Below are 288,358 nucleotides of genomic sequence, written 5' to 3' on the forward strand. Positions count from 1 at the left end.
GTTGAAAGTTTCTTCGATGTCTTTCAACATCGCTTCTGCGTCAGGGCTTTTGATGACCAAGTCATCCATGTAGACTTCCAAGTTCCTCCCAATTTGGGCCTGAAACTGGTTGTCCATCTGGCGTTGGTATGTGGACCCGGCATTCTTAAGTCCAAATGGCATCATTTGGTAACAAAATATGCCATCGGGCGTCCGAAAAGCGGTTTTGTCCTGATCATCAACGGCCATGTGGATTTGATGGTACCCCTTATACGCATCCAGGAAGTATTTAAGGCGAAACGGTGCTAACGAATCCACCTTAAGATCAATTTCGGGTAACGGATAACAATCTTTGGGGCATGCTTTGTTTAAGTCCTTGAAATCTATGCACATGCGCCATTGTTTGTTATTCTTCGGTACCATAACGGGATTTGCAACCCATGTTTGATATCTGCTAACGCGTACGATGCCTGCGTCAAGGAGTTCCTTGACTTGGGTTCTACACGCGTTAGTTTGTTCTGGCCCCATTACTCTACGCTTTTGTACGACTGGCGTAACAGCTGGGTCGCACTTAAGCTTATGCTCTACCTTACTTTGGGGTACGCCAGTCATGTCAGCTGGTGTCCACGCGAAGATGTCAGCGTTTTTCTGTAGTAAGCGTTTGAGTAAGGTGCGCGTGGGATCAACGACTGTTGGGCCAATGGTAACGGCCTGGTCAGGGTATTTGCCATTGAAGGCCCATCTTTCCGGTTCAGTGATGGTTGGTTTAGCCATCTTTGGTTTGGGTTTAGATGAGACAGATGCGATGCATACCTGGGGAATGCCGGTGATCATCGCTACACCCTCAGCTGTTGGCCATCCCATCATGCCGTGGACTGAAGATACCACGGCGTTGAATCTCGCCATCCCGTCTCTCCCGAAGAGAATGTCGTATGTGTGGTGTGGCTTCCTCATCACGACAAAGTCCACCTCTTCTGTGCGGGAGTGTTTCCCGTCCGTAAGAGTGACGGGGAAAGATAGGATACCCAGGGGGGTGTTTGTGCTGCCGTCGAACCTTTCCATCGAGGCGTAGACCGTTTCCAGGCGTTCCTTGTCTTCGTCATCTAGCTTGTCGAAGAACTGCCTGTACATCACCGTTGACGAGGCGCCGTTGTCAGCAAGAGTGCGGGAAGTGATGTAGTGCCCCAGCTGGCTTTTGATGACGATAGGGCCTTCTTTGCTGGGTCTTCCTGACACTCGCGGGAAGCGCACCTCAGCTTCCTTCCACGCGCATGGTTCTGTCGTTCGCCTTTTTCTTCCTCTGATGTTGCCATGAACCATGTTGATGCTGATGTCAACGGGCTTTCGTCCGTTGCCTCTGTACCGGTTATCATTCCTTCCTCCCTTCTTGATTGATGCCACAAGGTGTGCAAGTCTTCCATCCTTGACGAATGTTTCAACAATATCCTTCAAGGATGTACACTCCTCCGTACTATGACCCTTTGTCCCGTGGAAGTCACAGGATTTGCTTTGATCCGCATTAGGTCGCTGCCGGATCATTGGAGCTTTTGGCCATGGTAGTTTTTCGATGGCAAATATCTCCGTGACGCTTTTGGTGAGTGGCGTCCACCGGTGTTTTTGGCTTGAAGGGTGTGTGTTATCCCTTCCGCCAACAAGAGGGCGAGAGCTGGATGAGGTGTCAAAGTTTACCCTTGACTGCCAAATACCTAGCTTCCTCTTTTTGTTCTGCCGGGCGATCCGAACATTGTTTTCTCTGGTCCTCTGCGTGTAGAGGTGTGTACTCTGGGAAGATCCCTACCCAGTTGCTTCTCTGTCTCGGCAAAGCGCTTGGCCGCCGTCATGATGGCATCCCATGTGGATGGCATGCCGTCCTTACCCGTCAACGTGCGGATAAGCTCTGGGTATTCGGCGCCCTGGATGAAAGCGGCGCGAACAAGATCTTCACTTATGTTGCCCAGACTCAGCTTTTTGGAGTTGAAGCGAGTGATGAAGTCTAGTAAAGATTCATCCTCCTCTCTAACGCAGTTGAGGATCGTCCACTGTTCTTCAGTATATTTCCTATGTTGGCTGAAGTGTTGGCTGAACTTGTTCTGAAAGTCCGCCCAATCATAGATGTGGTGGACCGGTAAACGATCGAACCATGCCCTGGCCGCTCCAACCAGTGTCATCTGGAACATATAACACCACGTGGGTTCTGTCCAGTTGCTGACGGTTGCCCCCGCAATGAATCTGTTCAAGTGATCGTCTGGGTCGGATAGACCATCATAAGTGCCGATGTTGGACATTTGTTTGGTACTTCTCGGGGCGATTGCTTCCGCAATGTCCCTTGCAAACTTGGACTTTCCTACATTTGCAGCAGTTGGTCTAAAGGTTTTGGAGAAGTCACGTGGGTTTCTCCCCGCGTTCGTTGGTTTAAAGGTTTCTCCAAAATTCCCTGTCGGTTGGAAGTCCGTTTCCTTACGCTTCCCTTTTGCCTTATGGCAAGGGTTTGCGTCGGTATCGGATTCTTCCCGCTCATCGTCCGAGTACTCGCACTCACTGTTCATGTTGAGATGTTGGCGAGTACGCCGAATTCGTCAGCCTGTTGAAGTGAACGCAAGCGTTCATCCAACTCAGCTTGGAACTCTTTCTAACGTGCTTCGGCCCACGCCTTAACTTGATCGAGTGTTTGGCGAGGGAGCCTCGCCCGTTTCTCCAACTGGGCATCAGTGAACCCCAGTGAAATATTGTTTACTGCACTTGTCCCGGCTTGAGTAACCGGGGTAGTGTTCGTAAAATTTGTATAACCGCCGGTGTTCCCCCCAGTTGCTGGGGTTGTGGTTACCGGGGTTTCTTGGTCACTTACTGGCCTTGGGACCGGAGTAACGTTAACCATTTCTTCAGAAATTTTGAAAAAACTAATAATTAGTTCTAGCTATTTTGAAGAGGTAGGTCCCAGCAGAGCCCAGTTGGACCCGCAAGACTCACCTTGAAGAGGGACGTCTGCGCAAGGACCAACTGCTTCCGCAGGACCCACCATGCCCAGAGATGAAGACCTTACGCGCAGTACGCCAGCTGTTCCCGCAGGGAAAGCCTCCCAATGGTGAAGTACCCTGCTTGTTCCCGCAGCTGCGGATACAGGCCATCAGGGAAGGCTACCCGCACTAATAGCAAGGCTACACGCACAAGGCACTAACTCTTGATAGTTCAGTAATGTCACCTGAAGGAATGAGCAAGGCGGGAATACTCCCGCCCGAATGAGCCAGTCCGTATGCTTCTGGAAGATCTTTTGTACTATACCTGCCAAGGTATAGGCAAAATAGACGATCTGACCAAAACAGCCCATGAACCAATCACAGGGTGACAGCTCACCGACAACAGTACGAGGAGGAGCACCCTATAGTACTGTTTGTCACTATTAGCCGCTGCCTACTCACCAACCCTCACTGTGGGACGTGCGTAGCCTACAGTTGGTGGAACAGTGCATTGCCGGCAGTAAAGGAACAGTATACAGCCGGCCTTGTCACTATCGGCCGCAGCCTATCCACCAACCAGCATGGCTTGTACGTAGCCCACTGTTGGTAGAACAGGAATACTATTCATCCGGCTGTACCTTCTTGGAAACCTACCTTCGGCTATAAATACTCCAACACCTTGGAATGGTAAGGACATTATCTGATATCTCATTATCTTATCTTCTCTAGGAATCTCTTAATATACACTTATATTCAGAGCAATCTAGTCTGATTCTCACACCGGAGGGTGGTCACAAGGAGGAACCCCCCCTTCTCAGTGACGAGCTTACGGTGTCTGTTTTGTAGGTCACCTGAAGAACAACTTTCTTTGCTGGACCTCATCCTCGTGGGAAACATCTATTTAACCTCCAGATTATCCGTAATCTGCCCGGGGTCGATTAGTGTTTCTTCAGTTACATATTTAAATGACAAAATATAACAAATGTGGTTTACTAAAACAATATTTTATAATATTGTAATTTGTATAACTAACATTTATAACCTTTATTACCTTTTATTTTTACAAATGTAAATTTATCTAATCTATAACCTTTAATTTAGAAATATTTTAAATCACCCTTATAGATTATTTTTTTAGTTAGTTACATTTTTATTTAATAAGTATTCATATTTTGGTATTTAAGCAGTTAAAATAGTAAATGTTATTTGTATGCCAACAAATTTCTATAACATTGTAATATTTTAATTTATATAAGTAACAATTGTATTCTTAATTTTCTACATGTAATTAAATAAATGGAGTGTGACAGATAGGTTTGTTTGTAAATGGGATTTGTAAATGGAGTGTGAGAGAGAGTTTCTGGAAGTTTATAGATAAAATGGGGATTTCTAATGATGTACAAAAGAGAGAGAGAATTAATGTATGAAAACCTCATCCATACATTTCTCTTTTACCAAAGATAAGAGAGAAATAACTTTTTCACATTCCAATTACACCCTTGAATTGTACTTACACCTTTTATAATAATATTTCAACAAATCTTGATCAAATCTTTTGATCTCTACCATGGATTGAATGTAATCAACGGTTAACTAAGAGTTTTCATGGTTTTCTTAAGCGAATTGAGTTTTCATTATATTCATACCCTATATATATATAGAGTTGAGTTCAGTATAGAAATCATATTAATGTAAGAAGTTGGAGAAATCTTTTGTACCAATTAGATTTTATCTTTTTCTTTTCTCATTTAATTAAATGCATTGGCATATTAGTACATTTCATGATTTCTTTTATATGGTAAGTATTAATGGTTTTTTGATTTTTCAAATTATCATAACAATTATTTTTTATCCTATATTTTTGTTAATTTAAAACTTAAATCATGACCGATCACTGGGTCGATTATGCCCTATTTTTGCTTTGCGTAACATGCCATGATTCGACAACATAATGAAGACATGATCATGTTATTTATAGAATATCAATTGCAATTTTGTCTCACAATAGTTTCATATATTCCCCCTACACGAGTTCATATTTATACAATACTTGGTAAAGAAGCATGTCATTATACTTTTATACCACACACTTTACATACGCGTACCATACACTACACTACACAATAACTTACTAACCACGTACATTACCCTACATTGACCTCCACATGGTAACATCCGTAGCATACATGGTTGAAAAACCCAAGTCACCAGACTTTTTAATTTAGCCTACACTGACCTACACACCTTCACACAGATGATATCTTTTCACAAACTGAGACGATTTGTAAGAATCACACGAATACTTTTGTGTGTTTGATGGATTATCTCTTAATTTGGAAGATATCGCGCGATGAAGGGGTGAACATAATTAATATTACGAATCTCGTGCCTCAAAGTTTATGTTTTTATGTGATCGCAGCATCAAAAAGAAAGTCTGAATTTTCTACGGAAGCCGGCTCGAAATATTTGATCTTAGGTGCATTTTCCTCAGGAATCTTATTGGAAGCTTCTAGAAGGCCGATCACTACATAGAGAGATCTACCAGTCATGAGCGAGATTGAAGCCTAGAGAGGCGCTGGGCAGTAGCTTCTAGGACGAAGCCAAGCCACTAGTGGAGTGGCCAAGGAGGCCTACTATACTGATACTGGATTTGTAACCAGTGAAATCCCCAAACAAAATTTCAGTGAATTAGTTTCGAGAGCATTCCGCCACTTTTTGGCGACTTTCACTTTCAACCCCGATTCACTACCTACGTGCCCTTTATGCCCAGTCATTCCGAAGAACACTTGCCCCCCCCCCCCCCCGTCTTACCGCGGCTGCTGGCACGGAGTTAGCCGGGCCTTCTTCCTCGAGTCTTGTGATGATCGCGCATGAAAATAAAAAAAAAAGAAAAAAAAAAAGTTCTATGGATGGATCCAGACTTGTTGGCATAATGCAAGCTGGAACGTGGGAATTCGAGGTCTCATGAACTACTACTAAAAACCTACTTTTTTCTTTTGGACAAACGATATCAGGTCAGGTCTATTGATGGATCCAGATCTATAGCCCTATCGGCCGGCCCAGAGCGAGGAAAAACAAACACGAAGCTTCGTTCCTCAGCAAAGCGTTCACTTCTTTTTCGCCAGGTTTCATTCTCTTTCTTTTTTGATTGGGTGATGGAAAAACCAGCAAGCTACGGCTTGAACCTTTGGTAGTACTCTTATGTTACACGATTCAGGAATTTCCATAAGGTAAAGATGGAAAGTCAATGAGGGTTTGATTATAACAAGAAAGTTTCCAAACAACCAACTTAGTTTTCTATTTTGATTGTATCACAAGATTACTATTGTACCATTTTCATTAAAAAATAAATCTTAAACCTGCATAATTAATTAACAAACTGTCACAATAAATGTAGGCCTTTGATCAATATATCTAATTGTCAGGATTCACTTCTCTAACTTCTCACTCTAATTTCATTTCTCCACTGAACCGTCCCTTATATATATATATATATATATATATATATATATACATATATATATATATATATATATATATATATATAGGGTGGGTGGGTTAAAATAAAAAGAGATGGTTTTCTAGGAAGAGTAAGAATAGATCTAGGCCATTGGATCTAGGATCTAGTGGTTGAGATTAGTAGTTTTTAAAATACCAAATAGTTTCCTAGGATCTAAGATTTAGTCTATATTATGTCCTAGATATGCTCAAGTAGTTTCTTAACTTCAAGGTAGCGTTTGGTATGCATGAACGATAGGGGGAATGGAATAATTCATTGCGTAGGAATGAAAAAAGTGGTATTTGGTTGCTCAATGGAATGAAATCATCCATTACATATGGAATCCCATTCCATCAAAACCATTCCTTCCTACCCCCTTCTTTTTTTTCATTCCATACCTCCTTCACCCTACTTTCTCAACAACACCATCACCACATAACAACAACAACTACCACTACCATCGCCATCACCGCCACCATCGCCACCACCACCACCTTACCACCAGCGTAACCACCGCCACCGTCATCGCCACCATCGTCGCTGTAACCACCGAAAACACTGTCACCGCAGCCGCTTGACTATCACCACCACCCTACCATCGCCATCACTACCAATGCTACCTCCACTTGACCACCATTACCCCCACCACCACCGTCGCCACTGCCACCACCATTTTCGTCTTCCTCGTTCTTAAAAAAAAAGAAAAAACTCGAAAAAGACACAATGTTGAGTGAAAAAGACCATTGTGTCTTTTTGTTTATCATTGTGTTTTGTGTTTATTTTCGTCATTGATCTGGTCTTTTTTCCTTAACATTGTGTCTTTTTTTCTTGATATTGTGTTATATTTTGTTCGGCATTGTGTTATTTTGCGATTTATTGTGTCCTTTTTTAGTTATAATTGTGTTTTTTTGTTCATTTTCGTCATTGTGTTTTTATTTATATTTTGAGTTATGATTTTTTTAATTAATTTTTTGAAATTTTTTTGAGAGGTTTTTTATGTGACCACAAATTCTTCTTCTCACCCTTCTCATTTTTGTCTCCCGGTAACTTTGTATTTTAACTTTTCCCTCTAGTCTAACTTAAAATAAAAAAATCTTTTATTAATTAAGAATACTAATCATAATTTTAATAATAATTATTAAGTGTTAATTAATTTGGTTTTAGATTAGTAGGATCCGTTCGGACAATCAACATACAAGGGGTGCCTCATAGCCCTAACTAATTGATTCATTCCCAATCGACGCAACCGCTATCACCCAACGTCGATTGTGGACAATTAATTAACTTCACGGTGGAACACTTCCTTCACGTCACCGAATTATGCCGGTATATATATTTCTTTCATTTCCTTCCACAAAACCCTAACTGAAGAGGTATGTACCCGCCTCAACACCGAGCAAGGCGGGTCAACCCACAACATAAAGACATTATGAAGGCACAAAGCCAAAGCATATGCGCATGGCGCATACAAAACATGCCCAGGCACACATATGCTCGCGCATCACATATGCGCGCGGCGCATCAGCGCGCGGCGCATGTCACATGCTCGTGCATATCACATCTGCCCAGGCACACATATGCTCGCGCATCACATATGCGCGCGGCGCATCAACGCGCGGCGCATATCACATGCTCGTGCATATCACATCTGCGCATGAAATATCTGCGCGTGAGAATAAAAAGAAGACCTCGCGCATCCTCAGGATTGGCGCATATCACACATGCACATAATCGGCCTCGTCCTTATCCAAATCAGGATTAGGGCAACCTAGATTGTGCACGTCAGACAACCTTCCAGAAGGCATCTTTTTAAGGAGTAAGAATATGCTGATGTTGACAGCTGCCAAATGAAAGGTCGACAACTCAGCATGACACAAGTGCTACCACGCGATTACAACCAACAAGAAAGCGCCAGGTGTCCCAGAGGACACGTGGCGCAATGCGATTGGAAGAGGCCAACGAGGTTGAGCCCAATCAGTGGAAACCCTAGCACTATAAATACAGCATCAACTCCACTTTGATGGACATTCATACTCAATCATTGACAGTTACAGGCAGTGATATCACATTCAATCATATTGAATTACATTCACTCACAGTCAGTTACATACAAACACACAGTCACACAATCAGAGAGTATTCAGCTATTAAGCAATACTCTTGAGATTCCCTTACTCTCACATATTATTATCTTCTCCACCATATACTTATTCTCACGCCGGAGGGTTACCCCAAAGAGGACCCCTTTGTCCCTTTCTGAGGGGTAAGTTAACGGCGTTGTTCATTTTGTAGGTGGAAGAACACAGATCCAGAAGAACCATCGGTGGAATAGTACAATCAAAACCCGAGGAAAGTAGATCTGCTACCAGTGAGTAGATCCACGTTTCTTCATTGGCGCCATCCACTGTTACAAACGGCAATCAGATCTCATCAGATCTACATAAAAAAAAATCAATCACCATGGTTTCTGGCGTTCGTAACGCTGATCAAGCTCTGGAGGATATTGAACATGAGGGTGTCAATGAGGGACAGCAGTTTCTGAGGGTGCCGCGTGATTCTACGCGCACCACCAGTAACCGTCCCCTCATCACAACCCCTCACGGCCAGACTGAAACTCCTCCAGACGATCTCACGTTACAAAATATGGCCGGCGCGAAACTGAAAGGACCAATGGGTCCAGAAGAAGAAACAAATGATCCGAATGAATGGCTCATAAACGAGCAGCGGCGTCTACTGGAAAAGTACAATGAAATGGTCAAACAGAAGAAGCTAGCCGACCAAACACAAAGGCAAGCGTTTGATAAGCAGACTACAAAAAGGCCGCGCGCGCCGGAAGAAGGACATTATGTTCACACTGCACACACTGAGTTCAGTGATGAAGAAGTGCATAGCATGAGGAAGACGCGGGATACTCATGCAGGAGGCTCACACCTCCGCGCGCCTGTGAACATGGCGCCTGGAGCCAGAGCCGATCTGGATCTCAGTCAGAGGGCAAGTGGACGTAACCACACCCTACAGACCAGCCATCTTGGTGAAACACTCAAAGTTCACTGCGCGCATCGCGCAGGCTCCCATCCAGCACAAGACCAAGATGCCAAGTGGTCTGGGAAAATATGATGGCACAACAGATCCAGATGACTTTTTGCAAGGTTTCTATAACAGGGGAAACCTAGAGAGCTGGACGATGCCAACATGGTGTCACATGTTTGCCCGCTGCCTTACGGGCGCGGCGCGGGTCTGGTTCGAGAGCTTGCCGACTGGGCAAATTGATGGGTTCGAGGAACTATTAGAAAAGTTCCAAGCCCACTTCGTACAGCAGCGCAGACACACGCGCGATCCTGATGACATCATGCACTGCGTGCGCAGGAATGATGAAACGATTGAGGACTACATCACTCGTTTCAATCAGGAGTCTCTGGCAATTGGGGGTATAACTGAGCAACTCCTGCGCGTGGCTTTTATACAAGGCGCGCGCAGTGATCAACTCCGCCGAGCTCTCGTAAGCAGAGATGGTATGCCCACCACTTGGGCAAAACTAATGGAAGCATCGCGAGTCTTCGCGAGAAATGAAAAGCAGATTGCCCAAGATAGGGCAAGAGAAAGAGCGCATCAGGCTGAATCACCGCGCAGCAAAGAGAAGAGGGCCAAACAGAACTCTGTATGGTCCAGGTTGCAACCAACAAGTTTTTCTTCCACAGAAAAGCAAACGCAACCAAGCTCACCCCAGCCCCAAAAAGATGTTCGTAATCGCGGGGAGGGTGACAAGAGGGAGGGCGGCAGAGATCCTAGCAGACCTTTGCCAAGAATATGGACTCCCCTCACTAAAACACCTTCACAGGTGTTAAGTACTGAGAATGTCCAATTCAAGCCCCCCCAAGCAACTACACTACAAGGGACCGCAAAACAGTGGCAAATACTGTGAATTTCACAGGTCCCCGGGCCACAACACCGACGCATGCCATCATTTAAAGGATGCGATCGAGAAGGATGTAAAATCAGGCAGGCTGGCTCACTTGGTGAAAAACCAAAGAATAGAAGATGAGCAACCGGAAGGAGCCTCTGCCAGCAAGAAATACAAAAGAATCTGTGTGGCTGAGGGGGGACGACAAGGGCAGACGTCAAAAAAGAGAGGAGCGCAAATCCACGGAGATTGGCGCGAGCAGCAAGTCATCTTCCCAAGAATCAGGGGAGGCCCTTCAATAAGCAGTCCTCTCGTCATCACCACACACATTGCTCATTACGAAGTGTCAAAGGTCCTGGTGGACACTGGAAGCGAATCTGACATTATGTATGAGCAATGTTTCAGAAAGTTAGACCCGGCAGACCAAGCGCGGCTCGAAATTGTGAACGCACCAATCTGTGGTGTTTCAAATGAAATCATCCATCCCCTAGGCCAGATTCAGTTTGAACTAACTATGGGGGATGATGAGCACAAGCGAGCCGAAGTTGTCAACTTCTTGGTCTTGCCCACCACGTCATGCCACAATATGATCCTGGGTAGGGGAACGATTGCCCAATTTAATGCTGTACCGTCGCCAGCGCACGGCGCATTGGGGTTCCCTACACCAACAGGCGTAACATTTGTTTACCGCGATCATTTGTGCGCAGTGACAAGTACGCCGCGGGAAGGGAGAATGAAACTTCCAATGGCGGACAATGCGCCAGAGAAGTGGATTTTAAACCCAAAATTCCCAGAGCAAACGGTCACAATTGGCGCTACCATTTCAGACGAAACGAGATTGAGAATGAAAAGGTTGCTCACAAAATACACGTCGGTCTTCGCGTGGCAACACTCCGATATGACTGGGGTCCCGCGAGACTTGGCGCAACATTCTCTTAACACGTTCAAGTCGGTGGAGCCAATTGCTCAGAAAAAGAGAATCATGGGGGATGAAAAGGCGAAGGCCATGAATGAGCAAGTTGAGGACCTGTTGCGCGCAAACATCATCCGCCCGATCCGATACCAGACGTGGGTAGCCAATCCTGTGATGGTAAAGAAAAGCAACGGGTCATGGAGGATGTGTATTGACTTCAAGGACCTCAACAAAGCATGTCCGAAAGACTGTTACCCCCTCCCAAACATCGACGCAAAGGTGGACTCCGTGGCGCCATTCAAGCTCAAATGTTTCCTGGATGCCTACAAAGGCTATCACCAGATTCAAATGGCACCACAAGACGAAGACAAGACTGCCTTCAGAACCGACAAGGGTGTTTTTTGTTACACAAAAATGCCCTTTGGTTTAAAGAATGCGGGCGCCACATATCAGAGACTTATGGATTCGGTTTTCAGTGAACAAATCGGAAGAAATCTAGAAGTCTACGTTGATGATTTGGTGATCAAGAGCAGGGAGGAGAGACAAATGCTCAAAGACATCGAGGAAACTCTTCAGCGCCTAACGGAAGTTAACATGAAGCTCAACCCGAGCAAATGTACTTTTGGCGCGGAAGAGGGGAAATTTCTTGGTGTAATGGTCACTAAGGATGGTTTCAAGGTGAACCCTGAAAAGGTGGAAGCCATCCTTGACATGCCTTCACCATCCACCATGAAAGAGGTTCAGAAGCTGAATGGTAGATTGGTGTCAATCAACAGGTTCCTAGCGAACCACGCCAGCAAATCTACTCCATTCGTTAACACTTTGAAGAACTGCTTGAAGAAGAGCCAATTCAAGTGGACGCCTGAGGCTGAGCAAGCTTTCAGTGAGATAAAAGAATAACCAACCTCCCCAGCGCCAAGCGCGACGGAGCCACCCTCCACTTGATCATCATAAGCGGCGTGGATATAATCCTTGGTGACTGCACAAAAACAAGTCAAGTGATATCAGCAAAAAGAATTATGTTCGCGCAGAAAAAGAAATAAAGCAATGAAATAAACTTACACAACCCGTCGACTTGGATTACGGGCTCAAACGCGCTGTCAGCCCACAGCTTACTCATGCCGACCCCTACCAGCGCCTCCTCGCGAATGCTCTTGGCGGGGGATGGTTCAGTGGTCAGCTTATTAACCCAGGCGCCAGTTGGGTTCTTGAGGACACCCTCATCCGCAGGCGCAGAAGAGATAGAGCGCATGGTCATACGGATGGGGATCACACCAGCCCTTATGTAAAAGAACCTCTCAGACCAGTCATGAAGGCTCTTGAATGAAACAGTGGAGCACTTCACCTTCTGACTGCGAGGAATAAAAGAGAACCAATTGTCTTGGATCTTGGGCTTGTAAAAATACTGAAAGCGCCGAGGAGTGGGCTCCTCGCGCTGGGATTTGCACATGAACTCAAAGTGAGTCATGCGCACGAGTCCAAACGGATGGACTTGGGATATATGAATCCCATAGAACTTCAGCAGTGCACCCACAAACCTTGTTATCGGGAGACGAAGGTTGCAGTGGGTGAAAAAATGGCTATATAGGGATATATAGCCGGCAGGCGGGTCCGTCGCCGTTTGCCCGGCCCCAGGCAACATGCAGCCAAACAGGGTGGGAAAGCCCTGAGAGGCGATAAGGCTGTCAAGATCAGCCTGCCTCAATTTGCAGGGGATTTCATTCCACCTCCTCACCACCTTGGTCCTCCTTACCTCCTCCGATGAGCCCTCAGCAACCTTCTTCCCCTTGCCTTTCTTCTTCAACGTCGACATCACTACGGATTTCACGCGACATTTTCGAGAAACGATTGAGGTGATCGACGGGTTTGAGGAGTCCGAACTATCAGACATACAACTGAAAATCAAACGGAAACTTCTGAAGAACGGATATTTGGGAAGCAGAAAAAAGGATAATCAGAAGACAAAGAAAGAAAAGCTTAGAAGAATAAGCAAGAAGGTGAAGGATAAAAACTCTAAGGGCTGGCTTTTATAGGCCCAGGAGAGAGAAATTTTGATAAGCATGATGCTGAACGGACTTCACGCGCCCCCACTCGCAGGTCTTGGCCAATGCGAGCGTCACACGTGTCCCTGACACTGTGTGAGGAGACATGAAAGGAAACTATACGGCTGCTGCCAGAGTTCACGCGCCCCCACTCGCAGGAACGGACCAACGCGAGCGCGACACGTGTCCCTGACAGCATGTGAGGGGACACGAAAGGTAACTGTAGCACCTCGAGCACACGAAATGTCTGACACGTCTCCATCACTGACCCACGTCAGCAACCGTCACGTACACAGACGATTCGTTTTCAACCAAATGGATAGAACTTCGCGCAACGATGGAAACAACCAAGAAAACGACAAAACCCCTTTAAAAGACCAAATCAGTAAGTCTAATATCTATCTTACCGCGCTCGCGCGAGATAAGACACACATTAGACTGGGGGGGCTTGAAGAGGTATGTACCCGCCTCAACACCGAGCAAGGCGGGTCAACCCACAACATAAAGACATTATGAAGGCACAAAGCCAAAGCATATGCGCATGGCGCATACAAAACATGCCCAGGCACACATATGCTCGCGCATCACATATGCGCGCGGCGCATCAGCGCGCAGCGCATGTCACATGCTCGTGCATATCACATCTGCCCAGGCACACATATGCTCGCGCATCACATATGCGCGCGGCGCATCACCGCGCGGCGCATATCACATGCTCGTGCATATCACATCTGCGCATGAAATATCTGCGCGTGAGAATAAAAAGAAGACCTCGCGCATCCTCAGGATTGGCGCATATCACACATGCACATAATCGGCCTCGTCCTTATCCAAATCAGGATTAGGGCAACCTAGATTGTGCACGTCAGACAACCTTCCAGAAGGCATCTTTTTAAGGAGTAAGAATATGCTGATGTTGACAGCTGCCAAATGAAAGGTCGACAACTCAGCATGACACAAGTGCTACCACGCGATTACAACCAACAAGAAAGCGCCAGGTGTCCCAGAGGACACGTGGCGCAATGCGATTGGAAGAGGCCAACGAGGTTGAGCCCAATCAGTGGAAACCCTAGCACTATAAATACAGCATCAACTCCACTTTGATGGACATTCATACTCAATCATTGACAGTTACAGGCAGTGATATCACATTCAATCATATTGAATTACATTCACTCACAGTCAGTTACATACAAACACACAGTCACACAATCAGAGAGTATTCAGCTATTAAGCAATACTCTTGAGATTCCCTTACTCTCACATATTATTATCTTCTCCACCATATACTTATTCTCACGCCGGAGGGTTACCCCAAAGAGGACCCCTCTGTCCCTTTCTGAGGGGTAAGTTAACGGCGTTGTTCATTTTGTAGGTGGAAGAACACAGATCCAGAAGAACCATCGGTGGAATAGTACAATCAAAACCCGAGGAAAGTAGATCTGCTACCAGTGAGTAGATCCACGTTTCTTCATTGGCGCCATCCACTGTTACAAACGGCAATCAGATCTCATCAGATCTACATAAAAAAAAATCAATCACCATGGTTTCTGGCGTTCGTAACGCTGATCAAGCTCTGGAGGATATTGAACATGAGGGTGTCAATGAGGGACAGCAGTTTCTGAGGGTGCCGCGTGATTCTACGCGCACCACCAGTAACCGTCCCCTCATCACAACCCCTCACGGCCAGACTGAAACTCCTCCAGACGATCTCACGTTACAAAATATGGCCGGCGCGAAACTGAAAGGACCAATGGGTCCAGAAGAAGAAACAAATGATCCGAATGAATGGCTCATAAACGAGCAGCGGCGTCTACTGGAAAAGTACAATGAAATGGTCAAACAGAAGAAGCTAGCCGACCAAACACAAAGGCAAGCGTTTGATAAGCAGACTACAAAAAGGCCGCGCGCGCCGGAAGAAGGACATTATGTTCACACTGCACACACTGAGTTCAGTGATGAAGAAGTGCATAGCATGAGGAAGACGCGGGATACTCATGCAGGAGGCTCACACCTCCGCGCGCCTGTGAACATGGCGCCTGGAGCCAGAGCCGATCTGGATCTCAGTCAGAGGGCAAGTGGACGTAACCACACCCTACAGACCAGCCATCTTGGTGAAACACTCAAAGTTCACTGCGCGCATCGCGCAGGCTCCCATCCAGCACAAGACCAAGATGCCAAGTGGTCTGGGAAAATATGATGGCACAACAGATCCAGATGACTTTTTGCAAGGTTTCTATAACAGGGGAAACCTAGAGAGCTGGACGATGCCAACATGGTGTCACATGTTTGCCCGCTGCCTTACGGGCGCGGCGCGGGTCTGGTTCGAGAGCTTGCCGACTGGGCAAATTGATGGGTTCGAGGAACTATTGGAAAAGTTCCAAGCCCACTTCGTACAGCAGCGCAGACACACGCGCGATCCTGATGACATCATGCACTGCGTGCGCAGGAATGATGAAACGATTGAGGACTACATCACTCGTTTCAATCAGGAGTCTCTGGCAATTGGGGGTATAACTGAGCAACTCCTGCGCGTGGCTTTTATACAAGGCGCGCGCAGTGATCAACTCCGCCGAGCTCTCGTAAGCAGAGATGGTATGCCCACCACTTGGGCAAAACTAATGGAAGCATCGCGAGTCTTCGCGAGAAATGAAAAGCAGATTGCCCAAGATAGGGCAAGAGAAAGAGCGCATCAGGCTGAATCACCGCGCAGCAAAGAGAAGAGGGCCAAACAGAACTCTGTATGGTCCAGGTTGCAACCAACAAGTTTTTCTTCCACAGAAAAGCAAACGCAACCAAGCTCACCCCAGCCCCAAAAAGATGTTCGTAATCGCGGGGAGGGTGACAAGAGGGAGGGCGGCAGAGATCCTAGCAGACCTTTGCCAAGAATATGGACTCCCCTCACTAAAACACCTTCACAGGTGTTAAGTACTGAGAATGTCCAATTCAAGCCCCCCCAAGCAACTACACTACAAGGGACCGCAAAACAGTGGCAAATACTGTGAATTTCACAGGTCCCCGGGCCACAACACCGACGCATGCCATCATTTAAAGGATGCGATCGAGAAGGATGTAAAATCAGGCAGGCTGGCTCACTTGGTGAAAAACCAAAGAATAGAAGATGAGCAACCGGAAGGAGCCTCTGCCAGCAAGAAATACAAAAGAATCTGTGTGGCTGAGGGGGGACGACAAGGGCAGACGTCAAAAAAGAGAGGAGCGCAAATCCACGGAGATTGGCGCGAGCAGCAAGTCATCTTCCCAAGAATCAGGGGAGGCCCTTCAATAAGCAGTCCTCTCGTCATCACCACACACATTGCTCATTACGAAGTGTCAAAGGTCCTGGTGGACACTGGAAGCGAATCTGACATTATGTATGAGCAATGTTTCAGAAAGTTAGACCCGGCAGACCAAGCGCGGCTCGAAATTGTGAACGCACCAATCTGTGGTGTTTCAAATGAAATCATCCATCCCCTAGGCCAGATTCAGTTTGAACTAACTATGGGGGATGATGAGCACAAGCGAGCCGAAGTTGTCAACTTCTTGGTCTTGCCCACCACGTCATGCCACAATATGATCCTGGGTAGGGGAACGATTGCCCAATTTAATGCTGTACCGTCGCCAGCGCACGGCGCATTGGGGTTCCCTACACCAACAGGCGTAACATTTGTTTACCGCGATCATTTGTGCGCAGTGACAAGTACGCCGCGGGAAGGGAGAATGAAACTTCCAATGGCGGACAATGCGCCAGAGAAGTGGATTTTAAACCCAAAATTCCCAGAGCAAACGGTCACAATTGGCGCTACCATTTCAGACGAAACGAGATTGAGAATGAAAAGGTTGCTCACAAAATACACGTCGGTCTTCGCGTGGCAACACTCCGATATGACTGGGGTCCCGCGAGACTTGGCGCAACATTCTCTTAACACGTTCAAGTCGGTGGAGCCAATTGCTCAGAAAAAGAGAATCATGGGGGATGAAAAGGCGAAGGCCATGAATGAGCAAGTTGAGGACCTGTTGCGCGCAAACATCATCCGCCCGATCCGATACCAGACGTGGGTAGCCAATCCTGTGATGGTAAAGAAAAGCAACGGGTCATGGAGGATGTGTATTGACTTCAAGGACCTCAACAAAGCATGTCCGAAAGACTGTTACCCCCTCCCAAACATCGACGCAAAGGTGGACTCCGTGGCGCCATTCAAGCTCAAATGTTTCCTGGATGCCTACAAAGGCTATCACCAGATTCAAATGGCACCACAAGACGAAGACAAGACTGCCTTCAGAACCGACAAGGGTGTTTTTTGTTACACAAAAATGCCCTTTGGTTTAAAGAATGCGGGCGCCACATATCAGAGACTTATGGATTCGGTTTTCAGTGAACAAATCGGAAGAAATCTAGAAGTCTACGTTGATGATTTGGTGATCAAGAGCAGGGAGGAGAGACAAATGCTCAAAGACATCGAGGAAACTCTTCAGCGCCTAACGGAAGTTAACATGAAGCTCAACCCGAGCAAATGTACTTTTGGCGCGGAAGAGGGGAAATTTCTTGGTGTAATGGTCACTAAGGATGGTTTCAAGGTGAACCCTGAAAAGGTGGAAGCCATCCTTGACATGCCTTCACCATCCACCATGAAAGAGGTTCAGAAGCTGAATGGTAGATTGGTGTCAATCAACAGGTTCCTAGCGAACCACGCCAGCAAATCTACTCCATTCGTTAACACTTTGAAGAACTGCTTGAAGAAGAGCCAATTCAAGTGGACGCCTGAGGCTGAGCAAGCTTTCAGTGAGATAAAAGAATAACCAACCTCCCCAGCGCCAAGCGCGACGGAGCCACCCTCCACTTGATCATCATAAGCGGCGTGGATATAATCCTTGGTGACTGCACAAAAACAAGTCAAGTGATATCAGCAAAAAGAATTATGTTCGCGCAGAAAAAGAAATAAAGCAATGAAATAAACTTACACAACCCGTCGACTTGGATTACGGGCTCAAACGCGCTGTCAGCCCACAGCTTACTCATGCCGACCCCTACCAGCGCCTCCTCGCGAATGCTCTTGGCGGGGGATGGTTCAGTGGTCAGCTTATTAACCCAGGCGCCAGTTGGGTTCTTGAGGACACCCTCATCCGCAGGCGCAGAAGAGATAGAGCGCATGGTCATACGGATGGGGATCACACCAGCCCTTATGTAAAAGAACCTCTCAGACCAGTCATGAAGGCTCTTGAATGAAACAGTGGAGCACTTCACCTTCTGACTGCGAGGAATAAAAGAGAACCAATTGTCTTGGATCTTGGGCTTGTAAAAATACTGAAAGCGCCGAGGAGTGGGCTCCTCGCGCTGGGATTTGCACATGAACTCAAAGTGAGTCATGCGCACGAGTCCAAACGGATGGACTTGGGATATATGAATCCCATAGAACTTCAGCAGTGCACCCACAAACCTTGTTATCGGGAGACGAAGGTTGCAGTGGGTGAAAAAATGGCTATATAGGGATATATAGCCGGCAGGCGGGTCCGTCGCCGTTTGCCCGGCCCCAGGCAACATGCAGCCAAACAGGGTGGGAAAGCCCTGAGAGGCGATAAGGCTGTCAAGATCAGCCTGCCTCAATTTGCAGGGGATTTCATTCCACCTCCTCACCACCTTGGTCCTCCTTACCTCCTCCGATGAGCCCTCAGCAACCTTCTTCCCCTTGCCTTTCTTCTTCAACGTCGACATCACTACGGATTTCACGCGACATTTTCGAGAAACGATTGAGGTGATCGACGGGTTTGAGGAGTCCGAACTATCAGACATACAACTGAAAATCAAACGGAAACTTCTGAAGAACGGATATTTGGGAAGCAGAAAAAAGGATAATCAGAAGACAAAGAAAGAAAAGCTTAGAAGAATAAGCAAGAAGGTGAAGGATAAAAACTCTAAGGGCTGGCTTTTATAGGCCCAGGAGAGAGAAATTTTGATAAGCATGATGCTGAACGGACTTCACGCGCCCCCACTCGCAGGTCTTGGCCAATGCGAGCGTCACACGTGTCCCTGACACTGTGTGAGGAGACATGAAAGGAAACTATACGGCTGCTGCCAGAGTTCACGCGCCCCCACTCGCAGGAACGGACCAACGCGAGCGCGACACGTGTCCCTGACAGCATGTGAGGGGACACGAAAGGCAACTGTAGCACCTCGAGCACACGAAATGTCTGACACGTCTCCATCACTGACCCACGTCAGCAACCGTCACGTACACAGACGATTCGTTTTCAACCAAATGGATAGAACTTCGCGCAACGATGGAAACAACCAAGAAAACGACAAAACCCCTTTAAAAGACCAAATCAGTAAGTCTAATATCTATCTTACCGCGCTCGCGCGAGATAAGACACACGTTAGACTGGGGGGGCTTGAAGAGGTATGTACCCGCCTCAACACCGAGCAAGGCGGGTCAACCCACAACATAAAGACATTATGAAGGCACAAAGCCAAAGCATATGCGCATGGCGCATACAAAACATGCCCAGGCACACATATGCTCGCGCATCACATATGCGCGCGGCGCATCAGCGCGCAGCGCATGTCACATGCTCGTGCATATCACATCTGCCCAGGCACACATATGCTCGCGCATCACATATGCGCGCGGCGCATCACCGCGCGACGCATATCACATGCTCGTGCATATCACATCTGCGCATGAAATATCTGCGCGTGAGAATAAAAAGAAGACCTCGCGCATCCTCAGGATTGGCGCATATCACACATGCACATAATCGGCCTCGTCCTTATCCAAATCAGGATTAGGGCAACCTAGATTGTGCACGTCAGACAACCTTCCAGAAGGCATCTTTTTAAGGAGTAAGAATATGCTGATGTTGACAGCTGCCAAATGAAAGGTCGACAACTCAGCATGACACAAGTGCTACCACGCGATTACAACCAACAAGAAAGCGCCAGGTGTCCCAGAGGACACGTGGCGCAATGCGATTGGAAGAGGCCAACGAGGTTGAGCCCAATCAGTGGAAACCCTAGCACTATAAATACAGCATCAACTCCACTTTGATGGACATTCATACTCAATCATTGACAGTTACAGGCAGTGATATCACATTCAATCATATTGAATTACATTCACTCACAGTCAGTTACATACAAACACACAGTCACACAATCAGAGAGTATTCAGCTATTAAGCAATACTCTTGAGATTCCCTTACTCTCACATATTATTATCTTCTCCACCATATACTTATTCTCACGCCGGAGGGTTACCCCAAAGAGGACCCCTCTGTCCCTTTCTGAGGGGTAAGTTAACGGCGTTGTTCATTTTGTAGGTGGAAGAACACAGATCCAGAAGAACCATCGGTGGAATAGTACAATCAAAACCCGAGGAAAGTAGATCTGCTACCAGTGAGTAGATCCACGTTTCTTCACTAACATTACTACAACTTTTATAGATTTCATCGCATTCATCTCCAATTCAGCTTTGATTAACTTAGTTTATGGTTATTCGATCGCTAACGCCGTTTAATTTAGTTAAAATGCTTGTCACGATCATGTGGTCTCAATAAACAAATACTAGAAATGACTATCCTTTTAGGAGTTATTAATGTGTAATCTCACTGTAACCTAGAATTAGGTGATCATGCAGAGGCCTGATCAAGTAAGTACTTTTAGTTATGCAAATGCGGTAGATAAGCACAAGTGGATCTTGTTGCAGATATTATTGCTAACTTCTTTAATTTAGGGACAGAATTTTAAAGCTTCTTTTCTCCTCTTACACAACATATTGTTATCATCCTTTTCTGTTATTTTGTTAACTGCATTTTATTTATTTTGTGTGAATACTATTTCATTTTGATTCTAAAAGAATTCTTGCAGGATCCACCTTTATTCGTAAACGTCTTTGCGATCTAGACGATAGTTTAGATTCTTTTCTTAGACAGAAAGATATCATTAACAAAAGAAACAGAAAAAATGATGTAATTTACTGCATATTTGCCTTTCATATGAAGTATACCTGCCTTTTCTTTATACTTTTCAGTGTTAAGCTGAAGTGAATCTTGTTGTAGATAGTGTTAGAGAGAGAAAAGGCCTCTAATATAGAGAAAAGTTTTTTTTTCTTTATTCCGAACATATGGTTATCATCATTTTCTGTTCTTTTGTTATTTCATTTCATTTTATGTAAAAGTATTATTCATTTTTATTGCAAAAGAATTTGTGCAGAATTCACAATTATTCATCATCATCATCTTTATTTAGATTCTTTTCTTAGACATGGAGAAAAACATCAACAAAATAAACAGAAAAAATTATATAATTGACTGCATAGTTGCGTTTCTTTTCAATATATAGAGCGCTTTTCCTTTTTGTTCGATTACTTGCTGCTGAGGACATTCTTTTCCCTATTCTTCATGTACACAAAAAATGTTGCTGGGTTTCTAATCTCTTTTTAAAATCATTTTTTTTTAGTTTCTATTTGAATCAATGAAGATCGCAACTTTTGTCAGGTGACATCAAATGTGACAGAAGGAAGTGTTATAAGTTGTAACAAAAATAGCTTAGAAACCTGTAAAATGAAGGACCCCAATTTGATCATGAAGTTGAAGAGGGGCATTTTTTATTGTTGTATTTTTATAAAATAGAATTTTCTTATAGGACTGACTAGTGAGAAATTATATAGTTTTTCTGTTGTGTAGACTACTGTTTGTTATTTATTCTTTTTTATTGTCAAGAGAGAAAGAATTGGTGTTTGTATGGTTTGAGTGATTACTCAAGGTCTGTGTAATCGGTTAATCAAGAAGGCTTAGGTGGCAATATAAAGCTGGCAAAAACTAGGGCTGCCTATGTGCGCAATGAGGGCTAGATGGACAACATATAAACTCGGTTTATATTGTTTCTTGCTTTTGATTCTTGTTTTAAGTCAAGGCTGTTCATCACTGAACCTCGAGGGTAAGCTTACAATCTTTTACAAAACTTATTGGTGGAATTTTGTGTATTATTTATTAGTTTTAACGTGATTTAGGTGGTTTGCAATTGGAATGTAGGTCTGGCTTTGTTGGACTTTCAGGCAGGAGTATCTCATGATCCATTTGGTGCCTTCACAAGCTGGAATCCTAATGGCCATGATCCCTGCTCATGGTCTAATGTTCATTGTGTCGATGGTAATGTTCATGTGCTGTAAGTTGTTCCTCTATTCTTTTGATATTATGGAATATGGTAGTTAGTTTTGGGTATTAAATGATAAACTATAGCCATTTTAGTCTTTTGAGTGAATTGAGTGCTGACAATAACTCATCGGATTAATATGTAGGACTAAGTTTTGTGCATATGATAATTGATAGATAATATTTATATTTTTTTTAAATGAGTTTTGATGTGCTTTTTGTTTTCGTCTCTAGGGATCTCAATGGGCTTTCTTTGGAAGGAGTGTTAGCACCTGAGATTGGGAACCTCACACATTTGAGATGCCTGTGAGTGCTCTTCTATTTTGTCAGTGTGTTTTGATAAATATGTTGCTGTTTGTATTTTGTAGTTTTTTTTATTGTAATCAACCCATAGTTATCAAATGCCTTAGGCTCACTCAAGGCACATAGGCCTCACACGGGGCTTGGGAGCAAAAAAAGCGAGGGCCTAAGAAAAAAGGCGCACTTAAATAAAAAAATAAAAAAAATATCTTATGTGTATGAAAGATAATACTATTCTTCAAATAAAATAAAAAAAAGCTATTATGTAACATTTAATATCATCTAATTTAGTACCAAAAGTTCTCAGATCGTCAAGATTCAACTGTAATTCCAGAACTTAAATAATAAAATGCTCAATGTAATTCCTTTGACCTCTCCTAGATCTACCCGTATTCCTTGCGTTTCTTTTGCTTGTCTTTTATCTTCTCATGCTTGTTTCTATCATAGACAACGCTGAAGCGCTTGCCTAGGAACTAGAAACACATTTATTGAGCCTCGCCTGAAAAATGGGCCTAGGCCGCAAGAGGCGATGGCTTTTAATAACTATGAACCAAACTTGGAATAAAGATTCATGACCTCTTTTATTCATGTTATAATGGCATAGTAGATGTAAGTTGAGAAAAAAGTAAGTCCTTTTAGGGAATTATGGTATGCAGAATGTTGGTCTAAAATTGTCATCATCGATGCTTATGGCTAATATTGTTTTGCTAGATGTGAGTCAAATAGCTTTATTAAGAATCATATTTTATTGTTTTTTATATTCATTTTTTCTTTTTGGACTAGTATTCTCTCACAGAACAAGTTTTCGGGAGTTATTCCAAAAGAGTTTGGTGAACTGATGATGCTGGAAGTGCTAGACTTGAGGGATAATAACTTTAGTGGGCATATTCCATCAGAGCTAGGAAGGATGCCTTCACTAAAATGGTTGTAAGTGAAATAAGTCAGTCCCTCTGGTCTCTTCTGAGTTTTCATCCAATAATTTTTATATCAAATTTAGATCAGCACTTTAGTTTTTTTACAATTCAATAAAGATTATAGTTATTTATTGAGAATTTACTGTAGGTTGCTCTGTAGCAACAATTTTGAAGGCTCTATACCCTTGGAACTCAGGACTCCCAACTTTCACTATGAAATGCAATATGATGAAAACCTTTTATCCTTCGTTGCTAACGGGATTGGATGTCTAAATAGGAAGTTTGGAAGATGGTAAGACACTTCTCATTATTATATTAAATTTATTTATGGATGTCTATTTAGTCACTGTTTGGATGAGCCAATTACGCCGACGGTCCCTGTGTATGGCCATATTGCAGTTTTGGGACCAAACTTTGAGAAATTACAGGTTTAGACCAATAGTGAAATTATTACACGTTAGGTTCTTAAAGTGGATGCCAGTTAACTTTTCTGTTACATTTGTAAGAAATGACTCAAATGCTTTCTAACATTTGGTGAAAACTATTGGTCTAAATCTGTAGTTTCTGAAAGTTTGGGGCCAAAACTGCAATAAGGCCATACCTATACAAAGTAAGAGGTCAAACCGATTATATCACCTTTAAATAGCCGCGTAATCACTTTATCATATATTCTGTCAAAACACATATCCAAACAAACTCCTTTGAATCTTGTGCACAATTTTTCAAGCAACAATCACCAAATGAAGCTTTAAAGCTTGTTTCCACACCTCATTCTTAATATGAGTGATTGGTGCTGAAAATTTGTGTTGTATGTGGACAGCATATGGCAGGGTGGTTCTAAACTTCAAAAGAAAGCTGATTCTCTTCTAACACAAATCAAAGAAATAGTTATTGGTTACCTCAATCTATTCCAACTGTAAGGGGATTTGTCAAATTAAATTGCAAATTCATGCTTCATTTCTATGTTATACTTATAGTTTATTATATATCTGTTTTCTTCACCAAAGTTTCAGGATTCACAGAAGCCCCTCAACCAATTGCACTATTAATGAAAAATGTAAGTTGAAAGAACACATGATCATAACTGGGTCACCATATTCTAGAAGAATACTAATATTATTATGTATTTCTGGTATCTTCATCGTGTGTGTGAATCAGTAGGTGAACCGGAAGCAGAAATGGTGGAAAATGTTGTACGGCGAAAGCTAGCAGAGCAATCTTCAAACCTAGCAGCTGTACCATCTCCAAGGGACAAGATCGTGCCACCTAAGATCATAGCTCTCCCAACGACTAGAAGCAGTGGATCATTTCCCGCTGTACCCAAACCACCACCATCACCACCATCACCACCACCACCACCACCGCCATCACCACCACCAAATCTTACTCCAGAAAGTGAAAGAGATAAGTGGAAGATTTGGGTCATAATAAGTTTTTGTATACTTTTGCTTATTATCCTTGCCATAGTGCTCTGGTGTGTGTGTAGAAGCCGAGCAGTTGAAACCATAGGTCCTTGGAGGACTGGTATTAGTGGACAATTGCAGAAAGCTTTTATTACAGGTAAGCCATACATTAGTTACATTACAACTTTGGGCTTGCAATAAATTAGCCATAAATAATTATATATTGTTGCAGGTGTTCCAAAGCTAAATCGAACAGAGCTAGAAACTGCATGTGAGGATTTCAGCAATATTATTGAAACAAGAGACGGGTATACACTATACAAAGGAACATTATCTAGTGGAGTCGAGATTTGTGTAGCATCGACCTCCGTTTCCAGTCTCAAAGACTGGTCAAAACGTTCAGAATTAGGGTTTCGTAAGAAGGTTTGTTTATCTATTATATAGGGTATCTACCATCTATATAATATGTATCTAACATATTTATCTTTTTGCAAACTGTATAGATTGATGCATTGTCTAGAGTGAATCACAAAAACTTTGTTAATCTTCTCGGTTATTGTGAGGATGATGAACCTTTTGTCAGGATGATGGTTTTTGAGTTTGCTACTAATGGCTCACTCTCAGAGCATCTACATGGTGATTACTCACTTTTTAAAATACTTTTATAATATTGTTTCTTTAGATGCTTTTTTGTTATAGAAATTGATGTTATTGCTACAGTTAAAGAGCTTGAACATCTTGATTGGAGTTTGAGGATGAGAATAATAATGGGAACCGCTTATTGTCTTGAATACATGCACGAATTGGATCCTCCCGTACCTCACACTAATTTGACCTCAAGAATGATCTGTTTGACAGATGATTATGCACCCAAAGTAAATCGTCTTTTCTTTTTTTTTTGTTACAATTATTACCAAATGTTATAACATTTTAGTGAGAAATGAAGAAGTTACTAAAAGAATGTGGTTTCTCAGGTTGCGGAGAAGGGCTTTTGGAAAGATTTGATGTCAAAAGCAAAGGTATCTGCAGATTATGAATCAGAGCATTCACTGCGACCGCCTATTAACACCGAGACAAACGTTTACTGTTTTGGTATTTTAATGCTTGAAATCATTTCTGGCAAGCTTCCTCATTCAGACCAGCAAGTGCCTCTTGTAGATTGGGTAAGACCTCGTATATCTAAAAGCTGTCTTGTACCAATGATTAATGTTCAGATTGGTAGTTTGAGATGGTGACACTTGGGGTCGGTTAATGGGTCAAAAAGGTATTGTTTGGTGGTTGAAACATGTTGGGTTGGCCTGAAATTTGGTCTCCAATTGTTCAAATCTTTATACCTATACAACTAATGTGTCGAATATGATTACATAAATGATCTTAAGGGCTGTAAACGAACGCAAACCGTTCGTTTATATTTGTTTGTTTAATTAATGAACAAGGAAATCTGTTTGATTAAATAATGAAAGGACATGAACAGAGGTTGCGCTTGTTCAGTTGTTGTGAAAGGTGTTAGTTGATCTCACTTACGTTCGTTCATTAATGTTTTGTTTACGCTCGTTTGTTTAGTTGTCCCTTTATTTGTTTATCATCTTAACTTATATACTAGAAATCCTAGTACTTGAATTTATATCTATTTTGGTTTGATTTATGTCTATTTATTTTTCGTTTGTGTTCGTTTATAAATATAGCGAACGAAAACAGAAGAACACGAACAAAATTAATTTCTTAATAAACGAACACGATCAACAAATTACGTTCGGTTTGTGTTTGTGAACTATTCGCTTGTCCAACAAATGTTTTACGGACAAACATGAACGTCTGGTCTGGTTCAGTATTGTTTGTTTACAGCCCTATTAGTTATTGATCTCATTTTAATAGTTATTGAATTCTTTGACTAAACTGATCTATAGCTCATTTAGGATAGGAGTTTAGGATATTGGTGGGAGCCTGTGATTTTTCTTAACGGGTTTTGTGAGAATTGAAGTGATAATCATTCATTTATCTGTGCAGGCTGCACAGTATCTAAACAATGAAAGAAAAACGAGTGACATAATCGACCCGACATTAGAATTCTTTAAGCAACATGAACTTGACTTGATATGTGAAGTTATTGAAGAATGCATTCAGCAGGATGCTGGAAAGAGACCGACAATGAAAGAAGTGGTTACAAAATTGAAGGAAGTGCTAAAGATTTCACCTGATCAAGCAATTCCTAGACTCTCGCCTCTTTGGTGGGCCGAACTTCAGATCTTATCGGGCGAGACAGCATAAACAAACAAGTACCAAAGATACTTGATTCTGTTTGTTATTGGTGTTTGTAGAATTTGATCAGCGTAGTTTGTGTCCCTTGTGCGTGAATTGATTTATCTTTTTGAGGATGGTTTGTCGAGAGTTAACAGCTTGTGTCCTGTGTGTGCGTAAAGCTTCCTGAGGTAACGATGATATCGTTTGAACCAAGATTAATGCTGAATATGTATTTTAAGTGTAAATTTAGCGAGAATTGGTTTCTGAGAAAGTTTAGTTATATGTGTAAGGTTGAAAGTTTTCGAACAAACCAGTTGGCTTAATACTTGTTTAGTATGGACTGTTTTTAGATAAACCGGCCATTGAGGAAGGTCGCTAATTGATTAAACGAAACCGAAGTAGGTGGAGCTCAGTAAATGGTAATAGCCGAGGAACCTGAATTTATGTGTTAGGCTATGAACTTTTCTATTTATATAAAGTTACAAACCTGTTCAACATTTATCCGATTACAAAACCAAAGACAACAATGAATCGATAATCTGATTCGACTAACAAGCAACTTGTTCAAATTTGTGTTTTTTGGTTTGAAACCAAAACCTAACCGTTTTTCACTGTCAATTATTTTCAGATGAAGGTTTGAAGTATACTTCGGTTTGTTTTCTTTGGGTTAGGTCTGAATGTGAAGGTTTGTTGTGTATTGTCTGAGTCTACATGCGAAGGTTTGTTGAGTATCGTTAGAGTCTCGGTCTACATGTGTTCATATTGTCTCGTATGATGAAAATATTTGGCCGATGTGTTCATATTGTCTCATATGATGAAAATATTTGGCCGCTAGTCCCACCACATTTGCTCTCCTAGTATGATCGATGTAGTTGTTACGTTATTAAAGTGGGTCCGAGGACACAACGAACACTAATCTGTGTGTAGTAGACCCCCCGTTTTCTTACAATGTCATGCAACTATATGTCGTGCTATAAGAGACATACAATCTTCTTTTAATAACTTAAAAATATTACCTTATCTACCAACCATTAGACTACATCTATTCATAGCCCAATCTTCAATAAAAAAAATAAAATAATAATTTCTATCTCTTTCACCTATACAGCCCAACACATTTCAACTTTTCACTATCATTCACAACCCAACATAAACCAATTTTTTATTATATATATAACTAGGTTATAAACCCGTGTGATACACGGGATTGGGTACAAAAAATTTCGAAATAAACAACCAATTATTATCTAATATATATAAAGGATAAGTTTGGTGCTGCTAAGTTGCCATTGGGCCACTTGGCGGCACCTTACCTGTCCATGGAATTTGTTTTTTTTTGTTTTCCGTTTTGGCACCGTAATGAACATAATGGAAGCCGACCAAATGATAATTTTTTGTTTGTTTCAATTTCAATAACGTAATGGAAGTGACGGAAACCGACCGAATTTGCATAAACTTACTGCCTCAACGCCCGGGACTGACAACGTTCGGGTTTTACCAACACATGAGTTTACCGACCGACGTTACCCTTTGGTCCACTCATTTTTTATATTTTTCCATTTTGTAGTTTCGGTACCATAACGAACGTAGCCAAAACTCACCGAATTTGTGACCAGTTACCGTCTCAATGCCCGCGAATGACAACGCTTGAATTTTACCATCGCCCGGTTTTACCGACCAAACAAACGTCGTGTTAACAATTTATAATTTATGTTTTATGTGCTAATTTGATGAATATATTTTTTAGGTTTAACATTGAGGTTTTACCAACGGTGTCTATACCATGGCGAACATAAACGATACCGATTGAATTCGCGTCGACTCGCCGACGTAACGTTCGGGTTTCAACGTTGAGATTTTACCAGCTGCCCCCGCGCAACGCGCCGGGTACAATACTAGTTATCTATAACATAGATTGGCAAAAACAAACCATCAAATAACAGGATTAAGTAACGCATAAGTAAAAGTTAAAATATATAAATAAAAACTTTTTATAACGTGGAGAAATGATATCACTAATGAAAGCTACAACCAATTCTCAATAATTCAAGAATCCTTTTCATGTAGGTCCTGGTTTGGATTTTAAAAATTAATGATATTCAAATTAAAAAAACTTAATAGTTAGCTACTTAAAACGCTTCGGCTTATGTGAACTCTTCCTTTTTTCGACAACTTTCCCGATTCATGCTTGTGGACCCAGATCATGGCATTAAGCTGATGGGTTTTGTGTAATCGCATCATCAGTATTAAGCATATCATGACATATAATTGTTGTCGACCACTTGAATTTGTTAAACTAAGGAAATAAGAAACGAAATATGATAACCTATGCGTTATAGTTCTTCAAATATCACTACAAAATATACAATATTATTAGTACTATATAAATGTTGGGTTGGAAGGTCTTGGATCCAAGGGCCATAGACAACAAAAGTAAAAAAGAAATTTGTCATTCAAAAAAAAAAAACCCATTTATAAGTATAGTATATTCACAAACTTGATTATACCTTATATTATATCCTTTTACGTTGTTCATCGTCATGTGATGCTTTGTGATCCTTAGTTAAGACTCAACGGATTTTTATTTTTTATTTTTGGAAATAACAACTATGCAATCACCTAAATAACATACAACATGTGTCCAAAGATTGTTTACCAAAACACAAATACACACAATCTATAACATAGATGGTAATTAAGTCCTGATACAAAAGAAAAGAAAAGAAAAGAAAAGCAAACCACTATAATTGTGAACCAAAATATGTGTCTAAAGAATTTTGAAGATCAAGGAAATGCATCTGAAACTCAAATGAAAATTGACTATTAAAGTGAAAGTAAAGATATAAAATGTTAACAGTCATCTTGATCTAACATAGTGTTTTGGTAGCAAAGATGTACTTAATTGAATTATTCTAATGGTAAAATTATCTCAAGCATATTTTCTAATAACCAATATTTTGTTTCTTTTAAAGCTGCGGTTTAACTTTCAAAAGTGAAGAAACACTAAGTGACCCGGTACAGATTATAGATAATCTGGGGGTTAAGTAATGTTTCCCACGGATGAGATCTAGCTGAGAAGGCTGTTCTTCAGGAGACCTGCAAAACAAACACCGTAAGCTCGTCACTGAGAAGGGGGGGGGTTCCTCCTTGTGACCACCCTCCGGCGTGAGAATCAGACTAGGTTGCTCTGAATATAAGTGTATATTAAGAGATTGCTAGATAACTGGATAGCAGATGGTCTTACCATTCCAAGGTGTTGGAGTATTTATAGCCGAAGGTAGGTTTCCTAGAAGGTACAGCCGGCTGAATAGTATTCCTGTTCTACCAACAGTGGACTATGCACAGGCCATACTGGTTGGTGGGTAGGTTACGGCCAACAGTAACAAAGTCGGCTGCACTATTCCACTAACTGTAGACTATGCACGTCCCACCTACTGTGGATTGTACGCAGGCCATGCTGGTTGGTGAATAGGTTACGGCCAACAGTAACACTATTCCACCAACTGTAGGCTGCGCATGCCCCACAGTAAGGGTTGGTGAGTAGGCAGCGGCTAATAGTGACAAACAGTACTAGAGGGTGCTCCTCCTCGCACTGTTGTCGGTGAGCTGTCACCCTGTGATTGGCTCATGGGCTGTTCTGGTCAGATCGTCTGTCCTATCCATACCTTGGTAGGTATAGTACAAAAGATCTTTCAGAATCATACAGACTGGCTCATTTAGGCGGGATTGTTCCCGCCTTGCTCATTCCTTCATGTGACTACTGAAGTATCTAGTGTCTTGTGCGTGTAGCCCTGCTGTCTGCGGGTAGCCTTCCCTGATGGCTTGTATCCGCAACTGTGGGAACAGGCGGGGTACTTTACCATTGGGAGGCTTTCCCTGCGTGTACAGCTTGCGTACTGCGCGTAAGGTTCTCTGAGCATGGTGGGTCCTGCGGGAGCAGATGGCCTTTGCGCAGACGTCCCTGTTCAAGGTTAGTCTTGCGGGACCAACTGGGCTCTGCTGGGACCTACCTCTTCAAGTCCCCCCAGTCCAATGTTCTTCTCATGAATGTTCAATAAAGTGAGGTGAACTTTTGGACTTTAAGCAAGGGGTTTTGAAAAGGTTTTTAGTTTTAAGGTTCTCCGTGGGGATTCTTCCCGCGGATTTCCTAATGTCACTTGCAAAAATTCCCGATTTTTTTGCTTGATCTTTGGGTATGATGCGGGTAGGTATGTAACCTTCTCGCAAGTCAGGAGCGTTGAGTCTCACTTGTGTGGATTCTCCTTGAGGTTTTAGTGGTTTTGAACATAGTGATCAATTATGTTTAAACCACCAATTCCATCCTGGAGCCTCAAACATTGTAGTTCTCGACGTTCCCGCTATGCGGGGATGTTATTTCCGTTTCCACAAGCATTGCCCAAAAGATCCTTCTTGGTTTCAATTCCCTACGGAGCGCTAGGTATGTGAAGGGTTTTGCCTTAACACTGTACCCGCGCTCGTCTTACAGTTACTTTACTTTCAAGGTACCCCTGGCGTCAATTCCCTGCGGGTGCTAGGTATGTGAAGGGTTTTGCCTTAACACTGTACCCGCACCCGCCTTATAGTTACTTTGTTGCCGGGGTTTTCTTGGCTTCAATTCCCTGCGGGTGCTAGGTATGTGAAGGGTTTTGCCTTAACACTGTACCCGCATCCGTCTTATGGTTACTTGGTTGCCAAGGTAAGGGGTATTTTCCCGCTTACTTTTGAATCTTTTTGAATTTTGAATTTTGAAATTCGAAAGGTTGGTAAGGATAAGAACAGTCCAAACATCTGAAACGTCGTGCGACGGTTTCTTCTGACTGTGTCAGGACGTGCAGGAAGTTATGGTGACGTGACAGTACATGGTCATTCCAGATGCTTTTTCAGGCGTGTGGGCGCGATTTTTCGGGCGCGTGGCCGCGAAATTACTGGCACGCGTCCTTTTGACAGCTGTTGCCAGGTTGCTTTTTGCCACGCGTCATAGTTTCATTGCACCTTCAATCTCTCTCCTCCGCATTAAATTCACCGCATTAATTGCGATTAGTATATAAAGGGGGTGGAGGATCCTTTCCAATTCATACTTTCACATTTTCTCTTCATCTTTACAGCGATTTCCGGTGAATACTCTAATTAGTCGAGCATTCCCCTGAAATCGTTTTCTTCTTCCTTTTGCAAGATGTCCTCACATGATTTCGAGCCTACGACCGATGATAGGAGTACTGCTGGCGAGTGCCAGTGTGCTCTGCCCGGCGATCAGTACCGGTATGTTGTTAGGAAGTTCATGCTCGATCCTCTCGAGCCTGAGTTTCCTGAATCCCACCAGACCGTGTACGATGCCCCCAGAGGCAAGATCGGGGTTTATGCAGCATTCTTTGTCTATGGGAATCTTAGGTTCCCATTGACAAAGTTTGTTTACCGTGTCCTTGAGAGGCACGGTGTTCATTTGACCGAGCTGCACCCTATGGCGGTCGCCAAGATTCGCCACTTCGAGTGGGTGTGCCGGATTCTGGGCATCGAGCCCCATGTGGACCGCCTGATGACCTTCTATACTTGGAGGTGCATCCAGGGGTGGTACACCCTGACAACCCGTATCAAGGGTTTAAAGATTTGTGCGACCGAGCGCAGTCTCCGATCGTGGAAGTGGGAGTTCTTCTACATATCCGCCCGCGCCGTCCCCCTTGCCATGAAGTTTAAAAATGGCCAAGCAATTCCGAGCCTTCACGCCCCCAACTACCAGGAGGCGGAATGGTTCTCGAAGATATCCCTGGTCCAATCTCCGGTTTACCGGTTTGCGGAGTCCGGGATGGTGATGCTGGGGATGAGCCGGGTGTGGAAGGAGGCGTCTCAGGTTCCCATCCTTCTCGAATACGGTTTGAACTATACTCCTTATGGTATGTTTTGTCTTTCTTGCTGATATGAGTTTGTCTTCTAACTGTTTCTTTTCTTTCAGAGGGGAACAATTTGGAGTCGCTCCTGTACCCGCGGGAAGCTGACGATCCTGTGCGGATGGGTACTCGTGCTCTTGAGAACGAGTTGCCCATCCTGGAGCAAACAGCGGATCGGTTTGTGGAGGTTTATCCGCTGGGCCACGAGATCCTGAGCCACCGGCGGCCAGGTAAGGCGTTATTCTCTCCTCCACCCCTCAGTGCTGTACCCGCTGCTGGAATTCCTTACACCCTGTCTTCTTCTGAGGAATCCGCAGATGGTCCTTCGTTAGTGCGGAAGAAGCGGGCTGCCGGCGGGAAAGGGAAGGAGAAGGCGGCCTCCACAGCCGATCCAGTGCTCCTATCTGACACTGAGTCAGATAGTGAAGAGGTGGGGGGAAGCCCGGTGGTGAGAAGACCACTGTTCCGGAGGCTACGACTGTTACCTCTGGAGAACCAATGACGACGACGGTGACCGGCATCAAGAGACCGGCTCCATCGGGTTCGTCCCCGCCCGTCCGTACGTTCAAGCTGAAGAAACCCTGTAAGTACAACTCTCTTAGCTTTTATCTTCATAGTTTAATCTTCAAGTCTTTTTAACACTTTTCTTCTTTACGCAGGTGTGGATGTTGGCGCATTCCAGGGTGAGGGGCCGAGTACAACCTCTCCGCCAATGACGGTAGGCTTGGTCAGCCTACCTGAGGCGTCGACCCAGGCGCCTGCGCCTGCTTCCGCTGGTTCAGTTGCTCATTCTGAGCCGACTGTTCCAGCCGAGATGACGTCACCGCCGGCTGTGAGTGCAATTTTTACAGCATCCTTCACAGAGCCGGCGGTTACTTTTGCCGCGGATTCTGCGGGCAGCGACCGCGGCGGCGACTACGGCGGCTGTTACCATGCCCCCGTCATCGGCAACGACGGCCGGTCCTTCAGGTACGCGTGGGGCTTCTCGCATCTTTCCGCCACCTTCCCATCTGCCTGACCTCTTGGATGGATTTCCATTGGGTTCAGGTGATGGGTTCGGCGGCTATCGGCCTGTAATTGACCCTACAGGTGCGTAGGGTTCCTTTGGCCCTTTTTTACTTATATATTTTATCATCTTTTCCTAACTGCTTTTTGTTTTCTGCAGTTTCGGATTCCAATGAAGTGTATGTTCCTCGATGGAACATACGCCGAGGAACAACCCTTCGTACCCCTGTGGAGTGCGTGGAATGGGCTCGCCACGCTACTCCCCATGGTGCGTTGGGGGAAGCCATGGCTAGCTACCAGGAGGGTAGGCTAACCAACGAGCTTCGAGTTCTCCAAGCCCGGATGCAGCCGCGCGTCGAGCTGCTTTGTCGTGAAAATGACAAGTTGAAAGCAGCTCGCGCCAAGGAAGTATCCCAAGCGCGGGCTCTTCGGGAGGAGAACCAAAAGCTGTCCGCAGCTGCTGCAGAGAAGGAGAAGGCCTTCAAGGCCCTCGAGGTTGAGGTTCAAGCGCGACTCGAGGCCCGCTCCAAGGCTGCCCAAGCTGTTAACGAACAGCTTCGGCTAGCTAAGGAGACTGCGAGGAACGCGACCGAGAGGGCCACCAAGGCTGAAGCCGTTGCTGAGCCTTTACGCGTGGAGAACGAGGAGCTCAAGGCCAAATTAGAGGCTCTCCAACGCGCTCATGATGCCTTGGCGATGGAAGATGCCAAGAAGCTCCAGGAGATCTTGGACCAGAGGGGCGTGCTTGACCATACAGAGCGGAAGCTTAAGGGCGTCGAAGAGGCTGCCGCAAAGGAAGTGCTACTTGCCAACCTTAACAAAAGCGAAGCCGAACGCGCCTGCACCCAAGCTCAAGCCGCCCTTAAAGAAGCTCTGGTTGCCAAGGAATGGCTTCTTCGAGAAGCGTTGTCTCAGGTAAGTCTATCTTCATGTCTTCACGCTTTTCTTTGTAGATAGGGTGTTGACACTTGTATATTTTCTTATGCAGGTTGTGCATCGGGTCTTTTCAGAGACGTCTTACGACGATGCAATGAGCGCAGCCCTCAACGCTTCTCACGAGGATGGGGAACGGGTCGGCTTCCTGCTTGGTCTAGGGTTTGTTGAGAAAGGCGTCCCGCCATCCAACTTCCCTTTGTACAATGTAGATACTGAAGCCATATATGACCAAGCAGTAAATCAATACGCCGCCTTCCCGCATCCGGTGGTGGAGAAGGTGAATGAAATTGCTGCTGCTGATGACGGGTTACCTATCCTTAAGGCTTATCTTGAACAGCCACGCTCTACTGACGGCGCTGGTCCAAGTGGAAGTGGCCCTGAAGCCTGATCCTGAAGATCCCTTCCCGCTACTAGGATAGATTTAGTTTGTATAGATTTACTTTCTTGTAGGCGGGTAGTTACCCGGCCATTCTTGTAACGAATATTTATGAAATGTAAATCTTTGCGCGGCTAAGACCGCTTGATTCATTGGATTCCTTGCTTTATAAACGTTATATGACTTACATACTTAAGTTTAAATTAGCAATTTTCCAAGTGTTTAGAATAAGTTAACCTTTGAACGTGGTAGATATGTGTGAAGTTTTGCTTCCTCTTCCGTGATTGTGCGGGTAGGACCGTCACTTGCACGTAGTAGGATGGCTAAACTTTACCATCTGACCTGCGTGTAGGTTTACCTTATTTTTGAACGTGGTAGATAATAGGTGTGAAGTTTTGCTTCCTCTTTCGTGATTGTGCGGGTATGACCGTCACTTGCACTTAGTAGGATGGCTAAACTTTACCCATATCTGACCTGCGTGTAGGTTTTCCTCTTTTTTTTTTTTTTTTTTTTTTTTTTTTTTTTTTTTTTTTTAGGATAACCTTTGAACGTGGTAGATGATAGGTTGAAGTTTTGCTTCTTTGTTCGTGATTGTGCGGGTAGGACCGTCACTTGCACTTACAAGGATGGCTAAACTTTACTTACATCATACCTGCGTGTAGGTTTCCCTTAACGTTGTGTTTATGCGGGTTTTGCCGCCTTACACACGTAACGACTTACTTCTCCCTGTTTATGCGGTAAATACCGGCACTAGTGGGAAGTTCATAAGGATAAAGGTAAACACATTATGAAAGGAGAATCATTTCCATTAGAAGTGGCTCTAGGCCTTTTCTTTACAAGTTTTGGAATTGATCTACATATAACATTTGCGTAATTGAGCTCCATTCCATGTTCTTGGGATGGGAGTGCCATCGAGCCTTTCGAGCCGGTATGCGCCCTTTCCCAGGACTTCTTTGATAATGTATGGCCCTTCCCAAACCGGGGCCAGCTTTCCCGGGCGCTCTTGGTTTGAAGCCTCGTTGTTACGCAGTATGTATTCTCCTATCTTGAAGTTGCAGAGTTTTACCCGCGTGTTGTAGTACTTTTGCATTTGTCGTTTGTAGTTCTCTTCACGCACTGCGGCTAAGTCTCTGCGTTCCTCGGCTAGCATAAGGTCTAACCGTCTTTCCGCATCATTGTCTTCTGGCTGGATCAAGTCCCTTGGTGAGGGTAAACCAATTTCGACTGGGACCATGGCTTCAGTGCCATAAGTGAGACTGAACGGGGTTTCTCCCGTACTGGCCTTCTTCAGCGTTCTGTTTGCCCAAAGGACGTGCGGAAGCTCGTCCACCCAGCCGGATCTGTGTTTCAAGAGTCTTTTCTTTATGCCATCGACGATGCTCTTGTTTGCTCTTTCCACCTCACCATTACCTTGCGGGTGTGCCACTGAGGTAAAGGTGTGGGTGATTTGAAGTTCTTTTAGCCACTGTTGTAGCTTCTTGTCAGCAAAGTTGGTGCCGTTATCGCTCACCAAATTCTGTGGAAGTCCAAAACGACAAATAATAAATTCCCAAATAAATTTTTTGATATGTTTTGCGGTTGTTTGGGCTAAAGGTTTTGCTTCTATCCACTTGGTGAAGTAGTCGATGGCTACCACTAGGAACTGAACATTTCCTGCTGCCGTGGGAAATGGGCCTGTCATATCGATGGCCCATTTCTGAAATGGCCATGAAGAAGTGACTGGAACAAGTTCATTCTTCGGGCGGTGCGTGTTGGGTGCGTAAAGCTGGCAAGACCTGCATTTTCTGATGTATGCCAGTGCATCCGTATGCATCCCCGGCCAAAAGTATCCCGCGTTGTTTAGCTTGGCTACAACAGCGCGGGGACCTGCGTGTACCCCACAGATGCCTTCGTGTACTTCCCTTAGGAGGTAATCAGCATCTTGGTTGTCCACGCATCTTAAGAGTGGGCCAAGAAAGTTACGTCTGTAAAGGATGTCATTGACAAGTTGATAATTTAGTGCTTTACAGCGTAGTTTTCTTGCCTGTGTTTTTGACTCTGGTAGTGTTCCTGCTGCAAGGTAATTTATTATCGGTGTCATCCACGTTTCTGTACCGGTTTGGATGACACAAATTTCCTTGTGCGGGACTGATGGTGCTTCGAGGAGTTCAATGCGGATGTCCTTTCCCAAATGGGTGAAGGCTAGTGACGCAAGCTTGCTTAACGCATCCGCAGATTTGTTTTCGCTGCGCTTGACGTGTATGACTTTACAATCATTAAAATCACACATGAGGGTTTTTTTCCTGGGCGAGGTACAGGGCCATTGTGTCGTTCACAGCCATGTACGTCCCATTTATTTGGTTGGCCACCAGCATGGAATCCACGTGGGCTTCCAAGTTTTTCACTCCCATCTTACGCGCAATTCTCAAACCGGCCAAGAATGCTTCGTATTCGGCTTCGTTATTCGTACTTGGAAAATCCAACCGAATAGCGTAAGTATATTCTTGGCCTGCTGGGTTGGTTAATTTTAACCCTGCGCCTGAACCCTCGTTACTGGCGGCTCCATCAGTGTAGAGTCGCCAGACATCATTGATGTCCTGTGCTGGGGAGGGTTGAGCCTCCTCCTGGCACTCTTTCTCCCGCGAAGCGGGGACTTCTGCAATAAAATCGGCCAGGACCTGGCCTTTTATGGCTGGTCTTGGCTTGTACTTAATTGCATATTCTCCCAATTCAATTGCCCATTTGGCTAGACGTCCCGATAATTCGGGTTTGCCTAGAACGTTTGAGAGTTTGAAGTTGGTGAGAATGGTAATTGGGTGACCCTGGAAATATCGTCTTAACCTGCGTGAAGCGTGTATAAGTCCTAAGACTAATTTTTCGAGGGTAGAGTACCGGGTTTCTACGTCTGTTAGTACACGGCTAACATAATAGATTGGCATCTGGATGCCCTTTCGTTCTACTAGCAGGACTGCCCCGGTTGCTCTATCTGTTGCGGAAAGGTATAGGATTAACTCCTCTCCTGCTTGTGGTGCTGTAAGTGTTGGAAGTTCGATCAAGCGTGACCGAATCTCCTGAAAAGCTGCTTCCGCTTCTGGTGTCCAGCGGAAGTGCGTTTTCTTCAAGCAGTTTCTCAATGTTGACACGAAAGGAAACGACTTATCCGCATGGTTTGCCAAGAAGCGATTAAGTGCGACTAGTCGTCCATTCAGTGTCTGAGCCTGTTTGATGGTGGTAGGTGATTCCATTTTAACAATGGCTTCGACCTTTTCAGGGTTCGCTCTGAAGCCATCTTTAGTAACAATGACTCCCAAGAACTTCCCTTCTTCCATCCCAAATGAACACTTGCTCGGGTTGAGCTTCATGTTTATTTTTCGGAGCGTGTTGAAAGTTTCTTCAATGTCTTTCAACATCGCTTCTGGCTCGAGGCTTTTGATGACCAAATCATTCATATAGACTTCCAAGTTTCTCCCGATTTGGGCATGAAACTCTTTGTCCATTAGTCGTTGGTATGTGGACCCTGCATTCTTAAGTCCGAATGGCATCATTTTATAACAAAATGTACCATCGGGCGTCCGAAATGCGGTTTTGTCCTGGTCATCTATGGCCATGTGGATTTGGTGGTACCCCTTATACGCATCCAAGAAGCATTTAAGGCGAAATGGTGCCAACGAATCCACCTTGAGATCAATTTCTGGTAACGGATAACAATCTTTGGGGCATGCTTTGTTCAAATCTTTGAAATCTATGCACATGCGCCATTGTTTGTCATTCTTCGGTACCATTACGGGATTTGCAACCCATGTTTGATATCTACTAACGCGTACGATGCCTGCGTCAAGGAGTTCCTTGACTTGGGTTCTACACGCGTTAGTTTGTTCAGGCCCCATTACTCTGCGCTTTTGTACGACTGGCGTAACAGCCGGATCGCACTTGAGCTTTTGCTCCGCCTTACTTCGGGGTACACCAGTCATGTCAGCTGGTGCCCACGCAAAGATGTCAGCGTTTTTCTGCAGTAAGCGTTTGAGTAATGTGCGGGTGGGATCAACGATTGTTGGTCCAATGGTAACGGCCTGGTCGGGGTATTTGCCATTGAAGGCCCATTTTTCCGGTTCAGTGATGGTTGGTTTAGCCTTTTTCGGTTTGGGTTTAGATGAGACAGATGCAATGCATACCTGGGGAATGCCAGAGATCATCGCTACACCCTCAGCTGTTGGCCATCCCATCATGCCGTGGACTGAAGATACCAAGGCATTGAATCTTGCCATCCCGTCTCTTCCGAATAGGATGTCGTACATGTGGTGTGGCTTTTTCATCACGACAAAATCCACGTCTTCTGTGCGTGAATGATTCCCATCAGTAAGAGTAACGGGGAAAGATAGGATACCCAGGGGGGTTTCTGTACTGCCGTCAAACCCTTCCATTGAAGCGTAGACCGTTTCCAAGCGTTCTTTATCTTCATCATCCAGCTTATCAAAGAACTGCCTGTACATCACTGTCGACGAAGCGCCGTTGTCAGCAAGAGTGCGGGAAGTGATGTAATGCCCCAGCTGGCTTCTGATGACGATGGGGCCTTCTTTGCTGGGGCCTCCTGGCACTCGCGGGAAGCGCACCTCAGCTTCCTTCCACGCGCATGGTTCTGTCACTCGCCTTTTTCTTCCTCTGACCTTAACATGAACCATGTTGATGCTGATGTCGACGGGCTTCCGTCCGTTACCTCTGTACCGGTTGTCATTCCTTCCTCCCTTCCTGATTGATGCCACGAGATGTGCAAGTCTTCCATCCTTGACAAATGTCTCAATAATATCCTTCAAGGATGTGCACTCTTCAGTACCATGACCCTTTGTCCCGTGGAAATCACAGGATTTGCTTTGATCCGCATTAGGTTTCTGCCGGATCAATGGGGCTTTTGGCCATGGCAATTTTTCCGTGGCAAATATCTCCGTGACGCTCTTCGTGAGTGGCGTCCACCGGTGTTTTCGGTTTGAAGGGTGTGTGTTATCCCTTCCGCCAACAAGAGGGAGAGAGCTGGATGAGGTGTCAAAGTTTACCCTTGACTGCCAAATACCTAGCCTCCTCTTTTTGTTCTGCCGGGCGATCCGGACATTGTTCTCTCTTGTCCTCTGCGTGTAGAGGTGTGTACTCTGGGGAAGATCCCTTCCCATTTGCTTTTCCGTCTCGGCAAAGCGCTTTGCCGCCGTCATGATGGCATCCCAAGTTGATGGCATGCCATCCTTACCCGTCAATGTGCGGATAAGTTCTGGGTATTCGGCGCCTTGGATGAAGGCGGCGCGAACCAGATCCTCACTTATGTTGCCGAGACTAAGCTTTTTGGAGTTGAAGCGAGTGATGAAGTCCAGTAAAGATTCATCCTCCTCTCTCACGCAGTTGAGGATCGTCCACTGCTCTTCAGTGTACTTCCTCTGTTGGCTGAAGTGCTGGCTGAACTTGTTCTGAAAGTCCGCCCAGTCATATATGTGGTGGATCGGTAAACGATCGAACCATGCCCTGGCCGCTCCGACCAGAGTCATTTGGAACATGTAGCACCACGTGGGTTCCGTCCAGTTGCTGACGGTAGCCCCCGCAATGAACCTGTTCAAATGGTCGTCTGGGTCGGATAGACCATCATAAGTGCCAATGTTGGACATTTGTTTGGCACTTCTCGGGGCGATTGCTTCCGCAATGTCCCTTGCGAATTTTGACTTTCCTGCATTTGTAGCAGTTGGTCTAAAGGTCTTGGAGAAGTCACGCGGGTTTCTCTCCGCGATTGGTTTAAAAGCTTCCCCAAAATTCCTTTTTGGTTGGACGTCCGTTTCCTTACGCTTCCCTTTCGCCTTATGGCGAGGGTTCACGTCGGTATCGGACTCCAACTCGTCGTCTGAGTACTCGCAGTCACTGCTCATATTGAGGTGTTGGCGAGTACTGCCGAATTCGTCGGCCTGTTGAGCTGTACGCAAGCGTTCATCCAATTCGGCTTGGAATTCTCTTTGCCGTGCTTCGGCCCACGCCTTCACTTGATCTAGTGTTTGGCGAGGGACCCTCGTTCGTTTTTCCAGCTGGGTATCGGTGAACCCCAATGGAATATTTACTGCACTTGCCCCGGCTTGGGTAGTCGGGGTAGTGTTCGTAAGGATTGTATAACCGCCGGTGTTCCCCCCAGTTGCTGGGGTTGTTATCGGGGTTTCTTGGTCGGTTACAGGCCTTTGGACCGGAGTAACGTTAACCATTTCTTCAGAAATTGTGAAAAAACTAAAATAGTTCTAGCTTTTATGCACGGATGGCGCCAATGAAGAAACACTAAGTGACCCGGTACAGATTATAGATAATCTGGGGGTTAAGTAATGTTTCCCACGGATGAGATCTAGCTGAGAAGGCTGTTCTTCAGGAGACCTGCAAAACAAACACCGTAAGCTCGTCACTGAGAAGGGGGGGGGGTTCCTCCTTGTGACCACCCTCCGGCGTGAGAATCAGACTAGGTTGCTCTGAATATAAGTGTATATTAAGAGATTGCTAGATAACTGGATAGCAGATGGTCTTACCATTCCAATGTGTTGGAGTATTTATAGCCGAAGGTAGGTTTCCTAGAAGGTACAGCCGGCTGAATAGTATTCCTGTTCTACCAACAGTGGACTATGCACAGGCCATACTGGTTGGTGGGTAGGTTACGGCCAACAGTAACAAAGTCGGCTGCACTATTCCACCAACTGTAGACTATGCACGTCCCACCTACTGTGGATTGTACGCAGGCCATGCTGGTTGGTGAATAGGTTACGGCCAACAGTAACACTATTCCACCAACTGTAGGCTGCGCATGCCCCACAGTAAGGGTTGGTGAGTAGGCAGCTGCTAATAGTGACAAACAGTACTAGAGGGTGCTCCTCCTCGCACTGTTGTCGGTGAGCTGTCACCCTGTGATTGGCTCATGGACTGTTCTGGTCAGATCGTCTGTCCTATCCATACCTTGGTAGGTATAGTACAAAAGATCTTTCAGAATCATACAGACTGGCTCATTTAGGCGGGATTGTTCCCGCCTTGCTCATTCCTTCATGTGACTACTGAAGTATCTAGTGTCTTGTGCGTGTAGCCCTGCTGTCTGCGGGTAGCCTTCCCTGATGGCTTGTATCCGCAACTGCGGGAACAGGCGGGGTACTTTACCATTGGGAGGCTTTCCCTGCGTGTACAGCTTGCGTACTGCGCGTAAGGTTCTCTGAGCATGGTGGGTCCTGCGGGAGCAGATGGCCTTTGCGCAGACGTCCCTGTTCAAGGTTAGTCTTGCGGGACCAACTGGGCTCTGCTGGGACCTACCTCTTCAAAAAGTCAATCTATGACCAGTTGCCAAAAGCTAAGTCCAATACCAAAAATTATAAAAGCTGCCCAAAATACCTATTGACCAATGAACTACCGAGGAATACTAATCTGCTGATTTTGACTTTCGAAACATCAAACTATCAAAATTCATAAACTGCCCCTTGGTGTCAAATTTAGTAGAACCAGCTGCTGATCTGTTTTTCAATTATCACTGATATTTCCAAAATTTGCAGCTTGAAAAAAATAACCCTTACACCTTATCTCACTGTATGATGCTAAACCTATTAGAAATATTTATGTGGCTTTTGACCATTTAATATATATATTGATTAAATTTGTGTAGCCCATAATAAAGGTATCTAATTTGATGTGAGTTAATACTTTAAGGGGTTAATATGTAAATATGGTGGTTAAGGATTGTTGAGTCGTTGCCCTAATTAACTTTAAGATACAACGATCATTCATTCAAGCGATCACTCTGACAAAATACTCTAACACCATAATTCAATCCATCCTTATTGAAGGGCAATTATCAAGATCACCGTCATGGCATCATTTTCATCAAACACTCAAAGAAATGAATCTTCGCCATCAAGTTTGTTTTACAATCCATTATTTGTGATAGATTAATTTAGGACTTGTATAATTGATATCATATGTTGAAATTGATTCAACATGTGGTATCAGAGCCATGTTAATTGATAAATTCCATAATGTTCGATTGCTTTTTTGATTGGCCGTATGTAGTAAATTGGTCGTTCATATAATCGAAGTAATATAGAGTTGAAAAATACAATGTTCATATCTAAATAATTATTATTTATTATGTGGGCAAAGTTAAAATATAAAGGGAGAGAAAAATGAGAAGTGTGAGAAGAATTTGTGGCCACACAAAAAACCCCTAAAAAAAATTCTAAAAAATTAATAAAAAAAAATTATAACTCAAAATAATAAAAAAAACAAAAAAGTTTAAAAACCAAAAATGTTTCCCTCGTCATTCTCGTTCAAAAAAAAACCTCCGAAAAGACACAATACAGAGACAAAAGACACAATGACGAAAATGAACAAAAGACACAATTATAACTAAAAAAAGACACAATAAATCGCAAAATCTAACACAATGCTGAACAAAATATAACACAATATTAAGTAATATAACACAATATCAAGAAAAAAAAACACAATGTTAAGGAAAAAAAGACACAATCAATGACGAAAATATACACAAAACATAATGATAAACAAAAAGACACAATGGTCTTTTTCACTCAATAGTGCCTTTTTCGAGTGTTTTTTAAGAACGAGGAAGATGGTGGAAACATTTTTGTGTTTTTACTTTTTTTTTATTAAATTTTGAGTTATGATTTTTTATTTATTTATTTTTAATTTTTTTTGAAGGGCTTTTTTTTATGGCTATAAGTCATTCTCATCTTTCTCATTTTTGTCTTCTTTGTAGAATAACTTGACCCTTATTATGTTTGCAATATGGACAAATTGACGAAATTTCATGCGCCACTAGATTAACAATCTTGACTTTTAAATTGTGATTTATCCACAAAATTAAGTGTTTGCTTTTACCCAAATTGTTTCCATTAATTTTTTTTTTCGAATGACCAATTAAGAGAAATTGCATCAGATATCATTAATTCGGATATCATATGATATCTATTATTATCATGACCAATAATTGATGTTATTTGATTTCCAAAGTTTTCATTCGGATGTATATGTGCAATAACTGCATTTGGTCATTTGGATAAACATATGCTTAAAATTAATTTTGATGAATGATAGGATCTTGTGGATGATAAGTTTTATTTTAAATTGAATCTTATTATGATTCGTCTGAATTTACATGTTATCGTTGTATGCAGAAGATTCATTTTATATTGTTTGCTTCTCAAAATGGCTTGTACTTAAATTGATTTGAGTAATTAAACCAACGGGAAATTACTTAAGTCAATATAAGAACTAATATTAAGCCACTTAATATACATTGTTTAAATTGTCATTTCATGAACCCAACGTGAATTGGTTTAAGCCTGCGTGCATACTAAAAGTCAGCTACACTGAGTGAGCTCTAGTTAATTATCATACATTACATTCACTTACTAATACGCGTCCGAAGATACGTATTAATACTTACCTGTTCATCTATCATTTAAACATACATACATACATACATACTTCATACTGTCTACATACCTCGGATATTATAAGGGTCCGGTCCCCAACATATCTTGAATATTACAAGGGTCCGGTCCCTATATACCTTGGATATTATAAGGGTCCAGTCCCTACATACCTTGGATATTATAAGGGTCTAGTCCCTACATACCTTGGATATTACAAGGTTCCGGTCCCTACATACTTTGGATATTATAGGGTCCAGTCCCTACATACCTCGGTTATTATTAGGGCTCGGTGCCATCTAACATACCATACAATCCTACCTTTGTTACATTTCCCTTCTACTTCCTTTAATCATAACTAATATAACAACTACGTGCATACTAGTTAATCAATCCATATCATTCACATTCATACGCAAACATATATCACTTACCATTTAAGGTAATTGTATTAATCTAACACGTCATAGTATGCACACAGCCCTGAAAAACGTAACACAGAAAACGGGCTAGAACTCACTTGTAGACGATTTCTTTCTGAGTTAATTTTAATGCCCTTCTTCAACTAAGCTCGACTGAATGTTAATGACGTACACGTATTAATTCTCTATATTTGTTCGTTATTTATTTTCTTAAGTTAACAGGGTTAACTTTTAAGTTAACTGAACCGACATGTGGCCTTCTTAAACTGATCATGTTAATTTAACACACCACCTTACTTATTATCATTATACGTATACATTTATCATTCTTGTTTGGTTAATCTCAATTCACGTTCTTAACTTGTCTTAAGTTCTCATCTTCACTCTTTATTATTGTATTATATTTATTTATATATTTTACAAGTTACTTTTCGCTCATACATTCCTTCTAATTCTTCCATATATAACGAGTTCTTATGTTTAAGTGTTTCTGATCGGTTTCTGTACGCCATTGGCACAGGGCGGGTTGCGGGTTCTAAACGAGTCGGGTCTCGGGTTTGGGTTTCGTTCAATTTCTCACATCACTACCATCCTTTTATTATTATTATTATTATTATTATTATTATTATTATTATTATTATTATTATTATTATTGTTATTATTATTATTATTATATAAGATTTATTATTATAACACAACAATCACCAACTCCCCCCCCCCCCCCTTTATCCCTTCACCTCTCTCTCACTCCGAACCCTAACCACTCTGGCACCCCCTTTCTCCAGCGACCTCCACCGCCTCTCTCTCTCTCTCCGCTTCCAGCAGGTATGGCAACAAGGAAGAGGTTGGATTGAACCTCCACCACCGTCGCTTCTGTTTCTTCTACTTTCTTTCTTTCCGGCCATTCACACCCACCACACTGCCGCCACTCTAGTAATTCCGGCGACCGTCACAGGAAAGGGGCTCACATAAAAGAATTCGTGTGAGAACGATTCGCATTACGATGATTCGCATCTCAACGATTTGCACGAACCGTTCGCATGGTGTGCGAATTCTTTTCCGGCAACCATTTGCATGGCGGTGCGAATTCTTTTCCGGCATCCATTCGCACGGATTTCGGGTCGCATGTAACATCCCGGGAATACCCTATTCAAGTTTGGGCTAAAAATGATAACTTTGAAACTTAGAGGGTTGAAAATGAAATTTTAGTTTTCCAAACCGCGATGGGCAGACAAACAAGATCATCGCGCTACACGATGCAGTTTCCTAGAGATTATGAAAAAGGGGGCATCGCGCTACGCGATGACCGGGTTAAGTAATCAGAGCCACGTGTCTAACCACGTGTGAACACGTGGCAGAATCTTGTGGATTGTGGCGTCGTGCTACGCAATGGCTAGAGGGAAGCCCCATCGCGCTACGCGATGGTGGCTAAAATTTGCCTATAAAAGGGGAGCTACGGGTTTGAAGGCCATTCATCCCACAATCACATTCACAAACACACACTTAGCCTTAGGGAACGTGCCAGGTTGCCGAGAAGTTCCGAGGTCCGTTTTATCGAAGTTCGTGCAAGTATCGAAGTTTTCAAAAGCATTAACAAAAGGTTTTCAATCAAACATTACTTATATAAGGGTAATGCTATACAAAACTATATTTTGACGGGCATGTAGTAAATGGAAGGGGGATATCATTAGTAGACTCTTCTTGCCTAGGGTAAGTAATTCGTACAAATCCTAATCAACCGCGGGACCCGTTTACTTACCTGGAGAAGTTTACCAACGTGATAGAATATATTAGGCCAAAGCATGCCATACCAAATGTCACACAAATACAATCATGATTTCAAACAATTCATGTAAGGCCCCGAATCCCGGGAACCCTACAGTTGGTATTCATACAAAACACTTATTAAAATAATTAAACTTGAAAACGGTTTCTTCCATCAAAACAAACGTCTCAGAGTGTAAATTCAGCGGAAAACATAAATCGTAAGATAAGTTCCCTAAAACCCGGGAATTTTTCCCAACACCCATTTTAATGTAATTCATAAAACTATTTAAAATCAAATTGTTCAAAGTACATTCTTCCATCCACGTATGCCCTTCACCGTCCAAGTAGCTTCGTGCACGTCCAAGCGATAAGGAATCCTCTTCCTAACCTGAAACTCACACTAACATGCACACAAAGTCAGCTTGAGCTGAGTTTGTTCAAGTTTTTAAGTAAATAACATCAGTAATAACAAATATGGTAGACATACCAAAAGTTTTTAAAGTAAAAAGGGTGCATCCATTAAGTCATCGATACCGAAGACTAAACATTCTCATACATACATATACCAAAGATATATATATATATAAACATCCTTTCAAGTACATCCCTATATATATAACAATATATATATATATATATATATATATATATATATATAACATCCACGTATAACATTCAGGGTCGTGCAAACGTACAACCCAAACACGTAACATCAACGCATGCAAACACAAAGTAGGCATACGCAACATCCGTAGTCGAAACGACTACAACTCCGCCAAATAGAGGCCAAAAAATAATGTATATATGTATATATATTTTTAACATCCCAAGGCCTACCATATACTAGCAAGCCTATATAAAATCGTTTAAAACATTTCGTCGAGTAAGAAAAACATTTAGGTGTGCATGCTAGCCCAAAACTTGAAAAGAATGAAAAGGGGCATCATGAACTCACCTGAGATCAACCAAACACCAGCAACGAGCTAGGAAATCTCTAAGTGCACACTCACAAGTAAGGGCCTGTAAATTGTACACAACGCGTTACTAAACTAGACCGTAAGAACATACTTGCCTAACAGGCCGCTCAGGCCCAACAACTTGGCCCGAGGCCCAACCCATACTCTTTTACTTTACCTCAACCCCTAAAACCTTTCAATTAACCAAATCCACCATACGATCATGGTCGGGGCTAACCATGATGCACAACTCACCCGTCGGTATGCAAATCGAGTCGAATAGGCATGTAATAAATCTTAAAACCAATTGTCAAACAAATCAGCCCCAAATGGGCCAAATTCCCATCTTAACCTTTTCATACATCATAATTATGTCACCCGAGTTGATAGGGTTGACGGTTCCTTTTTACAACACTCACTTTAATGTTTAAACGACAATTCGCGCACAACCGACTTGATTGACTAATCACCAACCTAATCAGCCCCGAGTACCAAAGAAATAATTTTCCCACAGCCCTTAAACTCCCCTAGGGCTAAGAAAACTAATTCAGTTGGTCATTCAATCGATTAACGCATCAAACTCAACAATTGATGATTCTACACCCGATAAACCCTAGTTTTCGAACTAAAATCGATTGACCGACCTAAACACCTTCAATGAATATGGTTTTTAAGTATGATATACCACACATACCTAGGAGGATTTTGGTGCAAAAAACTCACTCAAAACAGTCCCAGAAACGCTCAATTGGACAGCCACCCGGTTAACCTAAAACAAGCTTATCGATCAATAACAAGTAAAATGTGCAGATTTTAGCATGCGAAGATACATTTAATTACATAGGATAACCTTTGAAATAAATTATTAAATTTTTACCAAAGTTTAATAAATGTCTTAGGTCTATAAAAATATTTTTATTATATTTTTCTAATGGACCCAAAAATTATAAAAATTCCTCCAACACAGCATGGTACGTGCAGCTATTTCAGTGCGCAACAAAATGGTTTTATTTTTATAAAAATTATTACCTAGCCAAATTAAATTATTCCAATCGGGTTTAGTTCCTAACTCAAAATACTAACTTCCAGAAGTGAAACCACCCAATTTGGACTTGTCGAAAAAGGGTTATGACGTCAGGAAGACAGACCAGAATCCGTCATCCCGCATTAGCTTTGACACTCGATCTTATAAAATCTTAAAAACCATTCAAATTTCATCCAAAACTTACATATTATACCTTTCTGGAAACTAGACTCAAACTAGAATATCATGGAAACAAGAATAGATTAAAAACAATGGACTATCATCGCGTTACAGACCCTACAATAAACGTATACGAATTTGTCAGCAAACTGTTATCATCAAAACTCAACCTTAATGACCAATAAGCGCGTTAATATGATTAATTAAGGTGTAAAAGACATGGGGAATCATAAAACCGACCTTGAATTGAAGTTTTTATGGTTGAAACTCGGCTACACAGAAGAAAAATCGCCAGGGGTGGGGGTCTGGTCCGATCGGCTGCGCATGGGGTTTAGAGTTAGGGTTTTTTTACATTATTTTATGATATAAAATAAATGTTACACATTAGCCCTCAAAGTTTAAGGGATATGGTAACTTGGAAGGAAAGGTTGGATAATTTAACGTACCGAGATGACGTAAAGGCTCCCGAGAAACGTCGGTTAAATCCCGAGAATAATACATACTTTACAAGCTTTAACTCTTGGAACCGAAATTAACGGGCGTTACAATTCATAAACCTAATCAAGGTTAAAACCAGACTTAGGTTTTGCAGTCTAAATAAAACACACAATCAAGGTGATCATTAAAATCTATTTGTTATAGGTTGACAATCATTCACAATCAAGCAAGGTTTTTATCAATCACACCGACAATACAGGTGAATACGTTAAACCTTTACAATAAGTCAAAACATATTTATACTCTGTAAGATAGACAGGTTGTTTATATTATAGAATCAATCAAATGTTTACATGAGATTACGTGATCTCTAAAACGTTGTAATACAAATTAGAGAATAAAACAACTCAGACCAAATACACATGTGTCTGGATCCAACATAACTGTTCAGCCTAAACAGTCAAAGGCTACGTGGCCGCGGGCTAACAGTCATATAAAGTTCTCTAGTAAGGGCTACATGGCTCGGAGAAATTGTGTGTGTGTAGGGTAGTGTTACATATACAAGAAATAGAAATGTTTCTGCTGAGCTTGTCAAGAAAACTACATTTGTATTATAATTGTTATTTAAATGTTTGTAGAGTCATAACAATTCACCAGCACATAGCTGACGTATTTTAATCCTACTTGTAGGTAATTAAGTTTGATGATATATAGCAAGGATTAGAGTCGTCCAGAAGATAGGAGTTCGCATCGCATGATGGCTTCATTTGGTTATAAAATCCTTGCAATGTTAAAAACAATATTTTGTAAACCTTCAACATGGGTATTTAATTCCCAAGTAAATTTTCAATGTAAATTAATATTATATTAAGCTTTAAGTCTTCCGCTAAAATTAACCCATAAACTCTGATATATTTACAAAACAGTTACCAACTAGTAGTTACACGCTTAGGCCATGAGTCGGGGTGTGACATCGCATATGGTTAGTTGGGTTTGGATCTGGTTTAGTTTGGTCGCACCTCAGGTTTCCGGTTCCGCCTGAACTCCGGCCATCAGAGAGTGCTCTACAAACATACGGACATGGTAAGGTTTGGGTGTGGTTTCTTACGGGTTCGGATACGAAACTCATCGAATCGTTTATGATTCAGATATGGTTTAGTGGCTTGCACCTCGGGTTCGCGTCTGCCCATTGTTCACCGGAAACGGGTTTCCACCTCGCCTGATTCTCGTTTGCATTTTGTCATTATTATTTGTATTATTCAGTTTCTTTGTCAAATTCCATTACCATTATTATTCATTGTTAGATTGATGGAAACTCGTTTATCTTAGTTCGTTTATGCCGGGTTGACTCGGTTTACGTGCTAATAATCTTAACGAGCAATGAATCACAATGAATATAATATTTACCTTTTTGATGTGGTTGGACTAGATCTAGGATGGATGATTGGATTTGGAATGTTTGGTGCACAGGAGGTTGTTTGTGTGTATGGGTGTGTGTGATAATGATTGGGAGATGACGATGAAATGATGAGGATAAGGCTGAGATTGAGGTTTAAGAGTTTAAATAGGCAAAGCCCAAAGGCTTTTAGGCCCATAATCCCTCTCAAATCCATCAACCTCTCTTAACCTTACCCATTCTCTTAAAAGATTTAATTAATTTAATTCAACAGAACATGCCACGTTAACTAGAATAAACTAGGGATACTTTATTTATTTATTATCGAAACGAGGACGTTAGATACAAAAAAGGTATTGCGATATTTACAAGGGACAAAAGAGTATAAGTTGACTTATAGAAGGTCAGATGATCTTGAACTCAGAGGCTATACCGACTCTGATTTTGCGAAGTGTAAGGATGACCAAAAGTCTACTTCGGGATACATTTGTATGGTATCAGGTGGGCCCATTTCATGGAAGAGTCATAAACAACAGTTGACCACTGCGTCGATAATGATGGCAGAATATGTTGCGTGTTATAATGCCTCGTGCCAACCGATGCTTCTAAGAAATCTTATTAAGGGACTCAAAATTGTTACTTCTATACAGCCGTGAGTTTTTCAAACAGTAATAGCTTAAGTGGTGCTGAACTATATCTTGACACAAAGTACTTGTTTGTGCGACACTTAAGACTTTTTCGTCCCTGAAAAAGAATACTACACAGGATCATATCCGAGTTCAACCGATAACTCTTGGTTTTATTTATTTGTTATTATTATTAATATAACTTTTTTTCTTTTTAAAGTATTAGAACAAATGACCCGTTACCCAAATATTTCTTCCAACTTTCACCTAATAAGCTAGATCAGGTCGATTGCCGGTATTGCTGTCCACTTTAAACCCATGCCCCTAATACTTACCGAGGCAAATAAGGCGTGACGATTCTATTAATTTGTATGACTAAGTGGAACCCACACCTAAAAGCCCTGCTGCCACTTCACCAATTCCATTATGGTTTTACCGGGCCGAGTCACCCCAACTTGACTTAAACCTTTTGCCACATGATTAAAACATTTCTACTTATATACAAACTATAAACTCTAGCTCTCTTTCAAGTACGCAATTACAAATGCATCTCTTTTATTTTTATTTATATGCCTTCTGGCTTTTTGCAATTTTTTTTAAAACTCATAGTACATGGCTTTGCATGAAAAGAAACAAATACAAAAGATAAAACAACTAATATTTATAGACGATCATGTGCCTCGAGGCTTGAGTATGACCCGGCTTTTCATTCCAGTCCTTTCAAGAGCTTAGTTAAACAAACAAAACCCCTAAGATGTTTCCCACTATAGTCAGGCCATTTAAAAGGTTCAATTAGGTCAACAACCAAACCGCCCTTTCATTCTCAAAAGCTGAGTCTACCGACACACGATTACTGAGTCTAAACCGTTCGGTTACCATACATTACATGTGGGTCTAATGGGCACTGTTCTTATTTATTATATATATATATTTTTGAAACCACCAAGAATTTATAAAATAACCACTACTTGGTAATAGTATCATCTCCTGTTTAACGTAGGGAAGACAAATTTCAAGGGACTATTTTTTCAAAATTTTTCAATTTTTAATTTTTTTTAATAATTTTATTTATTTATTTTTGTTTTCAAAAATTTTCCTACAACTAAGTAAAATAAACCCCATCCCTACACTTAGAACGAAATTGTCCTCGATGAGTATAAGGAAAAGAAATAAAATAAAAATAAAACAGAAAATAAAAAGAGAATATACAAGAGTAAAAACAAAGAACGGGTTACTCCCCTGGTTTGTGTGCTGAATCTTCAATAGCTGAGTAGTGTCCAAATGACCGTATAGCATTTCATTCGCGGCCGCAACCTCGAGAAAACCTGTTCCAAGACGCCATCGTAGCTACCATGCGCATAATATAGCTGCAAAACTCAAACTCACTCGCATGTAGCGGCGTACACAACGGAAAACAAAAACATAAAGAAATAAACATATTTTTGTGTTTTTGGTTTTTATACTTATTTATTTATTTATTTTTTTTATATAATGGAACACCCCTTAAATCAACCGACTCGAATGGAGATTGAGTACGAGCGGTTTCATCTTGGAACGTCCTGAAATAGACAAAACAAATAAAACAGATAGCACAAACATATAACAAAAATACAAACTCTACAACTCGGGCAGTCTCCCGAGGGATGCATCCACACGTCTACGTCTCGGAGAACGAGTCAAGGTAGAATACCTCGACCATCTGATCAGTCATCGGCTCGCCAATGTAGTTTATCAGTCTATCACCGTTCACCATAAACGTCCCGCCTTTATCCTTTATCTCAACAGTACCATACGGGAAAACCTCAGTAATCATAAACGAACCTAACCAACGGGACCCCAACTTTCCCGGGAATAACCTCAACCAGGAATTATACCATAAGACCATATCCCCACACTTAAACTGCTCAATACCCTCTAACTTACGATCCTGCAGTTCCTTCACCTACTGCTTATAACAATCTGAATGCGCGTAAGTACGGTCCCGTAACTCCTCCAACTCAAGCAACTGATGAACCCGATGATCTCCGGTAGATAACTCAGAATCAAAGGAAGACGACTCAAAGTCAGCATCAGGGGGGTGTTCAGTCAAGGCGACCATCTCAACCTCCGGGGTCTCCCTATCTAGGATATGTGTGTCTGAGGCGGGGCCTCCACCGGGATCACTAGAAAACTCCCCCACATGAGTCATGATCGTATCAATGAAGCATAGGGAGTCATCAGTCGATTTGGGATGCTTAGATGACTGTCGAACGTCAAACGTGACGTTCTCATCTCCGACTCGAAGGATCAGTTTGCCATCGCCAACATCGATCAACGCATGTGCGGTGGCCAGAAAAAGGTCTGCCCAAATTGAGTGGAACATTATCATCCTCATTCATGTCAAGAATAACGAAGTCCACCGGGAAAATGAACTTACCAATGCGAATGAGCATGTTCTCAACAATCCCACGCGGATACTTCACGGAATGATCAGCAAGCTGGATACTCATCCTAGTAGGTCTCGGTTCGCCTAAACCCAGCTTGCGATACATGGAATAAGGCATGAGATTGATACTGGCCCCAAGGTTGGCCAGCGCATGAATCACTGTATCATCACTCAAGGTGCAGGGAATTGTGAAACTCCCTGGATCGGCCATCTTCTCTGGTAATTTCCTCTGTAAGACAGCAGAGCAGTTAGCACTCAAAGGGGTGGAAGCGGCCTCAGCTAACTTCTCCTTGTTCGAGAGAATATCCTTAAGGAACTTCGCATGTTTAGGCATCTAAATCAGTGCCTCAAGGAATGGAATATTGAGGTAAAGCTACTTTAGAAGATCAAGGAATTTGGAGTTCTGCTCCTCATCTCTATCTCTACGGACTCTCCCGGGGTATGGCAATCGGGGTTTGTAAACTCTCGGTGGCTCGCTCGGTGACTGTTGTCTCTCGGCCTGTGCTGAACTCCCTGGGCTACTCTTCTAATGCACCTGGGCTGGCGGAGACTCCATCTGAATCTCCTCATCCACCTGCTCCTCTCCATCGACTGCAGGCTCCTCGACAACTCCTCTTCTAGATCTCTGCTGGATCACGGGCTCATCTCGTGCCCCTGCACCGCTCCTCGTCATCACAGCCTTCAAAAATCCTCTCGGGTTCTGCTCGGTATTACTCGGTAGCGTACCCTGCGGCCTCTCATTTAATCGATGGCTATCTCTCCCCTCTGCCGCTCGAGATTTTGAATCGACGCTGCCTGATTACTCATGAACTGCTCGTGCTCTCGAAACTTCTCCTGCATCTCCTTGTGTCGGGAATCCTCATGCGTCATAAGCTGCGACAACATCTACGTCTGTTGCGCCATCATCTCCTCCGAAGTGGGCTTCTTCTCCCCACTGCTCGTTCCTTCGTCCGTATCCTGAAATAAACTCTGACGCTGCTGAAAACCGGACTGGCTGCCGCTCCTCCAGTTGGAGTTCTGATTGCCTCTCCATCCCGAATTATAAGAATTGGAAGAATTGGATTTCGGTTTGGATTTCCTATGAAGTCTACGGCCTCCTCTTGGGAACTGACTAGGCATTGAACGGTATCATGCCCTCCTCTACAAATCTCACACAGCTTGCTCTTCGTCTGCAAGTCCCTCACCATCTTCGCCAACGCCTCGACCTGTGCCGTCAGTACAGTGGTGGTGTCCACCGAATGCATGCCTCGTGAGATGGAATCGACGGTCTTACCTCCTCTGGCGGGTGGTCTCTGGTATCCACTCATAGCTAGCCTGTTAAATAAGGCGATACACTCATCAGGGTCTTTAGTCGTTAATAGATTTCCTCCCGCCGCCGTGTCGAGCATACTCTGCGTCGCGTACGTTACTCCATTATAAAATTTCTTGACGACCGCCCAATCTTGCAAGCCGTGGTTCGGGCACAACGCTAATAGATTCTTGAATTGCTCCCAGGTCTCGTAAAAACTCTCGGTGTCCTCCATTTGAAAAGAATGTATCTGGTTACGCAAACGAGCGGCCTTAGCCGGAGGATCGTGTTTTTCAAGAAATTGGGTCTGCATGGCAGCCCAAGTAGCTGTAGAGCCCTGTGGGAGGGACTCGAGCCACAGACTTGCTTGATCAGCGAGAGAAAACGGAAAGACGCGGAGCTTAACGGCGTCTTCCGAAACGCCCGCAAGATGGAAAGTGTCGCAGATACGCACGATGCGGGTAAGATGAGAGTGCGGGTTCTCATGAAGCAACCCGTGAAACTGAGCAGAATGAGCAATGGTATTTAGAATGTTCGACGGGATCTGCCAGTTTGTAGCAACTCCAATGGCGGGTGGTGCGATGCTGGATCTCACGCCAGCATTGGCCGGACGGGCCCGATCCGCAACTGTCCTCCTCGGTGGTGGAATGTCGCCCATGATCCTATCCCTATCGTCGGAGTCAACGGATGAAGAAGTGGATGAAGGTGAAACGGGACGACGTCTCTCACGAAACTCTCTCTGGCTCGGGGAATGCTTCAGTGTCGGGTGGTCCACGAGATCGAGTCTGTCGCATAAAATCTATAATTAGAAATAAGATATCTAAACTATTCTAACAAATAAGTAAAATAAAACAAAAATAATTACAAGTAGCACAAAAGGTAAGTCCTAACTCGAGTCGCTCTCTAACACCTAAAACCGTGTCCCCGGCAACGGCGCCAAAAACTTGATGTGTGTCTAATAACCCTATGATAATGACCCTCACAACTAAGCTTTAATATTAAAACGAAAATCCTAAAACCACACACAACCGGCAAGTGTACCGATCGCAAGTATTATAGACCTTGGAAGTCCGAGTATCGAACACGTGGACACGTAAGACGCTAACGATTACTGACCCTAGACAAGACCTACCTTAGAATAATATTTAATTCATTTTTGATTTTTAATTACTTAACTGAACTAACTAGACTGACTGACAAAAGTTACCTAAAATAGAAAACTTAACGGGGAACTAACTGTGTTAACTTAGGATGGAGAAAAACGTCTACCTAGGTCTGAATCAAATTGTAGGCCTAACAAGTTAATGGATTGAATGACTTCAAGACACCGGTCCCTAAAGATGTCACGACTAAGGATCGCTCGGGCTCACTGAATTACCTCTCGGTCTCACTTAATAAACCCTAACTACTCAAAATCGCCTAAAACGACCAAACCAGGAAATAATTGCTAACGTGTTCTAATGCTAGATCACCTCTCGATCTCACCAACACTCGAACCTAATGGCAATGAATACTACACAACCAAGGATAGAGGAACAATTCAACTTAAACGAAAATAGATCAACTAGTCGCTCAAAACACCTAGACCTGACAAGAAACGAACTCGCTCTTGCGCAATCCTTATTCTAGCATGCAAAGATAATGAGACGACCCTACGTCTTATCACCTCTCGGTCTCAAAGAAGGTGTTTAACCTCTGTACTTAATCCAAATAATCACGCAACAAAACCCTACGGTGGTACCTACCGCAAACAAACCCTAAACACAAAGTCTGGAATCAAACAATGCACCGATCAATCAATACAAAACTAGTCAACCGACACACGGGGTTTATGCAATGAATGACCAAAATTTCCAGCCCTTAAACACAACCTATTTCATGTCTAAATCAAACTTTACAATAACAATTAAGGTCTATTAATCAAACAATCCATAAAACCTATCAAACACTAACAATAATCATCATTCCTAGGTAGAACAAGCAAGATTAGCCGAGCATATTTTTTGGACAGCAGCAAACACTCAATAAAAACACCATAAAACTCATACCAATCATCTTAAAAATCGTCCAACAATCAATTCTAATCATAAACAATTCAATCTCTCAAGTAATTGCAAAACAATTCAACAATTAAGCAAGAAACTAAAAGTGTATGAACAATGAAAAAGATGTAAGGATATGAGATGTTCCAGGGCTGCTCTTGGCTGTAAAAAACAGTGGTGAATGATCCCGAGGCTTGGTTCTTGTGTCTTCTTCCTTCCCTAGCCGCCACAACCTTCAAACCCTAGCCGAAAAAAGATTTCTTCTTGCCTCCTTCCCTGCTGTTCTGCGATCGCGGTAAGCTGCCCAAATTAGGGTTTTTATTTCTTTTTTATATTATAATATAATAGTAGGCTTGGGCTTTTCCATGATGTAACGGACCGGGCCTTGATTTTTTACTTGAAAATGTATGCGTAAAAGGCCCGTAAACTACTCCAAAAGCTCGGTTTCTCTTCCTTTTAACCCTTAGCCTACAAGATAATAAAAACTATGTAAAACCTATCTAAAATAAGTTAAAATACATAAAATGTAATACAATACGTAGATAAAAGGTGCGGAATATACGTGTGTTTTACAACACATCAAGTATAAGTTGAATTATAGAAGGTCAGATGATCTTGAACTCAGAGGCTATACCGACTCTGAGTTTGCGAAGTGTAAGGATGACCAAAAGTCTACTTCGGGATACATTTGTATGGTATCAGGTGGGCCCATTTCATGGAAGAGTCATAAACAACAGTTGACCACTGCATCGACAATGATGGAGAATATGTTGCGTGTTATAATGCCTCGTGCCAACCGATGCTTCTAAGAAATCTTATTAAGGGACTCAAAATTGTTACTTCCATACAGCCGTGAGTTTTTCAAACAGTAATAGCTTAAGTGGTGCTGAACTATATCTTGACACAAAGTACTTGTTTGTGCGAGAGCGAGTGAAAGACCAAAGTGTTATTGTTGAATATATTAGCACACATGACATGTTAGCATATCCACTTATTAAAGGTCTACCGCCCAAAATTCTCAATGATCATGTACTTAATATGGGCTTTAGGCGAGACCTTTTATGAATGACATGTAAACAATGTAAACACGTTAGGATACTATCTTCTTACTTCACCCTGAAAATAAATTCAGTTAGACCTTAAAAACACAAATAATAATAATAATAATAGAAAATCGAATTTATAACAAAAAGACAAAACTACCCATGGACAAATCATTCCCTATACAAAGAGGAATAGTTGTTGTTGGTGGAATAGGGTTTCGAGCTTGTTTGTGAAGCTCGCCAAGGGAACCAAGAACCCAACCATCAGTTCCACCTCTGAACTTAAAAGGTCAAGCATAATATAAGTATTGACACTAATCTTTTTATTATAAATACTATACTTTTGACACCAAAATTATTTCATGTATAAAAAAACTAATCGCTGGCCTGTAGAAACCCACAATTTACTTAATTAACAAATGACACACAAATAGGATCATGCGAACTAAATACAGACTATTTCAAACATAACATAATCCAACCCGAACATCTACCCCATCAATAGTTTCAAGTTTCAACACAAAAGTTGCCTTGGAAGAGATTCAATAATTTAAAATTTTGTTACTACCTAATAATCAATAGTTTGTTGAACCATATCTTCTACCAGTGTAAGACTATCTTCCAGAGCAGATTTTGCCTTTCCAAATTTTAGAACAATGAAATCTCATGTTATATCCTGCAAAGGATTCATATCATAGTGAGAAAATATCATAATTATTCTCAACGTTGTGTATTTAGTATGTATCATACATGATTTAAAGAGTTAACTATTAAAATTTGTTGATACATGTTTTGTACGTCTCGGTCTTTATCAGGACATTAATGTAATAGTTTAGTATTATAGGGGTTTTAATGTAAATATGGTAAACATGCACATTCGCCTAATTGTAAGGCACATTCGTTAACCCATAACGAATGTGTCACATTCGTCTAATGTAAGCTCCATTCGCTAACCCTGATTAACGAATGGAAAATAACGAATGAAGGCTATTCGGTATTGTAATGTATAACGAATGAACTAGATCATTCGTTAGTCTTTTAATGTAACGCATGACTCATTTGTTAAGGTTATTTTAACGAATGAGGTCATCCTCTATATATACCCATGTAATATTATCATTAATGAAACAGTTCCTATTTTCTTGATTTCCTCTCGTTACTCTGTCCAATTGCTCTCTCAACACACACACTAACGTAACCCTAGCCTAATCGTATTCATACTTGACGAGATCATCGTTGTAATCACAAGATCTAGATCCTTATCGTGCTCTTTCAAGTGGTATCAGAGCCTGAGATCTGATCTTTGATGATTCTCGTGGTATAAATCATATAATTCATCTTGTATTTGATTCAATTCATGATGAATTGATCGTAATTGAAGATTAATTGATTTGAATTGAAACAGAGAATCATATTTCAGTAATAATTGAACTGTTCTAATTATATTGAATCAGTATTAAGGTATAAGTGACTGAGAAATGAAGGTTTGAGGTTAAACTGAGTTTGAATTGAGTTGTGGATTAGTCTGATTTGAGTTCGGACTGGTTTGGTTGATCTGGATTGATTAATTGACGAGTTTGATTGTTGTTTGTGAGTTCGGACAAAATTAGTGAGGTTTGAAATAGATTTACGAACAAATTGATAAAGGTTTTAGGGTGAATAAGTAAGATTTGGACGGATTTGAAGTTTGGATTGATTTTCAGACCTGATGAAGACTTGAATACACATTCGTTACAATAAGACTGATTCGTTAAGACGTAACTGTTCATTCGTTAAGTGTAACTGCCCATTCGTTAAAACCTAACGGTTCATTCATTATCCATTCGCTATTCAAATCACTTTCGTTAAATCTGATTCCATATTCATTTCAAGCTGATTCGTTATATACATTCGTCATTCCTCATTCGCTAAAATCATTTGTTATCTCATCTTCATTCCTCATTCGCTAAAATCATTCGTTTATACTCATCCGTTATCCACTTTCATTTCATGTCTTAACGAATATCGATCCATTCGTTAATCAGTTCATTCGTGAAAATCTTTAACGAATATCAATCATTCGTTAAAAGTTGCAACTCTCATTCGTTACTGTGTACACATTCGTGTGAACAGTAAACAATAAGCTTTAAAGAATTGACAAATTTGATCCTTGAAGTTTAAACAATTGTTTCCTCATGGCTTCGCAAAACGTTTCTTACTATGCATTAGCATCTCAGAACGCTTTAATGCAGCAGATGCTGACCATGGATAATGAAATTGGCAGTCACAACAAATGTCCAAAATTGTTAAAACTTTCAGACTTTGCTCGTTGTGAACCGAGCTTCCGTGCTCACTTGGGATCAGTTCATCCAAGTAGCGTACGATTTCTCGATGATGTGTATATGGCACCTCTGGTAGGCAGTGACAACATGGGTTGGACTCCAAAGGAATTCAAGAATTATGAAACTCAAGTGTTGAAAGATTTTGAGAGTGAGACTAAAGCTTATTCAACTCTCACTATGGCATTACCTGAACAAATCTTTCATCAATACAGTACCATCAAGATCTGTGCTCCATTGTTCACAACTTTGAAAACAAGAAGTTTGTGGAATACTCTCGAGAGTAAGAAGACTCTCGTAAAATTTCAATTCAGATATTTTATTTTGATGAAAAATGAGACTGTTGAAGAAATGATTAACAGATTTAGTCTTCTGATTATGGAGATGTCCAGTGTCAATCTTGAGCCAACTGAAACAGATAAGATTGATACACTGAAGAATGCCTTGCCTCCTTCATATTCGACTTTCCTGTTTATATTGAAAGAAAACGGTTTCTTTCGAAACACCGAGCTTTCAGCTGTATAATTCATCAATAAGATCGAGGAAAGGGAATTTGATATTAAATGTCAAAATTCGTTGAAGGAAAATCAGAATCAGCATTCATCAAACCAGAATCCTTCAATCTATGGAGGAGCCATGCCAGCTAATCATTCTTCAAGTTCTATTCCAATCAATACCTTCTTTACCCAAGCTCAAGAAAAAACTCCTAATGTAAACTGTCCTCCTAATGTATGCTTTATGGCCAATGGAGCCGATGCAAGCACAAATGCTCCAGCTTTAGGCTTGCCTAAAGTAAATCTGCAAGAGGCTGGACAACAATTTGCATTCTTGTGCGCTTTCATGACTTCATACGAACAGCTTGTTGGAAGCAAGATAGCCACAAGTGAACTAACAGATGAATACTATGATCAAATCAACCCGGATGATCTTGGTTAATGGATCTCAAGTGGAACATGGCTATGATTGTTAGAAAAGTCAAGAGATTTATGAAGCGAATTAGGAAATATCTTCCTACTTTGAATAAAAGGGTTGGATTTGATAAACTGAAGGTGAAATGTTACAATTGCGGGGACTTTGGTCATTTTGCCAAAGAGTGTGATAAACCAAGAAAAGAATATTCTGGGTCACGCAATTCAGATAGATCTTCAGGAAAGAATTCATCTGGTGGGGATAAGAGTAAAACAATTTCATCTGGTGGTGAACAAGATAAGTCTTTTGCTACTCAAGCTCTGGTGGTTAATGAAGCTGTGTATTGGTCTCAACGTTTGTTGGGAAATCAAGCTAATATGGCTATTGTTGAACCAGTGGAGAAATTCGAAGATGCTAGCAGTGATGATGTATTTGAGGAAAGTGATTCATCTGACTCTGAAACTGATACTGATCAAAGTTCGTCATCTCAAACCGAATCAATTCCTGATCAAGTTGAATCTTATGCATGTATGGTTAAGATTGATGAGGTATGTCCTAAACCTTAAATTAATGTATCTGAATCAACAACTGAAGTGATTGTGTGTGCTGAATGTGCTGTACTCAAAGCCAAACTTGAAACAACTTTAAAACAGAACACTAGTCTCACAAAAGATCACTTTATGATCAATGAATGCTACAAACAAAAATCAAAATTACTAGAACAGTCAACTCTTAAAATTCAAAATCTGTCTGAAAGCAATCATGATCTCAAAGCTGAGATTCAGTGTAAGATTATTGTTGTTGATCAACAATTTCAAGAGATTCTTCGACTCTGAACCTGCATTTCAAAACTCCAAAACGAAGTCATGGAACATAAAAATAAACTTGGAAAATTTCGAGATTCCTCGTTTCTTTTAAATGAAATCATTGAAGTAAACCATGCTCATAAGAAAAACGGAAAAGCAGGGTTAGGATATGTCGAAATTCCTCCTCCTTTTAAGGAAGATTACAGTAGCATTCCCGATGTGGAAAAATGCTCAGATATGCCTACTGTTAAATCTGAGAATGTTGATAAACTAAAACTACTCGAGAACCGATTCATATCAAAAGTAAAACTGTCTTTACCAAAAATGAATTGGATGGTTCAATCGAGGAGTTGACTGAACCAGATAAGATTGTCAAAAACAAGAATATACCTGTTGACAATCACATTCTGTGTGAACCTGAAGAGTTTGAGCAAGCAGTTTATGGCTCAAAGTCGTCAGGAGGTTCAGTGAAAAAGTCTAATGTAATTCCTAAATCGAAGAAGTCAGATAAACCGACTGTAACTGATGAGGAATTGATGAAATTTTCAATCCTCAGTCTGTTGCTTCGAATGGGAAAGTATTTAAGTTAAAGGGTTTATCAAAAGTTTTTTCGGACAAGGAAGTTCCATTGAACCTTCTTAAACCCGAAATGATTGAAAGTGTATATCAGGATGACACTTCAAAGGTTACCGAAGTTGAACAAAGATTCTATCAATCTAAATCTGTTAATGTTCAAGAAAAACTAAGAAATAATGAGTTTAAACCTATCACATTTGTAAAATCATCAGGTTTGGAGAATTCTTCGATTCAACAAATCTTGAATTCTATAAGATCAAAAAGGTTTTAAAACATGAAATTCCAAAGATGGTAACTTTTGAGAAACCCAAAGATGATATTCATCGATCTTTGCTACCAAATAAGACCTGTGCTTCACCACCAAAATCTTTGGACTCTCGTTTATGTTTCAGGTGTGGTGAACCGGGCCATGTTTCCCAAAAGTGTAAAGCAAAGATAGATGATATCAAAAACTCGTCAACTCGAAAAACTGGTTTGTTTCAAAACGTAAAAGAAAATCAAGTTGATGAGTGTGTCATAATGTATTCGAATATTAATCCGAAGAAAGTTGTTCGGGTTGATTCGAATAATGTTTATAACAAATTCGTTGACCGTGCTCAACCCATTTGTAAAAACACTGATTCGGGAAGAATATGTGATGGATACTTAAAGAAGAAAACCAAGAAAACTGTCACTTATTCTCAAGTCCCGAATGTCAGTATTAATTTAAATGTTTCTCCTAAGGTATCAAAGGGAGAGCCCAAGACTGAGGCTTGGGCTGCCTTTTTGAACAAATTTCTTTACCTTGTTGTGCAGAGTTCATCTAAATCTGTGTCAAATCACAAGTGGATATTGGATACTGGATGTTCTCGGCATATAACTGGCAACCAGAACCTTCTGAATAATATCAAAGATATTCGAGGGGGTTATGTGGCGTTTGCTGGTAACAATGGTGGGATGATTACAAAGGAAGGAGAAGTTTCAAACGAGAAAGTGACGTTTTAAAAAGTGAATTATTGTGAAAAGTTGGATCATAATTTTTTGAGTGTTTCACAAATTTGTGATAAACAATATACCACAGTTTTCACAGACAAGGAATGTGTTATCCTACAACCGGGATACACAATTCCTGAAGAAATGGTTATCATGAGATCACCTCGATCGAATGATATTTATGTCCTAGACATGAATTTTAATGTAAACGTTTCTCCTTCGAAAAGGTGTTTTATCTCCAAAGCTACTGAGAAAGATACGATTCTTTGGCATCGACGTATGGGACACATCCATGTGTGCAAAATGAATCATTTGGTTTCAAATGACTTGGTAGATGGTGTAACCCTTAAGAACTTCAAGTTGAATGAACACTGCGTCGCTTGCAAGAAGGGAAAACAAAAGAAGAAGTCACACCTGTGAATCGTGCTAGCATCGCGGGTGATTTTTATTGCTTGGTCGTGACTGATGATTTTTCACGATACTCGTGGGTGTTATTTATGGGATCTAAAGATCAGACTCCCGTATTGATTCAGAATCTTATCACGAAGATAGAATCACTTTACAAACTGAAAGTGAGATGAATTCGTAGTGATAATGGTACAGAATTCAGGAATAATGTATTGGATTTCTTCTGCATTCAGAAAGGTATTCATCGTGAATTCAGTGCACCGTATGTTCCTCAACAAAACAGTGTATCTAAAAAGTATATGCTCATGTGGCACGACTGGAGGCTATACGTATTTTTCTTGCCTATGCAGCCTATAAAAATTTTAAGGTTTATCAGATGGATGTGAAATCGACATTCTTAAACGGAGCTATTCATGAAGAAGTATATGTGAAGCAGCCTCCCGGTTTCGAGGATCCAGACTTTCCAGAGCGTGTTTATCGATTAAACAAGGCTCTTTATGGTTTACATCAGGCCCCAAGAGCCTGGTACAGCACGTTGGCTGACCATCTGATTGAAAGTGGGTTCACGAGGGGAACTGTGGATTGTACTTTATTTTATAAGAACGTGGGTGACGATATGCTCCTTGTCCAAATTTATGTGGACGACATAATTTTCGGTTCGACAAACGACAACCTGTGTAAAGATTTCGAGAAGACGATGCAAACCAAATTTGAGATTAGCTCGATGGGGGAGATGAACTTTTTCTTAAGATTGCACGTTCACTAGTCTGATTCCGAGATCTTTATCCATCAGAACAAATACATGAACAATGTCTTGAGCCGATTCAAGATCTCCGACGGCAAAATTCCTTCGACACCTCTTCCTGTGGGCCACAATTTATCACCGGATGAATTGGAGGATACAGTAGATCCAACCCTGTATAGAGCTATGATCGGATCTCTTATGTATTTCACTACATCTCGACCTGATATTATGTTTGCTATTTGTTTGTGTGCCAGGTACCAATCGAGTCCCCGAGTGACTCATCTGGCAGCAGTAAAGCGTATCTTACATTATCTGAGGGGAAATCCAGACATCGGGTTGTGGTACCCCAAGGACGATAAGTTTGATCTCACCGCTTTTACTGATTCGGACTATGGAGGATGCAAGATCAATTTCAAGTCTGCAACAGTGGGTTATCAGTTCTTAGGAAACCGGCTTGTTTCCTGGCAGTGCAAGTAGCAGACAACGGTCTCAACTTCTACAGCCGAAGCGGAGTATGTGGCGGCCTCGAGTTGTTGTTCACAAGTTCTCTGGATCTAGCAACATTTGCGGGATTATGGTTTGAAGTTTCTTACTACTCCTATCTTTATTAACAATTCGGCCGCTATATCTATAACCAAAAATCCGGTTCACCATTCGAAAACCAAACATATTGAAATCCGTTATCACTTTATACGTGATTGTTTTGAAAAAAATTAATTTCAATTGATAAAATTCATACGGATGTTCAAAAGGCTGACCTTTATACCAAAGCGTTTGACAAATCACCTTTTCAATATTTGCTGGGTATAAATGGTTCAAACACTTTGAAAGATATTCAAAAGCTTGGTTAAATCATTTTTTTTGTTTTTTTTGTAATTTTTGTTGTTTTTAGGGGGGAGAAAATATAAAATCCAAAAATATTGTGTTTTCAATTTGTATAGAGAAAATTAAAAACTCCAAAAACATTCAAATATTGAAAAATCCAAAAACAATGAAAAATGCTCCTCAAAATGAGCTTCAAAGCAAAAAGGGAAAATGATAGTACATTGGTCATTTGCTCCTAAGTCCAGTAAAAAGTAAGTAATAAAAGACTGTGTGTTTAATTGCATAGATGTATTGGTAGGTCTTTTGACAAACAAGTATGGGCTAGTAAGTGATATAAACATAAAATTGATAAATAAGAAGGGATATTGGTTCCATAAAAAGTCTTGATGATGATGGAAGAAATGTAATAAACCGGTCATACTCAAGCCTTTTAATCAATTTGAAAACAATTTTAGCAAAAGTATCTAGTTGGTGGTTAACGCTTTAACGATGTATGGTCTTGTTACCTTAAATCCTGTATTGATGGGATGCTTTAATGTTCTGGATTTCATTGGGTCTTTATGCGGTTTTACATCTGGTATTCATTTCAATGAATATTAAAAATGCTTGTAAAAGCGAACCCGCAGTGTAACTGCTTAAGTCTCTAAACTTGATCGCAAAAAGTACTTCGTGTACAAAAATGAATTACAGACTTGATCAAACCACGCTGTGAGTCATACATTGTCCCCTTGCTCACGTTTCATTACCATTAAGAAACGGACCATAAGGGACACAATGTCTGTAAACCGACATATGAAATCGTGCATACTCCTCCATGGGAACGGAACTTAGGGTATTGCTTGATAACGGGGGTATATCTTGTAGTGGGGATTACAGACTATGATCACTTAAAAAACATCATTTTTCATCGAATTGGTTCTAAGGTTTAAGTCAAGTTGGGGTGATTTGGATAAAATCAAACTACGCTTGAATCAAGATTTGAACTAATTCTATCCGATAATTGTGCTTAATTGAACCAATTAACGATATCACTGAATGTTCTGAAAAATTTGTTCGAAGATTTAAGTGGACAACAATACCAATAATCGACTTAACACCAGTCATAATAAAAACTGAAAATAAAGCTGCAATGGATAGAAATTCTGGACAATATGATTCCCTGCTCAACTCACAAAAATATGTACTGCTTTATTAGTATAGTGTTATTGTTTTACTTTGTTATTTGAAAAATCTTTCAAAAGTACAAAAAGATTTTAATTTTTCTGCTTTATTTTTCGATTTACCGAGCCAACGAATAAATCTAAACAAAAAGAAGAGAAGTTTTACCCCGAATTTTTAAGTTAATCGTGCTTAACGTAATTTTCAATTGGCATCAATTGATCTTTAACGTAAAAATCCGTTTAAGTTAAACATTACCTATCCTTGGTTGATCGGGTATTTTAATGTATGCAATTAAACCCTATGTTGGATTTAATTGAATATTTAATTCATTGATTAAAACCCTAATTGGTTTTAATAAATATTTAATTCCTTAATGAGATTTTTGCTCATTCGCTAAGGAGTAATGGTAATTTGTTAAACTGGTTTGACGAATATAAAGCCATTCGTTATTTAAAACATAACGAATGAAGTACTCATTCGTTGTAATGACATTCACTTCCGTTGTGCATAACGAATGGAAGGCATTCGCTTAAACACTATTAACGAGATTTAACGTATCATTCGTTAAAAGGCTTAACGAATGACTCTCATATTCGTTAAAAAGTTAACGAATAAGAGAATTAATTATCAGATTTGTTAAACTTTGATGAATGAACAACTTATTCGTTTAATAAGGTTGAACGAATCAGTACCTTAATTTAACGAATGAGGCCATTCGTTAGTTCAAATTTGAACGAATGACCTCGATTCACATGAAATTATTGAGGGTTTATGATCCCTAAGCAGACGAATGAATCGTCATTCACCATTTTCTATTACTTCATCAACCTTAAAGAGAACTCTTGCAAATTTTTCTTAGAATCTATTGCCTGATTATTAAAACAATTGAGTAATTTCATTGTGATCTACAGGTACAGGCGATCTCAAGCATATAATTAGTAGGGATTTTCATCGGATGGTTAAGGGTTTACTGGTTGAGTTGATCTTTGCATGTTAACCGAACAGTTGACGGTTATCAAATCTTATAATCAAATTGATTATCGAACAGATAATGTGTATTTGTGCTTTAAATAAATTATCGATCCTTTTGGTTATGATTAATTGTTAAAAGAAATAGAGAATTAAGGGTTTAGACGATGATGTTTATCTTCTTTGACTTACTTAAGTCAAAATTATGTCTATAATTTGAATTCAGATTATCAAAGACAGATTCGTTATGAGTGAATGAATGATAGTAATATTCGTTAACTTGTTAAAAGAAATAGTATTTATTCGTTAACTTTATTCGTTTAAATAAAGTATAACGAATGAAATATATATTCGTTAAACAGATTATTATGTTTTTGAATATTTACTAATGTTTGCTTGTTTTAACAGTAATGGCAAACGAGAATATTCAAAACCCTGTTCCTGAGCAACAGCCAGTAGCTAATCCTGAACCTGAACAAGCTCCGGTGATGTTATCATGAAACAAAAGCCACAACATTTGTGCCTATCTTGAGCCGAACTTTGAAGATACTCCGATATTCGGGGGTATGATTTGTTTTCTGACACGCTCGAGAATTTACAAGGCCATCTCTACTCGTACAGTTGTTTATAAGAAGATTATACGAGCTTTCTGGAATACTGCTAGATATAATGAGGCAGAAAATCAAATAGAGGCGGTGATTCAGAATAAGCGAGTTGTGATCGAAACTGGTGTTATTCGAGATCCATTGGGGTTTGATGATACGATCGATGACAGGTGTGAGTTTGATAGAGAATTAATCAGAGGGTTGTTTGGAAGTGTAAAGTAAAATGGGGATTTGGGCAGATCTATGTATAACAAGGCAAACTTGTGTGAACAATACAAGTATTTGCTTCACGTGTTGATTCACTATCTTGGTGGATGCAAGGGTGGATTTGACGAATTCCGCGTGATGCTCCAATCAGCTTTTGTTGCCCTTGTTCAGAATAAACCATTCAACTTCTCAGAATTGGTTTATTATCATCTGAAAGAGAACATTACAAGCCGACATAAGTTTCTAATGTATCCCAGATTTTTGCAAATGATGATCAATGATCTGGTGCCGGATTTGGATAAAGATCAAGATGACGTTATGAAGCTTGAGCACATGAATGAAGACACAATGAGACGTTTGAGATCTTATAGAGGTTAGAGTCTGGCATATCGACCAAAGTTTAAACGATTGATTGGTCATCTAGCGAATATTGATTATGTCGCGCCACCTAATGATTGTTGGGCTCATGATGATTCCGATTCTGAACGTGAAGGTGGTGATGGTGGTAATGGTGGAGATGATGGTGGTGATGGTGGTCCAGGACCACATGCTGAATTAACTTATGCTCAGCAACATAAACGTAAAGGGAAAGAACCAATGGTGGAAAAGGGGGAGAAACCCAAGAAGCAATGGCTTAGAAGAGGTTCGGGTGTAGAGATACCTAGTCAACCGTTTGTTCCTTCTACTGCTGTTTCTACTCCACTCATTTCTGCTACTGTTTCTCCAGTATCACAGAGTATTCCACGATCTCCTACTCCTACTCTAGTTACAAATTTTCCTCGTTCTCCGACTCCTGTACAAATGCCTACCTCTCCAATACCTCCAACTATGACTTTAGTTACTACTGTGAGGTCAGATCCTTATTTTGGAGATGTATTACAATCAGTGTTGGCTCCTATGCCTACACCACAGCCAACTACTCCAGTGACTCTTACACAGTTGCCAAGATCTGAGCACTCATTTATGACTTTACTCGCCCTCAGGGTCCTTTGCAACCAGTTCATCCTAACTTCTTTCGTTTGAATCTTCAAACTCAATGGTTTCATATGATGAATCTGTTGCACCTTCAACAAACTCAAATGCAAGCTGACAGAGCTGCCCATTAGCTAGCGCAAAGGAATTTGTTACGACATATTCAGTTTACTCAACGGGAAAACAGGGAACTTAAAGCCCTTGTTACTGCTTAGGGGGAGATATTAGACAAACAAGATGAAATCAAACTCTAGCTCACTTGTAAAGATGATGAATTGAATAAATTAAAGAATAATGAAGATGACCAAGATGGATCGGGAGGTGTTGATCAGCAACCGGGCGGTAGTTCTGCTCCGTCGGCGGGTAATAAGACTGATTCGGAAACTGGTGATGGATCTGAAGCAAGCATTCTACAGATTGTTCCATACAAAGATTACTCGAGAGCCAAGCCAATAGATGTTATTCCGGCTAATATGCTTCTGTTTGTGGGTATGGATGGGATTGTGTACAGCATGGTAAACAAAAGAACAAATAGCCTTGCTTCTGGATCAAAATGAACAAATAGGTTGAGGAGTTGGGAAAGAGTGTGGACGTAGATGTGGAGATTGAAGAAAGTACGAATACAAGTATTCCTCGTGGGAATGTACCTGATTTTGATGAGGTGGAAGTAGAAGACGTTACTGCTGAGGAGTATCCTGAGTTCTACACCGATAACAACAATAACGATTCAGGTATTCCTTTCTTCACTACAGAACATTTTGACGTAGCAGAATGTCTATTTCAAGAAGAGAGAGAAAGATGGAATAAAGCTGTTGAAACAAGTCACTTCTCGACAACAGAGAAGAAGCGCAAACGTGCTTTGGATGGTATGTTCGAGCATAATGTAGCGAAGATGAACAAGATGATTGAGACCTTTCGTTATCATGAACGGGAGGAAGTCAAAATGGCAATGGCTCGAGCTTCTGCATACCAGATGAAAAAGTACAAACCTGCAAAAGACGTGAAGGGAGATTTGATCGCATGGCAGTTTGATTCAGAGCTTAAGGTATATATCGTAAAGTGGGAACATGGTATTTATTACTTCAAATGCCCACTCGATATTTTATCCATGCCAAGGTGGGACGTTAGAACACTAGCCAATAGACCATTCGTAAATCGAGGAGATGATCAGTGGGCTGGGTGGTTCTATACTCATTTATTGCATGAAACCCGTTATGGTTTCAAGTTCTTCAAGCCACAGGTGCCAACTCATAGGTACATTGATGAGATAGATCCTCGCACGGGCTGGAGAAAGATGATACTGCAAGTCAAGCCGCCAAAGACAATGAACAGGGCTCCAATGAAGACATTCCCTCAGAGTCTGTTCATCTTGTTTAATTATTGGTATTATGAAAATCATATAGGTGAAGCGGTTATTGTTTATGGATCTGGGTCAAACACGAAGACCATACGTGTTATTGATCCAATGTGGTTGGTTAACTTATCTGAGTCTGATAACGATGCGTTATTTACAAGTCAGATCAGATTTGCTAAGGTATGCGACTATGAACTTGCTATGCAATTCCAGAAAGTAGTTTGTGTCTGTTATGCATACAAGATTCACAGTTGTGTGGACTGGAAGACAAAGATGTTCCAGAGATGAAGATAAAGAGCTCGAGACGAGGGGGAGTTTGTTGATACATGTTTTGTACATCTCGGTCTTTATCAGGACATTAATGTAATAGTTTAGTATTATAGGGGTTTTAATGTAAATATGGTAAATATGCACATTCGCCTAATTGTAAGGTACATTCGTTAACCCGTAACGAATGTGTCACATTCGTCTAATGTAAGCTCCATTCGTTAACCCTGATTAACGAATGGAACATAACGAATGAAGGCTATTCGGTATTGTAATGTATAACGAATGAACTAGATCATTCGTTAGTCTTTTAATGTAACAAATGACTCATTCGTTAAGGTTATCTTAACGAATGAGGTCATCCTCTATATATACCCATGTAATATTATCATTAATAAAACAGTTCCTATTTTCATGATTTCCTCTCGTTACTTTGTCCAATTGCTCTCTCAACACACACACTAACGTAACCCTAGCCTAATCGTATTCATACTTGACGAGATCATCGTTGTAATCACAAGATCTAGATCCTAATCGTGCTCTTTCAAAATTAAACTAATCAGCCAAGTGACACCATATAAATAAGGTAAAAGAAGTTGCCTTCGGGGACTTTGTCACCCTTTGCCACTACCTCGCCACTTGCCTGGCTCTCGACTCTAACTTTGATGAAAATCTTTTCAAGTCACAACATAAAGTAAGAAAATGCTCACTCAAGATTTTCTAGTTTCTAGAGGTTTCGTGACTATTTTGGGCATTACTTTCTTGACACCTGTAAGTTATAAAGTTCAAAATTTTTTAATATGTGTTGACAAAAATTAGCTAAGTGTATTCAAAATCAATGTGGTTTTATTGAATAAATTGATTATAAAGATAAGAATATAACAATACACTAAACTTTACAAATCATTTAAAATTCCAATAAACCAAAGTACCAAATCCTAAAACAACCGCAGTAAACTAAAAATGACCATCAATTAGAAGTTAACATTGAATTTTGCACAAATCAGGAAAAAATGGTATTATTATACATGATCAGTAAAATAATTGAATATAACTTAAACTAACTCAATCTAACGATAAATCAAACCATAAAAAAGGAGCATCCAATCAAATAATTAAATATAACTTAAACTAATCCAATCTAACGATAAATTAAACCATAAAAAAAGGAGCATCCAAACTCTAAAGCGTAGCCATTAAGACATTTTATCAAACAGTTAAGAGTGCATATTGAATAAAGCAATAAACTAAGGGCTTATATAATTGCAAAATGAGATTGAGATGCATACTAAATAGGCAGAATCATCAAAGAAAGAAAGAAACACTTCCAAATCTCAAAAAAAGAAAATTATGAATAGAAAATGGAATAAACAGAAGAGAAAAAATGATGAAGAACTACCCATTAACTATATGGGGAATCATCTATTAACATATTAGAAGATGCTGCTGCAACTAAATTGAATCAATATCATTGCCTTAAATTTAAACCAGGATGAAGAAGGAGTTAATTCAGGAGTTGAGAATGCATAAAGAGACCCACTATGAGTGATGAAGGCGGGAATCACGTTAGGGAAGAAACCAACTGCACAACTTCTCAAAATATAACCGTCAAAACCATCTGGTGTTCAAAAAACTATGTTTTATTATAATAATAGACTAGGTTATTAACCCATGTAAAACACAAGCTCAATAAAGAATATAACTGTTGGGTTTTAACAAGATTATCAAAGTGATAAAATCCCTATTTTACCGAAACCGCAGCGGAAATAAGTTTTAAATCTTGTTAATTATTTATGTACCAATTTTACACATGCAAAACCCAATCCCGGATCCAAATACGAAATACATACTATCAAACACATGCATGTCACTAAAAGTACATGCATGTTAAAGCTACCTTTCAAGAGAACAAATCCGGGTGAAGGAGAGGATGGATGGAAGGCAAGAACTTCAAAGGGAAGGTCCTCAAGCTTTCATACCCCAAGCCTCCGACAATACACCTTGATTAAGCTAGGATTTTACACTAGTACTTCCTTCTTGCTCCTTCCTTTGGCCGAAATCACCAAGAGAGAAAGAAGAGTTGAGAGGATTTTTCCTCTCTAGCTTTTGTTACTTGTGTTTTTGTTGTGTTGTATGAGACAAGAAAAACAAAGAAAGAAAGATAATAAAATCTTTCAAATGACACCACCCAAGGAGCCAATAGGAAGCATTGCATGTCTCCACTAAGGAGAAAGATAATAATAAAATAAGAGAAGAGGGAGAGAGGGGGGGGGGGCACCCTCCTTCCTTTCTTGTTTTTATTATTTTCATACTTTCCATATATATATGTACCTTGAATTGTGTCATACACAATGTTTTGTGTTATACACACTTATTTTGTGTCATACACAACAATAACACATTGTAGGTAACATACTTTCTCTCAAAGTATAAATCACCCATATGATTTATTTCACGAGTACATTTTATTTGGAAACCCCTTTCCAAATAACTCAAGTGTTAATATTCATTTGTTATCATCATATCATATATAAACAAATATTATTTGTGTTTGTCTACCTTGTTATTGGGTATGACCCGACTTGGATCATGACGTACTAGCCACATCAATAAAAATATGTGTCTTGGGCATAACGAGTCCAACAATCTCCCACTTACACAAGATATATAGAAGATTGATGCAAGTAGCAAATACCGCATAACTACGGTTTACTACCCTTAATACGCATGATGAAGTGCCATTCAATAACATCATCCCCTTCAAGTTCCTTACTTGAAATATTTAGGTACATCTATCATTTATTATTTTGCCTCAGATGTCATGTCAAATCCAGAGCACATAGTGATCATTCTCTGTTGATTTAACTTTCAGGCCTTAGACATCTCACTCTCAACGAATAAGAGGGACAAATCCCCTCTTGACTACATACGTCTCTCACAATCACCTTGTACCAAACCTGATCTTAGCCTTATGTACTGTCATGTTTCAGAGCAGCGAAGAACTAAGTCAAAGTATAATACTTGGTGAATATCAAGACCCAATATGTATCTTAGGTCGAAGGATACTATGATATTAGCCTTTACTCAAATTTACTTATGATCAATCACAAGGATTCCATGTAGTAACATTTGAGAGCGGGTCAGTCCAATATTTATAACCCATAAATATCTATGAACCTTGGCAGCAACCCTTGTTTTATATTCATATCCCATGAATATCCACCAATCCAAGTTCATAATAGTCTTACCTTCATATTTGTTTCCACAAATGAGCGACTACAGACTTTTAGAATAAGTAACTTATTCAAGGATTTAAACATGCTAAAATGGAACATAACTCAAAATGTCATAATCATAAACCATAATCATGTGAATGAGTCAAAATAACAATTGTTCCGATATCCAAATACAAAATTCGATCAAATCCAATCACTAGAATATCGAAGTCCTAAGGCACAAGTATGACCCTCATGCTTTAGCCTCTCAAGGAGCTTCGTGAGTGGATCCGCAATGTTTTGATCGGTGTGAACTTTGCGAATACATATCTTTCCCTTTTCAACTTCATCCCTTATGTAGTTGAACCTCCGCTCAATGTACCTTGTCTTTTGATGTGCACGAGGTTCCTTGATTTGAGCAATCGCACCTTCTTTGTCACAAAAGATCTCTAGAGGGTCCTGAATGGTACGGACTACCCCTAGGTCGGCAATGAATTTTCTAATCCAGCAGCTTCTTGAGCTGCCAATGAGGCGGCGATGTATTCTGATTCCGTGGTGGACAAAGCTACCACATCTTTTTTTGAGCTCTTCCAAGAGACTGCCCTACCATTCATAACGAAAACATATCCCGATTGTGATCTAGAATCATCTCGATCAGTTTGGAAACTCGCATCCGTGTAACCCTTTACAAAGAGTTCCTCCTCACCCGAACCGTATATTAGAAACATATCCTTAGTCCTTCTAAGGTATTTCAATATATTCTTAACCGCCATCCAATGGCTACTTCCCGGATTATGTTGGAATCTACTTGTCATGCTTAAAGCGCATGATACATCCGGTCTAGTGCATACCATTGCATACATGATGGATCCAATAGCCGATGCGTATGGGATCCCATTCATTCTATCTTGCTCTTCCTTCGAGCTTGGAAATTGAGACGCACTCAATATCGTTCCTCTTTGATAGGTACCAAACCTTTCTTAGAGTTCTCCATCTTGAACCTCTTCAAGATTTTGTCATTGTATGCACTTTGGTTTAAACCTATCAACCACCTTGATCTATCCCTATAGATCTTTATTCCCAAAATATAGGCGGCTTCACAAGATCCTTGATTGAAAAACTACTTCCAAGCCATGCTTTTACCCCTTCCATGGTTGGAATGTCATTCCCAAATAGTAGTATGTCATCAACATACAATACTAAGAAGGTAATGATGCTCCCACTAGCTTTCTTATACACACAAGCTTCATCACCATTCTTGATGAACCCAAATTTCTTAACTTCTTCATCAAAACGGTGATTCCAACTTCTAGATGCTTGTTTTAATCCATAGATTGATTTCTTTAACTTGCCTACTTTATTAGGATGTTGTGGATCGACAAAACCTTTGGGTTGAACCATATAGACATCTTCCTCAAGATGCCCATTTAGGAAAGTGGTTTTGACATCCATTTTCCATATCTCATAGTCATAATATGCGGCTATGGCAAACAATATCCTAATAGACTTTAGCATTGCTATGGGAGAAAAAGTTTATCATAGTCAACCCCTTGAGTTTGAGTGAAACCTTTTGCTACAAGTCTAGCTTTATAAGTATCCAAGTTTCCATGCATATTGGTTTTCTTCTTGAAAACCCACTTACTTCCAACCGCTTTGGAATTAAGAGATGGTACAACCAAATCCCATACTTGGTTGTCAAGCATGGATTGCATCTCAACGTTCATGGCTTCTAGACATTTGTCACAATCGGATTGTGACATTGCATCACGGTACATGGTAGGGTCATCCGAATCTACCACATAGCACCCATCCATGAAAAATCCATATCTTTAGGGTGGGTGACTAATCCTACCGGATTTGCAAACGTTTTGTGTGTCTTTATCAACCATTTGATCATTCTCCACAACCTCTTTTTGAGTGCTAGTTTCAACCAAACGTGTATCGGCATGTGGTTCTCGATCCTCCTCGAGTTCCACCGTTCTACTAGTACCTTCCATAAAGAAGTTAGTTTCCATGAACTCGGCCTTTCGAGCAACGAACACCTTTTGCTCGGTTGGGTTGTAGAAATAATATCCCATAGAGTCCTTAGGATATCCTACAAAGATACACTTAGTGTATTGACTTTCAAGTTTGTTTTGGGTGTTGTTCTTGACATAAGCCTCACAACCCCATACTTTTAAATATGATAATGATGGAACCCTTCCATTCCATATTTCATAAGGTGTTTTTTCCACTTTCTTGGTTGGGGCCATATTTAGAATACGGGCCATGGAGAGCAAAGCGAAACCCTAAAATGATAGAAGCAATGTGCTTCTAGCCATCATAGATCAAACCATATCCAATAGAGTTCGATTCCTCCTTTCGGACACACCATTATGTTGTGGTGTTCCAGGTGGAGTAAGCTGTGAGATGATCCCACAACTCCTTAGATGCTCTCGGAAAGCATCACTTAGGTATTCACCTCCTCTATCCGAACGAAGTACTTTGATGGTTTTATCGAGTTGATTTTGTACTTCATTTTGGAAGACTTTGAACATTTCAAAGGCTTCATCTTTGTGTCTTAACAAGTACACATACCCATAACGACTATAATAATCGATAAAGGTAATGAAGTATCTTTCACCATTCCTTGTCATTGTCTTAAAAGGACCACATACATCCAAATGTATGATACCCAATAAGTCTTTTGCCCCTTCATTTGTTCCACTAAAGGGGTCTTTGGTCATCTTTCCAAGTAAACAAGACCCACACTTGTCAAATGAATTATATTCACTTGATTCCAAAAGACCATTCTTTTGAAGTGTATGTATGCGGTCTTTGTTTATGTGACCAAGGCGACAATGCCAAAGATAAGTCTTACTCAAATCCATTTTGAGTTTCTTGGTGCTTGATTGGTACAACATGTTATCAAAAGATGTGTTATCATGAACTAATTCATAAATGCCATTAGACGGCATTGCTTTAAAATAAAGGACATTATTCATGAAAACACAAATACCATTATCCATAAACTTAAAATCATAACCATATTGTCTTAACAAAGAAACAGAGATAATGTTCCTAGTCAAATTAGGAGCATACAAAACATCTTTCAAAATAACTTCCAAACCATTTGGAAGCTTCAATGTGTAGTCTCCTCGGGTTTCGACAAGAACCTTTGCTCCTTTACCCATGAAGAGACTAATATCTCCTTTCTTGAATCCTTTATTTCCCTTGAACCCCTGCAATGAATTGCAAATATGAGTTCCACATCCGGGTATCCAATACCCATGTGTTAGAGGAAATAAGATTAAGATCAATATGAATCATGAAAGTTGTACCCGAGGTTTGCCCTGCATCCCTCTTAGCTTTCACCTCTTTTAGATAGGTTGGACAATTCCTCATCCAATGTCCTATCTCACCACATCCAAAGCATGAATCCTCCGAGCTAACCTTTAGCTTCTTTGGTTTGGGTGGTTCCACTTTAGCCTTTCCCTTGAACTTGCCCTTGACTTGTCCCTTACCTTTGGCAACCTTTGCCTTGGGTTCCAGGTGATGCCTTTTCTTATTGCCTCCCTCATTGATTGTGAGAACGGGTAAAAACTTTTTACCCATTCCCGTCTCGGCCGTCTTAAGCATTACGTGAAGCTCACCAATGCTCTTGTCCCATCCATTCATGTTATAATTCATAAAAAATATCTCAAACCTTTTAGTTAAGCCATTTAGGATCAAATCCGTGGCTAACTCGTTTGAGACGCGATAATTAAGGCGCTCGAGATGATCAATATGACTTTTCATCTTAAGTACATATGATGAGACCGATTGGGTTTCTTCCATACGACATGCATGAAGCGCTCGAACCGTTTCGAAGCGTTCCACCCTGGCTTGTGTAAGGAACATTTCCTTAAGTTGGGTGATCATGTCGTACGCCCCATGAAGCTCAAAGTACTTTTAAATCTCGGGAGTCATAGTTCCCAACATGAGGCAAGAAACATGCACCGAATCCTCATTGTGCTTAACTCAATTATTATGGTCTTCGGCATCGTCAATGCTAGGTTCATCGGGAATAGGATCCTCTAATACGTAGTATTTCTTTTCTTGCTTGAGAACGATTCTCAAGTTTCGATACCAATCCATAAAGTTGGTATAGTTTAGACGATCCTTATCGAGAATAGATCTTAGTGATAGGTTATTAATGGGTGGAATAATTACGTTAGGTGGATTGTTGATTGCGGCCATCTACAAATATAATAAAGCTCAATTTTAGTATTTTCGATATCAATTATTTTAATCGTTAATAGCCTTTTATGTCTCCAAGACAATTAATGATTAAAATCTAGAACCCAACGTTACATTCAAATAGTAGTTAGGTGACCTTTATCCTACTATATAAATTAACAAGGTAGTCAACATTTGATGATTGCAACCCTTTGCAACTTCTAGTTTTATGGGATTGGTTAAGCATCTCATGCTTAGTTGGCATGTTTAATCCCATCAACACCATTATACGCCATGCTTCGGTGACCCTATTCACATGGTTTCCAATTTAAGTCGTGCTACTTACACACACGTGTGAATTTACACATACAAGTGGTTAGGTGACCTTTATCCCACAAATATGGCTAACCCATCTCAACTCACAAATTTCCTCTAATGCTGACCTTTATCCCACACCGAGTTCCCAAGTGATTCGAGTGTCGTATAAAAGGATGGTGTTCAACTTATTTTATAAAAGGGATTTTTAGTTTTCTAAAAATTCTTGATTGGAAAGCTTTTATATGTACCTTTCATTTGCATGCATTCAAATGTATGGTACTTATTTGAAAAACCTATTTTCAAAGTTCCTATTAATAAAACTCATTTTATTATGAAATCATTAGCCCTTAACAAAACCCATTTTTATTACCTAACGATTTATAAGGAACCAATTTTATGCTAGTTATTGATTTTAAGTTGTTTAGCAAACCACATTGCAATAACATACACAAAAGTAAGTCAATCATGCAAGCATAAAATACACAACCACAAATAATCATAGCCTCCTAATGTTGACCACACTTGTTGACCAAAGACAAGTGTGTCAAAAGGTCTCTCCTAAGGTACTTAAAAGGACATGAGCTTGTGTTGGTGAACTCTCACTTGATCCCGCATCCAAATGCTCCAAGTGTTCACCCCCGTGTTGTGGTCTCCATTATTTCATTTAGGCTTCCTTCCTTGCATCTTCTTTTACAAAAATATATCCTAATACATTTTTCTAGTAAAAGAAATGCACCTAATCTACTTATTATTACAAACCAATTGAAATGAATAAATAGATTACAAACCCAAAAAAAATATTACAACCATATCGAATGAACAAACAACCATTTGAATGAACAAACAATCAACACAAACATTCAACCAAAAACAAGGCCATAGCTAGGTTATGAACATCTATTACATATCCAAATATGCAATAACACAATGACCTAAAATGGTTCCCCTTGACCCTTGAAACTTTCGGCCAAACTTGACAAAACCGAAAGTTCCGGGTTTTGTCCAAACAACAAAATTAATCATCCAAATGACTTAGTTTTTCAAGATTACCACCTGCATGTAAAATATAGCCTTGAAAAACCATGGGGTAACCAAAACCCCCAAAATTTTCGGCCATATGGTAAAACCCCACCATAAAACCCGAAAATTTTTGGGTCTAATGAAGAATGCATACGTATAAGCGGCTCTTGATGCCATTGTTGGGTTTCAACAAGATTATCAAAGTGATAAAATCCCTATTTTACCAAAAACGCAGCGGAAATAAGTTTTAAATCTTTTTAATTATTTATGTATAAAACCGATTTTACACATGCAAAACCCAAGCCCGGATCCAAATACGAAATAAATACTATCAAACACATGCATGTCACTAAAAGTACATGCATGTTAAAGCTACCTTTCAAGAAAACAAATCCGGGTGAAGGAGAGGATGGATGGAAGGCAAGAACTTCAAAGGGAAGGTCCTCAAGCTTGCATACCCCAAGCCTCCGACAATACACCTTGATTAAGCTAGGATTTTACACATGAAAGCACTTCCTTCTTGCTCCTTCCTTTGGCCGAAATCACCAAGAGAGAAAGAAGAGTTGAGAGGATTTTTCCTCTCTAGCTTTTGTTACTTGTGTTTTTGTTGTGTTGTATGAGAGAAGAAAAACAAAGAAAGAAAGATAAAAAAATCTTTCAAATGGCACCACCCAAGGATCCAATATGAAGCATTGCATCTCTCCACTAAGGAGAAAGATAATAATAAAATAAGAGAAGAGGGAGAGAGGGGGGGGCACCCTCCTTCCTTTCTTGTTTTTATTATTTTCATACTTTCCATATATATATGTACCTTGCATTGTGTCATACACAAAACTTTGTGTTATATACACTTATATTGTGTCATACACAACAATAACACATTGTAGGTAACATACTTTCTCTCAAAGTATAAATCACCCATATGATTTATTTCACAAGTATATTTTATTTGGAAACCCCTTTCCAAATAACTCAAGTGTTAATATTCATTTGTTATGATCATATCATATATAAACAAATATTATTGGTGTTTGTCTAGCTTGTTATTGGGTATGACCCGACTTGGATCGTGACGTACTAGCCACATCAATAAAAATATGCATAACGAGTCCAACAATAACATCAATAAAAAATATGTTTATATACAATTCAACGGTACGAAATGATAACTTTCGTTTTAAAATGGTAAAATAAATCAAGAATCAAGCCAAGTTTAACTTAATATTCACATGAGGCAAATTCTGGGTATTTAGATGTACACACGCTCGAAAAAGAGACTTTTAATAGTTTAGGCATATGTTATTTGTTTTACGCAAATCAAATGGATCAATATAACAATAACATTTTGAAATAAAGTATTTAAAAAGTTAGTTTAAAAGTTGTAATAAATAAATAAACAATAAATTGTTTTTTTTATTTCTGGAAATCACCATTAAATGAGAGTTAATGAAAATTTAATTTAGGAATTTTAAAAATAACAATAAATGTAGCATATTAATTTAATAGATTTAAATAGCGTCTAACTTTGAAAATAATTTATGTGTCATCCTACGTGGATACTTTAGAAAGATGACATGTGTCCACATATTCCTGCTTTAATATAGTTGTAAAATTTGGGGTTTTTTGAACGACAATAGATTTAGTTTTTAATTAATTTTAGACAAAATAGCAAATGCCGACCTTTATGTTTGACCTGATTTTCATTAAACGTCATTTATTGAAAGAAATAGCAAAATACATAATTCATGTGTCAAATATGTTTCACGTTACGTCCTTTGTTGTGAATACGTTATACGAGCCAAGATCTAGTCACTATAGGACACGTCAATTCGTAAACGTTAATCGTGGAGAGAATTCGGCATGGTCACGTTACATTAATACATTAAGCCAAAACTCACATACATTATGAACAGGATCTGCCTATTTATAGGCTCAGCTCTCATTCTTTAAACATCACTAACGAATGCTGATCCCGTTAACAAATGAGCTCTCATTCATTATAAGTAACTTCATTCGTTAAACAAGTTAACGAATGAGCTCCTATTCACTAAACACTCTTAGCGAATGGGCATTACTTTATCGAATGAGCCTCCATTCGCTAAACCCTTAGCGAATGTGCTCTTACTTTAACGAATGAGCTTAGTCCTAACGAATGGACCTCATTCGCTATACAGTCCATAGCAAATGAGCCATATTACAATAAATATAAAGACTAAACTACCCCTAGCCAATTCGATCAGCTACAGACAACAAATCATGCACTAATATTTTTCACTATCCTAGTTAGATTATTTCGTTAAGTCAGACCACATGACAAACACGTTAGGTCAAATCAGTAATTTCAATTCCCTCTCCTTCCAGCTTATTTCCCCCCTTTGTGACACCCACCCCGACGTTATATTTCACAAACCCCCTTTCATTTCACAAACAAAATTCTATCGATCATTCTATACAATGAACTAGTACATTCTAGAAAGCATCGATGATGAGGTTATCCATCAAGTATACGGTAATGCCTACCCTCAATTCTGAATTTTTTTAGTTGTTTAGGTTTGAATTTTTGGGTTTTTACTTACAAATTTATGCTATTTTACATAGGGTTGTCCCAATCTTTTCAGCTTCCAGATTCATCATGGTGGTAGGTTTACTTGTCCTCTAAATCGTACATATGTAGGAGGTCAGTGTCATTTCATGGACTTGATCGACATAGACATGTTCTCAGTTCATGAAATTGGTGAAATGATGGGTGAGTTAGGCTATTCCAGTACGAATGTAATTTATTACCAATTTTTATATCTTGAAAAGGACTTAGATACTGGTCTTGAACACTTGTGTAGTGACCAAGATGTTTTGAGGTTAGCTACCCACATGGAAGAGCATAAGCTCATTAAAGTTGTTGGGTCTATATTGTGTGGTTTGTACTTAGCTATATTGTTGTATGTCGTGTTAGTGTGCTTGTGGATGTAAACCGAGATCCTTATGGATCTCGGTGGGCTTTGGGCTTTTGCTCGGCTAGTATGTTGGCTACCTTATATATAGATCTCTTGTATAGCGTTTAGAAGGTCGTTCAATTAGGTTCTTGGCCGTCTAATATCGTGGTTGGTAGAACGAGTATTGTAAGCATAGTGCTTAAGCACCCGACGTTAATAATAATGTGTGTTTTGAAGCACTTCATCGTGTGTTTTATATGTTCTTGCTTATTGTCTTGAATCATCTTGTGTTAGGATTCCGCACTAACATCAAGATACTTGATATCATATTGTAGTGATCCAGATTCGGGACTTACAATTGGTATCAGAGCCTTTGACCTATTCAGGCTCGTTATTGTGATATCAACGGATTCAAGATCTAAGTGTTTGGTGGTTTGGTTGAATTTCCGGGGAACTTTTGATCGAAGAAGAGAAAGTATTACTTTTGGTGAAAAATTGATTTTTTTTTGGAAACAAATCAAATCCCACTAAACTCGGGAGTTTGTTATACTAAAAATCCAACTGAATCTCTAGTTTTCGGCCAAGGAAATCGGTTCTCAGTTAGTTTTGACGGTTTTCGACAATTTGTTCAAGTTTTCTTTTGAAATCTGATCGTTTTCGGTTAGATTTAAGGGTTCTCGGCCAAAATTCTGTGGTTTTCGGTCAACAATCTCTGTTCTCGGTCACAAACCTTTATTCTCGGTCAACATTCTTTAGTTTTCGGTCAACTCTTTCAGTTCTCAGTCATTTTTGGTTTTCGGTCAACGGATACTGTGAACGTAGTTGGATTTATGTATTGGAATTTAGAGTTTTCTGGACTTAAGATTTGTTTTGGACTGATTAAAAATAAAATGGATCAATTAACTAATAATAATGGGTCATCCAATGCTTCACTCCATCAAGAACTGGATTCCATAATGGGGACCACCACTCGTGTGCCTCATCTACTGTCTCATGAGGGGTTCAGCGAGTGGAAATTTCGATTCGAGAAGTATGTCAAGATGAAAGATGCAAAAATCTGGAGAAGCATAGTTAGGGGACCCCAAATCATCACGTATCAACGTGAGAACTCAACTGAAGTTGTTGTGAAGCCTATTGCTATGTACGATGATGATGATCTTGCTAAAATTGAAGAGGATGAAAAGGCGCTCTCAACCTTAACTATGGCACTCTCACCTGAGATTGCTCTGGGTTTTAGAGAACTCCAATCTGCTAAGGAGTTGTGGGAGGCGTTAAATGAGGTGTATGAAGGAAACGAAGACATGAAGAGAAGTCGCCAAGACCTGCCGCGACATAAATTCAATATGTTTAATCATGTTTTGGGAGAGTCGTTGGAAACTTAACTTCAAAGGTTCATAGCTCTTGTGACTGAGATGAGATCTGCAAGCATCTATCTAGCAACTTCTGAAATAAACAACAAGTTGGTGAACTCACTACCTAAAAGTTGGGATATGAATGTTGCCGTTATCAAGAAGACAAAAGATCTCAACAGGATGTCTATATCCGAGATGATGGCTACCATTAAGGCATGTGACATGGATGACAAGCAACGTACTATAAATCATGCAAACTCCTACAGTGCAGCTGAGTATAACGTTGCTTCCAACAATGCCCTCATCTCACAAGACAACTTCTCAATGTTTAAGGCCACTCAGTAACTTCCACCTCAAGGAAACTTCCAAATGTTTACGTCCACTCAAGGCAAATCTTCTTCCATCCCACCTCAACCAGCTCCAGTATTTTTCACCAAGTCTGCTCAATCTCCTGCTGCTAATGTTCAACCTCAATCATCTGGTGTTTCTCCCAGTCAGAACTCCAGTCAGATTCCCTCTATCCCAAAGGAAACTCAAGAGAACATAGCTTTAATGGCGAGATTCATGAACTGCTACAATGCATTTCTAGCTGGTGATCTGGTTCAACCTGTAGTAGCTGCTGAGCTTGATTAAATTCATCCAGATGATGTTGAAGAAATGGATATCTCTTGGCAAATCGCCATGGCAGTGTTTCTGGCCAAGAAATTCACTAAGAGAACGGGAAGGAACAATTGGAATGTGACAAACAATCAGAAGGTGGGTTTTAATAAGGACACTCTGAGATGCTACAACTGTCACGAGTCGGGTCACTTTGCTCGTGAATGTACCAACCCAGCAAAGGAAGGAAACACGGAGAGGGCGCTGGTTCCAGTGGGAAATGCAAGAGGAGAAGTTCGGGAAATGGTGAAAGGAGTTTGGTTGCTTAACAATTTTCTTGGGATGATCAGATGGCTGCTCTCAACATTGGCAATCAGACCGCCAATTATGCTCACGTAGAGGATGCTGAGGAAGAAAATGCTGCTGAGGAGCAAATCAAGGAACTTCAATTCGCATTCATGGCCTTCACTCCTCCCAGCTCATCTGAGGTAAACTTTCAACCATGTTCTCAAGATTGTGGTGATAAAATTAATTTATATAAACTCCACAATGATAACTTAATCAGAGACATGGAAAGAGTGAAATCTGAAAATTTTAAACTTAAGAAAAATGAAAAAGCCTTCTTAGATAAAATAGAAGCAAATCAAAAGGATTTTTATAAGCTTAAATCTGAATTCAGCATAAAGTGTTGTCACCACTTAGATGCCAAGAAGAAAATTGCTGAATTAACCGCTAAACTGGAAGCCTCCAAAATAGAGATTTTGAATTTAAATGCTAAATTTGAAAGAGCTTAACTTGATTTCAAAAAATTCTAGGGTTCCAGTAAAGTAGTTAGTTCAATGATTGATAATCAATTATGGTGGAAGGAAAACGAAGCTGAGGGCATAGGATATAGTCGGGTACCCCCACCTTACAATGACAACTATGTTCGACTTTCTGTCACCAAAGAACATGAAGAAAAGGTACAGGGCATGAAGTACGGTAAACAAGATAAGAATGACAAGTCTGATCTTGTGAATACAAATGTATCCACTTCAGGAGTGAACGATTCTAACGTGTTTGCTTCATGTGCAGAGAAAGTAATTGTTGAGGAATGGACTGATGAGGATGATGACTCTTGTGTTTTGTTTAATAAAGACATTAATTCTGATGTTTCTTTAAAACTGCTTGTTTTGAATTCTGTTAGTTCGACTGTTTGAGTGGGCTTTGGCTTTAAGAGCAAAGACAGTTGTGTGGTTAATTCTGTTAAAACTGTGAAATTTGATGATGTGGTTTTTAATAAGAAAAATAAAAATAAAGCATTTGCTAAAAACTACCCACCACCCAAGTTCATTAAAGAGGGATGCTCAAATGAACAAAAGGGTGTCGAACCGAACAACAAGTCTAATGGTAAACATCAAGCTAAGAGACCTGACACACACAATAGGTCAAGACAAAAGGTTCACCACAATGATTTTTATATAAAACGTCAAACTTGTTATAATTGTGGGATTCCTGGTCTAGAAACTGCCCACATCGTCCATATGTTCCGTACTATGGATTTTATTAGAGGAATATGCCTCGTGATACCTATCGACGAAATTTCGGGCATCATAAGGCAAATCCCTCTGACGGTGATTGGAACAAGAACAAATCTGGTAGGTTTCATCCTCATCTTACCAAGCCTAACATGTTTAATAGAAGTGATACAAAACCATGATTCGACTTCAAAAACTAACTCGATTTCTAAATCACGGCCTGTCAGGAGAACAAATTCGTCTGTTCCCTCTACACGCAAACCAGAGACTGAACCATCCATTCGTACAAACAACAGTAAATCTTACAATAGTAAACATAAATGGATGCCTAAGTCTCCGGTAAAGAAGGTTTCTTCTACCATTTTAGATAAACGAGAAGATATGTCATGGCAGCCCGTAACGAATGTAGATGAGTCAGGTGTACCCAGTGTTACTATGGACTGGGTGCCAAAGTCTAATTAATCCCGCACTTCGTGCATGAGCAGCTATGGAGGAATATCATCAGACCTTGGTATGTTGATAGTGGCTGTTCCAGGCACATGACAGGATACATTTCCCAGCTACACGACATTCAAATTTTTAATGGTGGGTATGTGTTCTTTGCGGGTGGAGAAAAAGGGAAGATCACGCAGAAGGGTACTGTAAGTAACGGTGTTCTAAAATTCGAAAGATTTTGTTCCAGAGCTGAAGCACAGTTTGTTGAGCGTGTCACAAATCTGTGATAAAAGGGTTTTCAACTCATTTTACTAAGAAAGAGTGCTTGATTTTGAAACCTGGTATCATTATACCAGAAGATTGGATTCTTGTTCGATCACAAAGAAAAGATAATGCTTCCGTGATCGACATGAACAAAAATGTTCCTGATGAAATAACCTGTTTGTTTTCAAAGTTGTCTGAACATAATGCCATGCTTTGGCATCGTCGTCTTGGTCATGCTAATATGAAAAATCGGAATTGTCTTGCTAAAAATGATTTGGTGCGAGGTTTACCCGTCAAAGATTTTATTACTATTGAAAAGTGTGTGGCTTGTGCTTTGGGTAAACATCATCGAAGAACTCATAAACCAAAATTGCTTAACACCATTTCATCTGTGTTTCAATTACTGCATATGGATTTTTTCGGTCCGGTTCATGTTTTGAGTCTTTCTCGCAGCTCTTATTGTCTCGTTATTACTGATGACTACTCACATTTTACTTGGGTGTTTTTCTTGTCAAATAAGAGTGAAACTGCAGAATTGATCAAGCGATTTGTTGTGCTTATGGAGAATCAGCTGAATCTGAAGCTGAAGGGCATTCGGTGTGACAATGGTACGGAATTCAAGAATGCATCATTGAATTATTTTTGCTCAGAAAAGGGGGTGCTCTGTCAATACATTTCAACTCGGACACCACAGCAGAATGGTCTGGCTGAAAGGAGAAACAGGACTCTTATCGAGGCTGCAAGGACCATGCTGTGTGATTCAAAACTGCCATTATTCTTCTGGGCAGAAGCTATCAACACGGTCCTGTTATGTTCAGAATCGGGTGATAATTAACAAATCACAAATGAAAACTCCATATGAGATCGTATATGGTCATAAGCCTACTGTTGCAAATGCACACTTCAGAGCCTTTGGTTATCCGTATACTCTGCTGAATCTCGAGTCTACTAGGAAGTTTGGGGCCAAAGCTGATGATTGTTATTTTGTTGGGTATGCTGGTCACACCGCCTACAGAGTATACAATAAGTCAACTAAACAGATTCTAGAATCTTATGAAGTTCGTTGGTTGGAAGAAAACGAGACTGATGCTCGTGTTGGTCCGGACTGGTTATTCGATTACAATGAACTCTTCAAACCGTTCAATGTGCTTCCAGTCATCAACACAGAAACTTCAGGTGGTGCTACAGCAGATACTGAGAAAGAAGACCCACATGCAGTATCTCACATCTTTCCTCTTCTGGATGATGATGTCACAGAACCACTTGATGACAACCCACCCGCGTCCGTCAGTCAGCCGAAAGAAGTTACGGAAACTATATATTCTCCAAACTTTTCAGAAAATGTTTCAACAGTTGAGGGGGAGAGTCCTATTCGTCAAATCTTTGGGAGCACCTTGTTTCCCGATGTCATTCCAAATGAATACGTTGCCAGCACTTCGTACTCACACAGTACTGCGGCTTCTGGATGGAAGAATCCCCTCACTGAGATTGATGAGAACCAGTCAAACTTACCTTCTACCGGTACCATTCCTGAACATGTAATTCCATCAAGGACCCAGCGAAATAATTCAATTGAGAATGTCATAGGTCCTCTTGAAACAGGTGTGTCCACCAGAAGTCAGACGGGACATATAAACAATTGTTTGTTTTCTTGTTTCATCTCTCAAATTGAGCCGAAGTCGGTGGAAATGGCTCTTCTAGAACCAAGTTGGGTGGATGCCATGCACGAAGAGTTGAATCAGTTCGATAAATTGAAAGTGTAGAGGTTAGTTGAACTGCTAGAGGGAAAGAAAGCATTAGATACGAGATGGGTTTTCCGAAACAAGCAAGATGACACGGGAGTTATTTTTAGAAACAAGGCACGGTTAGTTGTTCGTGGTATTCGTCAGGTTGAAGGTTTAGACTACACCGAAGTATATGCTTCTAAAGCTAGACTTGAGGCCATTCGGATTTTTCTGGCATATGCGTCTTTCATGGGTTTCACGGTATATCAGATGGATGTTAAGACCGCGTTTTTGTATGGCGAAGTTAAGGAAGAGATTTACGTGGATCAGCCACCGGGGTTTGTAGATTCTAAGAATCCTAATCATGTCTACAAATTGGACAAAGCACTATACGGTCTTCACCAAGCTCCTCGGGCGTGGTATGCTACGTTGACGGCACATCTTCTGGGTCATGGCTATACAAGGGGGACCATTGATCAAACTCTGTTCCTTAAAACCGTCGGGAAAGATTTGATTCTGGTTCAGATTTATGTGGATGATATTATCTTCGGGTCTACCAGTGCTGATCTGTGTTCAGAATTTGAAGAGGTTATGAAGAAGAGATTTGAGATGAGCTCGTTGGGAGATATGACAACATTTCTAGGATTGCAGGTTCGTCAGAGCTCGACGGGAATTTTGCTGCATCAAGGAAAGTACGTTGAAGATATGCTTGCAAAATTTGAATTTCAAGATTCCAAGAGTGCCGCCACTCCAATGGCAGAAAGGCCTCTTTTGTCATCTGATCCTGAAGGGAGTCCCGTAGATCAAACGTACTATAGATCGATGATCGGGTCTCTGATGTATCTCTCCGCCAGTCGTCCCAACATCATGTTTGCAGTCTGTCAATATGCTCGTTTCCAGGCTAATCCTAAACTCTCTCATTTAATTGCTGTTAAACGCATTTTTAGATATCTGAAGGGACAACCAAAGTTAGGTCTTTGGTATCCCAAAAACTCAGAATTTGATCTTTATGCTTTTGCAGATAGCAATTATGGTGGAGATGAAATTGACAGGAAATCCACATCGGCCGGCTGCCAGTTTTTAGGAGATCGTCTCATTTCATGGTAGTGCAAGAAACAACAAACAGTGTCTTCTTCGACTGCCGAGGCGTAGTATGTTGCTGCGTCAGCCTGCTGTTCACAGGTTATTTGGATGCAACATCAATTGCTGGACTACGGTTTGGAATTTCTTAACACTCCCATTTTTTGTGATAATGATGCTGCTATTGCAATTGTTAAAAATCCCGTTCAGCACTCCAAAACCAAGCATATTAACATCAAAATCTATTTTATTCATGACTATTACGACCGGAAACTGATTCATCTTGAACAGGTCCACACTGATAATAATGTGGTGGACCTATTTACAAAACCGGTCGAAATAGCCAGATTTAATGTGCTTGTGGGATTTCTTAAGATGTTGCGATTTAATGACTGAGTATTTTTGTGGTTTAAATTGTGTACTTAAATCTTTCTTCATGTCATAATTTCTGTACAAATTTAGGGGGGAGAAAAAGTAAATATACAAAAAGAGTGTGAGTTTGTTTTTATCATTTTATAAAAAAAATGTCAAAAATAGTGTGTATGCGTTTTTATCATTTTATAAAAATCAAAAATTTAAAATGTGTGTTTGTTTATATTCACTCTCGTTTAAAATTATGTCGACTGCTCAAGTTTGAAGAACATATACTTGTATATGTTTTGTCCAGTAATCTATTCGTAGATTCACAGGATAGTCATTTATCTAAAGACAGAAAGCATTTGGGGCGATTGTGATGTGTTTTATGTTTTGAACTCTTTCACATAAAATTATGTCGGTAATTCCAAGTTGGAGGGACACGTATTTTCATATGTGTTTGGTCCTGTTAACCACTTGTGGTCATACGGGATAGCCATTCACCTGATAGCTAAAGAGTGACCGGGGTGACTGAGTTCTTAACATGTGTGTCTTTGGGGAAATGATATGATTATTCAGTAAATAGCTTGATGCAACTTAAAATTATTTTCAAATGAAAATTGATCCAACCTTTGGAAAATGATAGACAAATTGTTTTTGTGTGTCTAGCGGGTGAAGTTATTAAGCTTAAAAGGCCCTAGAACAGTCACTGTTTTGTATGGTAGCTATCCATGATGCGTAAAAGTTGAAGTGATATAAACTAAAATTGCTAAACTTACTGTGGAGAGTCATTTTGAAGAAATGTGCATGCTTTCATATACATTTCTCCAAAGGATAGGCGGAAAAGCAATTACCCAGTCATACAGGAGCCCGTTAGTGTCTTGATCACCAAAAATATTGTATTGCTTTGCTTATTATCCAAAAATAATAATAATAATAATAAAAATAATAATAATTTTGTGTTATTATCTATATATATATTTCTTAAACAAACTAGTTTTTAAAAGGCTTAAAGGGTCATACTAGAACTACAAGGGTGGTGCACTTAAGTAAGTCCTAAACACTCTAAATGAAAGGCCTGTAAGTCCGGACGGCTTGTAAGTCCAACGTTCAACCTTAAAGCCTAAAATTTTTTGTTGTTCATAAACTATGATCAAGCACTAGGGGGTTGGAGTCAAATGGGGTGATCTGGGGAAAGCCAAATACGCTTTGAGAAGAGATAGGAGGCATCACAGGTCCGTGAGTGATGTCCATCTAAGCTTTATGCCGAACTGAACCTAATTCATATCACTGATGCAATGAAAATCATGCGAAGTTCGGTATACCTGCTATCAGCCTGTCTCTTTGTGTCATAATAATGTTGAACATGAATCCTTGTGACAGCACCTTAAACAATATGATTCCATGTTCGGACTTTTTCTCAAAAATTGGCGTTTCTGCAAAACTGAAATTTGATCCAAAATTAGATAAATATCTAGAAGACTTGTGTTTCGTGTTGTTTTTGTTTTTTTTTTTTGTGTTTGTTATTATTTTCCTTAAACCTTATTTTCATCTCGAAACTACTCTCCTCGAAACATGCGTTCAAATTGGGTTTGTAACTGGTTATCTCATAACTCAGTTTTTGTTGGGCCAAAGTTTGTAATTAGGACTCGATTGACTGGACCCATCTAGGTTTTCAGCCCATTAAATTGGAAATATAAGAGGGTTTTGGATTTCATTATTGCCATTATTTCAAATTCATATTCTCTTTTTATCTTTCTGGCCGAAAACCCTAATAATTTAGCATCCTAATCAAGACTGATCGTGCTTTAGTTTCTTTGTGTTCGATTACAGGTAAGAGATCTATGGAGGATGTAGCATGATACCACTGTGATAATCCTAGTAGGCTTGTTTGAGATGAGATGTCAATGATTGTCCGGACCTTTGTTCACTTCTGAACTCGTATCGTGTTGATTATTAGATTTGATTGAGACCATTGTGGTGGTCTTAAGAGTTTATTGCAGGTTCCATGGTAGACTGGAGTCATCGGTTGTTTGAAGGAGATAACACGGATTTCTAGGCTGAATTCAAGGGGTCTTCCGTCTCTATGGTGGTTTGACCGAAAACCCTTGGTCAAACCAAGAGTTCTCGATTGACTTTTGTTGATCGAGATCTCCCTCCTTTGACCGAAAACTCTTGTTCTCGGTTGATTTGGACAAAGAACATCTTACCTTGACCGAGATCTCAAATATTTGACTGAAATCCACCTGTGTGGACGAAAACACATTCCTGGACCGAAATCCATTATAATATGGTTATAATTTTTCACTTATGGCCCATCTAATATGTTTTTATCACAATTGGTCCTAAATGTTTAACATATTAATGATTGTGCCCCTGAACTTATGATTGTCACTCAAGTTACATAAACATTTACTAACTTGACTCGTCTGTTGTAGTAATGGCTGATCAAGCTCCTCTAAAGTTCGTTGATACTCACAGTATAGCTGGATATTTGTTTGATCCTCCTCCAGCACACAAGGAGTTCAAATCCATGATCGTTGGCCTCAATACTTGCAGGATTTCTCACGCCTTACAAGAAAATCCTTTCATTTGCAAGAAAATTATCACGGACTTCTGGAACAATGCTTCGATCAATCAGCGAGGACCAGGTGGAGTTGTGTGTATTGACTCCAAAGTCGTCATCACAGAGGACATTATACGTGAAGTGCTTTTGGTTGGAGATCAACCTGATTACCCAACAGAGTACTCGACTACAGCTGTTTCTGAGGTCCTTACAAGAATGGGCTACGAGAGATCCTACCCTCCTGAAATCAAGAAGTTATTCCACCCGTACTGGAGATTTCTGATACACACATTCTTTTGTGTGTGTCAGGACGAAAAGGGGGTTCCGATAAGATTAGCCGTACGCAAATGTCGGCCACTGTTGCTCTGATCATGGATTGGAATTACAACTATTCCAAGTTCGTTTTCGATGAGATGTTGAGCAATCTGAAGGGAAAGAAGAAAGATATGTTTCTTATGTATCCTCGGTTTCCACAGATGATCTTTGATTCACATTACACTGACCTTGTCAGATCTGTTGAGACACTGGATATGAAGTCAATGGGACCCAATACCTTTGGGTTGATAAAGCAATCAAGAAAAGAAGAAAAGGTCGTTTATCAAGGCCTTCATGAGCTAGTTAAGTTCGGCCGCTTTGCTGAAACAGAGACTGTACCGGTGACAACTCTGGTTACTGAAGAGCATGTGGCGCCAGTTCAGAGGCGTACTGCTGCTTTTGAGATTGTTTCTGATGATGAAGATGAGGAGACTCCTGTACAACAGTTGTAGTCCGAACACCGTGAAACAGAGACTGCTCCGTCTGCTGAACAGTTACTAGATTTTGAGAAGTTTAAAGATTTACTTCAGTCAACTGCTTTGAAGCCTCCTCAAACAGTTGCTGAAAATAAAGATGAAGATGTACCAGAAGAATCAGATGCTAATCTAGTTCCACGAAAAAGAAGAAAGAACGATCCAAGATCAGGCATTCTGATTAATGAACCTACAACACCAGCAACAAGCCAACAACAACAACAAGAGTCAGCAGTTCCTAAGACTCATGTTGATTCAAGTTCATCAACTGCTGAGCCTCAAACCCAGGAACAGATATTTGATGATACAGTTCAAGTGTTTGACTTTGAGGCCGATATTTCACATACTGATATTCCATCTGGATCATCTGACCCCACCAATCAGGGTCAGTCAAGCTCTAGTGCCTCCGAGAAGGTTGCCCATATTCTTGCTATGCAGGAACAATTTTTTCAGAATAAGGGAAAGGGGGTCGTACTGGAAGCTGAAGCAGTAGACGTCCAAGCTTTGCAACGTCGAGTCTTTGAGCTCGAACAAGACTCAGTTGTCAAAGACATACGTATTCAAGAACTTGAGGCTAGTAACACTGATAAAGATTCCAAGATTAAAGAGCTTCCGTCTGGTATGGGAGAATTAACTGCTACATATCTAGACCTCCAACAAAAACTTTGTTCAGAAATTTGGAGATGAATTCAAGAGCGGTGCTAATGTAACTTCAAAGACTCTAAATGTAGATCAAGGTGGCAGTTCTGGTGGTCGTCCTATTGAAAACATAGATGAATCCTAGACATTGAAACAATATATGTCTGCACCTCCAATGACAGATGAGAAGTCGGATCGAATCCAAAAGAAGATTATGATTATGAAGAATTCAAATCAGAATGTTGAATCCTCCGATCATCCTGATAGATTTGTTGTTACTTTTGGAAAGGGTTTTTAAGATAAATATGGTGATTGTTCTAGGGTAATGTCTTGGCGATTTGATGCTGAAAGAAATATGTGGTGGGTTAAACGAAGGTCTGGGAACACCGAGTATTACAAGAAGATGAAAGATTTTGGATCTTGGACAAAGGTTGATCTCAGTGACCTCATCAATGCACCATTCCACAATCCAACTAATGATAAAAGAGAAATTGATTTCTGGAACTTCCTCAGAAACCAAGTGGATAGAGGCTTTCCGAAGATGACAACTGCCGAATCATTCTTGAATAAAGTTAAAGGTGTAAAGGATCCAAAGACAGGAAAAAACCATGGTAAACGTGATGTGGCCTGCAACAAAGAAGGCTACTCATATTCCTGTACCTGATGCAATACCTGATGGAACTTTAGAGAATACGAGATTCTGGATGTTCGACAGTATGACTGCTACCGTCGTCATACGTTTACAGAAGGGTAAGGGGCAATTCAGATTTGTTGATCCAAAGGATTTGCTCAAGTTTGGAGAACGTGATATCAAGACCCTCAGCGGATTTCAAATCATTGCTGATCCAATTTTTGAAATGGCTACAAAGGAATACACCAGAATGGCAGCTTCGATTATCAGAACTGGTTATTGGGCAGGTGGTCTAAAGGATGCCGATGTTGATATTATGGAGTACGACTAAAGGACAAAGCTACAAACCAAGGGGGAGATTGTTGTGTCTATATTGTGTGGTTTGTACTTAGCTATATTATTGTATGTCGTGTTAGTGTGCCTGTTGATGTAAACCGAGATCCTTATGGATCTCGGTGGGCTTTGGGCTTTTGTTGGGCTAGTATGTTAGCTACCTTATATATAGATCTCTTGTATAGGGTTTAGAAGGTCGTTCAATTAGGTTCTTTATCATGGTTGGTAGAACGAGTATTGTAAGCATAGTGCTTAAGCACCCGACATTAATAATAACGTGTGTTTTGAAGCACTTCATCGTGTGTTTTATATGTTCTTGCTTATTGTCTTGAATCATCTTGTGTTTGGATTCCGCACTAACATCAAGATACTTGATATCATTTTGTAGTGATCCAGATTCGGAACTTACAAAACTGTATACCCAACATAGGATTGAAGACATTAAGGAATTTTGGTCCCCACCTAAGCCCAAAAAATTGACTATTGAAGAATTGATGATCCTGGACCTTATGCTATTGTCCCTGCTAGTTTGAATGACTTTTTTTAGCTTTTCAAGTGGTGGTGGTGGGCAGTCAAGTGGTGTTGGGCTTGAGGTTGATGTTGGGCTTGAGGGTGATGCTAGTCTTGAGGGTGGTGTTGGGCTTGAGGCTGATGTTGGGCTTGAGGGTGGTGTTGGGCTAGATGTTGATGGTGGGCTAGTTGCTGATGATAGGGTAGATGTTGATGGTGGGATGGTGGTCTAGCTGCTACAGTGGCAGATATAGCTTAGGAGGAGGGGTAGCCTCCATTACCCCTCAATGTTTTGCCGGTAGTGTAAAAAAAATATTTTTGTTCGGTTTTCGAGTTTCGTTACCCTTGAAAAATAAATAATGTTACCCCTATGTATTTTAAGCCCAACCAATTTAATACTTAAAACCAACAAAAGCCCAGACCAAAAACCCAACAACCCAAATAGCCCTTTTAAGTTAACAATAAAAAAAAGACCGGATATTAGATATTGACTTATTGTGAACATAGGTATTCCGCTCACGGCTCACAACACACCACCAGTTCACCACGACACCACGGCTACCGCCACCTACCTGCACCTCCAACCACCACCAGCCACCTCCCGACCTTACTCGGCCACTCCACCTCCGGCCCCTCCATCTTTCCGGTAAGATTTCTTGTATTTAAGGATTTAGCTTTTAGTTTTATGTGTAAATTGCAATTGATATTAGGTTTTTGAATTTTGTTTAGGGAACTTTGAAGATGAGTAAACAACCTCTTATTAGCAACACTTTTAAACGTCAAATAAAAGAAAATGATGACATCGGTTCATCACCAAGTTTAAATATTCCAACTTCAAGGTCAAATATGGGTGATGATTTGCAAGAAAATGAAGATATCGATCAAAGTTCAAATATTCCTTTGGCTTCAAGTCCTTCAATACATTCAAAAATTAATTAGGATGATCTTCCTTCGGTTCCCGTTGATAGACCATCTATTGCTAGTTATCATCCTAATCAAATAGATGACATAAGAAGAGCATATCTTGCTAAAAAGGCTTCAACCACGAGGTCATGACTTTAAATGGACAAAATAGTCTTGTGGCCGGAGACGTTTTAGTGTCAAATAGTTTAATAAACTGATTGGTTGGAGTATAGCACTAAACAAGAAAAAGGATATTGTTTGTTTATATTTGTTTCGTTAGTATTGTATGAAATATGGGAAAACAAATTTCTTTTTGAGCGCTACCCATATGTTTGAAGTCTAGATCCGCCACTAAGCTGCTAATGATAGGGTAGACGCTAATGTTGGGCTAGATGTTGTTGAGGATGTTGGGATAGAGGCTGATGATGATGGTAGTGATAGTGATGGTGAGGGTGGGAATGATAGTGAAGATAGTGACTTTGAAGCTAATTTAAGTGATGATGATAGTGATACTGATTGTGATGTTACTATTAAGCCAAGAAAGCCAAGACAGGTTGAGCATGCTAAAGTTAATGAAGACGCGGATGATCATGAAGTTGATATCGATGATCATGAAGTTGATATGAATGATTACAATGACTTAAGAGTGGAAGAAACTAACACTGTCCGACAAGATGTAGATATACAAGATGAAATTTTAGACAATGATTTGATTCCTAGTGGGTTATGATAATGAGACAAGCAATAGAAACATTAGTTACATGCTATTAGAGGGACACATGAAAATAGGAATAGGGAATGTAGGGCTAACTTTTTTATAGAACAAAAGTTTGGGACCAAGAAAGAAGTCAAGATGTTGGTTAAACAACATTCTGTTGAAACTAGGAGGCAACTTGTATTTGCCAAGGATGATAAAGTAAGGTTAAGGGTACAATGTGTTGGGTCTCTACCAGACTTTGATATTGATGATTATGGGGTCCACATTTCCAGTCAACCAAAAGCTAAAGGTGATGTTGGGAAATGAAAGGAAATACAAGTAAAGGGGTCGCTTTATAAAAGGCAAACAAAAGGTGGTGGTAGGTAAGGACAAGGGGCTCATTAATGTTGGTGGTAGGGGTAAAAAAAACAGATCCAGGCAAATTTCAATGTCCTTGGTTAATGTTAATTTCAAAACCAAAAGGTGTTTAATCTAGGGTGGTGAGGAAGTTATAAAGTGATCACAAATGCCTTCAAACCAGAAAAAATAATTCTTGCACGTCTACCTTCTTATCACACCAACCAGTAGATCAAGTTCATACAAACCAAAACATACATGTCAAGTCTATTCAAGAATAGTTTCAAAGAAAATATGAATTAGGGGTTTCCAAGTTGAAAGCTTACAGGGCTAGGGCTAAAGCTAAGAAAATGATATAAGTAGATTACATCTCAAAGTATGCTATTCTTAGGGATTATGTGCTAGAATTAAAATAATAAAATCCAGGTACTAGTGTTAAGATTCAGGTTGAAGAGGACACAGATGCAAGTTTACCTACTAGAAGGTTCATAAGGATGTATGTTTGTTTTTGTGCCTAAAATCAAGGGTTTAAAGGAATAGGGAGGGGGCTGCTGGGTATAGATGGTGCATTCATGAAAGGGCCATTTCCAGGTCAAATATTACCTGCAGTAGGTGTTGACCCAAATAATGGAATCTACCCAGTTGCTTTTGCAGTTGTAGAGACTGAAAATCTCAACTCTTGAACTTGGTTCCAAGAACTATTAGGTGATGATCTAGATTTGGGTACAAACTCATGCTTTACTTTCATAGTGATAGGAAAAAGGTATGTCATGTATATGTTTTAAAGTTTTAACTTGCATCACATTATAATGTTCAGTGGAATGGGGGGGGGAGATTTATATCAGGTTAGTGGTAGACCAGGTAAGCAAACAGTTGTTGGCTTAGTTAGGAAGGCATGTACTTGTAGAAGGTGGGAACTGACAGGTATGCAATTGTTTATTGTATCAACCGTCTAGTGTTCATTTATCAAGTGTTTAAACTATGTTCTATTTGCAAACCAGGAATTCCATGTGAACATGTGGTGGCAAGAGTTTGGTACAAGGCTACATATGGTGAAAGGGTTGGTGCTATAAAGAGTTGGGTTCATCTAGTGCATACAATGGAGAGATGGAGACTAGTTTATTCATTTGATATAAACCCAATCAATGACAGGATCTCATGGCCAAAGTCTCAATGTACTATATCTATTACAACACCCAAACATAACAAACAAGTTGGTAGACCCAAGAAGGCAAAGAAGAAATCAGCATTTGAGATAGAAGAAATGACTAGAGGTGGGAAGTTGTCAAAGAAAGAAACTAAAGGATGTTGTTCAAGGTGTGGCAAGTCAGGACAAAATAAGGTCATGCAAAAAAACCATTATGATTGGTCTTTTGAGAACATTATGCAACAAGTTTGTTTGATTAGTCTTTTGGATCTTAGTTTGGTCTATCCTTTTATCTAGTATGTATGTCGTTTGGAACTTTCTTTGGTCTTTTGAACTTGTTTTAATGATCTAGGATGTTTATTTGGTCGTTTGAACTATGTTTATGTAATGACTATGCTGAATGGTTGGTTTATGTAATGACTATTGCTAGTTTATGCAGTCAACTGTTTTATGCATTCAACTGAGGTAAAAATTATGCAGTCAACTTCTTGCTTAAATTGTGCAGTCAAACTTGTGATTATATTGCTAACATTACATAAGATCACATTTCATAAGTCAGCATTACATTGCATAAGTCAAAATTACAAATCATAGATCATACACCATCAGATTGATATTACAAAACATCACAAGTCTTTCATTAACCTAAACAAAGGGTCCATTCCTCTAAAAGAAAAGTACATATATCATGAAAACTATCCTACTAACAATAATCATCCTTTTGAGTTTGCTTGCTTTGTATTCATGAATCTTGTTGGCTTCCTCAAGATTGTCATTAGCTTCTCGAAGACTGATATTAGCTTCTTTCAGACTGTTCTTAGCTCTTAGCAGACCATGGATTATGTCTGTACATCTTTGATACTTCGTATGATCAAACCATCCAATGAACTTACATTTTGAAACCTAATTATAAGAAAAAACATCAACTTACCTGTGTTTGAACCTTTACGAAGTAAAATCTTACCTTGACTGGGCATGCATAGAAACGACGACCTGGGTTTTTATCAGTCCATGAAGTATTGATTACGGCTTATTTACCACTGTAGCAGAGCACCATACTTCAATCGACTATGGGTTCAATCAATTACGGGTTCAATCGAACGAACTCTAATTCCCTAATTTTTTGATCGAACGAACCCTAATTTCCTAATTCTTCAATGTACATCGGGGATGGGTGTTAAAGGGGGGAGGATAAGCTGGAAGAAGGGGGATTGAAATTATTGATTTGCCCTCACGTGTTTGTGTCACACCCCATTTAGCAAATCGTGGAAGCGTAAAACGGAAATGTAACAGAAACCTCTGGTATCAACCATATCGTTTATAAAGAACAATACAAACTAATTTACAATATTTTACATTGATCTAACTTCATTTAAAACTAGGTGATACAAACTAAATCCAGCCCGTTAAGTGGCTTTACTTCTTACTAGAAAACTTGCATCAATTCACCCACCATTGATTGCAAGTCAAACACGTAGCACATTGACTTTCTAGTCCAAGTCCGGTATACCTGAAAAACTTGTTAAAACGGTTCAACTACAAATAGTTGGTGAGTTTCACAAGTTTAAAGAAATTAATAGTGTGTACAACACTCAAGCTTGTAAGTACGCAAGTATGTTTGTATGTACGTTCTCAAGTACGCTAGTTTGCATGTTTATGATGTAATTATGCTAAGCTACAGTGAAGCCTTGACTGACTGCTTGTGCTGCGTGCCTCCATTTCTCATGCTCAATCAACCACTGTGGCCCCCCTTCCGCCCACAACATGCCCCAAGTAGCTATGTCTAACACTATGATGCTAGACAGTCGCTATCTAGTCAAAACTATTAAAATTAGTGTTACTAATCACCTAAGCAAGCTAGGGTAAGTAGGGTGTCGAACCACGAGGAGTATGTGGTCAGTGTGCAGTGAAACTGATTCCTAACATTATAAAGTAGTTCAAGTAAAGTGCTGATCAACTAGTAAACAGTTTGGTTTTATAGTAAACAAACAAGTAATCAAAGTTTCAATCAATTAACAAAGACAAATCACACCCGGGAATCCAAGTACGTAACCTAACAGCAAACTCATGCAACTTAACAGATAAACTATCCTGTGTCAACTACAGACTGACTAACCGGTTAAACCTTAGGCATCCACGCTCGCCAACACACGGCACTGGTTATCAAACGGTCCCTGCCAGTGTGACTCAACTAAGGGAAAACGTATGCTTTCTTGCAATTAACTGGTCAAAACAATCCTACAAGCAATTATCATAGCAACCGGCACACTAATCATTCTGCTCGAAATAAACCTAAACTGACGTTGTGCACAATCATACTAGACATCAAAACTCATAAATTAACATCAAAGATAGTTACAATTAATTCGTTATTAATACATGAGAAAAACTGAAAGATACAATACTCTACATCCCGGGCATGACATGAAGGGTCCAGCCGCGTCTAGGCATCTCTCGGGCTTCGATTATAATGGATAGGATCATGCACGAGACCTGGAGATGATTGGAAGTGATGGTTCTCCTCTCTTCTGCTCTGAAAATCGCCTGGATGGTGAAGAATGGCGTCTAGGGTCGTCCAAATGTTTTATAAAACAAAACCCTAACTTTCGCGATTTTGGAGACCATCGCGTAGCGCGATGGTCTCCTCTCCTGGTCCATTGTGCTACGCGATGGACCAAAGTCAACGTTGCCAAATTACAAGGCATCGCGTAGTGTGATGCCCCACCTTCAACACTCATCACGCTACGCGATGGGTCTCTTTTCTCAGTAAATCCAAATGACTGCCTCGGTAAGTGTGCTGGACATCCCAGGTCTTCATTCCATGCTCGTACAGGTTCAAATTAAGTGCGTTAAGTACCTGTGACTTGAAACACAATAAACATGTATGAAGTACCAAAGTTCCTAAACTAAATGAGTAAAACGACTAAGTTAACAAACTAATATATGTACAAACAAACCGAACATCACATCCCTACACTTATCTTTTGCTTGCCCTCAAGCAAAACTATAAAGTAAACATTAACCACCATCATAGGTCAACCAATTATCACCATTAATACTACCAAGGTTTAAGGTCATACCCAGTTTCCCAGACTGACACTTTCTAGATTGACAACCCACAAATAAAGTTAATGCTACCATAAAACTATAGAATCGCCCAGACAAGTGTACTTTGTTTCCGGTTAGGGCATACATGTTCACAGCCCTCACACTATCAACACTCCATTCGATTTAATATCTGGACTAGCAAAAGATGTGCCAGTATATGTCTCTGCCCTCAAATACCTAATATGAGTTACAACTTAATATGCTTGCAGGTCAGTCTTATCTCCACCCATTAACCACCAGTTGCATAAAGACTCGGACTAAGGGTTTTGCTGTGGCTTAGGTTTGGGTGCGGATCAGGCTTATTTAGTGACTCAGGTGGATGAAACCCAGTTAAACAAACCAATAAACAGACTCACGAATACAATGAACTAATTACACAATCAACCGCTATTTACATACCTGACTGCTAATAATAACTGAAATACCAAACTGATAACTTCTTTTTGTCTTTTTTTTTTAATTTTTTTTTAACATCAATAATAACTGAAATGACTGATAATTACAACTCGGACTTCGACAACTTTACAACTCGTCTGACTAAGTACAACTCGATATATATATAACTCGATAACGAACTGGATTTCATCACACGGGTAAAAATAAAATAAAGGCCAAGGCTAAAATGGCGTGTAATGTTCAGTTTAACAAACGAAAAAGGAATATGGTCCAAACGGACTCCAAGGGGATAATGTCGGGTAAGTAATTTATTTAGTGGGGAAAATATGTACGAAATGGGTTTTCTAAAGTCCTAATCTCCATACAGGTGGTGGTATTAAGATCTCGAAAAGCATGTGACAAGCAAGTTCTAATTCTGTAAAACATACCGGTTTCCCTCAGTATGACAAGACATGTTTTATATCTATTATATAATATGTGTATTAAGTATAGGGGCTAATCTCACAATATGTCTGGAAATATGGGCTGCCGATATGAAACATGTATACCCGTCCCCTTGACTCGTTATCCCAGCCTAAACGATTCCATTTTCAACTTCTCATTTTAAAAACATTTGTCGGGAAAACTATCGAGAAGCTGAAAAACCAACCATGACCAAAAACCTCTAACTTGGCATTAATAGCAATAAGTGACAGTTAACAACTTGAGTTTCTGAATACTGTTCGAGGTACTATCAGGCTAAAAATTTTCAATTTTCCCCCATCCCCACACTTGAGGTTGACATTGTCCTCAATGTTAAAATAATAAAACCATTAAGAATCATTTGATGGACGGGGTTGAACAGACAGTTTACTACTCAAAAACTCGGGGAACAAATGTGATGGGTTTAAGAAACTTATACATTTACAGCTTTAACCACTAAAATAAAAACAACAAAATAGTTTATGAAACCGAAATCACCTGATAATCACGACAATGCAATGCTAAACTCGGCCCATAACTCTCAATACACTCGTGACACACGTCTCCATCTCCGACCAATACTGAATAATCAAATCTGCACAAATCTCGAGACATGTATAAGCAACCGCTCATAAGTATAACAATTTAGGACTTTCGAGAGTTAAAATTATTATATTATAAAAACATTACCGAGCTGAGTTATTCAGTTTCATAAAAAATTTTGTTAATTAATTAAAAATAATAAAAGACCTAACTCACTTTCGTAGGAATCACGGATGCATTTAGCGTATGCAACAAGCCCTTTAAACCCCCCGGTAGCCCGGGTGGACGAGTGAGGTCTTGTAAGGGTTTATAGTGAGCCACACCCACAAAGTTCTAATACAACAAAATATATACGTACATGGATGTAGGTTCCCAACCGGATCAACACAGGATTATCTCGTAACACGAGGGTGCGGAATCCCTACGTATACGATACAAGTATTTAATCGAGAGACACGTAAAGAATCACGTAACACGTAGAACAAAGGTTACTTGTTATTAGATGTTAACATCAAAACACCAAAGGACTTTCAGTAGCTAACAAAACAGATTGCCTAAAAGAACTATCTTACAAACGGCGTAAGTTAGGTTTAAATACTACGACAACTTCGCCTAACACCCTAGGCGAAGTTGTCCCTAACTTCCCAGGACATAAGATGGCCAAAAACCAAATAACCAAACTAGCTAGTTCAACAAGACATAACAAGCAACGTAACGATTACAGACACGATAGACTCTAGACAAATGAACTACTGGCATAACGCACCAACAGACTCCACCTTGGCAGTAGCTTCATTTCTCTTACATCTTCGCCTCGTCTTGTAATCCAAAAAGTCGTACCTTCCATCTTCAAGCATGTACATATTGTCTCACACAAACTGAGACCACCCTTTGATATTTCTTCGCTTCATCTTTCCAAGCAGGAATATAAAAAATTTTCTTTTCGTTTAGTACCTGCAAATCAGCTTGAGACAAATTAACCAAGTGCATAGGATCCTACACCCTTAAGATCTCTTGTTCATATGGATCTTCCATCACGACTTCAGCAGTCTGGCAATCAACATACCACCATTTAAGATCTTTCAACACATCTTGAGGCATAGTCTTCATTGGAACCTCTTTCATACATCGAATCGGTTTGTACTTCATCACCATCCAGGGCTTGCCATCCGCCCGCATTCCTCGATCTGTATCTTCAACCAACTTCCCTTTTTGAGGCTTCAATAACTCAAACTTTTTCTCCTTAACAACTTCACTCCACACTATCTTACCAACCCAACTAGCAAAATTGTCCCCACTCCTATTAATCAACCTTAAATGAGCCAAGTCCTTCACCTCACACTCAGGTAACGTATTGAACGATCTCAACTTCTTAACAAAATACTGAATCCCATCATATCTTTTCACCACAAACACTTTTAGCTGATCATCATACAACCAACAGATAATACCTTTTTTCGATTCAGCATACCCCTTGATATTATAACTCTTCTTAAACATCGTAGGTACCACTGGCTTCTTTGTCTTGATAAACCAATGAGCACATTCTTCTTTCCACCTTGGCTGTTCCTCCCACTCAGAATCACCCGACACATTATCATCTTGACCCACACGTTCTTGACCAGCACTTGGAATATCATGTTCAACACTATCATCAGGTATCTCACCTTCCTCTAAGCCACTGTCAATCTCAATCTGTTCATCAAGCTTTTCAATATCACTAAAAGGCAACACATCTTCATCCTCATCATCCACCACAACCGTCTCACCACTTGCACTGCCAGATGGATCAGTAGTCTCATTATCCACCACAACCGTCTCACCACTTGCATTGCCAGATGGATCAGTAGACTCCCCCTGAGATGTGGAAGCTCTAAGAGTTTGTTCAGTTCTAGGCAGCTCATCACCTGCATCTTTCGAAGCATTGGGATCATCATCTCTGTCCTCTCTCCTCTTGGTTCTCAACTCATCCCCTTTGCAACTAGTCTCCCCCTGAGATGCTAAGAACTGTTTAAGCGTATCAAAAAGTTTACCATGTTCAATAAGAAGAGATGACTGAATTTGGTTCTCAGCCACTAGCCGTTGAATAGCTTGTGTCTGAATGAGATTAATTCTTGACTGGTCAGCCACTACACGTTCTAGAGCCGCTATCCGCTCTGAATCTGACAATGAAGCTTCAAAGGCAAATGACATGTGAGAAATGTCTTGAGCATATGGCGGAGGAATACCCAGATTCACTGGAATTTCTGATGATGGGGGAATTGAAATAGAGAACCTAGTAGTCGCCATCACCGTAGATTCAACAAACATAGACACAACCTCAGACGGAGCAATAGTACGTTGTGATAGAGACACAATCGCTGGCATAAACATCACAACCGTAGATGGTACGTAAGATGGTGCTGACAAAGCCACCGTTGGAACACTAGATGTCACTGTTAATGGATCGGATGAAGAGGGAGGCACTATAGACATACAGATAACTTTGGAGGGGCAAATTGAACAACACTCGAGCTTTCACCATCTCTAGCCCTCTTTGATCTACAGACCAAGGCATACAACTCCTGTTCATAATCCGACTCACTATCATCCGAATCTTTCCTCCGTTTTCCTTGGATCCTCTCTTGTGTAACCAAAACTCTCTGTGCTTCAATAGCTGCATCATCGGAAGAATCAGATAAAGTTTCCTCTGAATCCTCACCAGAGAGATGAGATTTACCAACTGAACTAACAATCGAGGAAGATGGTACCCCAGACACGGCAATTGAAGAAACCTGAACCTCCGAGGAAGTACCAAAAATCCCTTGCACTCCCAAAGCAACATCAAGATCTATCCCCTCTGAAGCAGATTTAACAGGATCTATAACTGGATCATCTAGTAAGGGAGCATCTTGAACAGGATCAACAAGAACTGGAGCAACATGAACCACGGGAGGTGGTTGAGGGATATTAGCTTGTGCCGGTGCAGGATCAGCAAATTCATCCTCTGGTGGAGCAACATAGTCAGGATTCATAAGATACCCAAACAAAGCTATGTGTCTCGGACGACGATCAGGATTACTCCGTGCGCTCGATGATCGACATTGAGCGAAAATTCTCTTGTTTACACATTCCACAAAAGAGATAGGACGACGTTATGGCAGATTAGGAGCAACATGATTAAGAATCATCTGTAAGAATCTCGGATACATTAAGAAACGCTCCCGATCTACTGCCCGCCGCTGACGATCAATTTCATAGAACACCATTTGACTGAAGCTAAATGGTTTATTATATGTCAGCGCGGTCATGGCAGATTGCATTATCGCACCCATACCATCGGTTCCAGCTTTGCGGCCGGACATGCAAACAAACAACACATGCATCAAGAAACGCCATTGATCCAATAGAAACACCTTTCTGCGTTGTGAGTCTTCCAACTGACCAGAGTATCCCATACGAAGATATGCCCCATTCCTAAAAGTGGCAGAATACTCAGTGGGGTCCTGAGTAGTTTTATCTCCAAACTGTAGAGCCTCTTGTATTTGATTTGCAGAGAACTGTACTACCTGACGATTGACAGTAGCACGCATCACTAGAGGTTCCACTCGACAATCATATTCCACTGTGTTCCAAAAGTCTTCTATATTTGGTAAAGAGATCAGAAGAGTTGTAGTGATAGCATGAAAAATCCTTGATCGGATGAGAAACGTGATAATCTCCGAGTAATCATCCACCCCACGAGCATCTGGGTCCAATGTCACGTACATGTTGTGACCCAGAAAGAATTTTATCTTGTCCCCATCTCCTTAATCACCACCTGTACCGCCGGCACCTGCTACAGCTGCCATACCTGCAAGGCAAACGGAATAAGTTAGATAAATGTTTAGACAGTTTGTAACTTCGCTTAGCCTGGAGGTAGCGAAGTTGGTTTCGGCGAAGTTGTGACCAACAGATCTCAAGCAGCGAAGTTGTAGTAACTTCGCCAAATACGAACTTCGCCACATACACAGTGCCGTCATCAAGATCCTTTTCAGTTGCAATTACGAACAATTAAAGGCTGACAACAGGTACATGGAAATCCGATTAAGGTCTCGAAGATCCAGACACCACCAACACATTCAACAACGAAGAGTATGATTGACGTTTTAGGGTAACTCAAAAGACTCGATTAAAAACCTACATTAGGAACTGATTAACCAACAAAACAAGTAAATTATGAATCGATAGACGTCACTGCACCTTATTAGCGGACAAAAAAACAGATTGTGTGCGGGTTGATTCAGAGGGGATAAGTTCGCTGAGGGTTTAGAGTGTGTGTTTGACCAACAATGGACCATGTTTGCCTTTTATACTTTCTGAAAACCCAGTGGTGAAGTTATAACAACTTCGCCAGTTTGATAACATCGCCACCCAAGCGAAGTTAATTTTAAAACAATTTGAAAAAAGGAAAAGACCAAAAACGAGTAACCCTAGATTCTATGTTATTAACAAAAGACAAATGTATAAAATAATATAAAATAAACATAAGTAAAATAACATTGACGGGATCAAATTTCAGTCTGTAGGAAACCCAACATGTTTAAGAAAAGATCCGAACATGGAATCATACTGATTAAGAGAGTGTCACAAGGATCCATTTACAGCATTATTTAATTTGTATCACATTAACTTTTACGCACCATAGAAAGCTACTGTACCAAACAACGATTGTTCTAAAGCCTTTTAAGCCTAATAACTTCACTCGTTAGGCGCACAAAAACAGTTCATCTATCATTTTCCAAAGGTTGGATCAATTTCCAATTTAACATCAATTATGAAGCTTCATGAGAAGCTATAGACTGAAAACGTATAACATTTCCCACAAAAAAAATTTTATATTCAGACGCCCTGATCACTTCTAAGTCTTTGGGTTAATGGCTATCCAAAAATCCAGTGGATTGGCAGGACCAAACACATACACATATGTGTCCCTCCAACTGAGTGTAACCGATATAATTTTCAGCGAAAGAATAAAAACTCATCACAACCGCCCCAGTGGCTTTTAGTTATTAGGTTAATAGCTAACCTTTGAATCTACACGTAGATACAAGGACCAAACATATTCAAGAACATGTCCTTCAAACTTGAGCGACCGACATAATTCTCAGCGATAGTGATTTTTTTTTTTTTTTTTTTAACATGGTTACTCGGGATTGATCATCCCATTAAGCTCAATAAGGTTTTGAAAATGGGACCGGTCAAAAGCTTTTGTAAAAAGATTAGCAAAATTATCCAGTGAATCAACATTTTCAAGCACGATTAATTTCTTCTCAGCACAATCCCGTATGAAATGATGACGAATGTCAATATGTTTTGTTTTACTATGTTTTACGGGATTGTTAGTTACTGAGATAGCAGCCGTGTTATCAATGCAAATAGGAGTTTGAGTGAAATTCAGACCATAATCTCCCATTTGTTGTTGTATCCATAAAACCTGGGAGCAGCAATTTGATGCTGCCATGTATTAAGCTTCACAGGTGGATATGGCCACTGAAGTCTGCTTCTTGCATTGCCACGACACCAATCTTCCTCCTAGAAATTGACATCCACCAGTTGTTGACTTCCTGTTCTGGTTGCATCCTCCATAGTCTGATTTTGTGTATGCTACCAGATCCAGTTCTCCTCCTTTTGGATACCAGAGACCCAATTTAGGCTTCCCTTTAAGATACCGCAAAATTCTCTTCACTCCCTTCATGTGCGACTCCTTTAGGTTTGCCTGAAAACGAGCACAAAGACAAACTGCAAACATAATGTCAAGTCTAGAAGCAGTTAAATACATCAAAGAACCTATAATAGCTCGATACTGAGTGGGATCCATATATTCATCACTGTCGGAGTCAGCACCTAGTTTGTGGTTGACACAAATCGGAGTGTCAAACGGGGTGCTTTCTTCCATCTTAAAACGTTTAAGCACGTCATGAACATATTTAGTTTAATGAATGAACATGCCATCCTTCTTCTGATCTACCTGTAAGCCCAAAAAGAAAGTTAGTTCACCCAAGGCGCTCATCTCAAACCTTTTCTTCATGACCGTTTCAAACTCCTGACACATAGAAATCTTTGAGGCTCCGAAGATGATATCGTCCACATAGACCTGAACGAGAAGAAATTCTTTCCCATTCCACTTTACAAACAATGTATAGTCGATCTTTCCCCTCACAAACCCATTTTCCAGCAAATAATCAGATAAAGTTGCGTACCAAGCTCGTGGAGCCTGATGTAGGCCATATAATGCTTTACTAAGCTTGTACACAAGATCTGGAAAGTCTGGATCAGAAAATCCAGGAGGTTGCTCGACATACACCACTTCATCGACCTTGCCGTTTAGGAAAGCACTTTTCACATCCAGCTGAAACACTTCCATATCTTTGTGTGCAGCAAAGGCCAAGAAAAGTCGAATTGCTTCTAGTCTTACCACAGGAGCAAACACCTCATTGTAGTTGATCCCATCTTGTTGATTAAATACTTTGACTACTAATCTTGCCTTGTTCCGGACGATTACCCCTTTCTCATCTCTCTTGCATTTGAATACCCACTTCATACCGATTGCATTCACATCTCATGGCTTTTCAACCAAACGCCATACTTCCATTTTGTTAAACTAAGCCAATTCTTCCTGCACGGCTTCTACCCACGAGCTATCCTTTAATGCCATCTGATAGTTCTTTGGTTCAATCTGACTGATAAAGCAAGCATACAAGCCATAATACCAGTATCTTTAATGCTTGCATACACATATGTGTTTTCTTCCAAGCTCCTTCTTGTTCGCACTCCATTGGAAGGACTACCGATCACATTCTCCAGGGGATGATTCTTGTGGATTCTGGTGGTTTGGACAGGACCAACCTCTAAGTCTTATCCAAGATTTGGAGAGATTTCATCTGAATGTGTTGAGTGTGAAACGGATTGATAAAGTCATCACCACTTGAGACAGCAGGAGTTTCAACATCACTTGACACGGGAGTTAGTTTTTTATTTAACTGTGGACGATGCAGAAATGCCTCATCTTCATCGAGTAGTATCTGAGTTGCCATTCTTTCTTCTGTATCTGCAAAATCAAAAGAAGGTATATTAAAGGATTTGAATAATTTATCATAATCGAAAGCCTCTGCTGGTCCCGTGCTAGGCTTTGGTGATTTGTAACTTGCAATGTCAGTGTTACAGACCACCTCAACCTTATTATTCGATAGATTAAAGACTCTTCTGTTGGGTAAGCCAACTACGTAGCCAACAAGAATACCTTCGTCAGCTTTCTCACCAAATTTTGAGTTAGTCTTTAAGATCGAACTGGGGACCCAAAAGGTTCAAGGCCTTTCAGATTTGGCTTTCTACCATGCATTAATTCATAACAAGTTTTATTTAATCTTTTAACAGTTAAAACACGATTAAGGATATAGCAGGCCGTGGCAACAGCCTCAGCCCAGAACACCACAGGAAGTTTTACATCTGCCAGCATAGTCCTGGCCCCCTCGATTAGAGTTCTATTCTTTCTTTTAGCTACTCCATTCTGTTGCGGAGTATATGGTGCACTAAACTGATGCTCTATCCCTTTCTGCAGACAAAACATCTCCATTTGATAGTCTTGAACTCTGTGTCGTTATCGCTTCTGATGAACTTGACTTTTCCCCCAACAATATTTTCCACTTTGGTAATCAAATTAATTACCAACTGCACTGTTTCATCTTTAACTTTCAGAAAATAAACCCATGAGTAACGTGAGTAATCATCAGTCACAACCAAGCAATAGGATGTTCCACCCAGGCTTTTAACATTTATAGGACCAAACAGATCCATGTGAAGCAAATCCAAAGGTGTGGCAATTGAGTTAACCAATTTGGAGTGATGTGATTTCTTGTGCTGCTTTCTTTTCTTGCATGACAGACACTGGTCTTCAAAGTTGAAATTCTTTAATGGAACCCCAAGTACCAGCTCATTCTTGACAATGTAGTTCATCTTACGTAGATGGATATGACCCATCCTTCGGTGCCACAATTCCGACTTAGATTCAGATGCTTTTGACAAGAGACATGATTCTTCCGTCTCCATCTTGGTGGACCTCATGTCCATCACGTATGTGTTCTTTTCTCTTGGAGCTTTCATCACAACCCAGGTTTTAGGAATTTTGAAACCAGGATAAAGCACGAGTGCTTCATCCTTTGTAAAGTGCACAGTGTATTCTTTGTCACAGATCTGAGAGACGCTCAGAAGATTGTGCTTTAACTCTTCCACGAAATTAACCTTCTCCAACTTGATTCTCCCATTAGTTACAGTACCGATTCCAGAAATTCTTCCTCCACTCTCTCCTGCAAAACTAACTCTTCCTCCTTGTACAACTTTCAAATCACGTAACAAATTCTTGTTACCCGTCATGTGCCGGAAATAGCCACTGTCGACAACCCACATGTTGTTCACAGTCCTGTTCGACTGTTCCTACACAGTTAAAGGAACGAATTAAAAGCGGGGGACCCAAGCCCTTATGGTATTGGGTTGGTCAAACCTGTCAAACGGCATCCAACTCCTTGGTTGCCTAAAGTTCCTTTGAGGGAAGTTTTCATTTGATCTGAATGGAAGATTTCTAGAAAACTGATTATGAGGCCATCCAAACATCCTTGAGTTTCTAGCATTAATGGATTCGAAGTTACCCGTTCTGTGATTAACTGGGAAAAAACGAGTTTGGTTTCTTGGAAATCTTAAATTTGTCCAACGATTAGAGTTGGATGCATTAGAATTTTTACCAGTACAGGTTTTAACGTTCGTTCCATTTTCAGTTTTGGTTGGCCTCATATTTTTAGATTTCTTCCTTTTCAGCGGACATTTACTGATAAAGTGACCTATCTTGTTACATCGAAAACAATTTTTGTTCGGACTATTAATTTTGTTTGGACAATCTGTGTTTATCCAAACATTCTTTTCAGAAGTTGTAGCAGAAGATGAGGTTGCTTCACTGACAGATTGTTTCACATAAGGGGGAACGAATGGGTTTAAAGAAGATTTCTTTTCACTAAAAGGATCACTCTCCCCCCGTCTGAGTAACACAACTTCATCATCCACTTTGTAGGTGTTCACAGACTCCTTGTTCGTAGAATCTTGATCCACGACTGACGATTTTGTCTGAACCGATTTATTAATATCTTTATCGAGGTTCTCATGATTGTTCAATTTAACGTTGGTGTTGCTTGATTGAACTCTAACGGGAAAATCGTTGGAGCTGACATTTCCCGTTACTGTCTAATCAGGTTTAACAAAAGCAGATGGCTGATTACAAGGATTATAAGTATAGTTTTGTTAAAAGGTGGTGGAACTTCATTGTATCCAATTCCTCATTTATCGTTAGGAGAACGTTGAACACTTAGGACATGATTAAGCATCATTGAAGAATTCCTAAACTGTTCAAGTTTTCTGTTTAGTTCCACCACTATCACCTGATAATCTGCTATCTGTTTGTCCTTTTCAGCAATAAGTTTTTTTTTTTTTCTTCCACAACTTCATAACTTAGATCAATTACTTGGATTTTCTCAGCTAATGTTGCCTTAAGGCATCTTATGTCTTTTTCACCAGCATTAATTTTGACCGAGTAACTGTTTTCCTTTTTTTAGAGTAATGATGTTCTTCTTTTACAATTTTTAATTCTTTTTCCAAACTTACATACTGATCAGTTAAAGCATTTAATTGATCAGACAGTTTTTCACATTGTTCACAATGAGGTTCAGAACATACCTCTGAGAGTCGATCATTCACTTCTGCCATATATGCTTGATCCTCCACTAGTTCCTTGTCACATCTTTCACTCACGATATTCACCAGATTTGCTTGTTCAATCACCTCCTCAACTTTGATATTCCAATTATACCCACCATTCTGTTGAGACACCATGGCTTTTATTTCACTTCCATTCCCATTCTGTTGAGTAGGCCTGTTCTGACTCCGTTCAACTCTTTCATTTGTACACTCTCTTGCAAAGTGCCCATTTTATTGGTAGTTGTAGCAACGAACCTTTGACTTGTCAAATCCCGGTCTCTCTCCCACGAACTTTCGTCCAGTCTTCTTCATAAACCGTTTTACCCTTCTTACTATCATCGCCATTTGCCACTGCAGATCCATTTCTTCCATGTCATCAGCATCTATCTGATCATAGTCCTCTTCCAAGGTTGCAGGGTCAACTATCTTTCCCTTGATGTAATTCTCATAAGACGCAATGAAAGAGGCATAAAGAGCAAATTGTTGTTCAGCAGATTTTACACTCATAGGCATCTTTGAGTAATTTACACTTGAAGGACAAGCAAACGAATTACTGACTGAGGATTGAGGTTTTGAAGAACCACTTCCACTAGCTACAAAGCATATATCTCCATCCATATTCATCACCACATGACCATCTTGCGTATAATTTGGTTCCCCACCTGAGTAATAGGCGGTCGAATCTGATTTAGAACTTGAGTTTGTAGAGCCTTTTGCACCATACATTCCCGGATCCTAAACCTGATTAGTAGGCGTTTCTTTTCGTAACATATTAAGCTCATAATTATGTAACTTGTTAACCACCTTCTCTAAATCATAGCTATCAAATTCTTTATCTTCTTTCATCAAAACTGTGTACATCTCCCATCTTGGTGGAAGAGCATCAAGAAGTTTTTCCACAATCTCACTCTCAGAATACTTTATGGAGTAGTTGTCCAATTCGGTCATCAAGTGGTAGTATCTTGTGATGATGTCATCAAGTGATTCATTCTTAAAGTACTTGAATACTGAGAACTGAGTTTTTAGTAAATTTGTCTTGGAGTTTCGGATTCCGACGTTACCTTCATAGCCGTTCTCCAATGCTTCCCACAATTATCTAGCTGACTTGTACTTTCTGAAAGTATGAAGAATTTCCTGAGGTAGTGCCATGGTGATTGCAGCTAGTGCCTTACTTTCTGCCTCGTACATTTTCTTCTCATCGTCCTCCATCTTATTATATTTTTTTAGTTGCTTACGTCCTTCAAACTCAGTTGTTGGAGGGATATAGCCATCCTGAATACATACCCACATCTTTGCATCTTGATATTTCACATATTGCTCAAATCTGTCTTTCCACGCAACAAAATCAGTGCCTTTAAGTAACTTTGAAGCTTTAGTCGCTGACCCAGCTTCAACTTCAATCTTTACCAGTTCAGTGATGTTTATTGGCGTCATATTAAACCAAAACGAGAGCTGGAACTAGTTCAAGCTGTATCCCGTGATGGCGAAGATAGTGTAACTTTGCCTTGTGTTAACTTCGCTTTCTTTTAACTTCACCAAATAACTTCGCCAGTTAACTTCACCAAATAACTTCGCCAGTTACAACTTCGCTGAAACCCTAATGACAGGTGACGGCACCTTCGCTGGATGTGAGATCTGATTTTGAGCACCGTTTTTCTGGTTTCGAATGATTAAAAGGTAGTATAGAGTGCGACGAGGATAATATGGTGTAGGAATGGACTGAACGAACGGTGTTTTACGTGAAACGATTCCGTGTAAAGTCTAGCGGAATAATTTTAACACTCGCGTGATAATCCCGAACCACACAATCACGAGCAAATGCTCTGATACCAATTGTAGGTTCCCAGCCGGATCAACACAGGATTATCTCGTAACACGAGGGTGCGGAATCCCCTACGTATACGATACGAGTATTTAATCGAGAGACACATAAAGAATCACATAACACGTAGAACAAAGATTACTTGTTATTAGATGTTAACACCAAAACACCAAAGGACTTTCAGTAGCTAACAAAACAGATTGCCTAAAAGAACTATCTTACAAACGGCGTAAGTTAGGTTTAAATACTACGACAACTTCGCCTAACACCCTAGGCGAAGTTGTCCCAAACTTCGCCAGGACATAAGATCGCCAAAAACCAAATAACCAAACTAGCTAGTTCAACAAGACATAACAAGCAACGTAACGATTACAGACACGATAGACTCTAGACAAATGAACTACTGGCATAACGCACCAACAATGGATAGACGTGAAATTAACCAAATGCTTACCAAACTTCCATGACTTGCACTTCACCAAAACCTCCCCACACTTGGGATTTGCTGCACAAAACTCGAGACAAAAGTCAAACAACGACTAAACAAAAAGAAAACAAACTAGAACACACTTACAAACCCCGGGTTGCCTCCCAGTCAGCGCTGAATTGCATGTCTATAGCTCGACAATGCCTCGAATGCCTCAAGTATTTTCATAAGTCGATGAGGTCACCATGGAACTCATCAATTCCTTTTCTCTCCTTCCCATCCTTGCTGTCGGTTTCTCACCATCTTTCATCTTAATGACTCTCTCATTCCATCCTTTTCTCTTCATGCTACTTTTCAGCTCGTTCCTGTCAGTTACAAAACATCCCTCTCTTGTATGATTTGTGCATGATGGTACACACTTGTCAACAAAAGGATTAGTAGCATTTTCAAACAATAATAACCGCTTAACACGGTTCCCGCACTTAATGCCCAAAAATCCCTCAACACAATCAATTACCGCATGTGCTGTTGCAAGGAATGGCCTACCCAGTATGACTTCATATTGTTTAATATTACCCTTAGCATAATCTAGTACAAGGAAGTCAACTGGGTAACTAAATTCATCCACTTGAACCATTACATTAGTGACCATGCCTCGGGCTTATGTATGAGTTTGATTCGCCAACACCACGGAGGTGTTTACACTTTCTAACAGGCCAAACTCATACTGATCATATAAACTGCCGGGCATGACACTAACACAAGCTCCAAGATCTAGAAGTGCCCGATCAGTTTTAAAATCTCCAATTTGAATTGATAAAAATGGCACTCCCAGGTCTTGGAGTTTACTTGAGGTGGTATTATCCTCCACCTCCTCCTCATCCGTGTTGGTCGATTTGCTATTTAAACATTTCTCACAAGCGCAGTTTTCACAAAAAGATAACTCATCAGTTTTTAATTTAACTTCATTTTGGAAAACCATTTCATTTTGACCAACACATTCATTCTCATCACTAACATCATTCACCACCGCCCCAACAACCTGCAGTGGTGACTCAACTTCAACACAGGTAATTTCAAAATGAGGTACGAGACTTACCGCGTTGATGTGCACACTATTAACTTTCTTAGAGCTTGAACTGGCATATTGCGCTGTGGTATCGCTCGGTAACTGACCCACGCTCTTTTGAAATCTCGCCACGTCTGCTGCAAGCTGACCAATCTGCTTTGACATTGCCTCTGAAGACTTATCCCTTAACTCGAACTGTCCCTGCGTTTCCTTCTAATTATCTGACACAAGCTTCAACAATGCATCGAGTTTTGAATAAATTGACTCGTCTGAATTTCCCGAACTACCCTTCTGCTGGTCCTGATTCTAATTACCTGACGAACTATTACCCCGGTAACCATCTCTGTTATATCCCCGACTGTTATACTGACTGTTCGAACCACCCTATCAGCAGCTGTTCTGCTGTCGGCTCTGACTGGACCATTGAAAGTTCGGGTTCGACTGGTTCTACGCGTTCACGTATCTGAAATTCGGGTGATTCCTTAGACCCGGGTGATAAGTGTTCAAATTGAACCCCTGGCCTTTGGAATCCCCGTATGCGTAACGGACTTCCTCCTCGTCGGAATACTCGTCATCATCATTAAACCCGGGGCAATCTTCAACCTTATGCCCAAACTCGCCACAATCTGAACAAACCGGGAATTTCACCCCGACTTTACCAACCTCTTTCTTTTTCTCCTATTGATAACCCGCAAGTTCTCGTTCTAACTCAGCAATTATGTCTGACTCGCTCGAGGCTGATTTAACCAACCGGGTAACCCTGTGTTTTCGTCATCGATCTGCAGCTGCCTCTGACTTGGAATCTTCACACAAAAACTCCAAAAACTCCCAGTCATCTTCCTCGGGTTGATTCAACAACTGACTATTACAAGAGGCTTTCAAATGTTCTCTGTCTTCATATGTCAACCCGTCTACAAAACACTTAACCAATTCCCACAACTCAATCTGATGGTGCGGGCTTTTTCTAATCATTTCCTTGTAACGAGTAAAAGCCTCGTGAAACAACTCGCCCGGTAACTGTGAAAAGTGTCTAATCTCCATTCGAGCCTCGATGGTCTTCGACTGTGAATAATACTCGTTATGGAAGACTTGCTGCATCTCACCCCAGTTCTCAATACTGTGCATCGGTAGCGAGTTGAACCAGTGTTTGGCTTTGTCTTTTAGTGAAAATTGAAACAATCGCAACCGAACCTCATCCTGATCGTGTGTACCATCACCGATAGACCCGCAAACAGCTGAAAAATCCGACAAGTGTGAATACGGGTCTTCAGATCCCAGTCCGTGAAAATGGGGAACTATGTTGATGTAGGACGGACGAAATTTAAATGTCGGTTATCCCTGTACGTGGACCTGTGGGACAATCGGTGAGGCACCATCTGAAATAGCCGGTCTGAACCGAATGTTAATATACTGAGCCGGGAGCCCATAATTCCTTCATCTGGCTCTCGGTTCCTCAAAACCTCCCTGGCTAACCCTAATCGGCTGTCTTCGTTCCTCCCGATATCTTCCTATACCACCTCGATCTGGATTTCTGTTCCTCCACCTGTTACCTCTCACCCTAACCGGTTCCTCAACCTCCTCAACCTCTTCAATCTGTATACCCTCATCTGCATTTCTCAGCTCAAACCCGTCATTCATCGGTCCTTGTTCCTCCTCATCTCCCTCGTCTTCGTCTTCAGTGTGAAAACTGACATGGTCAAAATCTCGGATAATCAGCTGTCGGTGATGAGGGATATTGTTCAGGGTTAATGGCCCAGGTCTGTCAGGTTCAGGGTTTCGGTTTCGGTTTCTGGATTGTCGGGCTGAATTTTGTGGTTGTGGATTGGTGTTTATTGGTGGTGGTATGTCATTATTTGGTGGATTTTGATTATTCAGTGGGTTGGGCTCGGGTTGGAAAACATTGATCTCGGGTGGTGGGTTTTGGTTTTGATTTTGGTTCTGGTTCTAACCTTCCATGTCTGGCTGTCTGATCTGAGCTCGGTTCTGCCGAGCTATACGTTTGATTTCTGGATCGTAAATCAGTGGAGAATCTCTTCCTGAACAGTGAGTGTGCATAAACCTGTTACCTGCACAAATAACACACCCCACGTAAAATAAGAAAATAAAACTAAACTAAAAATAAAAACAAAACTAAATTAAACTAAGAAATCAATTAATCACAAAAATACTAAGTGCACTAACTCCCCGGCAACGGCGCCATTTTGATGCTAGACTGTCGCTATCTAGTCAAAAGTATTATTAGTGTTCCTAATCACCTAAGCAAGCTAAGGTAAGTAGGGTGTCAAACTACGAATAGTATGTGGTCAGTGTGCAGTGAAACTGATTCCTAACATTATGAAGTAGTTCAAGTAAAGTGTTAATCACACTAGCAAACAGTTTGGTTTTATAGTAAACGAATAAGTAATCAAAGTTTCAATCAATTAACAAAGACAAATCACACCCGGGAATCCAAGTACGTAACCTAACTTCAAAGATAGTTACAATCAATTCGTTCTTAATACATGAGAAAAACTGAAAGATACAATACTTTACATCCCGGGCATGACTCGAAGGGTCTACCCACGACTCGACATCTCTCAGGCTTCGGTTATGATGGATAGGATCATGCACAAGACCTGGAGATGATTGGAAGTGATGGTTCTCCTCTCTTCTGCTCTGAAAATCTCCTGGATGGTGAAGAATGGCGTCTAGGGTCGTCCAAATGTTTTAGAAAACAAAACCCTAACTTTCACGATTTTGGGGACCATCGCATAGCGCTATGGTCTCCTCTCCTGGTCCATCGCGCTACGCGATGGACCAAAGTCAACGCTGCCAAATTACAGGGCATCGCGTAGTGCAATGCCCCCACCTTCAACACCCATCGCGCTACGCGATGGGTCTCTTTTCTCAGCAAATCCAAATGACTGCCTCGGTAAGCGTGCTGGACATCCCGGGTCTTCATTCCATGCTCGTACAGGTCCAAATTAAGCGCGTTAAGTACCTGTGACCTGAAACACAATAAACATGTATGAAGTACCAAAGTTCCTAAACTAAACGAGTAAAACGACTAAGTTAACATACTAATATATGTACAAATAAACCTAACATCACACTACATAGCGTGTTTGTATAATTATGGTCATGTGCAAATGGGATAAGTCTCAGCAAACCGTGCCGGATCCGTTTGGGTTTGTCAAACTAATAGTACTATTCATAAGCCACCGGCCGAAGTTAATACTGTGTTCGTGGGGACTTTTGTGTGTTATCACTTATATAATTCCATCATCAAACAATTCAGAGTATATAGATATGTATCAACATGTTTTTCACCCCAAAAGTTGGTAAAAACATTTTAAAAGTGGGGTCATGATTTAGCAGGTATTCAACACGGTATCGGATAGTGGCTCGTTCTGCTTGCTAGCACTCAGGTCCTATAATCAATATTATAATAATATTAATATTTTAATATTATTATAATCTCCATATTAAACTGGGCAGTATAGCTAGTCTGGGTGTGGCTGTAACGCCAAAAAAGAGTCAATAGGCTTAGATTGTGACGTTGTTTAACGTCTAACATTTAAAACCGAACTTGGCTTAATTTCCCTGTTTCACCAGCGGGCCAAGTTGCTCGTTTGCGCGTTTAGAAAACATGTATGAGTATGTAAACTTGGGTAATCGTGTTGGTTGATAAAATGATTAAGTTATAAAGAAAGATCGTGGATTAGGGGTCTGGATTGGCTACGAAACTCATTTACGTCTATCGACTTGAGTTACCCGAAGAAATGCAAGGAATCCATGACGTATTTCACGTATCGAATCTACGGAAATGTTTGGCTGATGAGACACTTACTATGCCTCTAAAGGATGTACAAGTGAATGAGAAACTCAAATTTGTCGAAGAGCCGATACGGATTGAAGATAGTCAAACCAAGTTCCTAAAACGTAAAAGACTGAAATTGGTAAAAGTAAGATGGAATTCGCGGCGTGGTCCGGAATTCACTTGGGAACTTGAATCCGAGATGAAGCAAAAATATCCACATCTGTTTACATAAATCTTGAGGATGAGATTTTTCTAAAGGTGGGGAGGATGTAACACTGTAAAAATACCCCATCTAGTTTTCGGCCAAAAATGTCAAGATTAGAAGTTAAAGGGCTAAAAATGTCAAATCCAGAATTAGAAGGACTGAAAATGAAATTCTACACCTTCGCGTATTGCGAAAATGCAAAGAAGGAACATCTTCGCGTATCGCGAAGATGCTGGCACACATTTCAACGTTATCCAGTGACGTAGTGACACGTGGCACCTGGGGTTGCATGCAGAATTGCGGCGCCGACTTAAGCAACTTCACGTATCGTGAAGATGCTCAGGCAAACATCTTCGCGTATCGCCAAGATGCATGAAAACGGGTATAAATAGGGCAGCCACGAGCTCAGTCTTCTTCATCCCATTTTCACACTTTTCTCACACACATAACCTAGGGAGTCGTGCCAAGAGAGTTCTGGTGGTTCCGAGGCTATTCTAGCAAAGAATCGGGTGTTGTTACGCTGCCGAACGAGCTGTTAATCTTGAAAACAAAGTGCAAGTCGAAGTGCTGCTGATTTCTTAAGTTCTTAAGTCCCGTCGAGCCGATTAAGGTAGGATTAAGGTTAAGTTACTTTACTAGTTACTTTAACTACATAAGATATAGCTTAGTTAAGGGTATAGTCGTTAAACTGTAATTATTTTCCAAGTAATGTTTTATAAAGCAAAGACGTTGCTTCCACGTGACGTAATGTTATCAAAACTATTATTTTGACGGGCATGTAGTAACTGGAAGGGGGTATCATTAGTAGACTCTTCTTGCCTAAGAAAAGCAATTCGTGCAAATCCCAATCAACCGCGGGACCCGTTTGCTTACCTGGAGAAGTTTGCCAACGTGATATCCTTTATTAGGCCAAAGCGTGCCATTCCAAATGTCATATGTAAATCCAAATTATTTTCATAAAACGACTATAACTTTACTAAGGTTAGGTCAGACTTAAAAGTCTACTGACCAGACCACGAGTCTGCTGAACTGAATCAGACCTAAGAGTCTACTGATCAGACCTCGAGTCTGCTGAAACTGTAACAGACTTAAAGTCTGCTGAATAATACCAACTAGGTACTTATGGATACCTATTATGAATATAGGTTAACAGCATACTGAAGCCAAGGAGGTTGATATTTCCAACTGATAATATAAGGTGAACACGTTAACCTTTTTACTGTCTGAACTTATTTTACTCTTGTAATAGACTGGTTGTTTATTACAAAGAGTCTGATAAATGTTTGCATAAGATATAATCTCTAAAATCGTTATAATACAAAATAGATAATAAAAAGCAACTCAGACCGAATACACATGTGTCTGGATCCAAACATAACTGATAATTGGCATACAAAACCAAGTCAGTCATAACCAGTTCTCCATAAGGGTTACATAGCCTAGGGGAAGGTTTTCTCGGAACAGGGGCTAAAGCGTGCCATTCCAAACGTCATATGTAAATCCAAAGTATTTTCATAAAACGACTATAACTTTACTAAGGTTAGGTCAGACTTAAAAGTATGCTGTTCAAACCACGAGTCTGCTGATCTGAATCAGACCTAAGAGTCTGCTGATCAGACCTCGAGTCTGCTGAAACTGTAACAGACTTAAAGTTTGCTGAATAATACCAACTAGGTACTTATGCATACCTATTATTAATATAGGTTAATAGCGTACTGAAGCCAAGGAGGTTGATATTTCCAACTGATAATGAAAGGTGAACATGTTAACCTTTTTACTGTCTGAACTGATTTTACTCTTGTAATAGACTGGTTGTTTATTACAAAGAGTCTGATAAATGTTTTCATAAGATATAATCTCTAAAATCGTTATAATACAAAATAGATAATAAAAAGCAACTCAGACCGAATACACATGTGTATGGATCCCAAACATAACTGATAATTGGCATACAAAACCAAGTCAGTCATAACCAGTTCTCCATAATGGATACATAGCCTAGGGGAAGGTTGTCTCCGAACAGGGGCTATGTACTCGGGGAACCTTTGAATTGTGTGTGTAGGGAAGTTGTACAAATCCCGGGAATGGACAGGCATTCCTGCTGAGTTTGTGAAACAGAAAACTATGTTTGTATTTAACGACTGTTATGAATGTTTTATCTAGTCAACGTTTCACCAGCATATAGCTGACATGTTTTCCCACCCTTGCAGGTAATTAGATGGTATACAAGGATTGGTCGCTCGAGATGGCTCATTTTTGAATATCATGAATCCTTGTATTATTAATAACACTGTTTTGTAAAACTGAAACTCGGGTGTTAAATTCCCGAGTAATTTTGATAATATAAATTAATATTTTAATATATAAATACTTCCGCTAAAATAAACCCGCTACTCTGATATATTTACAAAACAGGTACCAACTGTTGGTCACACCTCTAGGGCCTGGATCGGGGTGTGACAGGTTGGTATCAGAGCTATCGGTTTCAGCGAATTTGGTATTAAAATTAGTACATAAGCTTTAACCATTTATCTGGTAAATAGGGATAAGTTATGATTGGTAGTCTGCCTATCCCTAAGTTGTTATATATGCAGATGTCATACACTAACTACTACGGACATAAATGTCGGGTTGCAAGGCGATCTAATCCTGCCCCCAATGTTGAGCCGTCTGATCGAGTTAGCACAAACTTTGGTCCTAGGTGGCCAAGTGTTTCGGTAAATCCGACTGAACCGGTGTACGTGAACCCGGCTGATCTGAATAATTTTAATCCGATGAATCCGAACCAGCCAAACCCTGTTGATCAAATCGATCCTTACTTGGCTTACGGAAGCCAACCAATTTATGCTCCGGGAAGTCCAGAAATGCCAATCGAAATATCCAGTGACACTTCAGAGAGTGTTCCAATGACCGGTACTCCAAATTACTATCCATACGGAGATATGGAAGTTCAGAGCAGAGTCAAACAAGAAACGAGTACTGAATCCTCGAGTGGGATGAACTGTCATTCCAACTAGAGTCTGTGGCATTTTGGATCACCCCCACCAGGTGCTCAAACTTTAGTTGAACCAAGTCGAAGACAGGTTTATTATTCTGATAATCCTAATTTTTCACCGTATCACGGACCTGTACCAACCATAGCTGAACAAGCAAACGAGATACGGGAAGAAGCCCGCTTGATTAAAGAATTTTATACAACCAACCTTCCTGATGAGGAAATGAAGACTTATATAGCAAATCCTCACCTGTATCCGAGAGAAAACGCTTATCTTTTTCCTTCAGCATCCGCACCGGTAGGGTATCCTAACCCACCCAACTCGGTGATGGAAGAATTAAGAAACGAAAGGATCAAGAAGAAAAAGATGGGCGATAAAATCATAAAAAAATGTGATAAGACGAAGAAGTTGGTTAAGAAATAGGCTAAGGATTAGGATTATATAACTGATGTTGTTGTATTTCTATCTTTTTGTAATACTATGAATAAAAGTTTGTGTGTTGTGTTTTAAATTCATGTATTCATATGATTTACAGAATGTCTGAACAACGAGAAACCCAAGTCAATCAAGGGAGTCAAGCTGACAAAGCGAAGACCCCTGAAAATAATAATTCACTTCCTGAAGAATATATTGGAGGAATACGTGATATGATAAAAGAAACGGTTTCTCCTCTAATTAAGGAAGCTGTAACTCCTCTAATAAAGATGGTGCAAGACCACACGGTTAATCAAGTTTAGCCAAGTCAAAATCGGTAAAACAAACACAGCCAAGCCATAGCGTATCAGTGCATTCAAAAAGAAAAGAAACTGAAAAGACAAAAGATGAGAAAGAAAAGAAACAAGAAGGTTGTGAAAGTTCCACTGCTGAACACGTTCCGAGCAAAACAAAAAAAGCAAAAGTTAGCACGTGATGTACCTTCAAAGATTTTCAAGTGTATAAACCAAAAGAGTTCTATGGGGATAAAGGGGCAATAACAACGCTCCGTTGGATTAAGGAAATGGAATCCATAGTGGTAATAAGTAAATGCATCAAAGAAGAAAGCATCCAGTACTCTTTTCAAATGTTTAAAGGAGAGGCACTGGAGTGGTGAACACGTTAATTGAAATCAAGGGAAGGAATAACATGTACAATCTGGAACGGAAACTTTCAAGGAATTGGTCAAACAAAGGTTCTGCCCGATACATGTAGTTGATCAGATTCAGACCAAGTTATGGATTCATAAGGTCATCAGCACTAATCTCAAGGATACAACACGAAGTTCCTTGAATACTGTAGACTTGTACCGCATCTGGTTACACTGGAGTACAACAAAGTAACCAGATACATCTATGGGTTGCCAAAAGAAATTCGTGATCATGTAAGATCACACATGCCTGCTAGTATTGAATCTGCAATTGAATTAGCAGGATATCTGATGGAAAGTATGATTCGGAACAAAGACGAAGAGAAAAAGATGATGGTAGAAAAGAAAAAGGAAAATGATGGAAGACAGAAGTTTGGAAAGGGAAATGAAAGGGCAGTGGTGTCCAATCGACCACTGTGTAAAAATTGTGGAAAAAGGCATGAGGGAAAGTGCATGAGACCGGTTGTGAGGTCCAAAGTTCGTAAATTTGATCCATTCTCGACCTGTAATTTCTGTAAGAGATCAGGGCACAAGGAGGAGGATTGTCGGAAAAAGTTGATTGTCTGTTTTGAATGTGGTGAGAAAGGGCATTTTAGTGCGGAATGCACTAAAAAGAAGCCAGTTATAGGAGGCACCAACGGTAGTGGTGCTAGAAACGAAGGGAAGAAAGGGAATGCACGAGCTTTCACGCTTAACACTCAAAAAGATGGAGAATTAGCAGATGTGATCACTAGTACGCTCCCTATTAATAATGCTTATGCTAGAGTTTTATTTGATTCTGGAGCTAATCAGAGTTTTATAAATTATAAATTCTGTGATTTACTAAATGAACCTCTAGCTAAATTAAGTAAGCAATATGAAGTAGAAACAGCTAATGGGTCATTAATCAAAATATCTGAGGTATTAAATAGTTATATTACCTTAGCCGGATATGAAATGCCAGTGCAATTGTTACCAATGGAGTTAGCTGGATTTGATGTTATTTTAGGGATGGACTGGTTAGCCACCAACCAAGCCCGAATACAATGTAACGAAAAGGTTATTGAAATTCTAACTCCAAATAAGAAAATGATGCGAATAGCTGGCGATAAAGAATCTGGTAAAATAGGAATCATTTCAAAAATAAAGGCTAGTCATTGTTTGGGAAAAGGTTGCTTAGCATTCATGGCTTATGTAACCAAGGAGCCCGAGCCTAAGAAACTAGAAGAGGTCCCAATTGTTTTTGAATTCAAGGATGTATTTCCTGACGATTTTCCTGGAATTCCGCCCGATCGAGAAGTTGAGTTTAGAATCGACTTAGTTCCGGGAACAGCTCCAATTGCTAAATCTCCTTACCGATTGGCCCCAACTGAAATGAAAGAACTGAAGAAACAACTAGACGAATTATTGGAAAAGGGAATTATTCGACCAAGTTCTTCACCGTGGGGAGCACCAATATTGTTTGTCAAGAAGAAAGACGGATCAATGAGGATGTCTATTGACTATCGGGAATTGAATAAAGTCACGATCAATAATCGATATCCGTTGCCGAGAATTGATGATCTTTTCGATCAATTACAAGGAGCAAGTTGTTTTTCAAAAATTAATCTTAGATCTGGGTATCATCAGTTGAAGGTTAAAGAAGAAGATATATCTAAGACTGCATTTAGAACGCGATACGGACATTTTGAGTTCACCATTATGCCTTTTGGACTCACTAATGCTCCGGCAGCATTTATGGATATGATGAACCGAATCTGCAAGCCTTATTTAGATAAGTTTGTTATTGTCTTTATTGATGATATACTTATCTATTCCAAAACGAAAGAAGATCATCAAGCCCATTTAAGGATCATACTGGAAACATTAAGAAAGGAAAAGTTGTATGCTAAATTCTCTAAATGTGAATTCTGGCTGTCAGAAGTCCAATTTCTTGGACATATTATTAATGAGAAGGGCATTCAAGTTGATCCAGCAAAGAAGCCATTACCAAATGGGAGAAACCCAAGACCCAACACAAGTGAGAAGTTTTCTGGGGTTAGCTGGTTACTATAGAAGATTTATACAAAATTTCTTACGAATAGCGGTTCCTATAACCTCACTAACCCGAAAATCTGTTAAATTTGAATGGGGACCAAATCAAGAAGAGGCATTCGAAACTCTTAAGAAGAAATTAACAAGTACACCTGTTTTAGCCTTACCTGAAGGGCAAGAGAACTTCATTGTATATTGTGACGCTTCACATATGGGTATGGGGTGTGTTTTAATGCAAGGAAAGAAGGTAATTGCATATGCCTCATGACAGTTAAAGATTCATGAGAAAAATTACACCACCCATGATCTTGAACTTGGAGCTATAATTTTCGCGTTGAAATTATGGCGACATTATTTATATGGTGTAAAGTTTACTGTTTACACTGATCATAAAAGTTTGAAGCATATTTTTGATCAAAAAGAATTAAACATGAGGCAACGAGGATGGAAACACTTAATGATTTTGATTGCGATGCTCTAAGTAGAAAAGAACATGAAAAGCTAAAAAGAGTACGAGCTTTGAGGATGGAACTCAAGATTGATCTATTAACTGAAATTAAGGAAGCTCGGAAAGTGGCACTAGAGCAGGAGAATATAAAAGCCGAAAAAGAAAACGGTACGATAGATCAGTTACTAAAAGGTGAGGATGAAATAATCAGATTAGGGAAAAGAATCTGGGTACCGATGATTGGAAGTTTACGGGAGAAAATTTTAGAGGAAGCTCATAAATCAAAATATATGATGCATCCGGGTAGTGACAAGATGTATCATAATCTTAAAGATAATTACTGGTGGATTGGAATGAAGAAAGAGATTGCTTTATATGTAGCCAAATGTTTGACATGTTTAAAGGTTAAAGCCGAGCATCAAAAGCCGTTGGGTTTGTTAACACAACCTGAGATCCCGATATGAAAATGGGATATGATAACCATGGACTTAATTATGAATTTACCAAAAACCAATAGCCAAAATGATGCAATTTGGGTTATCGTTGATCGATTTACAAAGGCGGCTCATTTCATTCCGATTCAAGAAACATATAGCATGGATAAATTGGCACAGCTATATGTGGAAAACATTGTAGCATTACACGGCGTGCCATTATCAATTATATCTGATAGAGACAGTCGCTTTACCTCCAACTTCTGGAGAAGTTTTCAAAAGGCAATGGGTACGCGTTTAAATTTAAGTATTGCTTATCATCCACGGACCGATGGACAAAGTGAGAGAACAATTCAAATATTAGAAGATATGCTTCGCGCTTGTGTTATAGATTTAGGTGGAAGTTGGGATACTCACCTACCTTTGATGGAATTTTCATATAACAATAATTATCACAAAAGCATACAAATGGCTCCATACGAAGCATTATACGGACGGAAATATAGAACACCTGTGTAGTGGTCAGAAATTGGTGATAATCAGTTATCAGATCCCGAGATTGTTCAACGAACAACCGATCAAGTGACTCAAATCCGAGAAAGATTAAAAGCAGCACGTGATAGACAGAAGAGTTATGTTGATGTAAGACGAAAACCGTTAGAATTCAAAGAAGGAGACAAAGTATTGCTCAAAGTATCACCTTGGAAGGTGTAGTTCGATTTTGAAAGAAAGGGAAGTTAAGTCCGCGTTTTGTTGGACCATTCAAAATTATTGAAAGAATAGGTCCTGTAGCCTATCGACTTGAGTTACCCGAAGAAATGCAAGGAATCCATGACGTATTTCACGTATCGAATCTACGGAAATGTTTGGCTGATGAGACACTTACTATGCCTCTAAAGGATGTACAAGTGAATGAGAAACTCAAATTTGTCGAAGAGCCGATACGGATTGAAGATAGTCAAACCAAGTTCCTAAAACGTAAAAGACTGAAATTGGTAAAAGTAAGATGGAATTCGCGGCGTGGTCCGGAATTCACTTGGGAACTTGAATCCGAGATGAAGCAAAAATATCCACATCTGTTTACATAAATCTTGAGGATGAGATTTTTCTAAAGGTGGGGAGGATGTAACACTGTAAAAATACCCCATCTAGTTTTCGGCCAAAAATGTCAAGATTAGAAGTTAAAGGGCTAAAAATGTCAAATCCAGAATTAGAAGGACTGAAAATGAAATTCTACACCTTCGCGTATTGCGAAAATGCAAAGAAGGAACATCTTCGCGTATCGCGAAGATGCTGGCACACATTTCAACGTTATCCAGTGACGTAGTGACACGTGGCACCTGGGGTTGCATGCAGAATTGCGGCGCCGACTTAAGCAACTTCACGTATCGTGAAGATGCTCAGGCAAACATCTTCGCGTATCGCCAAGATGCATGAAAACGGGTATAAATAGGGCAGCCACGAGCTCAGTCTTCTTCATCCCATTTTCACACTTTTCTCACACACATAACCTAGGGAGTCGTGCCAAGAGAGTTCTGGTGGTTCCGAGGCTATTCTAGCAAAGAATCGGGTGTTGTTACGCTGCCGAACGAGCTGTTAATCTTGAAAACAAAGTGCAAGTCGAAGTGCTGCTGATTTCTTAAGTTCTTAAGTCCCGTCGAGCCGATTAAGGTAGGATTAAGGTTAAGTTACTTTACTAGTTACTTTAAATACATAAGATATAGCTTAGTTAAGGGTATAGTCTTTAAACTGTAATTATTTTCCAAGTAATATTTTATAAAGCAAAGACGTTGCTTCCACGTAAAGTAATGTTATCAAAACTATTATTTTGATGGGCATGTAGTAACTGAAAGGGGGGTATCATTAGTAGACTCTTCTTGTCTAAGGAAAGCAATTCGTACAAATCCCAATCAACCACGGGACCCGTTTGCTTACCTGGAGAAGTTTGCCAACGTGATATCCTTTAAGCCAAAGCGTGCCATTCCAAACGTCATATGTAAATCCAAAGTATTTTCATAAAACGACTATAACTTTACTAAGGTTAGGTCAGACTTAAAAGTCTGCTGAAACTGTAACAGACTTAAAGTCTGCTGAATAATACCAACTAGGTACTTATGCATACCTATTATGAATATAGGTTAATAGCATATTGAAGCCAAGGAGGTTGATATTTCCAACTGATAATATAAGGTGAACATGTTAACCTTTTTACTGTCTGAACTGATTTTACTCTTGTAATAGACTGGTTGTTTATTACAAAGAGTCTGATAAATGTTTGCATAAGATATAATCTCTAAAATCGTTATAATACAAAATCCCAATCCGTACAAATCCCAATCAACCACAGGACCCGTTTGCTTACCTGGAGAAGTTTGCCAACGTGATATCCTTTAAGCCAAAGCGTGCCATTCCAAACGTCATATGTAAATCCAAAGTATTTTCATAAAACGACTATAACTTTACTAAGGTTAGGTCAGACTTAAAAGTCTGCTGATCAGACCATGAGTCTGCTGAACTGAATCAGACCTAAGAGTCTGCTGATCAGACCTCGAGTCTGCTGAAACTGTGTAACACCCCGTAACCGCAGCGGAAACGTACACGGGATGCAACAGACACATCTGATATCAACAGCATTGCTTATAAAGAAAATACCACTACATTAATTTATAACATATTACATTGTTGCGAGTTTCATTACTGTCTAGGTGTTACATACATATTTTACCGATAAGACATTAATAAATTCATTACAAAACATAGAGCAGCAAGCTTCCAACAGGTAACACAGATAGTTAAGCACATATCAATCATTCCAACTTGGGCATACCTAGAAAACATGTAAAGAAAACGGGTCAACTACGAATAGTTGGTGAGTTTCACTAATTTAAATAAACACTGACAAATCATTTTAATAATCATTTATTAACAATATAATCATGCTGGGAACTATGTTACCCCAGGACATTTCCATTAACTTTCTGGGAACTATGTTACCCCAGAACAATAATAACCCCTGGGAACTATGTTACCCCAGAACAATAACAACCCCTGGGAACTATGTTACCCCAGAATAATAATAACCCCTGGGAACTATGTTACCCCAGAACAACAATAACCCCTGGGAACTATGTTACCCCAGAACAATAATAACACCTGGGAACTATGTTACCCCAGAACAATAATAACCCCTGGGAACTATGTTACCCCAGAACAATAATAACCCCTGGGAACTATGTTACCCCAGAACAATAACAACCCCTGGGAACTATGTTACCCCAGAACAATAATAACCACTGGGAACTATGTTACCCCAGAACAATAATAACCCCTGGGAACTATGTTACCCCAGAACAATAACACATGATAAACATTTTATATATTCTGTGCATCAGACCATATATATATAAATGTACAAGTATTTCCATACGATCGGTATGTACTTAAATACTTTAAATAAGACATGTTTTCCGCCCCGGGAAAATATAATTAAAACAATTCATTTAAAAGGGGCTCGTGAAAACTCACCTTGTTGTGAGTCGGTGAGTAATATAAGGAACAGCTACGTGCCTGGATCTGTAATATAATATCTAGTCGTTACTATATAATTCCCATAACTTAAATACATGTCAATCGGTACATCTGGGAACATTGTTAACCCAGTACTGTACTCGATTCGGGGACAATGTTAACCACGTGACACTTCTAAGGACTTAGATTGACATTGCTTAGAGTTTGACAGTCAATTTAGTTAAGGTGATGAAATTATAGCTCGGTTTGACACCCCGTTTGGCCGTGGGGCCCGTTTCCGGTATTTCGGTGCCGGAAACGGTAAAATCGGGTAAAATTACCCAAATCATCCGAATTATTTTCGGATGATTTATTTTTACTTAATTTACTTAGATTTATGAAATAGTCCATTTTTAGAGTTTTCATGTACCAGTCAGCTCGCTTATGCGAACTTTGCCGGTTTACACGTTTTAAGCTTTAAAAACTTGTTTTTATGTTCTTTTTAGCACAAATAATTACCCGATTAGTCTCGGGTCTTGAAATTTTGCACAAGACTTAATTTGACAGTAAGGAATTTTTGTAAAAATTTTCCAGATTTATTTTCTTATATTTACATTTATTTATCTCTTTTTAAATCACATTAAAATACTAAATATATCAAAAATACCAAAACACTTTAGAAAAATCCCAAATTTTTCTGGGATGATCTCTATCATCCTCATAACTTTCTGGAATTTTTCCAGATTTATTTTCCTAAATTTACATTTATTTATCTATTTTTAAATCTCATTAAAATACTAAATATATCAAAAATACCAAAACACTTTAGAAAAATCCCAAATTTTTCTGGGATGATCTCTATCATCCTCATAAATTTCTGGAATTTTTCCAGATTTATTTTCCTATATTTACATTTATTTATCTATTTTTAAATCTCATTAAAATACTAAATATATCAAAAATTCCAAAACACTTTAGAAAAATCCCAAATTTTTCTGGGATGATCTCTATCATCCTCATAACTTCCTGGAATTTTTCCAGAATTTAAAACTTATTTTTCAAGCCATTTTCACCCAAAACCGAGCTAGAAAGCCCTAGAACTCGTTTCACCGAAAAGCCTACTTAGGCTTTTCCAACTGAGCTCAAATTTTGTGGGTGACTTTTATATGATATAAAAATCTTATCTTAAATTTTCCGGAATTTTTCATCATGTTTTGCTATTTTTCACTATTTTTGGCCAAAACCGAGCATTAAATTCACCAAATATTCATCTTTTATCCAAAAATTACCAAAAATTCACAGATCTCATATTTCCATGTGTAGATCATCTCTGTGAAATTTCGTGACCCGACTCTAAGCACACGAAAATCTGTCCAAATTTCATATACACACGAAAACCGAACTATCTTGTGTTTTCTAGCTTTAGATCGCAAGGATCTCGGTTTCTAGCCTTTGCTCCGCTAGATACAACACTTACAAGCACAATAACACTATACCAAGCAAACTATACCAACAATCAAACCATTTCTTTCATAGTGTCGGTTTTTAAGTAAAAACAAAGGTTTTAACCGTAAAAATCCGTTCTCGACTCTTTTTACTCATTTCTTGGACCAAGATCCTTTGTATAACTTGTATACATCCCTTGATCATACGAGAACCGGTTCCATCTCGGGTTTTTACCCATATTTCACTTGGAACCTCTTGTTCTTGCAAAACAACTCAAAGTAAAGAAACCAACACCAAAGATCATGTATTATAACATGTTTATACCTTGTGTTCTTGATTAGAAGAGGTGGATTTGATGAACACTTGAAAGTATGAAAGGATTTGAGAGAGTTTTGGGAGTGAAGTGTGGTAAAAAAAAAAAAATGAAATCAATAATAAGGGGATAGGGCCGATCGGCCTCCCTTAAGGGGTGGGGTGGGTCCCACACATCCATTCTAAGCCACATATTCGGATTACGCAATCCGGATAATGTTGTGGATAATCTGGCTCAGTTCGTTTCTCGTTTAAACTCGTAATTCGGCTTAAAACGAGCATAGAATGGTCGTTTTTCGGGTCATAATAAAATTTACTTAAAACCGACTTAAAAATTTTAAAAACTTAAACCATGACATTAAAACATCATATTATTAATAATTACGCATCTTTTTCGGCTTGATTGATCGTCTCTTGCTTGGTTTGGTGTTAAAGGTTTCGTTTAGCGTACCGACGTACCATTAAATCGAAATCATTTTTCTGTGCTATAATTTACTTATCCCGAAGCATTAATACTTCGTAAATATCACTAAACATTATATACTTCGTCTATGATGAAACTCCCGATCCGTCCGGGTCTCAATAACCGATTATTGATTAATTGTAATTCCAATACGATTCACTATATAATTGAGTATGATTCATACTGTGAACCATATAAATTCGTATCAACGTGCTATAACTCATATAATCAATATTAAATAACACGTAAATAGTATATTCCGGCTAGGGTATACCTGAATTTGCCGGAATCATTACATTCTCCCCCCGTTATAAAAATTTCGTCCTCGAAATTTTATGCGTCAACTACTTCCTTTTGAGGAAATAGGTGGGGGTATTTCTTCCGAAATTCATCCTTTCGTTCCCAAGTAAATTCTGGGCCTCGTTGCGAATTCCATCTAACTTTGACCAACGAGATCTTATTGTGTCTAAGTTGCTTGATCTTACCGTCTACTATTTCGATGGGCTCCTCTACGAAGTTGAGCCTATCACTTATTTGAACACCCTCTAAGGGTAACACCGATGTCTCATCCGCCAGACATCTTTTCAAATTCGATACATGAAACACGTTATGAACTGCACTTAGTTCCTCAGGCAGTTCTAGTCGGTAAGCTACCGGACCGATCTTTGCAGTAATGTTGAATGGTCCAATGTATCTAGGGGCCAACTTCCCCGCCTTTCCAAATCTGACCACTCCTTTCCAGGGTGATAATTTCAAGTATACCTTTTCACCCTTCTCAAATGACAACGGTTTTCGACGGGTATCGGCATAACTCTTCTGCCGATCCCGCGCGGCTTTCAGGTTGTTCTTAATTTCAAGAATCTTGCTGGTCGTCTCCTGGACCAGATCCGATCTAATGATCTGCGGGTCACCCACTTCAGACCAGCAAAGTGGTGATCGGCACTTCCGCCCATACAATGCTTCATAAGGTGCTGCCTTTATACTGCTGTGATAACTGTTATTATAGGAAAATTCAACGAGTGGGAGATGTTGATCCCAATTTCCCTTAAAGTCCAGTACGCAAGCACGAAGCAAATCCTCCAAAGTTTGAATGGTCCTCTCAGACTGACCATCGGTCTGAGGGTGGTAAGCTGTGCTTAGGTCAATACGTGTTCCCAATGCTTCTTGGACAGCTTGCCAAAGTTTGGAGGTGAAATGGCTATACCTATCGGAGATGATCGAGATGGGGATGCCATGACGAGACACTATTTCATTTATATAAATTTGCGCAAGTCTCTCAGTGTTAAAAGTATTCCTAATTGGAATAAAATGTGCCGATTTGGTTAATCGATCCACTATTACCCAAATTGCATCATTTCCCCGGGATGTCTTAGGGAGGTGTGTCACGAAATCCATTGTGATTTGCTCCCATTTCCATTCGGGAATCTCCGGTTGTTGTAACATCCCCGAGGGTTTCTGGTGCTCCGCCTTAACCCTCGCACACGTCGTACACTTGCCGACGTATGTGGCTATATCCTTTTTCATTCCTGGCCACCAGTAAAATTCTTTCACATCCTTGTACATTTTATCTGATCCCGGATGTATGGAATATTTCGATTTATGTGCTTCATCCATGATCAAATCACGAAGGTCATGGAGGGTCGGGATCCACATCCGATTTTTGAAATAAAGAATTTCGTCCACACGCTGTTCGAAATTCTTCTCATTCCCGTAAAGCCCTTCTTTAACCAATTGGCCCTCTTTCAACGCCTCGCGTTGAGCGACTCGAATCAAATCTGAAAGGTTCGACTGGACTATCATCCCCAACGCTCGCACACGTAGTGGCTTGACTCGATCCTTTCTACTCAAGGCATCGGCTACAACGTTAGCCTTGCCGGGGTGATATCGTATGTCACAGTCATAGTCACTCAGCAACTCGACCCATCTTCGTTGCCTCATATTCAGTTCTTTCTGATCGAATATGTGTTGCAAACTTTTATGATCAGTGAATATGGTGCACTTTGTACCGTAGAGATAGTGTCTCCAGATTTTAAGTGCAAAGATGACTGCTCCCAGTTCCAAGTCATGAGTAGTGTAGTTTTTCTCATGAACTTTTAACTGTCGAGACGCATAGGCTATGACCTTTTTATTTTGCATTAACACGCATCCTAACCCTTTACGGGATGCGTCACAATATACAACAAATCCATCGTCTCCGTCGGGAAGACTTAAGATTGGCGCTTGGCACAATCTTTGTTTTAGCGTTTGAAACGCCGTTTCCTGCTCTTCACCCCATTCATATTTCCGATCCTTTTGAGTCAGGAGGGTTAAAGGTTGGGCGATGCTGGAAAAGTTCTCTATAAATCGATGATAGTATCCAGCTAAGCCTAAGAATTGGCGGATTTCTTTCGGAGATTTAGGCGCTTGCCAATTCTTAATAGCTTCAACCTTACTCGGATCAACGTGTATTCCTTGGTGGTTTATAACATGACCGAGGAATTGCACCTCTTGTAACCAGAAGTTACACTTGGAGAATTTTGCATATAACTTCTCCTGATCCAGGAGTTCTAAAACTAACTTTAAGTGTTGCTCGTGCTCCTCTTTACTCTTCGAGTATATCAAAATATCGTCAATAAATACAATGACGAACTTGTCAAGATAGGGTTTACAGACTCGGTTCATGAGATCCATGAACACCGCTGGCGCATTTGTTAGCCCAAAAGGCATAACTAAAAATTCGTAGTGGCCATAGCGAGTCCGAAACGCGGTTTTTGGGATATCCTCCTCTTGAATTCTAACTTGGTGGTATCCCGATCTAAGATCAATTTTTGAGAAATAGCTCGCACCTTGTAGTTGGTCGAACAAATCATCGATTCGGGGAAGAGGATATCTATTTTTGATGGTTAATTTGTTCAATTCCCTGTAGTCAATGCACATTCGAAGGCTTCCGTCCTTCTTTTTCACAAATAGTACAGGTGCACCCCACGGGGAATAACTGGGACGTATAAATCCCTTATCCAACAATTCCTGCAACTGGTTGGATAGTTCTTGCATCTCGGACGGTGCAAGTCTGTAAGGGGCCTTAGCAACAGGGCCGGCTTGAGGTAACAGATCGATTCTGAATTCGACCTGTCGGGTTGGCGGTAATCCAGGAAGTTCCTCTGGAAAAACTTGTGGAAATTCGCGTACCACGGGAATATCGTCCACCCGTTTTTCCTCAGAATCAGCGGCCGTCAGGCTCGCTAGATACGCCACACATCCCTGACGTATATATTTCAACACCTTGAGGTGGGATATAAATGGTATCATGGTGCCAGATTTTTCTCCCTGCACTAATACCTCCTCGTCATCCGACACCCGGATCTTGACGGTTTTCTTTTCACAGTTTATTTCTACCCTATTACGAGCCAACCAATCCATTCCCACTATCACGTCAAAACTACCCAATTCTACCGGTAACAAGTCAATCAGGAAGGATTGTTCGCTCAGAATAAAAGGGCAATTCCGAACAATCCGATTAACTATCATGGTTTTACCGTTAGCGACCTCTACGGTGTAGGGTTCTATGGTTTCACCAATAGGAAGGTTTGCTATCGAAAGGAACCTAACGGAGACAAAACTTCTATCGGCGCCTGTATCAAATAATACAGAAGCGTAATGATCAGAGACGAGGAAGGTACCTGTCACTACGCTGGGGTCCTGGCGCGCCTCGTTCGCTCCCATCACAAATGCCCGGCCTCGCGCCGGATTGGACGCCGATGGCTGACCCGCGAGTTGTCTCCCGTTTCCTCCCTGATTCAGTTTCGGGCAGTTCCTTTTGAAGTGATCCGTGCTGCCGCATTCGTAGCAAGCACGGCTAGTGGTCACCATCTGGTTTCCTTGCGGGTTCTGCTGTCGGGCTGGTTGAGTTCTAAATGGTTGCGCACGAATTGGTTGCGGTTGACGGTTCAGGTTGTTCAGATTTGTCTTACAATTTGGTGCGTAGTGTCCAACCCTGCCACACCGGTGGCACACTACCTCCTTGCACACGCCACTATGGTGGTAACCACATTTCCCACATTTAGGAAACGTTCCCCTCTGCGGTTCTTGCCTTCCGCCCGAACTAGTCATGGCATAGCTCTGGGCAGCGGGCCTAGCTCGTTTACCTTGCTGTTTCTCTCGGATCCTATTGTCATACGTACCTCGCTTTCCCCCAGCCGACTCTCCCGTCGTCTTTATCGATCCGCTTCTTAAGAAATAATACGTGACAATACCAGCCTGTGTCACTGCACCCTCATACGTCTGGTGCCCTCCCGCGTTAACTATGCTCCTCACTACTGGAGTAAGTCCCCAAATATAACGTTCCACCCTCTTTGACTCTGGGGTGACCAACCACGGCACTAATCGTGACAGTTCATTAAACCGGTTGGTATATCCCAAGTGGTCCGCCCCATGCATCTCTAGGTTCCACAACTCATGTTCCAGTTTCTGCAATTCATTCTTTGGGCAGAAATGTTTCAAAACAAGATCCTTAAGCTCTGTCCAGGTCATGCGGTTTGTCGCCGCCTGACCTCGAGTCTGTACTATGGTGTTCCACCATGTCAAGGCATGGTCTGTGAACGTACAGGTGGCGTACTTAACGACACAATCCTCGGGACAGTTGCTGATATTTACCACTGATTCTATTTTCTCTAACCATTTCACTAACCCATTCGGTCCTTCCGACCCGTTAAATTCTAAAGGCTTGCATAACATAAAATCCTTGATTGAACAACCCCTGGATGGTCCAGTGCGGTTGGTCTCTACAGTAGGGATAGGGCCATTACTGTCGGTAGCGACCACCGTAGGCGGTGCGTCATTACTCGGCATAGTGTTGTCATTCCTTGGAGGATTAGCATTTTGTTCCCCGTCATTATTTATGGGCGTTTGATTGCTCGGAGGGGTTGGATTGGTCGAGTTATTAATACTGGCGGCGATGCGCGATACTATATCCGGTATCGCCGCCTCCAACTGTTGAGCAATCAAACGGCTCACATCTACTTCCGATATTTTCGTTGATCGTTTCGGTGCCATTCTACACAATCATCAAAGAAATATATATAATCAATACCATCTCAAAACATAAAACACAATACATATTTTATTCATTAGTAAACATTGATTCATATTACACAAACATCAGCTTACATACTTTCAGTCAACATTACATAACTAATTTTATTACAAGGGCCCTATGTCGGTATCATCTCGACATAACCCGTAAAGGGGTCAGTGCTTGAATGATACCCAAAAGTATCTATAGTGATATGCCCTACAAGAGACCCACCCTAGGGGCCAGTGGTTGTATCATAACTAACCAAGATTCACTCCGTGTTAGTATCACCACTAACTACTTACACAGAGTATCAAAAAGAAAATGGTCCCTGACTAACCCCAACCAAACATAACTACTAAACACGGTGGTATGCCCACCACATCATCACTGCCACCATCGCCACCACTACTGCCACCACCCCCCGGAGCCACGCCTCCAACCGCTGAACCATCATTAGGGAGTACGAGCTCTCCCTGGTCAACCGGTCGATTGCATACTGGCAATCCAGTATGCGATCACCAAGGTACACTCGCCTCTGTACCCCCACGGTCAGGGCGGCTGAGTGCTCATTTACTTGCTCTGTGAGCACTCGTAGCCAGGCTACCGAATCCCGCTCCTGTCTGGGAAGGCCCCAGACAGGTAGAGCCATCGGCTCGGGCTGGGATGAGGACTCTCCCCGACGAGTAGCAGGTCGGGGTGGGGGAGAGGTCGGTGGGACACGCGGGATGCTGATCCGCGCCGTAAGGCGGGGACCAAATCCCGGAGGGACAGAGGTGGCCTGCGGTGCGAGGGGAGTAGGGGATCTAACGATCCGGGCCGGGGAGGACTGACTCGAGCTCCTGTGACTCGCCTCGCTAGGCTCGGAGTCGGATGACACGTGTAAGCTCCCGGAGTTTCCGGGGCTAACCTCCTCCGGATCCTCCTCTACAGATAAGCTATGCGGGCTTGACATTTTTACCTGCACACAAGTTAACAAACATATAGTCCCTTTTCATAGTGTAATTCATAATTAAATTAATCATGCACTTACTTATACAATTTTGCCACATAATAATATTATTATACATTTACACATATGTTGCCAATTTTACCTATTTAAGTCCCCCGTGACTTCCCCTGAATTCCCTCGTGCAGACAAGTCTGTTATTATGTTCCGGACCATAATAACCCACTTGTCCATCCAAGTTCATCCCGATCTCGTCACAATATATTATTAGTTGATATTCAGATCCTATAATACTTGAGCTACTGGTTATATTTTAGGTATCTTTTTTTCAGACATCCTAATTCTTTATAACCAATGGCTCTGATACCAAGTTCTGTAACACCCCGTAACCGCAGCGGAAACGTACACGGGATGCAACAGACACATCTGATATCAACAGCATTGCTTATAAAGAAAATACCACTACATTAATTTATAACATATTACATTGTTGCGAGTTTCATTACTGTCTAGGTGTTACATACATATTTTACCGATAAGACATTAATAAATTCATTACAAAACATAGAGCAGCAAGCTTCCAACAGGTAACACAGATAGTTAAGCACATATCAATCATTCCAACTTGGGCATACCTAGAAAACATGTAAAGAAAACGGGTCAACTACGAATAGTTGGTGAGTTTCACTAATTTAAATAAACACTGACAAATCATTTTAATAATCATTTATTAATAATATAATCATGCTGGGAACTATGTTACCCCAGGACATTTCCATTAACTTTCTGGGAACTATGTTACCCCAGAACAATAATAACCCCTGGGAACTATGTTACCCCAGAACAATAACAACCCCTGGGAACTATGTTACCCCAGAACAACAATAACCCCTGGGAACTATGTTACCCCAGAACAATAATAACACCTGGGAACTATGTTACCCCAGAACAATAATAACCCCTGGGAACTATGTTACCCCAGAACAATAATAACCCCTGGGAACTATGTTACCCCAGAACAATAACAACCCCTGGGAACTATGTTACCCCAGAACAATAATAACCACTGGGAACTATGTTACCCCAGAACAATAATAACCCCTGGGAACTATGTTACCCCAGAACAATAACACATGATAAACATTTTATATATTCTGTGCATCAGACCATATATATATAAATGTACAAGTATTTCCATACGATCGGTATGTACTTAAATACTTTAAATAAGACATGTTTTCCGCCCCGGGAAAATATAATTAAAACAATTCATTTAAAAGGGGCTCGTGAAAACTCACCTTGTTGTGAGTCGGTGAGTAATATAAGGAACAGCTACGTGCCTGGATCTGTAATATAATATCTAGTCGTTACTATATAATTCCCATAACTTAAATACATGTCAATCGGTACATCTGGGAACATTGTTAACCCAGTACTGTACTCGATTCGGGGACAATGTTAACCACGTGACACTTCTAAGGACTCAGATTGACATTGCTTAGAGTTTGACAGTCAATTTAGTTAAGGTGATGAAATTATAGCTCGGTTTGACACCCCGTTTGGCCGTGGGGCCCGTTTCCGGTATTTCGGTGCCGGAAACGGTAAAATCGGGTAAAATTACCCAAATCATCCGAATTATTTTCGGATGATTTATTTTTACTTAATTTACTTAGATTTATGAAATAGTCCATTTTTAGAGTTTTCATGTACCAGTCAGCTCGCTTATGCGAACTTTGCCGGTTTATACGTTTTAAGCTTTAAAAACTTGTTTTTATGTTCTTTTTAGCACAAATAATTACCCGATTAGTCTCGGGTCTTGAAATTTTGCACAAGACTTAATTTGACAGTAAGGAATTTTTGTAAAAATTTTCCAGATTTATTTTCTTATATTTACATTTATTTATCTCTTTTTAAATCACATTAAAATACTAAATATATCAAAAATACCAAAACACTTTAGAAAAATCCCAAATTTTTCTGGGATGATCTCTATCATCCTCATAACTTTCTGGAATTTTTCCAGATTTATTTTCCTATATTTACATTTATTTATCTATTTTTAAATCTCATTAAAATACTAAATATATCAAAAATACCAAAACACTTTAGAAAAATCCCAATTTTTTCTGGGATGATCTCTATCATCCTCATAACTTTCTGGAATTTTTCCAGATTTATTTTCCTATATTTACATTTATTTATCTATTTTTAAATCTCATTAAAATACTAAATATATCAAAAATACCAAAACACTTTAGAAAAATCCCAAATTTTTCTGGGATGATCTCTATCATCCTCATAACTTCCTGGAATTTTTCCAGAATTTAAAACTTATTTTTCAAGCCATTTTCACCCAAAACCGAGCTAGAAAGCCCTAGAACTCGTTTCACCGAAAAGCCTACTTAGGCTTTTCCAACTGAGCTCAAATTTTGTGGGTGACTTTTATATGATATAAAAAGCTTATCTTAAATTTTCCGGAATTTTTCATCATGTTTTGCTATTTTTCACTATTTTTGGCCAAAACCGAGCATTAAATTCACCAAATATTCATCTTTTATCCAAAAATTACCAAAAATTCACAGATCTCATATTTCCATGTGTAGATCATCTCTGTGAAATTTCGTGACCCGACTCTAAGCACACGAAAATCTGTCCAAATTTCATATACACACGAAAACCGAACTATCTTGTGTTTTCTAGCTTTAGATCGCAAGGATCTCGGTTTCTAGCCTTTGCTAGCCGCTAGATACAACACTTACAAGCACAATAACACTATACCAAGCAAACTATACCAACAATCAAACCATTTCTTTCATAGTGTCGGTTTTTAAGTAAAAACAAAGGTTTTAACCGTAAAAATCCGTTCTCGACTCTTTTTACTCATTTCTTGGACCAAGATCCTTTGTATAACTTATATACATCCCTTGATCATACGAGAACCGGTTCCATCTCGGGTTTTTACCCATATTTCACTTGGAACCTCTTGTTCTTGCAAAACAACTCAAAGTAAAGAAACCAACACCAAAGATCATGTATTATAACATGTTTATACCTTGTGTTCTTGATTAGAAGAGGTGGATTTGATGAACACTTGAAAGTATGAAAGGATTTGAGAGAGTTTTGGGAGTGAAGTGTGGTAAAAAAAAAAAAATGAAATCAATAATAAGGGGATAGGGCCGATCGGCCTCCCTTAAGGGGTGGGGTGGGTCCCACACATCCATTCTAAGCCACATATTCGGATTACGCAATCCGGATAATGTTGTGGATAATCTGGCTCAGTTCGTTTCTCGTTTAAACTCGTAATTCGGCTTAAAACGAGCATAGAATGGTCGTTTTTCGGGTCATAATAAAATTTACTTAAAACCGACTTAAAAATTTTAAAAACTTAAACCATGACATTAAAACATCATATTATTAATAATTACGCATCTTTTTCGGCTTGATTGATCGTCTCTTGCTTGGTTTGGTGTTAAAGGTTTCGTTTAGCGTACCGACGTACCATTAAATCGAAATCCTTTTTCTGTGCTATAATTTACTTATCCCGAAGCATTAATACTTCGTAAATATCACTAAACATTATATACTTCGTCTATGATGAAACTCCCGATCCGTCCGGGTCTCAATAACCGATTATTGATTAATTGTAATTCCAATACGATTCACTATATAATTGAGTATGATTCATACTGTGAACCATATAAATTCGTATCAACGTGCTATAACTCATATAATCAATATTAAATAACACGTAAATAGTATATTCCGGCTAGGGTATACCTGAATTTGCCGGAATCGTTACAAACTGTAACAGACTTAAAGTCTGCTGAATAATACCAACTAGGTACTTATGCATACCTATTATGAATATAGGTTAATAGCATACTGAAGCCAAGGAGGTTGATATTTCCAACTGATAATATAAGGTGAACATGTTAACCTTTTTACTGTCTGAACTGATTTTACTCTTGTAATAGACTGGTTGTTTATTACAAAGAGTCTGATAAATGTTTGCATAAGATATAATCTCTAAAATCGTTATAATACAAAATAGATAATAAAAAGCAACTCATACCGAATACACATGTGTTTGGATCCCAAACATAATTGATAATTGGAATACAAAACCAAGTCAGTCATAACCAGTTCTCCATTAGGGTTACATAGCCTAGGGGAAGGTTGTCTCCGAACAGGGGCTATGTACTCAGGGAACCTTGAATTGTGTGTGTAGGGCAGTGGTTCAAATCCCGGGATTGGACAGGCATTCCTGCTGAGTTTGTGAAACACAAAACTATGTTTGTATTTAACGACTGTTATAAATGTTTTATCGAGTCAGCGTTTCACCAGCATATAGCTGACGTGTTTTCCCACCCTTGCATGTAGTTCGATGGTATACAAGGATTGGAGTCGTAGAAGATCGCTCGAGATGGCTCATTTTTTAATATCATGAATCCTTGTATTATTAATAACACTGTTTTGTAAAACTGAAACTCGGGTGTTAAATTCCCGAGTAATTTTGATAATATAAATTAATATTTTAATATATAAATACTTCCGCTAAAATGAACCCGCTACTCTGATATATTTACAAAACAGGTACCAACTGTTGGTCACACCTCTAGGCCTGGATCGGAGTGTGACACTATCGTACTAAGGCCATAATACTAATATGATGGCTTATATTAAACGTATATCACTTATAGATGCCCCCCCCAGGATATTCGGGTCATAACCAGACTCGTTTGGTTATTCGTTTGTTCGTTACGCAATAAGCGGTTAATCGCTTATTCGATTTGTGAATACCAAGGTGTTCCCGGTTTTGTCACGAATATCACAGTTTGTCACGTGGTCTGACTTAACGAAATAATCTAGCTGGGTTAGTGACAAAGTACGTAACGTGAAACATATTTGACACATGAATTATGTCTTTTGCTATTTCTTTCAATAAATGACGTCTAATGAAAATCAGGTCAAACATAAAGGACTTCTTTTGCTATTTTATCTTAATTTCATAAAACTTACTAAACAGGACCATGTTCTTAGATTTTAAAAAACCAATAACTTATATTTCATTTCGAACCTTATAATATACTTACAAGTTTTAACAAAAAAACATCTTACGAACACTTATTAAAACAATACATATTCTTGAAAGTACTCTGTTTTTAATAAAATTTATATCAAAATATTTATAAAAAAAAATTAAACAAGACATGGCATTTTTATTTTTTTAAAAGTTAAATAATATAAGTTATTACACAAAAATAAAATTATTATATATAATAATATAAAACTTTGGTGCCGCAAAGTCCACATTAGGCCACTTTGCGGCACCTTATTGGTGATATTTTTTTTTTGTTTTTTTTAATTCAAGTCAGTAAAGTAAGTAGCAAAAATCGATCGCCCAATTTTGTTTTTGTTTTGTTTTAGTTATGGTATCGTAACAAACTTTCCAAAAACCGACTGGATTCGTGTAAACTCACATTGTTTTGTTTTAGTTCTAGTATCCTTAACTAACGTAACGAAACAACCGAATGTTGATTTTTTTAGTCCTGGTACCGTAACGAACATGACGGAAATCGACTGAAATCGGGTAGACTAGCCGTCTCAACGCCCGGGATACCAACGATCGAGTTTTACCGACCGAGTCCACCCCATTGGTCCACCTCAAGACTTTTTACTTATTTTGTTTTAGTTCTAGTACAATAACATACGCAACCGAAATTGACCGAATTCATATCAACTTACCCTCTCAACACTTGAGACCGACAACGTTTGGGTTTTACTACCACCCAAAATTTACCAACCTGCTCCAACGCAACGCGCCGGGTAATATACTAATTAATACTAAAACTAATTGTAACTAGAAAGAAAAAAAAAAGAAAGCTACTTAAAACCACTCATTGGTGGACACTTGTCAAACAACCCTTGCCGATCAGGTTGTGAGTTTCCATGACTTTTTCTTGTTTTTTTAAGTATTTATGGCAACCTAGTTGTAAAAAAGTCACAGTAGATGTGGTCTTAGATCTTGTAAATCTAGAGACCCACACTATGTTTGTTTTTATAAGCATCAACGCTAACAAATCTCAAATGTAATACGATCTCTCGGGGCGTGTGTTTATCAGAGTTTGTCTTTGTGATGATCATTGCTAGAGTTTCGTGCTTTTAAATAGCAAACTAAAATACTATATTGTCATCTGAGCCTACTATACATGTAAAAAATGTGTTACGTGCCTTTAGCTTGTGTATATATGAAATCGAAATAAGGCAAAGTGCAAACTAAAAAGACTTGTGGGGATGCTACACAACTGTAAAGCTGAATTGCGAGTTAAACCTAAGTTGACTCATTTAATTTCGAGCCCGAGCTCGAAACCACCCTGGCCTGACTTGGGCTCGACTCGTGAACATCCCTACTTATATGACTGATGGCTCTTTGTTTGATATGGAAAGCGAGAAACGAGAAAGTTTCCAAGCATAAGGCATACTTGATTACAAAGTTGCTAAATGATGTTAAGGCGTTCCCTTTCCTTTGGATTAAAAACCAGAGCAAAATGGCAAGCTTGGATTGAGACTCTTGGGGAAAATTCAATTTTGTTAACTTCCCGTTGTAGCTTTTATGTAGTCGTGTATATGTTTTCGTAAGTTGTCATTTTTGTCAGTTTGTATTCTTGGGCCTCTCGCTATTCAGTTGAGGTTCCCGTTCTTGGTTTTGTATAAAAGTTTAGCCTTTAAACAAAAGTAAAAAAATATTAAGCTATTAATATAAAATAAAATCAATTTTTTTCAAGTTTCTTTTTTCCTCTTGTTTATTTAGATTTGGATACAAGATTCACTGACTTGTAAGTTACAGCTATAGGCTTATGTTGATTCTTGGTATAATTTGGAAATGGAAATCAATCAATCTACAAAAACACTCGCACTTATTAAGGTTTACATAGGTTACCAAAATTCGAAGAATCTAGGACCTAACTCAAACCAAACTACAATGATGTCATGCAGTCTACAATAATAATAAATATATAACTCAAACCAACAAGAGAAAACCTTGCTACAAACGTTCCATGTCGATTCTACCCAAGCCAACCAACCAAAATCCACAATAATATATATTAACCTCACCTCATCCCACGACACAGATTCGATCATTAATATTTCCAAACGTTCAAAATTCCATCACTAGACATCACCAACAATTAAAAAGAAAAAAATGGGTTCACAATCAGCAAATTCGATTTCATCTCCAGTGGGAGAAACTGTAATTGTTGTGATGAATGGAAATAGGGAGAAAGGAAGCATGGATGCTTTAGAATGGGCCATTAAGTATATCGTTGGCCCGAAATATACAATCGTCGTTCTTGGAGTGTTGCCCGAGGAGATCGGAAGGAAACCCAATCCTTCTTGCTTGCCTTTTCACCTTGGATTTGGGAGTTCCGGCATGTGTAAGCTATTCTATCTTTTCATACTCTCGAAAGAATCCTCTACAATTCGAGGGCCCGGGCGAGAAGAAAAATGAAAAATCAGGCCCTGGGCGGCCCCCACCTTGCGAGTCGAGTTATGAATTGCTTTTGGTCAACACTTACCATTTTGACAATGAAAGGGGAACATAAATTTTTTTTCGAACAGTATACTTTTATAAACACCCGGCAAACGTCGAATAACAACTCCCTCCACAACCTGGAGAAGAGCACAACCAGAAAACTATAAGAAAACAAACTTACACCAAATCAACTAATTAATAGATTGACTTTTGGATCTATTTTTAAACCAAAGAGGAACATAAATTGACAACATTGTTTACCTTCATTTTGCAAATAAAGGAAAAGAAAAAAAAGAATTGTGTGGAAAATGACAATGAGGATCAATGAAAGGTTATTATCTGGCAACATTTGTATGTACCTTGTTAGTAAATGTACTCATAATGCATCCGCAAACTATAAATCAGATGTAAAACTCGAGTTCTCAAATGGCGTCGAAATGACACCATCCGAACTCCAAAGGGAGATAGAGAGAAAGAAGAGAGAGTACCAAAAGTTTCTGGAGCGCTACTACCATCAATGTAAGAAGAGAGAGGTTTGTGTCTTTTCCTCTTGAATATAATTTAAATACTTTTGAGTAGAGGTGGGAACATGGGCCGGTCTCTTGGGTAATGTGTCAAAACATGAGGGGTTAAAATGAGGCGTTTTTAGAAGGGTCATGCTATATAAGCACCAATTTGAATAGTGCATACCATGCCTCTTGAATCTTGATATAACATATAATGACTTTTTCAAAGGTCATATCAGTTCAAAAAAAAAACAGAAAAAAAAAAGCATTTAGGTTGTATGATTGATTTGCCTCTCATCTCGTATGACAATGGTGTCTGTATGGATAGTTTGTCACTTGATGTTTGTTTAGAGTTTAGGCCGACCCTTTTTAGTATGGGCTGGGCGGGTTTACGCACAAGAACTTTTGTATAATAAGAAAATCTAAATAACTAATGTGCTAGTTATTATTATTTTAATAATTTTGTTAATCTAGTCCATTTGATGTAAAATAGAACAAAAAATAATCTATTTATAATTGAAGGAAGTTGATTTGTAGTTTGTACACTACAAAAATTTATACTTGCATCACAAGCCAATTTCCATATGTAAACATATCAAAATTTTCACCTTTACCTTCAAACAAATATCCAAATGTCAATCAATCTCCTTCCATGCAGGTGAAGTTAGATATAAGACTAACCGCAGGGTTAGAATCCAAGAACATAGCTATCGATGAAGCACAAAAGCTCGATCCTCGATGGATTGTGTTAGATGGGTACTTCACACTTCATTTTCTTGATTTCCACTTAATATTATTATTTTGTTTTGATAAAGATTTGTTCTTGAATTCTAAGTTTCTTCAAGAAAGACAAGGAATTCATACACAAGCATGTCAACTGTCACGTCGCTTTGTTAAAGACAAAAGGCGTAGCAACGCTAATCCCATCAAAGATCACCGGCCCAGATTGTCAAGACTGGCAAATTGTGTGTAGAAAAATCGATGACCATGCTTTGACCGCGGATGACTTTGTGGAAGAACCAACGTCCCCTTGTTCATCATCGAGGACGACAGGGGTCGAGAGAGCTTTCAGTTTTGGTGAAATTGAAGAAATAACAAATGGATTCAACAATGTCATTGCTAAGGATGATCATAGGATATAGTATATGATGGCGTTTTTGGTGAATCCCGTGTTATGGTCATGTGTTTCCCTGCAGATGATCCAACGGTTTTCCTACTCAGAATTGCATCGCGTGTTCGCCATAGAAATGTAGTGAGTTTAGTTGGTTATTGTTGTGTTGCAGATTCGGTCTACTTGCTTTGTGATTGTCCCCAAGGTTCACTTGAAGCTTGCTTGTTGTGTAAGTCTCTTACTTTGGTTACATGCCACCATTACTCTAAACGAGCCAAGGCGCTCGAGATCGGATCACTAAAAGTTCCAGTCAGCCGGCTTAAACGAGCTATGCAAGTCTATTATTTATATAAGTTTTATTTTATATATTAAAATATACCATGTTTTATATAGAAGTTATACTTATGAATATACATAAAATTCATAATAAATAGAGACATAAAATACTTGAATAACAAACAAGCCGATATCGAGCTTGAAAAACTACCCCACAGGTCAGGCTTGATTTCAAATGAAAGAAGTGGTTACGGGCTCAGGCTCGACTCGTTTACATCCCTAGGTAAACCGTAATTATAGTACAGTAAACATGTCAAGATAGTTTGAACTGAAATATTTTCTATCTAAAAAGTTATATAAATAATATGTCATATATGATTATTGAAACTATATTATCTTAGTAACATATCGCATATATAGCTTAGACAGTTGTATAAACATTACACCCATTCAACGCGTTACCCCATTTCGTTCTAACCAAATTCTTTTAATTTTACCTATTTGACCTGGTAGAAATAACATACAAACCAATTGATCTATTTATAAGATAACGTGTAACTATTCACTAAATATAGAGGGTAAACTTTGCAGGTGATAAGGTAGCAACAGATCTTTTGTGGGAAAATCGGTGGGCTATCGCTCTAGAGATAGGTGCGGGCATTCAGTACCTTCACGAGGAGTTTGTAGATGGCGCGATTGTAAATCTATCCATTTGTTCGTCTAATGTTGGACTTGTTGGTAGCTCTTGTGCTATGGTAACCTCACTTATGTTTCCGTGTTGTGTTTTGTTTTGTTTTAGAGGTGGCAAAATGGACGGAATGATTGGGTTTTGTTAAAGAGTCACCTAAATCATATTTTGTACAAATTTATTTAGGTTTTTAAATGAGTAGTTAATGGGCTAAGAGCATTTAACACCCCTTAATTGATGATATTTAAAACTGACCCGACTATACACTTCTATAAATAAAATTTCCTCCTCTTTTATTACAATGGGATTGGGATACTAAAACTTATATCTTTAATGGTGTTTTGAAAGCTTTGTATCTACGAAACAACAATAAAGCAGTTGAAGCTTGATGATGATCCTATTAAGTAAGATCGGTTTTAGCAAATATCTTGCAAATTCTTATATAATAATGTGCCGTTTTGAACTAACGGCATTCATGTTTGTGGTAAATCAAGAAGCACAGACATTGACACAAATAAACATCTTCAAGCAGATATAAAAGATTACGGGATCCTCTTGTTAGAGCTCATATCGGGACAGAGTAGGCAATTATTTGAAAAAGATGGTCAATGCCTCGTTGACTGGGTAAGGTCCCCATCTCCATGATTAGAGGTGATAATTTTTGCCCGTTAACAGATGAATGGGTTGAATCTGTTGAATCGTGTTATAAAACATAGAGAGGGTCAATAACACAAAAATAACTTAAAGTTAACAGACCAAGCAGGTAAAAATGGTTGTAACTAAACTTGGTAAATTAGTTTATTTAAAGTAATATTGTTGTTAAAATAATCTAAGCAGTTAATGCGGAAAAATATTGGATATCGTTCGAGGACGGATAGTTGAGATCTCGGTTATAGTGAGATATTGGTGGGATATCGGTAACTTAATATCATGCGGAATTTATATATATAGGACTTTAGCACTAGCAATTCAGTATATTGTCCTGCTATTAACAAATTAACCTTTTACAACACTAACAATTGTAGCAAGTAGGATGTGATTAAGACTCAAAACACCAACATCAAACACTAAAAGTTGAATATTGAAACTTAAAACACTGATATCGGGAATATCGGTGATATATCGGTCAAATATTGGTCAATATCGCTGATTTTATCGGTACCGATATTCTGACCGATATCTCATATGAGGACCGATAACCGAGATCTCACCAGACTACGTAGAAAATAATATATTTGTATAAGGTAAATAGGGTCAAGTTATTCTACAAAGGGTGACAAAAATAAGAAAGATAAGAATAATTTATTGCCACACACAAAAAACCCTTTAAAAAATAAAAATAAAAATCATAACTCAAAGTATAAATAAAAATATATAAATAAATAAATAAACAAACTAAAATGTTTCCTCCATCTTTCTCATTCAAAATAATAACAATAATAATAATAATAAGAGTTAAGTGTCATTTTGGTACCTGTGGTTTGACCAACTATGCAACTTTAGTACCTATACTTTATTTTATGCAAATGACTACCCCAATTTCAAAAAACTTGCATTTTTAGTACTTTTTTTTAACTCCGTCTATTTTATCAGTTAAGTCAATGGTACTTTGGTAATTTTGTAATTTTCTTAATTTTTTCTTTTCTTTTAAATGTCTTCCCCCTTTTAAATGCCGGCGACATTCACCCCCACCGGAAGTCCACTGCCGGAAACCACTTCAGCTCGTCAGCGAATGCACCAGGTTTGCCGGAAATGTTCGTGAACTTCATCGCCGTCGTCGCTTCGTACTGAACCATCATAAGCCTAATCCGTCGCTGCTCGTTCTTCTCCACCATTGTCGGATACTGTGGCGGAACCCTAGTCGCCATCGTCATCGTCATCGCCACCAATTGAACCAGTAGTAGCGGCAGCTACAAACCTGGTATCCGACACAGTATCCGACAATGGTGAAGAAGAACGACCATGGTGGTTCAATTGACAGTATCCAACAATGGTATCCGACACAGTATCCGACAATTGAACCACCAGATTGTCACCGCCGCTGCTGCTGGTTCAATTGGTGGCGATGATGACGATGGCGATAACTATAGCGGCTAGGGTTCCGCCACAGTATCCGACAATGGTGGAAAAGAACGAGCAGCGACAGATTAGGCTTATGATGGTTCAATACGAAGCGACGACGACAATGGAGTTCACGAACATTTCCGGCAAACCTGGTGCGTTCGGTGACAAGCTGAAGTATTTTCCGGCAGTGGACTTCCGGTGGAGGTGAATGTCGCCAGCATTTAAAAGGGGGGAAGGAATTTAAAAGAAAAGAAAAATTATGAAAATTATAAAATTACCAAAGTATCCTTGACTTAACTTATAAAATAGACGGAGTTAAAAAAAAGTATTGAAAATGCAAGTTTTTTGAAACTAGGGTAGTCATTTACATAAAATAAAGTATAGGTACTAGAGTTGCATAGTTGGTCAAACCACAGGTACCAAAATGGCACTTAACTCTAATAATAATAATAATAATAATAAGTTAAGGCTAAAAGATCATTGTATTTTTTTATTTATCATTGTGTTTTTTGTTTATTTTTTATTATGTTTTTTTCCTTGATATTGTGTTACATTACTCAACATTGTATTATATTTTGCTCAACATTGTATTATATCTTGCTATCTATTGTCTTTTTTTTTATTCATCATTGTGTTTTTTGTTTCTTTCATCATTGTATCTTTTTTTTCGACATTGTGTCTTTTTTTGTATTGAGATTTTTTTGGCACAAAAAGAGGGGAAAATATTTTAGCTTTTTTACTTTTTTTTTATTTTTTAATTATGTGTTGAGTTATGATTTTTTTTTTTTGGCAATAAATCATTTTCACGCTTCTTATTTCTGTCTTCCTTTGTATGCTAACTTTTTTCAGGGTTAATAACATGAAAACCTAATAACTTTTTTTATATTTCACGAAAAAGTTACTTAAACCCAATTTATGTATATTAAATCTCTCAGCTACTTAATAATACACAGAAAAATCACTAAAATGATTTTTGTATATTAAAGACACTAAGGGTATGTTTGGTTGGAGGTAATGAAATGAAGGGGGAATGAAATGGGAGAAGGAATGGAATGGACAAAGGAATGAAATGGATCATTAACATTCCTTTGTCTTATTTGATTAACATATATGAATGAAATCAATTATTAATTTTTATTGTTTGGTATCCAAAAAAATTATAGAAATGAAATAGAAATAATAAAAAACACTCCTATCTCAAAATACTTTTTACCCCCCCCCCCCCCCACACACACACAAAAAAAAAAGAACTCTACAATGGCGACGGTGGTAGCTCCGGCGACGACAATGGTGGTGGCGGTGGCGATGGTGGTGGTGGCGGAGTTGGTGGTGGTGCCGATGGTAGTGGTGATACCGGTGGTTGTTAGGTGGTGGTGGTGTTGAGAAAGTAGAATGAATAAGGAATGAAATGAAAAAAAAAAGGGTGAGAATGAATGGTTTTTTTGGAATGAGATTCCATATGTAATGGATGATTCCATTCCATTGAGCAACCAAACACTACTTTTTTCATTCTCACGTAATAAATCATTCTATTCCTATTGTCATTCTTGCATACCAAACACTACCTAAGCTTGTTAAAAATAAATGTACTTCTACAATCTTTTAAACAATGACGGATTAACTCTTAAATTGGTGAAAATAAAATGTTGGATTGCCACTTTATCATGTTTTGATCAATTTATAAACAAGTTATTATTCATAACAAACAAGTTTTAAGGACTACTTCAAATTTTAACAATTCGAGACATTTAATACGCTAAAATTAGATTTCGGATTTTTTTGAAAAAGAAATAAAAGAAGTATAGTAGTTTTTACGGTATTAATCTTTATCGTATCTAAGACTCTAATTATTGATGGACATGGAGTATTTCAGATCAAACTTAACTGACACATCAGTAAAAATGCTTGTTTAGTTAAACGAGATGATATTTAAGGACGGTTCGGTAAATCTCAGGGGTGGCTTGGAGAAGATTTTAAATAATAATTCGTTTATTATTTATTAATAAGTCAGTCAAATTTTAATTAAGTTAGTCTTATCCTAAATCCTATATGTGTTAATATCAAATTGTGCATTTGAATACCATTAGGACTCGAATTAAGGGTGTCATATAAACCCTTGGTTCCTATAGGTTTATTAAGTTTTTCGTTAGTCGTTTTTTCTTAATAAAAATCATCAAAGTCTTTTGTTTGTCAAAAAGTTCAGTTGAGTTTGCCATTTAATATTGTGTGAAGCCCAACAAAACTTTGTCCTCTGTTTTCTTTTCGTTCGACTAACAGTGGGTTTTAAGGTTGGTGTATCCTTTGGGTTGTGAATAACAAAGAAAAAAAATCACTCTTATATTCTTGTTCTGCAAACTGATCAAGATCAGTTCTTGACTATATCAGTTTGCATCTGCTTCACTTGTTAGCTTTAATAGTTTTGACCTGTTAGCCAACCAGATCTACTTGTAGTTCAAGCAAACACTAAACCAACCAAACCACTTACAATCCTAATGTTTGTGTAGTAAAACTGTTTTCAGGCATTACCATTTCTGGAGAAGAATTTAATTAGCCCGTTGTTAGACCCAAGGTTATCCGATCCGAGCGATCCTCAAGTGGCACATATGGCTCGAGCCGCACTGGCATGTCTAAAGAACTACTCGAGCCCCTCTCTTAAGATCAGTAAGGTCGGTATGTTTGTAGTTCATGTAATCTCAAATGCAAGTCGATTCCTTTTACTTGTTTATAATTTATGTTATATATAATTAACATTTTAAAGATATAACCTTTTTGCAGGTGTTGGCAATTGTACGCGGTGATCAATAATAACGTCGTTAAGCGGTACATGGCTCAAGTGTGGTGTTTTGAGCTATTGAGAGAACGCAAAGGGAATAACGTTGTTAAGTTGGTTTCTCTGTCATTCGTAGAGAAACATTGAATGATATATAAAAGTTTATTAAGATGCGTTTAAGCATAATTTCTTCTGTATTCATTTAAAATTACCTTAATGTTCTTCCAAACTTTTATATCATCTTAATATAAACTAGTGGTATCCAATGCCTATGTTGCAGGATGGACGCGCCATGAATTTAGTCATTATCGATTCAGTTAATTATGGTATTTGTATGATACCGACACTTGTTATAGCAACAAAGAAAACCCTATAATAAATAAAGTCGTAATATATGTAAATGGATATCGAAACATGTTCACTACGTTGTTTTCTTGATTATTCAACTTTAAAAAAATTAATGATTTTTATTTTATTTTATGAAGTTATTAATTAATCAGAATATTAATAAAACAATGTCTAAAAAAATTTAAAAAAAAACAGAGAAAAGAAAAAACAGAAATGTCATTTTGACACAAAAAGAAACTAGACTAAAACCTACAAATGACTTAAACCCTCACTATTTGTGAATGATCCCATGTTAATAAACACTTTTAAAAAAAATAAAAATAAAGTATATTAACTAATTTTTGTTAAATGTTTATAATCATATAATCATAAAAAGTCTTTATCTATTATCTTCCTGTCAAATAAGCTTTACTAAGAGCATTCTCATCTCTTCTATTTTTAAATACAAAATTATATTAAAGTCACTGAATTTTATTTCTTCTATTCAATTAAATAATATTTTTTTATACATTTATCATTATCTTTTATCTTTTTTACTCACAACCACTTTTAAAAAATATTAAAATATTTATACGGTGCTACAGAAATTTTTTAAATATACGGAAAATTAACAATACATAAATGAAGGATCATATGAACTTGTTGATTAATATTGATACGATAGTGTGATTGGTATTGGTTGATTGAGGTCAAATTGGTATATACATTTTCTTTTATATGACAAACAGTATATTGGTATGGGTTGGATAGGGCCGGCCCAATCATCATTTAGCTCGACCAGGATATGCCCAAAAATTAAAGATACCACATTACCACATGTATTTAAAATCATTTTTACTTAGGAATGCTAATGGTTTGATCATTTCTTGGTAACTACCAAAAAAACCAAAAATCAAACCGACTAGGGTGGGGTGGTAGTATATATCTGACTAGCTCAAAACAGTTTGGTTTGACCATTTTTAAAATAATTATTTGCATTTAAACTTTTAAGTTTTATTTTTCTTTTAAACAACTAAATCATTTTCCAAGCTATTTCACCCTATATTTCAAATGAGACTAGAAGCATCAACCATTTGGTTATAGCATATACATCTTTGTCACTAGACCAAGCTAGTGGGTGTATTTAAACTTTTAAGTTGATTAGATGGTTTTTGGATATCATATATTCCGAGTATCACTACCGATACTAATATTTGTTTTTCATGCTTTTCAAAATCAATACTGTTTGGTTTTAGTATTTTTAATGGTATCAGTACCGACAAATGTCGAACCAATATAAATAGTACGATATTCAGTTTATACTTTCCCTTGTTTTGGTATACTAGTACCGACTAGAAGTTACCATGTTCACGTTGGCTTACATTTCCAAGTCATAAACAACCAGTTGAGTTGATAAAAATGAATTTTAAACCATATATATTGAAGTCGAACTAATCCGTATGAACCCTAAATCAAATAAACTCCATTCGAAAGTCTTGTTCAAAAATTCTATATAATCTAAATTTCTATATGATATGAAACTGAGATAGTTATCTTTAAGAAAATTCTAATGATAGGCGAAATGTCTATTTTTTATTCTTCTGAAGGTGAGAGAAAAGATAAAACTAAATAAACCGAATTTTTAATCCAAACTTAAGATTTAAGTTTGAAAGTCATTTGTATAACCCAAACTCTAAACCGATTCTATTTTACAGAGCAGAAGTCGTTGTCAGGATTTACGAATCATTAATTTGGGAAAAGGACAAGCGTTACCAGGAGAATTACAATACTTAATGGTTTCTTATTAAATCAATCATAAGTGTTTTCTAGAAGGGTGATTCATCAATCATATTATCTTTAAAAAAAAAACATACATACATCCTTTTTCATTATTTGTAGATGTTGTAATTGTCATTTTTTTTGTCGAATACTGCTTTCTGTGTAACTAAGATTATATAATGTTACCTTTTCCTGTTTTAGGGACCTTGTTTATTTATTTTTAACGTCTCCTTGTTTGTTGTTTTATGATGTCTTCTTAATTTACTTTCCCAGTTGATCTAGTTATGTTACTTCATTGAGACATTATGTTACTTAATTGTTTAATGTCTCTGATGCTCAAAATTACACTACTTGTTTCTTGAGTTATGGTGTAATTATGTTATGAACTCATGATCTTATTTATCAAAACGTCACCATGTGAATTTTCAACTTCGCAAATAAAAATTTCAATTTTTATGTTAACAAGCCCCTATATATATATATATCTATTTTGTGATAAATATTTCTTGAAAATATTTAAAGTGTAATAATTGAAAATTGGATTTGTTTTAGAAATTATAGATATGGGATGGATAGAAAGAACGAAAGATGCCATATACACATGGTGTCATACAAGTAATTCTTTGTTCTTTTCTTATAATTTGCTTTTGTTTTCTTCTTCGATTTCATTCATTTCCTTTTCTTTTTTGTGTGGCTCTAGAGTTTTTATTAATCCTATACGGCTAACTTCATGTGTTTGGACACGTATGTTTATTTTCAAAATAATATATTTATCTAGAAAACTATTAGCCGAAATGTATATAATGATTGAAGTTACATGTGCCTACCATGATAAACTTGATGGCAAGTATGAATAGTTCCTTTGAATTATGTTATCCATGTATATATGCCTTTTGTGTTATGTTATGGATGTTTTTGTATCATATGTATGTTATGTATATTCGTCTTATCTCTATGTGTATGTATACTTAAGCAAGATAGGCCGAGTTGCTACTAAGCTATTCAAGATTGGCTTTTAGAAACTTGAATCAAGATGGGTTCTAATAAGTCTCTGGCATAAGCTCAAGCTCTTATTTGAGCTCTTTTAACAAATGTGCTCGAACCCAATCTTCATTTATCAAGTTTGACTAGGCCCAAGCCTTATATTATGTGCTCAAGTTCTGTCACTGCCAAGAACCTTTCTTGAAGCGCCATTAAATCGAATCAAACGATAGATGATAGCTTGACTCAGACATGGGAATCAGTAGTCTAGGGTTGTAAACGAACCGAACGAACACGAACAAGGCCTTGTTCCTGTTCGTTCGTTAAGAAAATAATGTGTTCACGAACGGTTCATGAACCACTTAATTAACGAGATTTTATGTTCGTGTTCGTTCATTAAGGAAATTAATGTGTTCACGAATGGTTCACGAACACAAACGAACGCAAATAAAATCGGCAAAGCCTAGAGATTGAGACCGGTGTATTCATCAGTGTGAATAATGAAAGCCTATAAACGAATCGAATGAACACGAAAAAGTTCGTTCATTTAACTTTAGAAGAACACGGACACTTAATCGAACAAATATTTATGTTCATGTTCGTTTATTTAAAGACGGACACTTGTGTTTGTTTGTTTAAAATCTAAACGAACATAACTGAACAAAGATAAACGAACATGTATGAACAAATGTAAATGAACACAAATATAAACGAACTTAACTTAAAACATTTAAATGAACACAAATTAACAAATATAAAACATTTAAGCCGATGACCTATCCAGATAATACTTAATTATTTTCTATTAATACATAAACGAACATAAATAAACAGACATAAACGAACGTTCATGAACATAAATGAACGAACAGAACATGTGTTCATGTTCGTTCGTTTAATTAAACGAACACAAAATTTTTGTTCATGTTCGTTCGTTTATTAAATAAACGAACATAAGCGAACTTCCTGCCGAACGGTTCACAAAAGTTTACCGAACGTTCGGTTCATTTATAGGCCTAGGAATCACAATAATCACATCATCCATTAAAATGAGCTATTGTGTTCAACTATGGTGTGACCCCAAGTAAAATTTATTTATTTATATATATACAAAGGATCAGGATCATGAAAGAACTTTTTGGGAATTGAGAACCATTTTAGACAAAAACCAAAAAATAAAAAAAATCATAAAACAAAAAAAACACAAAAATAAAAAAAGTAAAAAAAACCAAAATTCTTATTTATCATCCCGATTTCATAAAAAAAATTTCGTTTAGCTAAACTATACATATATGTATAATATGTATATATATGTACACACATGTTTTTTATATGTATATGTATAATTTAAGGTAAATGATAATATACATATGTGTATATTACGTAACTAGAGATTAAATGAAATTATACACATGTGTTTAGGTATAATACGAATTAATTTTTTTTGTTTTTTTTATGAAACTGGAATGAAATAAAAGAATTTTGGGTTTTTACCTTTTAAAAAGTTTTTTTTTTTTTGTTTTATAATTTTTTAAATATTTTTTTATAGGTTTTTTTTGCCTAAATTGTTCTCAAAATTTTCAATTTACAAAGAGTTCTCTTAGGATCCTTACTCTCTCTCTCTCTCTTTCTATATGTATATATATATATACTAGATTTTATCCCCCGTATTACGGGGATGTTTTACATTATTCGTTTTTAATATATATATATATATATATATGGATTTTAATGTTATTTATTGTAAGAAAGTTAATAATTAATATACTTAAGGTTTGATGATAAAATGGTTTCACAAATAAATGATATGTTATAATCTGGTTTAAAAGCTATCTGGGTTTGGTGATACCTATTACTCGTTTATTTTCTTTATTATAAAATTTATTTTTAATTATAAATAATATCTTTTTTTAAATAAAATAGGATATTAATTTTTAGTATATCCATATTTTATAAGATTTTCATATCAAATATTTGATGAGATTAATTTTTAATATAATGAGAACCCGTTTAAGAGCTATCTGAGTTTGGTGAGACATTTACCCGTGAATTCGGGTTAAATGCGTGAGAAGCCTTCATTTACAAATTAAACAATCTGATGGCTTGAGAGAATAGTTGATTTACATTTTTTGTTTTTTAATATTTATTTCTTCGATTTTATTTTTCTTTATTGTAAAAAAGTTAATAATATACTTAGGGTTTGATGATGAAAGTGTTTCATAAATAAATAATATGTTATAAATAATATCTTTTTCATTTTAAATTGGACATTAAATTTTAGTATATCCCTGTTTTATAGGATTTTCATATCAAATAATTGGTAAGATTAATTTTTAATTTAATGAGATGTTATAACCCGTTTAAGAGCTATCTGGTTTTGGTAAGACTCATACCCATGAATTTGGGTTAAATCAATGAGAGACCACCATTTAAAAATCAAGCACTCTGGTGGCTTCCATAAAAGGGGGAGCGACCACATCGCAACACATAGGATTTTAGGGGTTTCATTTATATATATTATAGACTAGATTTTATCCCCCGCATTACGGGGGTTGTTTTACATTATTCATTATTAATATTTATATATGTGTATTTGGATTTTAATTTTATTTATTGTAAAAAATTTAATAATTAATATACTTGAGGTTTGATGATGAAATGGTTTCACAATTAAATGATATGTTATAATTCGGTTTAAAAGCTATCTGGGTTTGGTAATACCATTACCCGTTTATTTTTTTATTATTATAAAATTGTTTCTTAATTATAAATAATATCTTTTTTTAAATAAAATAGGATATTAATTTGTAGTATATTGCTATTTTATAGGATTTTCATATCAAATATTTGATGAGATTATTTTCTAATATAATGAGATGTTATAACACGTTTAAGAGCTATTTGGGTTTGGTGATACCTTTACCCGTGAATTCGGGTGAAATGCGTGAGAAGCTTTCATTTATAAATAAAGTAATCTAATGGCTTGAGAGAATGGTTGTTTACATTTTTAGTTTTTTAATATTTATTTGTTGGATTTTAATTTTATTTATTGTAAGAAAGTTAATAATATACTTAGGGTTTGATGATGAAAGGGTTTCATAAATAAATGATATATTATAACCCGTTAAAAAGCTATCTGGATTTGGTGACCCATGACCCGCTTATGTTTTTTACTATAAAATTGTTTATTAATTATAAATAATATCTTTTTCTTTTTAAATTGGATATTAAATTTTAGTATATTCCTATTTTGTAGGATTTTCATATCAAATAATTGGTAAGATTAATTTTTAATTTAATGAGATGTTATAACCTGTTTAAAAGCTATCTGGTTTTGGTAAGACCCATACCCATGAATTTGGGTTAAATCAATGAGAGACCTCCATTTAAAAATTAAGAAATCTGGTGGATTCCATAAAAGGGGAGAGCGACCACATCGCGACACAAAGGATTTTTGAGGTTAGGTGCAAAAAAATTAAAATTAACAAAATCATTTATGCTTAACATACCTTGGCAAGAAGTATCTATCAAATAAAGATCGGGTAACACATAAATGAAAGTAATAAAACATAAATAAAAACCAATCGGACCTAATGAATAGTTTTTATTTTTTGCCATTAGTTCAATAAATACACTAACGATTTTCATTAAACACACTTTAAATTAAATTTAAAATTAGCACTTTAATTTTTGTGTATTTATTAGTAATGTATTTATTAGTGGCGTGCTAATAACGGAGTGTATTAGTTAATGTATTTATTTTCATAAAATGCGAAAACTCAAACTGACTCATGAGCATTTGAATTTTGATTTCAAATTTTACTTAATGCGATTTCATTTTTATGATTTATAAAGATTGCTTCCGATTTTAGGAATCTTTTATGTAAAGTTTCTTTTGATTTTTTATACAAATTTCATATTTATGTTTCGTGTTACATAAATTCTTCACGTTTCGTAGCATGTCTTCTCGCTTTCCTCAACGTTGCCCTCGAAACTCAAACCGCAAAACGACAACCCAAACCATCAAGGAATTTACCATCGCAATCCCGACCACGGCAAACCGAGACTCATTACCAATAATACATTCAAACCTCAAAACTATACCCAAGTAAATCCAAACCCAACCTAACTCTTGGATACTCAAACCCAACCCAACCAAGATATTTACACGAGAACGAGAACCCACCCTTTGTATAACACATGCGATTCCACAACTTCGCTACCGCGATGTCAAAATGTCCCAAATAGTGTTAAGTTCGGCCAACTTATCAACTTTTGTCTCATAACTATACATACTCAACACAACACCTTTATTCCCACGACTTGTTGCCCAACCATTTATTCCCCCACCTTCTGCCTTAGCTCATGTTCGTACTTCAAACTCGCTACTATTGCAGTAACTTGAGCACACCCGTTATAAGGCCTAACTTGTTTCCGCCATACAAAACCTTATCCCGCGTCCCTTGACCTCTCAAAGGTTTATTTGATTTTTGAATTCAATAAAGTCGCCTTTTCAAACCTGTTTTATTTCTTGCATCCATTTTTCACATGTAGTTCCTTTACAAACATTTTCTTTCGTGAAATTTCAAATCTTTATTATTTTAAATAATTAATAAGTATATACTCTATATACGAAAGATATTCAAGTAGTTTTGCATCAAAAATTTTTTTGATGAAAATTCAAATGGTTCATTTTTATCACTATTATTATTATTACTACCACTATCAATACCTTATTATTATTATTATTATTGTTATTATTATTATTATTATTATTCCAATAAAATTTTTAAAATAAAACAAAATATTTCGCTTTAAACAATTCCTAAGCCGTGAGGATATTTTATTTCCATCAGCAAGTTATTTTATCTAACGACTTCTATTTTCTTAAAACGTCACCCAACCGGTAAATCCTTTACATCGAAAGTTTTCTAACTAGCTAAGTATTTATGCAAAAATTATTATCATAAACATCGTGTCCCCACAAACGACATTCACAAACAATGTCATCAATCATTTCTTTTCACTTTTTTTGTCAACGCCAACAAATTTTGGGGTAGTAAACCATACCATCGCACCATAATAACCTTCATACCACAACACCCATCTTCGAGAAGACGAGCATCGCAAATTACCTCTTTGTTTTCCTTCATTTGTTAGAGATATTTTTCCGTTTGGACATTTTCATGAAGTTTTAGGTATCGAATTCCATTCAAAGGTTTTCTATGAAGTTAATATCAAGCTTGATTATTCGTTAATTGGTGAACTATCTCCATTCATAGTTATATTCGGAATCAGTTTACTATGTTATTTCAATCTCGTGGTCTATAACCGATTTCCCATAAACATAATCGTTTAGTGGAAGTTGGAGACTATGAGCATGTTTATACGCATGTTGAGTTTATTTTGATTACACGAATGGTTTGGTCATATTGTTCTATTTCCGCTCAAACGTTTTGTTTGGATCATTTTGTTATTCATAATCCGAATGTTTTTACCAATTTAAGATCAATATTTTAATTCGATCTTGAAATTTTGATTATTTTATTCTCAATGTTTTACCAATTTGAGGTCAATGTTTTACTTTGATCTCAAAGTTGCTTATTTATTAATCTCAAATGTGGCCCTTATTCACATTGATATTTTCATTTGCTTATAGAGTCATTATTGACTCCAAGAACTTACTTGGTTCCTTTATTAAAGTTTCGTTATTATTCTCAGACCCAATGTTTATCGACTTACGTGTTTACATTTTGTGGCTCAATGCTACGTTTACTTAACATATTACTCTTAACTTTATTATTTCATGTTCATGATTTCAATTGATGTCATCCGTTATTTTAATTATTCTATACTACTCAAGATTTTCGCGCATTTTGTTTGGTAAACATCGTTTATACCTTTAAAACTTCAATGATTTCATACTCTCGCTTATCCTTGACCTTAAGGATTGTTTTTTAATATGTCCTTGTGGAGTAAGCATGCCAGTTGAGTAAGTATGATCCATCGCTTCTTTAATACACTGAATTCCCGTTTGATATTCTTTCTTGTCGACTCATGTTTCTTTCCTAAAATATTGACGTTTATTATTGTCTGAGTATGAAAAACTACCCATCAACCTAGCCAACTTCGGATAAATATCGTCCACTAGATAGTATATATAGTTGTACTTGACATCATTTGCATACAACAATAACCACTGTGCAACTTCGTCTATGACATCGTCAAACAAAGGAAATGAAATTAGAACAGTGATATCATTGTTTGTGTCCTTCATACATAAATAAGCATATCAAATCCATAGATCATATGATGCAACAACTTGAAGTATCAGTGTACAATCATGATCACCCCAATAATATTGTCCTTGCCAAGTCGTTGGATGATGGCCGGGTATTATGTTCGTATATCATTTTTTAATTTTATAGTTTTAGTTGTTTATTATAAGAACAATGGTACTTCATATGTGTTTATTGTGTTACAGGTCATAGGTTGTTAACGCGAATAAATTGGACTTGTACGAGCATCGGATGAAGACCTGGGATGATCGACCCGCTAAAAGATTCAAGACGAAAAAATTTCTGCTAAAGAGTCCCATCGCGCTACGTGACGGGGTTGGAATTGATCCATTGCGATACGCGATGGATCTTTGGAAGCTCAGCGCAATACGTGTTGCAACGAAAGACGAGAAAATTAGGGTTTTATATTAATTATTTACTCATACGCATAATTATTTTTCTAAACTATACTTTTAACTTTATATATTTATATTATATAAATTATACAAATAAGCATTGCATTTTGTTATTTACTATTTATGGATGAGATCGATACGAAAAGTACCAATACCGAATTTCTAAAATTATGGGTATTGATTAACGTATCAAATCTATCGGTATTAATTACTTTGATACTGTATTGAAATGATACCGATACGACGATACTCGGTAGCAAATGCTTATCTATCCATCCCTAAGTGCATTATTAATTAAGAATTTAACTATCTATATAATTGTCTATCATAAAATCCTACATGTCGCTCTCATGTCACTCCCCACCCCTCTAAAGCCACTAGATTGCTTGATTTATGAATGGAGGCTCCTTATTCATTCCTTTGATTCGTGGGTATCCATTGGGTTTGTGAATCCGAATCTCACAAATCAGGTTATATCACATAAGCCGAGAATGGATCGCCTCTCTTTAAAAAGACGTTGAAGGGTGATGTAGAATGTGCGTACGGATCTGAATGTTATCGCTCGAGCCTTGAAGTGCGAAAATCAACAAGGATGGAAGAACACAAGAAACATTAAGCTCATCTTCATTAATGTAATCAAAGGTTTACAAAAGATATGACATTTACAGACCATTTTCTCTCTCTAGAATATGACAATATGCATAAGTGTTACTGTTCATGCATAAGTCAAACTATATATAGGTTTGACAAGTAAGCTCTCTATAGCGCATATGTTATACGACGCATATGTTATGTGCCACATAACTTATGCGGTATAGTTGACTTATGCGCTACCAACCATACAACACAAACATTTGACTTTAAATAAATACAAAACAAACTAATACCCTAGCAATAGACATTATGCTTCTACAAACTCCCCCTTGGATGTTACTAGGTCTTCAGTCTTCAACCATCTTCAGTCATTCATTCCAAAGATCCTTTCTCTGTATTCTCTCCTCATATCTTCCCACAACCGCTTGTTGGACGGCTTTTGGTTTGTAGGGATCGAAATGCCACTACCCTTGTATTGGTACTTTGACCACGAAGCACGCTCCCTGTTCTCCTTTATCAGCCTTTCCCGTTCTTTCTCTTTACGTTCCTCTTCTTCTCCAAGCTTCTGCCACTTGCTTTTCCAGACTTGACATGCATGTATCTTATATTTATGACAAACTTTCACAACACGATGATACTGCATAGCCGATTCAACATCCTTCTTGCTTCCAATCTGAATCTTGTACTTGTATAGCACATCGATGTATTTCTCTAAGCAATTGATAAGCTACATAGGATCCATGACATCAATCACATCTCACACACCATCTCGATTCAACACTATTACAGCCTCAGCCCTACTCACATCATAGTACCACCATTTGAAATAAACGTGGAAGTCTTGCTCCATCGGGTACATCGGAATAATCTTCAAGGTCTCCGGCTTCTTATATCTCCAAGTCTTGACAAAATCATCAGTGTCGGGATCCTTCTTGACTCTGGACACATGTAGGAACGGCTTTGAGGTGTCCAACTCTGAAAATTACATTTCTCCTGCCTTTTGATAAAATCCCTGATCTCCATAACAGGGCCTCGTTTGGGACAATATAACAACTCCTTATCCACTATATCTACGACATCCATCCAGGGCAGTGACTTCAGCTCACACAAACTTTCAAAATATTGCACCCCGAATGTCCTTCATACTGCAATCTTTCTTATCTTTAACAAGTTAGCGATACTATCAACTTTCCCGAGTTTTACCTCCTTTTCCTTCTTATAATACTTGATCGGTTTCAAGTATATGTGTTTCGGCACAATCTTTCGGCACAATCTTTCCTTTTTCCTTGGCCTCCACTCTGTCCTTGGTAAACACGCTTCACCACCATACAATCTGTGTTACGCAAGAGAGTTCGGCTCTTGTAGCAACACAACGACTATCAAGTGGTAGTCGGCGGTATGGTTTCCTGAGGGAACGCCCAAGCCAAACTCTTCAGCCAACATAGACTTGGTTAAAACAACATAGTCCGACTAGATTATGAGAACGAGGCTCTCCAATTTAAGAAGCATGTAGACCTTAAAAAACACAAGAAATTTGTTCTATAAAAACCAATTTAACCCTATGAATAGCATAATTATCAAAGTGAAGAAAAGGACAATACCCATTTAAAAAACATATTGTCGTTTATTTAATTACGTCTTTCTGTATTTAAATACAAGACATAAAATTTAAAACAAAAGGACAATACACAAGTGTCATTCAAACTTTTAGTCGTTTTGAAGACAAGACGAAATGATTCACTTTCAACCATTTGCTTACGATTCTTGTTCACTTGTCTGAATCGTCCCCTCTTCAACTTGAAGAGTAACATCGATCTTCCCGACGCGTTCAAACTAGGTGCTAAAAGATAATTACTTACGCACATGCATCCTTCAAGGACGAATGATGTTTTAACAAATTACGCTAGTACACAAATGAGTATTTGCAAACTAAACAACATGTTACAATTGTGGGACTGATTTAGGACCAAATTCACAGCAATCACAAATTAAAGTGCGATGGGCCAACAATCTAGTGATAAAAACAGTTGCATAGTTTACAATCGCTTATATTCGGTCACAAACCGGTCATAAAGTTAAATATGGTTTCATTTCAATCTTATATCGTATGCATACATATGAAACAAACAATTAATTAAAATTAACAATAAAGTTGTAATATAACCCCAGTCAGATACAGTCACAAAACGAGATTACAAGCATGAGTTTTTTTTACCACAATTTGATCGCTCAAGATGTTTTGCAACCACTTTGGGGTCACATATCTATATGTTATTATACTATTAAAGCAATAACTTTTTCATAAAATAAATATGCATTTTCATAATTTATTTCTAATAAAATAATTCAAAATTATATTAAATTACATTCAACTTAATCTACTGTACTATTAATACATGTGTTCCTTAATGAGTTTGGGTTTTTCTTTTCAAGGTTTCATGGTAGTTATTATATATTATGGTTTTATTTCGGTTTTTGGTTTTTGTTCGGTTTTAGTGTTTATAAACTTGTTTCATTTCGGTTCGATTTTGTTTTTTTTTTAGTTTCTTTTTAGGTGGGTTTAACTTTATTTAGTTTTTCATTTTGGTTTTTACAATCTTAGGTTTTTGTTCAGTTTCAGGTTTATCGGTTTTAGTTTTTCAGTTTCATTTCGGTTTTTGTTTTAGTTTTATTGGCATTTGGTTTTATTTAGGTTTTCGGTTTTGGTTTTGGTTTTGTTTTAGTTTTTTTCAATTTAGTTTTGTTTCAATTTGTATTTAGTTTGTTTGGTGTTTAGTTTAAGTGCCTAATGAAAGAATATGGAGGGTTTGCAATTTAAGTGAAAGATTCACATGAGTTTCAACGTCTTTCAAGTAGATTGAAGTCATTGAAGCTTTATATATATATTTTTTTGGATCTTCATAACCAGTAATAGTTAATTCGCATTTGGTATAAATGATTTCAAAAACTAAGAACGTTATATGTGTTACCCTTCATTTTTCTTATTAATTAGTATTATTTTAATTTATGAAAATGGGTCATTTTAGAAATGTTTCGATTTGTTTTGGTTCAGGTCAAAATAAGTCATTTTAAAAGGGTATCAGTTGGTTAGTTCTGGCCAACAAGTCAATATAAAAAAGTATCGATTTCATTCGGGTTTCAACGGGTCTTTTTAAAATCGTATCGATTTGGTTCAGGTTATAACGGGTCAATTTTAGAAGATATCGCGATTTGGTTCTGGTTAAAATTGGTCATTCTCAAAACGTAACGATTTGATTCTGGTCAAAACATGTCATTTTAAAATGTTTCGATTTGGTTATGGTTCTTAAATATGTTTTGGATGTGCTTCAGTTTATTAGGGTGCAAGACTTTTCATATAAAATGTAAAAACAGTTTTCATAGTCAAGACTTTTCGTAGTCATAAAATCGTTATGTTTGTTAGATTTGTGTATGAATGTTTATGTCATCAACTATTCCTGGTCCAGGAAAAAAAGAAACCTGAATCATTCTTGGATGCTTATCCAGAATTTTTCCTGGACACTTTTTTTCTAATTTGCTTGCTTTCTAGACTAATGTTAGTGAAGTTTGTTTGTTTCTATTAATATTATTTTTTAAGTTTATGGAGTTTATGTTTTAAGGTTTAAAATTTTCTTCGTAAGCATTCTGCTATGTAAACTCATTCTTTGTAAGTTTATGTATTTTAATACTTTATTTGCGTATGAATATAAATTGCAATTAAAAATCATGTTGACGTCTCAAAAAATATATTAAAAAATAACTTACCGTTTGAAATTATATATGTGTTACTTGACGATTGCTATATTTACACCCATGTTATACACGGATCAATAACCTAGTATCCATAATTCTAGTAGCACAATCCTAACTTTAGAAGGTTGGTCTATTTTTCAAAAGAAAAAAAAATGAATGGGAATTCAATATCTAAGCGTATTTTCCGAATGTGAAATGATGTTATGAATCAAAACTAAACTTAAAGTTGGTTATTACATGTGTGTTTAATGAGATATAACGTGCAAAGGTGTAAATTTTACCACCAAATACATGACACCTTCGTTCGTTTTACTCACTAAAATTGGCTGCCGAAAAAATGATCTGTTTATTAAATGGTATTTTACCCGAGGGGATATGATAATAAAAGTGTTTTCTTTTTTTTTGGAGGTTGATGATTAAATCCTGTAGATGACGATTTAAATGAATTTAGATGTAGGGAATCATATGTTAATAAAATTAAAAAGGAAGTATAAATAATTAAGGGACTATGAGGCAGTATATGCCAAGTACCTGTACGCCAATGCCAATGTGGTGGTGGGTTGAGAAGTTGGTGCTTGAGTGACGGAATGAAAGTTTTGAACACATGTGAAGAAACAAATGAGTAAAATATGCATTTAGCGTCATTTTAAAACTTAATAGATAAGAGGTTTGCTGGCCGGTTTGGAGGCATCATTTTGGTGAATTAAACACACTTAATGCTGACTGATTTAGATGTAGTCTCTTAATGGAATCATTTCTACCAAACAACCTCTTAGGTAGTTATCTCAAGCCAATGGGCTTTAGGTCAACTAGCATTGGAGGGGAAATGAAGATATAGACCGAAGACACAAGGTCTTAAGTTCGAATTCAATTTCAACCACGATTTACCGAAGTAGGCCTTGGCGGCGGGTTTTTCCCGGAACAGAAGATCGTGACATTAGGCTACCCGGCATTGTTTGCGATCACAGGCGTGTGGGGTAGAGGTGTTCAAAAAAACCGGTTACGGAACCGGTTTGGCCGGTTCAACCGGAAACCGGTTTTTTAAAAACCGGTTTTTTTAAAAACCGGTTTGACCGGTTTACGTAACCGGTTTACGTATCGGTTATACGTTTTGGAGCCAAAACCGGTTTTATAACCGGTTTTTTTTATAACCGGTTTTTTTTAATAACCGGTTATTAAAAAACCGGTTAACCGGTTTTTAAAATAACCGGTTTATTACCGTTATAAAAAAAACCGGTTAACCGGTTTTTTAATAACCGGTTAACCGGTTAAACCGGTTTTCGAACGTTACCAAACGGCTTTATAGCCGTTTTTTTTTTTTTTTGACCGTTTTTTAGCCGTTTTTTTTTTGTTTTTTTACCATTTTACCCCCACAAACATCTATATATAGTTTAGGTTGGGTATTGGTTAGATCACACTTGATTATACAACTCCAAACGCTCTAAACGTTTATTTCATACGCGATTATACAACTCCAAACGCTCTTCTTTCGTAGTCGTTTATTTCATACTCGAGTATACCACTCTTAATTCGTAACGAAGAAAATGAGTAACAAACATCAACTTGTTAATGTAATCGTGTCTAAGCATTCTTTAATGTTTGTATTTTTGAGTTACGAATATGCGATAACGATTTAATGTTTGTATTTTTAATGTAAAAGCTATAAATGAAAGTTATGTGTTTTTAATCTTCCAAGCAAAGAATGCTAACAACGAAACCCTAAACCCTAAACCCTAAAGCAAAAAAAAAAAAAAAAAAAAAAAAAAAAAAAAAAAAAAAAAAAAAAAAAAAACCGGTTAACCGGTTAGACCGGTTATTAAAAACCGGTTGTAAAAAAACCGGTTTAATAACCGGTTCTAACCGGTTTCTAAACCGGTCCAAACCGGTTTGGCCGGTTTGAGTTTTCATTGACAAAAACCGGTTAATAACCGGTCCGGTTATTAACCGAACCGGTTTTTTTCTGGATAAAAAAAACCGGTCCGGTTAATAACCGAACCGGTTTTTTCAAAAAAACCGATTTGTGCACCTCTGGTGTGGGGTGGGCACTCACCCAAAATATGATCCACGGTCTCAACCACCTGAGGGTGAAATAAAGATGATCGGATAGGTTAGTGACCCGTCAGTGATCCAATCGACTGTTAAAAAGATAATAATAATAATAATAATAACAATAATAATAATAATAATAATCAGTGACCTTCCACCAATAGAAAGTGTGTTAGGCTTCCATTTTGAATGTACCAAATGAAACTTGCCAATAATCAATTGCCATCCTTGAGACCTAGCCATGTGAGCGCCGACCGATATCCCCAAGTAAATAAACGTATTTTTTTCAAGTGAACAACCTAAAGCTTTAAATAATTTGGCATCACTAAACTCGAAACCCACTACAAAAAAACTAGATTTATGTAAGATAATCTCCAATGCAAAACAAATTTGGGACACATTGAAGATGAGACACGTTGGTGTAGATCAAGTATATAGAGCAAAGGTTAATGACCTTGATGTCAGAAGTAAAACTTCTACAAATGAAAGACGTAGACACAATTGACACCTTTACGATAACATGACTATTGTCACAAGAGCAACAAGCCTTAATTAAATGACATCTAATGATGCAACTAGTAGGTAAACTACTCAATTCTGTCTCAGATAGATTCATTCAAATAGTTCCATTAATAGAACATAGATACTATGACATTAGATGAAGCAATAGGTATAAACTGAAAAACCATTAAGAAAGAATACGTCTTAAGAAAGAAAATCATATAGACAATTATGAAAAACATTTGTTTGCTTGACAAGAAGAGAGATTAGGTCGAAGAAGACACTTTGAAGCAAATCGTGGATGAGGCCGGCAGGGGAAAGTAACGTTGAAGATCAGCCTTTTGCGCCTTGAATCATTGTTACAAACTTTTAACTATATATTACGACTCAAAACTAAATACATATATAATATTTGAACACGGCTTAAATTTAATAGTTGAACTAGAGTTTTAAGAAAGTATAGCCCTAACCCCATGGTTCTATCATGCCTAGATGCCAATGTCGCTAGTTGATACCCCACTTATTAACCGCCGGTTAATCACTATTTTGGTTAAAGTTAGAAAATTTTGTATATAAAATTTGATATATATGTGTGTGTGTTGGAAAAATACATATAAATTCTATTACGATTAATCTATAGTAATCCCAATTAATCCTAGTCTTTATCCCACCGTCTGACTGCTTCTAGCAAGTTCTACTACATCGTGTAAGCTTGATTAAGTTTGTCTTAGCTTTACTAGGTACCCTTTTTGTATGTGTGTACACCTAGATTTGCATAATTGAAATCAGCCAAACTTGAAAACGACTCAATCGACCTCGAACTCAATTTGAATTATTAGACTCGACTAGTTAACAAAGATATATATGGATTAAAATCTTTGAATGTTTAACATGGAAGGTATTGTGACCATTTAAAAACTATCAAATATAAAATAAGACTCACTAATAATAAAATATAAAAAAGAGTCACGATATATATATATATAGTGATATATCAAAATAAAAAAAAAGTCGGCAAATGTTTTAAACTCATCAACAATTCACACACACACACAATATATCCCCATAATCTTATCACCCCACCACTAGTATCTCCACCCTTCCATGGTTACCCTTCACAAATGCCTTCATTCTTTCGAATATTCCGGCGTCGGAGCACGGCTTCCGACAGCGCGGACGAGCTCGACGACTCCGGTCCCATTTCGAACACCACCGAATGTTACGCCTGCACCCAAGTAGGGGTTCCGGCCTTCCACTCCACCAGCTGCGACCACGCCAACCAACCAGAATGGGAAGCCTCCGCAGGCTCATCCCTCGTCCCTATCCGGGATCGACCCGGTTCCAAAATTATACCCACTCGGTCTTTTAAAGACCGACGTAGCCGCCAGGGGTCAAGGTGGCTGAGCCATGTGTACGACCCCCGGAGCAAAAGGGTACAGAGATGGAACCGGTTCTTTCTGTTGGCCCGCGGGGTGGCCCTGGCGGTGGACCCGCTTTTCTTTTATACTTTATCTATCGGCCGAGGTGGCGCACCGTGCCTGTACATGGACGGTGGGCTTGCGGCCGTGGTGGCGGTGCTACGGACGTTGGTGGACGCCGTGCACCTTGTGCACATGTGGTTGCAGTTTCGGATGGCTTACGTGTCACGTGAGTCGCTTGTGGTTGGGTGTGGTAAGCTTGTTTGGGATCCACGGTTGATATCTGCTCACTATGTTCGGTCAGTGAAAGGGTTCTGGTACGATGCGTTTGTCATACTTCCGGTCCCACAGGTAATCAGTTACTTCTTTTAAGTTTTTAACCTAAATATGTGGATACAAATATGGGTCCTGGTAAAGATGTGTATTTTTCCTAGAATAAGTATTATTAATATATAATTTGAGATATGAGATGGGTATAATGAATATAGCATCCATACGAGTTTCTCGACCTTTTGTCTTATGATTAACTAGTTATATTTCTTGACGTGGGAGGGACTGAGAACCACACAAATTAGAATCTTATAATGTAAAGTTAGCATTAAAAAAAACAGATACAATGATTAGGATTGTCTATAAGGGAAGTAAATCAAGCTTGGGCTTTAAGTCTTCACTTGAATAAGTTTTACAGTATAGATCAAAACAGGCTAAACGTCGAAAATGACCCTTAAGTTATTTGCAAGGATAAATATATTTGTGGTTAATGGTTTTGTTTTGTAACAATAAAATTTAAATAGGGCATCGTAATTCTTGTTTTGTTTTAGGCATTCAAAAGGGTTGGGCTAGCCCGGGCAATGATTAATGGTTTTTTAATATATTGTTTTTATAAAATAATGTTATTCTCTCTTTATATTCATAAAATATGAATAGATAGATAAATAAAATATGTTGTTTATACTTGATATAGCATATAGTATATATATTCATAATAGAATAACATGATTAATTGTTTTTTAATTTATTGTTTTTATAAAATAACGCTATTCTCTCTTTATATTCATAAATATGGATAGATAAATACAATATGTTTATACTTGATATAGCATATAGTATATATTCATAATAATAGATTAACGCATAAATAAAATATATGTTGATTATACTTGATATAACACTCATGATCCACAAGGAGACCTACTTTGGTCTTAAGACAAAATGTGTGATTAATAAGTAAATAAGCTATGGATACGTAAATACAAATATGTTGATTGTAATTTATATAACTCAACAACGAGACCCACGTTTGTCTTAAGACAATAATGTGTGATCAATATAAGAAATTGAATGATCAAACAAATAAAATCAACCATATAAATCTTTTTAAATAGCAAATGTTAAGTTTGAGAAATATACCGACAGTATAATATCAAATGAGCCTTACAACGATAACGGATGATTACACTATAACTTAAATCAACTATATAAATTTGTTAATTACTTAAAACAAACAAATATTAATAAGTTTATAAACTACTAATAGATTTGACATATATAAAAACCCTTTAGATTAAAAATATGGGTCTTACAACAATAACGAAGGATCAAACGATAAGACTATAAGAAATTGAAGGATCAAACTATAAGAAGTCCAAGGTATAAAGAAATAGAAATAAACAAAAGCTACTTAAGTTCATAAACTATTTATACCGTTTGAGACATGGATTTTTTTATTAAATTAGTAGCTTTAATATAAAAAAAATAATATTTAGGTATCTGACAATAGAGCAAATGAGATTTAGGTGTCCAGCCATCTCAGATGGCTGGATTGAATTCATCTCTCCTAATGGCAATCTACGTAGGCGACGACGTGTAAGCGTATGGTGACTGGATCAGTCATCTGAGATGGCTAGATCCCGTTTCGTTCTCTTACACATTATTTTGACATGTGGTACCATCATATGAGACCAGCCATTTGAGATAGCCGGATTCATTTCCAATCATGACAACCTCTCACGAATGTACCATTGGTATAACATAATTAATATGTCAATTCTCACAAATCAAACGACTATGTAAACTTACTAAATATATTTTATACACTATTTATAATTATCCTAATAATATAAAAAAGTGTTGATTGTAACATGGAGTGTTTTATAGACATCGTTATATTAATTATAATGTTATTGTATGTCTATATGTTATTATATTTCTTTTAATATAGACGATATGATATTAACTATATACTTTTATTTAGTGTTCTATAACCATCGTTGTATTAATTATAATGTTGTTTGTTTAACAGTTTATCTTAAGAGATTTTGTGGGACCTTATGAAACTTTTGTTTGTACACACCCTTCAAATTAACCATAAAAAAAATTTTATATACATAAACGAACTTATTAAAAATGTTATTGCTGTAGATGGAAGGTTATACAATTGATTTTAAATACATGGTCGAAAATCTCTCCAGATAAATTATTAAATAAACAACATTATGTTATAATTGGTTATACAACACTAAATAAAAGTATATAGTTAAACATCATCTATATTAAAAGTAATATAATAACATATACATACATAATAACGTTAAAATTAATATAACGACAATTATATAACACTCCATGCTCCAACAAACACTTTTTTTAATATTAGGATAACTATAAATAGTATATAAAATATCTTTAGTAAGTTTATATAGTCGTTTGATTGGTGAGAATTGACATATTAACTATATTACACCAACAATACACTCGTGAAAGGTTGTCATGATTGGAAATGAATTCTGCAATCTCAAATGGTGGTGTCACGAGATGTGTAAGGGAATAAAGTTGGATCTAGCCATCTCAGATGGCTGATCCAGTCACCATATATTTACACGTAGTCGCCTATGTGGATTGCCACTAGGAGAGAGAAATTCAATCCAGCCATCACTGATGACTGGACACCTAAATCCTATTTGCTCAATTGTCAGGTACCTAAAAACTATTTTTTTATATTAAAGCTACTACTTAAAAAAAAATCTTGAGACATGCCCAAATATTATATCAATAATTGGGTTTTACGATAATAATTTCTGTCAACATAGAGCATTCTCATCCCATCTCCTATCTCTAAACCAAAAATTTCATTAAAACTCACTATATTTTCTCTCTTCATTTCAATTAAATAATACTTTTTATACCTTTTATTACCTTTTCTCTTTAATTCACTCACAACCACTCTCAAAATTTATTAAAAAATTATAGGGGATGAACAATAGCTTTTTAAATATACAGAAAAATCACTACTTTTTCTAAAATATAAAAACTTTTCACTCACAACACCCTGAATCACTATCTAAATTATAAAAACACCCCTCACATAAAGTAAGGGGTTAGATAAGAATGCTCTAAGAAATTAAAGGATCCAAATATAAGAACTTAACAATATGAATGAACATAAATAAACAAATATTGAGTTTATAAAATAATTTTAAGTTTAAGGAATATAAAGATGAGGTGGTGAGTTCAAAATGCAAGATTCAGGAAGGAGATTTTAAATGAAAAACTTTTGTTGTTAATTTAGAACATAAATATGTTTTTGCTTGTGCGCTATTTTAACTCTTAGAAATTAATCAAGATACTAAAATTAGGTAATTTATCAAACGAATGTAATTTATGGAACCACTATTAAGACTAGGTGTTGTAAAAGAGGGTTAGTTAATAAATAATGTTGTCACGTTACTACCACGTAAATAATGAGATATTAACTAATCAATCCAAAAATCAAGTAATATATTAAAGGATTTCTTTTATTTTTTATTGAACGGCCTAATTTCATTAACAAAAGGGAGAGTAGCAAGTAGCTATTCTCCCGAGTTACATACACTAAAAGTAATAGAAAACACCCAACTTACAAACATCATGAACTCAAAATGAAAATGTATACCATGTTTCCCGATCTAATTCCTCCATGATGTCTCTATTCTTGACTACTATGAGAACGTTTAATATTTTCCTTTATTAGATTGTAAAAAAAATATGTGATTGATTGAAACGAAGACAATGAGATGTAATGGTGTTAAGAAGAATGTTGGGTGATGTGGAGGTGGGTGGTGATTATGCTCAATATGTAGTTAGATTAAAACTGATTCAAAATAATAAGGCAATAAAATGTATATATGTGTTGATTTTGGACTTTTGGTGATCATCTATTTAAATCCATACTTCAACTATTATGTTAATTAATAATATATTTTGTCAAATTGTGCCCATAGAATCCACTTTTTTTAGAGCATCCCAATCCATTCTTTCAGGAAGAATATTTTTTAAAGATGGTTAAAAGTGATTATGAAAGGAGTAGAGAGAAAATTTTGCTGTTTATAGTTAAGTTTGAAAAAACACACTGTTCAAAACTACTATCGAGCCGGGGTTTTCACCGGAAGTAGCCTCTCTATTCCTACGAGGTAGAGGTAAGGCTGCCTACCCTTACCTTTTTCAGACCCTACCATAGCTTTGCTATTGATGAGATTTACTAAGTACGACAACGACGACACTGTTCACCTCTATAATTGTTTACTTTTTCTTGAAAGTGGTTTTGAGTGAAGGAGAGAAAATATAATGATAAAAGTATAAAAAAGTATTATTTAATTAAAAATGAGAGAGAAAGATTATTGTTTTAGTATAATTATATAGATGAAGATGAATTGAAAATGCTCTTATTATGTCTTGTCACTGTGTGCCTTGCTGTAAATAATTTGCGTTATCGATAGGAAATAAAAGTGTTTTCCGTTTAAAGATAACAAAATAGTTTAATTGATTTTTTTTAATTTTTTCACTTTACATTTAAAAAAAACTATATTTATATAAGCTAGCAAAGTGGCCGCGCATTACAGCGGGATAATTAGTATTTTCCTTTCTAAAAACACTTACTAATATTATTATAACATATAATATTATTGTAAATATCAATAACTAAAACGATTTAATAAAGGAAAATTAGAAATAAATAATCCAACATTTTATGTATTGGCCGATAATAATTACACCTTTAAAAATCATTTATAATTGTCCCACCTTTTAACTATTTTTGTCTTACTGATCCTCCGTTAAAAAATACTTAACGTCGTTATGTTTTACCCTAGCTAGTTTCAAATCGATATTTTATGGATTTTTATCGGAAGAACGAGATATGTCGACTGATGTAAAACTTATCTCGAAACGGTGATTCAAATGACTTGATTTTTGTTAATTGGAAATTCAAGCACCTGAATTAAAACATTGTTTCGTCGTTTGGATCACCATTTCGAGATAAGTTTTACATCAGTCGACTTATATCGTTCTTCCGACCAAAAGCCCTAAAACATCGGTTTGAAACTAGGGAAAAAACATAACGACATTAAGTATTTTTTAACGGAGGACCATAGAGACAAAAGTAGTTAAAAGGTGGGACCGTTGCTAGTGATTTTTAAAGATAAGATTATTATCGGCCAATACACAAAAGGTGAGATTATTTATTTCCAATTTTCCTTTAATAAATATAATCCATATGCCTTAAAATGAATATAAAGTATGTATGAATTACTCTTTATAAAATGTATAACTTTATAATGAAACGTTAATAGCTTGAATTATTTTAACCTTATGAAAACGTTAATAAATACATAAAAAGATTTTAACCAAATAAATTATGTAATATGTGAACAGGAGAGTATAAAGTGATAAACTAGGGATAAGCGTTTTCGGTACAGGTACCGATTGGTACCGGTACCGTACCCCGAATTCGATATCTATTTGGTACCGTCGGTACCGAATCGGTACAAAGTTTTGAGTTTTCGGTATCGGTACGGTACCGGTATTTCCCGAATTTTTCACGAAATATCAGTACCGTACCGGTACCGAACCGATATCGGTACCGTACCGGTACCAAACCGAACATTTCAGTACCGGTACCGGTACCAACAATTTTCGAATTTCGGGATCGGTACTATCCCAATCTCATCCCTGTGATAAACTGCATGCTTTACTAATTGGGAGCAACAACAATCAAATGACAGAAATTGAATGGTAGAATAAGCGGTGGTACTATAAATTAAAAGGATGCATCGAGAGCTTGTATATTATGCATAAAAAATCCTAACACAATTGAATAGTAAAATGTACACACTGATAAGTCTACTTTTTAATATATATATTAATAACTTACTAAGGCTGAGCATTGATGTTTCGATTTGGTTATGAAACCGAACCTATTTCGGTTTTTAGATTTTCTTAACGGATTGACTTTGTTTATAACGGTTCATTTAGTTCGATTATTGAAAAAATATATTCTTTTTTTAATTTACATTTAGAAACAAAATTTGCTTTATATTATCTAAGGGTACCATACTAGGAAGGAGTAAGTATTTTTGTTTGGTTATGCATTAAAACCGAACCTATTTCGGTTTTTTTTTTTAGATTTTCATAAGTGATAGGCTTCATTTGCGATGGTTCATTTGGTTCGATTACTAGAAAAGATAACTTTTTTACTTCACATTTAAAAACAATATCTTCTTTATATAACTATATGTAACATTCTAGGAGTTAGCATTGGTGTTTTGATTTAGTTATGTACTAAAAGTTTAAAACCAAACCTATTTTGGTTTTAAATTTTCATGACGGCTTGCTTTGTTTATAATAGTTCATCTGGTCCGATTATTGAAAAAGATGATTTGATATCCTTTAACCACTAGCTTTGGAGAATATTCAAGTTAATTAAAAATAACGAATCAAATTATATGTTACATCAAATAAAAATAGTAGCAGTAATGTTATTTTTATAAACTAAAACAGGAACAAAACGTTATTTTTAAGAAACTATAACAAAAGTTTCCAACATATAACATATTACTAGCATATAAAAATAAAAATATTAAAAAAGTTTGTTTTTGGGTTTTCGGTTTGATTAATTCAGTTAGTTACGTACATATAACCATAACCGAACCATAAACATCATCGGGTGGTTCAATTACTTCAGTCATCTCGGCTTTCAGTTTTTTTCTCATCCCTAATACTTACATTTCAGGTTATATTTTGGTTAGTAGTGCCGTGGTTGATACGTGAAGAGCGAATAAAGGCAATCATGACGATCCTCTTACTCATTTTTGTCTTCCAGTTCCTGCCCAAAGTCTACCACTCGATCTCGCTAATGAGAAGGATGGCAAAAGTCACCGGTTACATCTTCGGTACCATTTGGTGGGGTTTCGCCCTTAATCTCATCGCATACTTTATCGCTTCTCACGTAAGTATGCATCATCTCCTTTCTTTTAATCATTTTACAAGTGGTTATGATTTTATTTTGTCTAATGTCTTAGGTTGCCGGTGGTTGTTGGTATGTTTTGGCGATACAACGGGTAGTTTCATGCCTAAGGAAACAATGCAACAGAAAAAGCGTGTGTAATCTAGCTTTGTCTTGTGCCGATGAGGTTTGTTACCAGTTTTCGATACCCGAGGGGGTGCTTGGCAATCGTTGTGCTGGAAACTCAACCATAAGTTTGGTTAGAAAGCCATTATGTTTGGATGTAAATGGCCTGTACCGCTATGGCATATACCGATGGGCACTCCCAGTTATTTCTAGCAACTCGCTCGCTGTCAAGTTTCTATATCCCATCTTTTGGGGTCTTATGAGCCTCAGTACTTTTGGAAATGATCTTGAGCCCACAAGCCATTGGGTTGAAGTGATCTTTAGTATTTGTGTCGTGTTAAGCGGATTGATGCTATTCACGTTATTAATTGGTAATATTCAGGTAAACACGTACCCGTCTCTCTTGGATTATTAAAAGGTCCAACCCAATTTGACATATGATCAAAACTAATAAAACCATTTTGCCATAATGAAGGTGTTCTTGCACGCGGTTATGGCGAAAAAGAGGAAAATGCAGCTAAGATGTCGTGATATGGAATGGTGGATGAAGAGAAGACAATTACCTTCACATCTTAGACAAAGAGTTCGTCATTATGAACGCCAAAATTGGGCGTTAATGGGAGGTGAAGACGAGATGGAACTGGTTAAAGACTTTCCCGAAGGCCTTAGGCGCGATATCAAGCGGTCTCTATGCCTAGACCTCATTCAAATGGTATGGTAAACTACACACTCTATTCTCAGTTACAAACAAATTATCTGGAATTTGGACTACGTTACTCTTAAAGAAGTCAAATATTATATATAAATCAAAATTTTCTAGTAAATGTGTGTGAGCCAACTCAGCCCGATCCGGGCCATTTTAAAAATGACACATTTCAATCAGACTCGTTACCAGTATTTACCATTATCCGTTTTGGGTTCATGTTACTAATTCCTGTGTATCATCCTTAGGTACCGTTCTTTCACAATTTAGACGACTTGATACTCGACAACATATGTGACCGAGTTAAACCACTAGTATTCTCAAAGGACGAAAAGGTATCATGTTCACTCACTAATGGTATCAACCATTGGTCACTTTTTGGTTTATCGGGCTATCTCTTTTAATAAAACTACCCATTTGTTTGCTAATTCCAATCGTAGATCATACGCGAAGGCGATCCCGTTCAAAGAATGGTGTTTATAGTCCAAGGACGTGTAAAAAGTAGCCAAAACCTAAGTAAAGGAGTTGTTGCAACGAGTATACTCGACCCGGGAGGCTACTTAGGCGACGAGCTTCTATCTTGGTGCCTCCGAAAGCCATTTATAAACCGGCTTCCGGCATCTTCGGCTACATTTACATGCCTGGAGCCCATCGAAGCTTTTGGGCTCGATGCGAATCATCTTCGTTACGTGACCGAACATTTCCGGTACAAATTTGCTAATGAAAGGTTGAAGCGAACGGTGAGATATCACTCGTCCAACTGGCGGACATGGGCGGCGGTAACCATACAAATCGGGTGGAGGCGGTACATGGCGAGGATGCGGCCGCAAGTGAATCGGGCGGCGGATGAGAACGGTGGCAGCAACCGTATGCTCAGGCAGTATGCTGCCATTTTCATGTCAATAAGGCCTCATGATCATCTTGAATAGAGTCCATTTGTTATTGATTCTTGAAACACCATTGTTTTGTTTGTGTCTCGTTATAATAATTAAGAAATGGTGAACGTGTCGCTAAGTACGTATTATTCTATTATTAAGTTAATGTCGCTAAGTACGTATTATTCTATTATTTGTTTGTTTCTCGTTATAATTCTATATGAAGTTTAATCACGTAGTCACAACTCTTTTTTAACATTTTAGCTACTTATATTATTTTATTTGTACATATTTAAAATTGTATAAGCATTTATACTCACCAGTTACCACCCTTATCACAATTAACTTCTTGTTTCCCACGTGTTCATCCTATGTGACAATGAAACTGTCTCAAAATGGGTTACGGATCAAACCGCATTTGTGATTATTGATTATAGATGAATTCATTGATTTTTATTAATGGGTAAAACCCGAACTCTTTTTAAATTTTAAGGTTCAATATTAAACATAAAAAGGCCTGTGATTGGTGGATCAATATAAACCTTCTTTTCAGTGTTTATATGCTTATTACTCGTATTTGACGCTTTTGTAGTGAGATTCCTTTCAATATAATGATTATAATAGGTTAGTAGCCCGTGTAGTTAGTACACGGACAGAAATTATATGAACGGATAATGGTAATATGATTTAAAAATTGAACCTATTTTTCTTATTCTTTTGGTAAAAGTACATGCATAATACATGAATGCATTTTTCTCAATTTCTTTGTAAAAATGCACGAATAATGAACCTTAAAGTTAAAAAATACTATAATTTCAAAAAGGAAAATGTCCGACCCAAACTCATACCGATCTGACCCTTTCGGAACCACAAGCCTTGACCGAACTGTTCTTCAAACTAAATATAGCTCGTTTTGACATATATATTTTAATACTTAAATATACTTGAAAACAACTTATTTCATGATCAATAGTAACTTGAACTTTATTGGTAGTTTTTAGCTATGATAGGATATCATTAAATATAATTGCATTATAAAATGCAACCAAAAATAATAAATAAATAAATAAACACGGCCTTGCGAAGAAGATGAAGTTAATGAGACACAATGTATGTAATTAACAAATATTTGGGCTCATAGTGTCATCAAATATGTCCTGCTTTAGGAATCACTCTGATTCATCGAGATTTGAAGACGAGTCTTGTGCAACCAAATAAAAAGGCTGGCAATTGAAAAACAGAATAATATTATGCAATTGAGAACACAAAAACAAAATGACCATTTCATCTTATGTTTCCGTTTTTTCTCCGTTCATTGAGAAAACACATTCATCTAATTGCAAAAGTAACCCTTAATCATTTAATCCCTGAATCCAAAGTATCATTACATGCAATTAAAAAAAAGTATATAACTTCATAAAAAACAGTTCCACATCAATAACACAATTCTGCCCAATATGGTACATCCATCTAATTTCTCATCAATAACAAAATTCTACCCAATTTGATAAATCCAAACATCAAAGTGTTTTTCGAAGATAAAGATCAACTTGTTGTTACCCATGCCCACTCCACTGGTACACAACTAAAGACAAAAAAACAATCGCGAGGCTGTACTCGGGCTGACTGCCCCCCTAAATTCATAAATTTATAGAAATAAAAGTAACAAAAATATGAATAGGTTCTTTGTTCAGTCAATTACGTATTCATGACCTATCTTGATTACCTTTAATCAAAACAGTTTGAATAATTAGTTATTGTTGGAAAAGTCTTAACAAAAGGAACATGCAGTGCCTATGACATGGAAGATGATGTAGTTTTGTGCGTACTGACAAAGAGATAAAGATGTATAAACTATAAATAAAACAATGGTTACCATGTGGGGTGGGTCTACAATCGCTACATGGTATGTATTAAAAACACGCATATGATGTAACTAAATGCACATGATAATTTAGATCAAATATGAAAAACACACATTTACGCGTTCTACAAACGCTAATGAAGGTAAAAACATGAGGTTAAGACACACATTTACGCGTCCTACAATCGCTAATAAACAAAGCATCACTAAAGATATAAGCACACATATGACGTAACTAAATGCACATGATACTATAGATCAAATATGAATAACAATTAAAGTTTAGAATTCAAATGAACATAATTAACAATATAGGTCAATTTTAACAAGAGTAGAATGTAACGTAATTAGTTATAAAGCTTTTCTTTTTATAATAGTTGGAAACAACATGGAGGATATCAAACAGAGTGACCACGTAAATGTTACCTACACTAGTACTAGGATAGAGCCCGTATGATACATGGGTTGTTAAAAAATACAATGAAAAAGTTAAATTTAATAATATGCATAACTACATATATACCTTATGGATTAATATGATATAAATAACGATAAATAAAATTTTGCAATTCATAAATATCTAAAAACCTTTTTAAATACAACAATGGATAGTGACCCGTGTGATTAGGATAAATGTTAAGATCATTATATTTAAACATTTTCAAAGATTAACTTATAACAAACTAATACGATATTTAACAAAATTGTATATATATTCATTCATCTAGAATATTTCTATAATTTATTTATTGAGATTTCCAAATATAACATAATTGATTGGCTTGATAAAATAGTAAATTACTCACATGACATCTACATGGCATCATATGTGGAAACTTTAGAATGATATCATGTAGAAAAATCATGTTGCTTTAACAATATAGTTAGATTAGATGTTATATAGTGTCCATGAGTTAATGATGGAAGTGATTTTGTAGCAATTATTACATGATTAGGATTTTTAAATAACTAAAGGAAGATATTTTGGAATGCTCTGATTTGGAGGATAAATAATTACTAAAAACTTGCTAAATTTGATATTAAAATATAGTTTCCAATATATTGAAAATCATAATTGGATTAAATTTATGAAAATTTAAAGTTTTGTCATATCTTCTATATATATATATATATATTAAAGAAATATGTTTTCTCCTATTTCTATTGGTTCAAATACTCATTTCCATATATAACAATCATTCTCATAATTTTCTTTTAATTTAATAAATAAAAAATAAAATTGAATATTTATAACCTTTTCTATATGATTCTTTTAACCTTTAATAGTTTCATTATGTGCATTTTAATAATACAAGTTAATTAGTTATTTAAGAAAATTTTGAACTTTCAATCATATTACATATTATAAATTTATATCACTCTTCAATTATATTAAAAAGGTAAAATAAAAATGTTAAATCATTAGTATTCTTTTTCTTCTAAGTTTCTGTAACTTATTAAAATTCTTAACACGTAACTCTTCCGTTCACCCATTAATATCAATACATAATTTCGATTTTCATCAAATATACAACATATATATCTTAAATGGACCTTTGATTTCTAATTATTGGAAGAGTTTATGTTATTCCTCATTCTTACAATGAAGCCTACTGTTTAAAATTTTTTTTAAACAAGGTGAAAGACACTATATGCTTTGAAAATATTCGTACGATTGATGGTGATGTTTGTGTCACGTTTCAAGATGGATGTTATAAAAGAGGTCTTTCTCTTCTCTTAATCATGTTGTCGTCTCAAAAAACACAATAAAAAATATCTTATTGTTTAAAGTTGTATATGTATCATATACTTGACGATTTCTATGTTTCCGCCCGTGTCGTATACGGCCAATAACCTAGTATATAAAAATTTTAACTGAGGTAAGTATGAGGTTATAGAATGTCTGACTATTTTTTAAAAAACCAAACCTTAAGTTACATTTGATAAACTTAGAATTTAAAACTTAAAACTCTAAAATAAATACGTAAATTGGATTCAAGCGTAACTTCAATAACGTAAAGCAAGAACAATATTAAAACTTGTTGACTTAGTTAGCTGGCGACTATTGGATATATATTTTATTGTGATTGTAACATTGTATCATTTTGGAAATAGCAAATTAAATAGTGTTTTGGTAACTGAATATAAAAAGAGGACGTACAATTTTATAATGACCAACAAACTTTGATGGCAAAAGCTGCATAGTAAAAAAATATGAAGTATCAATAGTAAATATTAGTGAAACTAAAGGACAATAAAAACAAAACTAAGAAGATATGTACCAACTTTTTTATTGTTGGCCTCAACATGACTTTCTAGAACAAAGAACCATTGTCATCTACTTAATCCTGATGAAAGAACCAATATTATCTAATTTGATTTTGATGAAAATATTCAACGAGCATAAAAAAAAGATGCAATAAAAATACATCGAATAGTAATTTTAAATGTAGAAAAGTTTCACCTTCCTCAATCTGTTATATGGAAGTTGCTTCTCATTTTCTTATATCGTGGGATTAAAATTAATTAATAGAGGCGTTGGGGGTTTATTATGTGAACACTGTCACCAATTCAGTTAAACATAATAATAACTTTATAACAGAATAAGATTGATTAATAACTGTGTTGACTTGTAATTAATACAGTTGTTGGGTTTGTAAAGCTCAGTCTGTAAGAATATGCATAATCAAGAATTTTTCTAGAATTGAAATGAACCAGCTACTGATTCATAAAAATAAAAATAAAAAACTTTGGCAAGTCTACAATATTCTTGTAGCAAACAAATAAGAAAAACTTACCATAAAAAATACATTATTTGCAAAAACTAACAAAAATTCTATATCAATTTCACTCGATAAACAAAACTATTCCAAAGCAATGGTCCCACAAATGAAGTACGTGTGTGTGTATCACATCTGGTTGCTTTCATGATTTAAGTATATAATTTTATATGCTTCATGTCATTTTAAACATCTAAGTTTTAAAAATATCTGCAAAACCAAATTTCTGTATTTTGAAATTTTGAAATCTTTGCCCTTTATTTTTCTATAAAAAAAAAACCTAATATGACAAATATAAGTCAACTAATCAGAACCAAGAAATCAGTCAAAATTGTAATCGGAATCAAGTATTAGAAATCAATAATCGGTCAACATTCTTAGTCTTTGCATAATCAATGAAATTAAATTAGGATACGGCATTCTTGCCGTGAATTGAATCTGAATTTGGAGACGAGGAATGAAACCAATAGTCGGTGACAAAAGCCAATCGATCCAAGATGTTTTGCAAGCAACTGGCGTTAACCGCTTGAAACAAAAAACAGAGACATCGTATGTATTAAAAATAAACGGGCCCGTGCTTTTCAGAATTGTGGATGATTTATAATTAAAATTAAATAGCATATTAGATGTAAATTATAATTTTGAAAATTATTGAGGTGGAATCCTCTGTGGATAGCTTAGTTAAAGACCATGTAAAAACTAGTTTTGCTTTAATGTAGTAGTTAGATTAGATTAGATTAGATTTGTATTTGTATATGGCCATTTAGGATAGAGCATTTGGTATAAAATGGACCCTTAAATATATAAAGTTATATAACAATTAACACGACCATAAGGTTGTGAGGCAGCTCGCTTTTACTAGTTATCGAGCCACGTAAATAGTGAGATAGTCCCTTGTTTCTTGCGTTGTGGGATAACTAGCAAGAGTTAATTATCGTGCCACATGTCACTTCCGCATTAAATTTAAATATATTATATAAAAATAATAATTTAAAATTAAAGAAGTAAAGACCAAAAAAAAAATAAAAGTAAAGCATAACTTAAAATATTAAAAGTAAACAAACCATTAAAAAAAAGTAGAATTATTCTACTCGTCCTAGTTTTCACTTTGAACATTATTTTGATTTAACTACAAATGCTCTACCAAGTCTGATCGAAGATTAAAATGTTTCTTCATATTTTGTATTTTCATTAAAATAGGTAGTTTCTCGTCGCTGTTTAGTAACGTGATCGGCAATTGCACATCGTCATAGTTGTCTTGACAAATTTCTTTGTTCGAGTCCTCAATTATTATATTATGCAAGATGATGCAAGTATATACGTTGTTTTTTAATATGTCCTTGTGGAGTAAGCATGCCAGTTGAGTAAGTATGATCCATCGCTTCTTTAATACACTGAATTCCCGTTTGATATTCTTTCTTGTCGACTCATGTTTCTTTCCTAAAATATTGACGTTTATTATTGTCTGAGTATGAAAAACTACCCATCAACCTAGCCAACTTCGGATAAATATCGTCCACTAGATAGTATATATAGTTGTACTTGACATCATTTGCATACAACAATAACCACTGTGCAACTCCGTCTATGACATCGTCAAACAAAGGAAATGAATTTAGAATAGTGATATCATTGTTTGTGTCCTTCATACATAAATAAGCATATCAAATCCATAGATCATATGATGCAACAACTTGAAGTATCAGTGTACAATCATGATCACCCCGATAATATTGTCCTTGCCAAGTCGTTGGATGATGGCCGGGTATTATGTTCGTATATCATTTTTTAATTTTATAGTTTTAGTTGTTTATTATAAGAACAATGGTACTTCATATGTGTTTATTGTGTTACAGGTCATAGGTTGTTAACGCGAATAAATTGGACTTGTACGAGCATCAGATGAAGACCTGGGATGATCGACCCGCTAAAAGATTCAAGACGAAAAAATTTCTGCTAAAGAGTCCCATCGCGCTACGTGACGGGGTTGGAATTGATCCATTGCGATACGCGATGGATCTTTGGAAGCTCAGCGCAATACGTGTTGCAACGAAAGACGAGAAAATTAGGGTTTTATATTAATTATTTACTCATACGCATAATTATTTTTCTAAACTATACTTTTAACTTTATATATTTATATTATATAAATTATACAAATAAGCATTGCATTTTGTTATTTACTATTTATGGATGAGATCGATACGAAAAGTACCAATACCGAATTTCTAAAATTATGGGTATTGATTAACGTATCAAATCTATCGGTATTAATTACTTTGATACTGTATTGAAATGATACCGATACGACGATACTCGGTAGCAAATGCTTATCTATCCATCCCTAAGTGCATTATTAATTAAGAATATAACTATCTATATAATTGTCTATCATAAAATCCTACATGTCGCTCTCATGTCACTCCCCACCCCTCTAAAGCCACTAGATTGCTTGATTTATGAATGGAGGCTCCTTATTCATTCCTTTGATTCGTGGGTATCCATTGGGTTTGTGAATCCGAATCTCACAAATCAGGTTATATCACATAAGCCGAGAATGGATCGCCTCTCTTTAAAAAGACGTTGAAGGGTGATGTAGAATGTGCGTACGGATCTGAATGTTATCGCTCGAGCCTTGAAGTGCGAAAATCAACAAGGATGGAAGAACACAAGAAACATTAAGCTCATCTTCATTAATGTAATCAAACCTTTACAAAAGATATGACATTTACAGACCATTTTCTCTCTCTAGAATATGACAATATGCATAAGTGTTACTGTTCATGCATAAGTCAAACTATATATAGGTTTGACAAGTAAGCTCTCTATAACGCATATGTTATACGACGCATATGTTATGCGCCACATAACTTATGCGGTATAGTTGACTTATGCGCTACCAACCATACAACACAAACATTTGACTTTAAATAAATACAAAACAAACTAATACCCTAGCAATAGACATTATGCTTCTACAAACTCCCCCTTGGATGTTACTAGGTCTTCAGTCTTCAACCATCTTCAGTCATTCATTCCAAAGATCCTTTCTCTGTATTCTCTCCTCATATCTTCCCACAAACGCTTGTTGGACGGCTTTTGGTTTGTAGGGATCGAAATGCCACTACCCTTGTATTGGTACTTTGACCACGAAGCACGCTCCCTGTTCTCCTTTATCAGCCTTTCCCGTTCTTTCTCTTTACGTTCCTCTTCTTCTCCAAGCTTCTGCCACTTGCTTTTCCAGACTTGACATGCATGTATCTTATATTTATGACAAACTTTCACAACACGATGATACTGCATAGCCGATTCAACATCCTTCTTGCTTCCAATCTGAATCTTGTACTTGTATAGCACATCGATGTATTTCTCTAAGCAATTGATAAGCTACATAGGATCCATGACATCAATCACATCTCACACACCATCTCGATTCAACACTATTACAGCCTCAGCCCTACTCACATCATAGTACCACCATTTGAAATAAACGTGGAAGTCTTGCTCCATCGGGTACATCGGAATAATCTTCAAGGTCTCCGGCTTCTTATATCTCCAAGTCTTGACAAAATCATCAGTGTCGGGATCCTTCTTGACTCTGGACACATGTAGGAACGGCTTTGAGGTGTCCAACTCTGAAAATTACATTTCTCCTGCCTTTTGATAAAATCCCTGATCTCCTTAACAGGGCCTCGTTTGGGACAATATAACAACTCCTTATCCACTATATCTACGACATCCATCCAGGGCAGTGACTTCAGCTCACACAAACTTTCAAAATATTGCACCCCGAATGTCCTTCATACTGCAATCTTTCTTATCTTTAACAAGTTAGCGATACTATCAACTTTCCCGAGTTTTACCTCCTTTTCCTTCTTATAATACTTGATCGGTTTCAAGTATATGTGTTTCGGCACAATCTTTCTCCTGTCGAACCAATCCTCCTGTTCCTGGCTATTCACCTCATCCGCTTCAACCGACTTTCTTTTATCAACTGGAATCGGATTACCCTGACTATCAAACTCTTGATTAATCATGTCAATCTCCTCATCGAAATCTTCATCAAATTCAGGGATTTCATGATCATCATTAACATATGTCACTGACTCCTCCTCCAGTATTAGTTCATTCACAAGAACAACATCTAAGTCACCAACAGAACCCAAATCTTTCTCAAAATCAAACATAAACTCATCCTCTATACCCTCAAGTAATCTGGCAATATCAGAACGCGTTATCTCTATCTCTCCCTCCCCTAACTCCTCTCCATTAGTAGAAAATCTAACTGAAGGTTTGAAAGATAATGGCTCGACATCTAATATCTCCAACTCTTCAACATTCCCATTAGGATTAGTTTCCCCTTGACTTGGTTCTTCAGCAACAGATGGTTCAGCAACTGTTTCAACAATAGCACTAGAACCAGAACCAATCAGAATACCAACACCACCGCCCGCACTCGGATCATCAGGATTGTCATCGTCGAAGTCATTACGAGTTGGTGAATCACCATAGTCTACCTTCTCTTCATCGTCATCCTCCTGCTCTTCTTCAACAACTGGATCAACAATAGGCTCAACTACAATTGGTGCTACAACTGGTTTAATATTTACAGGCTCAGCAACCACAGGTTCTATCACCAGAGACTCAACAATAACAGGTTCAACAACCTCTAATGTAGATGAAGTACCAACATCCTGAACCTCAAATGAATAACAGGTTCATCAACCTTTCCTTTTTCCTTGGCCTCCACTCTGTCCTTGGTAAACACGCTTCACCACCATACACCTTGGTAAACACTTTATCTTTAGCATCTGCCTTTCCCAACTCCTGCTTCAGATTTATACCCAATTTGTATTCCAATATAGCAAAGTACCTCATGTGTAAGTTCAATAGGTCAGCCTGCTGCTTACGCCTCAACTTACCATTATCAATTATCTTCTTATGCTCGACATTCTCTTTCCTCAATCTCTTGTTCTCAGCTACCAAACTGTCAATCTTCACACCCTGCTCAGTCACGATTCCCTTCAAAGTATCATGTTTTCTAAAAGTTGGGAAATCGCCAAAACATCCTGCATCGAGAGATGGAAAGCTACCAAACTCAGCAGCTTTAACAGGTGTTTGCTTGGGAGAAGCCTGCTCGTCTGGAGCTTGTGGTGTAGGTTTTGGCTGTACAACTGGTGTCTTTTACGTGTTATCATCACCACCCAAATCTACTACCGGTTCCTCCACAATGAACTCCGGATTGATAGGAGTTTCAGTCACTTCAGGTTTATCAACATCTAGCTCATCAGTCAGCTTCAACCCAGGTGACTTAGCCCTTTTAGACTTCTTCTTTACTCTCACAGTCTTCTTCTTTACCGGCTTATCAACAACAATATCAGGAACATACGACTCGTCAACATCATCAGTCGTCTTTCTCTTCTTTGATGCAGTCTTTTTCTTAAATCGGGCACGAGGATTTGCTAACCCCATTCGTCTACCCTCAGAATCACACTCGGTTTCCTCTGGATCTTTATCTGATGTAGCCGATTAAACTACCACCTTTTGCTTTTTCTTCTTACGTGCCACTGGTTCATCCTCAGACTCAGATTCAATTTTAATGAATTGTTTACTTCCCCCAATAGGTACATAATCTAACATCAATCTGTCTTTTGTCTGAGTTGCTACCATCCTTCCTCCACTTGTTATCGGTAGGAGCAATGTACTCCGGATTAGACAAATGCCCAAATAATCCCCTAAACTTCGGTATCTGGTGCTCCTTTAGATTCTTATACGACACCAGCTTCGCCAGATTATTACCAGTCATATGATCTAAGAAAATAGTTGGTCCCTCCTTCTTGACCTTTGGTAATAACTCCTCTACAAACATCTGAACGAATCTAGGATACTGCCACCACTGCTCCTTCCCGAAATTCAACTTCATATTGTCCAGCACCATTCTTGAAAATTGTACTTTAGAATAAGACACAAAGCAGCATGTGTACTCATCTGATAGTCTAGAATCTCGTTGTATCCCCCTTTACGGTGCCCCAAACAATGAACGACCACGTGAACCAAAAACTTGTACGGCCGGGATAATGTTGTCTTCCTCAAAGACAACATTTTCGAAGTCTCTCGATAACCCATCCTCAACATACAACCCTTAACCATACGCTCATCTAAATCAAAAGGGTCTGTCGGATCATCACCAAACTCCAAAACCTTCCTAACCAAAGCTTCTATAATAACAATATTCTGCCCCTGTACTTCTGAGTGTATATCAGCACCAAACACAGCCCCTTCTTCTAGAACTTAGAAACAATACTCTCGTATGGAACTGCAATATGAGTCATGGCTTTGTATATCCTCGATCTCTTTAGGAACGGTATCATCACAGCAAACTTCTCAGCTTTCTTGTCCTCCTCATTGAGATATGCACAGATATTGTTTTTCAAATTTGTGAGTTTATCCTCTTTAACCATCTGAAAAACACAGTAGATTAAACACGTTAGAATCAGATTTCAAAAATTTAAAAAGTACTTTTCTTGGCCGTATATGTATCCAGCGGATATGTCAAGTTTGACTATAGCATATGTCAAGTTTGATTTATGTTGACCAGTGTATATGTATGAACGTATAAGATATCCGCCGCATATGTTTTGACATATGCGCCGCATATGTCCAAACATATGCGCCAGATATGTCTTGAAAAAGTCCAAAAATCCAATTCATTTATCAGACCAGTCTATGATCAATTTACATATATATATTTGTTACCACCGAATACCGATTAATGCTAATCTGTAATCAATTTTGACTTTTTCACAATTTTGATTGGTTAAATAAGACTTTATGTCATCGGATATGATCAACCTTTCATATCTAACATATTAATTCAATCACAAATCAATTAACTGTTTCAACTATATTCGTTAACCATATACATGTTTAAATTCTTGAATTATTTGCAAAAATCCTTTGTTTTAAGGCCCAAATTAGCATATACGTTCAAACTGTCACTGTTCATTATCATATCTAAAACCAATATCATCAACAAGTCTCACCTTGAATCTCTAAGTTGGTATGTGTATCACCAAAACAAAGAAATTTGGACAGAGTAACGGCTAGAAACGAGTATAATGTGAATCAAAATCAGAGAGAGTTGAAGGTCTAGTGCATAAGTATAATACTTATGCGCCGGATAAGTTCCCATTTATACTAAATCATATGCGGTGCATAACTTATGCGCCGCACAAGTTTAAAGATTTATGCGCGGCATAAGTATGAACACCATAACGTGAACAAATATTTCAATTCACACCCATGTGATGCTACAAGTACAAACTAATGTCCTTGCACATCAAAAGAATAACTTAAATAAGCTCAATTTTAAAAATATACTGTATATCAAGTCCAAACTAATGACCTAGAATATAATAGATAAACGTTTTGAATCTTATGAAATGATTTGAGAAACACAGCTCGGTTCATTGTTCTTGAAATTTCATTGAAGCCCCAGAGATAGTTCACATAGTCATCGAGAGTCGAAACCTAAATCAGAAGAAAAATCTTTTTGGTATAAAATGAAAACAGGTAAATATCAAACAAATGAACTTCAAGCTATTTACAAACTAATAATCACATGATTTTGTGAGTTTGAGCAGGCAATCATATTGACCAAATTACCCTTCAGTCATAGTTTTATTTTCAGCTTTTATTCTGACTAGTGTTAACTCAGTCATTGGTATTGTTGTCCACCTAAACCTTCCAACAAATTGTTCAGAAATTTCTGTGATATGATTAATTGGTTCAATTAAGCACGAATCTTATATGGATCCCACCCATCAGACCTAATTTGTATATCTTGATACTGTGAGTTTTCACAAGTATACTTTGTTTTTTATTATCAAAACTTGATTAGCTGTGACTCGTGCAAAAACAATAAAACAAAACAACTCAGAACGTTAAAATTTTCCCTTAAGATCGGTATTACTACACGCAGATAAGGTTCCATTTTAACAAAATAAAAAGATAAAATAAGTTGAAGTTGTATAGGCCTTAATCCTCAGTTCGATACATGACTTTCACACGATTGTGTTTATAGTATACGCGGAGGAGATCCAAGGCTTGTACAAAATACCAAGAAAATAAAGCACAATATTCAAATCTTAACCCTCAGGTCGGATAATCTTATCGTGCAGGAGAGAATCCAAGATTTGAACAAAAATAAAGAAAAAATATAGTTGAATTTCTTTGCAAAATGAAATGAAAAACAAGTTGAATTTCTTTGCAAAATGAAAGCATGCACACACAGCAATCTTTAAAGTTTACTATTCTTAAAACAGATATTAATCAGCTTCAAGATGTTCCCCACTAGATTCGGCAGTATTTTAGTTTATATCACATACTTTTTTATACTTGTTTGTTTAAAGGCCTACCAATGCACTAATGCAATTAAGCACACAGCCTTTTATGCTTACTTTTTACTAGACTTGGGATCAGATGACCAATATACTATTATCTTCCATTTTTGCTTCAAAAACTCATTTTCTGAGGACCAAACATTTTTTAATGTTTTTGACTTTTTGAATTTTACAATGTTTTTATGACTTTTTCAAATATTTGAATGTTTTTGGTTTTTCTAAAAATATCTATCCCTAAAATCAAAAACTATTTGAAAAACTAGTTATAAATACAAAACTGACTCCAATGTATCGGTTCACGGGATATCAGAATCATCAAGTATCTCGGTAACACTCTTTTCCCCACCACCCAAAACTTTTATACCGTTAAGCTTTAATATGTAGTTAAAACGTGCTTTATCAAAAGCTTTGGTAAAAAGATCAGCTTTTTGTTCGTCGGTGTGAATTTTGTCTACGGTGATCAACTTCTTTTCGTAGCAATCACGAATGAAGTGATACCGTATTTCTATATGTTTAGTTTTAGAGTGATTTACCGGATTTTTAGTTATTGAAATTGCTGTAGAGTTATCTACAAAGATAGGAGTAGTCAGAAAATTCAAATTGCCGTAGTCCCGCATCTTTGGTTGTGAAGTAGATGCTTAAGTATGCTTCTTTCCCTTTGAAGATTTGGCATCACTTTGTGTGGGACGATGATAGATTGCTTGCTTTTAATAGTCTCTCCCGAACGGGTTAGCCCCATTGTCATCAACAATCTTACTTGTGCATTCCCTTTTGAAGTGACCCTTTTCCTTGCACTTAAAGCAGCGAACTTTAGACTTATCAAAACCTAGTTTTGATGATGACCCTTCAAGCACATTCTTGTCGGTGATCTCCTTAAAACGTAGAGCTCTACGAATGACACTAGCCATGCACCACTGATATCAATCCTTTCCATCTCCTCGGGATCGATCTGGTCATAATCTTCTTTAGTCATGTTGTAGTTGTCGTTCCTCCCCGCAACTAAAACATTCATATGATTCCAGAACTCACCCAAGAAATGCCATGTGCTCCTAGACAGTTTCAGTATATTGGGTTCCAGTGGTGATTAGTAAAACATTTATTATTAAACCCGGTTCAATAATATGCGACATATAATTAATTAATCCACCTAATCAATATATACGCAGCGGAAAATAAACGATTAATAAGCACCAAAACTAAACTCAACAGGATCTGGTTACAAACAATACGAGTACGAGTGAAATAAATAAATATAAATTGTAAACTAACAATATATTTAAGTTTACCTCGGTTAATAAATAACTGGTTGAGACACCAAAGGCTAACGAACTGAGCTAGGTGAAACAACGAGCAAAACAATCAGTGATGGTGGCACATGGTGGCAGCGGCAAGAGTGGTGATGTGCGGACAACGAACAACGGACGGCCGACAGTAGGAAGCGGTGGCTTTTAACAGTAGCAGATGGCGGCGGCGGCTGGCAGTGGGTAGAGATCAGGAGGCCGACAGCTAGGAGTGGAGGAAGAGAGAGTCAAGGACTTGTGTTAACCTCTTAGGGTTATAGAATATCATATATTATATAACATTTAATTAGGTTAAACTAATCTTAATTAGTTAAGACCCAACGGGACATTAAGTCTATCTCCAGCTCCAAAGCCCATTCCATGTTATTTTGTCTCGTTAAAGTGTCTATCCTGGTTAACAAACTTAAGTGGGTTTATTGTTCGTTACCTTACGGTGTAACTCTCACGAGTCAAAACCCGGTTGGCTGTATTGACTTACCCAAACCGGTCCATGATTCCAACAGTCTCCCACTTGGACGGTTTCCGGTTAAGTTACTCAATACTGACAGCCAGCCGTGCTCTAGCTACACATAGCTGCCTCAATAGGTTATGACATTTTAAATTCATTAACCAAAACCATCTTGGAATATACTATTGCAAGATAATGAACTTATGGTAATCGTCGTCTATCCTTTCTGTATAAGACACCAATTGAACAATGAGACATGGATCATGTTCAATCTCACATGGTGTTCAGTCATTATAGTTCTCGATCTAGAATAAAAGTGGTCCAATCAAACACATAGTAAGTTTGGGTGAGGCCTCACACTTCACTAGTTTTAATCAATGAGGGCACCAAGATGTCTAACTGTAACATATCATGTAAGAGTACAGAATCCCATCTTGATTACATACAACTCCTACTGAACTTCAGATTATTCCCAACCAATGCCTTTATAGATGGCAGTTATGCGACAACGGTTAACACTGATCAAAGTGTTTAAGGATACTAAACGAGAATACCAATATCAAAAACATCTTATGACTAAGATCCATGAAGATGATTTGATGCGAGTTACATCCAACGTCATTCATGACGAGGTCTGTGAGTTTGGAAGTTAAATCCTTGAGTCCAAAGTCATAATAGTCTTAATTCAGAGTCGTTCCCACGAGTCTAACCGACTACGGATAATTTAGAATATAATATTAATGGATTAAACGTATTAAAAACCGAACACAGTTATATTATTCAACATTTCATTAACCATTAAATCAAAAGAGATCTTAAAAGTATAACTGTTGAAATGTTCACACATCCAAATACTAAATCATAACAAACTACTAGCTAATCTAAGACCGATAGCATCTCTGTGATGATCATGCTTGTCCTGAGTCATCAGTTTAGTGAATGGGTCAGCTAGGTTTTGATCTGTGTCTAGTTTGCTTATTATGATGTCTCCTCATTCCATTATTTCCCATATAAGGTGGAATTTCCTTAGATTGTGCTTGGCTCTGTGATGAGATCTGGGCTCTTTGGCCTGAGCATAGCACTTATGTTATCACAAAACACCTCGATTGGTTTATGAATACTCGGAACCACATCAAGATCAGTGATGAACTTCTTCATCTAAGCAGCCTCTTTAGCAACATCTGATGCAGCTATGTATTCTGATTCGGTGGTAGAATCCACCACCACACTCTGCATGGAGCTTTTCCAGTAAACAGCTCCTCCATTGAGAGTGAATACATATCCTGATTGTGAGTGAGAATCATCTCGATCAGTCTGGAAGCTAGCATCAGTGTAACACCTTACAATGAGCTCTTCTTCCACTCCTCCAAACACTAAGAACATGTCCTTGGTCCTTTTCAGGTACCTTAGAATGTTCTTTACAGTAGCCTAGCGAGCAATGCTAGGATTTTGCTGAAAATGAGTAGTCATGCTCAACGCATACGAGACGTCAGGTCTAGTACATAATAACATTGCATACATGATAGAACCAATTGCTGAAGCATATGGAATTGCTTGCATGTGCTCAGTTTCAATGCCCGTTGCTGGAGATTGTGATTTGTTCAACACGGTTCCTTTAGCCAAGGGGACAACTCCTTTCTTGGAGTTATCCATAGAGAAGCGTGCCATTACCTTGTCTATGTATGTACTTTGACTCAGCCATAGAAGCCGCTTTGACCTATCTCGGTAGATTTTGATTCCTAAAATATAAGCAGCTACACCAAGATCTTTCATTGCGAAACAAGATCCCAACCAGTTTTTAACTTCCTTAAGCATAGGAATGTTGTTTCCAATGATCAGTATATCATCCATATACAGGATAAGGAATGATATAATGCTCCCACTAGCCTTTCTGTAAACATGAGGCTCATCTTCATTTTTGATAAAACCAAACTCTTTGATTTTCTTATCAAAATGAAGATTCCATCTGTGAGATGCCTGTTTAAGTCCATAAATGGACTTATTCAGTTTGGACACCCTATTAGGATATTTAGGATCGACAAAACCTTCAGGGTGACCCATATAGACATCTTCAGAAAGGTGTGCATTAAGAAAAACAGTTTTGACATCCATTTGCCATATCTCGTAGTCATAATATGCGGCTACGGCAACTAATATCCTTACCGACTTAGTCATAGCAACGGGCGAGAAGTTTCATTATAGTCAATACCCTGAGTTTGAGTAAAACCTTTTGCGACCAGTCGTGCTTTATAAGTTTGTACATTTCCATGAATGTTAGTTTTCGTTTGAAAATCCACTTGCTCCCTATTGCCCGACACTCGGGGGTTAGCTCAACTAAGTTCCAGAATTGATTGTCACACATAGATTGCATCTCAGTGTTTATGGCATCTTGCCATTTCTCAGATTCTGGATCTAAGATAGCAGATTTGTAATTAGTAGGTTCGTCGCTTGACTCTACTACTAAGAGGACTTTGGCACCATCTAGATGCCATAGGTATTTAGAATTTGGTATGCGAGTCCTATTACTTCTACGAATGCTCGTGTTTATATCTGATGTTTCAGCAACAACAACTTGTTGATAAGACGTTCCAACTTCCTCAGTGTTTGTTTGTGGTTCTTGAATTTCTTCAAGATCAACAATATTATTTCCAGTTCCTCGATCGAGAATTTCCTTCTTGAGGAAGTGGCCCATCATTTTGATAGAAATCACATTTGTATCAGGATGGAAGAAATAATATCCGCTTTGGTTATAGTATTCGTCGAAAACAACTTTTACACCGCGAGGATCGAGCTTGTCATCGGAATCACTGGTGACTTAAGCATCACATCCCCATACTCTAAGGAAAGACAAATTGGGTTTACGCCTATGCCATATCTCGTATAGGGTTTTGCTTACCTTTTTAGTTGGAGCCAGATTGACAATGCGGGCGGCGGCCATATGGGCAAAGCTCCAAAAGGAGTGAGGTAAGTTAGTTCTACACATCATCGATCGAACCATGTTTAGCAAGGTTCGATTTCTCCTCTAGCTCACACCATTGTGTTGGGGTGTGCCGGGTGGAGTGAGCCGTGAAACAATTCCACACTCTTTTAGATGATGTATGAATTCTGAGCTGAGATACTCTCCTCCTCGATCTGATCGAAGCATTTTAATATTTTTCCCGAGTTGGTTTTCCACTTCGTTTTGAAACTCTTTGAACTTTTCAAAAGTTTCATGCTTGTTTTTCATAAGATACACATAAGCATATCAACTGTAATCGTCAATAAAAGAAATGAAGTATCTTTCATGATTTCTTGACATGGTTTTGAAAGGACTGCATATATCAGCATGTATGATTCCTGGCAGATCCTTTGCTCGTACATTCTTATAAGTGAAGGAATCTTTGGCGAGTTTGCCAACTAAGCAGGATTCGCAGTCATCAAAAGAGTCCGGTCCTGTGGATTCAAGAATCCCTTCGGATTGGAGTCTCTTAACTCGTGACATGCTTATATGGCCAAGTCGGCAATGCCATTGAAATGTATCATTGATGCCACATCTGATATGTTTAGAAAGATTATATACATTATTGTTTATTTGAACATCAATCTCATAAATGCCATTTCAATGTTTAGCCTCAAGTAAAAGATATCATTCAAGTAGTTAGAAATAGCAATACTATTAAAAACGTACTTAAATCCTTGTTCAAATAGTAAAGAAACTGAAATAATGTTTCTGGTCAAACTAGGTGCAAACAAACAGTTATTCAAAGTAACTACAAGGCCAGATGGACAAGAAAAACGATATGTGCCAGTTGCAAGAACTGGGACTCTCTTCCCATCACCAACGATGAGTTCCATGCCGCTTTGTTTCGGCTTCATCCAGTTTTTAGGCTCCTGCAAGACATTAACGATGTTGTAACCACATCCGGTATCAAATACCCTTGTGTTGCTAAAGACAGTGAAAAGTTCAATAATGTAAATGGAAATACCTTTAGAGGAGCTTTCACCATTGGTCCTCTGCCTTTTCAGCTTAGAAAGATAGTCGGGACAGTTACACTTCCAATGTCCCATTTTGTTGCACTTGTAGCACTGGCGTTCCTCAGGAGGCGGCGGTAGAACCTTTGCAACACCCTTGTTAGTGTTGGTGGTAGATCTGGCAGCAACAGTAACCTTTTTCTTGCCTTTACCGTTATTACCCCGGTTCTTGGGTTTAGGCTTCACGACACCAGCTGATCGAACCATAAGAACTTGATTAGTTTTAGCGGGAATATTCATCTAAGCCGTTTTGAGTATTCCATGGAGCTCCGGCACTGTCTTCACCCAGCCATTCATATTGAAATTCATTATGGACTGGTCGTATGAGTTGGGAAGAGAGTTTAGGATGAAATCCGCTGCCATTTCATTTGGCAGGGGATAATCAAGTTTCCTCAACTGTTCGATGTACCCTTTCATTTTGACGACATGCGCACTAACAGGTGATCCCTGTTCCATTCTGTAGCTGATGAGCTACTTCATGGTGTCATAGCATTCTTGGTGGGCTTGTTTCTGGAACATGCCCTTCGGTTGCTCAAGCAACTCATAGGCACCAAAATTTTCCAAGCCTTTAGCAAGCTTGTAAGACATGGTGGCTAGCATAATGCAGGCGACTTCAGCAGAGTCATCTATATGCTTGTCAAGAGCCCTTCTGGCATCAGCAGTATTGTTTTCTGGCTCGGTTGGAACAGGTCCATCGAGAACATAGTGCTTCTTTGCCATCTTGAGAACAAGTCCCAAATTGCGGTGTCATTCAAGAAAGTTGGTGCCATTCAGCTTTTCTTTATCAAGAATAGTCTTGAGGGTGAATGAGGAGTTATTAACAGTTGACATTTGTTTAAATAAGCATAACTAAATTTTTAATTAGTATTTTCGATGTTTTAATCCTATTATCAATGACCCAATAACATTAGTAAAATAGGAATTTGAGAATCTGGCTTCCAGTTACTAATGGCAGCTGTAGCACACAACATTAGTAAGTGGTTAGGCAGACAGACAACGATTGCCAATTGTCAATAAAGCACAACTCTCAGTTATGAGGCCTATTAAGACAAGAGTTGCCTAAGTAGATACGTTTAGCCTCTTCTATGCCCACCTTAGTCTCCAGACAGCTGTAGCACGTAACAGGAAAGTAAAATAATAGTTTCTCTAGTATAGTCACTTGTGAAAGGGCCAGATGTCTCAACGAAACCCTTTCACCTTGAAGGGATATGCTAGCAATCAAGTGCGCTGCTGTAGCTCCAAACACTTGAAGTTTCGCAGTATGCCTCATGTGTGACTTATAGTAGGATGGCATAGACTGGTGATTTAAAATTGAGATTAATTTTAAATATTACCGAATAGAGTAAAAGTCCAGTTTTACTGGATCGATCGAGACAACTTGATGAACCCTTTCATCTCTCAGGACACTTAGTTTTATATAACCTATTAAAACTAAATTTGTCGCAATATTAATAACCAATTTTAAGTTAATAGTTTACCTATTAAGTTATTAGTCATGGAAAATTAAATTTAGTTTAATTTTGCAAAACATGATTGGTTAATTTATTTTAAAATGTTTGGCATTAGGTTGGTGGTATTATAACCTATTATAATGAAGCAAGCAACCAAAAAGAATATGTAAATCTTAAATGGCCAAGATAAGTTATTGATCTTGCTAGAGCCTATTAGCAAGATTAATCGGGTCAAGGGGTCACAACATAAAACAATCACAAGGATGAACTCTTGGTGCATCCCGTCATCTTTGATAACTTCTACTGACTTCAAAAACTCCATGTGCTCGTCCTCGGTTTCCTTCGGGTCTTCCTCATTACAAAATTCAACTAATACAAGTAATGAAAAACTAACCCAATCTATTACAATTTTGAACCATCAAGGTGGCCAAAAACCATAAAATAAAACTAAAAAAATAAATACAACTTTTGAATCATCCATATGGCCAAAAAACAAAATCATTCAACTAAACAAACAAGGTCGGGCCAGATTTACATATTCAATGAAAATAAAGTTGGGCAATATTTTGGTAAAATAAAATAAATAAAATTTGACTGTAACATTTGTTACTTTTCAAACCTCAAAACTCGACCCGTTTCGAAATTTTCGGTTTCTTATATATATATATACCTATATTATAATGTTAATTGTTAATGTCAAGTTTCGTTTCATGTATTTATATGACATTCGTATTTGAATTTGTATTCATTAAACCGACTCGTTTTGTCGTTTCGATGTGTGTTTGTTATTCGTTCATCATTAATATATTTCTCGATAATTTACAACGATTGCTCGTTCATTGTTTATTCATGAAATTTCGGGATCTAAATTCGTAAATTACGTTCAATTTTTCTAATCTTAACATAATAAGGAAGTTCAAGGTTTAAATTGTAAGTTATAATTAAATTCTGTTTTTAAACAAAACTGAAACATGAGGGTCCAAACTGTAAAATATATAATAAATCAATCCTAACCTTACCCAGCTCGTCACCCACCCCGTTTTCCCGACATTTACTTCCGGCCGCCGTCCGGCGCACTCCGGCAGCCCCTAAACATCCCCAAATCTCGTAACTTTGACCAATTATTTCGTTGTAACGCGTTTTGACCGTAATTATAAACGCTAATCAACATATTAACTATATTGTAACGTCCTTTGACTGTCGTTCAATCCGTAACTCTCGCCGGATTATTAGGCGCGATCAACTCGTTGTAATTAACTCGTTTTTGACCCAAATTTTTAGTAAAAATAGCATCCTATAACTTGTCTAAACTCGCTCATAACTTTACATTAACATAATAACACCCTTAGAAGTCGTAACCAAGATCATTCCGATCGGATTCCGGCCATCGTCGTTAACCCACTTTCCGGCGACAATTAAGGTAATCATTATATGTATTCTGTTGATTGTTAGCCGATTATCGAAACACCTAATGTAATATAACCAAACGTGGTCTGGTTTTCTTGAATTAAATCTAGGGTTTATATGGTAGAAGATGATAAACGAAACTTACGTTTAATTATCTATTTTTATTTATAATTTGAATATCGGTCTAGCTCATCTGGTTAAAGCTTCTGCCCCTCAACGAGGGGACCCGCGTTCGAAACCCGGGTCAGTATAGTATTTGTCTTAATTTTTTTAATCAATTGTTCCTTAAGTATAATAAATCAAGTTAATTATTTAAAAATCATAATTAAATCAAATAAAAGCATTTTAAATCATATAAAATCAAATATAGAATTTTATTTATCATTTTCACCGAAAAACCAATCTTTCAAAAACCCGTCGAGTCTCGTTTAAATTCGTTAAACATGTATTTCGTTCATAAAACTTTAAAATCCGTTAATACTTTCGTTTTCAAGATAAATATACCGTTAACACCAAAATCCCGTAAGTGTTACAATACTAAAATTTAGTATTAATCTTGCGATTTAAATAATATTAAGATATTAATAAACCTTTAACCGTTATTATAAATTCTCATTAATAAATTCATAATTAAAATAGCATTTAAATAATATTATAGTATAATTCCTTTCTGTTAACCATAATCGGTTTGTTAGTTTATAATTCGTTAAACTTTATTTTGTTAACTTAAAAATTCGTTATGTTTTCTTTTAATTCATTAACTTTAAACTAAATAACTTAGTTATAATTGTTCGATATAATTCTCATTTAAAATCCGTACAACGTAATATCGCAACTCTCACATTAGTGTTAAAAGTATAATATTAAAATAATCCACGCATTAAGATAATAAAATATATAATGCGACATCTTTAAAGCTAAATAATTAACCCGTATAATCCCATTAGTTAATCCTTAAATATCTATATTTATTTTATTTATAGTTCAACAAGTTCAAACGTTACGAGTTCTTTAACGCACTTTTGGTTGCTTCGGTTTCGTTATCATGCATTCGGTTTTCATTGCAATGTTTATCTTCACTTTCGAGGTGAGTTTCTCACACCCCCTTTTTAACGCTTTTATTTTTGGGGTACCATATGTATCATATTTACTCAATGATTTATAAAGTCATATACAAACTACAGTTCATTACATGGACTTGTGTGTTTACTTGATTACTTGCTCAGTGGTTGCCTCAATAAGTATGATCATACGCCCCCCTTTGCACTCAGGTCCATTTGTATCGAGTGGAAAAGGGACCTCATATCCGAGTACATTGGTAGCCCCAACTAGAAAGGACCTTTTTTGTTCTTTATACTTAGGTCCATTGCATCGAGTGTAAAGAACCCTTATGTGCTCATTTCACAAGTTTCATGGAATTGTATGATGTTTACGTATTATATCAAAATGTGGGATTCTCACCAGCTATGTTCATAGCTGACTTTATTTTATACATATGTTACAGGTATAAGAGATACGAGGATGAAGGTTAGAAGACACATAGCATGCTTATAGGATATTCAAAGAACAACTTATTATTTCGTCTATTTATTTGTTTACAACTTGTATTATTTGGTAAATTTGTTTTTCATGATGATTTAAATGAAATAATGTTATTATGGTCACATAATAGTGTCACGTGTGTTTGAGCAATTTGTACATCACACTCGGGCGTTTCCGTTTTAGCCGGCGTGTTACATTGACCAGACCAAAATTTCCCTAAGATTTTATCTAGATCAAAAACATCAACAACCTTGAAGTTTATGATGTAGAACTGGTGAAAATACCGGATTCAACTCGTATGTTGTAACCAAGGCTCTGATACCACTGTTGGGTTTCAGTGGTGATCAGTCAAAATTTTTTTATTAAAGCCGGTTCAATAATATTTTGCCAAATAATTAATTAATCCAATTAATCAATATATGCGCAGCGGAAAACAAACGATTAATCAACACCAAAACTAAACCTGCCAGGATCTGATTAAAAACAATACGAGTACGAGTCAAATAAGTAAATATAAATTGTAAACTAACTAAATATTTGTTAAGTTTACCTCGGTTAATAAATAATCGGCTGAGACACCGAAGGCTAACGAACTGAGCTAGGTGACACAACGAGACAAACAACCGGTGATGGCGGTGCACGGTGGCAGCGACAACAGTGGTGGTGTGCGGACAGCGGACAACGGATGGTCGACAGTATGCGGCGGTGGCTGCCGGTGGCGGCTGGCAGCGGGTAGAGAGAAGGCGGCTGACGGCTAAGAGTGGAGGAAGAGAGAGTTAAGGACTTGTGTAAACCTCTTAGGGTTACAGAATATCATACATTATATAACCTTTAATTAGGTTAAAGTAATCTTAATTAGTTAAGACCCAACGGGCCATTAAGTCCATCTCCAGCTCCAAAGTCCATTCCATGTTATTTTGTCTCGTTAAAGTGTCTATCCCGGTTAACCAACTTAAGCGGGTTTATTGTTTGTTACCTTACAGTGTAACTCTCACGGGTCAAACGGGTGTTTAGATCTCCTGCTATGTTAAATTAAAGCTTTAAGCGAGCTGGTACTTACCAGAATCTAAACAGCGAGTTGAAAGTCAGGTTTTGGTCAGTAGCCTTAAATTTTTGTTACGAGAATAAAAGTCTTCTGGACCGAACATTAAATTCGACCAGAAGTATGAGAAAACGTAAAGTCAAACTTGTTGACTGTTTTACCCTTTAACGAGTTTTAAACGAATTGACCAGTCAACACCCTTCAACCACCGAAATTGATTGAAGGTTTTTGACTAGGGAACATATATGAACGATCTTACAGTTTACAACTTACCCGGAAAGTGAAAGGATCAACCGAGAAGATGAGTCAAAAGTCGATGCATAAGCTAAGTCAAACTTCAATACTTGTATCTTCAAACAAATAAGCAAAAACCAAAGAGAATGATGAAGAACAGATGGGGTGATGGCTGAGATTGATATATTAGGGTTTTACAGAAAGTTTATGACAGATAATATGTTGTTTGTTTATATAATATATGCAAAAAGGAACCAATTTGGTTAGTTTGCTCTTTTAAGTAACCGAATAAGTATTTAATGACGAAATCAATGAAATAACCAGAAGATTTCGTGCTTAATCAAGGGGTTATGTATATGGACATGCATTTTAGTTATATTCCTTTTCTTGGACTTTCTTTACTCGATTTATGCCTAAATAAGCGATTTGGATGCTAAAAACAAACTAGGAAACAATACCGAGCATATGATCTGATCAGGTGTCTCACCGTGCTGTGTGGCCACACCAAGGTGGCCTCATCGAGCGGTGCTCCGGGTTCCAGGAGTGAAAGTTTGGGTTTTTACAATTTTAAGTCCCTAAACTTCCTAAAAGTGCTATTTCTTGATTATTGTTAAAGTTAACTCAAAGAATAAACAATTTGCAAAGTTTGAAGGGTACAAAATGAAAATAAAATTCTTAGTTACTTATAATTACTTGATATTATTACTATAACAAAAATAAGAAGTTTGGTGCCGCAAGTGGCCTATTGGGCCACTTGACGGCACCTTATTGGTCAATGAATTTTGTTCTTAGTTTAGTTACCATAATAAATGTAATGAATACTGACCAAATGTTAATTTTTTTTGTTTTGTTTTAGTTCTGGTAACATAACAAACTTGAAAGAAACCAACCAAGTTCACGCAGACTCGCGGCCTTATTTAAAGCCCATGACCGACAAAGCTTGGGTACCAATGGGCAAGTTTACCGACATAATTAGTGTCTATATCATAACGAACGCAGCCGATATTGACTGAATTCGTGTCGATTCATCGTTGTAACGCTTGGATTTTACCAACGTTCGTGTTTCAACGCACCGGGTAGAAAGGACTAGTTATTATTAATAAGGATCCAAATAAGTTCTCGAATCGGTTTTTGTGCAAACGATTACGAATTTGAAAAATCCGAAATGTTACATGAAACAACCTGTCTAATACAAATCCGTGTAATAAAACTTGCATATAAAAAATTAAATTAAATTCAACCAAAAAAAAAATATTAATAATCGAAAAACACATTCAATAAAACCCGTGTAATTAAATTAAATTCAACCGAAAAAAATTATTAATAATAAAAAAACACATTTAATAAAAACCCGTGTAATGCATCTGCCATTCGATTGTCCATCTAATATATGAATAAAAAAGTTTGAAAAACGAACATTTTCTACTAAAGAAGTCAAAGTCATATTGCTTACTAAGACTATGAAATGTTCTTGATGATTTTGGCTAAAGCCCAATACAGTATATAATTTGAAGATTTCAAATGTTCTTGATGATTTTGGCTAAAGCCCAATACGGTATATAATTTGAAGATTTCCCTTTTTATGGTTAACTAGTAGCAGTACCCGTGCGTTGCGGCAGAACATGTTTAATGCATTTCATGCTTAGATGAGTCTCAGACAAAAAAGAAGAAATATTTTGTTCTAAGAACTGACATATTATCAGTGCGTTTATGTTTCTGAAAATAGTCCAAATGAAGAGAGAGGTTCTGAAAATAGTTCAAACGAAGAGAGAGGTTCTGATAATAGTCCTTGAAAATGCAATATTCCAGAAATAGTCCATCGAAATCAATCGGAGCCGATAGAATTCAAAAAAATCCGATGGTTTTCCTGGTCTAATAAAAAGCTGCCAAGTGTCCTACTACCACCTAACCCCGTTGGATTTCCCCTCAAAAACCTCGGTCCAGATGGATTTCCCCTCAAAAACCATCTCCTCTCAAAATCATCTGCAGATGGATTTCCCCTCAAAACCATCTCCTCTCAAAATCATCTGTTCAGATGGATTTCCCCTAAAATCTTCTTCTTCTTCTTCCTCCATCTTACCCTAACATGAAGAACAATAACATAACCTAGTGTAGAATCCTTCTCTCCGGCCTCCTCTTCTTCTGCTCCCTCATCACTCTCTTCCAATTCCAAGACCTTCCCACCTTTCCTTCTCCGTCCAAGACCTCCGCCACTGCGCCTCCCTCCCACCACCGTCCTCCGTCATTCCACCACCACCAGTAGCTCCGCCACTTCACCTTCCAAGACCTCTGCCACCGGACCTTCCTTCTCCCGTCAACCACTACAACTCCAGCGCACACTCTTCATCCACACCTCCACCTCCGGGAAAATTAAATCTGGACCGATGATTTAATTTTGAGGGTAAATCCAAATCCTCCGGCACACTCTTCATCCAGCTTGTTTTGATCAGAATACCATCTGGATTGAGGTTTTTGAAGGGAAATCCAACGGGGTTAGGTGGTAGTGGGACACTTGGCAGCTTTTTATTGGACCAGGAAAACCATCGGATTTTTTTGAATTCTATCGGCTCCGATTGATTTCGATGGACTATTTCTGGAATATGGCATTTTCAAGGACTATTTTCAGAACATCTCTCTTCATTTGAACTATTTTCAGAATTTTCCCTTCTTAATTTTGTCTTTCCATTATTTCTTACATAAGCTCGAACATAACCCATAACCATAACATGCAATGAGGTAGTTTATCAGTTCTCAAAAGAAATGACTGATTCTTTACCCAGCTTCTACAATCAAATTTATATATGTAAAAGTTTAGAACCCGTCTTTTATGACAATAAATCAACAATCATACTGAAGCAAATACGATACCTATATCAGGCACTATTATAACTGATGCAGATTTGCACTGATTGAAGCAATACTTGCTTACGCTTCCCTCGAGTACACTTGAAAACACGAACGAAGATCCTACAGGTTTGCTAATGTTTTCGTTTTGAGAGTACTTTCAAATAAGTTAACTTGTTAAAAAAATGTTTATAGTTGTATTATATATGGATTATGACCCGTTCGATTTCGGTAGCGCGGCCGGTGCATCGACCTCCACCAATATCCTATTAAAAGGCACCCATTTTCAGCATCTTCTTCGCCTTGCTGTCTTTCATTCCCATAACAAACCCCAAGAATGGAAAGTACACACTCAGTTTATAAAACTCTGGAATAATCTTTGCACAAAAGAACGAAAAAGAAAACCAATAAACAAACACAACTGATTGTATTGGATTTGAAACAAATAAAAGTCAAGTGGCTGTTATGTGGGCATCTTCAACTTTGTCGAGAGAGTACTATTAATTAATTAATTAATTAAAGCAACTATATAAATGGACATATCAAAATCCTATGCTTAGTTTAAAGCTAAGTCATATATAACTTGACTACTCCATAATATGCTCACAGTTAAAGGCTTAAAGCTAATTACTCAAAATATAAAACATTGTCCAGCGTTGAATTAAACCAATGGACAGATCCAAATAATAAACGCTAACCCTAAATCATCAACCAAACAATCAGTATCCATCAACAACATATATTAAACAGTCGAATGAATCGTATTTCCCCAAATGATAGCAATCAGCATCCACCAATAAACAAAATTAGGTATATTAAACAGGGAAATCAAGATTCGATCTCAAAGCTGAAAAAAGCATTGATGCAAATACTGCACCTGCGGTATTTATCGTCCCATCAGCTCACGTGCGTCCTAAAATTAAGAATCAATAATCAAAAGTGGAGTGAAATTGATAATTATAAAGACAGATACATACAATCGAGGAGTAGTGAAATTTCAACGTGGCCGATGACGATTGCACTTTGTTCAAACCAAAGACGGAGAAAGGGATATATATTACGAATGGGTGTAGCGTAACTGGTAGGATAAGAAGGTTAATTAAGTATAAAGATAACAAGGGGAGAGAAAGGCGGTGTATGCGAGGTAGTTATGACCGTTAAAACAGATACCAAGGGCTGCTTAATGAACTTGTACACATAACATCAAAAGTATTGTACATTTCGTCTTTTATTGAATTGTAAGGCTGAGGGGTGGGGGGGGGCTCTAACGGGGGCGCGAGTGGGGGCTCCAGCCAATAGTATTGTGACGTGTGGCAGAGAGAGAAACTGGATAAGATGGGTGTTGGAGCCCCCGCTGGAGCCCCTGGCCCTGGTGTGGAGGGGCGCGAGCAGGGGCTCCAGCGGGTTTTTTTTATATTTTTTTATAAATATATTCAAAAAACGTATTATTAAAAAAACTCATAAATTATTAAAAAAAACACACATTAAAAAAAAAACACATTAATATCTAAAAATAAAATAAAAATTAAAGTACTAAAAAAACATTATTCTTATTCTTCGGCTTGGTCTTCTTCGATCAACCTCTTTCGGATACGTTCCTTTTGCTTTTCCATCAGCATTTGATCGACCGGATTTAGGTTACTGAAGTCTCTTGTAAGGAAGTCCAAATCTCTCATTCGGCTTTTTTCCTTTTTGTCATTAGAGACCACCTCCATGGTTTTGTTGAATTTATTGAGGGATTCAACTAGATCGACGATGTTTACGGCTCCCCCCTCAGCCGGTTTTTTCCCCTTGGCGTCCCGTCCCAATGGCCGCCTCCTCGGCGGTGAAGACGTTTCCTCCCCCGCAATGTTTAGGTCGAATCCAACGCGGCAATCCGACGCGGCAGAAGTGCTATACGCTCCAGACGAACTAGTTTTAGTCCGTTTCGGCCCTACTTCCGCATCATGGTCGGGCGCCACCAGCTCAACCCACTTGGCACACATTTTCAACCTCTCCCACAACTTTACATCGTCCCACGTCTTCACCGTCCCATACCTCCGCAGACACTCCTGCTTCCACTCTTCGACAGTGAAATTGTAAACCGCCAAATCATCACTGCCACTTGGTCTCATACGACCGGCGTTCCTGTTGAAAAGATTAGTAAACAAGCCGACAAATTTTCTGATTTCGGACCACCGACCCGAAATCATATCGGCGTTCCGCTCTGTACTCCCAACGAGCGAATAGAACGTCTCCCTAACCTTTGTCCAAAAGACCTTGCTCTTTTGGTAGTCGGCTGCAAAATGCATAAATAAATTTGTAAGTCATTTAACTTTTTTATTTAACTTTTTTTATTAAAAATCATTTTTAAAAACGTTAAAACAATTACCGCAACGCCGATCCTCAGAAATGACTATCCAAGACCGACACAGGGCTTCCTTCTCATCCGATGACCACGGACTGGTTTTCCGTTTCGTCCTCGGAGTCGAAGCCGAACCCGACCCGTCCGTTGCAACTTGTTTTTTCCGGTGGACGCGTCTCCTTGCTCCCGTAGCATCACCTTGTGATTCTTGTGTCTCCGGAACAACAAAGTTAGGAGATGGTTGTATGTTGGATGGTTGAAAGCCGGATGTTTCTTGCGACCCCGAAAAAAACATCGATTGGTCTGGTGACGACCATAAATCGTCGTAACTATAACCTGAATCTAGGTTTGGGTACCAATTTACAGCCATGTTTTAAAAAAAAGGTTTGGAAGATGGGTTGATTTTGGGTTTTTTTTGAAGTTGTGGTAATTGTTTTATGTGATTTTGGGTGTGGTATGTGATTTTGGGTGTGGTAATTGGTTTAGATTTATATATAGGAAAAACAGATTTTTTTTTAATAAAATTAAAGAGCCCAACGTCTCTTTTATTCATCCCAACGGCTCCTTCACGCACCCCAATGCTCCTTTACGCCACCTTTCTCCCGCTACCGGCCTTGCGCCTGCTTTGAATTCCGCGCTCGCGCCCCTCTCGCGCCTCGGTGGTGTGGTGCTCGCGCCCCCGGGCGCGAGCGGATGGGCTCTCGCGCCCCCGCTGAAGCCCCACACCCCTCAGCCTAATAAATAAACTGTCTGAAGTACCCAACCTACGAAATGGATATGATGAAAAACAAACAAAAACATAAAATAATAAACCTAAATGGCTATAGAGAAGAAAACATAAAACATGATACAACCAACAAAAACAACAAACATTAGCTCATTACGTATACTTGAAATTAAAATCCATCCAACAATAAATATAGCTTATCTCAATGGAAGAAAAACACTACAACAAAAATGACATTAAAAGCGATAGCCATAGACATACAAATTAATTAAATTAATATAACAAATTATATATTAAAAAAAAGCCTAAATAAACCCGCGTAATACGCGGGCTAGAAGCTAGTCAATATATATATATAAGGGAAAGTTAATGTACAAATGAAATTAACGTGTTAATTTTGAGAATCAAGTAGAGTAATTATAAATACAAGTAGGGTAATTATGTAATTACATCATAGGTAAAATGAAATTAACATTCTAATTACGGGTGTTGTTTTACATTATTCGTTTATAATATTTATATATTTTTTTTGAATTTTAATTTTATTTATTGTAAAAAAAGATTTATAATTAATACATTTAGGATTTGATGATGAAATGACTTCACAAATAAATGAGATGCTATAATAAGGTTTAAAAACTATCTGGGTTTGGTGAAACCCATGACCCGTTTTTTTACTATAAATTTGTTTTTAATTATAAATAATATCTTTTAAAAAAATCGGAGATTAATATTTAGTATGTCCCTATTTTATAGGATTTTCATATCAAATATGTGATTAGATTAACTTTTAATATAATGAGTTGTTATAACCCACTTAAGAGAGTGTTTGGGATTGCTTATTTTCACCAACTTATAATTTATTAATTTTTTGAAAAGTGATAAGGTATTTGGGATTGCTTATATTATAAGAGAAAAAATTTCGTAACTTATTAACTTAATGAAAAGTTATAAAGAGGTAAAATAAGGAATCCCAAACACCCCCTAAGAGCTATCTAGGTTTCGCACTTTCGCCTATATATATATATTTAATAAGATAAATAATGGAGGCCTTTCTCAAGCATTTTATAATACCGCTATACCGAAAAAAGGATCGTGAATCGTGGTCAATGAATTAAAACTTGAATCATAAGCTTATACCAACCACCTCACATATGCCCTGCGTCTGCATATAGCGGACAAAATAGACCCATACACCCCCATCCATCCATTCATCTCTCGTCCAACGGCTAGCCTTGTCCGTCTACTGTTATATGCGTGCGGCGTATTCTACAGTATTATTCCCCTTGAAAACAACATTCGTCTCTCCCTCCACCTACATATATTTCTTTCTATTTCTAACGGCACAATAATTAATCAATCAAGCATCACTTTGCCTTCAGATTTTGCAAAATCAGTCTCCAATCAACCGGTGAGTTCTTCAACTTTGCATATTCGTTATATGATTTCAGCTTGCGAGTTCTTTTAGCCTTACCTCTTAACCATTCAACGAATGGTTAAGAGTAACTGGTTACCTATTTAACAGAGGCTATGAAGCCTCAGTTTCTGTCCTAATTTAGATTTTTATTTGCAATCAGCTTCGACTATATTTGGATACATATGTATAATAACGTAGTTCATTGGCAGGCCGTCTCCGAGAATTTATATACCCGGGACGAGCCGAGAAATAAAAAGGCGCTTAGGCCTAATGTGTAACGAAATATATAACATATAAGCTAATTTTTTTTAACAACATTAAAGTTATAACAATAAAAGTATAAAAAATATAGTCAAAAAACCAAATACAATAATATCTATCGGCTAACCAATGATTCGTGAAGCTTTCCTAGCATTCTTGACGGCAAATTGTTTGATCACCTCTTCGCAGTTTATATTATCTAAGATTTCGCTCTTGGTGGCTGTATCGCCAATCCATTAAGTCTTTCCTGGGACATTGTGGATCGTAAGTAAGATTTTAATAACTTCAAGACTCACCTTGAAGAGGGACGTCTGCGCAAAGACCAACTGGTTCCGCAGGACCCACCATGCTCAGAGAGATGAAGACCTTACGCGCAGTACGCAAGCTGTTCCCGCAGGAAAAGCCTCCCAATGGTGAAGTACCCCGCCTGTTCCCGCAGCTGCGGATACAAGCCATCAGGGAATGCTACCCGCACTAATAGCAAGGCTACACGCACAAGGCACTAACTCTCAATAATTCAGTAATGTCACCTGAAGAAGGAATGAGCAAGGCGGGAATACTCCCGCCCAAATGAGCCAGTCCGTACGCTTTTGGAGGATCTTTTGTACTATACCTGCCAAGGTATGGACAAAATAGACAAGATCTGACCAAAGCAGCCCATGAACCAATCACAGGGTGACAGCTCACTGACAACAGTACGACGAGCAGCACGCTCTAGTACTTAATGTCACTATCAGCCGCTGCCTACTCACCAACCCTCATCGTGGCACGTACATAGCCTGCAGTTGGTGGAAAAGGAATAGTACACAGCCGGCCATGTCACTATCAGCCGCTGCCTACCCACCAACCACCAGCATGGCACGTGCGTAGCCCACAGTTGGTAGAAAAGGAATATTATACAGCTGGCTGTACCTGCTTGGAAACCTACCTTCGGCTATAAATACTCCAACACCTTGGAACGGTATCATTATCTTATCATATACTATCTTATACCATCACATATCTTATCTGCTCTAGCTATTTCTCTTAATATACACTTGTATTCAGAGCAATCTAGTCTGATTCTCACGCCGGAGGGTGGTCACAAGGAGGTACCCCCCCTTCTCAGTGACGAGCTCACGGTGTCTGTTTTGCAGGTCATCAGAAGAATAACCATCTTTGCCGGACCTAACCCTCGTGGGAAACATCTACTTGACCCTAAGATTATCCGTAATCTGCCGGGGTCACTTAGTGTTTCTTCATTGGCGCCATCCGTGCATAAAAGCTAGAACTAATATTCTCAGTTTTTTCAAAACCTCTGGAAAGATGGTTAAGGTTACTCCGGTGCCAAGGCCAGCGAGTGACCAAGAAACCCCGGTAACCACAACCCCAGCTACTGGGGGGAACACCGGCGAGTACACAATTTTTACGAACACTACCCCGGTTACCCAAGCCGGGGCAAGTGCAGTAAACAATCCTCCCCTGGGATTCATTGATACCCAGTTGGAGAAACAACAGACGAGGCTCCCCCGCCAAACACTTGATCAAGTTAAAGCGTGGGCGGAAGCACGTCAGAAGGAATTCCAAGCTGAGTTGGATGAACGCTTACGTTCACTCCAACAGGCTGACGAATTCGGAAGCACTCGACAACAGCTCAACATGAGTTATGAGTGCGAGTGTGGTAAAGATTGGGAAGAATCTGACAGTGACGCAAACCCGCGCCATAGGGAGAAAGGGAAGCGTAAACAAGCAGATTTCCACAGAAGAAATTTTGGAGAAACCTTTAAACCAAAAAACGCGGGTGGAAACCCACGTGACTTCTCTAAAACCTTCAGACCAACTGTTGCAAATGCGGGAACGTCCAAATTTGCAAGGGACATTGCGGAAGCAATTGCCCCGAAAAGTGCCAAACAAATGCCCAACATAGGCACATATGATGGTATATCTGACCCAGACGATCATTTGAACAGATTCATAGCGGGGGCAACCGTCAGCAATTGGACGGAACCCACGTGGTGTTACATGTTCCAAATGACGCTTGTTGGGGCAGCCAGAGCGTGGTTCGACCGTCTACCGGTCCATCACATCTACGATTGGGCAGACTTCCAGCAGAAGTTCAGCCAACACTTCAGTCAACAAAGAAAGTATACTGAAGAGCAATGGACGATCCTCAACTGCATCCGAGAGGAAGATGAGTCTTTACTAAACTTCATCACGCGCTTCAATTCAAAGAAGCTAAGTCTGGGCACTATTAGCGAAGATCTTGTTCGCGCTTCTTTCATCCAGGGCGCGGAAGACCCAGAGCTCATCCACACCTTAACGGGTAAAGATGGCATGCCATCCACGTGGGATGCCATCATGACAGCAGCTAAACGCTTCGCGGAAACGGAAAAGCAACTGGGTAGAGATCTTCCCCAGAGCACAAACCTCTACACTCAAAAAACAAGAGAAAACAACGTCCTTACCGCCCGACAAAACAAAAAGAGGAAGCTTGGTATTTGGCAGTCAAGGGTAAACTTTGACACCTCATCCGGCTCGCACCCTCGGTTAGGCGGAAAGGATAACATGCAGTCGTTCGAACCGGAACTCCAGATGGATGCCACTCACCAAAAGCGTCACCGAGATATTTGCCACCGAGAGGCTCCCATGGCCAGAGGCTCCAATAATCCGACAGCGTCCAAACGCTGATCAAAGCAAATCCTGTGACTTCCACAGGACAAAAGGCCACACCACGGAGGAATGCGTAGCCTTGAAGGACGTCGTCGAAGCATTCGTTAGAAATGGGAAACTCACTCACCTCGTGGCGTAATGGACGCTAAGCAGGCTAATGCGTGTAGAACCCCAGTTGGGGAAAACACGGATGAAACTGCAGCTTCAATGTTGGAGACTACATACTGCGTAAACAACGAGATTCCGAACCAGGTGCATATCGGCTCGAAAGGCTCGATGACACCCCCATCCCAAGAACATGGAAGGGAGCTCAATTACACAGGCTGCATGTAGATCAATTCCAAACTTGTAAAGAAAAGGCCTAGAGCCACTTCTAATGGAAATGATTCTCCAAATCACATTGACGCTGATGGTCTTACATTTATACTTATGATCTGACCACACTGATATGCCGGTATTCACCGCATAAATAAGTGGGGAAGTAAGTCGTTGCGTGTGGAAGGCGGCAAAACCCGCATAAACACAAGAAACGGCAAAAATTTCTAAGGAAAAGATGAGGAAAACCTTCACGCAGGTCAGTTATAGGTAAAGTTTGGTCATCCCACTAAATGAAAGTGACGGTCCTACCCGCACAATCATGATAGAGGAAACTGAACATCAACCTATTGACAACCGCGCGTCGAAAGGTTAACTTATTTAAAACACTTAGAAAATTTCTAAGGAAAAGATGAGGAAAACCTTCACGCAAGACAGTTATAGGTGAAATTTGGTCATCCCACTAAATGAAAGTGACGGTCCTACCCGCACAACCATGATAGAGGAAACTGAACATTAACCTATTGACAACCGCGCGTCGAAAGGTTAACTTATTCAAAACACTGATATGCCGGTATTCACCGCATAAATAAGTGGGGAAGTAAGTCGTTGCGTGTGGAAGGCGGCAAAACCCGTATAAACACAAAACGGCAAAAATTTCTAAGGAAAAGATGAGGAAAACCTTCACGCAGGTCAGTTATAGGTGAAGATTGGTCATCCCACTAAATGAAAGTAACGGTCCTACCCGCACAATCATGATAGAGGAAACTGAACACTAACCTATTGACAACCACGCGTCGAAAGGTTAACTTATCCAAAACACTTGGAAAATTGCTAAGTTAAACTAAAGTATGCACGAGCGAATCATATATTGTTTATGAGGCAAAACAAGTGCCAAATTAAACTATAATATGCATGAGCAAGTCATATAACGTTTATAAAGCAAGTCAAAAAGATTCAAAGATTCAAAAATAAGAGGGAATATACCCCCTTACCTTGGTAACCAAGAAACCATAAGACAAGTGCGGGTACAGTGTCAAGGCGAAACCCTTCACATACTTAGCACCTGCAGGGAATTGAAGCCAAGAATACCTTGGTAACCAAGAAACCGTAAGACAAGTGCGGGTACAGTGTCAAGGCGAAACCCTTCACATACTTAGCACCTGCAGGGAATCGAAGCCAAGAATACCTTGGAAGTCAAGTAACTATAAGACGAGTGCGGGTACAGTGTCAATGCGAAACCCTTCACATACTTAGCACTTGCAGGGAATTAAAACCAAGAAGGATCTTCTGGGCCATGCTTGTGGAAAGGGAAATAACATCCCCGCATAGCGGGAACGTTGAGAACTAGATTGTTTGAAGCTCCAAGATGGAATTGGTTGTTTAACATAAGTGATCACTATGTCTAAAACTACCAAAACCTCGTGGAGAATCTACACAAGTGAAACTCAACGCTCCTGACTTGCGAGGAAGTTACACACCTACCCGCATCATACCCAAAGATCAAGCAGAAAAGTCGGGAATTTCTGCACGTGACATTAGGGAAACCGCGGGAAGAATCCCCACGGAAAACCTTAAAACTAAAAACCCTTTTCAAAACCCCTTGCTTAAGTCCAAAAGTTCACCTCACTTATTAACAATTCATGAGAAGAACATTGGACTGGGGGGACTTGAAGAGGTAGGTCCCAGCAGAGCCCAGTTGGACCCGCAAGACTCACTTTGAAGAGGGACGTCTGCGCAAAGACCCCGCAAGACTCACCTTGAAGAGGGACGTCTGCGGAAAGACCAACTGGTTCCGCAGGACCCACCATGCTCAGAGAGATGAAGACCTTACGCGCAGTACGCAAGCTGTTCCCGCAGGAAAAGCCTCCCAATGGTGAAGTACCCCGCCTGTTCCCGCAGCTGCGGATACAAGCCATCAGGGAAGGCTACCCGCACTAATAGCAAGGCTACACGCACAAGGCACTAACTCTCAATAATTCAGTAATGTCACCTGAAGAAGGAATGAGCAAGGCGGGAATACTCCCGCCCAAATGAGCCAGTCCGTACGCTTCTGGAGGATCTTTTGTACTATACCTGCCAAGGTATGGACAAAATAGACAAGATCTGACCAAAGCAGCCCATGAACCAATCACAGGGTGACAGCTCACTGACAACAATACGACGAGCAGCACGCTCTAGTACTTAATGTCACTATCAGCCGCTGCCTACTCACCAACCCTCATCGTGGCACGTACATAGCCTGCAGTTGGTGGAAAAGGAATAGTACACAGCCGGCCATGTCACTATCAGCCGCTGCCTACCCACCAACCACCAGCATGGCACGTGCGTAGCCCACAGTTGGTAGAAAAGGAATATTATACAGCTGGCTGTACCTGCTTGGAAACCTACCTTCGGCTATAAATACTCCAACACCTTGGAACGGTATCATTATCTTATCATATACTATCTTATAGCATCACATATCTTATCTGCTCTAGCTATTTCTCTTAATATACACTTGTATTCAGAGCAATCTAGTCTGATTCTCACGCCGGAGGGTGGTCACAAGGAGGTACCCCCCCTTCTCAGTGACGAGCTCACGGTGTCTGTTTTGCAGGTCATCAGATGAATAACCATCTTTGCCGGACCTAACCCTCGTGGGAAACATCTACTTGACCCTAAGATTATCCGTAATCTGCCGGGGTCACTTAGTGTTTCTTCAGAGGCTATGAAGCCTCAGTTTCTGTCCTAATTTAGATTTTTATTTGCAATCAGCTTCGACTATATTTGGAACATATGTATAATAACGTAGTTCATTGGCACGCCGTCTCCGAGAATTTATATACCCGGGACGAGCCGAGAAATAAAAAGGCGCTTAGGCCTAATGTGTAACGAAATATATAACATATAAGCTAATTTTTTTTAACAACATTAAAGTTATAACAATAAAAGTATAAAAAATATAGTCAAAAAACCAAATACAATAATATCTAACGGCTAACCAATGATTCGTGAAGCTTTCCTAGCATTCTTGACGGCAAATTGTTTGATCACCTCTTCGCAGTTTATATTATCTAAGATTTCGCTCTTGGTGGCTGTATCGCCAATCCATTAAGTCTTTCCTGGGACATTGTGGATCGTAAGTAAGATTTTAATAACTTCAACTTTGAAAAACCTCTTTCTGTGGATGCCATCATGACTGGAATAGTTAACAATATTCGATATGCAATTCTTGCATTTGGGAAATTTTCTTGAGTCTTGTTCAAATGCTTCAAAACTTCAGTAGAGTTTATAAATTCCATGGTATACAATGTGTCTATTGAGCTCAACTCCATATAAAGTTCCTCTTTTTTTTTAAGGGTTTATTATTTTTTTACTTATTGATTTTGGTTTGGTGGTTTGGGCCAAATAACCTAAAATTTACCAAAAGGACTATGAATCCAAAAAATTTTCGGCCCGATAATACAATAATCCTTAACGTACAGAATCCAAAATCAATTGTATTACATAATTTTATATAGAGTTAAGTTATCATACAATAATCCTTAACGTACAAAAACGTATGCGAATTACTCTCAAGCCAAAAACAAAATGCTCAAGGCCGAAAACAAAAGCGCTCAAGGCTGAAAACAAAAGCGCTCAATTGAATTCCAAACCCTAATACGCTCAAGGAAAAACCAATTACGCTCAGGTCAAAATTTAATTCAATTGAAGATCCAGATTTGTTTGTTTGGATGAATTGATGATTAATTTGATCAATTGCTAAAACAATTGCTTAAAAACAAACATGAGAACAAAAAGAAAGAGTAGGTTGTTGATGCTGGTGATGGTGACGGAGGAGTGTTTGATGCCGACGATTGGTGGACCTGTGGCGATGGAGATGGCTTGGCGGAGTGGTGGATCGGTGGAGGTGGAGATCGCTGGACGTGTGATTTTGGGTTTTCTTTAGATAAGAGGTTGTGGGAGTCACGTACGTTAATGTATGATGAGGGTTATTGTATTCTCTCTCTCCTTCTCTATACATATATATTTGTGCCCCCGCAAAAAAGGTGCCCTGGCCGAGGGTGCGGCTCTTACACCTCTTAGGCCGGCCCTGAATGTAGGGTTTGAATTTGTGAGGAAAATGTGTTTGATAAAATGATTTAGTTACAAGGGGTACGCTAACGTACAATAATTGCTTAACGCACATTAGGTACGCGAAATACGTTCAAGGGTAAAAAACCAAAACGTTCAAGCCAAATTCCCAACCCTAAAACGTTCAAGGTTAAACCTTAAAACGTTTAGGCTTAAAACCTAAAACATTCAGGCTAAAAACCTAAAACATCCAGGCTTAAAACATGATACTTTCAAGGTTAAAACCCATCACTCAAAGTCAAAGATTGATCGACCGAAGCTTCAAAGTGATGATTAATTGGATCAATTTCAAGGTTAATTGATCAATTAGGTTCAGCAATTTCAATTTCAATTGGTCAATTTGATCAACTGACCTGTGAACAACGATCGATGGCCATGACGGAAGAGGACGGTGTTGACGATGGTTTCGACGGTGGACTTTGACGGGACGGCAGAGGCGGTGGACGACGAACATATTGCGTAGTTGTGATTTTAGGGTTAGCGTGTTTTTGAAATCAAGGGTTAAGAGTGTCGCGTACGTAATGTACGATAATGGATTATTGTATTGGATCCTTTATCTTAGTTATAATGTATTTATTGGGTTGCTGTTGATAGTAAATGAACCGAACGATCAGTGAACTGTTCAGCAGGAAGTTCGTGAGCGAACATGAACACATGCTTCGTTTGTTCATTTATGTTCGTGAACATCCATTTATGTTCGTTCATTCATGTTCGTTAATTCATGTTCGTTTATTCATGTTCGTTTATGTTCATTTGCATATTGATAGAAAATAATTACATATTAGATGGATGAGTCATCTACTTAATGGTTTTATATTTGTTCGTTTGTATTCATTTAAGTGTGTTCATTTATGTTTATGAACTGTTCTTTAGATTTTAATCGAATGACCATAAACGTACACGAACATGCTCATTTTTTAAACGACCGAACATGAACACAAATATTTGTCCGATTAAGTGTTCGTTCGGTTAGTTTGCAGGCCTAGCTGTTGTGCTTGCAACTAATTTGAGTTTTTTCGTGCACATTCGATTACACGACGATAGATCATTAGAGAATAAAATCGTATGTTGCATTAGGTTCATAGAAGTAATTTCTGAATGATTTTTGTATAATTGCTGAACCGTGTGATAACGTAATTAACTGACTTCACAGAGTAGGTAGGGATTAATTCTAAGGGGAAAATATGTTGAAGAAAATGATTTAGTTAATATTATAGGTATTGATCATATTACTAGAGTTGAAATGTTAAGGTGGACTGTGGAATGGTCAATATTCAACGGAATTGTCGTCATTGGAATGCTTTGTATACGGTAATGAAAGTGTATATTTCCTGAATTCTACTTTGGCTAAACATGCTGGAAGAATATATTAAACGATTAGTCTTACTGTGTGACAAATTATATATTCTTTTATCAAATGTGCACACCTTATTAGTTTGACAGAATATAATACAATATCTTTATGTTATGCTATTTGATAAGTCAACATCATTTTTTAAAGGAATTCTATGTTCATATCCTGATTTAAGAATTTGCTGTGCATATCTCAGGTTTTAAGGATGACTGCCGAAATCGTTTTAAATGGTGATGCTTACTTTGGTGATGTCAAGGGAATGATTCCGCATGGCAAAGGTAAGTGCACATGGTCAGATGGTACGGTTTATGAAGGATGTTGGGAACAAGGTAAAATGACAGGAAATGGACGGATCGCATGGTCATCCGGAGCAAGTTATGAAGGTGATTTCTCTGGTGGATACCTTGATGGTTTCGGCAAGTTGACCAGTCGAGATGGGTCTATATACATAGGATCATGGAGGTTGAATAATAAGCATGGACTTGGAAGAAAGCAATATAGTAATTCTGATGTTTATGATGGTTGTTGGAAAGAAGGAGTGCATGAAGGTAATGGTAAATATGCTTGGTGTAATGGAAATATGTATTTAGGTAATTGGAAAGGTGGATCGATGTGCGGTAGAGGTGTGATGAAATGGTTGAATGGTGATTTGTATGATGGTTATTGGTTAAACGGTTATAGACACGGGTCGGGTGTTTATAGGTTTGCAGATTGTAGTTATTATTTTGGGGTGTGGACCAAGGACCTCAAGGATGGACAAGGAATGTTCTATCCTGCAGGAGCCAGGCCCGAGTCTTCTAGAAGATTAGTCAAAAAGTCTCCAAGTTCTTCTTTTAAGGATATGAGACGAAGTTTTGGCCGGACTTTATCTGAGAAGATTAATATTGGATTTTTCAGAGATTTGGGGCGAGTATCAAGCAAAAGAGTGTCATTGGATGAAGATGGTAGTGTTGGCGATTCTACATTTGATAATAGTGCTGACATATTCTCAGATGAAGGTGAAACTGAAGGAGATGATAAATTTGTTTGTGAAAGGGAATATGTACAAGGGGTTTTGATTAAAGAAACGCGTAAAAGTTATGATGAATCGTCGTATAAGAGGGAACAACGTAAGTTTCAAATAAAGGAGATGAAAAAGAAGCCATCTGCCAATATTTTTGAAGGCCATAAAAGCTATTATCTGATGCTTAATCTACAACTTGGTATCCGGTAATGAATAATCATGAAGGCATATGATTCTAAAATGTGGTTTTACTTTCTACTCTATTCTAAACTTTTGTTATGGGACTTGATTTATAGGTACACTGTTGGCAAAATTACACCAGTTCCTCTACGCGAAGTGAGAGATTCTGATTTTGGAGAACGGGCAAGATTAAGAATGTATTTCTCTAGGAAAGGTTCACAATTGACACCTTCACACTCTTCAATCGATTTCTATTGGAAAGATTATTGCCCTATGGTCTTCAGGTATTTGCTTTCTGGTTTTATGTTTTTTGTGTCTTTACTTCTTACTTGGAGGATGTATGGTTATACTCTATAAGCAATTAGACCAACAGTGAAAGCGAGTTATGATGCAGAACTTGCAACACATGTCAAGATTGCATCTACTACTTGTGACAGATATGCTATGTAAATTCAAGTGTCCACTGTCAATGATCAAATTTAAGTAAATGATGTTCACTTGGTTAATGGGATCTATTTATGAAATTTGCTCTTATTCGGGGTGCCTTGTAGTTATAAAACAAAGGTATCTTGGGCGACGAGTGTCACAATTTGTGTTTGATGAATATATGTTGGAATTTGTATGTAAATTACTATAGTCTATGCTACATTGATACCTGTGAAGTCGTAATCAACTTGATGCATTATTTTATCAGGAATTTGAGGGAGTTATTCAAGTTAGATGCTGCAGATTATATGATGTCTATATGTGGAGATGATGGTCTAAGAGAGCTTTCTTCTCCAGGAAAAAGTGGCAGTATTTTCTATCTTTCTCAGGATGACCGATTTGTGATTAAAACCTTAAGAACATCCGAGCTCAAGGTTTGAATGTTGAATCTACATAATTGCGCATTTTTGTTTCTGAACAAAACGAACAAATCTGTAATAAGTGTTCTATGATATATGTTAGGTTTTACTGAAGATGCTTCCTAGCTATTACAAATATGTGCAGGCACATGATAACACTCTGATCACTAAGTTTTACGGCCTCCATGAAATAACACTAAGAGGTGGAACGAAGGTGCCATCCACTTATTCTTGTTTCCTTTACATTTTAATAATAATAATCAATAATCACGATAATTCATTTTGTTTTGTTCTCATTTTTAGGTACAGTTTGTGGTAATGGGAAATATGTTTTACACAGAACTGCGTATACACCGTCGATATGATTTAAAGGGTTCTCATCAAGGAAGAAGTACAAATAAAGATCACATAAAAGAGAGTACCACATTAAAAGACCTCGATCTTGCTTATGATTTTCACATGGACAAGTCACTTCATGATGCACTTTTCAAGTAAGTTAACATGCAAATGAACTAAACGCCCAGTGAACAGTTTGTGAACCGTTTGGCTGGAAGTTCATTAACGAACGAACATGAGCACATGTCTCGTTCATTCAATTATGTTCATTACTTTATGTTTGTTTAAGTTCGTTAATTTACCCATTTTAATTTTTTTGGCCCGTTACAAATTAGTATAGTTTTTGTAGCTTTTTAGGCCCAACACATTGTTCTTCACATTACTTTTAACTAGTTTTTTCAGTTATGTTCATTCATCTTTGTTCAGTTATGTTCGTTCGTTTACGTTCATGAACCATTCTTTTCTACGGTTAAAGAATGAACATGAACATGTCCATGTTCTTAACAAACAAGAAATCTCTGTTCACTTACTTGTTCATGCTCGATTGTTTGTTCAGTTAAAGTTAAACGAACGAACACGAACATTCTTCGTTCATGTTTGCTCGGTTCGGTTTACAAGCCTATTTAACAGATTTTATGATTATGATTTCCATATGTTGACATTCATCAACTTTTTGCAGACAAATCTATCTGGACTGTAAGTTTTTAGAATCTCAACATATTATAGATTATAGTCTTCTTCTTGGATTGCATTTTAGAGCTCCTGAACATTTGAAGGCTCATTTAGTACCACCAGACGCGTTCCACAGGCCTCATAAAACTCCTGCTGATGATAGTGAGTTTTTGTTATTATTCTTAAGCTTGTAATGGTCTATTTTTTAGGATTAGACGATATTTATAGATATTATGTGATCTTTATAGGTTCAACGTGTCATATGGACCTTTCAATTCCTCCAAAGGGACTTCTACTAGTGACACATGAACCGAGTTCGGTCAACACCGCACCGGGCCCACACAGTAGAGGAAGCACTTTGAAGGCATATTCTGTAGGGGACAAGGAAGTTGATCTTCTTCTTCCTGGTACTGGAAGGTATATGATTTGTGTGAAATGTTTGTTGTTAGTGTTTGGAAGAGGTAGATAAATGGGCTGGTTCGATAATGGGCCAAATCGTGTCGGGACAGCCCACATGCTTCTTTCTGTTTTAAATATTAAAACGATAAATAATTTGTGTTTAAAGTGATTAATAAAGTATTGTCTTGCAAAACTAATATTTGAGTGACTTCGGTTGACTTTTAACTTTTGACCCGTTTCTTTTGTTACCTTAAAAGATTTGACTAGCTAGAGATAGAATATAACCCAAATCGGTAATTTATTATGTCACCTCCACTTAACATTATGCCAATCCTTGGTTATTGTAAAATTGACCCTTTTGACTACAAAAGTCAACATGTAAATTGTGTTTGGGCATTGTTAATATCATAACTCATAAGTAAAGTTTTGTTTTGTCAAATTTCTGTATCAGTTTCTTTATATATTTATATTATTATTATTATTATTATTATTATTATTATTATTGTAATAATATTGTTTTTGTAATCATAACCAACCCATTAAATCTTTAAAAAAAAAGCGACAAAGAAGCGTTTGCAGTCGAACCTAACCTGACCTTGACTATTTTGACCAGTTACACATCACTAGCAAAGGGTCTTATGTAACATTTCTTGATTTTAATTAAACAAATCTAATCTATTAAAAACAAATTTCAGGTTACGGGTGCAGTTGGGCGTGAACATGCCAGCTCAAGCAAACCACAAGGTTTCACAGGGCGTTTCAGGGTCTTCGGAAGCAGAACTGTTTGAAGTCTATGATGTTGTTCTTTATCTTGGTATAATCGACGTACTACAAGAATACAACATGAGAAAAAAAATCGAGCACGCTTATAAATCCTTTCGACACGACCCCATGTCAATATCGGTCGCTGATCCCAAGTTTTACTCTAAACGTTTCTTCAACTTTCTGGAGAAAGTTTTCCCTCCCAATATTTAAGCCACATGTTAATCATAAATACGTGTAAATATATTGTTATACGTGTAGTAAATTATATAATGTATAGCTATATATTTAGTGAATAAATTGGTAAAATGTATGGGGGGCCTGAGGTTGAAAGCAACAAATGTCTGAGAAAACATCAATGTCTTGTACAATTCATTGAAATTCATCAACCACTTGTACAAATGTACTCTTTATAGTACCCCCCACTCTATCTATGCTCATTGTTAATCACTAATGAACCATTGTTTGTGTTTTGACTTTTGACTTAATTTGACCCTTTTTGTCCTCTGACCAAAAACAAGACATGGGTCTTTTCTTTGCTAAAAGTGCTGGCTTGGATATAAAATTACTGCCAATCTTGGGCCCACAATCTGGTGGTGAATGTGATGGCACACTCAGACTACATAATGTATGTTTTCTTCATATTCAAACATGTTCTATATTTTCTATTACTTATATTTCTTTATAAGAAGCATTCATGTGGTTTTTGCTAATCCCACAACTTAAAAAGTTTTTTTGATTTATTTGAAAATTATTTACAAGAACAATATGGACTGGTATTAGAAATGGGATTATTTAAAAGTTTTTTTTAATTGAGAACTGTGAGAATCGCATAAGCACGCGCATACAACGGTTGAATGCAATTGGTAAATTGAAATAATTGGCTCGCTTCTAATCTTTATTTCTCTACTCTCTCATGTAGGGATGGGATTGGTTTTAATCGCATCCCATTCTGTCTTCCATATATAAGAGTGTTTCGACTCGTTTTAAAATTTATAATTAATTTCCCTCCCATATACTAAAACAAACAACCAAAATTAAAAAGGGTGAAACACTCTTATATACGGTGAGATATGTATAGACGGTATATTTGACAAATTGGTAACTCCATGTACCAAAATTGAATTTGAAACCTAGAGGAGAGGAGAGGAGAGGAGAGGAGAGGAGAGGCGAGACAGGCAGGCAGCCACTTGGTATTTATTATTTTGATTTGATGTGTCCTTGTCAAATTGAATTTGGGTGTACACAAGTGCAGAGGATTCAGGGTCCTTTTTTGGTGGTATCTATATCCAATACAACTCACTTATAGTATATATTTTGTTGTTTCTTTTCCTTATTTTTAGGGTGACATTCCTTTATAATTTTTTCCGATCTCCATTTTATATGCTTCTCTTGCTTTTAACTTAAAACTGGATTCATGTATGCAGGTATGTAACACGTAAGAGCACAAAGCAAAACACAAGATCAATACCTAGATATAGGTTAAAAATACATACCTTCAATAATGGTGCAGGTATAAATTATAATAGTATATCATCAACATATGTATACTTAAGCCCTCTCTTTTATTAACAAAGTTGAATATCCACCAACACCAAATCTTGTACATGTAATTCATAAGCTCTAAGTAACATTTTATTTTACCGAGTTGAACAAAAAAAAATAAATAAATGCATTAGTAACCATCCGAGTTGATCAACACATCAGCATAATGCTGCAATCGAAATCCATCATCTTCATTACGTGCAAACACAAAGTAATCTTTTGGCGTCAGATTAACATAATTTGCAACTTCAACTCAACCATCACCAAAGTCAAGTGCATCAACACCTCTAACCGGTCTTATTTTCACATCAAAATTCTTTCCATCAATTGTAGTGACAACACACGAGTTAGACACTTTCCTTTAAAATAAGAAAATGGTTGATCGTTTCTCAAGACCTGGAATATTTATATCTCTTAATTACTAATTTGCGCCGAAGGTAATATATATACAAAAAAAATCTACACAATTAAAGTATATACTTACCAGATAACTCAATTTGTGGTTGCCAACAAAGAAATCCATTCATCCATATCAGGCTCGTCGCGAACACATAAAAATTTCCACAAGTCTATTTCAGTTGGAGTAAAGGCAAGATAATCTCCAAGACGGGACCGATGATCGGTCAATAGTTCGTCCTAGCCTGTTGTTAAGATGTATTTGTCGCCAACAAATTTAGCGTCAACATATCAGGTAATTAAATGAGTTTGAATCAGAATTTCATGAACACCAATGTCGTCTTAGAATAAATGTTCAAAAAACCAGATGAGTGACTACAATAAAAAAAAACTTCATCAACATAATTTGAACATGGGCACTATTATAATGTTAAGATTAAAATATTAAACTTGAAATAAAAAGATACAAGGAAGATAAAATTAAGTAGAGTAATCGAGATAAAATTCTAGAAGGGTGTATCGTTGTGTGCACTAACCAACATAGGATCAATAGCTAATAGACATATATGACATGATCTGGAACTAGTTAAGAAAACAAGAACCTAGTTTTATTTTATTTTATGAAAGTTCGTTTTGCAAGTTAAAAAAAATTAAGGAAGCAAGAAAATATCCTAAACAGAAAAGTATCACTATCTGCTGAGTTGTTAACATAATTAAGAGTCATAAGGGCAACATGAGCAGCCATATAAGAACCCAAAAAATTTTAGTAACTTTAACAACTCATGACAGTTAACCACATTATTTATTTAATCTATATATATGGGGAAAAGTTAACGTATAAATGAAATTAACGTGTTAATTGTGAGTAATTATATATACAAGTAGAGTAATTATGTAATTACTCTATCATGTAATTACATAATTACTCTACTTTTGAAAAGACGTGACACTGGCGTAAACTTGTACGTAGGATCGCAAATGTTACTGGCTTTGACTTTGAAGCGTTGAAATCAACAAAGTAGGAAAGACACAAGAAATTTTAACTCCATGTTCATTAACTTTAAGTAATCATGTCACACCCCGACTAACACAATGCGGAAGCGTAAAACGGGAATGTAACAGACACCTCTGATATCAATACATTGTTTATAAAGAAACATTACAAACTAATTTACAATATATTACATTTCTTTGTTCTATCATTGTTTAACAGTCTAAGCGATACAAACAAAACTAGTTCGTTAACTATACATTCTTACTAATAACGCCCTTGCTTCTATTCACATAGCATCAACCACACACTTCAGGCAAGTAACAGATCACCCAATCATTCCGATTTAGGTACACCTGAAAACCAGTTTAAAACGGGTCAACTACTAGAGTTGGTGAGTTTCACGAGTTTCAAGAAAACAGTAATGAGTGATCACAAGTCAACACTTGTAATTATGAAATGAGTATGTATGTATGTAAATGATGTATGTGATGTAATTATGCTAAGCTACAGTGAAGCCTGGACTGTTCGTGCTGCGTGCCTCCATTTCCCACGCTCAATCAACCACTGTGGCTCCCCTTCCGCCCACAACATGCCCCGGTAGCTATGTCTAACACTACATAGCCTGTATGTTTAAATATGGTCATGTGCAAACGGCGCTATGTGACACGGCAACCAGGCCGATTCCGTTTGGGTTTGTCAAACCAAAATTACTATTCACAAGCCACCGGCTCGAAGTTAATCACTGTGATTGTGGGGACTTTCGTGTGTTAGCACTTAGATAATTCACATCATCACATGTTTCAGATAAGTATATAGATATAAGCAAACATGCTTTTCACCCCAAAAGTTCGTAAAACAGTTTAAAAGTGGGGTCATGAAACTCACGGTTTTGTAGATATTTCGTACTGTATCAACTCGTGGTTTGTTCAGTCCGCTATCAGTAGTTCTTATAATTAATATTATAATAATATTAATATTTTAATATTATTATAATCTCAATACTAAACTGGGCTGTATAACTAATCTGGGTGTAGCTGGAACGCCCAGAAAGTGGCAATAGGCTTAGGTTGTGATGTTATTCAATGTCTAATACTTAAAACTGAACTTGGCTCAGATTCCAGTTTTCCCAGCTGGGCCAAGTTGTTCGTTTACGCGTTCAGAAAACAGTTATGGGAAAATAAGCTTGGGTAAATTTATTGGTTAATAAAATGATTAAGTTATAAAGAAAGATCAAATACTGGGGTCCCGGATTAGCCACGGGGCCCGTTTCTGCTTATTTAGTTTGATTTGAGAAAAAACGCGAACAATCCACCCGGATTGTCCAGGTTTCTCATAGAAAAGTTCATTTTCACTTAACTAGTCCAAAAATATGATTTTTGATCACTCTTGGTGTTTTGATATTCCCGCAGATTCACTAGTCGCGAACTTGCCGGTTTTTATAAAAACTGAATTTGTTTAATATTCAGATTAGTATAATTAATTAATCGTTAATCATTAAATTATGAAATTTAACCACTTATCAATTAAAATATGTAGATTTTTATAAAAATATTTCTGGAATTTATTTACTGATTTATTAATTTATAAAAATTCATTTTATCAGCTATATTTCGTCTGAAAATCGTCCGTTTACCCCAAAAAATTTCCAAAAGTTCACAAAAAATTCCTGAATACTCAAATCATGTCCCAAAACAACCTGTATCAATTCCAGAATGTAAAAAGCTCGTGCGATATTCTTTTCGACCCAAATTCGGCTGTAAAAATTCACACAAACGCAAATAAACAAAACACCTTTAAACTTTTCCAAATGATCCCAAAATTCATATGTGACCAAAATACATCAAATATGAGTTCCTAGAAACATTTCATAATTTTTGAAGTATTTTAGCTATTTTTCCCAAATAAACGTCCCAATTCGGTAATAAATTCGCCAAGTATTCTCGGATGGTCGAAAAATTACTAAATTTAAACAGGGACTCATTGACATGGTCCCTGATGTCCCTGAAAAATTTCAAGTCCTAAAAATATGCACATCATAACCTTAACCTAAATAGCCCGTAACCGAGTGTTTCGGCATTACCTCAGCGGGTTTGGCTCGTTTCCGACCTTTTAATCAAGTTTTCAGGTTCTTGTGCTTCTAAGCAAGCTAGGTAAAAGTCCTATATCACAAACCAAGCAATATTTCATCAACATAACATCCCTTAAGTTAGGGTTTCGGCTAGTGCACAAAAACGAACTTTTGAACCGTAAAAACGTCGTTTCAACCCTTTAATCCGTGTTTATGGCCAAAAAAATTATCAAAATAGGTTCCTTACCATGAGTATGATCAAAACATGTTTATGGACCATTTTTAGGATTTTTACACGGTTAGGAATGATTTTTAGTAACCAAGACATGTTTTTATGGTATTAAACAAGTTCAAACAAGTAAAAAAGCTACTTATTTAAGCTCTTACCTTAGGGTTTTGGAAGTTTTCTGGCTGAAGCAGAAGGGGTGTCCAGAGTTTTCAAAGAAATGATGTTAAAATGGCTTGAACCTAGTTTAAATGTGAAAGAATAAACAAGGGGGGGGGGGGGCTGCTGATTGCGATCGGACCATCATGGGCCTACCTTGGGCCCATTTTGGCCCAAGTTTCTGATTTCTCAAGCCCAAATACGAAAATCCCGGTCCAAGTTTAGTTTGGGTTCGGTTTTTGGCGCGAAAAACTTATCGGGTGCGTTAAAGAACCCGAAAACGAGTGTTTTTCGGCTAGTTTTGTGTAAAATTATAAAAACATACTATACGTTTGTAAAAATCAAAAATATTTTCACGGATCGCTTAAAACATTTCAAATAAGTGTTTGGTAAGTCTTTTTCGGCTTAACGGATGATACAATGCTTGGTTTGTAACTATCTTTCGCGTTTAATTCTATGGCGGGTGGTTAAACGAGCACGTTTTCGTTTAACTTGTTTGCTATAAAACTAAGACCATATTTCTAATATTTTAGCTTGTATAGATCGTATATCACTTATAAATGCCCCCCCCCGAGATATCTGGGTCATAAACCGACCCGTTCGGTTAATCGTTCGCTTGTTACGCAAAAGGCGTTTATTTGCTTAATCAGTAAATACGTACTGAGGTGTACCTCGTTTTGGCTCAAATGTCACAAATCAATACAAAAGATATGACAATTTCAGAGTGCACACTCCCTCTAGTTTCTCTCTAGTACTCATAATTCACCCGAAAAGCTACTGGTTCAGCGCATATGCCTACTATTTATAGACATCCATGAACTCCACCTCGGGCGCATATGTTATACGGTGCATAACTTATGCGCCTCATAAGTTATGCGGTCCTAGGAGGACTAATGCGCTAAACATCTATATGACATTAAAACACAATTCCTAATACAGATACTAGCTATAGACGTTCATGTCCTAACAAATCCCCCCTCGGATATAGCTAGATCTTTCATCATAATACTAACAGACAATCATTATACAACCAAATATTCAAAACATATACAAAATTTTGACTCATAATCTATCAAACTACAATCAATCATTTCCTGTAGTAGTCTTGACAGCATCCCAGCCACCTAAAAATTCAGTCTGCTGAGCCTGATCAGATTATATATTGATAGATGATGATCAAAACTTTGAAAAGATCGCCATCATTGTATCTGATCCTTACTATATTTTCTCCTTATGCATATCCTAAGATATTGTCACACCCCGCCTAGCACAATGCGGAAGCGTAAAACGGGAATGTAACAGACACCTCTGATATCAACACATTGTTTATAAAGAAACATTACAAACTAATTTACAATATATTACATTTCTTTGTTTTTACAGTCTAGGTGGTACGAACAAAACCAGTTCGTTAACTAAACGTTCTTATTACTAACGCCTTTGCTTCTATTCACATAGCATCAACCACACACTTCAGGCAAGTGACAGATCACCCAATCATTCCGATTTAGGTATACCTGAAAAGCAGTTTAAAACGGGTTAACTACTAGAGTTGGTGAGTTTCACGAGTTTCAAGAAAACAGTAATGAGTATTCACAAGTGAGCACTTGTAATCATGAAATAAGTATGTATGTATGTAAATGATGTAATTATGCTAAGCTACAGTGAAGCCTTGACTGTATGTGCTGCGTGCATCTATTTCCCACGCTCAATCAACCACTGTGGCTCCCCTTCCGCCCACAACATGCCCCGGTAGCTATGTCTAACACTACATAGCCTGTTTGTATAAATATGGTCATATGCAAACGGCGCTATGTCTCAGCAAACCGTGCTGGCCCCGCCTGGGTTTGTCAAACCAATAATACTATTCACAAGCCACCGGCCCGAAGTTAACCACTGTGTTAGTGGGGACTTTTGTGTGTTAGCACTTAGATAATTCCCATCATCAAACAGTTCAGAGTATATATAGATATGTATCAAAATGTTTTTCACCCCAAAAGTTCGTAAAAACAGTTTAAAAGTGGGGTCATGAAACTCACGGTTTAGTAGATATTCAGTACTGTATCAACTCGTGGTTTGTTCAGTCCGCTATCAGTAGTTCCTATAATCAATATTATAATAATATTAATATTTTAATATTATTATAATCTCAATACTAAACTGGGCTGTATAACTAATCTGGGTGTAGCTGGAACGCCCAGAAAGTGGCAATAGGCTTAGGTTGTGATGTTGTTCAATGTCTAATACTTAAAACCGAACTTGGCTCAGACTCCCGTTTTCCTAGCTGGGCCAAGTTGCTCGTTTACGCGTTCAGAAAGCAGTTATGGGAAAATAAGCTTGGTTAAATGTATTGGTTAATAACATGATTAAGTTATAAAGAAAGATCACATACGGGGGTCCTGGATTAGCCACGGGGCCCGTTTCCGTTTATTCAGTTTGATTTGAGAAGAAACGCGTACAATCCACCCGGATTGTCCAGGTTTCTCATAGAAAAGTTCATTTTTACTTAATTAGTCCAAACATATGATTTTTGATCACTCTTGGTGTTTTGATTTTCCCGCAGGTTCAGTAGTTGCGAACTTGCCGGTTGTTATAAAAACTGAATTTGTTTAATATTCAGATTAGCATAATTAATTAACCGTTAATCATTAAATTATGAAAATTTAACCACTTATCAATTAAAATATGTAGATTTTTATAAAAATATTTCTGGAATTTATTTACTGATTTATTAATTTATAAAAATTCATTTTATTAGCTATATTTCGCCCGAAAATCGTCCGTTTACCCCAAACAATTTCCAAAAATTCCACAAAAATTCCTGAATACTCAAGTCATGTCCCAAAACAACCTGTATCAATTCCAAAATGTAAAAAGCTCATGCAATATTCTTTTCGGCCCAAATTCGGCTGTAAAAATTCACACGAACGCAAATAAACAAAACACCTTTAAACTTCTCCAAATGATCCCAAAATTCATATGTGATCAAAATACATCAAATCTGAGTTCACAGAAAAATTTCATAATTTTTGAAGTATTTTAGCTATTTTTCCCAAATAAACGTCCCAATTTGGTAATAAATTCGCCAAATATTATCGGATGGTCGAAAAATTACCAAATTTGAACAGGGACTCATTGACATGGTCCCTGATGTCCCTTAAAAATTTCAAGTCCTAAAAATATGCACATCATAACCTTAACCTAAATAGCTCGTAAGTGCGTGTTTCGGTATTACCTTAGCGGGTTTGGCTCGTTCCGACCTTTTAATCAAGTTTTCAGGTTCTTGTGCTTCTAAGAAAGATAGGTACAAGTCCTATATCACAAACCAAGCAATATTTCATCAACATAACAGCCCTTAACTTAGGGTTTCGGCTAGTGCCCAAAAACGAACTTTTTGAACCGTAAAAACGTCGTTTCAACCCTTTAATCCGTGTTTATGGCCAATAAAACTATCAAAACAGGTTCCTTACCATGTGTATGATCAAAACATGTTTATGGACCATTTTTAGGATTTTTACACGGTTAGGAATGATTTTTAGTAACCAAGACATGTTTTTATGGTATTAAACAAGTTTAAACAAGCATAAAAGCTACTTATTTAAGCCCCTTACCTTAGGGTTTGAAGGTTTTTGGCTGGAACAGAGCTTATGTCCAGAGTTTTCAAGAAAATGAGGCTAAAAATATCTTCGATCTAGTTTAAATATGAAAGAACCAAAAGGGGGGGGGGGCTGCTAATTGCGATCGGGATCTACATGGCCCACCTTGGGCCCATTTTGGCCCAAGTTTCTGATTTCTCAAGCCCAAATACGAAAAGCCCGGTCCAAATTTAGTTCGGGTTCGGTTTTGGCACGAAAAACTTATCGGGTGCGTTAAACAGCGCGAAAACGAGTGTTTTTCGGCTAGTTTTGTGTAAAATTATAAAAGCATACTATATATTTGTAAAAATCAAAAATATTTTCACGGATCGCTTAAAACATTTCAAATAAGTGTTTGGTAAGTCTTTTTCGGCTTAACGGATGATACAATGCTTGGTTTGTAACTATCTTTTGCGTTTAAATCTATAGCAGGTAGTTAAACGAGCATATTTTCGTTTAACTTGTTTGCTATCAAACTAAGGCCATATTTCTAATGTCTTAGCTTGTATTAAACGTATATCACTCATAGATGGCCCCCCGAGATATCTGGGTCATAACCCGACCCGTTCGGTTAATCGTTCGTTTGTTATGCAAAAAGCGTTTATTTGCTTAATCGGTAAATACGTACTGAGGTGTACATTGTTTTGGCTCAAATGTCACAAATATTTATCAAGATATGATCTTGAAATATTGGAACTTGTCCTTTCTTTGTAAATACTCGAATTCTCATCTTCTTCCTCAACCTTTCATCATCATCGGAATCATCTTCATCACTTTCACACAGAAACATCATATTCAAACAACACCTAGCAAGTATGATAATATAATGCACCGTATATGTCAAAACTGTCCTGTATACATTTCAACAAGTTCCGTATAAGTTTTATGGACAACTCATATTTCAATTAATCTTAGATTTTAACAATTTGAAACAATCAATCATCTGAAAACATCAATTTTAATTGTTACTACTTAGACTTGACACTGATTAATCAAGGTATTTATTTAATCTGTTTCAATACTCATTTGATTATCTATTTAGCATAACAATCATCTTGACAGCTTCATCAAGCCCTACACTTATCAGATATAGTTAAGCAGATTACCTTTGTGACTTGAACGTCCCGAAGAAAAACAACGCTTACAAAACTAAAGAACAATTAGAATATCTGAGATATATTTAGTATATTAATAAAGATCAGCAGTTTCCATAAATGACATATTTATGATATTCACCTGCTCTTAATTGTTTTGTCAGAGATATTCTAGTCATATTTGTTGGAAACTGCAGCGTGTATGTCTATTAATGCCCAAAGATATGTGGCGCATAAGTTTCAAAACTTATACGGCGCATAACTTATGCGGCGCATAACTTATGCGCCGCATAAGTTGAAAAACTTATACGCTACATAAGTGCACAATCCAATATTTTGATTAATTTTCCAATTCATATTCATGTGTTTATCCAAGTACGAATTAATGTCCTAGAACAAACAAAATAATAACTTAAATAGCACAATTTTGAAAAAAATACAGTATATCAAGTCTAAATTAATGACCTTGAATATAACAGATAAACGTTTTTGTCTTTTTGAAATAATTTCGAAAATCAACTCAATTCATCATTCGTGAAAAATCATTAACCCAAAAGATAGTTCATCCAGTCATCAAGAGTCGAAACTAAATCAGAAAAAAAATCTTTTTGGTTTTAATGAAAAACAATAAAGACAATGAATTTCAAGCTATTTACAAACATGTAAACCCTTACATATTTTTTGTGAATTTGAGCAGGGAATCATGTTGACTAAATTGCCCTTCCATCACGGTTTTATTTTCAGCTTCATTATTACTGGTGTGTTAAGTCAGTCATTGGTATTGTTGTCCACCTAAACCTTCCAACAAATGATCAAGTCAGTAATGAATTAGTACAATAAAGTACTTGTGTGATCAAGTTTAATGACTTTTTGGGAAGATAAACTGCCGGTTTGCTTTTTAAGCAAGTTTAATATTCATTAAAATGAATACCTAGATGATAAACCGCATAAAGACCAAATGGAGTCCGGAACCTTAAATCATCCCATCAATACAGGATTTAAGGCCATAAAACCATACATCGTCGAAGCGTTAACTGTTAGGGCTCGGATTTTCGATATCCTCAGCAAACATTATGTTCAGGACAACTCCAGGATGCGGTATCCTACAAGGTAACATGTTTCCTAAATATGTTATATAACTAAAAATTTGTTCGTAGCATTTCCTTGTTTACCAGGTCAAAGAACGTTGCCTTGATCTCCCAAAGACTCGCACTTTCAGTTAATAGAACGTGGCAGAAAAGGAAACGTGCTCATTAAGGGGATTAACGGCTAATTGGATTTAGTCCATAGTTTCCTAAATTATAGAAAAGTTTGTTAGCTTTATTTTTGTATATAAATAGAGCACTACTCGGATCAATAGACACACACTCTAGACACACGAGACTTACTATTAATCGCATTCTCTGTAATCATGATCGAGTTTTAGCTCCACACTTGTAACCACTTTTGTTATTAAAAAATCGGTGGTGATAGTTTTCACCACCCGGGGTTTTTTTCTTGTTATTCTAAGGATAACAGGTGTTTTCCTCGCAACAAATCACTGTGTCCCATTTACTAATTTGATTACGAAATCACCTTTGTCAATTTTTGACCAAAACAATTTGGCGCCCACCGTGGGGCAATCGGTGCTTCAATCCTTGAAATCGTTTATTTCATTCTCAATCACTTTCATTCCCTTTACAATGGTCTCACAACCAAAAACTAGTTCAGTCTTTGCTCCGGTGATCACCGCTACTTCAAATGTCAACCCAGGACCTCCACCAGTGCCGAAGAAGAACACTCAGCCCAGAGGAGAACTTCCACCATTCGCGGGATCCTCTACACGGGTAGACCCGATTATTTCTAACGATGACATTTTTGCTTTGATGAAACATGTCAAAACACACATGGAGCAGCAAGAAAAGACCAACTCAAGGCTATTTAAGGAGATTGAAGAGATCAAAAAGAGGCCAGGGCAAGAGGCTACTCCAATCATGCCCAGGATTCTTGATTTTGGTTCTCCAGGATTATCTATCCTTTAGAATCCCGGATCCTTGGGGACACAATCAACAAGGACTCCGTCTCAGCAGAAATTAGGACACGGAGGAGCTTATCCTTCGATATCCTCGGAGTTACCCAGACTAACGAGGCCAGAATCCATCAACATGCAACCTTGTTCAACTATGCCAGCCAACATATTCTCATCAGGATCTCCCATGCTGTCCTCTGAAGTGCATATCAGGGATGATATCCCTATGCAAGCATCACCTTATCCTGAGGATACCCTTAATGGAAATGCCAGTCGTCAAGGCTCAGGATACCAGAGACCCAGCCACGATCTTGGTAACAATTTATTTAATTCGAATTTATACACTAACCATGGATCTGTGCAGGATAAGGGAATATCTCCCGAGATAGCCATTGAATTGCAGAAAATGAAGGATATGTTTTCCAATATCCCAAGGATAATACGTACCATAGCTGAAGTCCCCTTAGGTAGCTACAGGTTATCCAGATTCACTTGGCCTATATGTGACGTGGAAATCCCCAAGAAGTTCCAAACTCCCAGCATGAAGCTGTACGACGGCACTACGGATCCTGAGGAACACGTAGCTCAGTATAGAAAAAGGATGGAGATCAACCCCATCCCCATTGACATCAAAGAAGCTTACCTATGCAAGGGATTCGGTTCAACATTGACGGGACCGGCCCTCAAATGGTTATTGAGTATTCCTTCCGACACTATTACTTCATTTGCTCATCTGATTAACTTGTTCAATAATCAATTTTCTTGTAGTAGATTTTTTGAGAAAATGACAGGTGATTTATATAGAATTGTTCAGCATAACAATGAATCCTTAAGGGATTACATAACCAGATTTAGCAGGGAAACTTTGGAAATCCCCAACCTTGACATGGCAACTGCTGTCGAAGCCTTCAAGATGGGACTAAGGAAGGATTCTCCTTTCTATGACGACCTTATCATAACTCCATACAGGAATCTTGATGAAGTCAGAAACAGGGCATTAAGATACATTTGGCTAGAGGATGAAAAGAAGGCTCATGGAAGCTTGGTTATCCCGAAGTATGAGTCTACCAACAGGAAATCAGACTCTCCACAAAAGTTCTCAAAGCCAAAGCCTTATTCCAAGAAGGATAATTCCAGGATAAACGCCATGGAAGAAGACGAAGATGATGAAGAGTATCCAAAAATCTCTGAATATTGTTTTAACATTGATATTGGTGGTGTGATTTGTGCCATGCAGGATTTAGGTGACAAGGCCAGGTGGCCTAAGAAAAGCGAAAAACCCGGATCCAGTAAAGACAAGTCCAAATGGTGTGCATTCCATGAAGACTTTGGCCATCGCACTGAAGATTGCATAGCACTTCGAAAGGAAATAGGATACCTTCTCAGCAAAGGATACCTGAAGGAACTGTTGGGAAGAAACAAGAACAAGAATCAGGATCCTGTCAAGATACCTGAATGGGCATGTTCTTCAAGGTATCAAGTTGGATGATGTTCACGGAGCTGCCTCCATCAAGGAGTATCCTGCGCACAAAACAGTTAGCTATACATAAGGTAATTACTAAACCGTCATGATTGGGATCCACAAGATCACATCTATCCCCGTCAGCGAAGGATATGATTCTGGACAGGTATCTCTAAATCTATAATTACTCATAAACTTGGTATAGATAAATCTTTCAGGCCGGTACATCAAAAGCGAAGGAAATTTGCTCCTGATAGAAACATTATCATACAAGAAGAAGTGCAAAAGCTACTTAAAACCTAGATGATAAGGGAGGTCCACTATCCTAGATGGTTAGCCAATCTAGTTGTGGTCTAAAAGAAGAATGGTAAGTGGAGAGTGTGCGTGGACTTCACGGACCTGAATAAGGCCTGCCCAAAAGACCCATTTCCATTCCCACATATTGACTCAATGGTGGATGCAACTGCTGGCCATGAACTACTAACTTTCATGGATGCATCCTCAGGATTTCAAAAAATTCAAATGGAGCCTTCAGATCAAGAAGACACAGCCTTCATGACTCCCACATGTATATACTGTTATATTGCAATGCCTTTTGGACTAAAAAATGCAGGTGCAACATACCAGAGGCTGGTCAACATGTTGTTCAAAGACCAACTGGGGGACACGATGGAAGTCTACATAGATGACATGGTGGTAAAGTCAAGGAGGGTTGAGGATCATATCAAAGACTTGGCAACAACATTTGACATCCTGGATGAGTATAACATGAAGCTGAATCCAGCCAAGTGTCATTTTGGTGTCAAAGCAGGAAAGTTTCTTGGATACATGGTCACCAAGAGAGAAATAGAGGCAAGCCCTGAACAGATCAAGGCCATCCTGGATATCAAATCACCAAGAAATGTTAAAGACGTCCAAAGATTGACCGGAAGAATAGCAGATCTCAACAGATTCATCTCAAGATCTTCAGAGAAGTGTAAAGACTTCTATGATATCCTGAGGAAGAATCAAAAATTCGAATTAGGAGAAAAGCAAGAAAGGGCGTTGGTATCCTTGAAGGAATACTTATCCTCAGCACCACTCCTGATGAAGCAAGTTGATGGTGAACCATTATCCTTGTACTTAGCTGTTTCCTAAAGTGCAATAAGTGCTATCTTAGTCAAATATAATGAAGGTCAACAGCATCCGATATATTATGTAAGTAAAAGTCTACTAGATGCTGAATCCAGGTATTCTTATCTGGAAAAGTTAATTTTGGCACTTATAATGGCTTCTACTAAATTAAGACATTATTTTGAAACTCATGTTATTCATGTAAAAACTAACTATCCTATTAAGTCTGTTTTGAGAAAACCAGAAATGTTAGGAAGAATGGCAAAGTGGGCTGTGAAATTTAGTGCATACGATATCCTGTTAGGAAGAATGGCAAAGGACAACCATCAAATCACAGGCACTTGCCGACTTTGTGGCTGATTTTAGCCAGGAACTTAAGGAAGTAGAGAAACAAGTTCAACAATTGGAGGTTAAAGAAAATTAGACCTTGCATACTGATGGTGCCTCCAACATAAGAGGAACATGTCTAGGTATCCTGCTAAAATTGCCACAGGGGGACATAATACCTCTATCTATATCATGTGAATTTCAGACTACTAATAACGAGGCTGAATATGAAGCCTTAATAGCTGGTTTACAACTAGCTAAGGACATGAAGGTCAGGTATCTTCAAGTTTATGTTGATTCTTTGTTATTAGCTAACCATTTTAATGGCTCTTATGCAGTGAATGCAGAAAACTTATCAAAATATTTAGAAATAGTTAAGAAATTAGCTATGTGTTTCGAAACATTTGATATAGTACAGGTACCAAGAGAAGAAAACACTGAAGCAGATGCTTTGGCAAACTTAGCATCAACTCTCAAGATACCTGATGACATCAAGATACCCATCATACATATCTTGACTCCAGTAACAAAGGAGAACCACGAAGTCATGGAAATTTCAAAAACTGAGGATGATCTAGTATACCCATCCTATAATACAGTATCTTCAGGATAACAAGATCCTAGAAGAAGACAATCCAAGAGCTTTTCGAATGAAGGTAACCCAGTATGTTATCCTAAATGATGTTTTGTATAGAAAATCACTTGTAGGTCCATACTTGAGATGCTTGGAGTATCAAGAAGCACAACAAGTTCTCAAGGATATACATGAAGGTGATTTTGGAAACCACACTGGGGGCAGAGCCTTAGTATACAAGGTACTGAGGACAGGTTACTTCTGGCCAACAATGAAGAAGGACGCAATGAACTTCTCCAGAAAATGTGATGCTTGTCAAAGACACAACAACATCTTGCATCAACCAGCTGAACCATTATATCCTATCATATCCCCGTGGCCATTTATGAAATGGGGAATGGATATTGTGGGAAAACTGCACAAGGCTCCTAGTTGAAAGGTCTTTATGCTGGCAATGATAGATTACTTCTCCAAATGGATCGAAGCAGAGGCCTTTGTCCAAGTTAAGAAAAGGATGTGATCTCATTCATCAAACGCAATATCCTGACAAGATTTGATATCCCGGCAGAGATTGTTTATGACAATGGATCACAGTTCATCGATAGTAGAACAACCAAATTTTGTGAAAGTTGGGGAATCAAGATGGTAACTTCAAATCCAGTACATCCTCAAGCCAATGGTCAAGCAGAGTCAAGTAACAAGATCATCATCAACAATTTGAAGAAAAAATTGGGATCCAAGAAGGGAAAATGTGTTGGGTTTTAACAAGATTATCAAAGTCATAAAATCCCAATTTTATGAAAAAAGCAGCGGAAATTAGTTTTAAATCTTGTTAATTTGATATGTATAAAATCAATTTTACACATGCAAAACCCAAGCCCGGATCCAAATACGAAATACATACTATCAAACACATGCATGTCACTATAAGTCCATGCATGTTAAAGCTACCTTTCAAATCCAAGGAAGAGGAAGGATATAATGATAAGGAAGGCAAGAACTTGAATATGAAGCTCCTCAAGCTAGCATACCCCAAGCTTTCCAACAAACACCCCTTCTAGCTAGGATTTTCACACTTGTATTTTCTCCTTGTTTCCTTTGCTCTTGGCCGTCCAAAGAGAAGAAGAGAGGAGTAGAGAGGATTTTTCCTCTAGTGTGTTACTTGTGTTATGAGTTGTGTGTAAGAGAAGATTGAAAAATAGTCATAAAAGGCACCACCCACTAGCACCAATGAAAACCTTTGCATGCCTCCACTACCTTGGAGATAATAATAAAATAATGGAAGTGAAAGAGAAGGGGGGGGGGGCTTCCTTTCTCATTCTTATTATTATTATTATTTTTTTATACAACTTTCCATTTATACATATATATGTTATAACTTATACCATTATAAATATAACACATTATATGTAACATGCAAGGTAACCATTTTCAACATATTGTTATTTAACCATCTTAAATAACACTATGGAATGTTCTCTCTCAAAATATAAATCATCCATATGATTTATTTATTTCACAAGTACATTGTATTTAGAAACCCCTTTCTAAATAACATAAGTGTCAATATTTATTTACTTATGATCATATCATTTATAAACAAATATAATTGGTGTTTGTCTAGCTTGTTATTGGGTATGACCCGACTTGGATCAAGACATACTAGCCACATCAATTATAATATGTGTCTTGGGCATAAAGAGTCCAAAAATTGTAAGTCCCATGGAGGATCTTTCAATATGATATCAACTGATCTTGATGTTGGTGCCGAAATCCAACACAAGATGATTTAAGAACAAATATCAAGAAGACACAGAACAACTGCTTCAAAACACACGTTATGATTAACGTGGGGTGCTTAAGCACTATGCTTACAATACTCGTCTAATACACCAATGATACTAGACGGCCAAAACCACCAACTGAACTAACCAACCAACCCTAAACAAAGAGATCTATATATAAGGTAGCCAACATACTAGCCCAACAAGAGCCCAAAGCCCACCGAGATCCATAATGATCTCGGTTTACATACAAAACACAAAAACAAGCCTAACTAAGTGCAAACCATCAAGTATAGACCCAAAAATCCCCCCCTTGGTTTGTAGCTTAGTTCTTTAATCGTACTCCATAATATCAACATCAGCATCTTTTAGACCACCTGCCCAATAACCAGTTCTGATAATAGAAGCCACCATTCTGGTGTATTCCTTTGCAGCAGTTTCAAAGATTGGATCAGAAATGATTTGAAATCTGCTGAGGGTCTTGATATCTCGTTCTCCAAGCTTGAGCAAATCCTTTGGATCAAAAAATCTGTATTGCCCCTTACCCTTCTGTAAACGTATGACGACTGTAGCAGTCATACTGTCGAACATCCAGAATCTCATATTCTCTAAAGTTCCATCAGGTATTACATCAGGTACAGGAATATGAGTAGCCTTCTTTGTTGCAGGCCACATCACGTTTACCATGGTTTTTCCTTTCTTTGGATCCTTTACACCTTTAGCTTTCTTCAAGAATGATTCGGCAGTTGTCATCTTCAGAAAGCCTCTATCCACTTGGCTCCTGAGGAAGTTCCAGAAATAAATTCCTCTTTTATCATTAGTTGGATTGTGAAATGATGCACTGATGAGGTCACTAAGATCCACCTTTGTCCAAGATCCAAAATCTTTCATCTTCTTGTAGTACTAGGTGTTCCCAGACCTTCGTTTAACCCACCACATATTCTTTTCAGCATCAAATCCCCAAGACATAACCCTAGAACGATCACCATATTTATCTAAAAAGCTCTTTTCAAAACTAACAACAAATCTATCAGGATGATCGGAGGATTCAACATTCTGATTTGAATTCTTCATAATCATAATCTTCTTTTGGAGTCGATCCGACTTCTCATCTGTCATTGGAGGTGCAGACATGTATTGTTTCAATGTCTCGGATTCATCTATGTTTTCAACAGGACGACCACCAGAATTGCCACCTTGATCTACATTGGGAGTCTTTGAAGTTACATCAGCACTGCTCTTGAATTCATCTCCAAATTTCTAAACAAGTTTTTGTTGGAGGTCTAGATATATAGCAGTTAATTCTCCCACACCAGACTGAAGCTCTTTAATCTTGGAATATTTATCAGTGTTACTAGCTTCAAGTTCTTGAATACGTACGTCTTTGACAACTGAGTCTTGTTCAAGCTTAAAGACTCGACGTTGCAAAGCTTGGACGTCTACTGGTTCAGCTTCCAGTACGACCCCCTTTCCCTTATTCTGGAAAAATTGTTCCTGCATAGCAAGAATATGGGCAATCTTCTTGGAGGCACAGGAGCTTGACTGACCCTGATTGGTGGGGTCGGATGATCCAGATGGAATATCAGTATGTGGAATATAGGCCTCAAAGTCAAACTCTTGAGCTATATCATCAAATATCTGTTCCTAGGTTTGAGGCTCAGCAGTTGATGGACTTGAAACAACATGAGTCTCAGGTACTGCTAACTCTTGTTGTTGTTGTTGGCTTGTTGTTGGTGTTGCAGGTTCATTAATCAGAACGCCTGATCTTGGATCTTTCTTTCTTCTTTTTCGTGGAACAAGATCAGCGTCTGATTTTCCTAGTACATCTTCATCTTGATTTTCAGCAACTGTTTGAGGAGGCTTCAAAGCAGTTGACTGAAGTAAATCTTTAAACTTCTCAAAGTCTAGTAACTGTTCAGCAGTCGGAGCAGTATCCGTGTCACGGTGTTCGGACTCCCACTGTTGTACAGGAGTCTCCTCATCTTCATCATCAGAAATAATCTCAAAAGCAACAGTACGCCTCTGAACTGGCGCCACATGCTCTTCAGCAACCTGAGCTGTCACCGGTACAGTCTCTGTTTCAGCAAAGTGGCCGAACTTAGCTAGCTCATGAAGGCCTTGATAGACGACCTTTGCCTCTTTTCTTGATTGCTTCATCAACCCAAAGGTATTTGGTCCCATCGACTTCATATCCAGTGTCTCAACAGATCCAACAAGGTCAGTGTAATGTGAATCAAAGATCATCTGTAGAAACCGAGGATACATAAGAAACATCTCTTTCTTCTTCCCTTCAGATTGCTCAACATTTCATCGAAAACGAACTTGGAATAGTTGTAATTCCAATCCATGATCAGAGTAACAATGGCTGACATCTGCGTGTGGCTAATCTCATCGGAACCCCCTTTTCATCCCGACACACACATAAAGAATGTGTGTATCAGAAATCTCCAGAACGGGTGGAATAACTTCTTGATTGTAGGAGGGTAGGATCCCTCATAGCCCATTCTTGTAAGGACCTCAAAAACAGCAGCAGTCGAGTACTCTGTTGGGTAATCAGGTTGATCCCCAAATAAAAGAACTTCACGTATAATGGCCTTTGTGATGACGACCGGCTTCTTTTGCACTTTGGAGTCAGTACACACAACTCCACCTGGTCCTCGCGGGTTGATCGAAGCATTGTTCCAGAAGTCCGTGATCATTTTCTTGCAAATGACAGAATTTTCTTTTAAGGCGTGAGAAATCCTGCAAGTATTGTGGCCAAGGATCATGAACTTGAACTCCTTGTGTGCTGGAGCAGGATCAAACAAATATCTAGCTATATTGTGAGTATCAACGAACTTTAGAGGAGCTTGATCAGCCATTACTGCAACAAACGAGAAAAGTTAGTAAATGTTTACGCAACTTGAATGACAATCATGAGTTTAAGAACACCAATTTTAATTTCTCAAACATCAGAGACTAATTGTGACAAAAAAAAGTTATTAGGACCAAAACGAGATTTATTAATGTATTTTAATAGTTTTCGATCCAAGGTGGCTGTTTTCTGTCCATGTAAAGAGATTTCGGTCAAAGTATGGAGTTCTCATTCAAAGAAGGCATGATCTCCATCCAGTCCCACCGAGAACAGGGGTTCTCGGTCAGGGACAAGAGATCTCGGTCAACAAAAGTCAACAGAGAAGCCTTAGTTTGACCATAGGTTTTCGGTCAAACCGCCAATGACACAAAAAAAGGAAACTCTTTGAATTCAGCCTAGAACTCCGTGTCATCCCTTCCAAATAACCGAAGTCTCCAATCCACCTTGGAACCTGCAATAAGGTCTTAAGACCACCACAGTGGTAACATGCTGCATCCTCGATAGATCTCATACCTGTACTCGAACACAAAGAAACTAAAGAGCGAACAATCTTGATTAGGATACTAAAGTATTAGGGTTTTCGGCCAGATAGGTTTTGTTGGGTCGGATTTTTGATAAAGAAGATTGGAATCTTCTCAACCTCCTCAGAAAACGGCTAAGTATGGAATACGAGCAAGCCCAGACGATCGAGCATGGTCTTTACTACTTCGAGCAAGGTTTTGAACCTTAAATGGTTGATTCTTCTAAGTGTTGAAGGCTTCGAGCAAGCTACACTTCAACGAGTAAGAGTATTCTTCTATCGAGCATGGATTGCCAATCGAGCAAAAAACTTGATCATACATGTTCTAGCCAAGTGTTACGAGCACAGGATGATCGAGCACATGGGGACGAGCATGGATGCAATAAGAGGATGTCACGTGAATCTAAGCAAAGACTTCGAGCACAGTTCAGTTACCAAGCAAGATTTACATCCGAGCATGCTAAAGATTGCTGAATAAGAAAAGCTGAAGACATCAAGAAGAATGAGCTTGCTCGAAGGACTAGTTCGAGCAAAGCATGGACAAGTCAAGAGGAATGAAGCTTACTTGAAGGGAATATGTATTCTTCGAAAGAGAATATATTCTAAGTAAAGTCTGCTCGAAGACGCTCATCGAGCACACCTAATATAGGAAGTTTGCTCGAGCAAAGTATGTACCTTGCTCGAGGACTGAAACACTTGTATTAGATTTATCTTTCATTATGTAATGACTATGACTTATAGAAGGAAAGTCAGAGTCTATAAATAGAGGTCCTAGGGTACCTTTAGTAAACAAAATTCGAGACGGAATTGGCAGGCACTCACTGATTACGAAAAACAGCCACCGTCACACAAAACCCTAGACATTCCATTCACTGTACCTTTGACGTATCATTAAATATAGTGAATATTTGTCTCTGAATAAGCCTTTACTGATTATCATTTACTGTTTTGTGTTTGATATCTGTTCACAATTCCTCATTCTCAATCATTGAATATCCTGATTCCGCCGGGATATTCAATCGGTCTTTTGAGTATTTGAGTCGGTGTGTTCTTGTCAAACGTTTTCTAAGGTTTCACCCGACGGACGGTCCTGACAAGTGGTATCAGAGCTTGAGTAAGCTTACTGAAGACCACGGGACTGAGGGTTTGTGAAGAAGCTTGAAGATTCACTGTGACTTTCTGCTGTAAAACTCAGATCTGGTGAAATAGAAGACCAGGAAGTGTCAACAACAAGATTCCAAGATTGCTTGGATAAGAGAACTTCATAAAATGGAAGGTGCTATTTGAAGCTGCAGTGAACTACAACGATCCAGAACTTTGGATGGCTATCACTGAAGGGAACTATACTCCTTTAGCAGCTCCAAACAACAATGCTGCGGTTGATTTGAGAATGAAAAAGAGGGATGATAAAGCACTGTCAATGCTAAAGTTGGGGCTTTCATGGGAAATTTTAACCACTGTAAATCATCATAAAAATGCAAAGGATATGTATGATGCAGTGATTGAAATGTTTGAAGGAAACACTGAGTTAAGAGACATTAAGAAAGACCGACTGAAGCAGCAGTTGGACAGATTTAAGTTTAAAGAAGGAGAAAGGTTGAAGTCAGTGTTACAAAGGTTCATGACCATTGTAAATGAAATTAGGACCACTGATTTACAGATTTTCGATTTTGAGCTTAACAAGAAGCTTTTGTCATCTCTATCTAGCGAGTGGTATACTGCCAGCAAGTTCATCAAAGAGAAGGCCAACTTTCCTAACTTCAAGTTAGATGATGTGATAGCTTTCCTCAAGGCTGCTGAACATGAAATGATTGAAAACCATATGATTCGAGAGGACAAGCCAAGCTTTCAAATGAACAATGCTCTTGTGGCACCCATGGGCAATCTCTCAGTCAAGAATCAACAACCTATCATTGAGGAACCTTCAGAAGCAAACTCATCTTGTAACAGTCAGTCAAGATTCAAGGTGCAGCTGATTGAAGATGAAAATCAATCTACTGGAAATGGGTAGTCTACTTACACACAACATAATCCAACTCAAGGAATAGATTACTAGGCATTATTCTCAATGTTCATTGAGTCTTACCATGCCTTTGTGGCCAAGAATATGATAAACACAAGCATCGTGCAAGAAGACTTAGAACAGATAGATGCTGATGATTTAGAAGATATGGACATCAAATGGCAAGCGGCTATGTTGGCTGTGAGAAGCAAAAGGTTGTATAACAGACTGGCAGAACCAGTTTCAATGGACCCAATGAAAGGATTGGATTTGACAAATCCAAAGCCATCTGTTATAACTGTCAACAACCGGGACACTTTGCAAGGGAATGCAACATGCTAAGGCAGTCTGGCAATCAAGTTAACCAGAATCAGTTTTATCAGAATCAAAACTTTTAGCAGCAAAGGAATCAAATGCCCAACCAAAATCCCTATCAAAATCACAATAGAACCCAACAACAAACATTTCAACCTCAGAGAAATAATCAGATGCAGGTTCACACAAATCAAAACAGACGATGTCAAAGTGGTGTGAACCAGCAAAGGGATCAGGGAATGTAGTTGTTACTAGGGTGGCTCAGGATGGGGAGTTTGACTGGAGTAATCATGCTGCTGAGATGGAAAGGGTAAATGTCGCATTCATAGCCAAAATAAATGACAAGGCTAAATCATCTAACACTCAGGTAAATTCTGACACTTCTATTTCTGATCTTCTTGCTATAATTGATGAATTAAATCAGGAGGTTGGAAAATTGAAAACTGAATGTGGAAGGATGTCTTTCTGAATGTGTATGCGGATAGTGAATCTACATATGAAAGTCAAATCAAGGGATTGGAGGATGATTGTATGGTATCATATCAAGTTCAATCCAGAATGAGAATTGAGATAGAAGGACTAAAGAAGATGTTTGCTGATGAAAAACTCAAGAATGCAGAATTGTTGATTGAAATGGAGTTTTTGAAAAATCTTGTCTCTACAGGAAACATTATTGGTTATGTTGACAAAATGACAGAAGAAGAGAAGTACAAGAAGGTACCACTACCTTTTTGTGACAATTATCCTTTGAAGGTTGATAAAGAGAGCAGAAGTGAGTATCTCAAACAGTTCAAAAATGTGTTTGATGATAAGCCTGAATTTATCAAGCAGTATGATGATGTGAGTGTAGATCAGGATGGAGAATTTGTGATGAAAAAGACTGATAAGTCAGAAACTGTGATTGATAAACAGCCTCAAGGAGTGAAAAAGAAGTGGAGTGAATACTCCAGTGAAGAAAGCAATTGTAGCTGTGGAAGCTCTAAGTCATCAAAAGGGAAGAAGAAGAAAAGAACAAATAAGAAGAAAAATGACAAAATTCCTCTTCTTCCACCTATGACATCACAGGTAAGAAAGCACCACAAAAGAATGAGAAGAGAGCATGTTCCATTTGATATATGTGCTAGAACACAACCAGTCATCAAGAAGAGAAAAGAACCACAGTCAGTCATAAAGAAGAAAAATGAACAACCAAGGAAATCTTCTTATGATCAAAGTCATCCACCAATCTACCCAGTCTTTTCTAATCATGAATTGTTTGATGTTGGTGATGTGGATTATGCTCCAAGAAGAAGACATTCAAAAGAAGAAGAGGGAAGTTCTTCAAGATTGCCATCCAAGCTGAAGAAAATCGTTTTTGTCAAAGAAAAATATCCACAAGCAATTGATCTCAGCAAGCCAATCAAGATGGATTTCTCCAACACTTTGAATCCAAAGACATCTTTAGGATTTGACTTCCATAAACCAAGTGACAAGATCAAGGACAAGAAACTTCTTGAAGATTTGGGAAGCTTTGCTAAAGTGTTCTGCATGAAATGTGATGCATATGGGCATCACACTGACTCTTGCTGGGTTCTTGAGGATATTTTTGAAATTCTAGATGTGGTTAGTGGCTATGACATGAAAAGCTACAAAGAAATGTATGAGAGATACTTGAATGGAAATAAAAACCCATATGAAGATAAGAACCATCAGCCTATGTTGGAACAAAGGCTCAAAACAACTTTGAAGATCAAAGAAGATGACCAAATCCTGACAACAACAGACAAGAACAAAAGGTCACCAAATGAAGAAAAAGCAAAGAGGAGACCAGGTGTTCTAAATGGTGATGAGAAGTTTCTTTTGAAACAAGGATTTGAACCAAGAGGATTCAAGTGGAAGGCAAAGAAGGAAGTAGAAGAAGGGAAGGATAAGGTGATTGAGGAAGTTGATAGTTGCATTAAAGTGTTTGCAGTGCACTTTGGATCAGAATACGACACTGATGAAGATTGTGAAGTCGTATATGAAGATCCACCACCTGTTCCAATCCAAACTTCTGATGCATCCTCCACTATCACTAAATTACAAACTAATGGAGTTTGTAGCTCAGAATCAAACTGATTCCTTTTGTGTGTGTGCAGGAACAGACCATGAGTAGCAATGATTTATGGTATATGGACAGTGGATATTCAAGGCACATGACATGTGACAAGTCTGCATTGATTAATTATATGAAGAAGTATAAGGAACCAGTTGCATTTGGGAGTGATGAAAATGGAGGAAAAATTGTTGGAAATGGTACACTCACAAATGGCAAAGTATCCTTTGAGAATGTTCTACATGTTGAAGGACTACAGTACAATTTGCTGAGCATTTCTCAAGTGTGTGACAAGGGATACAAGGTTGCCTTCAATGATGAACATTGCCTGATTTTGAAGCCAGAGTTTGTGATTCCAACCGAAATGATTATGGTGATGGCTCCAAGAAATGGCAACCTCTATGAACTAAGAATGAATACTGCAACTTCAAGAGGTGTTTCATGCTTTGTATCAAAGGCAACTGAGAATGAAACTGTGCTGTGGCATAGGAAGATGTGTCATGTGAATTTGAAGAACATGAACAAACTAGTGAAAGGTGAACATGTTGTGGGCCTTCCCACAAGAGAGTTCAAGCTAGAAGAAAAATGCACATCTTGCCTAAAAGGAAAGCAACACCAATCCTCACACAAGAGCAAACTGATAAACACAATAGATGAGGTCTTGGAATTACTTCACATGGACTTGTTTGGTCCAGTGAGTGTTCCAAGTGTTGGGAAGAAGAGATACTGCCTAGTGATAACTGATGATTTATCAAGATTCACTTAGGCATATTTCATGGGCACCAAGGATGAAACCCCGAATTTGATCAAATCCTGTGTACTCAAGATGGAAAATCAACTTGACAGGGAAGTGAAGGTAATTAGAAGTGACAATGGGTCAGAATTCAAGAATGATATTATAAGTGAATTCTGCACTTCTAAGGGTATTTTCCAGCAGTATAGTGCTCCTAGAACCCCTGAACAAAATGGTGTTGCAGAAAGGAGAAATAGAACTTTAATTGAAGCTGCAAGGACCATGATTGCTGATGCCAACCTTCCTGTTACCTTCTGGGCAGAAGCAATAAACACTGCATGTTATGTGCAGAACAGGGTTCTACTCAACAAGGCTCAAAACAAGACTCCATATGAAATTCTCTACCAGAGAAAGCCTTATGTGAAGTTCTTGAAGCCTTTTGGATGTAAATGCTCACTCTTGAACACAAAGGACTACTTGAACAAATTCCAGTCCAAATCTCTGGAATGTTTCTTTGTGGGCTATTCATCTCATTCAAAAGCTTATAGAGTCTATGTGAAAGAGCACATGGTGGTCATTGAATCATCTGACATCATCTTCAATGAAAACCACTTCAACAATACTGAGGGTCCAAAATGGCTATTTGATCTTGAGAAAATGATCAAATCATTTAAAATCTATAGTGACGACATGGATGATAGTATGTACAAAACCAGCTTTGAAGAAAAAGAAAAATCAAAACAAGTGGATCTGGACAAACTATGGACCTCAGTTGCTCCTGAAGCAAATGGTTTTGACTTTGGTAGAAACATCCAAGAAGAAGATGAAGTAGAGAGAGTTGGACAAGAGGCTGAAGTTGAAATCTCAAATGAAGGTCCAAGTATTATTGAAAGTGAACCCATCCAAAGTCAACAACCCTCTCAGACTGAAGAAATGTCTCAGTTGCAGAAGCTGTTTGACTCATTGCAGCTAGGAGGAAATGAAGCATTTACATCAGAACTCAATCATGTTCACACCTCTACTAAGAATCAAGTCAGATCTGAAGATGAATCTGCTGAAATGAATATGACAAATCTAGAAGCAGAAGTGTTTGTACCACTAGTTGTTCAAACTACCCATGTTGAAAGAAATCACCCTGCAGAGAACATCATTGGAGATTTACCAGAAGTGCATCTGAAAGAGCAAATATCTGCCTGTATGCATGTTTTCTATCCCAAGTTGAACCAAAGAATATCAATGAAGCGTTAAAGGACAACAGCTGGGTGGAAGCTATGCAGGAGGAATTAGCTCAGTTCAGAGACTTACATGTGTGGGACTTGGTGGACAAGCCCAGAGGCAAGTATGCAATTGGTACAAAATGGGTCTTTAGAAACAAGAAGGATGAAAGGGGGATAGTGATTAAGAACAAAGCTAGATTGGTGGCTCTAGGGTGTCTATAAGAAGAAGGAGTAGATTTTGAAGAAGTATTTGCTCATGTTGCAAGACTAGAGGCTATCAGGATTTTTCTAGCATATGCAGCATCAATGAACATTAAAGTCTATCAGCTTAATGTAAAATCTGCATTTCTGAACGGAAAGATAGATGAAGACGTTTATATCACTCAACCTCCTGGATTTGAAGATCCAATTCATCCAAATAAGGTGTACAAGCTCAGCAAGGCTCTTTATGGACTACATCAGGCACCAAGAGCCTGGTATGATGAGCTTTCTAACCATCTGTTAGAACATGGTTTCTGTAGAGGGGCCATTGACAAGACTTTGTTTTACAAAAGAAAGGGAAAAGATTTGCTACTGCTGCAAGTGTATGTGGATGACATCATTTTTGGCTCAACAAATGAACAAATGTGCAAAGAATTTGAGCAAGTGATGAAGTCCAAATACCAAATGAGCTCAATGGGAGAAATGAATTTCTTTCTTGGACTGCAAGTGCAACAAAAGACAGATGGAATTTTCATCAATCAATCAAAATATGTGCAAGAGATTATCACCAAGTTCAAGTGCTAAGACTTCAAGACAGTGTCAACTCCAATGGACACACATGAGAAAATGGTACCTGATGAAAAGGGGGAGCCAGTGGACTAGCATGAATATAGGGCCAAGATAGGATCATTGATGTATCTCACAACATCTAGGCCAGATATTATGTTTGCTGTGTGTGTCTGTGCGAGGTTTCAAGCAAATCCCAAGGTGTCACATATGCTAGCAGTGAAAAGAATATTCAGATACTTGAAAGGAAAACCAGACTTGGGAATTTGGTATCCAGAGAACTCTTCCTTTGATTTGATGGCTTACACTGACAGTGACTATGATGGTTGCAACATGAGTCGAAAATCAACTTCAGGAGGATGTCAGTTTCTTGGAAACAAAATTGTGTCATGGCAATGCAAGAAACAAACCACAGTGTCAATCTCTATTGCTGAAGCAGAGTACATTGCTGCATCTGCTTGCTGTGCACAGGTTCTGTGGATTCAAAATCAACTGCTGGATTATGGTCTGAATTTCTTACTCACACCTATTTTAATTGATAATACCGCTGCTATGTTCATTGTTAAGAATCCAGTCCAACATTCTAAAACTAAGCACATTGAAATTAGACATCATTTCATTAGGGATTGTCAGGAAAAAGGGCTTATAGCAATGAAAAGGGTAGACACATCTGATAATTTGGCTGATTTGTTCACCAAACCATTAGATAAAACCAGGTTTCACTTTCTGTTAAATGCCTAGGAATGATTAATGCTGATGAGGTTTAATTTAGGATGTGTGCTTAAGTGAGGTGCTTACTGATGATCTATGTTACTCACTTTGAATGTTTGCATGATGACATTGCTATGCTTGAATGATTACTGAAATTGCATGAATCATGTTTGTGACTGTTCTTGTGTGGAATATCTGTTAATCTTGAGAATTACAGCTGTTAGTACTTTGATCTGTGCTTGCATGATGAATTTTTATGATCCTATGTACTTTGAGCATGAATCTGTGCTTGATGATGTGCTTATTGCTCTTCGAGCACAAGCATAGGCTTCAGTGGGCCTATTCTAAGTCACTCGAGCACAGATGTCATTGCTCAACTGCTCGAGCATGGAAGCAGTCTTGAAAACTTTTACAAGTGTTTCGAGCATGTTTCTGTGGAAGATGGGTGTTTATTGCTCTTCGAGCACAAACAATCCATACTTGGAAGTTCAGGATAAACTTATTCCTTGTAACTTACTGCTCGAGCACAAAGTTAAGTCTCTCGAGCACAATCATTAAACTGATTTACTTCTAAGGTTGCTCGATAGATTTTCGAGCATGCTCGATGAAGTTCTGAGCACGCTCGACAGACTTAAGTGATGCTTTGTTGTTTCTGTGCTATCTGAAAGTCTGTGTTTTGATTATGTGAAAGTGTGTGCTTCATTACAAATGCTTAAATGACAACACCATCTTTAAAATCACTGTTCTTCAACTAAATTTTCAAAAGGAAAATGGTTTTTAAATGGTAAAGAGTTTTTGATTAAGCGACACGGTTTTGGTGATCAGACAGGGGAGATGATAACATTATCCAAGTTCCTAATCTGACGTGAAAAGTGTTTTTTAAGTGGAGATTGAATCCAACTAAAATGGGAAATGATAGTATATTGTCTAATCTCCTAACTCATGGATTATAGGCTTAAAAGATTTCTGTTAGTAAACTGACAATTTGTGTAGTTTCTTCTCATGAGTGCAGTGATCTATGTGATACAAATACTATAATCATGCTAAGTTTGATGTGGTGATTCATTTGAAAACTAAGGTATGTTTCCTTGCACATCTCTCCGAATGATAGGCAGAAAGGCAATTATCCAATCATAAATGAGCCTGTTGATGTTTTGGTCTACCAAAAACAGTTTATCAAATTATGAGCAGCTACTAAATAGCTATATATATATATATATTTGAAAGTTTATAAACAGAAACTAAAGCAAGTGAAAAAGATTGAAAAAGAAAATGAAATATGCTTCAAAATCATTAATGATAAATAAATATATCATTACCTTAAGGGGTACTAAAAGAACTACAAGATTAGGGCATACAAATAAGTCCTAAACACTCTGAATGAAAGGCATGTAAGTCCGGATGGCTTGTAAGTCCAACGTTCAACCTTATGGTCTGATATCTATGAATGTTATTAATAAATAAACTGCTCGGAAAAATAAAAAAAAAATTTATTTTTGACCAACGCATCAGGGGGTTGAAGTCAATTCGGGGTGATTCGGAGAAAGCTAAATAATCCTTGAGAAGAGATGAGGAGCAACTAAAGTCTAAAATGTGACCATTCTTACTCAAGCAACCAATTGAATCTTAAGTATAACACAAAAAGTCATAAGAATCATGCTAAGAGCATACACCTAATGTCAGCCTGACTTAAGTCATAATACGGCTGAAAATGAAGTGGTGTGACAGTTTTTGGATAATCTGATCCCATGTTGAGATCTTTTCAATGAATTGACATAACTTTTTGAACTGGATTTTGATCTCTTGTTCACCTCAAACCCAAGCTTCAGCAAACGGAATGATTTCATTAACTTGTAATCTTAATCATTGCAAAGTTTGAGTGTGATTTTTTGTCTTAACTTTTAGGAAAATGATTTTGACTTCATCACTGCTATCTGTGTTTGTTCTAAGTATTTTCGAGTATGATCTAGGAATTAGACTGTACTTCGAGCTTGCTTTTGATGTGCTTTGTTATCTTTGATCTTCGAGCACGAAGATATACTTTGTTATTTTACTAAGTATCTTCGAGCATGATGGCATGAGTAAGTATGATTTCAAGTTTACGAGCACGAGAACTGAATGATAGGAAACATCTAAGTGTTTCGAGCAAGGTCTGTGCTAGGTGTCTTAGTGAGCGTGTAGAGATGATTGAGTTAAAATTTCGAGATGAGTAAAGATGATTTTATTGCTACGAAATTTTCGAACACACTAGGGTACCAGTTTCTGTGCTTGAGTGTGGGATTAGGAAAGATTTTAAGGCTTTCGAGCACACTGTACTTCGAGCACACGGGAATGCAGCTCGAGCATAGGGAATTAACATGATATATTTCTAAGTATTCTCGAGCAAGCATTCTACCATGTCCTTGTGTACAGGGGGACCAAGCTTTTATTTTGGCTGTATACTCGAGCAAGGGAGGTACATGTAAATTTGAAATTAAATGACAACTGTCGTGTGCTAGACGACAATCCAAGGTACTGTACCACCAAATCGTTAGGTATAAAAAGGGGACTTAGAAATTTTTTCACACATTTTTCTCTAATTAAACCTAGACGAAAACCCTCTTGCTCGTGCTATTTCCCTCTTGCTCGCTGGTCTATTAGTCATCAATTTCACTTTGATTATAGCCATTAGCTCTGTTTCGACTTCGGTAAGACATCGCTGTTTGATAATCGTCGCACCTATTTTGAAATTAGGGTTTCCAATTGACCAAATTGACTAACTGTTTACATGTTTTGCAGGTACGCATATTACTAAGGAACAGAACTGATGGCCTTCAAATTCGAAAAACAGCATAATATGTGTGCTCGTTTGGAGATAGTTGATGACAACCGTGAGTTGGAGCCAATGATAAACTTTTTGAGAAACTCCAATATGAGGGTGGCTTTAACTACCGACCCCACAATATACAAAAATCATATTTCAGATTTTTGGGGGTCTGCCACATATGTCAATGACGTAAATGGGGAAAGAATTGAGGCGTCCATTCTAAATCATGACATTGAGATAACCGAAGCCTCAATCAGAGCTGCACTGGACCTTCACGACAATTTTGAGGATCAGCCGTCCTACTCAGTCCCAAGGTTACTTAGAGTCTTTCAAGAGACTATGGGCTATCAGGGAGGCGTTAAGGAAGGACAGTTCCAAAAGGGATGTTTTCCATTAATCTACAGATTTTTGATTCATCACGTAATCCAGTCCTTATCTCCTCGGAGAGGGACTTGGACTTTATTGAGCAGAGAGCTTGGGACTCTCACTATCGCCATCCTTTATCAACAACCCTTCAACATTTCACGACTTATTTTTCAAGGGATAATCTCCAATGCAGAGAAGAATGTTACTCAACGATTTCTGATGTATCCAAGGTTTCTTCAAATATTAATAAACAGAGCCTTACCAGACATTCAAAGAACAGGGCAGATTTTGAAGTTGCAAGACTCAAACATATGCAAACGTATGAAGGATGCTGAGAGTAACTTCATTGAGAATGATGACTGGGATGTACTCCCATGGTTATTCGTACCTGCACTGGGTGCCATTGATGTACCGAGGACCCCTGGCAACAGTGATGAGGAAGTTGATGATGGTGATGATAATGATAATGATAATGATGATGATGGTGCCGATGGAGGAGATGCGATGGCTATTGATAATGCTGCTGATGCACAGGTGGTAGTTGACGAGATTGTGTATAAAATTGGTCAAGAAGCTCATGAGCCAACTGATAATGCTGGCATTCGTATTTCCCCCGCCACAATTGAGCCGACTGAACAAGACATACCTATCCATCCTTCACCTACTACAGCACCAACTGAACCTACTCTCCCAACCCAAGTCCCAGAACCATACACCGTTCCATCCCCTGAAACCGTAAAATCTGAACCATTCTTGGAACCAGCTCCAAAATCTACTGCTGAAACCCCACCATCAAGTCCATATCTTTATGATATTGTGTGTGAAAATGCCAAACTGGAGTTTGAGAACATAATGCTAAGAGAGAAGAATGCCATTTTGGCTGCACAGAACTCGGCCCTGGAAGCTGCATTAAAGGAGGCTTTATTGAAAATTCAAACTCTTGAGGGGCAGTCTGAGGTTGAGAAGACCTTAGATGCACCAAAAAAGGGGGAGAATCTTGATGTTGAACAGGAAATTGGACCATCTGAACAGGAAATTAGACCATCTGATGCACTGAACATGATCAATCAGATCTATGATGATGAGTCAGAAGTTGAGGGGGAGAAAACTAGAGAAGATGAAACTGAAAAAGAAAATTTAAAGAGGAAAGAAAAGGGCAAGGGGGTTGCACTTACAGACGATGACTTACACCCCCTGCCTCAACACACAACTCAGTCTGATGACATTTTGTTTAAAGAAAATGTAGTTGATCAAGACATGGCTCAAGCTGAATATGTGAAAACTGCAATTAATTTAATGAATGAAGAGTTAGAGGCCCTTGAAAGGGAAGAAAGAGTGGAAGAAGAGGAGGAAATCCCTCAAGAAGTAATAGAAGCTCTGATTGATATGAAAGAGAGGGAGGATGAAGAATAGAGGAGATTAAGAGAAGATGATGAAGCAATCAAGGCTACAATTGATGCACTGAAAGTAAATTTGAATGTTGATCAACAAGAACCTGAACAAAAAAAGGCTGCAGAGCCTTTGATCACTGAGCCTAAAGAGCTTGAAGTAAATGAAGATGAACTGGGATTGGGACCATTTATTCATGAAGAAGAGGAAACCATTGAAGTCTCAGTAAGCACTATGGTTAAGTTGATTATAATGAAGGATCTTACACTGATTCTAAATAATCCAGAGAGACATCACCCAGAGATTGTGATGGCTGCAAGAAAGGCTCAACGAGACTTTATAAATACGAGCAAAGGAGAATCAAGATCTGAAGAACATGTTGAACCAAGTGAACCCATCATTCAAGAGGTCACTGAAGAAACTCATAGAAATGAAGATGTTATTGAAGAATCTGAGTCTGTGGATGAGGAGATAATTATTGAAGAACCAGAAACAGAAGTGGAGCAGCCCGATACATCCACTCCAACTCAATCAAGTTTAAAAAGGAAAGACACAACTGATATTGAGACACCAAAATCCAAAAGACAAAAATCTGTGAAGAAAATGGTGTATAAGATGAGGAGAGACAAGCGAGAAGAAAGAAGAAGAGCTCAATCCAAACAAAATGATGAACCAATGATTGAGGCTCTTCATAACCTTGAAGAAGTGGTGGACTTGAATGGTGAAAGTGAAGATGAAGAAGAATTGAAGGAATCTGAAAAGATAAATGAAGATGTTGAATATTTGATCAGTTTGGGTTATGATCCTCTGTATGTTCAAAGACTATCAAAAGAGGATGTGGCAAAAGAAGCTGAGGGTTGGAGAGTAAGGAAAGGAAAAAGAGAAGTATTGATAAAGGCTGGTCACAAGCCTGCATTCCTGAACTTACAACCCTTTGACAAGATTGATAGTTTATATAAAAGGGCTCTCATGGAGGATCTAACTGAGTATGTGAGAAAGGTGTCTAAGAGAAACGAAGAGAAAGAAAAGGTATTTACAGAATCTGACAGCAGTAAGAGAAGAACAGAGAAGAAGGCAAAGGATGAAACAGAGTATGAATCGTTGAAAGCAAAACATAAGGATATCAAATTCCTTCAGTTGTATGGCTACAGCTACAACTTCTTGATAAATCTCTCTCCTGAAGAACTGAAAAGAAGAATTCAACAGATTAAAGACTCTCACAAAGATAAAGAAAGTCGAGAAATGTTTGAAAGAGAGCAGGAGTTAAAAATGAGATTACAGAAGGAAAGGGAGGAAAAAGAAAAGAAAGATCAAGAAGCAAAGAGGTGGTTTGAGGACCCTCAAAGGATGGAAATGTTAAAGAAAATTGTGATGGAGAAAGGGATATCAGAAGAACAGTTTCAAAACATGCCTCTTGCTGAGCTAATGGAAATATACCACAGAGAGCAGAGGATGTATCTTGAAACACAGAGGAAACTGCAGGAAGACAGAAGGAGGGCAGAATAAGAAGTTCATGCAGAAATGATGAATGCCCTCCACAATAAGGGAGTAAAAATGTCAAGACTGTTAATGCAAACAGAAGATACAATAAAGAGATGGTATGTTGAAGAGGGTCTTGATAAGATTAAGAAAGTTGAAATGGGGAGCTCAAGCAGAACCCAGAGGTCAGAGAGTGTGAGGCCTGTGCAGCCAAGAAACTTGAATTTGCTCACACATCTCTATTTTGACAGAAGATCGAAGACCTTAAGGGTTATGACTGAAGATGAAGCAGAACATCTCATCATCTTCAGAGATGATTTGAGAAACTTTACAACAGAACAACTGACCAAGATGGCTGAGCTGACTTTATATGACAATCAAGTAAGGAGTCAACCATCTGGTCAACTGAGGAATGATCTCTCAAAGTTTTTGAAGGAACAAGCAGAAAAGGGATTCCCATTTCTGCAGCAGAAGAAGAGAGAGATCAGGAGCCAAGAAGAAAAGGAGAAGAGGAGGAAGAGAATCAGTGAAGTTCACATATCTGAGCTTTCCCTCTCTGAATCAAAGAAACAAAGAACTCTAGCAAGCAGCTCTCATCAAAAAAGGAAGACCTTAAAAGAGTTCTTGGCTACGAGAGAAGTGATGAAGGAACCCAACTCAAGAGTGCAACAATTTGGAATAATCACATACATAACGTACAATCAAAATGATGATTCGACCACTTTGAGAAATGAGTCAGGGATACCTATTGCAGTCATAAGGGAGGATGGAGATCTGCATTATATGCATCCACAAGACTTACAAGATTTAGTTAGTGCAAGATTTCCAAGTGATGCCTCTGACTCCTCAGAACTTGACATGCTGAAGCAAAGAGCTGCATATGTGAAGAAACTAAAAGAAAGAGCTGAAGCCAAGAACAGAGGAAGAAGATAACAGAATGGAGCTAATGGATGATTGATTTTTATTTCTGTTTATCTTTGTATTTTGTTTGAGTTGTAAAAATTTAGTTTGTAATGCCCATGTGGTAGAATTCCAATTATGTAATGAAATGACATGTTATTAAATGATTTATATAGAAATATGATACATGTGTAACTTGATGCAGGTATGTTTTGGTGCATCTGAGCTTGTTCCAAACTATGGGGAGATTGTTGGGTCGGATTTTTGATAAGGAAGATTGGAATCTTCTCAATCTCCTCAGAAAACGGCTAAGTATGGAATACGAGCAAGCCCAGACGATCGAGCATGGTCTTTACTACTTCGAGCAAGGTTCTGAACCTTAAATGGTTGATTCTTCTAAGTGTTGAAGGCTTCGAGCAAGCTACACTTCAACGAGCAAGAGTATTCTTCTATCGAGCATGGATTGCCAATCGAGCAAACAGCTTGATCATACATGTTCCAGCCAAGTGTTACGAGCACAGGATGATCGAGCACATGGGGACGAGCATGGATGCAATAAGAGGATGTCACGTGAATCTAAGCAAAGACTTCGAGCACAGTTCAGTTATCAAGCAAGATTTACATTCGAGCATGCTAAAGATTGCTAAATAAGAAAAGCTGAAGACATCAAGAAGAATGAGCTTGCTCGATGGACTAGTTCGAGCAAAGCATGGACAAGTCAAGAGGAATGAAGCTTACTTGAAGGGAATATGTATTCTTCGAAAGAGAATATATTCTAAGTAAAGTCTGCTCGAAGACGCTCATCGAGCACACCTAGTATAGGAAGTTTGCTCGAGCAAAGTATGTACCTTGCTCGAGGACTGAAACACTTGTATTAGATTTATCTTTCATTATGTAATGACTAGGACTTATAGAAGGGAAGTCAGAGTCTATATATAGAGGTCCTAGGGTACCTTTAGTAAACAGAATTCGAGATGGAATTGATAGGCACTCACTGATTACGAAAAACAGCCACCGTCACACAAAACCCTAGACATTCCATTCACTGTATCTTCTACGTATCATTAAATATAGTGAATCTTTGTCTCTGAATAAGCCTTTACTGATTATCATTTACTGTTTTGTGTTTGATATCTGTTCATAATTCCTCATTCTCAATCATTGAATATCCTGATTCCGCCAGGATATTCAATCGGTCTTTTGAGTATTTGAGTCGGTGTGTTCTTGTCAAACCTTTGCTAAGGTTTCACTCGACGGACGGTCCTGATAGGTTTTCTTTAGAGAGAAAACAATCTTTGAAAGTAATAATAATAATTGAGTTAGAAAACCCTTTATATTCCAAACTTCATGGGCCGAGAACCCTTAGGGACCAAGAAAAACCCAACCAGACAAGCCCAGATTACAAACTTTGGCCCAAAACCAAATTATAAGATTACCAGATGCAATCCCAAGGCCCAAAGTAGTTTTCCAATATTAAAGTAAGCCCAATTTGAACACATGTTTCGAGGAGAGTAGTTTCGAGATGTAAACAAAAATTAAAAAATAATAAACTTAAAAAAAACAACAACACGAAACACAAGTCTTCTAGATATTTATCTAATTTGGGATCAAATTTCAGTTTTGCAAAAACGCCACTTTTTGAGAAAAGATCCGAACATGGAATCATATTGTTTAAGGTGCTGTCACAAGGATTCATGTTCAACATTATTATGACACAAAGAGACAGGCTGATAGCAGGTATACCGAACTTAGCATGATTTTCATTGCATCAGTGATATGGATGAGGTTTAGTTCGGCATAAAGCTTAGATGGACATCACTCATGGACCTGTGATGCCTCCTATCTCTTCTCAAAGCGTATTTGGCTTTCCCCAGATCACCCCAATTTGACTCCAACCCCCTAGTGCTTGATCAAAAGTTTATGGATAACAAAAAAATTTTTAGGCTTTAAGGTTGAACGTTGGACTTACAAGCCGTCCGGACTTACAGGCCTTTCATTCAGAGTGTTTAGGACTTAATTGAGTGCCCCACCCTTGTAGTTCTGGTATGACCCTTTAAGCCTTTTAAAAACTAATTTGTTTAAGAAGTATATATACAGATAATAACACATTAAATTTTTATTTTATTTTTTATTTTTTAATAATAAGCAAAGCAATACAATATTTTTGGTGATCAAGATACTAGCGGGCTCGTGTATGACTGGGTAATTGCTTTTCTGCCTATCCTTTGGAGAGATGTATATGAAAGCATGCACATTTCTTCAAAATGACTCTCCACAGTAAGTTTAGCAATTTTAGTTTATATCACTTCAACTTTTACGCATCACGGAAAGCTACCATACAAATCAGGGACTGTTCTAGGGCCTTTTAAGCTTAATAACTTCACCCGCTAGACACACAAAAACAAATTATCTATCATTTTCCAAAGGTTGGATCAATTTTCATTTGAAAATAATTTTAAGCTTCATTAAGCTGTTTACTGAATAATCATATCATTTCCTAGAAGACACACATATTAAGAACTCAGTCACCCCGGTCACTCTTTAGCTTTCAGGTAAATGGCTATCCCGTATGACCACAAGTGGTTAACAGGACCAAACACATATGATAATACGTGTCCCTCCAACTTGGAATCACCGACATAATTTTATGTGAAAGAATTCAAAAAATAAAACACGTCACAATCGCCCTGAATTCTTTCATTCTTTAGATAAATGGCTATCTTGTGAATCTACGAGTAGATTACCGGACCAAACATATACAAGTATATGTCTTTCAAACTTGAGCAGTCGACATAATTTTAAGTGAGAGTGAATATAAACAAACACACACTATTTTTTTTTGACTTTTTGTTTCACACACACTATTTTTGACCTTTTGATTTTTATAAAATGATAAAAACCCACAGACACTATTTTTGACTTTTTGATTTTTCTCCCCCTAAATATGTACAAATTTAGAAAATAATGTACAAATTTATACCCAAAAAGACTCAATCCTTGAAACGAATCATTTTAAGAAAATTCACAAGTACATTAAATCTGACTGTTCCGACCGGTTTTGTAAATAAGTCCGCCACATTGTTATCAGTGTGAACTTGCTCAAGATGAATCAATTTTTAGTCGTAACAGTCACGAATAAAATGTATGTTAATATCAATGTGCTTGGTTTTTAAATGTTGAACCGGATTCTTAACAATTGCTATGGCAGCATCATTATCACAAAATATAGGGGAGTCAAGAAATTCCAACTTGTAGTCCAGCAATTGATGTTGCATCCAAATAACCTGTGAACAGCAAGCTGACGCAGCAACATACTCCGCCTCGGCAGTCGAAGTAGACACCATTTGTTGTTTCTTGTACTGCCATGAAATGAGACGATCTCCTAAAACTGGCAGCCCACAGATGTGGATTTCCTGTCAATGTCATCTCCGCCATAATTGCTATCAGCAAAAGCATAAAGATCAAATTCTGAGTTTTTGGGATACCAAAGACCTAACTTCGGTTGTCCCTTCAGATATCTAAAAATGCGTTTAACAGCAATTAAATGAGAGAGTTTAGGATTAGCCTGGAAACGAGCACATTGACAGACTGCAAACATGATGTCGGGACGACTGGTGGTGAGATACATCAGATACCCAATCATCGATCGATAGTACGTTTGATGTACGGGACTCCCTTCAGGATCAGATGACAGAAGAGGCCTTTCTGCCATTGGAGTGGCGGCACTCTTGGAATCTTGAAATTCAAATTTGCAAGAATATCTTCAACGTACTTTCCTTGATGCAGCAAAATTCCCGTCGAGTTCTGACGAACCTGCAATCCTAGAAATGTTGTCATCTCTCCCAACGAGCTCATCTCAAATATCTTCTCCATAACCTTTTCAAATTCTGAACACAATTCAGCACTGGTAGACCCGAAGATAATATCATCCACATAAATCTGAACCAGAATCAAATCTTTCCCGACGGTTTTAAGAAACAGAGTTTGATCAATGGTCCCCCTTGTATAGCCATGACCCAGAAGATGTGCCGTCAACGTAGCATAGCACGCCCGAGGAGCTCGGTGAAGACCGTACAATGCTTTATCTAATTTTTAGACATGATTAGGATTCTTAGAGTCTACAAACCCCGGTGGCTGATCCATGTAAATCTTTTTCTTAACTTCGCCATATAGAAACGCGGTCTTAACATCCATCTGATATACCGTGAAACCCATGAAAGACGCATAAGCCAGAAAAATCCGAATGCCCTCAAGTCTAGCTATAGGAGCATATACTTCGGTGTAGTCTAAACCTTCAACCTGACGAAAACCATGAACAACTAATTGTGCCTTGTTTCTAACAATAACTCCTGTGTTATCTTGCTTTTTTTGAAAAACCCATCTCGTATCTAGTGCTTTCTTTAAACGCAGTGGGCATAAGGAGTCTTGATGGTGGAATGACGCAGTGCAAGACAAGATAAGGGACAAACAAGGATGTTTTAGGGAGCTAATGAGGTGCACGAATGAGGAGGAGCGAGTGGAATTGAGGGATAACTACAAAACGGCCAAGATAGAGGCGAAGAAGGCAGTGGCGGAAGCAAAGAAGGCGGCCTTTAAACGGATGTATGAAAGTCTAGAAACAAAAGAGGGGGAACATGCTATGTTTAAGATTGCCAAAGCCAGGGAGCGTAGAAGGCAAGATCTAGGACAGGTGAAGTTCATAAAGCATACAGATGGGCATGTACGGGTCAAGGAGCAGGACATCAAGCTAAGATGGCAAACCTACTTCCACAATCTTTTTAACAATGAGAGAGCTTACCAAGAAGAACATGACAACACAAACTTTCAACGACAACAATCGAATAACTGCTACTGCCGACGGATCACACGAGAAGAGGTGAAGGATGCACTTAGGAGGATGGGAAGGTCTAAGGCGGTTGGCCCAGACAACATACCCATCGAGGTGTGGAAGTGTCTGGGGGAGGAAGGAGTCATGTGGTTAACTACTCTGTTCAATAGTATTCTCAAATCAGGTAAGATGCCAGACCAGTGGAGGAGCAGCGTTGTAGTTCCTATCTATAAGAACAAAGGAGACGCCCAATGTTGTGGTAACTACCGAGGAATCAAACTACTAAGTCATACTATGAAGCTATGGGAAAGAGTGATTGAGGTTAGACTTAGACGAGAAACTCAGGTTACGGTCAACCAATTTGGCTTCATGCCGGGGCGTTCCACCACAGAGGCAATACACCTTATAAGAAGATTAATGGAAAAGTATAGGGAGAAGAAGCGTGATCTACATATGGTGTTTATTGACCTAGAAAAGGCCTACGACAGTGTGCCACGACATGTGCTCTGGGAGTGCTTGGAGGGTAGAAGAGTGCCCAGGAAATACATAGAGATAATTATGGATATGTATACCAGGAGTGAAACAAGTGTCCGTGCGCCAGTGGGGGATACTGATTTCTTTCCTGTAGAGGTAGGCCTTCACCAGGGGTCAGCGTTGAGCCCGTTTCTTTTTGCAGTAGTCTTGGATGAGTTGTCAAAGTCGATTCAGGGGACTCTCCCGTGGTGCATGATGTTCGCATACGATATTGTGTTACTTGCTGAGAAAAAACAAGATCTAAACATGAGGCTTGAGGAGTGGCGAACAACCTTAGAGACAAAAGGTTTAAAGATTAGCCGATCTAAGACGGAGTACCTCCACTGTGATTTTGGTGGGATAAACGACAATGAAGACGCACAGATCATAATTGAAGGGCAGGTGGTCCCGCAGGTAACGAAGTTCAAGTATTTAGGATCATTTGTATAGAGCGATGGGGAATTAGACAGTGATGTGACCCACCGAGTTCAGGTAGGATGGTGTAGATGGAAAGCAGCCACAGGTATATTGTGCGACAAGAGTTTCCTGACTAAACTAAAGGAAAAATTCTATAGGGTGGCAGTTAGACCTGCAATGCTATATGGAACAGATTGTTGGGCCATCAAGAAGGCACAAGTGCGGAAGATGGAGGTAGCAGAAATGAGAATGCTACGTTGGATGTGTGGGCACACAAGGCTAGACCGAATAAGAAACGTTGTGTTTCGCGAGAGATTAGGGGTGGCAAACATAGCAGACAAGATAAGAGAATGGAGATTGAGATGGTTTGGACATGTAAAGAGAAGACAGACGACGAATCCTGTTAGATCCGTAGAAAACATTACTATAGAGGGGAGGAGGGGTAGAGGACGATCGAAATTGACTTGGGATGAGAGGATTAGGCATGATTTGATAGACCTAAACCTCTCCGAGGACATGGTTGAGGATAGGAATTCGTGGAGAAGTAGAATTAAAGTTAAGGATTTTTAGAGAGAATTGAATACCTTAGGGCTTAGACTTAACTTATTTAGGTCACATACCATAATGGTATTTCCTTTACATATATTATTATTATTATAATTATTATTAGCTTTTATATAGCTGTTAAACTGTGATCTTATTATTAATATTATTATAATTAGTAGTAGTTTTTATATAACTGTTAAACTTTGATTTCCTTTATTTTGCTTCATACACATGTACTTAGAGCCGAGGGTCTCTCTGGAAGCCACCTCTTTATCCTTTTGGATAGAGGTACGGTGTGCCTACATCCCACCCTCCCCAGACCCTACTTATAGCTTTGCTGCCGGTGGGATTTTACTGGGCATGATTGATTGATTGATTGTATCTAGTGCTTTCTTTCCCTCTGGCAGTTCAACTAACCTCCACACTTTCAATTTATCGAACTGATTCAACTCTTCGTGCATGGCATCCACCCAACTTGGTTCTAGAAGAGCCATTTCCACCGACTTCGGCTCAATCTGAGAGATGAAGCAAGAAAAAAAACAATTGTTTATGTGTCCTGTCTGACTTCTGGTGGACACACCTGTCTCAAGAGGGCCGATAACATTCTCAATAGGATGATTTTCATCAACTTCAGTGAGGGGATTCTTCCATCCAGAAGCCATCGTACTGTGTGAGTATGAAGTGCTGGCAACGTACTCATTTGGAATGACATCGGGAAACAAGGTGCTCCTGAAGATTTGACGAATAGGACTCTCCCCCTCAACTGTTAAAGCATTTTCTGAAGAATTTGGAGAATGCACAGTTTCCGTAACTTCTTTAGGTTGACTGACGGACACGGGTGGGTTGTCATCAAGTGGTTCTGTGAGACATCATCATCCAAAAGAGGAGAGATGTGAGATACTACATGTGGGTCTTCTTTCTTAGTATCTACTGTAGCACCGCCTGAAGTTTCCGTGTTGATGACCGGAACCACATTGAACGGTTTGAACAGTTCATTGTAATCGAATAACCAGTCCGGACCAACACGAGCATCAGTCTCGTTTTCTTCCAACCAATGAACATCATATGATTCTAGGATCTGTTTAGTTGACTTATTGTAGACTCTGTAGGCGGTGTGACCCGCATACCCAACAAAATAACAATCATTAGCTTTGACCCCAAACTTCGGAGTAGACTTGAGATTCAGTAAAGTACACGGACAACCAAAAGCTCTGAAGTGTGCAACAGTAGGCTTATGACCATATACGATCTCATATGGAGTTTTCATTTGTGATTTGTTAATCATCACCCGATTCTGAACATAACAGGCTGTGTTGATGGCTTCTGCCCAGAAGAATAATAGCAGTTTAGAATCACACAGCATGGTCCTTGCCGCCTCGATAAGAGTCTTGTTTCTCCTTTCAGCCACACCATTCTGCTGAGGTGTCCGAGCTGAACTGTATTGACGGGGCACCCCCCTTTCTGAGCAAAAATAATTCAATGATGCATTCTTGAATTCCGTACCATTGTCACAATGGATTCCTTTCAGTTTCAGATTCAGCTGATTTTCCATAAGCACCACAAATCTCTTGATCAGTTCTGCAGTTTCACTCTTATTTGACAAGAAAAACACCCAGGTAAACCGTGAGTAGTCATCAGTAATAACGAGACAATAAGAGCTGCGAGAAAGACTCAAAACATGAACCGGACCAAAAAGGTCCATATGCAATAGTTGAAAAATTGATGAAATGGTATTAATCAATTTTGGCTTATGAGTTTTTCGATGATGTTTACCCAAAGCACAAGCCACACATTTTTCAATAGTAACAAAATCTTTAACGGGTAATCCACGTACCAAATCATTCTTAGCAAGACAATTCAGATTTTTCGTATTAGTATGACCAAGACGACGATGCCAAAGCATGGCATTATGTTCAGACACTTTTGAAAACAAACAGGTTATTTTATTAGGAACATTTTTGTTCATGTCGATCACGTAAGCATTATCTTTTCTTTGTGATCGAACAAGAATTCAGTCTTCTGGTATAATGATACCAGGTTTCAAAATCAAGCACTCTTTCTTAGTAATGAGTTGAAAACCCATTATCACAGATTTGTGACACGCTCAACAAACTGTGCTTTAGCTCTGGAACAAAATTAACATTTTCGAATTTTAGAACACCGTTACTTACAGTACCCTTCTGCGTGATCTTCCCTATTTCTCCACCCGCAAAGGACACATACCCACCATTAAAAATTTGAATGTCGTGTAGCTGGGAAATGTCTCCTGTCATGTGCCTGGAACAGCCACTATCAACATACCAAGGTCTGATGATATTCCTCCATAGCTGCTCCTGCACGAAGTGCGGGATTAATTAGACTTTGGCACCCAGTGCATAGTAACACTGGGTACACCTGACTCATCTACACTCGTTATGGGCTGCCATAACATATCTTCTCGATTATCTAAAATGGAAGAAGAAACCTTCTTTACCGGAGACTTAGGCATCCATTTATGTTTACCATTGTAAGATTTACTGTTGTTTGTACGAATGGATGGTTCAGTCTCTGGTTTGCGTGTAGAGGGAACAGACAAATGTGTTCTCCCGACAGGCCGTGATTTAGAAATCGAGTTAGTTTTTGAAGTCGAATCACGGTTTCTATCACCTCTACTAAACATGTTAGGCTTGGTCTGATGAGGACTAAACCTACCAGATTTGTTCTTGTTCCAATCACCGTCAGAGGGATTTGCCTTATGATTCCCCAAATTTCGTCGATAGGTATCACGAGGCATATTCCTCTGATAAAATCCATAGTAAGGAACATATGGACGATGTGGACAGTTTTTAGCAATATGACCAGGCATCCCACAACTATAACAAGTTTGACGTTTTATATAAAAATCATTGTGGCGAACCTTTTGTCTTGACCTATTGTGTGGGTCAGGTCGCTTAGCTTGATGTTTACCATTAGACATGTTGTTCGGTTCGACACCCTTTTGTTCATTTGAGCATCCCTCTTTAATGAACTTGGGTGGTGGGTAGTTTTTAGCAAATTTTTTATTTTTATTTTTCTTATTAAAAACCACATCATTAGATATCACAGTTTTAACAGAATTAACCACACAATTGTCTTTTCTCTTAAAACCAGAGCCCACACAGACAGTCGAACTAATAGAATTCAAAACAGGTAGTTTTAAAGAAACATCAGAATTAATGTCTTTATGAAACGAAACACAAGAGTCATCATCCTCATCAGTCCATTCCTCAACAATTACTTTCTCTGCACATGAAGCAAACACGTTAGAATCGTTCACTCCTGAAGTGGATACATTTGTATTCACAGGATTAGACTTGTCATTCTTATCTTGTTTACCGTACTTCATGCCCTATACCTTTTCTTCCTGTTATTTGGTGACAGGAATTCGAACATAGTTGTCATTGTAAGGTGGGGATACCCGACTATATCCTATGCCCTCACCTTCGTTTTCCTTCCACCATAACTGATTATCAATCATTGATCTAACTACTTTACTGGAACCCTCGATTTTTGAAATCAAGTTCAGCTCTTTCAAATTTAGCATTTAAATTCAAAATCTCTATTTTGGAGGCTTCCAGTTTCGCGGTTAATTCAGCAATTTCCTGCTTGGCATCTAGGTGGTGAAAACACTTTATGTTGAATTCAGATTTAAGCTTAGAAAAATCCTTTTGATTTGCTTCTATTTTATCTAAGAAAGCTTTTTCATTTTTCTTAAGTTTAAAATTTTCAGATTTCACTCTTTCCATGTCTCTAATCAAGTTATCATTGTGGAGTTTATATAAATTAATTTTATCAACACAATCTTGAGAACATGGTTGAAAGCTTACCTCAGATGAGCTGGGAGGAGTGAAGGCAATGAATGCGAATTGAAGTTCCTTGATTAGCTCCTCAGCAGAATTTTCTTCCTCAACATCCTCAACGTGAGCATAATTGGCGGTCTGATTACCAATGTTGAGAGCAGCCATCTGATCAACCCAGAAAAATTGTTGAGCAACCAAACCTCTTTCACCATTTCCCGAACTACCCCCAACTTCTCCTCTAGCATTTCCCACTGGAACCAGCGCCCTCTCCGTGTTTCCTTCCTTTGCTGGGTTGGTACATTCACGAGCAAAGTGACCCGGCTCGTGACAGTTGTAGCATCTCAGAGTGTCCTTGTTAAAACCCACCTTCTGATTGTTTGGCATATTCCAATTGTTCCTTCCCGTTCTCTTAGTGAATTTCTTGGCCCGAAGCACTGCCATGGCGATTTGCCAAGAGATATCCATTTCTTCAACATCATCTGGATGGATTTGATCAAGCTCAGCAGCAACTACAGGTTGAACCAGATCACCAGCTAGAAATGCATTGTAGCAGTTCATGAACCCCGCCATTAGAGCTATGTTCTCTTGAGTTTCTTTCGGGATAGAGGGAATCTGACTGGAGTTCTGACCAGGAGCAACACCAGATGAAAGAGGCTTACCATTATCAGCTGGAGATTGAGCAGATTTAGTGAAAAAATACTGGAGCTGGTTGAGGTGGGATGGAAGAAGATTTGCCCTGAGTGGACGCAAACATTTGGAAGTTTCCTTGAGGTGGAAGTTGCTGAGTGGCCTTAAACATTGAGAAGCTGTCTTGTGAGATGAGGGCATTGTTGGAAGAAACGTTTTACCCAGCTGCACTATAGGAGTTTGCATGGTTTATTGCACGTTGCTTATCATCCATGTCACATGCCTTAATAGTAGCCATCATCTCAGAAATAGACATTCTGTTGAGATCTTTTGTCTTCTTGATAACAACAACATTCATATCCCAACTTTTGGGCAGTGAGGTCACCAACTTGTTGTTTATTTCAGAAGTTGCCAGATAGATGCTTGCAGATCTCATCTCAGTCACAAGAGCTATGAACCTTTGAAGTTGAGTTTCCAACGACTCTCCCAAAACATGATTAAACATATTGAATTTCTGTCACAGCAGGTCTTGGTGACTTCTCTTCATGTCTTTGTTTCCTTCATAAACCTCAATTAACGCCTCCCACAACTCCTTAGCAGATTGAAGTTCTGTAAAACCCAGAGCAATCTCAGGTGAGAGTGCCATAGTTAAGGTTGAGAGAGCCTTTTCATCCTCTTCAATTTAGCAAGATCATCATTATCGTACATAGCAATAGGCTTCACAACAACTTCAGTTGAGTTCTCACGTTGATACGTGATGATTTGGGGTCCTCTAACTATGCTTTTCCAGAATTTTGCATCTTTCATCTTAACATACTTATTGAATCGAAATTTCCACTCGCTGAACCCCTCATGAGACAGTAGACGAGGCACATGAGTGGTGGTCCCCATTATGGAATCTAGTTCTTGATGAAGTGAAGCATTTGATGACACATTATTGTTAGTTAATTGTTCCATTTTAGTTTAATCAGTCCAAAAGTAATTTTAAGTCCAGAGACACTCTAAAGTCCAATACACAAAGCCCAAATCGGATTGATCAGGCCCAACTAAGTTCACAATTTGCTTTAACCGAAAACAAAATTTGACCGAGAACTGAGTGTGTTGACAGAGAACAACAAATCTTGACCGAGAACCAAGAATCTTGACCGAGAACCAAGAATCTTGACCGAGACCCACCGAGAACACTATTCCTTGGCCGAAAACACTGATTTTAAGCCGAAAACCCTTGTTTAAAGGCCGAGAACTATTAAGTGTAGCCGAGAACACCCAAATCTACCCGAGAACTGGATTTATTGATTAAGATCTGCAACTAACTGAATCCCGTGAATTATCGGATTCAAATTTGTTTCCAAATTTGTTGTTGCGTTATGCCAGTAGTTCATTTGTCTAGAGTATATCGTGTCTGTAATCGTTACGTTGCTTGTTATGTCTTGTTGACCTAGCTAGTTTGGTTATTTGGTTTTTGGCGATCTTATGTCCTGGCGAAGTTAGGGACAACTTCGCCTAGGGTGTTAGGCGAAGTTGTCGTAGTATTTAAACCTAAATTACGCCGTTTGTAAGTAGGTTTTTTTGGCACATCTGTTCGTTTTGCTACTGAAAGTCCTTTGGTGTTTTGGTGTTAACATCTAATAACAAGTAACCGTTGTCCTACGTGTTACGTGTTTTCTTTACGTGTCTCTCGATTTAATACTCGTATCGTATACGTATTGGATTCCGCACCCTCGTGTTACGAGATAATCCCGTGTTGATCCAGCTGGGAACGTACAATTGGTATCAGAGCATTTGCTCGTGATTGTATGGTTCGGGATTATCAAACGAGTGTTAAAAATTACTCCGCTAGACTTTTCGCGGATTCGTTTCACGTAAAACACCGTTCGTTCAGTCCATTCCTACACTATACTATCCTCGTGGCACTCCACACTATCTTCTAATCATTCGAAACCAGAAATCAAGTGATCAAAATCAGATCTCACATCTAGCGAAGTTGCCGTCACCTGCCATTAGGGTTTCGGCGAAGTTCCATTTGGCGAAGTTACTTGGTGAAGTTAATAGTAAGTGAAGTTAATTATAACTTCCCGTCAGGGCGAAGTTAACACAAGGCGAAGTTCTCTTTGGCGAAGTTACTTGGTGAAGTTACTAGTAAGTGAAGTTAATTATAACTTCGCTATCATGGAATACCGTTTCAATTAGTTCCAGTTCTCGTTTCGGTTTAATATGACGTCAATAAACATCACTGAACTGGTAAAGATGGAAGTTGAAGCTGGGTCTACAACTAAAGCTCCAAAGTTTGTTAAAGGCACTGATTTTGTTGCGTGGAAAGACAGATTTGAGCAGTATGTGAAATATCAAGATGCAAAGATGTGGGTATGTATTCAGGATGGCTATATCCCTCCAACAACTGAGTTTGAAGGACGTGAGCAACTAAAAAAATATAATAAGATGGAGGACGATGAGAAGAAAATGTACGAGGCAGAAAGTAAGGCACTAGGTGCAATCACCATGGCACTACCTCAGGAAATTCTTCATACTTTCAGAAAGTACAAGTCGGCCAGAGAATTGTGGGAAGCATTGGAGAACCGCTAGAAGGTAACATCGGAATTCGAAACTCCAAGAAAAAGTTACTAAAGACTCAGTTATCAGTATTCAAGTACCTTAAGAATGAATCACTTGATGACATCATCACAAGATACTATCACTTGATGACCGAATTGGACAACTACTCCATAAAATATTATGAGAGTGAGATTGTGGAGAAACTTCTTGATGCTCTTCCACCAAGATGGGAGATGTACACACTTTTGATGAAAGAAGATAAATAATTTGATAGCCTTGATTTGGAGAAGGTGGTTAACAAGTTACGTAATTATGAGCTTAATATGTTACGAAAAGAGATGCCTACTGATCAGGTTCAGGATCCGGGAATGTATTGTGCAAAAGGCTCTACAAACTCAAGCTCTAAAACAGATTCGTCTGCCTATTACTCAGGCGGGGAACCAAATTCTACGCAAGATGGTCATGTGGTGATGAATATGGATGGAGATATATGCTTTGTAGCTAGTGGAAGTGGTTCTTCAAAACCTCAACCCTTAGTCTGTAATTCTTCTACTAGTCCTTCAAGTGTAAACTACTCAAAGATGCCTATGAGTGTAAAATCTGCTGAACAACAATTTGCCCTTTATGCCTCTTTCATTGCGTCTTATGAGAATTACATCAAGGGAAAGATAGATAACCCTGCAACCTTGGATGAGGACTATGATCAGATAGATGCTGATGACATGGAAGAAATGGATCTGCAGTGGCAAATGGCGATGATAGTAAGAAGGGTAAAACGGTTTATGAAGAAGACTGGACGAAAGTTCGTGGGAGAGAGACCGGGATTTGACAAGTCTAAGGTTTGTTGCTACAACTGTCAACAGAATGGACACTTTGCAAGGGAGTGCCCAAATGAGAAAGTTGAACGGAGTCAGAACAGGCCTACTCAACAGAATGGGAATGGAAATGAAATAAAAGCCATGGTATCTCAACAGAATGGTGGGTATAATTGGAACATCAAAGTTGAGGAGGTGATTGAACAAGCAAATCTGGTGAATATCGTGAGTGAAAGATGTGACAAGGAACCAGTGGAGGATCAAGCATACATGGCAGAAGTGAATGATCAGCTCTCAGAGGTATGTTCTGAACCTCATTGTGAACAATGTGAAAAACTGTCTGATCAATTAAATGCTTTAACTGATTAGTATGTAAGTTTGGAAAAAGAATTAAAAATTGTAAAAGAAGAACATCATTACTCTAAACAAAAGGAAAACAGTTACTCGGTCAAAATTAATGCTGGTGAAAAAGACATAAGAAGCCTTAAGGCAACATTAGCTGAGAAAATCCAAGTAATTGATCTAAGTTATGAAGTTGTGGAAGAAAAGACCAAACTTATTGCTGAAAAGGACAAACAGATAGCAGATTATCAAGTAAAAGTGGTGGAACTAAACAGAAAACTTGAACAGTTTAGGAATTCTTCAATGATGCTTAATCATGTCCTAAGTGTTCAACGTTCTCCTAACGATAAAGGAGGAATTGGATACAATGAAGTTCCACCACCTTTTAACAACAACTATACTTATAATCCGTGTAATCAGCCATCTGTTTTTGTTAAACCTGATCAGACAGTAATGGGAAATGTCAGCTCCATCGATTCACCCGTTAGAGTTCAATCAAGCAACACCAACGTTAAATTGAACAATCATGAGAACCTCAATAAAGATATTAATGAATCGGTTCAGACAAAATCGTCAGTCGTGGATCAAGATTCCACGAATAACGAGTCTGTGAACATTCGCAAAGTGGATGATGAAGTTGTGTTACTCAGACGGGGGGAGAGTGATACTTTTAGTGAAAAGAAATCTTCTTTAAACCCATTCGTTCCCCCTTATGTGAAACAAACTGTTAGTGAAACAACTTCATCTTCTACTGCAACTTCTGAAAAAAATGTTCAGATAGACACAGATTGTCCAAACAAAATTAATAGTCCGAATAAAAGTTTTTTTCGATGTAACAAGATAGGTCACTTTGTCAGTAACTGTCCGCTGAAAAGGAAGAAATCTAAAAACATGAGGCCAACCAAAACTGAAAATGGAATGAACTTTAAAACTGGTACTGGTAAGAATTCTAATGCATCCAACGTTAATCGTTATGCCAACCTCGTTTTTTCCTAGTTAATCACAGAACAGGTAACTTCGAATCCATTAATGCTAGAAAATCAAGGATGTTTGGATGGCCTCATAATCAGTTTTCTAGAAATCTTCCATTCAGATCAAATGAAAAATTCCCTCAAGGGAACTTTGGGCAACCAAGGAGTTGGATGCCGTGTGACAGGTTTGACCAACCCAAGACCAGAAGGGCTTGGGTCCCCCGCTTTTAATTTGTTCCTTTAACTGTGTAGGAACAGTCGAACAGGGTTGTGAACAACATGTGGTTTGTCGACAGTGGCTGTTCCCAGCACATGACGGGTAACAAGAAATTGTTACGTGATTTGAAAGCTGTACAAGGTGGAAGAGTTAGTTTTGTAGGAGAAAGTGGAGGAAAAATTTCTGGAATCGTTACTGTTACTAATGGGAAAATCAAGTTGGAGAAAGTTAGTTTTGCAGGAGAAGGATGGCATGTTCATTCATCAAACTAAATATGTTCACGACGTGCTTCAACGTTTTAAGATGGAAGAAAGCACCCCGTTTGACACTCCTATTTGTGTCAACCACAAACTAGGTGCTGACTCCGACAGTGATGAAGATGTGGATCCCACTCTGTATCGAGCTATTATAGGTTCTTTGATGTATTTAAATGCTTTCAGACCTGGCATTATGTTTGCAGTTTTTCTTTGTGCTCGTTTTCAGGCAAACCCAAAGGAGTCGCACATGAAGGGAGTGAAGAGAATTTTGCGGTATCTTAAAGGGAAGCCTAAATTGGGTCTCTGGTATCCAAAAGGAGGAGAACTGGATCTGGTAGCATACACAGACACAGACTATGGAGGATGCAACCAGAACAGGAAGTCAACAACTGGTGGATGTCAATTTCTAGGAGGAAGATTGGTGTCGTGGCAATGCAAGAAGCAGACTTCAGTGGCCATATCCACTTGTGAAGCAAAATACATGGCAGCATCAAACTGCTGCTCCCAGGTTTTATGGATACAACAAAAAATGCAAGATTATGGTCTGAATTTCACTCAAACTCCTATTTGCATTGATAACACTGCTGCTATCTCAGTAACTAACAATCCCGTAAAACATAGTAAAACAAAACATATTGACATTCGTCATCATTTCATACGGGATTGTGCTGAGAAGAAATTAATCGTGCTTGAGAAGGTTGATTCATTGGATAATTTTGCCGATCTTTTTACAAAAGCTTTTGACCGGTCCCGTTTTCAAAACCTTATTGAGCTTAATGAGATGATCAATCCCGAGTAACCATCTTTTTCCTTTACACAAAAAAAAACATCACTGTCGCTTAGAAGTATGTCGGTCGCTCAAGTTTGAAGGACATGTTCTTGAATATGTTTGGTCCTTGTATCTACGTGTAGATTCAAAGGATAGCCATTAACCTAATACCTGAAAGCCACTGGGGCGGTTTTGATGAGTTTTTATTCCTTCGCTAAAAATTATGTCGGTTACACTCAGTCGGAGGGACACATATTTGTATGTGTTTGGTCCTGCTAATCTACTGGATTTTTGGGATAGCCATTTACCCAAAGACTTAGAAGTGATCGGGGCGTCTGAACATAAAATTCTTTTTTAAGGGAAATGATATACTTTTTCAGTCTATAGCTTCTCTTAAAGCTTTAAAATTAATGTTAAACTGAAAATTGATCCAACCTATGGAAAATGATAGATGAGCTGTTTTTGTGCACCTAACGGGTGAAGTTATTAGGCTTAAAAGACTTTAGAACAGTCATTGTTTGGTACGGTAGCTTCCATGGTACGTAAAAGATAAGTGATACAAATTAATACCTGCTTGATTTACTGTGGAGAGTCATTTTGAAATGTGCATGTCTCCACATATATCTCTCCGAATTATAGGCAGAAAAGTAATTACCCAGTCATACACGAGCCCGTTAGTGTCTTGATCCCCGCGTAAATTGTGTTATCCTTCTGCAGTGATCCATATTCGGGACTTGCAGGTGTTTGTTATAATTCTCAAACAAAAAAAAGGGGGGGGGGGAATTATTATGTTTTATTGCCTTTGAAATTCACAAAGTCTAAAACAACATGGATGAGGCACCAACTGAGTCTTGAGCAATATGTAAGGATTGTGAAGCCGAATCAAATGTACATTGTTTAATCAGACACTACAGGTCGAAGTTAACTTGGGGTGATATGGGGAAAGCCAATTAGGCCTTGAGAATAGATAGGAGGCATCACAGTTCCTTAAGTGATGTCCATCTAAATTTTGAGCCTAATTGAACCTAATCCGTATCATTGAAGCAATGAGAATCATGCTAAGTTTTATACCTGCCTTCAACCTGTTTCTCTATGTCATAATAATGCTAAACATGGATCCTTGTGACAGCCTCTTAATCAGTATGATTCCATGTTCGTGTCTTCACTTAAACATGCTGGGTTCTCTACAGACTGAAATTTGCTCCCGTCAATTTTATTTTACTTATGTTTATTTTATATTATTTTATACTTTTGTCTTTTCCTTCTTTCAAATTGTTTTAAAATTAGCTTCGCTTGGGAGGTGATGTTGGCAAACTGGCGAAGTTGTTATAACTTCGCCACTGGGTGTTTTTTCAGAAAGTATAAAAGGCAGCAATGGTCCATTTTTGGTCAAATTGAACACTAAAAACCCTCTAAACCTTCGGCGAACTTATCTCTCTAGATCAACCCTCAAATAATCCGCTTCTTGTCTGATAATAAGGTGCAGTGACGTCTATCGATTCATAATTTACTTGTTTTGTTGGTTAATCAGTCCCATATTACAGGTTTTTGATCCGTTCTCTTGAATAACCCTAATAATCGATAATACCCATCGGATTTTGAATGTATTAGAAATGTCTGGCACTCCAAGACCTTAATCAAACATTCTTGTAACTGTTGTCAGTCTCTGATTGTCTGTAATTGCAACTGAAAAAGATCTTGAATTACGGCACTGTATATGCGGCGAAGTTCGTATTTAGCGAAGTTACTACAACTTCGCTACTTTACATCTGTTAGACTCTACTTCGCCGAAAAAAACTTCGCTTCCCCCATGCTAAGCGAAGTTACAACCTGACTAAACATTTATCTAACTTAACTCGTTTGCCTTGCAGGTATGGAAGCTGTAGCAGGTGCGGGGTGGTACAGGTGGTGATGAAGGAGATGGGGTAAGAGAAAATTCTTTCCGGGTCACAACATGTACGTGACATTGGACCCAGATGCTCATGGAGTAGATGATTACTCGGAGATCATCACGTTTCTCATCCGATCAAGGATTTTTCATGCTATCACTACAACTCTTCCGATCTCTTTACCAAATATAGAAGACTTTTAGAACACAGTGGAATATGATTGTCGTGTGGAACCTCCAGTGATGCGTGCTACCATCAATGGTCAGGTGATACAGTTCTCTGCAAATCAGATACAGGAGGCTCTACAGTTTGGCGCTGAAACTACTCAGGACCCCACTGAGTATTCAGCCACTTTTAGGAATGGGGCATTTCTTTGTATGGGATACTCTGGTCCGTTGGAAAACTCACAATGCCGAAAGGGATTTCTATCGGATCAATGGCGTTTCTTGATGCATGTGTTGATTGTTTGCATGTCCGGCCGCAAAGCAGGAACCGATGGTATGGGTGCGACAATGCAATCTGCCATGACCGCACTAACATATAATAAACCATTTAGCTTCAGTCAAATGGTGTTCTACGAAATTGATCGTCAGCGGCGGGCAGCGGATAGGGAGCGTTTCTTAATGTATTGAGAACCAAGAGGAGAGAGGATAGAGATGATGATCCCAATGCTTCAAAAGATGCAGGTGGTGAGCTGCCAAGAACTGAACAAACTCTTGGAGCTTCCACATCTCAGGGGGAGTCTACTGGTCCATCTCACAGTGCAAGTGGTGAGACGGTTGTGGTGGATGATGAGGCTACTGATCCATCTGGCATTGCAAGTGGTGAGACGGTTGTGGTGGATGTTGAGGCTACTGATCCATCTGGTAGTGCAAGTGGTGAGAGGGTTGTGATGGATGATGAGGATGATATGGATGAAGATGTGTTTCCTCTTAGTGAGATTGAAAAGCTTGGTGAACAGATTGAGATTGACAGTGGCTTAGAGGAAGGTGAGATACCTGATGATAGTGTTGAACATGATACTCCAAGTGCTGTTCATGAACGTGTGGGTCAAGACGATAATGTGTCGGGTGATTCTGAGTGGGAGGAACAGCCACGGTGGAAAGAAGAATATGCTCATTGGTTTATCAAAACAAAGAAGCCAGTGGTACCTACGATGTTCAAGAAGAGTTATAATATTAAAGGGTATGCTGAATCGAAAAAAGGTATTATCTGTTGGTTGTATGATGATCAGCTAAAAGTGTTTGTGGTGAAAAGATATGATGGGATTCAGTATTTTGCTAAGAAGTTTAGATCATTCAATACGTTACCTGAGTGTGAGTTGAAGGACTTGGCTCGTTTAAGGTTGATTAATAGGAGTGGGGACAATTTTGCTAGTTGGGTTGGTAAACTAGTGTGGAGTGAAGTTGTTAAGGAGAAAAAGTTTGAGTTGTTGAAGCCTCAAAAGGGGAAGTTGATTGAAGATACAAAACGGGGAATGCGGGATGATGGCAAGCCCTGGATGGTGATGAAGTACAAACCGATTAGATGTACGAAAGAGGTTCCAATGAAAACTATGCCTCAAGATGTGTTGAAAGATCTTAAATGGTGGTATGTTGATTGCCAGACTGCTGAAGCTGTGATGGAAGATCAAGATGAACAGGAGATGTTAAGGGTGTATGATCCTATGCACTTGGTTAATTTGTCTTAAGCAGATATGCAGGTACTGAACGAAAAGAAAATTTTTTATATTCCTGCTTGGAAAGATGAAGCGAAGAAATATCAAAGGGTGGTCTCAGTTTGTGTGAGACAAGGTGTACATGCTTGAAGATGGAATGTACAGCTTTTTGGATTACAAGACGAGACGAAGATGTAAGAGAAATGAAGCTACTGCCAAGGGGGAGTCTGTTGGTGCGTTATGCCAGTAGTTCATTTGTCTAGAGTATATTGTGTCTGTAATCGTTACGTTGCTTGTTATGTCTTGTTGAACTAGCTAGTTTGGTTATTTGGTTTTTGGCGATCTTATGTCCTGGCGAAGTTAGGGACAACTTCGCCTAGGGTGTTAGGCGAAGTTGTCGTAGTATTTAAACCTAACTTACGCCGTTTGTAAGTAGGTTTTTTTGGCACATCTGTTTGTTTTGCTACTGAAAGTCCTTTGGTGTTTTGGTGTTAACATCTAATAACAAGTAACCGTTGTCCTACGTGTTATGTGTTTTCTTTACGTGTCTCTCGATTTAATACTCGTATCATATACGTAGGGGATTCCGCACCCTCGTGTTACGAGATAATCCTGTGTTGATCCGGCTGGGAACCTACAAAATTAACCAAATCTCTAACCAAGAATAAACCCTCTTCTTCTTCGATTAACAACTCGCCGGAAAACAACAAAACCACCAAACGATTAGATCTTGAATCCGTTGATATCACAATAACGAGCCCGAATAGGTCTAAGGCTCTGAAACAATTATAAGTCCCATGGATGATCTTTCAATATGATATCAACTGATCTTGATGTTGGTGCGGAAATCCAACACAAGATGATTTAAGAACAAATATCAAGAAGACACAGAACACAAAGGACTGCTTCAAAACACACGTTATTAATAACGTCGGGTGCTTAAGCACTATGCTTACAATACTCGTCTAATACAACAATGATACTAACGGCGAAAACAACAAACTGAACCAACCAACCACCCTAAACAAAGAGATCTGTATATAAGGTAGCCAACATACTAGCCCAACAAGAGCCCAAAGCCCACCGAGATCCATAATGATCTCGGTTTACATACAAAACACAAAAACAAGCCTAACTAAGTGCAAACCATCAAGTATAGACCCAACAACTATCTCCCACTTTCACAAGATACATAGAAGATTGATGCAAGTAGCAAATACCGCCTAACTACGGTTTACTACCCCTAATACGCATGACGAAGTGCCATTCAATAACATCATCTCCTTCAAGTCCCTTACTTGAAATGATTTAGGTACATCTATCATCTATCCTTTTGCCTCAGATGCCATGTCAAATCCAGAGACACAGAGTGATCATTCTCTGTTGATTTAACTTTGCAGGCCTTAGACATCTTACTCTCAACGAATAAGAGGGACAAATCCCCTCTTGACTACATACGTCTCTCACAATCACCTCGTACCATACTTGATCTTAGACTTATGTACTGTCATGTTTCAGAGCAGCGTAGAAATAAGTCAAAGCACAATATTTGGTGAATATCAAGACCCAATATGTATCTCAGGTAGGAGGATACTATGATATTCGCCTTTACTCAAATTTACTTATGATCAATCACAAGGATTCCATGTAGTAACATTTGAGAGCGGGTCAGTCCAATGTTTATATCTCATAAATATCTATGAACCTTGGCAGCAACCCTTGCTCTATATTCATACCTTATGAATATCCACCCATCCATGTTCATAATAGTCTTACTTTCATATTTGTTCCCACAAATATGAACGACTACGGACATTTAGAATAATTAACTTATTCATGGATTTAAACATGCTAAAATGGAACATAACTCAAAATGTCATAATCATAAACCATAATCATATGAATGAGTCAAAATAACAATTGTTCCGATATCCAAATACAAAATTCGATCATATCCAATCACTAGAATATCGATGTCCTAAGGCACAAATATGACCCTCATGCTTTGTCCTTTCAAGGAGCTTCGTGAGTGGATCCGCAATGTTTTGATCGGTGTGAACTTTGCGAATACATATCTTTCCCTTTTCAACTTCATCCTTTATGTAGTTGAACCTTCGCTCAATGTGCCTCGTCTTTTGATGTGCACGAGGTTCCTTGATTTGATCAATCGCACCTTCGTTGTCACAAAAGATCTCTAGAGGGTCCTGAATGGTACGGACCACCCCAAGGTCGGCAATGAATTTTCTAATCCATGCAGCTTCTTGAGCTGCCAATGAGGCGGCGATGTATTCTGATTCCTTGGTGGACAAAGCTACCACATCTTGTTTCGAGCTCTTCCAAGAGACTGCCCCACCATTCATAATGAAAACATATCCCGATTGTGATCGAGAATCATCTCGATCGGTTTGGAAACTCACATCCGTGTAACCCTTTACAACGAGTTCCTCCTCACCCGAACCGTATATTAGAAACATGTCCTTAGTCCTTCTAAGGTATTTCAATATACTCTTAACCGCCATCCAATGGCTACTTCCCGAATTATGTTGGAATCTACTTTTTATGCTTAAAGCGCATGACACATCCGGTCTAGTACATATCATTGCATACATGATGGATCCAATAGCCGATGCGTATGGGATTCCATTCATTTTCTCTTGCTCATCCTTTGAGCTTGGACATTGAGATGCACTAAGTATCGTTCCTCTTTGAATAGGTACCAAACCTTTCTTAGAGCTCTCCATCTTGAACCTTTTCAAGATTTTGTCAATGTATGCACTTTGGTTTAAACCTATCAACCGCCTTGATCTATCCTTATAGATCTTTATTCCCAAAATATAGGTGGCTTCACCAAGATCCTTGATAGAAAAACAACTTCCAAGCCATGCTTTCACACCTTCCATGGTTGGAATGTCATTCCCAAATAGTAGTATGTCATCAACATACAATACTAAGAAGGTAATGATGCTCCCACTAGCTTTCTTATACACACAAGCTTCATCACCATTTTTGATGAATCCAAATTTCTTAACTTCTTCATCCAAACGGAGATTCCAACTTCTAGATGCTTGTTTCAACCCATAGATTGATTTCTTTAACTTGCATACTTTGTTAAGATGTTGTGGATCGACAAAACCTTCGGGTTGAACCATATAGACATCTTCCTCAAGATGTCAATTTAGAAAGGCGGTTTTGACATCCATTTGCCATATCTCATAGTCATAATGTGTGGCTATGGCAAACAATATCCTAATAGACTTTAGCATTGCTACGGGAGAAAAAGTTTCATCATAGTCAACCCCTTGAGTTTGAGTGAAACCTTTTGCTACAAGTCTTTCTTTATAAGTATCCAAGTTTCCATGCATATCGGTTTTCTTCTTGAAAACCCACTTACTTCCAACCGGTTTGGAATTAAGAGGTGGTATAACCAAATCCCATACTTGGTTGTAATGCATGGATTGCATCTCTACGTTCATGGCTTCAAGCCATTTGTCACAATCGGATTGTGACATTGCATCACGGTATGTGGTGGGCTCATCCGAATCTACCACATAGCATCCATCCATGAAAAATCCATATCTTTCGGGTGGATGACTAATTCTACCGGACTTGCGAACGTTTCGTGTGTCTTGATCAACCATTTGATCATTCTCAACAACCTCTTGTTAATTGCTAGTAGCAACCAACCGTGTATTGACTTGTGGTTCTCGATCCTCCTCGAGTTCCACCGTTCTACTAGTACCTTCCATAAGGAACTTAGTTTCCAAGAACTCGGCCTTTCGAGCAACAAATACCTTTTGCTCGGTTGGGTTGTAGAAATAATATCCCATAGAGTCCTTGGGATATCCTACAAAGATACACTTAGTGGATCGACTTTCAAGTTTGTTTTTGGTGTTTTTCTTGACATAAGCTTCACAACCCCATACCTTTAAATATGATAACGATGGAGCCCTTCCATTCCATATTTCAAAAGGTGTTTTGTCCACTATCTTGGTTGGGGCCATATTTAAAATACCGCGGAGAGCAAAGAGAAACCCCAAAATGATAGAGGCAATGTGCTTCTAGCCATCATAGATCGAACCATATCCAATAGAGTTCGATTCCTCCTTTCGGACACACCATTGTGTTGCGGTATTCTAGGTGGAGTAAGTTGTGAGATGATCCCATAAATCCTAATATGTTCTTGGAAAGCATCACTTAGGTATTCACCTCCTCTATCCGAACAAAGTACTTTGATGGTTTTATCGAGTTGATTTTGTACTTCATTTTGGAAGACTTTGAACATTTCAAAGGCTTCATATTTGTGTCTTAACAAGTACACATGCCCATAACGACTATAATCGTCGATAAAAGTAATGAAGTATCTTTCACCATTCCTTGTCATTTCCTTAAAAGGACCGCATACATCCGAATGTATGATGCCTAATAAGTCTTTTTCCCCTTCATTTGTTCCACTAAAGGGGTCCTCGGTCATCTTTCCAAGTAAACAAGACTCACACTTATCAAATGAATCATCTTCACTTGATTCCAAAGGACCATTCTTTTGAAGTGTATGTATGTGATCTTTGTTTATGTGACCAAGGCGAAAATGCCAAACATAAGTCTTACTCAAATCCATTTTGAGTCTCTTGGTGCTTGATTGGTACAATGTGTTATCAAAGGATGTGTTATCATGAACTAATTCATAAATGCCATTAGACGGCATTGCTTTAAAATAAAAGACATTATTCATGAAAACACAAATACCATTGTCCACAAATTTAAAATCAAACCCATATTGTCTTAACAAAGAAACAGAGATAATGTTCCTAGTCAAACTAGGAGCATACAAAATGTATTTCAAAATAACTTCCAACCCATTTGGAAGCTTCAATGTATAGTCTCATCGGCTTCGACAACAACCTTTGCTCCGTTGCCCATGAAGAGGCTAATATCTCCTTTCTTAAATCTTTCATTTCCTTTGAATCCCTGCAATAAATTGCAAATGAGTTCCACATCCGGTATTCATTACCCATGTGTTAGAGGAAATAAGATTAAGATCAACATGAATCATGAAAGTTGTACCCTAGGTTTGCCCCGCATCCCTCTTAGCTTTCAACTCTTTGAGACGGGTTGGACAATTCCTCATCCAATGCCCAATTTCCCCACATCCAAAGCATGGATCTTCCGAGCTAACCCTTAGCTTCTTTGGTTTGGGTGGTTCCACTTTAGCCTTTCCCTTGAACTTACCCATGTGTTGTCCCTTGCCTTTGGCAACCTTTGCCTTAGGTTCCGGGTGATGCCTCTTCCTACTGCCTCCCTCATTGATCATGAGAACGGGTAAAACCTTTTTTCCCATTCTCGTCTCGGCCGTTTTAAGCATTGCGTGTAGCTCACCAATGCTCCTGTCCCACCCATTCATATTGTAATTCATTACAAAAGTCTCAAATTTCTTGGTTAGCCCATTTAGGATCAAATCCGTGGCTAACTCCTTTGAGACGGGACAATTAAGGCGCTCGAGACGATCAATGTGGCTTTTCATCTTAAGTACATAAGATGAGACCGATTGGGTTTCTTCCATACGACATGCATGAAGCGCTCGAACCATTTCGAAGCGTTCCACCCTAGCCTGTGTAAGGAACATTTCCTTAAGTTGGGTGATCATGTTGTATGCCCCATGAAGTTCAAAATCCTTTTGAATCTCGGGAATCATAGTTCCCAACATGAGGCAAGAAACTTGCACCGAATCCTCATTGTGCTTAACCTAATCGTTATGGTCTTGGACATTGTCAACACTAGGTTCATCGGGAATAGGATCCTCTAATACGTAGTATTTATTTTCTTGCGTGAGAACGATTCTCAAATTTCGATACCAATCCATAAAGTTGATATAGTTTAGACGATCCTTGTCAAAAATAGATCTTAGTGATAGGTTATTAACGGGTGGAATAATAAGGTTAGGTGGATTGTTGATTGCGGCCATCTACAAATATAACAAAGCTCAATTTTAGTATTTTCAATATCAATTAATTTTAATCGATAATACCCTTTATGTCTCCAAGACAATTAATGATTAAAATTTAGAACCCAACGTTACATTCAAATAGTAGTTAGGTGACCTTTATCCTACTATTTAAATTAACAAGGTAGTCAACGTTTGACGATTGCAACCCTTTGCAACTTCTAGTTTTATGGGATCGGTTAAACATCTTATGTTTAGTTGGCATGTTTAATCCCATCAACACCATTGTACACCATGCTTCAGTGACCCTATTCACATGGTTTCCAATTTAAGTTGTCCTACTTATACACACATGTGAGTTTACACATACAAGCGATTAGGTGACCTTTATCCCACAAATATGGTAAACCCACCTCAAACTCACAAGTTTCCTCCAATGCGGTTAGGTGACCTTTATCCCA

The 288,358-nt window shown here is 38.4% G+C and overlaps 4 protein-coding genes across 7 annotated transcripts; all 4 read left to right on the forward strand.

The window, feature by feature from the left end:
* Window positions 1-21,987: 21,987 nt before the first annotated feature.
* On the forward strand, window positions 21,988-163,835 carry LOC143619440 (protein MALE DISCOVERER 2-like). 2 transcript variants are annotated; one of them, XM_077091372.1, is made up of 14 exons: window positions 21,988-22,220; window positions 22,316-22,448; window positions 22,670-22,741; window positions 23,519-23,662; window positions 23,798-23,941; window positions 24,470-24,565; window positions 24,657-24,706; window positions 24,808-25,209; window positions 25,285-25,475; window positions 25,556-25,688; window positions 25,773-25,927; window positions 26,027-26,215; window positions 27,060-27,353; window positions 163,803-163,835. In XM_077091372.1, exons 1-13 carry the CDS (start codon window positions 22,115-22,117, stop codon window positions 27,318-27,320), a joined length of 2,076 nt encoding a protein of 691 aa, XP_076947487.1. In that variant the 5' UTR covers window positions 21,988-22,114; the 3' UTR covers window positions 27,321-27,353; window positions 163,803-163,835. The 2 variants fall into 2 exon arrangements, with proteins under 2 accessions (XP_076947487.1, XP_076947488.1); XM_077091373.1 differs by having other exon boundaries at window positions 24,811-25,209.
* On the forward strand, window positions 146,763-149,685 carry LOC143619412 (uncharacterized). 2 transcript variants are annotated; one of them, XR_013151181.1, is made up of 5 exons: window positions 146,763-146,950; window positions 147,454-147,581; window positions 148,213-148,310; window positions 148,390-148,894; window positions 149,533-149,685. XR_013151181.1 is itself a non-coding variant. In XM_077091350.1 (4 exons), exons 1-4 carry the CDS (start codon window positions 146,779-146,781, stop codon window positions 148,694-148,696), a joined length of 705 nt encoding a protein of 234 aa, XP_076947465.1. In that variant the 5' UTR covers window positions 146,763-146,778; the 3' UTR covers window positions 148,697-148,941. The 2 variants fall into 2 exon arrangements, 1 of the variants encoding a protein (XP_076947465.1); XM_077091350.1 differs by lacking the exon at window positions 149,533-149,685 and having other exon boundaries at window positions 148,390-148,941.
* An 8,307-nt stretch (window positions 163,836-172,142) lies between the features above and the next one.
* Window positions 172,143-181,600, forward strand: LOC143619441 (cyclic nucleotide-gated ion channel 2-like). Of its 2 annotated transcripts, none has more exons than XM_077091374.1 (6): window positions 172,143-172,904; window positions 179,599-179,814; window positions 179,888-180,319; window positions 180,413-180,649; window positions 180,889-180,975; window positions 181,081-181,600. In XM_077091374.1, the coding sequence occupies exons 1-6, from the start codon at window positions 172,257-172,259 to the stop codon at window positions 181,567-181,569; spliced, it is 2,109 nt and encodes a 702-aa protein (XP_076947489.1). In that variant the 5' UTR covers window positions 172,143-172,256; the 3' UTR covers window positions 181,570-181,600. The 2 variants fall into 2 exon arrangements, with proteins under 2 accessions (XP_076947489.1, XP_076947491.1); XM_077091376.1 differs by having other exon boundaries at window positions 179,689-179,814.
* Window positions 181,601-222,052: 40,452 nt separating this feature from the next.
* On the forward strand, window positions 222,053-226,599 carry LOC143619413 (phosphatidylinositol 4-phosphate 5-kinase 7-like). Its single transcript, XM_077091352.1, has 8 exons — window positions 222,053-223,233; window positions 223,324-223,491; window positions 223,902-224,067; window positions 224,156-224,266; window positions 224,356-224,543; window positions 225,068-225,222; window positions 225,309-225,477; window positions 226,155-226,599. The coding sequence occupies exons 1-8, from the start codon at window positions 222,230-222,232 to the stop codon at window positions 226,432-226,434; spliced, it is 2,241 nt and encodes a 746-aa protein (XP_076947467.1). The 5' UTR covers window positions 222,053-222,229; the 3' UTR covers window positions 226,435-226,599.
* The last annotated feature ends 61,759 nt before the right edge of the window (window positions 226,600-288,358 follow it).

Source organism: Bidens hawaiensis, unplaced genomic scaffold, assembly GCF_021521415.1.
Source record: "Bidens hawaiensis isolate Kalapana, Puna unplaced genomic scaffold, B.hawaiensis_p1.1 tig00002438_1, whole genome shotgun sequence".
NCBI classification, from domain to species: Eukaryota; Viridiplantae; Streptophyta; class Magnoliopsida; order Asterales; family Asteraceae; genus Bidens; species Bidens hawaiensis.

Coding starts and splice junctions, on each gene's coding strand:
- LOC143619413 (XM_077091352.1), top strand. CDS start 222,230: ATGACTGCCGAAATCGTTTTAAATGGTGATGCTTACTTTGGTGATGTC. Junction 224,544..225,067: donor CTTCATGATGCACTTTTCAA/GTAAGTTAACAT, acceptor AACTTTTTGCAG/ACAAATCTATCTGGACTGTA. Junction 225,478..226,154: donor CTTCTTCCTGGTACTGGAAG/GTATATGATTTG, acceptor AACAAATTTCAG/GTTACGGGTGCAGTTGGGCG.
- LOC143619412 (XM_077091350.1), top strand. CDS start 146,779: ATGAATGGAAATAGGGAGAAAGGAAGCATGGATGCTTTAGAATGGGCC. Junction 146,951..147,453: donor ATTTGGGAGTTCCGGCATGT/GTAAGCTATTCT, acceptor ACTATAAATCAG/ATGTAAAACTCGAGTTCTCA. Junction 147,582..148,212: donor ATCAATGTAAGAAGAGAGAG/GTTTGTGTCTTT, acceptor CCTTCCATGCAG/GTGAAGTTAGATATAAGACT.
- LOC143619441 (XM_077091374.1), top strand. CDS start 172,257: ATGCCTTCATTCTTTCGAATATTCCGGCGTCGGAGCACGGCTTCCGAC. Junction 179,815..179,887: donor CATACTTTATCGCTTCTCAC/GTAAGTATGCAT, acceptor CTAATGTCTTAG/GTTGCCGGTGGTTGTTGGTA. Junction 180,650..180,888: donor GCCTAGACCTCATTCAAATG/GTATGGTAAACT, acceptor TATCATCCTTAG/GTACCGTTCTTTCACAATTT.
- LOC143619440 (XM_077091372.1), top strand. CDS start 22,115: ATGTGCGCAATGAGGGCTAGATGGACAACATATAAACTCGGTTTATAT. Junction 22,742..23,518: donor CTCACACATTTGAGATGCCT/GTGAGTGCTCTT, acceptor TTTTTGGACTAG/TATTCTCTCACAGAACAAGT. Junction 26,216..27,059: donor AAGTGCCTCTTGTAGATTGG/GTAAGACCTCGT, acceptor TTATCTGTGCAG/GCTGCACAGTATCTAAACAA.